General features: G+C 42.1%; 30 protein-coding genes and 1 long non-coding RNA gene across 53 annotated transcripts in view; 13 read left to right on the plus strand and 18 right to left on the minus strand.

Moving 5' to 3' along the window:
* Positions 1–5,554: 5,554 nt before the first annotated feature.
* Positions 5,555–13,255, plus strand: cacng8b (calcium channel, voltage-dependent, gamma subunit 8b). Its single transcript, XM_076109316.1, has 5 exons — positions 5,555–5,648; positions 6,341–6,565; positions 10,386–10,469; positions 12,032–12,172; positions 12,459–13,255. Exons 2-5 carry the CDS (start codon positions 6,343–6,345, stop codon positions 13,253–13,255), a joined length of 1,245 nt encoding a protein of 414 aa, XP_075965431.1. The 5' UTR covers positions 5,555–5,648; positions 6,341–6,342.
* Positions 13,256–19,518: 6,263 nt separating this feature from the next.
* Positions 19,519–26,462, minus strand: cacng6b (calcium channel, voltage-dependent, gamma subunit 6b). The gene is made up of 4 exons (XM_076109658.1): positions 26,099–26,462; positions 23,463–23,537; positions 19,906–20,043; positions 19,519–19,739 (listed from the first exon to the last, which is right to left on the minus strand). The coding sequence occupies exons 1-4, from the start codon at positions 26,460–26,462 to the stop codon at positions 19,519–19,521; spliced, it is 798 nt and encodes a 265-aa protein (XP_075965773.1).
* An 8,018-nt stretch (positions 26,463–34,480) lies between these two features.
* u2af2a (U2 small nuclear RNA auxiliary factor 2a) lies at positions 34,481–43,641 on the minus strand. 5 transcript variants are annotated; one of them, XM_076109434.1, is made up of 14 exons: positions 43,011–43,641; positions 42,549–42,584; positions 41,911–42,061; positions 40,940–40,969; positions 39,368–39,403; positions 38,953–39,059; positions 38,598–38,749; positions 38,331–38,447; positions 38,081–38,237; positions 37,879–37,958; positions 37,425–37,547; positions 37,233–37,319; positions 36,708–36,956; positions 34,481–36,583 (listed from the first exon to the last, which is right to left on the minus strand). In XM_076109434.1, the coding sequence occupies exons 1-14, from the start codon at positions 43,057–43,059 to the stop codon at positions 36,449–36,451; spliced, it is 1,509 nt and encodes a 502-aa protein (XP_075965549.1). In that variant the 5' UTR covers positions 43,060–43,641; the 3' UTR covers positions 34,481–36,448. The 5 variants fall into 5 exon arrangements, with proteins under 5 accessions (XP_075965549.1, XP_075965552.1, XP_075965551.1 ...); XM_076109437.1 differs by lacking the exon at positions 42,549–42,584 and having other exon boundaries at positions 38,099–38,237; XM_076109436.1 differs by lacking the exon at positions 42,549–42,584.
* Positions 43,642–43,904: 263 nt separating this feature from the next.
* On the minus strand, positions 43,905–48,453 carry LOC142969502 (coiled-coil domain-containing protein 106-like). Its single transcript, XM_076109439.1, has 8 exons — positions 48,305–48,453; positions 47,708–47,777; positions 47,525–47,623; positions 47,205–47,426; positions 47,006–47,062; positions 46,595–46,876; positions 46,321–46,488; positions 43,905–46,204 (listed from the first exon to the last, which is right to left on the minus strand). Exons 2-8 carry the CDS (start codon positions 47,775–47,777, stop codon positions 45,888–45,890), a joined length of 1,215 nt encoding a protein of 404 aa, XP_075965554.1. The 5' UTR covers positions 48,305–48,453; the 3' UTR covers positions 43,905–45,887.
* LOC142969503 (uncharacterized) lies at positions 48,373–50,584 on the plus strand. The gene is made up of 2 exons (XR_012959128.1): positions 48,373–48,895; positions 49,258–50,584. It is a non-coding gene; the product is annotated as an uncharacterized LOC142969503 (long non-coding RNA).
* On the minus strand, positions 49,810–59,835 carry LOC142969500 (C-Jun-amino-terminal kinase-interacting protein 4). Of its 4 annotated transcripts, none has more exons than XM_076109431.1 (28): positions 59,713–59,835; positions 58,697–59,109; positions 58,386–58,580; positions 58,166–58,286; positions 57,941–58,011; positions 57,750–57,814; positions 57,243–57,315; positions 56,973–57,142; positions 56,533–56,816; positions 56,043–56,100; positions 55,667–55,819; positions 55,511–55,553; positions 55,240–55,367; positions 55,036–55,089; positions 54,245–54,379; positions 53,984–54,077; positions 53,670–53,756; positions 53,518–53,565; positions 53,224–53,365; positions 53,044–53,086; positions 52,816–52,896; positions 52,620–52,687; positions 52,361–52,509; positions 52,097–52,268; positions 51,383–51,496; positions 51,206–51,304; positions 50,992–51,081; positions 49,810–50,876 (listed from the first exon to the last, which is right to left on the minus strand). In XM_076109431.1, the coding sequence occupies exons 2-28, from the start codon at positions 58,793–58,795 to the stop codon at positions 50,758–50,760; spliced, it is 2,955 nt and encodes a 984-aa protein (XP_075965546.1). In that variant the 5' UTR covers positions 58,796–59,109; positions 59,713–59,835; the 3' UTR covers positions 49,810–50,757. The 4 variants fall into 4 exon arrangements, with proteins under 4 accessions (XP_075965546.1, XP_075965545.1, XP_075965544.1 ...); XM_076109430.1 differs by having other exon boundaries at positions 53,984–54,080; XM_076109429.1 differs by having other exon boundaries at positions 53,984–54,116.
* Positions 59,836–65,681: 5,846 nt separating this feature from the next.
* rcvrn2 (recoverin 2) lies at positions 65,682–69,041 on the plus strand. Its single transcript, XM_076109322.1, has 3 exons — positions 65,682–66,165; positions 68,304–68,415; positions 68,893–69,041. The coding sequence occupies exons 1-3, from the start codon at positions 65,785–65,787 to the stop codon at positions 68,979–68,981; spliced, it is 582 nt and encodes a 193-aa protein (XP_075965437.1). The 5' UTR covers positions 65,682–65,784; the 3' UTR covers positions 68,982–69,041.
* A 1,197-nt stretch (positions 69,042–70,238) lies between these two features.
* On the minus strand, positions 70,239–74,520 carry LOC142969537 (germ cell-specific gene 1-like protein). The gene is made up of 6 exons (XM_076109488.1): positions 74,009–74,520; positions 71,800–71,982; positions 71,657–71,704; positions 71,402–71,554; positions 71,145–71,256; positions 70,239–71,026 (listed from the first exon to the last, which is right to left on the minus strand). The coding sequence occupies exons 1-6, from the start codon at positions 74,202–74,204 to the stop codon at positions 70,654–70,656; spliced, it is 1,065 nt and encodes a 354-aa protein (XP_075965603.1). The 5' UTR covers positions 74,205–74,520; the 3' UTR covers positions 70,239–70,653.
* Positions 74,521–76,976: 2,456 nt separating this feature from the next.
* atg12 (ATG12 autophagy related 12 homolog (S. cerevisiae)) lies at positions 76,977–79,372 on the minus strand. Its single transcript, XM_076109342.1, has 4 exons — positions 79,213–79,372; positions 78,082–78,218; positions 77,905–77,967; positions 76,977–77,171 (listed from the first exon to the last, which is right to left on the minus strand). Exons 1-4 carry the CDS (start codon positions 79,310–79,312, stop codon positions 77,112–77,114), a joined length of 360 nt encoding a protein of 119 aa, XP_075965457.1. The 5' UTR covers positions 79,313–79,372; the 3' UTR covers positions 76,977–77,111.
* Positions 79,299–81,719, plus strand: isoc2 (isochorismatase domain containing 2). The gene is made up of 7 exons (XM_076109341.1): positions 79,299–79,529; positions 79,639–79,754; positions 80,158–80,282; positions 80,398–80,610; positions 80,992–81,062; positions 81,193–81,310; positions 81,569–81,719. Coding segments are annotated over exons 2-7 (594 nt in total). The 5' UTR covers positions 79,299–79,529; positions 79,639–79,753; the 3' UTR covers positions 81,635–81,719.
* Positions 81,720–81,951: 232 nt separating this feature from the next.
* Positions 81,952–86,776, plus strand: foxj2 (forkhead box J2). 4 transcript variants are annotated; one of them, XM_076108802.1, is made up of 11 exons: positions 81,952–82,210; positions 82,448–82,834; positions 82,946–83,020; positions 83,142–83,219; positions 83,878–84,036; positions 84,112–84,583; positions 84,662–84,817; positions 84,926–85,060; positions 85,606–85,710; positions 85,852–85,941; positions 86,093–86,776. In XM_076108802.1, the coding sequence occupies exons 2-11, from the start codon at positions 82,517–82,519 to the stop codon at positions 86,203–86,205; spliced, it is 1,701 nt and encodes a 566-aa protein (XP_075964917.1). In that variant the 5' UTR covers positions 81,952–82,210; positions 82,448–82,516; the 3' UTR covers positions 86,206–86,776. The 4 variants fall into 4 exon arrangements, with proteins under 4 accessions (XP_075964917.1, XP_075964918.1, XP_075964915.1 ...); XM_076108803.1 differs by having other exon boundaries at positions 84,926–85,027; XM_076108800.1 differs by having other exon boundaries at positions 85,606–85,941.
* On the minus strand, positions 86,599–97,818 carry epn1a (epsin 1a). Of its 5 annotated transcripts, XM_076108795.1 has the most exons (14): positions 97,742–97,781; positions 96,680–96,780; positions 95,044–95,204; positions 94,650–94,751; positions 94,104–94,262; positions 93,708–93,836; positions 93,245–93,374; positions 92,917–93,074; positions 92,636–92,707; positions 91,165–91,248; positions 90,249–90,537; positions 89,468–89,632; positions 88,990–89,235; positions 86,599–88,453 (listed from the first exon to the last, which is right to left on the minus strand). In XM_076108795.1, the coding sequence occupies exons 4-14, from the start codon at positions 94,716–94,718 to the stop codon at positions 88,017–88,019; spliced, it is 1,938 nt and encodes a 645-aa protein (XP_075964910.1). In that variant the 5' UTR covers positions 94,719–94,751; positions 95,044–95,204; positions 96,680–96,780; positions 97,742–97,781; the 3' UTR covers positions 86,599–88,016. The 5 variants fall into 5 exon arrangements, with proteins under 5 accessions (XP_075964910.1, XP_075964912.1, XP_075964909.1 ...); XM_076108797.1 differs by lacking the exon at positions 96,680–96,780 and having other exon boundaries at positions 93,254–93,374; positions 97,742–97,818; XM_076108794.1 differs by lacking the exon at positions 96,680–96,780 and having other exon boundaries at positions 97,742–97,818.
* A 2,584-nt stretch (positions 97,819–100,402) lies between these two features.
* Positions 100,403–106,154, plus strand: sbk3 (SH3 domain binding kinase family, member 3). The gene is made up of 5 exons (XM_076109691.1): positions 100,403–100,465; positions 101,696–101,743; positions 103,790–103,937; positions 104,420–104,622; positions 105,232–106,154. Exons 1-5 carry the CDS (start codon positions 100,403–100,405, stop codon positions 106,006–106,008), a joined length of 1,239 nt encoding a protein of 412 aa, XP_075965806.1. The 3' UTR covers positions 106,009–106,154.
* Positions 106,155–111,745: 5,591 nt separating this feature from the next.
* Positions 111,746–114,783, plus strand: mfap5 (microfibril associated protein 5). Its single transcript, XM_076109093.1, has 7 exons — positions 111,746–111,793; positions 112,730–112,806; positions 112,918–112,950; positions 113,087–113,122; positions 113,258–113,345; positions 114,064–114,137; positions 114,211–114,783. Exons 2-7 carry the CDS (start codon positions 112,764–112,766, stop codon positions 114,324–114,326), a joined length of 390 nt encoding a protein of 129 aa, XP_075965208.1. The 5' UTR covers positions 111,746–111,793; positions 112,730–112,763; the 3' UTR covers positions 114,327–114,783.
* LOC142969275 (adaptin ear-binding coat-associated protein 1-like) lies at positions 114,702–121,795 on the minus strand. Of its 2 annotated transcripts, none has more exons than XM_076109090.1 (7): positions 121,559–121,795; positions 120,499–120,599; positions 119,983–120,087; positions 119,691–119,772; positions 119,462–119,570; positions 119,127–119,274; positions 114,702–117,242 (listed from the first exon to the last, which is right to left on the minus strand). In XM_076109090.1, exons 1-7 carry the CDS (start codon positions 121,657–121,659, stop codon positions 117,130–117,132), a joined length of 759 nt encoding a protein of 252 aa, XP_075965205.1. In that variant the 5' UTR covers positions 121,660–121,795; the 3' UTR covers positions 114,702–117,129. The 2 variants fall into 2 exon arrangements, with proteins under 2 accessions (XP_075965205.1, XP_075965206.1); XM_076109091.1 differs by having other exon boundaries at positions 120,855–121,676.
* Positions 121,796–122,626: 831 nt separating this feature from the next.
* On the minus strand, positions 122,627–124,332 carry aicda (activation-induced cytidine deaminase). The gene is made up of 5 exons (XM_076109092.1): positions 124,313–124,332; positions 123,581–123,746; positions 123,184–123,466; positions 122,949–123,064; positions 122,627–122,853 (listed from the first exon to the last, which is right to left on the minus strand). Exons 1-5 carry the CDS (start codon positions 124,330–124,332, stop codon positions 122,803–122,805), a joined length of 636 nt encoding a protein of 211 aa, XP_075965207.1. The 3' UTR covers positions 122,627–122,802.
* A 2,940-nt stretch (positions 124,333–127,272) lies between these two features.
* Positions 127,273–129,284, minus strand: nat14 (N-acetyltransferase 14 (GCN5-related, putative)). Of its 2 annotated transcripts, XM_076109089.1 has the most exons (4): positions 129,108–129,284; positions 128,544–128,685; positions 128,148–128,453; positions 127,273–128,049 (listed from the first exon to the last, which is right to left on the minus strand). In XM_076109089.1, the coding sequence occupies exons 2-4, from the start codon at positions 128,622–128,624 to the stop codon at positions 127,600–127,602; spliced, it is 837 nt and encodes a 278-aa protein (XP_075965204.1). In that variant the 5' UTR covers positions 128,625–128,685; positions 129,108–129,284; the 3' UTR covers positions 127,273–127,599. The 2 variants fall into 2 exon arrangements, with proteins under 2 accessions (XP_075965204.1, XP_075965203.1); XM_076109088.1 differs by having other exon boundaries at positions 128,544–129,283.
* Positions 129,285–129,445: 161 nt separating this feature from the next.
* znf628 (zinc finger protein 628) lies at positions 129,446–137,529 on the minus strand. Its single transcript, XM_076109086.1, has 9 exons — positions 137,399–137,529; positions 136,399–136,970; positions 136,005–136,077; positions 134,959–135,906; positions 134,123–134,293; positions 133,640–133,970; positions 133,339–133,493; positions 131,888–132,130; positions 129,446–131,749 (listed from the first exon to the last, which is right to left on the minus strand). The coding sequence occupies exons 2-9, from the start codon at positions 136,782–136,784 to the stop codon at positions 129,800–129,802; spliced, it is 4,257 nt and encodes a 1,418-aa protein (XP_075965201.1). The 5' UTR covers positions 136,785–136,970; positions 137,399–137,529; the 3' UTR covers positions 129,446–129,799.
* A 1,780-nt stretch (positions 137,530–139,309) lies between these two features.
* il11a (interleukin 11a) lies at positions 139,310–143,779 on the minus strand. Its single transcript, XM_076109657.1, has 5 exons — positions 143,773–143,779; positions 142,852–143,009; positions 139,932–140,027; positions 139,619–139,780; positions 139,310–139,489 (listed from the first exon to the last, which is right to left on the minus strand). The coding sequence occupies exons 1-5, from the start codon at positions 143,777–143,779 to the stop codon at positions 139,310–139,312; spliced, it is 603 nt and encodes a 200-aa protein (XP_075965772.1).
* Positions 143,780–157,271: 13,492 nt separating this feature from the next.
* On the minus strand, positions 157,272–164,592 carry rasip1 (Ras interacting protein 1). Its single transcript, XM_076109453.1, has 15 exons — positions 164,471–164,592; positions 163,727–164,178; positions 163,303–163,554; positions 162,978–163,219; positions 162,728–162,889; positions 161,948–162,152; positions 161,562–161,863; positions 161,299–161,460; positions 160,498–160,538; positions 160,045–160,199; positions 159,821–159,933; positions 158,614–158,899; positions 158,059–158,222; positions 157,831–157,972; positions 157,272–157,735 (listed from the first exon to the last, which is right to left on the minus strand). Exons 1-15 carry the CDS (start codon positions 164,590–164,592, stop codon positions 157,557–157,559), a joined length of 2,979 nt encoding a protein of 992 aa, XP_075965568.1. The 3' UTR covers positions 157,272–157,556.
* Positions 164,593–167,082: 2,490 nt separating this feature from the next.
* On the plus strand, positions 167,083–169,425 carry cox6b2 (cytochrome c oxidase subunit 6B2). 2 transcript variants are annotated; one of them, XM_076109072.1, is made up of 4 exons: positions 167,083–167,159; positions 167,663–167,801; positions 168,522–168,622; positions 169,146–169,425. In XM_076109072.1, exons 2-4 carry the CDS (start codon positions 167,696–167,698, stop codon positions 169,197–169,199), a joined length of 261 nt encoding a protein of 86 aa, XP_075965187.1. In that variant the 5' UTR covers positions 167,083–167,159; positions 167,663–167,695; the 3' UTR covers positions 169,200–169,425. The 2 variants fall into 2 exon arrangements, with proteins under 2 accessions (XP_075965187.1, XP_075965188.1); XM_076109073.1 differs by having other exon boundaries at positions 167,090–167,170.
* A 4,353-nt stretch (positions 169,426–173,778) lies between these two features.
* slc2a3b (solute carrier family 2 member 3b) lies at positions 173,779–183,708 on the plus strand. 2 transcript variants are annotated; one of them, XM_076109071.1, is made up of 11 exons: positions 173,779–173,878; positions 173,975–174,133; positions 177,340–177,444; positions 177,897–178,057; positions 178,336–178,576; positions 179,377–179,539; positions 179,751–179,938; positions 180,758–180,862; positions 180,956–181,057; positions 181,165–181,368; positions 181,458–183,708. In XM_076109071.1, the coding sequence occupies exons 2-11, from the start codon at positions 174,107–174,109 to the stop codon at positions 181,698–181,700; spliced, it is 1,539 nt and encodes a 512-aa protein (XP_075965186.1). In that variant the 5' UTR covers positions 173,779–173,878; positions 173,975–174,106; the 3' UTR covers positions 181,701–183,708. The 2 variants fall into 2 exon arrangements, with proteins under 2 accessions (XP_075965186.1, XP_075965185.1); XM_076109070.1 differs by having other exon boundaries at positions 173,780–173,878; positions 177,337–177,444.
* Positions 183,709–185,280: 1,572 nt separating this feature from the next.
* On the plus strand, positions 185,281–219,217 carry ephb6 (eph receptor B6). Its single transcript, XM_076109493.1, has 19 exons — positions 185,281–185,386; positions 195,131–195,195; positions 200,113–200,385; positions 201,950–202,119; positions 202,223–202,518; positions 211,736–211,891; positions 212,783–213,054; positions 213,657–213,738; positions 214,482–214,606; positions 214,707–214,869; positions 215,406–215,520; positions 215,633–215,688; positions 216,112–216,228; positions 216,325–216,572; positions 216,663–216,881; positions 216,972–217,121; positions 217,915–218,099; positions 218,222–218,380; positions 219,112–219,217. The coding sequence occupies exons 1-19, from the start codon at positions 185,281–185,283 to the stop codon at positions 219,215–219,217; spliced, it is 3,063 nt and encodes a 1,020-aa protein (XP_075965608.1).
* Positions 219,218–223,414: 4,197 nt separating this feature from the next.
* Positions 223,415–229,916, plus strand: trpv6 (transient receptor potential cation channel, subfamily V, member 6). The gene is made up of 16 exons (XM_076109213.1): positions 223,415–223,771; positions 223,906–224,003; positions 224,086–224,208; positions 225,225–225,365; positions 225,525–225,623; positions 225,771–225,946; positions 226,073–226,219; positions 226,298–226,377; positions 226,471–226,606; positions 227,073–227,159; positions 227,253–227,329; positions 227,414–227,579; positions 227,785–227,851; positions 227,967–228,235; positions 228,348–228,454; positions 229,375–229,916. The coding sequence occupies exons 1-16, from the start codon at positions 223,641–223,643 to the stop codon at positions 229,622–229,624; spliced, it is 2,154 nt and encodes a 717-aa protein (XP_075965328.1). The 5' UTR covers positions 223,415–223,640; the 3' UTR covers positions 229,625–229,916.
* Positions 229,867–235,674, minus strand: LOC142969357 (type-2 ice-structuring protein). Of its 2 annotated transcripts, XM_076109215.1 has the most exons (7): positions 235,259–235,674; positions 234,927–235,025; positions 231,927–232,031; positions 231,561–231,680; positions 230,929–231,098; positions 230,729–230,826; positions 229,867–230,404 (listed from the first exon to the last, which is right to left on the minus strand). In XM_076109215.1, exons 1-7 carry the CDS (start codon positions 235,344–235,346, stop codon positions 230,281–230,283), a joined length of 804 nt encoding a protein of 267 aa, XP_075965330.1. In that variant the 5' UTR covers positions 235,347–235,674; the 3' UTR covers positions 229,867–230,280. The 2 variants fall into 2 exon arrangements, with proteins under 2 accessions (XP_075965330.1, XP_075965331.1); XM_076109216.1 differs by lacking the exons at positions 234,927–235,025; positions 235,259–235,674 and adding an exon at positions 232,108–232,298.
* A 140-nt stretch (positions 235,675–235,814) lies between these two features.
* On the minus strand, positions 235,815–239,851 carry LOC142969358 (gamma-aminobutyric acid receptor-associated protein-like 1). Of its 2 annotated transcripts, none has more exons than XM_076109219.1 (5): positions 239,576–239,851; positions 237,679–237,768; positions 237,407–237,485; positions 236,754–236,872; positions 235,815–236,303 (listed from the first exon to the last, which is right to left on the minus strand). In XM_076109219.1, the coding sequence occupies exons 2-5, from the start codon at positions 237,766–237,768 to the stop codon at positions 236,238–236,240; spliced, it is 354 nt and encodes a 117-aa protein (XP_075965334.1). In that variant the 5' UTR covers positions 239,576–239,851; the 3' UTR covers positions 235,815–236,237. The 2 variants fall into 2 exon arrangements, with proteins under 2 accessions (XP_075965334.1, XP_075965333.1); XM_076109218.1 differs by having other exon boundaries at positions 239,670–239,850.
* Positions 239,852–240,450: 599 nt separating this feature from the next.
* arhgef5 (Rho guanine nucleotide exchange factor (GEF) 5) lies at positions 240,451–252,249 on the minus strand. Of its 2 annotated transcripts, XM_076109209.1 has the most exons (15): positions 252,140–252,249; positions 247,787–251,565; positions 247,088–247,130; positions 246,825–246,874; positions 245,682–246,052; positions 244,454–244,614; positions 244,156–244,308; positions 243,943–244,072; positions 243,616–243,690; positions 243,400–243,489; positions 242,610–242,752; positions 242,319–242,462; positions 242,164–242,234; positions 241,130–241,234; positions 240,451–240,998 (listed from the first exon to the last, which is right to left on the minus strand). In XM_076109209.1, the coding sequence occupies exons 2-15, from the start codon at positions 251,544–251,546 to the stop codon at positions 240,856–240,858; spliced, it is 5,439 nt and encodes a 1,812-aa protein (XP_075965324.1). In that variant the 5' UTR covers positions 251,547–251,565; positions 252,140–252,249; the 3' UTR covers positions 240,451–240,855. The 2 variants fall into 2 exon arrangements, with proteins under 2 accessions (XP_075965324.1, XP_075965325.1); XM_076109210.1 differs by lacking the exon at positions 252,140–252,249 and having other exon boundaries at positions 248,447–251,958.
* Positions 252,250–255,213: 2,964 nt separating this feature from the next.
* Positions 255,214–260,737, plus strand: m6pr (mannose-6-phosphate receptor (cation dependent)). Its single transcript, XM_076109214.1, has 7 exons — positions 255,214–255,554; positions 256,564–256,736; positions 256,944–257,113; positions 257,370–257,479; positions 258,707–258,837; positions 258,926–259,052; positions 259,156–260,737. Exons 1-7 carry the CDS (start codon positions 255,549–255,551, stop codon positions 259,276–259,278), a joined length of 840 nt encoding a protein of 279 aa, XP_075965329.1. The 5' UTR covers positions 255,214–255,548; the 3' UTR covers positions 259,279–260,737.
* Positions 260,738–261,053: 316 nt separating this feature from the next.
* On the plus strand, positions 261,054–267,299 carry phc1 (polyhomeotic homolog 1). 2 transcript variants are annotated; one of them, XM_076109211.1, is made up of 14 exons: positions 261,054–261,190; positions 261,873–261,994; positions 262,117–262,227; positions 262,323–262,403; positions 262,493–262,636; positions 262,893–263,087; positions 263,224–263,943; positions 264,043–264,169; positions 264,293–264,471; positions 264,585–264,648; positions 264,762–264,849; positions 265,014–265,185; positions 266,049–266,283; positions 266,372–267,299. In XM_076109211.1, exons 2-14 carry the CDS (start codon positions 261,878–261,880, stop codon positions 266,521–266,523), a joined length of 2,385 nt encoding a protein of 794 aa, XP_075965326.1. In that variant the 5' UTR covers positions 261,054–261,190; positions 261,873–261,877; the 3' UTR covers positions 266,524–267,299. The 2 variants fall into 2 exon arrangements, with proteins under 2 accessions (XP_075965326.1, XP_075965327.1); XM_076109212.1 differs by having other exon boundaries at positions 262,323–262,391.
* A 619-nt stretch (positions 267,300–267,918) lies between these two features.
* Positions 267,919–271,530, minus strand: styk1b (serine/threonine/tyrosine kinase 1b). The gene is made up of 9 exons (XM_076109009.1): positions 271,482–271,530; positions 271,138–271,308; positions 270,192–270,551; positions 269,884–270,065; positions 269,675–269,749; positions 268,841–269,049; positions 268,660–268,700; positions 268,245–268,341; positions 267,919–268,158 (listed from the first exon to the last, which is right to left on the minus strand). Exons 1-9 carry the CDS (start codon positions 271,528–271,530, stop codon positions 267,966–267,968), a joined length of 1,377 nt encoding a protein of 458 aa, XP_075965124.1. The 3' UTR covers positions 267,919–267,965.
* Positions 271,531–275,315: 3,785 nt separating this feature from the next.
* Positions 275,316–276,144, minus strand: part of LOC142969409 (glutathione S-transferase kappa 1-like) — a 2,222-nt gene continuing 1,393 nt past the window's right edge. The window contains exons 4-7 of the mRNA XM_076109286.1: positions 276,090–276,144; positions 275,890–276,006; positions 275,702–275,795; positions 275,316–275,567 (exon numbers count right to left, since the gene is read on the minus strand). The exon at positions 276,090–276,144 is cut by the window's right edge and continues 91 nt beyond it. Coding sequence (XP_075965401.1) covers positions 275,518–275,567; positions 275,702–275,795; positions 275,890–276,006; positions 276,090–276,144 — 316 coding nt within the window. The 3' untranslated portion in view covers positions 275,316–275,517. The remainder of the gene's footprint in view (positions 275,568–275,701; positions 275,796–275,889; positions 276,007–276,089) is intronic.

The raw sequence follows: 276,144 nt of genomic DNA on the forward strand, positions 1-276,144 counted from the left end.
AGCGGTCCAGAACAATCGGAAACAATGTCTTTAACTTCTGAATATTTCCACTTGTTTCGCCTCGCTATTTCTCTCTTATTTCATAGCTGGTTGGCCGTTAGTCGTTCATCTCCTTCTTGCTCTGTTTCTCTCTCTGAGGAGAAGCAATTCTGCAATGATCATCACATCTGTCATGTAGCTATATTCTTCAGAGGATCAATGCCTTTGCTGCAATTTTCTTGATGGTCGACAGCAAGGCTTCACAATGTTCCTTCCTCTCTTCAAGGCGCTCAGGAGGAAACCCTGCATTGTACAAGAGGACAGACTTTAAATATGGGTCCCATAACAGGTCTAATTATCAAAATATAACTATTCAGTCAGATACATGTGGAACTTCTGCTCTCTGCACCAATGCCAGTAAAACAAACTCCTGCATATTCACTGTGCTTGGTAAGTTAAGTCAATTTGAACCTATGGTTGTACTAAAAGCATAACAGGGCTTCCTGTATTTACTGATTCCATACACAACGTTGCTTATAATTCCAGTGAGCAGAGGCTTTTATCCGAAGCTTTCTAATTGACTCCTGTCTCAATGGTTGTGACCCATGCATCAATTAACCTCCAGCTTTGGTGTTTTTAAGTGCTTCGCTCAAGTTAGTGCAGCCTCTGAGAGCAGGGTTGTAAGAGCCTGTGATTGAACTATGTCAGTGATATATTGTAGGCAACCTGTCTGTGCAAAGGCATCCAGTGTAAACATACAGCAGAGATAAGTGTTAGCATGTCTTGACAGGGGAGCGTGCTCACTAGACTGGAGATACACAACATGGGACCTGTGACCAAAGGTTCTTCAATCATTACAACATTAAAAAGATAAAGTTCAGACAACCTAGTACGATGTTTGCCATTTCAAGGATTTATGCCAAATAGTACAGAAATAAATTGACAATTAATCTGACAAAAAAATAAATAAATCTAAATTCAAGGTCTACTGCTTTGCTTTTTCTGGAGCCTTTAACCATGTTCCCTCAACAGAACGAGCTCGCTCATTTGTCATTTGTCATAAACTCTTAAACTTTTAACTAATGAAGACCATGAGATGGGGTTGAAAGCCCTTGAAAAAGCTAGTGGGTGGACCTTGAGTTGAAGTAATAGTCATTTTGGTAAACATGCTTTCTTGCTGAAAGTCGGATGAGAAGATCAATACCACTTTAATATCTGAGAGTGGTATTGATCCTCTCTCGTCTTTTCTTAACAAGAATGTGAGGTCATGTATTTCCTCAAAATGTCAAAAGTATTCATATTTTTGTTTCACACCAACATTAATTTATTCATATTATGAAATAATGTGTGAAGGAAAACTCCTAAACCTTTACCTTCTCAATTATGAGCATTTACTCATTCTCTCAGATGTTTGTAAATCATCTATGTCTGGATTTTGGACTGTTTGTCCTTGGACTCGGTTAAATTGTGATTGGTATTTTTCAGAACTTTAGGACATTTTACAGATTCAATCATTAATCACTAATGAAAATAATCATTAGTTGCAGCCGTACCGTCTGTATTAAGGCTTACTGTTTATTTTTAATACATTTGATATCTGCAAATGTTCAGTTCTTTTCTTACTTAATTTCTTTCACCTCTGCTGCACTTAAATGGTAGGATAATGAATTAACGACTCACTTCTTTCTTTATTAAAACCATAAATTCAAAGAGCCGTCTTGAATTAGATCTGCTGTCACTTTACTTACTGAATAGGGGTGTCTTCAAGCATGTGCTGCACGTGTGCATGTGTTTAAGCATATGTTCATGGATTCATGAGTGTCAGGTCATCCAGAGACACTTTATTTTGGGAGCCTCTTAGACCAAGGTGTTACTGTCACTGCCTCCTCAGGCTGTTCTGCTCAGACAGGCAGAGACTTGGTCACATGCAGTCTGAGGAGCTTGGTAGACTCTTCACATGGGCTTAATGGCAATTCGGCTACGCTTTGAAATGCCTTTTAAAGATGACCTATTTTATGATTTTATTGTCATCATTTTGACAGTTGTGGGGGTTTGAGGCTGTATATGTGCTTGCATGCCAAGGGTTTGTTTGCATGTTGATCTTTTTCTATGCACCTGCGTGTATGTCTGTGCTGGCATGCATGTTAGTGTGCGGAAATGTAAATGTGTGTGTGTGTGTGTGTGTGTGTGTGTGTGTGTGTGTGTGTGTGTGTGTGTGTGTGTGTGTGTGTGTGTGTGTGTGTGTGTGTGTGTGTGTGTGTTTGCCAGCTGTGGGATCTCGACAATGAGCTCAGGTGTGTTGCTTTTTCTCATGATTAAGGAGAGAAATCATCACAGCTACCAAGAGTCACTGCTCTGAATATTTAGACATGTTTGCATCAAGCACTCAAAATAGAATACGCTGCTTGTATTTTTAGAGCTGTCATCATAAGTAGGCCTAGTGCATTTTTTTTTTCTCTTGGTCAAGCGATCAGTATTAGCCAGCGTACATTTTCATTAACTGAGTCCCTGATTCCGGCTATATTTCCTCTGCTGGACATGTAACAGTCAATTCCGTGTGACTGTGCTGTTGAATCGTTGTTGTGGATCTCCACTGAAAATACTCTCACAGGCCCACACAGGATCATTTGCCTTTCACATGTGTGGAAAAACATATTACAGATGTCATCATTTATTCAACAAGCAGTTTGGTAGTTGATTTATGCAATGAACAGCTAATGGAGCAGCTGCTTCAAAATTCAGATCTCCTATGTGATTTATGGCTGCATTATTGGAGCCACAACTCATTGGGTGTGCTTATATCTTATACGAGGTATTCTGTAATGCTGGGAATGAGTCACACAGAAAGATCTGATTACATAGTAAGTTTTCTGACAACCAACCTGGTCCCATAATTGTCGCTGTAGCAGCTAGCTCCCAAAGCTAAGCCCTTGGCTTTTGTTGCTGCAGTACAACCTGCTTTCTGGCCCGCTGGCTGGCCCAGAGACCAGAGTGTTGCATGCATACATACTATAAGAGCATCACTGTAAAAGTGAGTAGGCTCTATGGAAAAGGCAAACATGTCCTTATATTTCTAAAATCAACCCGTAAATCTGAAATTACCCCAAAATATTCTTGCCAAATATGTTGCTGTTAGGGAGTGTGTGAGAATGATTGAGATGGTGAGGGGGACTGCACCTTAGTTCACTTTGTAATAAAGACTCATGATGGACAGCTTTTACTGGCGCCTACATTACCCTCAAAGAAACTTGACTGATGACTGTTTGGTTGAGCTATAGCAGCGGTTAGTGTAGCCTGATCAGGAGCACTGTGTACCCAAATTCAAACCTTAATATCTTCAAGCAATTTTTGTACAGTCCCTTAGTCTTAACCATTTAGTTAAACTTTCACACTTTCTTTCTTTTTTCTTGCACTCTTGTTCTTTCACGCTCTCTTGCTCTCGTTCCCCTCGTTCCCCTCTTTCTTAATTATTAGTGGAAAATAGAAATTACAGATAATTAAATGGCAATTATGATCTCCTACACAAGGGAGTTTTTGCTAAGGGTAATAACTTAGGAGGTTATTGTTAAGGTCATTCATTAAATACTGGAGTCAAAGACCACACACACACACACACACACACACACACAATAGATACTGCATTTTTTAGGTCTTGGAGATAGTGTAATCCCTTCTGGAAATGTATTTACCTCAGGGAGAGGCAGTATGTTGATAGGGTTGGAAGGTCATACTACAAAGAAACACACACACACACACATACACGCACAATCACAATCACATTCACTTGTCTGCTTGCACATATGAGCCCACAATGTATAAATAAGCCACACTGTGGTGGTGTCATTTGACAGTTTACATAATAAGGAGCCTGAACGCAGAGATAGGAGGCTAACTGTCTAACTGAGGGGAGCCGAGGGGAACATTAGGCCTACTGGGATTCAATAAGATTGGACCAGACCCATCCTCAGATGCATTGGAGAGGAAATGTGCACACACATAAAAAAACACACACACACACAACACACCGTCTCTCCTTCCATCTCTCCTTCTGTCTCTGAGGCAGCTCTGTTTTGGGTCTCACAATGCAAACAGGATGTAACCTATTTTGATCACGGTGCCATATTGCATCATCAAATATTAACAGACTTGACTGCACTGCATTATGTCGGCTAAATAATGTTTGTTGAATAATGTGTGCTGCTTTATTGCATCCTCAATTTTTTCCCCTTAATTCATCAAGAAAACACACCGACGGAGCGGTTTCTTCTCGTTCTCTCTTCAGTAACTGACGTTGCTTTGTCTTTATTGACGTGTGTTTTTGAGTGCACGTGCATGTGTGTGTGTGTCTGTCTGGGAGCATCTGTGTCACCATGGTCACACACAAATCTATTGATAGAGCATTAGCGCACTGGTCTGTCTGTGTGTCTGTCTGTGTGTCACAGTCAACACTCATGCTAGTGATTTGAAATATTCCTGCCTCTTTCTTTCCCATCTCTGTTCTCTCTCTTCTCTGCCCTCTCTCCGCTTTGCTCTCTGCCTCTTTCTCCCTCTATCTCTTGCCTGCCCCTCTCCCTTTCCCCCCCCCCTCGCTCTATGCTGATCCAGACTTTGGAATTCAATGTTGCTATGGTAACAATGTCGGGTTGGTCCTCTCTGCCTCCCCCTCTTGCTCTTCTTATTCAGGCTAGATGCGGTACAACTCGCTCTGGAGTCATTCTGTCCTTAGCCTGCAATACTGTCACTTATAATCACTCTAATCTGTACAAACAATGTTTCAATATTGGCTTACAACAATTTTAAAAAAGCATCTGTGGTGTAGAATGTAGAGCTGGTGGGTTGATGATGATTACTCAATCAACAGGAAATTAATCTGCAGCAAGAGTCTACAGCCGTGCTAGCAGCTATGTGAGGCTGTGGTTGGTACAGTTGCTAAATACTAATTCAAGCCGTCTAACATTCTCACGGTGATAATACAAACACTCGGACTTTAAGCAGGTATCATGTTTTCCATGTTCAGTTTATTGTGTGAGCATGCTAACATTTATTAATTAGCACAATACACATAAATGAAATTGGAGTAGCTACAGACATTACCGTTCAAATGAACTTAGCAGGATTGTCAGAGCAGCGGCCTTTTTTTAGGTGTACTATTGCCATTGTGACCGTTCTAGCGGGCTATATATATATATATTTCAGTATAATGGAGTTACTGCAGCTCTGATATGATTATACTTTTCATTATATACTATTTAAACTCTCTTTGTAATTGTAAAATATTGACCTCTTTTCTTTTCATCTGTAAATTCATGGCCTTTGCAACTAAATGAGCTAAGAAAGTGAAAAAAATCTTTTGCTTTTGTTTCATGTGCAGCAGCAGAGCAGTGACCATGGTGCAAGTTTTCTGCTAACAGAGGACGGACGGAGAGCGGGACAACCGTCCAAGCCACAACCTCCACCAGCAACAGCTTTCCAGTGAGAAAGAAAGGAAAAAAGAGAGAGAGAGAGCAAGAGAAAGAGGCAAAAGAGAGAGAACAAGTGCAAGAAGGAGAGAGGGGAGCGGGTGAAAACAGTCGATGGATGCTGTCCGGATTGAGGGGACAGCACGTTCTTCACTGACGAGGAAAAGAAAGATTTCAAAATTGAGTCGAAGGATAGAAACTCGCCGTCAGGTAAGTCTTCACTGGTTGAGAGTTTGCTTCAGTCTGTTCTAATGTCTGTAAGAATCATCATTATTAGGATAAAATAAAAACTTCTGATGCTGAACATAGTGGAGAATATTTACAATTATACGCCACTTCATGGGTCAATGTGACCAGCTGTCTGATGCTTTTCGTGTGGGAGCATACATGCACATTTGTATGTAAAAGGTGCAGCCACATTCTCTTCCTAAAGAAGACTGTATAGGCACAAGGTGATCTCAATAGATCTGCTAAGTGTGTGTGTGTGTTTGTGTATTCATCTCCAGCCGTGCTGATTCTGAGGGAAATGGTGTCAGGGTCATGAATATGGAGTACACTGAGATTGGGAGGGTGTGATCTGTTGTGTTTCACATCAATTCTGTCTTGTTAAGCGGAGTCAGCAGAGTCATCCAACTCTCCTCCAAGGACACATCATAGAGCCACTTATGCACCTCCCACATCCGCCTCCTCCTCGCTCCTTTTCCCATCGCCACCCTCTCTGCCCTCCATCGGTGCACCTCACCTCCTGTTGCCCCTCATCATCTCACCTGAACGTTTGCCGTCACTTGGTGTATGATTGTAACACACTTCTGCTTAGTTATTCCATTCCTTCTTGTCCTTTTAACTTGTTCATCCTTTTCTTTTTCTCCCGCCCTTCTTCCTCCTATCTTTTATCTCTGAAGGCATGGTGTGTGAGAAGGGGATCCAGATCCTTCTCACCACCGTGGGGGCATTCGCTGCCTTCGGCCTGATGACGGTGGCGATAGGGACGGACTACTGGCTGTACTCCCGTGCCATGATCTGCAACAGTACAGCCAACCATTCCCAGGATGACCCCCATAACAAGGACAAGAAGGATCCTGGGGCGCTCACCCACTCTGGACTGTGGAGGATATGCTGCCTGGAAGGTAAAGAAGAAGTTGGGGTGGGATTTGTACTGAAGGGGATGCTTGCAGGAACACGTTTGCTTTGGTTGAAGCTGTTGATTTTAGTGAAAAGGGTGCAGAGAAAGTGAATGTATGAAAGAACAGCTCTGGTTGCTTTCCAACCATTAAGCATTTAATGAAGATCCAAATGTAGTCAGACTAGACCGTACTTTTAGGACTTGTGAACAGGGAAAATAAAGCCGAGTCAACTAAAGATCGAAGAAATATTTTGGGAAATGCGCTTATTTGCTTTCTTTCTGAGAGTTAGATGAGAAGATTGATTTCACATAAACCTAAAGCCAGCAGCCCATTAGCTTAGCTTAGCATATAGATTCAAAACAGGACAAAACAGCTAGCATGACTCTGTCCAAAGGTAACAAAGTCCACCTACCTGCACCTCTAAAACTCACTAATCAACATGTTATATCTTGTTTATCAAATTAGTACAAAAACTGAAGCATATAAAACAACAATTCGTAAGATTTGAAAATTCATATTTACAGAACAGACGTGTAATTACAAATCCCACTAGTCTTCTTGGCAAGATCTGGCCTGCGTAGCTGGTTTAGTCAGAGATGATTGGTTGAGGATAGGCATAAACAAAATTAAGTATAGTTAGAGTCAGGATAGCCCATTGAACAAAGCGTAGGACATAAAATATCAGGTTACCAGTACCTCGACAAGCATGGACGCTTGACCAATCCTGGTGCTTGAATGCTCCTACATGATGCACAGGGCAGGTCTTTCCAGAAGAGTGGGATTCATAATAACGCAGTACAGACATGAAAGTGGTATCAACCTTCACTTCTAACTCTCTGCAAGAAAGTGAATAAGTGTTTTTCCCAAAATGTGAAACTATTCTAAATAAGTGTTATTTCTACTCTAAATTTAAAGTGTAAAGTAAGAGGGGATAGGTGATAGTTGCCTATTTTTTCTGCAGAATAATTCAGATTGAGCAGACATTTGTGAATTACTGATTACTTTGTTGTAATCACAAACTCTTGTCTTTCTGCCTCTGCTGTGATTTGACTATTTAACACTCGACAATTTCGAGTGGGTGGCACTGGACACTGGAGGTAGTGATGGATCCAACTGAACTGAACTCATTACAGTGCAATGAAAATCTCTTGGCTATGTCAAAGCTTTTAAGTGTAATCATATTTCACCATGTGTTGCTGGTTTTATTTCTTTATTTCGTGCATTGCAAAGCGGGATCAGTGTAAACATGTTCAGCTGTGTCCGCCTTTCACTTGACCTTAGAACACTTTGTTTGGGAAGCTGCGGCATTGCTATAATGTCAGTAATCATTATTTGCATCAACATGTACACATTCTATTTGTACTTTGGTAGACCGTACCATAGTGACAAGAAAACAATTTTCCATAATTGCAGTATAATTACATGATACTGAAGCGTAACCCTTACTCAAAATAATCCATTAATCATTGTGTTTGATTCAGGCTGCAGTAATTTAATTCAAGTGTTGAAACAAAAGGCCCACGTTTACCCTGACGCCCATCGACTTCTCACTCCAAGTGGTCATCAACACGAGCTGCTAATTCATTATACATTACACTGCCTGGCTGACACTCAACAGCAACGGCTGGGATGGAGCTAACAGTGAAGCAGCTACAGCCAAAGGGGTGGTGAGAGTTAGCAATCTGTGCATTTGCTGCAGACTTCTGTCTCCAGGAAAACCTCTTGGCTCTCCTTATAAAGCATCCCCAGCCCATCCTGGGCTTGGTCATTGTACAAAGCTAATTTGTCCTCATCTCTAAGCTTCCTGATAGCAAAGCAGCCAATTAGAGATAAGCTCTAGCCCTTGCAGCACTGCTGCAGTGCACCCCCACCCACTCCCTCCGATGCCTGACTCTTTCAGTTTCTCCACTTGCTATCCCTCTGTCTCACTCCCCCAAACATTAAATTTAATCTTTCACTGGTTTCTCCTCCTCTTCCCCTCCTTGAAGTTTCCTCTCTTTCAGTTTTTTCTTTCACATTGTGGTGCAGTAAGGCTGACAGTATCTTGGCATGGCTTAGAGGTCAAGTATCCTTGATGTCTGTGGAGTATTCAGCCAAGAGAGATTCTCAGTAGTCGTGCAGCGATGCAGTGAGGTGTAGCTGGAGTGGAAATGCAGGACATGCTAGAGCTAAAAGATTTATGGCCGTGGGTGGGTGGCACATTATGCTGTAGATAGAGATGTGTCCTGTCCTCCTCTCCTGCCCTTCTGCAGGTTTAATGAAGGTGGTGTTGCACTGAATTACCTGTCAGTCATTACTTTCTTTTATTTGTCTGATTTTTTATGCGTAGCACGTATTTAACCTACCCCCACAGCTCTGTCAGCTAGACTCAGGTACCCCTTCAGCGACACCAAGCATCAGGTTATAGATGAGTTCACTGATTTATTATTAACCGGGTATTATATAATACTATTCATAAAAATGGATGTTGTTATAATACATACAATGAACTCTTAATGTTGAGGTCAGTTTGGTTGAGTTCACACTTGAAGTATAGAGGCTCGACCAGCTATCTATTTTACCAATGTGCAAATTTTATCTTTCAACAATGTATCTTATAATAACTTTAATAGTAATAATCTTTTTATATGCTATCCATCGCTTTTAACTAACTTTAAGCATTTTCCTTTACTTGCAGCTCACAGTTTTTACTTTTTTGCGCACTTTGTTGATGTGTTAAAGCTGACTAAATGTGTGAATTGTTTCATTTATATTTTGGACTTATTTATTTATCTTATTAAGCCTTCATTTTGTTGTTTTTCAAATTAGTTGAGCCATTCAAAATCTTTCCACGTTCCCCCTGGCAACTGCAGAACCCTCCAGAACCAGTACCCTTTGGGGTACAAGTGACCCTTCACTGATGAAGATAAGCACGTCGAGATAAGATGAGATAAGACGGAGCTTTCTTCACCACAAGGGAAATCGTTGTGCAGCAGTTGCAGTAGAAAGTTGGAAAGAATGCAAACACATTGAGTGCAAATATCAATAAGGTGAAAATTATACAGAATGCCAAAAATGTAAACAGGTTAACGGAAAGATATCATAGATATGTATGAGAAGTGGCAAATAGCTACATGTATGTACAATGCTAAATCTGAAGTTAAGTCTTTATTGTTGTCCATGATATTGCACATTATGTCAAAAAAAGACAGAGCAACAGATGTGTGTAAAACATTGGAACCAGTCTATTGTCAAAGTGCATCTCATGACTAAAAAATGAACGAACGCCACCTGAAGCAGTTTGTCTGAGAATGGTGATTTGTGTAGTTCAACTGATGTACCTCCGTTTCTTTACAGAGCAACCTGTGGAAATGTAAGAGCTGTGAGAAAGAGACCAGCTCATCCCACATCTGTCCGTCTCTCCTTCCGTCTGTGTCTCTTCATTCCATCACTTCCATCCGTCTTTCTCACAATCCATCCATCAGCAACAGTGGTATGCTGTCATCATCCCTCCGTTCGTCTGTCTGTCTACATGCAAGACCCCGGCGGGTAGTTATTTGTCTACCTGTGTGTCTGCATACTTGTATGTATTTACGTGTGTGTGATGTATGTGATGTTACTAACTTGCATTTAGAATTTGTGATGTTTTTATTATTATGTTGAAGTTTATCATCTGGCACATTGGATTCATAAAAGAGATTTTCTAACAAAGCTATGACTGTTGAGTCACCAATCAGTTTTTTCCTCAGGAGACTGTTTGCTGTTCACTCTTCTTAAGGTTACAGTTATGAGTTTCTGTCTTTTGTTGTGTCTGGTCACCTCTGTTTCTCCTCTCATATCTCAGGAGTAAAGAGAGGAGTGTGTTCTCAGATCAACCACTTCCCAGAAGATGCAGACTTTGACCATGATGGGGCAGAGTACGTTCTACGTAAGTCAATACCAACACTACTAGGCATGGATGATAAATGAGAGAGAACTCTGAAAATAGTGTAAAATGTAATAGTGTAAAAGGAAATTCCATTATGGTTTACACTTGGTTTTGTTATTGCTCATTCCTCAGAAGATTATCTTTGCAAGAAATAAACGTGACATTGTGTACAGAAAGTCAGGGGAGATGGAGTGTCCTAGTTCGTACTCAGTGCCCTGCAGTGATGTCTTTCTGCTCCATGATATGCTACATGTGTGCCTGTGCATACATAAGGAAAAGCTTGTGTTCTGTTTACAATGTTGCAGAGGCATTTTGCTGGCATTTAGGTGGCATTTTCTCTCCCATGGCCTAGTTGTCCTAGAGATGAGTGTTAATGTGTGTGTGTGTGTGTGTGTGTGTGTGTGTGTGTGTGTGTGTGTGTGCGTGTGTGTGCGTGTGTGTGTGTGTGTTTGGCAGACCTGCTGAAAGCACTAAAGGCCACATGGGAAGGGTTTGATTCAATCGTGTGTCTAGGACTGAGTAATTAATTTCCTCACTCAGTATTGTTTTCAATGGAGCAGCTTTAACCATTTTTATTTTCTCTGTGACTATTATGCTGCATCCTTGTATTGTCCAAACCTGGGTTATGTGGTATAAGTGTGTTTGTTGGTCATTTTACTCTTCTTGGAGTACAGCACCAGTTTTCTTAAAGTTGTAACCCTAAAAGTTAAATTCCCAGTTGATTTGGTGACAAGCGTGGTTAGCGCAAGTGCACTTTAAAGATGCAATATACGGGACTCAGAGCATAGACTCAGAATATAGCAGCAAACAACTATTTGCTATGTAAAGTTGCGGTGGAGTAATGTCTACATGAACAGAGAATAAAGTCGCTCTCTGTGTGTGTTGTAATCTGACAACTTCTAGCTTTGTTGACATAGCCAAGCTTGCCGCGTACGTTTTAGTGCATGTTAGAGCGTGCCCCACTGGCTAGCTCACTGCTGCCGCTCTGCACTGCACTTATACTGCCATCACAGCTGATAGCGTTGTCCCAGTTCCCCCTCAGGTAAAAACTGTTTGCTCTGTCAGCACTGTTGCCATAGTTTGCACTGTTAGCGCTGTTTGCACTGCTAGCTGCAAGCCGCCAGCTCAGCCATCGCCAAAATGAGAGCCACGTGAGAGGTAATAGAAAAACTCTCAATCTTGTATTTAGCACCTTTAACACTACAGTTAACACTCGTTGAGCATCTGCTGTTTCAGGAATACTGCAACGTTGTCTTGTTTTGTAGAAGCATTTTTGATGAATGATGAAGGTCAGCAACAAATACCTTGTGTTTCCTATGACTTCCTTACAATAAAAGCCTGCTTGTGTCTTGCCAATTGAATCCTCTAAACGTAATATAATATCCATCGGAAAAAAAATGATAACCACAAATACTGTCAAAAACAGGGTCTGATGTCATAAAAATATATTATCTTTTATATCTGTAAGACAGATTTTCTCACAGAAGTCCCATGTCATTGTACATTATATTTACACTCTTTTCTAGTTTTTGATATTCACCATTTTTTTCTCCTCTGTTTAGGGGTAGTCAGGGCTTCCAACATCTTCCCGATCCTCAGTGCCATCCTGCTGCTGATGGGAGGGCTTTGTATCGCTGCTAGCCGTTTCTATAAGAGCAAAAGAAACATCATCCTGGGGGCAGGAATTCTCTTTGTGGCTGCAGGTAACTTAAGAATAATGTGTGCTTATGTGTGTGTGACTGCTTGTGTGAGTGTATACAGTATATTACTTGCCCAAACAGTTTTCATGCTTTATGTGTGTCTAGTTGTGTTTAGACTATTCTGCCAGTTTAATGGAGGTGTTTACATTCAACCTTCATCTTGGCAGTTGTCTTCATTGACAATGTCATAAATCATCATGTCAATAAAATGTGTTTATTAGTACTGTACGTTAGTCTGTCTGAGCTTATTTAGCTCTTTTGTAAATACCATATTTCTGTGCTCCCCCAGGTCTGAGTAACATAATCGGTGTGATTGTGTACATCTCGGCCGCACTGGGGGACATCTCCCCTAAGAAGGACGAGGATAAGAAGTGGCAGTACTCCTACGGTTGGTCCTTTTACTTTGGAGGTCTTTCCTTCATCATGGCCGAGATGGTGGGGGTGCTGGCTGTTAACATCTACATCGAGAAGAACAAGGAGCTGCGCTGCCGCTCACGCACCGACATTTTCAAGAGCACCACGCACGCAATGCTCCGCTTGCCCAGCTACCGCTTCCGCCGCCGCTCCCGCTCTTCGTCTCGCTCCACCGACCCCTCCCGCTCCCGAGACCCCTCACCTGTAGGGGGAGGTGGGGGCAAGAACTTCGGCCTGCCCCCCTCTGCGCTGCTTTCCCAGGGCCCAATTTCAGTATCCACCTTACCAAACCCCCACTCTCGCTCCCACACGGCCCTGGCTGGAGGCGACATCTCTCTCTACACATTGTCCCGTGACCCCAAACTGGGGGGTTTGCCGCCCATGTATGGAACGGTGGACAGGGCCACGCTCTACCAGCTCCACAACTGCTTCCCAAAGGATGGAGGTGGAGGGGGGGTGATGATGAGTGGTACACTTCCATCGCTTAAGTCCCACAACCCTTCCAATTCTTCCAACTCCAACGCGCCGATGCCCAACTCGGTGGGCTCCGGCCCTCCACCCTTCACCTCGTCCACAGTAGACAGGGAGCGAGGGATGGGGACTCTGGACAGGCTGAAGGGGGACAGGGAGAGCAACTCTAACACCCTCAATAGGAAGACAACACCTGTGTAGAGAGAGGGTGAAAGAGGGCGAGAAGGAAGGGAGAGAAGGAAGATGGGTAGTAATGAAAGAGGGAAATTAGAGAGGAGCGCTGTGTTTGTGTGGCTCAATAGGAAATAGATAGAAAGACAGACAGACAGGTGAAATACTAAATCTCTCCCTCCATGTTCACGGTTATTTAGTCTGCTCAATCTCACTGAGAACAAAAGGAAGATGAGTAATAACAGAGTGATAATAACAACAACAATGAACTTTCACAATAAAACTATTTTGATATTTTAACGTGCTAGAAATGATTTATTTTGTTAATGATCAAACACAATTAACCTTGGGCTATAATGAAAATGTTTCACATATTTTTTTGTGCAATATTGCCGCTAATTAACCAGATCATCGTTAATGTAAAATTGTTGTTGTGATTATTCTTAGCGTTATTACAGGCTAGCCGTATTTGCAAACACTATAGTTTGGAATGAAAATTTTAATTTTCATGTTACTTTCACTCTAATTTTAGATCTCTACGACTTTTACTGTGAATTTCTTCCATACAGAGCCACTGGGACTCTCAGTGAGCTGTGTGTAACTGTGTCAAAGTGTCAAGCATGAGTGTGCACAATATGTGGGAGAATGAGGGCCTGTTGTTTTTTTTAACCCCCATATTATATAATTTTCATTTATAACATGAAGTCAGATTTGACTACTTGTAAATTGTCTTCCAATATTGATACTGACAGAAATGCAACAATAATGTGAGTGACTGAGACAACTGACCAACTTCCTTGTTATTATAAGTCTGAGTTTTCTATGGGCCTCTGTTAGTCTTATTTCCATTCTAATCAGTGTTAACAGTAGTACTTGTAGCTATAGTCGTGTTGAAGATGTTTGTTCTTGGGCATTAACAGAAACCTCTGACTGGAGGAAGCAGAAAAAAGAGAAATAGAATAATACATTTGTACAGATTCAGGTAAAGGTTACTGCCTGAGCAGAAAAACAAAAAAACCTAATCATTTTTTTCTATGAAGAGTCCCAAAGTGAGACATGCAACTCATCATTTTCAGTGGCAAAAAAAAGACAATATGTATATGTGGGTTGGAAGGGTTTAAAAAAAAAAAAAAACACTATAGAGAAAAAACTTTTGAAAAGATACATGTACATTGTAATTTACGCATACATATATTTGTAAAGTCTATAGATACGTTTTTCGGGACCACTGTTTTAACTGGGTATGCATTTTTGGGCTGTTTTGTTCCCGGTGCCCTCCCTGGACTCTTGTTGGGTGGTTTCATCCACCAACCCTGCGCTGCCATACTTGCTCCCCCTGCCCGCCCACATGATCACATGATGATCAGTGTTCCTCAACTTTATCACATGACCAACAGCAGATTCACCACAGAGGACCCCCCCCCCCCCCCCCCCAAACCTCTACATGATTCTTTTCACTGTGCTTTCCCTGTGAGCGCTGACTCCTGACCTGATCTGTTTATGTCAAGAATGTAAACACATGTAAACACCCTCCCACCCGCCCCCCTCTTCTAAACTGTCCCGATTGACTGCAGATCCAGGTTGAAACCATGGACACACCGCTACATGATATAATGAAGAAACAAAACAAACCAGAGGCTTCCAGATTCTATACATTTTCATTTCTTTGATTTCATTTCAGAAAAAGAATAATGTGATAAAAACTGCACACAGATAGCATTTATGTGGGCAATATGAATAGTATGTAGTTGAGAATAGATATATCTAGACAAATGATTATGGTTTATCTAAATGTGTGATAAACTTAAACACTGTATTGCACGAAGTTTATAAAAAAAACAATAACAGACATATTCACAGACTGCTGTCTTTTGTTTCTGTTCTGCTAAGAAAGAAGAGTGGGGTCTCTTCTGTGTTTTGAGTATCTTTCAAGAGCATCTATAGACAATCTAAAAGTATTCATACCTGTTACTTAAAGCGCCTATAATTGATATTTTCATAATTACCATGTATCTAATGACAAAGGTGAAAACAATGTGACCGTGAAAGGAGTTGCTCGTAGATATGAAGCCCCAGAGAATTATCAACTTAATATGAACAACGCTTGGGTTTATGGAGGTTTATAGTGAGTTTCAGCTGATTTAGCTGTCTGGTCGTCAAAGTTATTCTCGTCGCTCTCACAGCAACGCTTTTGGATGCAGCTGTTTTCACCCAAAAAGCTCTAATAATCTACTGTACTCTAGCTGCTCAGCACCACCAGCAAATAAACTGAGTTAGCAGGTTGCTGGCGAACACAGTGGAGCATTTAGCAGCTAAAGAGCTCGATATTTCCCTCAGAAGTTGGTAGAAACAGAGCTATAGGAAGAATGGATATTGGACTTACATTCAGCCGGTAGACAGAAACTGCTCCACACTGGCTCTGTGTTAGCACAGTTTCAACCGTTAGCTGAGAGCCACTGGCTCAGCCATCGCCATGTTGAGAGCCGTATAGAATTGCTCCGAATTTCGTTATGAGTTCCTTTAAGTCAAAGTAGCAATAGCACACTTTAAAACGAATCCGTTATCAGTTCAAATCCTGCATTGAAAATACTTCAAGTCGCCCCTCCACTTAAAAAACATATTTAGCTTATTGTTGTTTCAATGGGATGTACAGAATGATGTATGTGTGCTGTTTGACACTATCAGTCTTTTTTTTACATTCATCTGCAGAGAATTTCTCTGTGCTCAACATAAATCTGAGATTAAGACGTGTACGTACAAGCAAGATTTTGTAACATCTCTTTGGTAGCCAATCGTGGTTCAAAATGCAACTTGATCAAGTGTGATGTGGACACTTGAAACCTCCAGTGCACATATACTGAGAATAGACTTGACAGTGAAGTAGCAGACACTGTGTCTATAATATTTGAAATAAACAATATTTCCAATGAGAGGGAAAAAGTAGATGTAATTTTAATTCTTTCTCAGCCGAATATTTGTATTTGTCTTTAAACATGTCTGGAGGGGATCTTTAAGTAAAAGTAAAGAAGTATCAGCAACTGAATATACTAATGTATCAATTTAATATTATTATTAATGCATTAATAAAATGCCAGGTGAAGCCAATTGTAATGCTCTATAGATTGTTGGTGAACTTACTCTATAAAAATGCATCATACATTATAAATTGATCATGTGCTTTGTTTGTGTACAATCTTAAACTGAAAAGTACTTTAGTTACTTCCCACCACTGGGCTATAACACACACACACACACACACACACACACACACATTGTTCTACATTAGTAAGCAAACATTGCTCTTAGTAGTTACTCAAGCTCAAGGTCTTTCAGCTAATCTTTGGTGTGCTGTGATCCTAAAAAGAGTTCGACCTTCACTGTCAGACATGAGACTCATAATATTTGCAAATATATGGGTAGCGCCAGATGGGCGGTATTTATCAAATAGGATAATGAAAAAGTTAATTCAGTGTACTTTTCTGTGCCCACCGCCCTACCTGACCATATCATTTTCTTTCCTCGTGGGCCCATCTGGTACCTCGTGCATGTTTTTGAATGAATAATTATAAAGTACTGTGAAGGTCTACTGCTCCCATCAGGTCCACTGGGCAGGTTTTGCTTGACCTCAGAGGATTGATCACTGTCAGGGAGGAAAGCAGGAATCTTCAGAGACAGGAGATGATACTCGATGCCTTAGGGGCATGAGATTCCTAGTGCTCCTGGAGCCTGAGGACTTGTTATCTGGAGTGCCTTCCTCTGCTATTATCATACCTACAGTCTAGTTCTAGTCACAGTGATGCAGCTGAGATTAAAGGAGGAAGGATGAGAGGCTGCCAACGTCTTCTGCTACACAGGCTTCACTCCTTGTACAGCTTAAGATATATGGACATTCATATGTTTACATATAGGAAGTCCATTTCGATGTAAAAACATGCAGCTACCGTAGTGGTTGTGTACCACATGTCACATAGTCTCAGTAGAACTAGTAACAGCTATATATACAACCAGGATAGTGTGTCATTAGGATTTGGTTTCTGCCCACTGAGAGTTAAAAGCATGTGTGGGTAGGTGCCACTTATTCCCCAGCTGGCCAGGTGCTAGAATAGTTATTGGGACATCTCTGATCTGATAGTCCCCTTGTCCTTGTGTGTGTGTGGGGCAGAGGGGTTAGTTTGAGGTAGGGTGGAGGAGTAGTGCCCAACGGGCTCGCCTGGAGACAACAGGCAAAGTGACGCACTGAGGTCAGGGGTGGAGGAGGAGGGGGCACAGAGCAACGAGGATAGGATAGAGGGGTGGGTGGGTTACATAGTTTAAATTCAAGGATAAGGTTTCCCAACCTCTGCAGTGAAATGCATTACGATGAGCTCCAGCCTAAATATAGAGGAGCGGGTTTGGGAGAGGTGGATCTTTGGCAGAGAGGTTAGAAGTCACACTGTGAAGTGGTGAAATGGGTGAATGTCAAGTTTGAGAGCAGACAGGCTGCCATGTCAGCAACAAAAGGGAGGCAATTATTTCATGTCAAATCCTTTTAATGATGAGCAAAACTGGTGCCACATACTGTACATATATATGAGTAGAAATTAGCATATATTTTTGTAAAATTGCATTTCCTGGTAGAGAGACATGGTGAGCATCCTATGACAAAACTAAAGTGTATCTACTGCATACTGCAAATGTCATTGGAGACAGCAATGCAGTGACCATTCACTCAATATAAACACAGTCATTCAGTTTATGTACAAAGTTGAGCTTATAAAGTGAGTCCATACAATTCTCTGATATACAAAATGGTAATTTAATCACTTTTCACTGTCGATTTCATTCAACATGCATTCATACTGAAGCAGCATTCACCCAATAGTTGCAAAACACACGTAAGTAATAAATAATGAAATGAAGCCTCATATTAATCAAATATTAATGGTTGAAAAGCTTCATAGTACTTATTTCTAATATTGAGGATACTCATTGCCTTTTATATACATGTGAGAAGTATCTTCTCTGAAAGTAATCTGGACCTTCTCCATACTGATTGTTAGCATTATCACAAACGTGGTATGTTGCTATGCTGATGGTATTACATTCTAATGGCGCTTTAGGAATTTTAAACTATGGAAGCCCATTTCCTCCTGAAAGAAAGCATGAAAAGTTAAAAAAGTCACCATTTCTGACTTGGTATTTGTCATTTTGACTTCGTTAAACTTTTGATTTACAATGTCATAACTTTGTATTATGTCTCACTTTGAGACTGTCCTCTAAAAAAGAATGACAGTATCAGTACCCAAAAAGGACATAATATGCTTACGGTCAAGTGACAGTGCCCCCTAGCAGCCGTAGTAAGTGTGACCGGTGGCGGGATGGATTGGTCAACAAAACATCGGACAGAACATTGGACAAGGGACCATGATCGTCCCTAACCTTACTCACATGTGTATTATATTAACATTATAATGAAGGTCTCCTAACCTTAACAAAGTAGTCATACTGATCAAAACCAAACCTTAACAACAGCATTGATGCACCATACAACAGATGTATATTCAAGCATTGATGTGTAATAGTTTTAAAAGACAGATAAAGACTCTTACATGGACAGCTGTGGACAACTGCGGACACGTAATAGTTCTGTTCATACTGTTCGCTTTGAGGACACGTTCCACACATGTGCAGTAGATCGCTGTGCTACGTCTTAACTGTCCATAACTGTCGCTAACTGTCCGCGCGGTCACAACAAATTAGCAGTATGCAGTGCGTGCTCACTGCTCACACACACTTTGGCTTAAGTCAGATCAGAAAACGCTTCTTTCGTTCTAAAGGGATTGGACAAAAGATGCATTTTGTCGTTTAATGTGGAGTATTGTTGCTAACTTTTCATCTTTTTTTATTTCTTAGCAGAAATGGGCTTCCATATCAAACAGAGGTTTTAAAATAAATAAGTGTCTTAGCATTTATAAAGTTTTTATTTACTCTTCTTATGCTAGCAGAAAACCTAGGTTTGTGTGGATGTCCAGCTATAGGCTGGCTAACAAGCCTATTTGTGACACTTGTAGAAGTAAACACAACTAAAAATTAGACACTCTACAAAAAAAAACACTGAAACAATTTTTGCACATTCTCTCACCAATGTGTTGCTGACTTCTCCTTATACCTTTTATTAAGACTTAAGTTTGACTTCTCTGATAAATTAAATGCTAAGAGCAAGTAAAGTTACGGCCTCCAGAAACGGACGTTTCCACTTGCTCTCAAACAAGAAATCAAGAATACTGTATCTATATTTTATTGTCATTCAAGTGCTAGGTGGTGTTATTATTGTGTGGCAAGCATTTCTGCCACGGGCTGAAAGGAAGGGAGAGGATAATGAAGAGGAAACCTCCGAAAATAAGGATGGCTCCCGCTGAGCCCACACAGGCCACAGACCATGACAGCTCATGGTGTAGAGGTATGGAGTGGTCACTGGACAGCAAGGACAGCACAGACTGGTGGAATATCAGGATTGAGAGAAGGACCAGTACACCTGCACAAAAAGAGACGTTAAAATAAAATAAAATTAGAAGATAACTCGGTAACGTTCACAAACAACTGTTCATAAATAACCAAATAATCATCTTGCCAAATATCAGTCAGTTAGGGATATTGCCACTCTTGAATGTTATAAGTAACATAGCATACTGAGGTCCCACCTGATAGGATGAAACAGAAGGAGCCTGGCTTAAGAAAGAAGGGTACTCCTTTGCTGAGGGACATGGCGATACAGATGGAGCCCATTACCATCATGGTCAAACTCAAAAGAGCCAAGATAGCTGCTGCTAGATTCAGCTCTGTGAAGGAGAGCCGGAAGAAATGAAAAGAGAAAAGGGATTAGAGTGTATATAAGGATATGCCAGAATGTGTTAAAATAAGTGTAGTTAAAGCTGAAGTCTATAATTGTATGCAGCAAGAGCTATTTAGGAAAGATGGCAGAGTTATTGTGAAATTAAATACGAAGTTTGATTCTACTTGGCTTATAGATTAGCCTTGATTATGAAAATACAAACATGATGTGAATTGTGCCACTTCCCAAACTGTCTCTATCTAAAAAAAAGATTTCATTGGCATTGCAAACCGAAACAAGTGCAATCCAAAAAGCTGATCGACTTTTCGCAACAGCCAGTGCCAGTTTTGTGTTTTTTGACACTCTGCTACACAGATATTATTATTATTATTATTGTATTAATCAAAACACAGCAGATTCCATCTTTAGGAATGTTTTTTGTTATTGGGAGGGAGAAGATGCCAAAAAGGATGTATGATAGATAAAAATGAAAGCAACACAAAAAGACAGCTGTTTTGTTTTTGACCAGCTGCATTTTACAGTTTTTAGATTGATTCATGTTTTTTTTTTTCTTATCATCCATGGCAGCAATTGATTGATGCAAGTGTGCACCTATAAGATTTTTAAATGAATCTGCAGAGACTTAAAACTTGCTTGACGGGAAACAATTATCATCGAACACATTTTGTTAATGTAGTTGGCACCACAGAGTATTTTGATGAGTCTTTCTTTCCTGGCATCTTACGAGCTGGTCGCCAAACAGCAACCATTTTCAGACAAACAAGACTGAAGAGTTTAACGTCATGCTAGCAGCTCTGTGAGGCTGTATTTAGGCACACACACAGACAGATGCTAACATGCTCACAATGACAAAGGTTACATAGTTTGTGGCAAACCAGGGGAAAAAGCCAAGCAGATCCAGCACAGGGGGGCGGATCCCCAAGCTCAGGCACCGAAATGGAGGAATCTTTAGTTAAGTTTGACCCCATCCCTTTTACCCCAATATCTTTATTATAGGACACTTTTTGTTTCATACCAACTGCCTCTGAGTTTCCTGTCTCCATGTCCCCTGAGTTGCTGAAGATACACTATAAAATAAGTACTTAGAGAGAGAGACACAGTGCTATGGATAACTCACTAGCCCAGCACATCCAAACCCAGCAGGCTCAGAGCCTTAGAGCCTTACAAGATGCAATGACTACTCTGGGCCAGCATTTGATAAAATCAGAGAAGCCTACTGAATACAGTAAAGTGGCCTAAAGCAGAGTGGGCAGGTATACTAGCCCCTTTCTTAACAGGGGAAGCTCAAAAAGCCTGTCGGGACCTTCCTGGCCCCAGCAGACGCAGTACAAGGAAGAAAACTCGGAACAACCGGAAAGCGAAGTTGGTACATTTTGATGCCTACCCCATACCAAGAGTTGATGAGCTAATCGAGCGATTAGGCCCCTCACAAAATAATACTAGCAGGTTCCCCTCACAGAAGGACCCAAGTAGAAGACGGCCTTTGTTATCCCGAAAGACCTGTACCACCATAAAGTCCTGCCTGGATGGAGTCCATGGAGCGGCAGCCACATTCCAATGGATGATGGACAAGGTGCTCCGGCCTCATCGTGGGTACACAGCGGCCTTTGTTAGACAATGTAATAATCCACAGTCCTGACTGGACCTCCCATGTAGGCCACCTGAGAGTTGACCTGGGAGCCCTACGGCAAGCTGGCCTGACCGCCAATCCCCAAAAGTGTCACCTTGGTCTAGATGAGGCAGAGTACCTCGGCTACACTATTGGGAGAGGCCAACTCCGGAAAGTGGATGCTATCACCATCTGGCCTCAGCCATAAACTAAACGGTAAGTAAAAAACGTTCCTGAGACTTGTGGGCTATTATCAGTGTTTTATCAGTTCACTTTGCTACCATTGCAGCCCCTCTACACAAGATGACAAAAAACAGCCACCCACGCCATGTCCTCTGAAGTGCCTTAGCAGAGGAAGTGTTTGCCACCCTTCAGAAGGCCTTATGCAACGAGCCGATTTTGAGTACAGCAAACTTTAAGGACACATTCGCCGTCCATGCAGATGCCTCAGGATCAGGGGTTGGAACCGTTTTGTCTCAGGTTAGGGGAGGGGACGAACACCCAGTGACCTACAGGTATATGGTGACCTATATTGGCCGTAAGTTGCTAAAATATGAAAGGAATTATTCAACTATAGAGAAAGAATCTCTGGCAATTAAATGGGCTCTAACCAAGTTGCGGTATTACCTCCTGGGCAGAAAATGCACACTGGTAACAAACCATGCACCACTAAGATAGACGTCAACAGCCAAAGATACTAATGCACGAGTTACACGGTGGTTCTTGGAATTGCATTACTTTTTTTTCTATTGAACACAGGTCTGGAAAAGCCCATGGAAACGCAGATGCCCTCTCCAGGAGAGATGAATGCAGGTTTGTTGATGCTACTAGCCTCAACCTGGAACTGGAGGTGGGTGTGTGTGACCATCTCATTTTTACATGTTAGTATGAAAACATTAGAACTAAACACAAAATAATGATGGGAATGTCAATTTTGCAGGAATTTGGTCAAACATTAAAGTATTGATTTCTGATTACTCATGATGGTGCTATATTAAATATTAATATTAATATTAAAGGGATCATGTAACAACATTAAAGTGATATCAAACTGATTCTTCTTGAGGGGGACATGAATGTCGGTACCAGCTTTCATGGCAATCTTTCAAATAGCTAAATGATATTTCACTCAAAACCACATGTCAACCTCATGGTGAAATGAGTAGTAGTCAGTTTATCACCAAAGTCACCAGGATACAGCATGTAGGAAGCAAAATGTCTGTAGAAACTTTCAAGGCAATCCATTCAGTAGTTGTTGAGATTTTTCAAGTTTGGACCAAAGTGATTGACCAACCAAATGATGGACATTGCTATCCATACAGCAACGCTGTTAGTATGGCTAATAACTTCGTCCTGTAATCCACATGGTGTGTTTTCCTTAGTGTGTGTCTTCTGGGTCTAATTCTCAAACAACACACCTTCTGATTGCAATTTGTTCTCAAAGCTCATATATAATGTCTCAACTTCCTTGAACGCATCAAAACGGTCCCTGCTTAAAACGTTTGACCAAAAGCTAAAGTTGACTTCATGCTCAATGTAATGTAAGTATCATGTCTCAGCCAGCTGCTCTTCAAACTGCACTGAAACCATTGGCTGCCTGGACAGTAAGGTGAATACATTAATCAGTCTGATAGCTTATGGTTTTCTTTGCAAAATGGGTGGCAGCAGAAGTTAATGGGCTGAAACATGCAAAAACCAACAGCATGGTCTTCTGAGCACCCCAGCGAATGTCTTTATTGATACTCGCTGCAATGCAACTGTTCAATCTGCATGTGTAGGGAAGTAAAATGTCTCACTCTTGTTAGTTGTCTTCTTGAATATGACTGCATTCTCCCCAGAGGTGAAGAATTTGAAGTAGGTGCAGTTGGTTTCTGTGGGTAAATAAAAATATCACACAAAGAAATCAACAACATATATACACACACACACACACACACACACACACACTCTCTCTCCTATGGATAGCTGCTGGTCTTCTGTTATGTGCCTCCTATGCATCCATGCACTCTGTCCTTCCAGGCATCATTCCTATTTATATCCGAGTGTCGAGCATTAGCTGCAATACCCAGAGATGCACACACACACACACACACACACACACACACACACACACACACACACTGCCCAGCACTGCACATATGGTGTGGCCAGAGAGGGTGAAAGACAGCAAAATACATGGATGGCAGAGGGGGAAAAAAGAGAGCCAGACTGAGAGAAGGGGCAGATGGAGGATAGAAATGTGGAGGCGTGGCTGTACAATAAGAAGGACTGAGGGGAAAGGGATATGTGGGATGAGCAAATGATGAAGGGGATGCAGGAAATATGGATAGAGGCTCAAAGGAGGAGTGATAGGGGGGCAGATGGAAGGGGTGGTGAGTAAAGAGGAAAAGAGAGGGGAGCCACAGATGGAGAAGGAGGTGAGCAGGAGATGTCAAGAGGGGGAGGAAACACAGAGGGGTTGGTTAATACTGCATTAGACATACACTCTCCCTCAGTCCCTGTCTGTCCCTCTTCTTCGTTTCCCCCTCTCTATATTTAGACAAAAACTGTGAAGTAGTCAGATTCCACTTGGCTTCACAAGCGCATAGTGATGACTTTCACCCACTGAATATTATGTGGTCCAAGATGACCACATGCTTGTGAACACGCACACTCGCAGTCACACATTTGTTTCCACACACAAATATGTTTGTGTCTGAAGACATTTGCAAACATTTCTACTGAAGCAGACACACCATTTATTAGCTTACTGATTTTTAACACATTATGCTATCGCAGTAAACTGCCTTTACTCTTGCTTCCCCTGCTGAGGCTGTGATTATTGATCTGTCATGTCCCTCTCCAGCAGACAGCGAAGATGGATAGCTGGTCTTGAGATGACAGGCACGGCATCGGCGGGGCCGCACTTTTCTCGGGACGGGAGCCAAAGGCATGTAAACAACGATGTGAAACGGAGAAGCAGAGATGGCAAAAACAGTTGTTTTCCTCCAAACATGACAAGCCCGCGGCCATCTGCGCCGGGTGGCGTTGGCCAACAGTGTTGAGGACGTGTGAGGAAGATTGTCAGAAGCATACTGGCTGCTCTCACGCACCAAAAGACCATCTCGGAGGCACGCATTCATATCTGCTATCAGCCAGAGATGCAGGACATGTTGACTGGTAAGATGAATTATCCCTTGATATCTGAATAGAAAAACAATGTTGTGACACATTCAAGGTGATGATTCATGTGAATAGTATATATGTGATCCACATTTATCTCTGCTGGATGAGGATATGATTTTTTTTTGTTTGTTTCTTCAGAGCTCTGCGCTGTCTCAGAAGATGCCCTGAGATAGGCAGTGATTCCAAGAGCAGAACCTTCGAAAGCCTGCCTTGCCTATCTCTAGCTCACTACTACCAATACCTGCCTCTCTCTGTCTCCAGACACGCTTTTCAGACAGAAGTAGGTCATTGTGGAGATCATCAACGCCCTCTGGAGAACCTGACCATGGTCAAGTTGAATAAAGGGCTTTTAGAAAGGAGCCGTCACAGCTCTAAACATGGCTGTTTGCATTGTGTGTACAACAGGAGATGATTAGGTACCCAGTCAAGGGAAAAAACTTGAAATCGATGCTTCATTACACTGACAATGTTATGAATCACAAAGATTATATTTTATAATGCCACAAGTACCTGCATGCTGCTTTGTGTTGTTACAGCAGCATTAGAATTGAAAATAGCTTTACTGTGGTCCTGCTGGTGCTCTGTTTCCATGAATCGTATTTCTTTAATGATTCAATTTGCACATTAACTGTAGAATGACCTAGATACATATGTATGCAGGCAGCTTCACATACACAAGTATCCTCTCTACATCCCTTCACAAGGTTGCAGTGAATGTGCATATACAGTATGTGTGTGTGTATATAAATATACAAGAATAAATTATGTTGAATGTTTATAAAAAAATCATGACTATGTTGCTCAAAAATCTGGAGATTGCTGGTGGGATTAATATTTTTTTGACATAGTTTTCCTCAGTCCCTTATGAGCTCAGATAAAAGACCTACAGATGTAAGCGTATTCCCAGAGGGCATACATTATATTAGTTATGGTGATGGCAAAGAAAAATCGTGGCGATTAAGAGTACACGGTTTTTCCTCAATGATGTCAACGACTTGCTACCTCTCAGAAACATCCTTTGACCCTTTTCTATTAATTCACTTTCATACTGAGGCACGTACTGTAACGTGGAGGCAACCTCAAGGTAGACTTGCATGGCCGGGCAATTCAGTTTGCAGAGAAGCATACATGAGCAGACAGTTGGAGAAACAAAACAGACATATGCCCTCCAGAAGCCTCACCTGCTCATCTTCTAGACAGCACAGACAGACAGACAGAAGAACACAAACTCACATGGACACACCAACACTCCAGTCAGAGGTCTCACCTCCAGGTAGTTCAGCAGGGCCACAGCTCATCCTTTCTGGGTCTATGTCTGCCACCCATAGGGTGCGGATGCAGCCCTTCCACAGGCCGTAATGGGCCAGCTGGCAGGTCTGGTTGCCGCTGAAATTCTTTGGTTGGGCCAGCTCTACCCAAAACTCTGTCCCCATGCCCAACACCGTCAGGGTCACTCCGATGATAGACACAAAGAAGGCCAGCTTGATCTTTCCCTCCTGGCTGTCACTCATCTTCTGGGTCCTCCTCTGTCCCCTTCCACCTTTCATCCCACCCAAACCCCCACCTTGTCCAGCCCCTGCCACCCCGATACGACTGTCCTCATCCGGCTGTACGAAGTAGTTGGACCACATACTGATCTCAAGGCCAGGCTCAAGGAAGACCAGAGGGAAGAACAGTCCACTTAGGCTAAATGTTACGGGACCAAATAATAGATGCAACGATGGAAGGCTGGTTTAGTAGGAAGAAAATGGGGAGAGGTGTGTAAAAAAAGGTGAAGGTTAGGAAGTCTTGTTTTAAAAACGGCAAACAAAAAAGAGGAGACACAGCTATCAACTATCCTGTGATGGATGGTAGAATTGAGCAAAAGCAGTCAGGGGAACAAAGGATGAAGTGAAAACAAGTGGGCAGAACAATGAAATTAGACAGAAAGAGATATGAACAGAGCTACAACAAGGTGGGGAAGGGGTGGATGAAGTAAGGAAATTATGAAATGGGAGGAGACGGAGGCAAGGACCAGGAGAGCCAGTGTCTGTTTTCTGTCCAGTCCCCTGAAATTGAGAGATGAAACAGAAAGATGAAAGAGCAGCCAGCATATGTTTCACAAGAGCAGAATCCTTTCATCACAAGCGTAATATTTAATTTCCAAGAGCTTTATCAGCATCTACAGTATTCCCTTCCTAAAAGCCATATGACATACTCTCAGCCAACAATAGATAAGCCATATGGCGTCTCCCTGAAAGACAGAAACAATTGGGCTGGATGAGCCGGTGGAGTCGGGTGGTGTGGGTTCAAGGTGAGAGATAAAACCACAGCGCCAGACTGGACCACCCATTTTCTATTTTCCCAGAGGAGTTGACAACAGCTCTTCCCCGAACAGGTACACTATCTCTGGCTTAGACACAGATCCCCCTTTGATCTGAGGGGATAATGGGTTGCCACAAATACGTCCCACCCTGCATTACGTGTACCAGCAAACACTTGGAATCTAAAGCCATGACTGTCTTTTTGAGATTGTGTGTGTGTGTGTGTGTGTTTCAGTGTGTGGCATATTCACTGTAAGGGGGTCCAGGCTTATGGAGCTGTTTCTGTTATTCCAAACTGTGAGCAAGGGGCCTTTGGAGCAGTTTAAACGACGCGAGTGACAGGGCACAACGGCGTCGCTGCTCGGCACAGGGTGCATGAGAGGTGATAATTCATGCCTGAACCCTTTGACAGAGAGGGGGCTGCAGTAATTAACTCTGCTGCGCAGTCCACCAGGTCACATAGTGGAGGAAAGAGGCCCGGCCAGTCAGGAAGGCAGCAGGCCACACACAGTTGGTGGATCACTTCATTTAGACACTTAACATAGTTTTGCGCTGACAGCATCAGAGGTTTTGTATATATGCACCACATGAAGCCACTAAGTGCAATTGTCTTGTGTGCAGTATTTAGCGTTATATAAATATAACAAGCAGTATGCTGTATATTAAGAGTTTTGCAGTATATTCCCAACATATCCTCATACAGGCCTCCAATTTGCTTGGAGACATTCATTTGGGTGACAGAAATGTGCAGAACAACAACATGATAAGATGATATCATAGTGATATTACTTTGCCAAAAGTTGATAAACAATATCAATTTACCGCCCGATCCTAATTTACAGTAAGAACTGTAAAGGAATATAATCATCTAATATTATGAGCTGAGCTTTATAAAATGTCTCTAATGATCCAAAAGTTTAGAATAGCAGCCATGCATTTGAATACTCCTCCAGCATCAACTGTTATAAAGAATATCAAGACTGCAGCTGCTGACAGCCAAGAGTCATAGAGTTACAACACTTTATCACATTACATCCATATTAACCACAGGATGATCCGAGAGGTCGGAGCACACCATGCTACTTTACTGGATGGGATAAAACAGAAAAATGCGTACTTTGGACTTTATTAATATCCTAAGCTGTGTGTAAATGTGTGCCTTAGAGGTTGACGATGCAACCAAAACTATAATGGACTGACTTAAGTTCTGCAGCAGCCGAGCAGATGATACGCTTATACGCACAGGGGTATTTTACGAGAGGAAAATGAGGATCTCTCGCCACCATTTCACCAACGACAGACACAGCCACCCGTGTGACATGTGGGCATAAGAAAGCAACAACTAGCTAAGTGAAAAGAAGAGTAAGTCTGACCTGTTTGGTGAGTTGTTCAGTTCAGGAGGAAGAGACGCTTGAAACTTAATAGAGGGGAGAGTGGCGATGGGAGAGGTAGTGAGAGAGAGAGAGAGGGAGGTATGAGGGTTATGGAAAGTGAGAGTAACAGGGGAGGGGGCTGCAGCCTGGTTGGTTAACACTGTTGATTACATTTTTTTTGTTTGCACTGCTGCTTTCCCCTCAAACGCCATCTATAATTTCAACAGCACCCTGTTCACACAACACACAGGTTTGAATATTGAATCAATGAGCAGAGGTGCTGCCAGGTGGCCCGGTCACATGACAACAGCCGTGCCAGAATGATTAAAAACATGTCTGTATCTGTGATGTATCTGTGATGTAGCTGTGTGTGTGTGTGTGTGTGTGTGTGTGTGTGTGTGTGTGTGTGTGTGTGTGTGTGTGTGTGTGTGTGCCTGTCTATTTTAGACAGCCACCTGTTAATGAAATTAAGTACGGGTGAAGGAGGAGCCTGTGTTTATATGAGAGGGGCCAGGATAGCGTTTTACAGCAACACAATATACTGTGAGGTAAGTGCAAATCTGACACAGAGAGTGAAAAGGAAACGGAGACGCAAAGACCAGCAGAGAGGGTCAAACATGGAGAAGGAAAAAATAAGTGCAAGACAAAACAGAAAGATGGGAAAGGGAGGTTAAAGGTGGATACTAATGTGTGAGGTAGATGCAGATATGGACTAAACACAGCCTCAAAATCAAATGGTTTAGAAAAGAAAATCATTGTGCAGCTCCATTTCATTCCTCACTGGACAGGATCCAGAGAGATTTCAGAGACTCAGTCTGGTCTTGTGGAAAGCTTTACTCGTGGCCCAGCCCTGCTTGGCTCCTCTACAGTTTAGGTTACATACGTGGCACAGCGAGAGGCAGGCCAACCCCAGCGACCAGCCATACTCAGGGAGGGTAGGAAGGGGGGATGGGGGACGGGGACGGGGACGGGGACGGGGGGGGGGGGGGGGGGGGGGGGGGGTTGATGCAAACTGAGAGTGAGTCAGGGACAGAAAGACAGAACAGGAGAGAATCGGAGAAAAGGGACGAAACAGGCTGTAGGCTGTGACAGGTACAATAAACACCTACAATGTCCAAAACAGTCAAGTCCCTGCTCCTTTTTAGGAGAGATTGTTGTTTAAGCCACCGTGCAGTTTGCAAATGGACTTCCGCAGAGAGAAAGAAACATGTTGGGTACATGACAGCCAGGATAAATTCATTCATCTAGATATCTGTTTTCAACACACATATGTGTGTCTGTTCCTTAAAATGACTTTGCTTCTAATTATGCAGCCTAACTCTGCTCCTCCATCCTATGAGATTAATAGAAAGTGCCCACAGGCGGTCTAAGGCCATCAATAATCTACAGTATGTTGATGTGAACAATCTTGTCTCCACATCACTCAAGTGGTCCTGTCAGCAGTACTGGTTTAAGCTTGAACACGCTAAACTGCACACATGTGTTCTCGTGTATGCAGCCATGCGCACACTGACCACACACGTGCACATTACAGCTGCAACCATTTATTACGCTGACATTGCAAAGTATGTTGAGAATATTTGACCGATTAAAGCATAAGTCTTATGTCTTGCTCTTCTCTATCTTGTATTGTTCTTATTGTCAACAAATCCATGAAGCCATATAAGACGAAAACGATTATTTGATCCGCTCTGTATTGTAGTCCAAAATCAATCATGCGTCTTTAAGCCACACAGGATAACATGGGCACTGTAGTTTATTTTAAGTCAATGTTTTATTTTTATTTTTTATATACAACATTATCATTGGCTCTGTTCTGTTAAAGTCTCCCAGAGTGACAGTGAGGCAACATTCACGATGTCAGGACACCGAAACCAATTCAGCTACATTTAAGTATTGTGTTATCTGCACCTGTGCTTTTCCTATTGTGACTTGTCAAAATGTCTTGCTTTTCACAATAAACCTGAGATATCTCTGTGCCAGTGCATTGTGAGTTATTTCTATGTCAAAGTCCTTTTCCGTGGAACGTTCAAATTCTTTTAACTCCCATACACTGAGTGCAAACTGCCATATGTACACAGAGTACAGAATCCATCCTACTCCAGTGTTGCACTCTCCCCCTGCTGCAGTGTTCTATCTTTCTGAATGAGGATCAATGGGGAGGCATTGCCCAGAATGACAATGACCATCACCAGAGTGTTACATTCACCACTAGAGGGAGACGTATGTACAATCTTCACTGCAGCATCAGGCCTTGGGAGGGCTCCTTCTAACGTTTAATAGGGCTTGTGTTAAGCAAACCGCAGTGTCCTGACCCATAAGAGAGGCAGGGTCTGTTTTACATGTTTCCTCTGGTGGATATGGCTTCTGTTGGCCGGGAGAGCTGCTGTTTTATCTGTGCCCTCTGGGAACAACAGCGTAGAGAGTGTTGCATCAGTGGCACTGCTGCTGGGTTTTGTGCAGTGGGGTATAGCGATGCAGATGGAGATGGGCAGTATAGAGCTGACACAGGACATTAGTTGATGTCAGAGATTTGTTGCTGTCCTGTAACTGTTACAGTTACAATTCCAAGTGGACATAGCATTTGACATGTACTGCTGCTGACCAAGACTGTGTACTCATGTGGACTGATTTAAATATAAAGGGAAAGACCTGATAAAAACAACTTCACTTCATTTCTTGGAGGATTTCGACACAGCCAGCTGCCCCAATTTCATTTGTTTGCACAGGTTAAAATCAAACAAATGACATACAAATAACGATGATTAATGTACAGGGAGAGGAAAATAAGCCCAAAGGAGCTCATTGATTGGCTCAAACCAGTTGATATAAATAACAAATTCACTGTTGAAAATATATACGCAAGGCATGGGAAACAAAATTAATAACACAGAGATTAATGTCTCCTTTAAATATGTTTTGTATGACTTTCAGGAAAATATGACCTTTATAACTGAATAAAACTTGACCTCTGCATGTGAGTTGTTTGGGAAGATGGTAAGTTGGCTCTCTAGTCAAGAAGAACTGTATCATTAGTTGATTTAATCATTCCTATTACAAGAACACATTTACTTGAGTTTACCCAATTAACCTTTATTCATAACAAAAAAATAGAAGCAGCATGGGTTTGCTAATGTTAAAGGAATTAAAAACACAAAACAATGAGATTGAGACAGTTTCATGAGGATTCACCGGCTCAAACCATTCAGTAGTACGCATGACGTCACACCACTTTTTGTCGTACATGCGTGCGCACCTGGAGCGTACCTGAATGCTTTCCTCAAGTTCAAGTTATTTTTAACCCAGTTCAATATCAGTGTATGTGTATATACGTGTGGCTAAACATCAGTCATCATATTATCAGGATTGTGATATTCATTTAATACCACTCAGCTTGAGCTAAGTTTAGCAAAACATTTTGTGTGAAGATTGTCAACAACGTTGGTTCCTTTTGCTGCCAAAGTGATCTCAAGTGATTCACGGTAAAGAACGGTAACTGCCAGCCGATTGTGGCTACGAACCGAGGACTTGCTGAGGTAGTGTTATGTTACGTTAACGGCAAACGCAATGGTGCTATGTAACTTTGCTATTGATGCACACTTGCAGACAAGGTGTTATGAGTCTGATAACAGCAAGCTCATCTAGCTTGAAGTTGGTTAAAAGTGTGAGCTCATGATATTGAGAGGTTTAATTACAGGCTGTGCATTATATTTGTCAAGATAGATTTGTATGTAGGTTGTAGGTTTATGCTAACCCTCAACATTTCTCCCTGAACAATAATAATCTGTTGTTCCGGGAAGCGCTGTACACTGGGCATCCTCTTTATGGGGGTGCGCCTATCACGTAGTAGCAACATGTCTCAATGTAAAGATTCCATGGAGATTAGATAAAAGGGATGGTCGACTCTACAGGTATAGATGTCTAGTCAAAAACTAAAAACCCTTGTATGGGCTAAGATTAGTTCCACCAGAAATGTAGCCTGCTTTGTATTGCCCAATTTCAGATTGAATATAATTGTTTGAAATTGAAATTGATCCCTAATATAGTGACATTCCAACTCTTATTTCACGATGCTCAGTATGCTTTCAAATCATTTCTCTGAGACACCTCTGCAGACAGGATGCAATAGAGTGCAATGAGTCCTAAAATGCGGAAATGTGTTGAGCAGTTTTGCATTTCCCGTCTCGTCTCAAAGTCAATGTTTTTTTTATGTTTTTTTTGTTAGATGAGGGAAATAAGGTCGGTGTTTAACAATCAGAAACGATTTAAATACATTAATTACCTAGATTGTGCCGAATCAATAACTTTTTAAAGTTGATTCCAATGAATTTTTTTAATTAAATCATTATTTTTTAAAGTTGGTTCAATTACAGTTTTTAAGTTGATCCAATAAAATTGTTTAAGTTGATTCAATGTAATTTTTTTAAATTCAATTTATTTTTTAAAGTTGGTTCAATTTAAAGAAAATGTTTAAGTTGGCTCAATTACATTTTTTAAGTTGATCCAATTCAATTTTAATTTTATTTTTCATCTCATCTACCTCCTTAGCAATTTTACTTACATTTTTTCATTATTATATATTATAATTTTTAGTAGGTAAATTTATGTTCTTTTTGTATTACTAATTTTGGCCACAAGAGGCTGAAGTACTCCTCCACCTCATGTTCTAAATACGTCCAGATGAGTTTTTATTGACACAACTTGCTAAAACACAATAATGTATGCACCTTGTGTTTAAACTCTCCTGGAAGAAATTCTGTTAGTTTTAGTTAGAACATGAGGCAGAGGAGCTTCAGCCTCTTGTGGCCAAAATTTGTATTACAACAAACATGTGCACAAAAATGAAAGTTAAAATGTTATTTTTCCACCTGGGGATCAAAGTACCACTACTACTACTACTTTTACTACTATTACTTTGACAGTAAAATCGTTTAGCCTCAACCTTTCCCTGCATTGTAATTCAGCTCTTAGCTTCTTTCGATAATACAGTTTAGCTTCCAAGTCTGTCAGTTATTTCAACAAGAAGGTTTTCAGCAGTGCAGTTTAATCCTTTTGGCCTTCAACATTCTTCAGACAGGTGGTCTCCCATTTCTATATTTTCAGCAGTTTCTTTGCGATTAATTTCAGCTTTCAGCATTCCAACGGATTTTCAGCAGGAAATGCATTTTCTAGTTTGACATGCTGTACTATGACTTTTTTCAACATGCTATATGTATGCTATGACAATTGTATCACCTTTCTTCTTTTTTTACATGTTATACTATGACTTTTTTCGACACACTATACTATGAATTTTTAGGATTGTTTTTTTGACAAATTATACTACGACATCTTTACGACACACTATACTAAGAATTTTTTCACATTACGATTGCCGCCTTGGTAATCGTGAACAATTTACACAAAGTTTGCATCTAGCTTTCTTTTTCAATTTAGGATTATCACCAAGGCAGTCCTCTGGAAACTTGGCTGTGCCAGCTGCCTGCTCCAAAGGACATGAAATATATTCTGCATTTATTATATATTTATTTTTAGAAACTCTGAATCTCATATTTGGGAAAATAGAGAAGGGGAAATAGTGTGGAAACAAATATTTTATTCATACTTTTCCAGGTATGGATATGACTAAACTCTAACACTACTTTTCTGGATATAGGAACAATGAGAAATATAAAAGCAAACAGCTGAAAAGATTTGAGGGGTTGTGTAAAACATAATCGCCCATATTATGTTGCAGTATGATAAGTAATAAATAGATGACATTTTTCTTAAAAAAGAAAAAAGGCAAAAAGCTACTTTTTGTGACTGAAATCGCTCCATCGTTTGGACATTATCTTTAAACTGTCTGGACATAGCACCACTCTGCACCTTACATAATTAACTATGAATGTTATCTCTCACTGGTTATAAAAAGATGTGCTGCAGCCTGGTCGGTGGATGCTGGCGTGCATAAGAGAAGCATAAAGAAAATCATCATGTAAATTCAGTTTTTAATCAACATTTGAAAACAAATTGGACAAACGAAAGACCGTTTTTGCTTTTTATAAACTAGATGTGGTTTTTAGGATTTTAAATCATTTAAGAAATCACATTTTTCCAGAGAGAGGAAAGAAATTAAATGACTGACACTGAGAAAGCAGATTTCAGAAAGTAAGGAGTAACATTTCATAAGTTATCACTGACACAATCTTTCTTCAGCAACCCAAAAAAAAGCAGTCTCAGGCCCGTACAGTGTGAACATGTGGTCCTCAGAGATTTACGGTTAGAAGATGAGGGAGATGAGAGAAAAACTGATTTTGTGCAAATACATACAGACCTCTTAGATTTGGTGGAAACCCCCTTTCAGCAACATGAAATCAGGAAATCAAAACACTAAAATGTGAAATTTTGTTTGTTTAAATTTAGTTAGGTATAGGATAGAAAGACACTCTGCAGGCTTTCATTCACCAATTCATCCCCAGAGAGCCCAAATGTCTCAAACAAGCTATCACAGTATTAGTTTGAATAATTTAGTGTGCACAAGCCATCTGCCATCAAATTCTCTAGTTTGTCTTCAATACAAATCATACTGGAAGTTGACAGGACAGCGAGAAGTTGTGTGGTTTTGGTTTCACCCTGCAGTACAACATGAGTCAAGGGTATTAGTCATGTGTTTATTTGGTCTTATCAAAGAGGTGAGACGTTGCACACACAAAAAAACAACCGGGTCCAACACATCTTACACCCCAAATCTGCTGGGACACAAGGATAGAAGAAAACTAGTGATGCAAGGCTTCAGGACAAGATAGTGACATTTATTAAACGTACTGACATCATTGGTAGAGGGGACAAGCCAAATTTATTTCTCTAGCAAATTGACATGGAATAACATTAAGGCTTTTTGGAAAAGACCAATATGTTTGCCTCTCTCCATCTTTCTTTGTATCATTTTCTCTAATTAAATCAGGACTGAACTGCTGAGATAAACAACCTCACCTGTTAAAAGCCGTGCACAGAAGATGGGTGTGACAAAAAAAAAATTGCAGGAAAAAGAAACTCTAAATGGTATAGTGGAGAATGTTTTTTTCAGCAGCTCATGTTATTCTGCAGCCTGAATATAAGGTGATATTACAGCTCAAATCAGTGAAGCTACACACAGCATTGGAACAATTACAGTTGACATTTAGATAGAGTCCAATTAGACAACATGTTCACTGACAATCGTCCTGAGGGGGGCAGTAGTCTGATAAAAATTGAAAGAACGCTGAGATGAGTCAAGTCAGAAAAAAAACTGAAAAATGAGGACTCTGTTCTCACCGTTCTAATGATGGCGGCAAAACGGAAGCGAATGTTACAGCTACTGTGTATCTAGATTAGATGGTCAAACGAAAATGCCCTCATCCTCCTCTCCATCCCCCCCACATCTCCCTCTCACAAATAAACACTCCTGTTTTTATTTTCCATCCCTCTTCTCCATCAGAAGTCCAGTTAGTTCCCGACTGCAACTTCTTCCTAATGTACTTAAAACAGGCTGCCTCAATTTAAATACAAACCTTAAAGTGTGGTACCCCCCTCCCTCCCAAAATGACGTCCCTGTCTCACAAAGTATAAAAATTGTTAACCCCATCCTGAACCTATTATTACACACATTTCTCAAAAAATCATCGACTTCCCCTCCCACCCAGCTACACCATTACCACCCAAACCTAGCCCCCTCCGTTATGGACTCAATATAAACACTCCCCACTCTTCTCCAATTCCCAAAAACTGTTTTAACTGCTGACATTTCCATAGATCTCAAATGATTAATTAGATAACATCAAAGCCATTTGTCAAATGATTAATTCTCTTAGATCTACCTGAAACGTTGCTCTGCCAAATCAATCAGGGGGCCGATTTGAAAATGGACAATACATGTTCCCTCCCCCCTCCCCCCCACCCCACCCGCTCTTCATGCCTCCTCTACCAGAAGTCTCGACGGTGATAAGCATCTGGATCGCAGTATTTGGTCACCACCACCCTGTTAGCAAACTTCCTTCCTGTCAGCCCCTGCATGGCCTTCTGGGAGTCAAACACGGACATGAACTCCACAAAGATCTACAGAGGAGTGAGAAATATGAAAATTACAATGACGCAGTATCATAAGATCATTTTTTTTCATGACATCTAACTCGAGACGAATCAAATTCTGGATGATGGAATAAAATACAGCAGTTCCTACCTTGCCAGTCCCAGGCACCTCCAGGCCGTCCACAGGTCGAGGGATCTCAATGCTCTTAACTTGGCCGTACTTGCTGCACTCGTCCCTGACATCCTCCACAATCTCCTCATATTCTTCATCATCCAGTAGCTCCTCTGGCGCCACCATGTTCATCAGACACAGCACCTCAGTGGGCAGGCCACCCATTTGAGTGACTGAGCTATTCATACCCGGCACCTGCAGCGTCACTGGGGTCTGATTTATACTTGTCTGCAAGGACAGATAGAACGGTTAGAACAGGGTCAATGGCATACTTCACATACCAACGTGCTCAGAGTATTAGGACTAGCTGCAAGACATTTACTGAAAATGCAGATGACCTTGTTTGTTACACACTGATAAGTTTATTAAGATATCTGCATCTTTAGGAGGGGTGGTTGTCCAATGAGTTAACTCTGAGGCCCCGTCCCAGTCTACTCTAAACGACCTTCCAGCTGCCCCCCCCCCCCCCCCCTGCTGTCATCTGTGCAGCCTTTGGACACTCACCAGAGTGGCGTTCTTGGATCCCACACTGGCTCTCTGCACCAGGAGCTTCTTGTCTCCCAGCTGCATGCCGTTCAGCCCAGCTATAGCCTAAAAAACATCAAGGTTTTGAATTATACTTAAAACCAAAGCAAGTGTGGAAATGTAAAATGACCATGTAGTATTTGGACAACGTTTTTCTGTAGCATTGCCTACCTGGTCATTAAGGTTGACGTCAACATATTCACAAAAGGCATATCCTTTAGATAAGCCAGTAGCACTGTCCTTCACCAGGTTGAAAGCCTTCAGAGGCCCAAATGACGTCAAGAGCTCCTTCACCTGAGACACACAAGACAAAGGAGTGGGGTAAAAAAGGTCCACCGATTCCAGCCATGATGTGAACAAAACAGCCCAAAGTTTAGTATCGCTATTGCTGACAGGGCTTTATCACTGCAAGCATAATTCAACAAAGACGATGCTGTACACAAGGTAATCTGGGGCCCTTCAAATTTCCTGACCAGTGATGCGGGACTCAAAAGTATCTTCTAACCCAATCCACTAATAGCGATGGTTAGGGTAGTTAACACTGTTTTGGAATGGAATATAAATGTGTTGTGCAGTTCTAGTTTGGTACATTAGCTGTAGCCCAGTTTCATTCAGAAATACTGACCTGGTCATCGTTCAGGTAGTTGGGCAAGCCGCCAATGAAGAGCTTGTGAGCCGAGTCGGGCACCACTGTAGACACCACACCTGCAGGTGACATGAAGACAACAGTAAGAAAAATCAAGAGAGATACACAGAGAGCAAGCCCCTGTGAATTATGTATTACTGATTACTCATGAATTATGCCACAAGTACTTAGGGTTAAAAACCATTAATTGGCTGTGTACCAGGCACATAGACACTGGGGTTCTCGCTCATGCCGGGCAGGGGCTGGTAATCGTGGGGACGACGAATCTTGAGACTCTGGCCTTGAAAGATTATACCATCAAAGGCCATTGCCTGTGTTGTTTCGTCCACTGAACGGAACTACACAGAAACAAAATTAGAGGGGATTAAATTCTAAATTGTTAGACACACCCAGGGAGAACAAATGACACGTTAAAGGGACTATTATGTCACCTCAAGGAAGGCAAAATTCTTATCCTGGTTGATCTGTACTGCAAGGACAGGGTTTCCAGGGGCCTGAGTAAGACCACCCAAACGCATCTGGGCATTGAAAAAGTCCATCATGGACTCCTGCACAGAAAGGGGGAGGGGTTAAGGAACAGAGTTATTTCAATTTGTGTTGAAATTAGTAAAAACCCGAGGACGACACAGCGACATTAAGAAATCTTTTTCGGGTTTATAAACTTTGATTCAAAAGCCAAACGCTGTCCCGTTCCTCACCTCTGTGATACCAAAGGGTATGTTGCCAACGTAGAGCCGGCGGGCCTGCCGGGTCATCTGGCTGCCCACTACAGGTACTGGGGTGGGAGTAACAGCCAGGCCATCTGGAGTCATGGTCGGCAGGAGGGCTGTGGCTGGGATCTGGCCTGCAGCTAGAGAGCAAAGGCAGGAAACATTCAACAATCTAATTGGATTTTTTAACTCGACTCATTCAGCTTGACGTGCATGTTACTGACGCAGTAAGAAAGGTTGCACTAACTACTGTAGTAAACATGTGGGTAACAACAAAACAATTTGTCAACTCCGAAACTAGTAACCCCATTAAAATGCATCAAAAAGAAACCGGGATGGTTACCTTGCATGGCTTTGTACTGCATGGGAGTGATGTGTTCAAAACCAGGAGGAGGGACATCCCAGTACTTCTTCACCTTGTTCTTCTTCTTCTCACGGTGTGGAGAACGGCTGTGCAGGAAGGAATAGAAGGTGAAATAAATGCAATCAACACGTAGAAGATAGCCCTCATTAGCTCAGCAGTAAAGTACTAGATCAGATGTTGGGCTATGTCCTCAAAAAATATGCAAAAACATCTGGTAACCTGTGGGAGGTTGCATCAATCAAAACAGTGTACACATAATGACAAAAGGGACAGAAAACCCAATCCAGACATATTTACACAATGAGTCAACACTACATAGAATCAGGGGCAGGTCATTAGATTGCAGTTGTTGCAATGATGCACAAACCAACTTTATGTTAGTTTGCTTTATTACCTTCCAGCATTGTCCGGGGGGAAGGTGGCTGGTGAGCTGAAATGACATTGGAAGGGTTTCACATTTCTCTGAAATCAATCATGACATTCACCAACATTTCCACTTCACAAAATTTGAACGTGCATTTCTATGACCTCACCAAATACAAAAAGCTACCGCAATCCTTTGGTTTCTAAAAAAAGCGCAAAATCTCCGAAGTTCAAATGAGAAACCGGTGCATTCAGTAAGCCTCACAGCTGACATACAAAACCATTTGCAAACAACTAATGATGCAATGAAAGCAGAAATTATATCCTCAAAAATATGCAGCAGCTGAAAAGGGGAGGGGCCAAATTTGTAATCTCCTGCTAACACCAAGTGAACACCAGTAAGCGGTTTTAAATTAGCAAAGAGACCAGGAGCAACAGTCGGGTCAGAGGTCACGTTCACAAACCATCGAGAAGAAGCACGACAAGCTTCACAAACGTTTACGTTAAAAATAATGCATTCAAGCAGTCACTCAGGAGAAGTATGGCTTCAACTGTTACAAAGTAGCTTTATACAAACGCACTAATCCATTTGACAAACACCAGATTTACCAAACAGCATACATCATTCTCCAAACTCCTAATCAAAAGATGTGGTGTTATGTGCCCAAAAGAGAGTATGTTTCCCTGACAGCAGACTGTTACAATGGTAGACGCTTGTAGGTTTGGCAGTGTTCTGGGAAGAACTTGCACTCGTAAAAAATGTTCCCACAACCATGGGCAACGCAACTCTGGCTCACCGTGAGACAATCACACAGGTACTGGATCTGATGTAATGTGACAACATTAAAATCTATTCATATTCTCCATAAACAAGCCCTAAAAATACTTGATAAAAAAAAAAAAAAAAAAAACTAAAGTTATCATCACTGCAATATTCTCACCAAACACCATATCCTGAGTTGAGAGAACATCATTAAATTCACTGATGTGTGTCTGGTTTTTTAAATCTTACATGGTATGGCCCCGCCTCCGCTTAGTGATTTTATTAAACAAAGCACTCAAAGCAGCAGACTCACTAGATCTGCTTCAAGAGGTGATTGTGTCATTTCACATAGGTCAAGCTCGTTTAGCAAATCTACATTCTCTGTGAAGGCAGCTGACTTGTGGAATGCTCTGCCACCACACAAAACACGTACAAAACATTCAAGCATAACTTTAAGGAATGGCTTGTGGCCAATCAGGTGTGCAAGCATTGATGTGCTTTCTGTCCTGCTTGTTTCGCCTATATGTGCATTTCTCTTGTTCAGTGTCGCTATTTTCCATTTTTTGATGTGTATGTTATGTGCTTCAGTGTTATACTGTATATATGCTTGTACTGTAGGTGGGTTTCTTCTGCCTGACGCATGCTGCAGGCCGTTATGTCTGCTCTGCTTTAATGTCGTACACTTTTCTTTTCTTTTGGTTTTCTCTATACGTTGCTGTCCGTTTGTCTATGAATTTTAATTCCGTTTCCATTTGAGACTTTGTTTTAGGCTGCCTTGAAACACCTGGCCGGGGAAAGCAGATGTAAATTAGCCTCTCTGGCTAACTCTGGCTCACTTACAGTTCAACTGTCGGCGGGTGTGCATTGTCCCTGAAAAATAAATAAATAAACAAAAATAAACAGAGTGAATATGCATAGAATACAAAAATACAAAGCAATGCTTCTCATATCAGTTCTATTAACACCAGCCTGTGCAATTTATGATTCCAGGATGGATCTGACATTCTTAATAAAACCATTTATGACTTGATAGTCTATGTTAAATCATCATGAATATAAAGCAGGTTGAAGCAGCTGTTAGTTTGTGTATTCAAGAGTTTGTCCCATGGGCTTGAGGCAAAATTACTACAATGTTATTAGCACCTGTGACAAAGGGCTTAAGGACAGAGAACATACAAATAACATCATAAAAAATAGACTGCATGAAAGTCAAACTCTTAGTGACTAAGGTATTTCAAATGTCAGTGGAGACTGTCTAGCTCATCTAAAGGAAGTCAAAATGAATTGCTGGATTTACGGCTACACTTAACAGTCACCGCTTTGTGAATTTACACTGTTACCCAGACTGGTTACTGTCAATGTTACTGAGAGAGAAACCCCCCAAACTTGTGAACGGGTGATGGGAGTGGGCTTGGAGGGAAAGGACTTAAGTTAGTTTGCATTTGCAATACAGTAGGCAAATGGTTATATGTTAAGACCAAGCCACAGGTGTGGAGAAAACATTCTGGGGCCTAGTGTGGCACAAATACATGTAGGTGCACAAATACATGTAGGTGCACACACTCAGAGACACCCAACTCCAAAAAGTATGTGCATGTTTATAAACACCTGTAAAACAACATTTTAAAGCATTTATATATCATGTTCATATATATTGTATTAGCGGTGGCATATGCTTGACTGAAAGAGTTGATTTTTACCCAGTGGTAATTACATGAACTGCAACGCCAGTAGGGTAGACTATGTGATGAGGAGACACACGTTTTCACAGCTTTCCGGTCCTGGTGTAGTTTCATTAAAAAGGTACTCACCTGCGTCTGTGTCTGCGGTCCTTACTGTCCTTACTGTCCCCGCGACGGTCCCTGCTGCGTCTGTCCCTGTCTCTGCTCCTCCTTTTCCTCTCTCTGCTGCGGCTGCGGGAGGAGGACCGGCGGTGGTGGCGGTTCTCTTTGTCTCTTTCAGCTGCAGGAATTGAGTGCTTTTTTAAACTCAAAGAATGGTATATAAAGTGTAATACGCACCTAGCCAGTGGAACAATGAAAACATAGCAATCCATATATACCAATAATTACCATAATATTCATGTCAAAGACTCTGGTAATACTTGCATTTAGATGGCAATTAGACGTGCAATGAGCAACTTAATGGATTTTGAATCTGTCCTACATAACCGTAGTTCATATGGTGATACTAAAGTTTGTATATGCCATGATAGCAACTTCATGAAAATACAGCTTTCATGGTGGTAATATGATGAGTAGTTACCAATAACTGTTTAAAATAGAACACTAAACAAATAGATATATGTAGTTTAAATGTTTGATGTCTAAGTGTCACAATGTGCAAGTTGGCCAACTCATAGACTAACGTTGTGTACTAGCTAGAAGCAGTGTATTGACTGTTAATGTAAATCTGGGTTAAAGAGAGCTTATTGTGGGATAAGGCCCACCATGGTTGATGATGTTACCAACAGGTTGTGAGAAAGCTGAAGACAAAAATAGAGACAAAAATAGATGACGTTAAATAACACTGGAAATGTTCACTGCAACAGCTGCAACGAATGAATGCTAACTTCCCTCATTCAGTCAGCTGGTACAGGCAGGGTTGCTCCCAGGATATAGCCTGGCCCTGCCTCAACGAAACAATGCAGGTTACCGTATAGCAGCTAGGCCTGCTGCCGAAATATTACAGAAGCCTTGCATTGTTCGAAATTAGCCACATCGGGTCCAACAGTATAGTCTAACGAGCATCAGTAACACTGCATCACATATCAAATGGCTCAAGAGCGTGGGCTAATAGCTCTGACCATGTTCCAGTAATTAGACATACCCAGGTTAGCTAAAACGATGGCGGTTATTACAATCAATCGTGCCACTATCTTTTTCAATTGATGTGCAATCGGTTCAATTACCTTGTTTGTTTTCAGAGAGCTGTCTTTCGAATTCGTCGAAGTCCGACATCTCCGAGTCGAAGGCTGCTACGCTTTCAGCGGCTGCGTTGTTCAGTCGGCGGTGGCTAGCTTAAGCTAGCAACAAAGTGCACAACACTTAAGAACAAGAGCCTCGCCGATGTAACGTTACAGCTCAAGTGCGTTTAGCTTCAACTTGCAGCCTTCTTAACGACAGAAATGCCAAAAATCGTTAACAAGCACACGCATCTGCGGTGTGGTATTTATTTACAACGCAACAGAGAGAATCGTTGAGAAATAAAACGTGCTCGCATGGGTTAGCTTGCTAATGTTAGCTCACTAGCTCTTAGCAAAGTCCAGAAGAAGGCCTGCTGCTCCAGACACTAGTGTGGAGGATCGTTAGCCAGTTAGCTAGCTAGCGAGTACGAAAGTCGAATGAATTAGACTCTTTTCCAAGCCAAAAACAAAACCACGGCGACCACTGGTTCACAATGCACGGTTATTTAACTATATACGTCAAATGTATACGCCTTTAAATGCTAGAAGACTTGCGAAAACAATAACGATGTCGGTATGCCCGCTTTTTTTGCTCCGTCTCCCAGGTACCGTGACACCGGAAGTTGATGAATGACAAGTTTCCGGTCATGTTAAGTAAAAAAGACGCTGAAGAGCATTATATCCTGCTGGGATACATTCGGAGAATAAGTCAATTTCACGTGTGCCCCTCCATTATTCTTTAAATGGTTGAGTTAAGTATCATTATTGTCTGCTATGCTGTTTAAGGTGGGATCACTGTTTTATTTGGCAGGTCACCAGTTTCAAGTCTTGACAAATCAAAGTCAAGACATAATTAAAATGTTCACTAAAGATATTCACAAACTCCTAATGCCATAATGATCATATTCAGTATTTCCCCCTGAGGTTTAATAAAGTAAAATAGAGTTAACAAACAAAGTGCTCAAAGGAAACATTTCCTTTTAGGTGAAAGACCATTTACTGCATAATATAGTTGCCCAGTTTTTGATGCTTGAAAAATGAATAAAATCCGTTTTTGAACATCATTTTATGTATATGTGATGCGTGGGATTATATGTGAAATATGCCAGAGGTTAAAGGAGAGCCCCCGTCTGGCACACCTCCCAATAGACTTTACTCCCTTTACTCCCCAATCATAAGCATTTACCAGTGAGGGGTAATGTTGGATTTTACAGATTAATAAATCTACATTTTTGGAAGGAATCAAATGCCTTAATGACATTTGTGTCTTACTTATACATTTGGTGAAGGATAGGCCTTGTTTCAGTGAGATACACATTTCAGTCAACATACATAAATATACAGACAAATATGACAAATAGATCATTATTTTTTGAAAACACTGTACCCTGGTATGATTCTGCAAAGTCTGCTTAGAAGTTGCACTGCTTGCTTTTTAGCCATAGAAACAATCAGATAGGGAAAATGGCATAACTGGCATAACTGTTTACTTAAAAAAGGACTATTTAAGCCAAGAGTCACTGAATTCCACTGTTACCTAATCTGTTTTAATATAAGAGATATCATAATTTTACTGCACCGATTTAAACATCACGCATTATTGTACAATATAATCAACATGTCTGCCGCTTTGACAATTATGAATTTTGACAAAACCTCTACAAACTACAGACCATCAAGGAGCTCTTTTCACAGTTTGTCGTGGAGTATTGGTAAGTTAGATGCTTTTGCTGATTCTTTGACTCAGATTGTAAAATTGTTTGTGATTAATGATTCAAGTTTTTCTCACAGAACCAGAAGTTACACAAAGTTACAAATAGCTAGTTAAGTAAAAGCTCTGCACCGTCTTACAAAAGGTATTTTTTGTCACAAAAGCCTTATAGCAAGAGTCTAAATACCAGAAGCATTAGAAGACACTTACTGTATTTTAGTACAGATAATTTAAAAAAGGGTTGGTGCAACCCTTAATGGAACATCAGAGTAATGCAGCAGTGTTCAAACCGAGCCCAGGACCAACAGTTATTATTACAATGAGTCAAACACATACAATTTGTTTGTCTTTGATTTTTAACTAAAAAACAGTGATCTGTCGCATCTGTCTTTCTCTTCTCCTTTAAAGCCGAACAAAGCAAAAGAGACTGAATACGACTTCAAGATTCTAATTTAGGTAGTGGAAGTAGCCCAAAACTGTTCCATGTCTAGCGCAAGGAAATCCCAAAAATGTGATTAAGGCAAGTGAAAATGGTTGAGGATATAATGACAACGTCAAAAATAATACAACAAAGACACATATAGCAATATAAACAAAAGGAAATGATGATAATCCCTTAAAAGTACAGTATAATTCTACAAAACATATGGAGTGCAGCATCATTTTAACACACGGACATTGTGAGTGAAAGCTCAAAAAATTGCTATGCTTATAGTTTATATTGTCAGGAACTAAAAGGATAGATAATCAATTCCTGAACTACGAGCCACAAGCTGGCCCAGATGTTCAGGAAAGAAAATTAATGAGCTAAGTTGGTTTACACTCATTTAAGTACTGAAGAAAAGCAATTTCAATAGTAAAGACACATTCTGAATCACACAGACATCGAGAACCATGTTTGTTCTCTTTCTGAATGCAGCAGGCACTCCCATTTCCTCAATATAACTGGAACGATGGTGAGCATCATATTGATAATAAAATGAAATGTTTATTTGTTTGAAAAGCGAAGGATCTCAGCCATAGTTCTTGTGGCCATATCCAGGACGCAGAGATAGCAAAATAACTCCTAATGCCTCTGGACATCTCTGTGCTCGAAGGGTGAGCTGGCCTGCTGCATCAGAAGCAAACTGCCTCTTCTCTCCGAACTTAACCACCAACAAATCCCATTCTCCTCAGTGTCTAAACCTGTAGGAGATGGGCAGGAGCAGGTTATTCTTCTTCAGGGCCTGCACCCGGCTAAGTGTCTCCTCATCCAGGGCAGCGTAGCAGCGCCGGGCATAGTCCAGCAGCTTCTCCTTGGATGGGTCAAACTCGCCCACCTCTGCCACTTTCTCTGGGGCAACTAGTAGCAGCTCAGCAATGGGTGTGGTGGAAGCCACCGTGTTGCGGTCCACACCGTGGATTTGGAAGGCTTTCGACATATTTTTCAGACGTTGGTATGTAAGCAGGATCTTCTTGTAGCGGAACAGCACTCCAGCAGCATCTTTCACTGAAGACCAAGAATGTACAAGAGAGTTAACCACAGCAGTTATATACGACAGTCTCCGGTTAACGAATGAAACTTAAATATGGAGTATTGTTGCAGGATTGCTCTCCCTCCCTTACCTCTTTGCCGCTCTCTAGGGGCTCGGAAGACCCGCCTTCTCTTCAATTGGTGTCTGTTGCTGTGAATGGTATCTTGCAGTAAATCTTCCCCTGTTATCATTTCCTCTTCCTCGAGGTAGCCGTCCTGCTCCAAGTATTCATCAGATTCTCCCAAGAGTGAAAGTGAACCTGACGAGAACATTTAAAAAAAAACACAAGATAAGAGCCACAGGAAACATTTTCACTCCCAATAATTAGATCAATTACGGTAATGGCTTTGTGCCATTTATATTACCTGGACCTATGTTGCTATGCCCACTCATTTCATTCATGGATGACCGTGTAGCACTATTGCCGTTGCCACTGCTGCCGCTGGCTGTGGTATTGGGAGTGCTATGGCTATGGCCTTGCAACAGGGCCTGGGATTGTGTAGAGTTGAACAAAGCATTTATAGAGGCAAGCTGATTGGTTAGTGGATTGGAGACATGGTTTTTGGAAGGCACCATTGTTGGAGGACCAGGTCTTCGTTGGATGAACTGACGTGAGGGGAAATGCTGAGACTCTGACTTCTGTTGCTCTGTGAAGAGAAGGAAGGCAAACAGTTGAGGATCTACAATCTTAGATGGAATAAATAAGTATATCGAACCAACAACTATATTTAACTGTATTTAATTTAGGAGTTAAGTGCATAAATATTTGTTTTTACCAACGGGACGATCTTCCTCTCTTCTTACCCTCCAGTTGAATCGTCTCGATTCATAACCTACAGAGAGACAAATAAAAAGAGTCAAACATTTATTTTCCATCCTTAGAGACTTGCTTTGCAAAAAGTTTTGTTTCTAATCAACTTATACTCAAATTCTTATTGCACAGGTTATCATCTCACACCTGTCCCCTGTCCTCACCGTTACTGTACTGGCTCTGACTCTGCTCCTGTCCCTGGCTCTTTGTGGAAAAGATGAACCGGTCCAGCTGGCAACGGAGGAAGTCCCTCTCCTCTTCCAAGTCCTCAATTCTTTTCTGCAGCCAAGAGTTTTTCTCCAGAGAGATCTGTAGCTGGGTTCGCAGGTTGGTGATCACCATGTATGAGTTGTTTACATGAGTCGAGCCAGCAGGCGGGGGCGACTCTGAGACGGACAGGCAGGATTGTTTGGGAAATGGAAAACTTTGTGTGAAGAATAGAATTATTGAACAGGTAAATGTGAGTATTGGTTCTAACATTCACCTTCAAAATTCGGATCACCCTGATTGAAAAATCCCTGCTGCTCAAAGTTGCTCTCTTCATAGGGGATGGAAATTTCATAGGCGTCCTCATTTTTGGGAGCTGAACAGGAGGAAACATGCACAGTGTTTATTGAATGCCTACAGGTTGGATATCATATGTTATTTGCAGTTCTAAAAAGCTTACTCTGCAGGTGGAGTGAGCCTGCGTGGCTCTTGGATGTGGAAGCAGCATCAGTCCTGTTTCCGTCCTCCATCTCAAAGCCCAGACAACGAAAAAAAACGTTTGATTAGTTACTCGTTTTAAAGAAATGCATAATAACTCGCTGGCATATTTCACGCTAATGCATCGTACAAATAACTTAAATATAGTGCTTGTGGTCACATTTACAAAAAACAAAAAAAAAAAAAAAAATGTAACGTTGCAGTTCACCGATAAGCCTTCATTATGTGTTTTTTTTTATCCAAGCCCAGACATCCAGCAAACCTTAGCTAATGGTTTTGATACCCTCTCTGGTCATGCATGTATAAACTGATGTGTTGCACAAGTATGTACAGTATTAGGTTGTAACGTTAGCGGCCAGATGCGCTCACTCTATGTAAGGGAGTTAACATCAGAGTTAGCTTCGTACTACGTTAGCTCGACTTAACGTTAGCAAGAATTTAGCTGCGAATATAAAATTAGGATTCCATCCTTTCAGTACACTTTAGTGATCTTTTCCTTCATTCAGACGTCACTAGAATCCCCATGCTACCGATATATTGTGCAGAAATTGGTACATACCACTGTACGTTTGTAATAACTTAATCGTGCACATGTAATAAGACGTTATTACTCTGTCATATCTCCATTCACCAGTTCGTCTGTTAGCTAACAAGCTAACAATAACAATTATCGCTCTTTTATTTTTTTTAGCACTCTCCTGCGTCATTTCCGGTTGTAATGACCGTCTTTTGGTAAACGGTCATAATAGAAAAATAAGTCCTGCAGAGGCTTTGTTCGTAAAGTAAAGTGTATTATAACGTATTGCAGTATTTAAAGCGATGAGTCTTTTGAAATAGGTGTATAATTAACGCATTCTGAAAAAATGATAATTTTGTGTGCAGTAAAGTAACATTTTCGTGAGTCATTTGCTGATTTACTTGATAAATAATTATTGGTCTAAAACTAAATGCTTTGACAAAAGGACAGAATGCGCACTAACATCGTCACACTGTAGGACAGGTAACGTCAGACAGGTAGAACAGGTGGCGAGGTGTCAGGTTTCAGTGTCGGCTGGTGGCTTTAGAGCGTCGACCCGGAAAAATACAAAACCTACGATTTCCATTGTAATCGCCGTTGAATTTTATTTATTACCAAACTGGTAACGCACCGGTAAGTTTAAGATTTTGTTTCGCATAAAATGTATTCGTACAAATGTTGACTTTGGTGAGCATATTCAAGGCTTTTGAAACGTAGGCTACAGGACAGGCGTGGCACCTGTTTTGACTGTAATTGCAGGACCAGTGTAAAACGTGAGAGAACAGAAGACAGTTTTGTAAATATACTTTTTTATGTTGCTGTGTTATTTTTAAAATAACTGTGTGTTATGGAAAAAGATCACTTGCCTATGTAAGTGGTAAATGCCACTAATTAGTTAAAGAATATCAGTCTGTGACGCCTTTATTATTATTCAACTGACATGTCCTGAAGACAAGTCCACATTTCCTCAGTACATCCTCCCCTATCTTTTTCAGTGCAGCCATGGCGCCCAAATATGACGGCTTGTCCCACTGTAAGCTGGCTCTGGTGTTTGCAGTGCTCATGGACTTGTTGGGTGTGATATCCCTGCTACTGGGAGTCTTCGCTCCACTGGAGATCCAAGGCAGAGACTTTGGGGATCTGCTGGTGTACTCAGGAGCTCTGCTGGTAGTAATGTCCCTGGCAGGCTGGGTCATGTGGTACAGTGGCAATATTGAGGGTCTGACCTCCAAAAAGGATTATGGGAGAACTGGAGTTATGGACCGCCTTGCCCGCTCCGTGAGCCGCAGGATACGGATTCCCAGGACTCACAGCAACCCAACATAGGAAGTTTGGCCCAAAGATGCCAACTGACTGACCTGTTTTAACCAGTTGTTTTATGTGTACTACACTCAGGGTTGTACTGTAATAGGCTCTACTGTAAATTCCAATATATGAAGATTAAAAAGATGAATCTGCTGTTTTAATTTGTTTTGTTGTCCATTCATCTGCAGATCTGTTTATTTCACCAGTTTAAGGCAAAGTAACTCAGAATGAAAGTTACTGCATTGACCATTTAAGACATTTTAATGACAATAACCATGTTTCCAAATTCAGCGTCAACAAATACTCAAGTCTTAATTTACATTCCAAGAAGCATAAGGAGACCCAATGAATACACAAACTTGTAATTGCACATAAATACTGACACTATGAATTTATCGCCCTTATTTTACAAAAGATAGTGAAATCAAATCAAAACATAAAACAAATGAAGACATCCGAAGACACGAGGCTGATAACCGACAGAGAAAATAAATAATTTCTGACAACAAGCCCTGAAGTTGTTCATTTACAAGAGGGGATATCACATATTTTTTATACAGACACATTCAAAATGTGCTGTTTGTAGTTAGACCATATGCAATGTGAAGGGGAAGAACAAACATCACAATCAAAATAAATGATCCCACATCAGGAGATGAGAAGTGTTTGATTGTCTGTGCCGTACAGTACACTGAGAGAAGATCAACACCTTTTCCAGTTCACAGTTAACAACAAAGTATGTACACAACAGCTTCAAGAGCAGCCACATTATTTAGTTAAACTTTATGATCAAAAGATGTTGGACAGACAGACCTGGTGCCCCCTGGGAGGAATAAAGAGCTGCATGTCAGGGAAACAATGCATTTTTAGTGCAAAGGTAAAACAAAATTAAAATAAAGAAGAAGAACTAACAACAATCACGCAACTAAATCATATAAAGTTAGATGAAGGCAAACAGTAAGGTATCAACATTCATCAGAAAAATCCAGTCAAAACATAGATGTTCAAAATTAAAAAGGTAAACAAGGATGAAACCACATTTACATACATACAGACACACACACACACACACTCTCTCTCTCCATGAAAGCACCATTTCCAATGTTGTCTCTAGCTTTGCTGGTGTGCAGTACATGACCGCTCCGTCTTTATCTCATTCCTAAAAAGACAGAACTAGGAGATGATCCATGTCAGAGGGCAGAGCTCGGTACAGAGGGGGTGGGATTCTGCCAGATGATCATGTGACTGCGTTCAGACCGCTGAGGTGTAGCTTGGGACAACTCGACAGATCCCTCATTTGCATCGTCTCCTGAAAAAGAGTACGGCTCGGTCAGGCACTATATAAACAAAGCACTGACTAAACAGTAAATAAATGCAATCCAATGCATCAGACAGTTTTTAAACAATTTCAAACAACAACTCACCAATTCGTAAGTTGATGTAGCCCTCTCCTCCACTGAGGATGAGCTGAGAGGAAGTGACATTGCTGCTGCCAGGAGAGACGATCAAACAACCTGTTGGGGAAAGATGTCACCACAAGACAGATACTGCATGCAAGCGCACTCTGAAGGATCTCCCTCAATTAACAAGTTGTCAAAAACATTTAGCGTGTTCGGTTTAAAACAATCAGATTCTTACCAGGTGCAGCGATGATGAACCTGACAGCTTGTCTATGTCCGTGGTAACACAGCTGGGCTGATGAAATGGAGCAGTATGGGATGGAAACAGCCTCTGATGCTGTAGACGGTCATCAGTTTATTTTAGATAGAGCACAAAGATTCAAGTACCTCTACTCTCAATCTAAATTAAACTCACTTATGGATAATGGGATGGAGAAAATGGCCCCCCCTCCTGTGCCCACCCACAGACGGCCAGAGATGACTGTGAGAGACGAGATCTGGAGAGGGGAGAGTGTCAGGAAGGCCTGGCCTACAGAGGGAGACAGAAGCATGTTAGCTGAGCTGCAGGAACGAGCTTAAGATCAAAGTTGCAAAACAAAATGTTAATTTTTTTTAAAATTCAGATAAGGCATAATCACATAATCAATTTAGTGTTTGTAGTCTTTTGACAGCTGTATCATCCTCTTGACTGTAACAATAACTGCTCTTTTTCTAAACTTCAGCAGGTAGTCAGTTTGACTATGAATTGCTTCAACACACCTACAGAGGAATTTGCACATACTGTTAAAGCCACAAAGATTGCTAAAATATATAACTGTATAACATATTAAAAGAAATATTCAAAAATACAACAGGTGGAAATGTATTTCCTCAATGAGAAAATTAAGAACAGGGAAACAACAGTGTTAGTTGTAGTCACCACTACCAGATTATAAAGTGTCCAGCTGATGACTTAATATTGAGCAGAACTGTTATGAGCTTAAACTGTGCAGGAAATGACTTCCCTATGCTGTAACATACTGTAGATTCCGGAGCTAATAGATAGTCAAACTGTACATGTCCAACTGTAAATATATTAGCTTTACATTTTAGATTAATTTGAAATGCGAAAGAAATACTGTCTCAGCACCTAATGTTTTAGTGACCAAAACAGTCAAATCGACTTCCTGCAGCGGCCGTCCTGTGGACCAGTCAAACAGTCTGAGGATCGGGTCGAGTCGGCAGGATGTCCAAACACCACTTCCACCAGCACACAGGAAACGGACCTGCTGCTCACTGCGTTCAGAGACTGAGAATGTTTGCTGCAAGGGCAAATAAGGACTAATGATGCTTGAGTTAACAACAATGTGAACATGAGACCCAAAGCAACATAGGTACCTCCGCTGTTTCTTACCTCAACCTTCTTGCTGACAACGTCAACCACATGGACTTTGTTCCAATATCCCACCCACAAGCGGCCACCTTTTGCAAGGCAGCAGCGAATGGGCTGCAAAGGGTTTGATCCGAGAGGCATCACCGAGTGTGACTGCAGATTCCAGCCACCTGACAAACACAGCACTCATCGTTAAACGATTTACGCCACTAAGCATCCATTTTTGTCAAGAATGCTAAATGAAGAAATTGATCAATTGAGACAGTCAGTTTTGCATTACCTGAACTGTGTGAGAAAAATGCCAAAGTCCCATCAGCTAAACCAGCTATGACTTGGTCCTGGGAATACCTGTCAGATTGAGTCAACAAAAAGCAGCGTATTTTCAAAGAGTTCTTGATGAAGACATGAACATAACCCAAAGTCACATTACGCTAATACTCAACTATGAACACAAATGTGTTTCAAACAGAACTCACTTGAGTGAATGAACACCTTCTGAGAGAGAAACAGACTGCAGACAGCGCCTCTTGCTAGCAGAGGCTGAGTGAACCAGTATACTGTGAGACAGAGACAGTGGGAGAAAGAAGGGGGGGGGGGGGGGGGGGGGGAGACAGGGAGAGAGGGTTAGAGCGCTTTGCCAAACATGCATTTTACTGAGACAGCTCTAATTATTGAAGAGAGCATGTTTATTCAGCACACACTACCTTCCTTCCTGAGTTCCGATCCACACAGTTCCTGCAGTGTCCCCTGACATAACAAGACCAGAAAGGACAGGAAGTAAGCAGTTATCAGTTTGGTATATAAGGAGATCTAATACAAGTACAGAATACATTCGATATGTTGTCTGTGGGCAGCTGCTGCAAGCCCATTGTACTGGCACTGACCTACAGGAGGCACAGCACAGATGCAGAGAGCAGGAGCTGTGGGGGGGAGGCAGAACTGATCCAGTACTGTGTTGGACCGTGCTGGATCAATGACTGTAATATCACTGCAGGAGGCAGGACCAGACACTACCCACACAGAACACTGGCAGAGAAGGACGGATGTGGAGTTTGGAAAGATGAGTGTTGTGAAACAACGTGTCCATGGGCAGCGTTAGTTGTGCTTGGATGGACGTTGTACATGGTGATTAGAGTATGACTACCGTTGTTATATAATCAGGGTAATGACAGACTTACTGTGGCCTCTCCTGAGATCTCAGGTGTGACTGCGACCGCACAGTTCAGCTGGAGAGAAACATAAGTGAGGGCCCACATTTAAATGCACCAGAGGTTTAATGTAAAGGCTCCAAGGTTCTTGAGTTGGAGAGATTGGCAGTGAAAAGACCTACCTTAGCTGTGGAGTCTCTTTGATCCAGCAGTCTGAGCTGCATTAGAACAGGCACTTCCTTAGGCTCTGGCACAGGTTCGTGGGATTCCTACAATGATGACAGTTAATCACCAAGATTTTGTTAGGATTGTGGAAATGTACAGGTCTGGGTATGTTAAACACTCTGTATTAAGAAGACAAGATTTTTTTATTTTTTGCACAATGCGCAATTCAGGCTCAAAAAAAGCCCGGGGAGCTTTAAGCCATTTTAAAATCATGTACTCTCATACCCTCTCAGATTGCTGTATTTCCGTGTGCCCGTGTGTGTGTTTCTACCTGTGTGTTGGCCAGCGGTGTGCTCCAGCCGTGTATCTGCCGTTTTCCAAGCGATTCCCAAATGTGGGTGCGAATTTCTCTGTAGAGTTCTCGCCTCCTGACACGAGGAGAGAGAGCAGCAGAAGAAGCAGATCTAAAGAGAATGCTTCTGCTGTTAATCAGCTTGACTGAGTCGTTTTTTAATGATTACATTTTGTTGCAAACAACGATGTAAATAGAACAGCATACGCAAGAGCGGCATGGCCAGAAACATGAGCTTACTCAGCATGAGTGTGACTGACAGCCGGTAGTTGTGGAGACCCCAGAGGAGAGCGAGTGAGCGATGGAGAAGTTGGGAGGGCAAATGCAGAAGGCGGGATTAGAGGTACCTTGGTCAGGCCAAACAAGCGGTTGAACCTTAAAAAAAATAAGAATAATTATCAATATTTTATAAAGACCATAAAATGTCTGACTAAAGCAGTTACCAAACGTGCATAGCACACGTGTTTATTTCAGTCGCTCTCTGTGTTGTGTCCATGTAACGCCAAATACCTTTACAGACAGATTCCGTATGAATATAAACAGCAAACATTCTTCCTGCTCAGCTGACATTGTTTACCTATTCAAACACTCCCAATGCTCAGGATCCTGTACAGCAATATTAAAGAGGGTTATTTTGTGTAACTCCTAAACTCCAACATCTGTATTTTCAAGTACTTCTAACCAAATGAACCCTGAGCTACATTCCCACTGTTTTTTTTATTTATATTTTAATGTGTTTGTTGACTACAGGTTGCTTTATCAACAGAGAGCAATCTGGCAAAAATTCACATCTTGGCATTACCCAATTGTTTTTTCAATACACGGTATAATGTTTCTTATGTTATTGGTTTTATTGAAGGTATTTTGCAATAACAATATTTCAGTATCACAAGGATGTTTTACTGCATGCTTTATCCTCTGACACACAGTAGCACAGGCTCCTCCAGCCAACTGTAAGTGTGTTATGAGGGTATAAACTTCACTGCAAATTGAATTGACAAGAGGATGGAAATCATAACAAAGACACTTACTTTCTCCAAACACTTGACCTTTTCTCTTCTGTTAACCTCTCATCTTTTGTTGCTCTAAAAAAAAGAAATAGAGAAAAAAAATCAGGTTGGAGATTAAAATCCTGGAACACAATTGTTCTGGTTTTAAACTAATTGTTCTATTGGGACTGACATCAACTTTACTCAAACACATATACAACTATGTTGATTCAGTAGCAGAGTTACCTGAGTGTCTGACTACGTCTTACGGCTTCCTGCAGCTCAAACAGACGCTGCTTGTATTGGTTCTTCTCCATGACCATACGAGCCATTTCAGAGCGAGAGAAGTTCCGCATGGATGCGGGTAGAGAGGCCTGGATGGAAAGATTTATGCTATTTAATGGAGTGTATGCATCGGTTTCATACATCATACGCTCGCTTTGCAGCTACTGAATTAAAAACAAAACCTTCAATGATGTAACTGCGGAGTGATACAGTAGATTTGAAAATGACTTACATCGGGATCCTCAGACTGGCACGCTTCCAGTTCTTTCCGAAGTCTAGGAGAAATAGTGGATATAAAGCACATGAGTTATTGTAACAGCACTATATAGTATTATATCATACTTATGATAACACGTTTTCTTTTCATACGGTTAAAGAATGAACAGACCTCTTAGTTTCCTCCTCCTTCTCCTTCACCCGGCCCTCTAATCGTGAGACGGTTTCCTGAAGAGAGGTCACCTCCAGTTTAAGAGCGGACCGGTCATCAGTGAGCTCTACGACCCGAGATATCAAAGCCTTACGGGCAGCGTCTACAAACTCACTGAAAGAATACAAACAAAACACGTTGAAAGGTCAGCAATTTAAGATAATGAAGACAATCACTTTGGTAAAGAGAGAAAACAGTTCCAACACATTAGTGACTGGAACATTTTCTCCTCTTATTCATTTGTTTGTACTGAAGGAAGAAACCCAAGTGTTTGGAAAGTCCCCCTGCACACTGGACCAGTCATAGCAAGATCAGAGAAATTAAATATAGGACTTACTGGGTGACTTTCAGTTCCTCACACTGAGAAAGAATCTCCTCAAACTGGTCTGCATTGCCTACAGAGAACAAAGGAATGCTTGAACACAGAGAAATATTGGCGATAACAACAGGTATTCATATTTACTCTTCATTCAAAACCAACAAGGAATAACTAAATGAAATGGTGCCAAATAGTAAAAAAGGAAGTGATGCTTTATGAAGCCTACGGCACGAGAACTCTTTCTCTGAACTGTACTTGCGTTTCTTGTTTGTGTGTATAAATGTTTCTCATAATTGCCAGATTATTTTCAAAAAAGCACCTTGAGTCACCTCTGACATCTGTGATCACTTCCTCTGTGCCTCAATGCGGCACATTGCAGAACAAAGCCATTATTCAGTCTGCTTATGCAAAACTGTGTGATTGCTGGGCCGTTTATTGTTTCGTTACGATGAAGCGAAAGCACATCAACCATGTTTGTGATAAAAGCTCTTTAAATATGTGAATTTACCTCTGACTCTGGCCCCTCGGTCCACACTCTCCACGTAATCCAGGCTCAGGTCTGACAGCTCAGAGAACAGAGAGTCATTGTTGCGCAGCTTGCACTCCATACTATCATCTTCCTCCACCTCCTCCTCCTCCTCCTCCTCCTCCATCATGTATTTTTCCTGCCTCTCTCCTCCTTGCACCTCTTCTACTTTGCACTCCCTCTCCTCCACCTCCCTCATCTCGTCCTTCACGCTGGTCTCCGACTCATCTCTCGGTGGCCTTTTGGTGTTTGATCTAACCGGGGAGCTGATGAAGATACGAGTGAAAGAGTAAGAAATGTGACAAACTAGGTGACACACCTTTGATTTGCTCGGTGTGAACTAGGGTTTAGTTAATAGTTACACATTTGTTTCACTAAAATCTGCAATTCAGAAAAACTAGTTTATGGTTTCAGATTATTACCTTTCAATTCCTCTGCCATGAAATAGCCTCAGCTCAGGAGTGGAGCTTATGATGTCATTGATAAATGTATCGGTGGCGGGCTTTACTGGAATGTCAATTGCCTTTCCTTTCTTGGCTACTAGATCTTCCAAACAGGGGGGACCAGACTGTGAATGTGGTCTTCGTATCATCTGCAACAAAGGGAGGAAACAAAAGCTACTTCTCTGCCAAAATGTTGTATTAAAATCAATTCAAAATATAGTTTTATGTGTACGGTCAGAATGTGTTTACCTTTTCCTTCACACTGGATTCTGACAAGACTTGGTTGGATGGAAAATCATTATTCTTGAGACCCACATGATTCCTAAAAGTGTGACATAGTAAAGAAAAGCCACCTGAATAAACAATATCAATTCTTTCTTACATGTTGCACCATTTTCTTGCAGAGCTGTTGCCATTGCTGAATTATAGCCCGTGACCTTTGATTAATACCCAGCAACAACTGGTGTTTTATTTTGAAAATTCACACTAGATACCCTTTTTTTTCCCAGACTCAATGCTCGAAGATGAAATTATAGCTTTCTTGTTAACCCTTTCCACAAAGGTCTCATTTAATAACAGTGAAACATGGGAAATGTACAAGTGAGTTCCCAGGTGTGACGACAAAGCAAAAGCAAATTTACATTTGCAAAATGGTCTCAAACTGCCATCTTTCATTTCAATTATAGCTTTTCTTTGTGATACACTTTCTACAGTATAAAAATGACTTGTGATAAAGAAGTGCTGAATAAGAACAACCTTAAAGGAGAATCTCTTTCAGAATCCTTTCTCTTTTCCATAAGTTCCCGATATGTGTGAGCCAGCTGAAGGAGAGAACATCAGTGATACGTAAAAAATACAGGAATGACCAAAGAACTTCTAAATATTGTAAGATGTCGTTTAAAAAGTCACTGCGCGGTGATACAAGAGACTGAACAACAGTATCGGACCTTGTTGTGAGTATGCCTCAGTGTGCTCAGTTCTCTACTCAGATTAGCCTTCTGGTCCTCCAAGGCCACCACTGCAAGAAACAAATAGCACGTCGCTTTAGAATTACTGAAAACTTCATCGGCTGTAGCTCTTCTTCTGCCAGATTTTAAAAATGTATCTAATCATGACAAGACACATGAATGAGAAAAATTGTAAATTCACACCGTTAATATTCAAATACTCACAATGATCCGCTTGCTGTCTTGCTTTCTTCTCTAGCTCTCTCCCTCGCCGCTCTCTCTCCTTTTCCCTCCCCCTCAAGGCTCTCCTGTCTAGTTCAATTTGGTCATCCAGCTCCAGATACCTCTAAAGAAAACAAAACGCGTTAACTAGCTTTGAGCACGGACAACAGCCTACATTCACCGCTTTGAAAAACACTACATCAACACTTTCTTCAATCCCCACCTCTTGACTTTCTTTCCGGAGGGCTTTCTCTGCTTGGTATCTCTCCAGCAGCTCTCCCCGCTCAGCTTTCTCTCTCTCCGCCTCCTCCTCACTGTCTCTCAGCTGGGCTTTGCAGCTGGCCAGCCCCTCCAGGACCCACACAAAGATGGGTACCAGCGACTCCACCACACCTTCACCATGGGTCTCAATAACGGTCTGTGACGGGGCAAAGCAGCAGAGCGGGAAACCATTCAGAGAAACAGGGCGTGTTTTTGTTTTTCTTGAAACAATAAATGGCATAGAAGGGAAATGTAAGTGGAAAGGAGCTTTACCTGTAGCTCTGAGTACAGTTTTCCTGCCTCTTCACTCACAATGTTGGGGTCCAGCTCCACCTCCCCTGTCCCACAAAGCACTCTCTCACTGTACTCCATCAGTCAATTATCTTTATCTGCCGTATTAACTGTCAACTGCTAACGGTTGTGAATTTACTTATTGGTGTCGAGTTTCCTCAACTCGACACTAATAAGCCAATTCTGTTGCTCTCCTGACTACACTTCCTCACCACCAACTACAACTAGTTTATCTGGCTTTCTAACATGTCTGCTAACACCAGCACCACCCATCCTTCACACCTTTATGCTTCATTTATCCTTCACAAAGGCAGCACCATCTTAGACTGCACTAAACTAGTCGTTACTGTACTGTGAAGTGGATCTGATGTCAGGGGGGCGTTTTAGAGTCCATCCTGGGAAAGAAAAGAAGAACGTATAATTAGATATAATGATAATTAATCTCTTCTACACTGCAGCTAAGTTTATGTGCAAAAGTAAACTGGATATATATTGAACTGTTTGTGCAATTATTTTTGCATTTATATATATATATAATTTATGATTCTGACAATATCTTTTTGTTTTAGAGTCTCGCTAATAAGCTTTAAATACCCTTTGTTGTTTATTCTAGCTCAAGAATAAAGACACAATGCAGTTTTCTGTTCAATACCTGCGCATCTCTCATAAGCATGTATGTAATGTACAGCACAGGAGAGACAAACCCAAACGACAGTTTCTTTTGCGTGTGTAAAGGCAATTAAATTGCACACAAACGTTTGCATGTAAACCCACTAACGAGTTTGAATGCGTCGATAAGTCCGCTACTTCGCCTTCGTGGTCGGAAGAAACACAGAGCTTTGAAAATGAAACACTTGAATTGACATACTGTATGAATAAGTAACATGACTGACAGTGGACACCTTGGCAGATCTTTGGCAACAAGCTTACAAAGTTGTAACTTGACCAAAGAACGAGCCGAGTCGTCGCGCTGCTCGGCTGCCGTTTAACACACTCACCTGAACGACGGACTCCTCCGTAACTTTCATTTCACAGCCACAAAACACTGCATTTCCAGCTGTTTTTTTCTTCGGGGGACGATATCAATTACACATAAAAACGAGTTTAAAAAGGGGTTGTCGTTTGAGTCTGACGTGCAGCGACGAGTCGCCAGTCCGGCCAATCAGAGCGCTGTGATTGTCGGCTGTAACCAGTAGTGGGGAAGAAGAGGCGGGACGTGGGCAGTTGCGTTTTCAGAAGGGGAAAAAAAAGTTTCCTGAAACTTGAACGATGACACGTGACCACGGAGGTTGCAGCGGGCTGTCAGGTGATCGGAGTAATGCGGTCCAAGTCTGATACCTGTCGAAATACTTCACATACCTGAGAAGTCCTAGAGTCTAATACCCCGTGTTGCTCCAAGTGATAAGAATGGTATCAGAAAGTCAACAATGTTTGTTTTGTGAAACGCTGCTTCTCGGTAAAGTGGTTCAGGTGTAATGTAAACAAAGGAGGCAACTGAGCTCTTTTGTTATTATAGCGGCATCCCTGCAAAACCCTCAAATGTCCTGTAAAATATTCACGATGAAAACAGCTTGGACAAATGTAGTTACTATTGCATACAGTGAGTGACAGGAGACACCAACATGAAGGCCTAATGTCACTTGATGAAGTACGCTACAGTTCCTTTAAAGTCCAGCAGATGGAGGTAACACATTTCCCACCTCTTGGTCCTCTCTTTCTGTCTTCACCCTTTTTGTTGATGTTGTTGGTTTCTGTTATCTTCTCTTCATACATCCACGGTTGACCTGCACTTAGTAGCCCTTTAAGATAAGATCCTGTCCTGCTTTTCTGAGCCTTACTTCTTCATATCTCCCTCTGCATTGTATTTATTACAGAGCATAACATACATCTTCCACATCCACCTTGTCAGTTATTTATATTAAAGGGGCAGTTCACTCACTCAATTATACGTTTGCCTTCTTTTATACAGTCTATGACTTTTACAAAGTACAAAAAAAATGAAAGAGCAAACAAACAAATGTATCCCAAACAATGTCAGGTTTATGATTAGAACAGAGCCGTATAAAGAGTAGCCTCAACGGAAGTTCAAGATGCTGCTGTAGTATAATACTTTTTGTATTTAGTATTATTCTCAAGTTAGTCACGTTCATTTTAATCAGTTGTGCTGATAATATCTCTTTCTTTAAAGGTCTTACCTTTTAAAAGTCCATCACTACGTATTTGTTTTCTGAATGAATTAATGTGGTTGCACTTTTCTCACACACACAAACAAACACATTTGACATGTAGTTAATTTATTACATACACTGCATGATCTGTTTATATGGTTCATGTACAATAGCCAGTCCCAAGAACAAAATAAAATGACATGCATCATGAGCAAAAACTGTGGTAAGCAGTGGTGGAAGAGGTACTACAAAACACTTGAATAAAAGTAGCAATACCTAAATATAAAAAAAAACACTACAAGTAATTGTCCTGTATTCATTATTTCACTTAAGTAGATGTAAAGTAAATAAAGTAAAAATGAATAAAGTGTTCTTCAGGCAGCAATATGGTAATTTAATATATATCAATGCAACAAATCATACACAACAAAGCATATAAACTTTTTGTAAAATCTTGATAATCAAATGAACTAGTAAAGATAGCTGTTGATATAAGGGAATATGTTGTGTTATGTTTGAGACCAAAATAGCATTTCTACATAATTGAGAGGGAGGAGCAGGAGTGAATGTTGTACGACTTTCTCAGACTTTTCCCAAGTTTCTCTTGTACTCTGTCAGTAATTCTTCTTTATACTGTGACTTTTTTAATTACCCTCCCACTCTCTACAAGAACTTCTTTTCCGTCCTCTCTCTGCTCTCTGGACATCTCTCTCTTCTTCTTCGTCAGGAGGTAAAATGCCACCACACTTCCCACCGTCACAAAACTGATGGTCAGAATCACAAATCCCAGTGCCAGTAAGGGAGAGGTTCCTCCTTCAGACCGGTTCAGTTGGTCCCACAGCCCCACAGCAACACAACTGAGGCCGATGAGAGTTCCCCAAAAACCAAAGGCCAGCATACAGGATCCACAAGACAGCTCAACACCCCCAGTCACGACGGTGATGCCCGCCACCGAGACGATCCCTCCTGGTAAGGCCACTGTCTCCGATTTAGGGTCGTAGGTGACAGTAGAAGTGACATCTGATAGAGTTGAAGGATCAAGTGTTTCCATCTTGGCTGTCATGGTTGCTTTTTATTCCTTTGTCAACTGGTCAAAAGTGATTTTTCTTGCAGATTCTTCTTCTTTCTTATGCCTACAACATGACACATAGTCCTGATTAAAAAAACCTGTATCATCCGGTTTCCCCATTTTTTATCCCCTTATGTATTTTAAAGATTGGAGAAATTATCTCATCCCAAGTTCTAACTCTTCATTGAAGCTATGTTGATGTTTACACCGAGTGAAATATTCAAACAATGTTGTTTTATTTCACCAAAAGATGTCTTGTAAATCATTTACACGGTTACCAAAAAATTGCTTTAAATATTTAGTATTTTGGGAAAATATGGGAACTCCACAACAATTTGAAATAAAGATCTGTGGGTGTGAACAATGTTTGTGTCTACAGCATAAGTATGTAAAGACTGACTCACTGGTTTGTTGGGTTTTATCATTGATCATTTGAAAGGAAAATCGCAAAAATAGGTCCAAGTGTTTCAACTTAACTGAATTAAGATACAAAGCAACTGAGTTAAAGGTCAGATACAAACAAATAGAATCTTCTATCTCTGGACCAACAAAGATTGGAGCCTGCATGATAACTATAATGCCCTCATGCCATCAAACTGCAATAAGCCTCAACATAACCCAACGGACAATAGCAGGTCTGGAACTGCAAAATCATGTTATGCGGACAGAATTGCTGAAGCCCATTACAATCAAAAGTCTCCCTAAGATGCATATCTTTACTTTTTGGATAGAATAGAATATGAAAGAGTTGGACCCCGGCTTGCACCAGATATTTGGAAATGTATCTCTGTAAAAAGTATGGCATTGCTTACCTCAGTGATGAATCAGGACCTCAGATGTCAGTGAAGGTCCCTTAAATTCATAGATGTGATTTATTTTAGTCCAGGTATGTGAGGGATTTAGTGAAAGCCTTAAAGTGCTGCTGGCTTTCTCTTTGGACAATAAGTGTAGAAATGTGAGCAGGGGCCCCGAGTGCTGTTACTTTTATCATGTACGTCACAACCCGAGGCCTCACAAGATGGTGGACACAAATGTCAAGATTGTTGTCACTGTGTGTTTGTTCCTCTCTTCCCTTGTGTTCAGTAGGAAGCTCTTGTCTGTCATTAACCATCATTATAACCCATTACCAGATATTTATCTAGGAACAACTCCCTTCCTCTTTTCCGCTTTTTCTTTCAGTCTTAAGAGTTGCGGTGTGTCCCACCAAGGCATTGTTTGGGCTGAGAGTGGACTTTTTTTTCCTGTTCAGCTTTACAATTTCTCCTGTCACTTGCAGCAGGGTGCATATTATTTATTTCATCAGTACTTTCACTTCTAAAACTGTGTGACTTTGAAACATGACATGTACTTTTCAACAATCAGACTGTCTTGAAATATTGGGCATGAATATGATAGAGCTGTCTCTACTGTTACAGAGGGCATGTTGAAAAGTCACGTTGTTATCGGGTCGTTTCATTTGGGACATGAACAATTCAAAATCAATCGCAAATTTAAAATTTAAAAAACTTAAATTGCAAACAAATAATTTGTCTGCGTGAGTCTTTCACCAAGTGCAGAAAACAAGCAAATGAGTGGGCGTGACCCGTTGACACTGAGTGGGGCGGATTTACAATATATATTTCAGCGCTGACGTAGATCTGGCTCACAGGTCGATGCTGTCACACAGGTGAAGCTTGATATCGCCAGTTAATTGACTTTAATGCTGCCAATTGTGATGCAGCCAGTAGTGAGACACTGGCCTAATTGCAGATATTTCTGGATGTGTTGACTTCTACCATCAATAAACTTCAACCTACTATATACTGCACTATTTTAATGTGTATAATACTTCACCGCCTGCAAAGTAAATATATATCCTTTTTATTGTCGCAAAGCAATGTAATAGCTGCTATTCATGATTTGTAATTTCTGTAGTAAGTAAGTGTCAGTAATCCTATAAGTAACAATTACACTTAATTAAAGAATTATTAGTGCTTAGATGCTATAGATTGTGGTTAGACATCAATATTATATGAATCCTCACATTCATCACAAGTAGAAAAAACATTTATGGCCACAAATCCTCGCTTGCTCTAGCAATTAATTGAGGCAAGGGTTCGGGTCAAGTGTCAGCAAGTGATTTGTGGAGAGGAGGGGGTAATTCTATTGGCAATGGCACTCAGAGGATGATGATGATGATAGTAATTGGCTAAAAGTTGGATTGGGTGGAAGGGCGCGGGTCGAGTAATCCAATAGACGGGCTCACTGAGCATTCTTATGGGGCAAAGAAAATCCTGCTGCAAAAATAAGACACGGATGAAAATCATCATACAGTGTAAATAAGAAGTGCTACTAAAGCTGTCAGTGTATGCTTTCATCTGTCCGGTTTCACAACCATGTGCAACGTTGTAACACAAACACTGTCAAGTTAGTCAGAAACAATATTTAAGACAATCAAGATAATACTTTCAGTCTCATCAAAGCAGACTGATGATGTAAATGTGTCAGCCAAAGTGAGTTTGATGTTCTGATTACTGTCCAGTATGGTGATGGCTGTTGACAATAAAGATGGAGACGATACAGAGAAAGCCTCAAAGGACTGGGCCTGAGTTACAAGGGACTGGTGTGAAAGAGTCAAACCAGTGAAAATGAAGGCAAAGTAATAAGCATGTTTGTGTCTGTCAGTATGTCCAACAGGACGCCCTTAGTGCACGAGACAATACTTTTTGACAGGAAAAGTCAAGCCCAGGACCAAGAAAGGCTAAAAATAATGAGAATTTGGCAGCCCAACAACAAAAACATAACTTTGCAGAGTAAGAAAAGACGGAAAAAAGGTTTAAACATTTGGCTCAATAAAACAAACCCAGGCTAGTGACAAAAAAAGTCAGTGAAAGGACATCATAGCTCACGTAGGACAGGAAGGAGGTCGTGCACGTAGTGAAGATGATGGGAAGGGCGTAGGTGGGATTGGAGGTAGAGGGGAGTTAAACTGCCTGGACAGATGGTCGTCTGGAATTAGATGTCAGTGTTCAACTAAACCCTTTGGAAGGTAACTACAGAAATATCAGACATACTGCGGAAGAACTTAAAGGTAGCTTTGAAAAAACCCACCTGGTGCCATGTTAACAGGGTTTCCAACAACATGTCTGCTGATGTGTTGCTCAGTGTATAAAAGTAATGAAAAAGCTTTTATGATTCTACAAAATATTTGTCAATTTCACAAAGTGGTTGTAACCAAAAAGGATAGAGTGAAAAGTATTGAACCTCTGTTGATTGATCAATATAGGATTATGTCAGACTTACACTACCACAAGGCATAACTCAGAATTCTTACTTTTTATAAATAATTTAACAGAGAAATGAACTCTACACTGCCATATGCTGTAGATCTTAGACTTCCAGAACCAATAGAGAAAAGTAGGATACGGGGGTTCATTTTAGTCAAAAGCTGAGCCACCTTAAATCCCGCATTAACAGAATTAACCCACTTGGATTGTGTTTCCCCTCTGCCCTCCTTATCGCTCACTGTGTCACGGTTGAGACACATACTCAATGCTCCAGCCACCATCTACCCACACAACACACAGGTAAAGCCGTCCCTACATTTGGATCATCCTCACAATGTGATTTCTTTATAGTAGTTTGATCAAATTCAGGATTTCATATGTGGACTGTACCATATGTGTAAATACTTTTTTTTTTGCAATCACTTGCAGGGTTCGACAGGAGAGGTCAAGCCAGTGAAGCAATATTTTCAACAAAGGGGAAGTTCAGGTGGCACAGGACAGGAAAAACTCATATTTGCCTGTGATTGTCAGAACTGACAGATTACTAAGACACTTAAAGCAACTACCATGGGAAATACTACCAGTAGCGCACTATCAAAGGAGATCCTGGAGGACCTCAAGCTCACCACCATATTCAGTGAAACTGAGATCTCCCAGTGGTACGCGAACTTTCAGAAGCAGTGCCCGACGGGACGCATAACACCAGAAGAGTTTGAGCAGATCTACAGCCGCTTCTTCCCTGACAGCGATGCCAAGAGCTACGCTCGACATGTGTTTCGCTCCTTTGACACCAACGATGATGGCACTTTGGATTTCAAGGAGTACATCATCGCACTGCACATGACCTCCACTGGGAAGACGTCGCGAAAACTGGAGTGGGCCTTCTCGCTGTTTGATGTAGACAAGAACGGATACATCAGCAAGACAGAAGTGACGGAGATCTGCCAGGTGAGGCGGAACACAGTGATGTGTAAGATGAGAATGAAATAATTAGACATTTAAATTGTGGTTCTAGTATGACAAAAAAATAATAATGGTATCAACTATTTCTATAGTGTGATGATGTGTCTTGCCCTAAACATTCCCATTCATATTTTATGCCAAAGACAGAAAGACTATTTTATTCTACCAGAATGTTCATCTTTATCGCTGCTATAAACATATAATAAAATTTATTATAAAATTTAAGTTGTTCTGTTGCCCATAGTCCTCAGAGAAATGTTTTATTCGAGGAGGTCAAAGCTACAACAGACAGACAAAATAAGAGGATTACTTGACATCATGCAATACAATACTACTGCCCTGTAGTTTTTACATCTTTTTTAAAGTTTATAATGTTCAATGTTCCTTTAAATTTCTATTAGAGCGAGGTGTTGATATAACTCTATGGTCATTATAGTTTGAAGTAGAATAGTTTCGGAGGATTATTGTTGGGCCGCATCATATTTTTAGGACTTCCTGGTACTTTGATCACTTCTTTTGAGGTCCATGTAAAATGAGTTGTTATATATTGAAAAGTAGGTCTCAGTGCTAATTGTCAGCCCAATTAGCAAGTCTATTTGAGCCTCAAACCCCCGATAATCTCTGTGATTACAGGGTTAACTGTCAGATAATAGGCAGTCGTACTCTTAAGCAAGACTACTCTTGTATTGCTCTGTGTCTATAGAGGGACTGCTCATCAGCCCTGAGTCTAATCCATGTTTCTTTTATCCATGAGGCTGCCACTTTTGACTGTTCAACGCATTTATGCTGATCACTGTATAATAGTTGTTAAACATTGTTTTCAAATCATCAAAACTCAGTCAGATGGAGGTTATACAGTTTCTTATCTTCTTTTTTAAAGACAAATGATATTTCATTGTCAGTGGTTTAGACAGATCAGCTGTCTATCCAGCTGATATTGTAATGGGATGTAATTCCTGGCCAACTAGCCTGTGTTCATGTGCATCATGTTTACAACCAAGTAGCTACATTTTAAAGCCACACTGCCAAAAGTTCAACAAACTACAACAGAATCAGACTCTGTGGAGAGGTAGTCAATTAACAGATCTACTATATGCATTTAAACTAACATCATTATTGCAGAAAGATAATCCAGAGTATCTGTTTTCCTTTGTGGATTTGAAGTGGGAAGCAAGTAAGTGAGGAAGGCAGGACTAGCCAATAGTTACGTCCAGTGTAGTATACTACACTAATAGGATATAATAGACTAGTTCAGAGAGGGTGTAAATACAGTGCATCTTGAGGGTATCCACATTCGTGGCTGCTTGATATAGATCTGTTTTTATTATTTATAAGTTAGTAAATGCCATTCATCTATAAGTGTGAACTATATAGACAACAAGATCAGAGGGGCAAGATGGAGGGACAGTCCAGGGAGAAAAGAGAGGACATCTTGGTGTTTGGCCTGTGGCCTGAGTCTTGGCACTAATCCATGTTAATCTAGGTGTCTTAAATGTGGGAGATGAGTGCTTCCCCTCTAAGTGGGACACACACTTAAAGGCCTGAACCTAAAGTGCACAGTCATTTGATCATTTACAATCCGTTGGATTCTAAGTGGCATATTCCAAATTCATTATCTCTGAGAAATGACACACAGGCCTGATTTTGGTGCCATGGGCGGCTTGATTATTAATGTATTCACTTTTAACTTGTAGAGTCTCCATTTTAATTGTGATGCCCAAGCCCTCCAGGATTGCTCTGTTAGCTACATTTGGGAGGCAGATCAGCTGTCATGTGGGGATTGCAGGCTACATTTTATGGAAGATTTAATTGTAGGGTACTTGATTTGGTTGTTTTCAGCCAAGTTTTACAGAGTATACGATGACTAATGACAGTAATCAGGGACTAGACATAAGAAAAAGTGTTGGCCTGTAGCTTTTCTCGAAATGTCAAGTTGTTTTGCATGCGACGCTCTATACACCACAAAACACTAATTAACTTGAACTTACTCACTTGTCCTACAGGCTTCTTGGCTTGCACACATTTCTTTTATGTGCTGTGTTGTGCTGTTGACTTTTCATACATAATTTGTGAGAGAAATGATGCAGTGTTATCACCGATCTTATACCCAACCCCCCTCTCAGGCCATATTTAAGCTGATCCCCAAGGAGGACCAGAGCAAGCTATCAGAGGATGAGAACACACCCGAGAAAAGAGCCAACAAGCTGTGGTCCTACTTCAAAAAGAAAGACAACGGTAAAGGAAATAACACACGCATGTCTATACATTGTGCCCCAGCCGTACATGACAGGTCACTGTGTTCTTATCACTATGTTCTTATCACTATGTACTTATGTTGAGGAGAGATGAAATCAGTGTAAGCTCTTTCTACCTTTCCTCAACAGCTGCTCTTACATCCTGTGGTGAAGATTACATTTTACAGCTTTTTGGCTTAACAATAATACGAGCAATAAATCCACCTGGGGCACATCCCTCCAGTTACAGCATCACATGTGTCATGCAAGCTTTATTATGTATGTAGCAGCCATGTATCATGAAGCCTAAAGGGATTCCACTGCTTTGCATGCTACTGTCATTCAGACCAGCACAGCCACACAGGAGATAAGAATGGATTTCTTAAGATAAAGACGTATTATTCAACCTCATCTTTACCCCATGCTTCTTACTTTATCTCGTTTACTGTTTTCTCTTTCTTTTTTGTTTCCCTCATAGAGCGACTGGCCGAAGGAGAGTTCATCCAAGGAGTAACTGAAAATGAGAATGCAATGCGTCTCATCCACTATGAACCAATTAAAGAATAAAGTCATCCTTACTTCGTCCACTCTCACTAGATACTTTTAAACTGTTATTTCTTCCTCATTTCCTTCTGAGCCTCAGATGCTTCCTCCCCCCTCCTCTTTGATCCACTCAACCCCTCTGTGTAAATACTCCTTTCTGCAGCATTGGTTATGTCATATTGATGATAAATGGATATCAAATAGAGGCTAAAAGAGGCAAATTATGGCGTAGTGTTTAAAACGTGTCTACAGATAAAATAATTTATGGTGACATATGGTATATTGATGCAATACATATTATATATATACAAAGAATATGTATGATGAATATTGTCCTATTGTTAATCTTTTAAATGGTTTGAATTCAATTTTGGCTCTGGAGAAATGAATGGTAATGACAACTATATAAGTATCACACCTGATCGTTAGCTCATTCATTTTTTTTAACAGAACTGGAAATGTCTTAATAGAGGTTGTAGCTCTTACATGATGTCTATTTACTCTACAATCAATTAAAGGTTTTCTCATAAATCTGTGCTTTGAAAATCAATTTATTTGTATTTCCCAGATCACAGTGAATTCTCCTATGACCTGGAAACATACTGTAAAATATAATGCTAACAAAAATGGTGCTTTAGGTCTTAGGTTTTCAATTATGTTTATCCCTTACAGTAAATCCAGGAGTATCCCACACGTAAAGCCAACAAACATTTAGGGTAGATTGTGGTACACTTTTTTGAAAATGTTGCACGGTATAATTTGACGTGAAACACAATAAATACCTGAATGTAAAATCCAGTTTAAAACAAGTATTTCCCTGAAATTATTCATGGTGCAGATTGTTTATGTGTGTGTGTGTGCGTGTGTGTGTGTGTGTGTGTGTGTGTGCGCGGCCTGTCGGTGTGCGTGTCTGTGTTTCTTTCCAACTTTCAGTCTGACCCCCCACAACCCCCCCCCCCCCCCCCCCCCCCCCCCCAGCCCTCCATCCCTTCACATGCTTTCCATCTCTCCTCACTCTATTCCCCCTTCTTTCCATCCAACTCGGGATTACTGGTTTACACATAATCTTCTGTTCAACATCAGAGAGCAGACTTTTCAAAATCTCTGTAATCTTTCTTTCACTGTGTGTGTATCGTATGGGTTCGTCTGTGCATCTGCAGAGAGACTGTTTGTTTGCATCAAACGTTGGTCACAAGCGAGCGAGGAGATTGAAAAACAAAGCATGTCGCCACTCGCATTAATGAGAATATATTGTGTATTTAAAGGACAGGCTGATCCGTTAAGGTTTTCAACAGTAGAAGAAACATCGACCCTGTCTAAGCAGTGAAATGATCGTTGTCCTTATACATTGCATGTTGATATATAAACAATACAATTATTTTAACATGTATATGCCTTTACATATTGAGACACACATTTACTGTCCTAGCATGAGGCACTGAGAAATACCCAGAAAACACGCAGTCTTGCATGTCAGTGTGACATATTTATATACTATAGTCTTTGCAGTTTGGTATGCATTGATTTGACCGGCCTTCAACCACAAATTAATATTTCCCAACTTCACTGAAAGTCATAGTGAAAGAAAAGAAAAACAGGATCTATTTGCTCACGTTGATCCGTCTTCAGCACGGTGACAGCATCTTTCCTTCTTCAGTTTTTCAGGCCTTTTAAGTTGATGGATATAAAAAATCCCTTAACAAGGTGAATCAACTCGGTCCATGGCATCATCCATCTCATCCATCTCTCTCTCACAGTCTTCACACCCCTCTGAGCCACAGCCTCCGACCAAAACCAGCGTTGGTACATTCCCATTTCCCACTCCAACCACACTGCCATTCGGGGCCCACGCTACGTCGATCATGCCGTCTGGACACTGCAACAGGCCACTGACAGAGTAGAGCCCGCCTCCTGGAACAACCTCGTCATAGGAAGGAGCATGAGTGGCGGCTCTTGCTTCCTCCAAACGGAGCCTCTGTTTGCGACGGAGCTCGATGATGGTCTTTGTGTAGGAGTTGAGTGTGACCACAGCCGCCCCCATACAGCAACTGAAGGACACCCAGGCAAGACTGGGAACAGAGGGAGATTTAGCATAATTAAAGAGAGAAGACAAACATGTAAATAACAAGTACGTACATGCTTTAACAATACAGGCTTATATGCTGTCCTAAAAGAGAGGCCACCTACGCAAAAGACCAGCCGTAGTCCCAGGACTGAGGCCTCCAGTCTTTGGGGCCCACAATGACTGTCATCTGAAACACTGTGGTGAACATCATATGGGCCACCATCCCAAGAAGACCTATATGGGGGGTGAAACAAACAAACCAGACAGAAAAAAGAAAGATGGCCATGTGAATAGAGAATTATATATGGAGGAGGAGGTTGTGGTTAGTTAGTTAAAGAAAAACGAAAATGTAAAAATGTAAGGATCCACTGCGCCTTACCTGATAACACAGTACAGATAGCTGCATAGGCATTAATTTTTAGCGAGTGCATCTCTTTTTTGGAACACAAGACTTCCAGCCACATCAGTAAGAAGCCCATCCCCAGCAGACCGATGTACGTAAACTCTGAAATCACTGAGAGCCAGAGCACACCTGCAACATTGAAAATACAAACAAAATTGACACACACAAATCCATATACAATTTCTTTTAATAATTTCACGTTCTTTATATATCGGCTGATACACAACTCACCTTGTGTTTCTCCAGGTGTTAACTCTATAAAGCTTCGACACTTCTCCCCTGCCAACCAAATTTAGAGATATGAACAAAATGGAGACAGAGTATCGAGAGTATAACTAATAACGTGTGTATGGACGTGTGCTTTGTGGCCTCACCATCGCTGTGTTTCTCACAGCTTTCCCAGAAACCAGTGTGGAAGTATCTAAAAGCAAACTTGTCTTCTCCCGTCTCCCAGATGTACTGAACTGCGTTGGCCAGCTGCCTCTGTCTGATCTTGGCCAGCTCGTCCCTCCTGGCTGGAGACAGTGTGCGGTTGAAGGGGTTCTGGGTAGGACTCTCTGTGTGACCGCACAAAAGGATGACAATGAGAAGAGCATCTTAGGTACATTTTTCCACTTGCTTATTCCGATTATGGATAGTGAGTTGGTGGCAGGAGTAGAACCAAACATGCGCTGGGTGGACCAATTCTTCACAGCAAACCAAGCGATATCATGCAAACATTAAACGAACTCAGGACCCTTTTCCTATCAGGTACCAGCATTAACAACTGATTCAACTTACAGTACATGTAAGAGATCCACAAACACTGAAGTGCATACTGAACACATGTACATCATGCGTAGAAGCAGAAGGGAGACTTAAATGCACCACTGTAAAGGTAAATCCTTTTGTACAAGTAAACAAAGTACATGTAGTTATGAAAGATGATTCCTTCACGCAGTAAAATATGTTAATCCCATTGTGGATCAAGCATATCTGTTGAGAAAATAAAAACCAAGCAGCAGGCAGTGCGCTCACCCCCATGGACGAATAAACCTTTGGGATCTACCCTCACACCCTGCAGATTAATACTAAACCATAATTAAATTCACTGTGGGACTAAGGTATGTTGAAAAAGAGATTATTAAAAAATATCAAACCAAGGACAATCAGTTTCTCACATGGGGAGAAGCCAGTGAGTTTATCCACTCAGATTAGTTTGAGGTATTGGTTGTTATGCAGTGACACAAGAAATCCAACAGTGGTGTAATCAGGTTCAACGGTCAAGGCCAAAATGTTGGTAAAGTTAAAGTCAGAAACCTGCAATTCATACCCTCGACACATTCTGGAAGATTTAAGAGATTATACACAATGACAAACTGACCACATGACACTCAAACAAAGATGTGACATAATGTGTGCACACTTAACACATTCAACATGGGATACATTCATTCACAGACGCCTCAACAAGCATTGTGGAGACTGAGCGGTAAGGCTCATTCTTGACCTTGGGAATAGTACTGTGTTTAGATTACTAAATTAATCTTAATTTAAAGTCAACTTTCTATCTTTTTTTCCATTACAAAGAGATTTCAATCACATCTCAGAGTTTGGTCATTGTTCTTGATCTGTACTAAGGTAGAGTTTGCTTATGAAGGCCTAGCGATGCAGTTGAAAGCTCCAGAAAAGCCTGTAAACAGACCTTGAGACAAGATTGATTTGACAAAATTACAGTGATTGTGCAAGAAATACATAAATGATGCAACTGTCTGATTATCATTGGAGCAGGATAAAGCATCATCCGTATACGTCTGACACAGAGTAACCTGTGACGATGACGGGTGGTACCTGGTCAGAAACAACATTTCAACATTCAAGTTATGCCTGACTATCGCAAAAGCCTAATGCCAGGAAAACAAATGAATCCATGAACTCGTGCTGTTCACAACAAAGTGTGACACGTTGTGAACGTGTTGCAACAGACATCAGGATAAGTCACCAGGCAACCTTTTGTAGTTTAGTATTGTCTCCTTTTGCTTTGGGCCAATACTTCTACTAACCAGTGTGGAACATAACAAAGTACATTTACTCTGTAGTACTGCACATCAAAGAAATCTCCATTTTATGCTTCTTTATACTTCTACTTCACCACATGTTGTACTTTATACTCCACTAAATTTATTTGACAGCTGTACTCACTAATTACTTTGCAGAATAACGTTTGACATAAAAAACATACGAACAACCTACATAAAAAGGGTCTGAATACTTCCTCATAAATTAATGCAACATTGTTGTTTATGAGATGCTAAATCTGTGTATGTACACGAATAATCTTTGCTCAAGAAAGTTTAGCTCAACAGTCAGTGCACATCTCCACCTTGTCTGCTGAATGATCTGTTGAGACTCAAAAAATTGTCAAAATCAGGGGGGAGCAGCATGAAGCTCCTCACAAAGTGGATATTAAAATAAACAAATGCAAACACATTTACCAGTAAAAATAGAACATCAATCCAAGTTAGATTACACTTAAAAGAAACAATAAAGCATAATAAAGCAGCACAAATGATGTGGAGAGCTAAAAGACAACGGGACATCTACCTGTGGTGTAAGGCTCGCTGTTGTTCTGACCACAGTTCTTCATTTTGACGGGCGACAGGCAGAGTGGTTTGACCACCTTGTGGGTGCCCTCACACCAGTAAGAGGTGCAGAGAGCCAGGATGGAGAGGGCCAGAGCCAGAGTGGTCAAGGTCAGGGAGAGCAGGGAGCGAGATCGACGGGACATACCCTCCAGCATGGCCACACAGGAGAAGAGGGAGGCAGGGGGAGGACAGAGAGAGAGGGGGGGGGGAGAAAGAAAGGCAAAGATGGGGCAGATGCTGCACGTGGGAATAGGACAAACAGGACAGAGGGTACGGCTGCAGTCACAGATGGAGCCGTGAGGGCGGCACAGATGTTTTGGGCTGGTTTAAAGAGGTGATGAGCTGCCAGGTTTAAATGGAAAGATAATTATGATGCAACAGTACAGGCAGAAGATGACAAAACAAAGCTGACACGGTGATACTTTAAAGTCAATGTGATTAAAAGAGAGGAAGATAACGAGAGCGAGAGGGGAGGGAGGTGGATAAGATGCTCTAAAGTTGATTCACGTGGGAAAGGGCAGATGGAACAAAAAAAATGAACAAGAAGGGATTTAGGAGGACGGTGGTTCACTCTAGGAGAAATGCAAGGACATAACAGAATGCTGGCCAGACAGCGTTAATGTGATGTCCTGCTATTGGTCCTTGTGGTGAATGATTGTGGCCATACATCCCCTGACTTCAGCACTTGTAGACCCATTTGCGTGTGCACTTAATAGATCAGTATGACTGTACCAAAAAAGCCTTTAAATTGTTGAATAGAGCACATAAAGGCTGAAACCAGGGTGTCCATATGGTGACATCTAGCTTTGTTGAATATCAGTGAGCCATAAAAGTGCCTGAGGACACATACGTCCTCCAGACGGGCTATGTAAGAGCAAGTAACGTGTGCTATCCTGTGACCCCGGCTAATATCTTCCTGCTTCCTGATTATTAACTCACTCGGGCCTGACCCTGCCGCTCATCATGAACTCCACTGCTGGACCCTGAGTCAGTGGAAGACAAGGCGGAGGGGAGTAAAAACAAGAGATTACTTTTTTCTTTTGATGAAATTATGGATAAACCACAGTTTTAAATGAATTTTTCTGCTAGTAATCCCTGATAATCTTAATCTGTTTGTGTTAGGTGTGTTTTAGTGTGAAGTGCATTCTGACCATGTCTGCTGTCTCTCTCTCATGCAATGTCTCCCCATCAGATCACAGACCCTGAAATACAACAGAGCATTATTTAAACCAACTGAATTTAGCACAATGCCCGATCTACACGGGAACCCAACAATGGTGGTTTCTGGTACCTAAAATAATGCTGACAATAAACACATTGAGTAGCAATTTTGGAATAAATATGAGATTATTGTGGCTACATGTTGACAAAAGACTATAATCTGTACAAACACGTTTGTTTCTGTACAAAGATTTTTTAAATTTTTTTTTTTTTACTGTATCTGTGAAAAGAGTACAATATATGTGACATGTACAACAGCCGAGGAAGAAGGCCAGCCTCAATACATGATTTATGTGATTTTTTAAATGTTAGGACAGCTAGCTGTATACAGTATGTGACCAGCGCTCTGTTTATCCCGATATTATCATTATTTCCTCCAGTGTCAATTTCTTCTCAATTGACATTCAGCGATAACATATTAAACATATACAGTGTGACCAATATAGGTTTGCACAGCATGAACAATTTGGATGGAAGTTTATCTTAGATTTAGCCAGAATCTTACATAAAGACCTTAACGCCGATATACATTTTAGGTAGTCCTACAAGAAAATTGGAAATTATTTTTCATTAACAACAGAAACATAAATACAAAGTCATTGTTTTTCAGATGCTTGTCTGTCTTGACAAATACTAAGCAGCTGATTAGAAACTGGACACACACCATTTGCCTCATTTTAACCTATTAGCCAAATAGAATATGCTTAATTTTGGGTTAAATAAGAAAAGCAATATCCTATTGTAACAATTGATTGATTGTTTAGTCTCTTTATGTGAGAAAAGAGTGAATAATGCCCATAATAAGAATGTGAAATCTTAATATTAACTGTTTTATCTGAACATCAATTCATAACACAAAGCTACTCAGTTAACATCATGAATAACAAAGAAAAGCATCAAATTCTCACATTAGAGGTATGTATAAAAAAATGACTGAAATTATTACATTTCTGTTGACTGATAATTTTTTCAGCTCTAGTTATCTTTAAAAGAATCAGTGACAAGTACCTACCTACGATATGTTTCTTGTCCCTTGTACCACTTCAGGTCAAACATGAGGTTGCCGTCACAGAAAAACACTTTCACGTCTTGCAGTCCTCCGTTATGTCCGCCTTGTACAAGAGCGCTTCAAAAGCTCCTTAAGAACTTGGTTTTATTTGCTCCATCTTGAACCGATTCTCCGTGTCACTAACCTCTTCATCTTTACCCTCTGCATCTGTCGCTAGTATTCCTCCTCCAGGAGTGGCCCTTTACCTCTCCAGCTGCACTCGTCTCTTTAATCCTCCTGGCAATAGTTGGAGATGGAGATGCAAGACGGATGGAGCGACTGAGCGTCTGTCTCCACGCCTCTACTCTCTTTTCTGTCTTTCTTTGGAATTTATGTCACAAACCCATCCTGAATCATGTAATCCCTCTAAGTCCATCTGTTACTGTAGTGCCCCCTCTCTTCCTGTGTCTGTCCCTTTTCGCAACCTCCCAAAAACCTTTAACACCATTCTGAGCTCTATGCAACTGTAACTTTCACTAGGTGCTCGATTATTAAACTAAAAGAGTGAATAAGTGTTTGAACCAACGTATCCATAGGATTGAGCTTTTCCTTTCTTTCCTCCTATTGAGCACCAGCGCTGTGCAAAGCCAAAGTTAAGTGTATTTCTTTGGGTGCCAAATATGATTCCTTAATAAAAAAAAAAAACAGTAGAAAGAGCTTTATATAGTTACAATCATTTATTTACAATATGTATGTACAGAAAAACTTAAAGAAAAAAAGAAAGAAAGAAGCAAAAAGAACATTGTGTGCATGTTTGGAGGATGAATTGAAGAAAGAGGAAGGTGAAGACAGTTTAACCCCAGGCTTGAGATTTACAGTAATGTAGAATCAGCTTCCCATCGCTGCCAAAGCACTGAAAAAGAGAAAAAAATACATTACGGTAAATGTTTAATAAAAAAGTAAAGCAGAAGAGTGACACGATGGTACAGTTCCAAAAAGACTGTGAAAAAAAAAATTATGTTAACTGTTTAATTTAATTTTATATCATTGACCGGTCGAGCAGAGAGAACGGACGTCTCTTCTGTGAATTCTGGTCTTTACTGTTAATTTAATCAGTGGTTAAGGATTTGGGCATTTCTTACATGGAGGATCCCTCTCATTGCCCCCTCTGCTGGTCAAAGCTCCACATGACCATTTCACTTCTATGTGCTGAGCCCCAAAGGCTCGACAATTACAGAGGCTACTATTCTAATATTTCATTTAGGGCTAAGAGACTATGCAAGTATGATAAAAACATTAAGTTATACTGTGGTTAAGTCTTCTAAGTATCACTACATTATCTGTTAGAGCCTGTATATGTATGTCTCCTATAAAAGGTAATATTTACAGAATGTTTACATTATTGAAAAGTTCTCATTGGTAAACACTAATCATCGGTAATCACTTACTGAATAAAACAAACAATATTTAAATATATGTTGTTGATAAATACACATTGTGTGGATTTTATGACATGGTTAAAGTTTGTGTGTACTCATGTTTATCTGCTTTTGGTTTCTCTTTTAAAATCGTCATTGCTCAATGGTTTTATGTCTGGAAACACACTCCAGTCACAGGGCATTCAAACCTGTGTTACATGTACTCACATCAAAGAGGACCCCTACATCTTGATCCGGTGAGGGGGCGAAGGACTGGTTAACATAAATGAACTGGAAGAAAAAAAGCAGATGCAGTTATATGTAAATAATTGAAAGACCTGAAGCACGTTTTCAAAGCCTCTGTCCAAGACATGATTTTGGAAAGTGCACAAATTACATCCTTACCAGTTGTTCACTGCCGTCAAGCTTGAGGAAACGAGAGATGAACTGAGACAGGGACTGTACCGTCCTCCCCCTGTCCATGGTCCACTTCTTTGTTTTCATTATAGGAGTGTCTCCTACTGCCTTTAGCAGCACATCAACTATAAACAAAATGAAGAAAATGAAAAGTGAAAGTGCTGCCGGTGCTATTCAGACTGGTCCGGGCAAATCTAAAACATCAACTGTTCAGGAGGAATTCTAGATAAGTTGAATCCAGCGACTCATAACCACTATTGCACAAAGGAAAAACAAAAACTGATGTGATGATGATGTGCTTCCAATCAAGAATTAGAGAAACTGCAGAATGACATGCATTAAGGACTATAAAAATGAGCACATCCTTTGGGTGTTTAAACAATTTCTTATTAAGCCTACAGTTATTTTTCGTGAAATATTCCCTTTTAATCACTTCTGATGTTTATTTCAATTGTCTTAATTTCCTTTTGCGTTCCTGTTTGGTACAATTGTGAACTACATTCTCCATGTATACTTACATTAAACCCTTCTACTTGTTGTAAGTATAAGCTTTGAGATTCACTGTTGACAGAACACTTGGCTTTATTACCTGCATCAGACCTTTTATGTCTAGACTTTATTTCACCTTTTACTTTAAATATAAATCGTATGACCAAGTAATATCAATAGATCATAGTTAGAAGCCATATATCTGAGCTGTGACAGTTTGACAGTTTTAAGCTAACCGGAGTTTGTTAGCTTAGCTTTAATACATTATTATTTTGTACAAGATGTGTAGTTTGCTATTGACATTAACGTAACACATATATTTTATGTATTATGAAAATAAATAGCCTCTCTGAAAAGAACGTATCCTATAAGAGCAAAAAGATATGTTGCCTTGATAAATATTAGCATTAGCTTTAGCCATTTCCCAAACCGGCAGTACTGTGTTAAAAGCTAAATGTTGATTGGTTAAACAGAAAAGAAGAAGAGTTCCTATTGGCCTAAATCTCTGTCGATCATTTTCCACGTCATACACCCGGAAATGCTTCCTCTCGCACTATCAACAATACTCGTAAACAGATGGTTGTTGTTCGCTTATAGAGTAGATTTTTTTAATGTATTACACTTTCTTACTTTTTTTCTTATCATCGTTTGTCGTCGAGTCGTCTGACGGCGGTTGTGACTCCTCTTTTTGCGTTTCTATTGGGGACTCTGCGTTGTCAGACATCTTCATGTGACTACTTTAGGTTACTCCATGGTTCCCGCCCACCTGAGTTAGCAAAGCGATTCGCGGTGAACAGTAGCTGCTATTGGTTCACAGTAACGTCAATCAACTATACGAGTAATTCTATTGGTCAATACTCTTCCGTGAAGGGCTGTTGAAGTTGTGCGTGCTCCTAGCTACATGCTAGAGTAGTTGTTTTTCATTTTGACACATATTTCTTGATAACGTAAGTGTTCCACTGATATTGTTCTGCTTTAGTGTTATATTGAATGCATTCTTTTACTTGACAGTAAAATAGTTACGGTCACATTTTCTGTTGGTTTCTAATTACACAGGAGGCGTCACCTGGGACGTTGTACTTTAACCTGACAGTTGAACGCTTCACGGTCCTGTTGAACCGGTCACCCACTCTCTCTCTCCTCCTCACAATCGGACCATTCAGACAACAACAGTAAGTAAAAAAAAATATTGAAGTTCGCTTAATTAAATAACAAAATGACCTAGGATCGCAGTCATCACCATGTTGCTTCAATTGATTTGTGTTAAGCCAGGATGCTAGTTATCTCATTGTTATGAAGACAATGCAACACAATGGAGGGCATATTTCGTACAAGGAAGATAACCTCTTTCCTCCTTTAGTAGACACAAATTGCACCAATACACATTAGAAGTTCCAAATAAAGCTCAAAAGTAGCCACCACATTGATAACATGACATTCAATGCTTATTTCTTCAGGTGTTATTGTTAAAAGCTTCAGAGCTATTTTAATACAATCCTTAACACTACCTCTGGAATCGTCCCTTAAAGTATGTGAACACATTTGTTTCTCTTTTCTGTGACCTTGCTCCTGCAGTGGCACAGGTAGGCCGGCTCTCCACCAAGGATTCAGTGCTGTTGCTGTGTGACATGCAAGAGAAGTTCAGACCCAACATCTTCCAGTTCACCAACATCGTCAGCAATGCGTCCAGATTGCTCCAGGTTGGAAACACTCTGCATCACACCACTGTCTCAGTGTCTTATCAGTCATACCAGTTATCAGCCTCAGACATTAGTTCTTTAAGTATTCCTTATTTCTCCCCCTTTTTCCTCACAGGCCAGTCGTGTTCTGGGCATCCCCTCCATTTTGACAGAGCAGTACCCTAAAGGCTTAGGTCCCACAGTACCTGAGCTGGGAGCAGAAGACCTGACCGCTCATGCTAAAACGTCCTTCACCATGATGATAGAGGCGGTGGAGGCGGAGTTGCAGGCCCTGGGGAACCCCAAGCAGGCCATACTGTGTGGAATAGAGGCACACGCCTGTATTGCAGTAAGATAACATCATAAAACACAACATAAAGACAACTGGGGAGCTTACTTCCAGTGATGAATGCATTGATGTTCACAGTCATGTTGATCCTCTACTCAGTATGTGCTTTTGTTGACGTCAACATTGTTGTTGTTTTTTGTCACTGGGCCCAAGAAATGAAAGACTTACTGACACAGCCTCCAACACAATTTCAAAGATGGCTTAAAGTGCATCTGATTGTGTATGTTTGTTGTATATTTATGCTAAAAAATACTAGTTTTTACAGTTACAAATTACCAAAACACTTATGTGACAGATGATAAAGTTATTAAGTGATGTATTTATGTGGCACAGAGCTTCAGTTAATGAATGAAAGAATTGTGCTTCTTGTCTTCTCCACAGTGCACAACATATGACCTGCTTGAAAAGGGAATAGAGGTTCATATTGTGGCTGATGCTGTCTCAGCCAGAAGGTATCTTGTACTTTTTGTTTTATCTGCTATACAGCATCATTATCACCTGCATTGAATATACAGTATATGTGTTCCTGTGTGTGTGTGTGTGTGTGTGTGTGCTTGACTACTTTGGTGTCTCCCTCCACAGCCAGACGGACCGTTTGTTTGCTCTGTCTCGACTGAAGCAGAGCGGAGCTTACCTCACCACCACAGAGGCTGTTCTGCTGCAGCTGGTTCAAGACGCCAGACACCCCAACTTCAAGGAGGTGCTTACTACAGCTGCACTCTTGAGTTACTTTTGTTTGTTTAGACGCGTTTAGTCCTGCAGTATACCCTCCGACTGCTGTCAAAAACACACAGCCTACATACTTTATTACTGTCGACCAGTTACAGGTGACACTTCATACTGCAGTGCTGAAACCCAAAGTTGACACTTCTTTCAGTTGTAAAGCCGCCATCTTGGCTTCTGATAATGCTGCCAGCATAAGTTATGAAAGTGACACTCGTATATTCTTTATCAACAGATCCAGAAGCTTTTGACCCACCCGTCTCCCGACACCGGCCTCCTCTCCTTCTTCAGCGCTCTGTAGGCAGATCATCACCACCTGTCATTCTGTCCCAGATATACCGTACAGAATTTCACTGCTTCAATAAAGTGACGCTGCTATAAATCTGTACTGTTTCTGTGTTCATGTTTCTGAATCAAACGTGCCTCGTGCCTTGTTTGATAGTATGAGGGTGTCCAGGGTCAAAACGTACAGGTTGTTCCTGTTTATTGATATCCTGGCGAGCACACAGCTGCAGAAACTTCTACTTCAAGCTGTGAGCAGCTGAAGAGGAGGGACCAGCTCCCAGAGGCGGGAGCAGAGAGTGATGTCACAAAGAGGGAGGGGTGAGTGACGTAATTCTGGTAAAGTCTGAAAGGGAGGGGAAGGAGAGAGGGAGAGAAAAAGGAAGCTCTCCGGTAAGTTTTTGTGTGTATTTATCCAAAACACAAAGTTTCACAAACCAAAGGTGTGACTGGAGGCCTTGCGTGGGGATCAACATGCTGAAGAGCGAGAGCTGAAGGGAAGGACGGACACCAGTTCGTCAGCAGTTGAGCACAGCTGATGACGTCAAATATTTACAGTTTTGAAGGCCTTGGGCCTCGACAGACTATAAAAACGGTAAGCAAGTCACTCTTCTTCCCCGGAAAATAGATAGGAAGTGTGGATGAAATGGCCACTCGTAGATGCTGTCACATTCATCCAATGTCTGCTTGTGAGCGGATAGTTTCCACAGCAGCACAGTGTCTGAACTTGTTGGGTGGAAGTACAGGAACCTAATGGTTGACAGTGTTGCATTACAGGCAGAGGGGGAATCTACTAAAGCCTTTCTCTGTGTGCGTGTGTGTGTGTCCAAAGTAAACGGACGTGTTGCTCCAGAGCTTCCTCTCCGGATCCCTCAGACCCCGGACAGAGAAAGGAGCGACCATGTCCTCTGAACTGAACTCCAGTCTCACCAGTATTGACTGGCTGCCTCAGCTGGGAATCAGCAGCCTGCGCTCGGGGAAAGAGAGAGGAGGAGGCGAGAGGGACAAGAAAAAAGACAGAGGGAGGGAGAGAGGAGACTTACCCTCTCTACCGGACCCCTCCCATTCCAACTACAAAGGGAAACCCCCCCACAGCTATGCCACTCTCATCGCAATGGCAATAGCAGCTGCACCTGAAGGGAAGTTGAGTTTGAATGACATCTACACCTGGATCAGTGACACGTTTCCCTACTACAGCAGAGCTGGCCGCGGATGGAAAGTAAGTACTAGTTACTAAAGTATAAGTTTAGAGTTCTTGGTTTGGTAATTTGTAACCAATATTAATATTGGCTGGTGCACGACTGACTTATTACAACACTTTGTTTAACAGAACTCCATTCGGCACAATCTGTCCCTTAATAAGTGCTTCAGGAAAGTTCCTCGGCCACAGAGTGACCCCGGCAAGGTGAACTACTTTTTATAAACTTTTTATTTTGTGACATTGTAAGCATATATGTGCTGCTTGCATCATGTGAGATGGATTGCTTCAAAGAGAGTAAAGCTGGACACTTGTATTGTATTTGTAGGGTTCCTATTGGACGACGGATGGACCAGCAGAGGCGAATCAAGTGAGGGCACTTAAGCGTCCCTATCCAGAGGAGGATGTATGTGGTTTGATATGACTCACTCATTAACTAGCAAACCTATATTCTTCAAGTGCAAAATACCCAAAAGTGTAGGGAAACCACAAAAAGTATATTCTGGCATTTTATCCCCATATTTAAATGTTTACTGCACAACACTCACCTGACTGCTGTAATTAGTAGTCTCTTTTAATTCTGATTTTAAACTAAAAACGTGCTATAATGACACTTAACACCAGTTTTCGATAACAGTTTTTCCTGATAACAATTTACTTTGAAGGGTCAGTTCAACAAACAAACTGGTTTTGGTTTTACTTTGTCCAGGTTTTGAGAACACATGAGATTCTGTGCATCCAGCGCAGTGAAATGATAAATTAAATTTAATGCTTACAGCATTTAAGATTTAAAATTCAACAATGTCTTTCCAGAAAAACTGTCTTGGTTAATCTTGATAATGTGCAGTCAGCAGTTTGAGTAAGAGCTACTTTATATGAAGAAATTGTTAGCATTCACTTACATTGCATATAAAAGCATGGCTACATGAAAAAAAATATTTCTGTATTATAATTAATAACAATAATAATAATTTTGGGTGGACCAACACTTCTAAAGTATTGCTTTGCTATTGGATTTTAATACCTTTTCTACCTTTACAAATCGTAACGCTTTGCTGTTCCAGGTTCCTCAAACACCGGCGACACAAGCCGAGCGAAGAGCTCCTCCTCACCAACCGGCCTCCCACACAGACCACCACCTTCTTCACATAGAGCAGCTGGGAGCCCTCCAGCAGCAGCAGCAGCCCCCCCGCACTGCCTCCCTCTCTCCTCCCCCATGCAAGGTAGAGTCACGTTCTCCCCTCTTCATCACAGTGCAGCAGGGCTGCAGCATCTAATCTCGTGTGTTATCTTCACAGCAAGCGTCCCCCTACATGCCGAGCTCCGTGTCCACTCCCCCCGTCCATCATCAATCTGTCTCTCCTTCGGCTGGGTTCAAACCCGCTGCCTCCACGTATTCCATCAACTCCTTCCCACCTCGCCATCCATCCGGCCCCACTTTTTCTATTCCCGCTGCCTCTGCTACACCTCTGTCTGCTGCCAACATGTGCTCTCCAGCGGCTCCCTCTTTCTCCGACGCCACTCTGTCCTTTCCTAGTTCAGTATCTGTTCCCACTTTCTCCTGCGCTCCTAACTCGGTGCCTGTGTCTGTTTGCACTGGGACAGGACCGACTCTTTCGTCTCCGTCTGTTGCTGCCCCTCCTGTTGTCTCTTTAAACCCCTCCACTGATCCTCCACTGCGGTTCACCTTCGATGAGATGAACTTACCGGACTTGTATGCGTCTTTCAAGTCTCTCTTCAAGACCATGCGGGAGAGGGGAGGCTCACAGTGTAAGTACTTTGTGTTTATTAACACGTTACATTAAACACGTGGACGGTTCTTTTATGCTTCTTTTATGCTCTTTCCAGCGGATGCTGCTCCTCTGGCTGTTCTGAACAATGACTCTACTCAACTTCACACTCCGACTCTGCTCCCAATGTCTCCTCACCCTGCACCATCAGCACCACCCCCAACAGCTCCAACAGCTGGACACCCTCCTCAGACAGAGCGCATTCCACAATACAGTGAGTCTCATATTAAGCCCAGAAAAGCTTGTATTTGAATTAAAAGCAGCAACACGACACAGGAAATATCACTGCTTTCTAAAGTTGCCTTCCTCCCTTCCACTTTAGCGGTGCCAGCTGACTGGTTCATTAACCCAGAGTCTCTGAAGGAGAGCTTCCGCATTGCCAGCAATCTAGACTGGGCAAACATAGACCTCTCTGGTCACCCAGGTCTGTGCTGTTTACCAGAGTCTTGTTCAAAGGGTCGGTTCACAAAATCACATATTCTCTCACCTCTGAGGGCTGTTTGGGTTTTATCTGCTGAGGTTTTGAGATATTTTTTATATGGTTATACAGAACACTCATAAGACTGAATATTAGACTCATGAATACAAGAGCTGAAATGTTAAGTCCATCAGGCAAAATTAAAGAAGTATTTTTCAATCATTGATTAATCGTTTTTATAGTAAAAACAGCAAATATTTTCTTCTGAAATATGAAGATGTTATGCTTTGATTTTGTTTGTGATAGCAAACAGAATATCTTTGGATTATCAACAGATAAAAATGAAGACTATCTTCACAGCTAGATGTCACTTTAACAACATGTTTTGTCATTTGCAGCTAAAGTAACAGCTTTTACACACATTTTATGAGCCAGAATGTGTAATTGGTGGCAGATAATGAAATAATAAATAACGTGATTATTGAGATCTTTGCAAAAGGATAGGAATGTTGAGTACAAACATCTGTATTTTTTAAACATTTACCCTTTTTTTGTACTGAAAGGCCCTCACTTTCTGTCACTAGACCTGCTGGAGAGCATGCGGCAGGCGGAGCTCAGCGATTGGGCCCTGGACCCGGCGCTCTTCACCTCCCTCTGCGACTCTCTGAATCGCGTCTTCACTCACAGAGGCATGATCACATCCGGGAATAACTCCCCACTAGCCCTCGGTGCACCTCACTCCTTACAGGTCCCACCGTTCACGTCCAATCCTCCCCCTCCTACCCTCGCCAGCCTCACTCACCCCTCACCCCTCCCTTACTCTCCCATAGTTCACCCCGCCAGTGGAGTGCAGCCGCCCCGGAGGGCTCTGCACATGCAGGGACAGGGCCTTCAGAGACCACAGCCCGCAAACACAGCCGGTAAGACCCAAACCCTCATCTTCAAAAACAGGATTTTAGTTGTTTTTTTTTACTTTCAGAATGTAAAGGAGAAGTTATTTAAATAGACATCTATTCCTCACTTCCTTTTTGTTGTGTGCTACCTTAGTCAACGTTTCTCTTTCTGTCTCAGCTGTGATGCAGCCTCAGTCTATGACACCACGACAGCGTCCTCCATTAGTGAGTCTGCACAGCAACAGTGATGAGATCCAGGATGACTTTGACTGGGATTCTCTGCTCGGTTGACCCGCGCCGCCTGCGTGGAGAAATGATTACGACAGAACTTTTCAGAGAAATGTGGCGGCTTCACTAAACTCTATGCGGAGGCTGCATCACTTGGAGCTTCTCAGAGAGACAGTTTTGGGATCAAGTTGGTCACAAATGACTGAACGCTGTATTACAAGGTGGAAAAAGTTGTACAATTTTTCACCTTTATTCAAATTCATACGCTGTAATAACATTTAGCTTTTCTTCTGCAGGTAATTGGCAGGGTGGTTTTTTCTGTTGGATGTCAGATTTATAAACATGTTCACAAAAGAAAATAAAGTGTAAAATTATTTGTGTCACATTAACAGAAACAAATAAATGTGATTTAGACATTAACTACAGAGCAAGCATGAACCAAGCCAAACACACACACACCCTGTGTTTTTGTTTTATTTCATAAATTCCTTTTGATTTTTTTCCATTTTACTTCTCAAATGTGAATGTTCAGTCATCACCACACAAAATTCAACCTTACCCGATAAAAGAGATATTTTTTCTTGTTGATATAAAATAACAAATTCATCAAACTAAATTAAAAGAACAGCATGGAGCATGTCGTCAAGTCCCATTTTTTTTTTCTTCCTTTCCTTTGTTGAAACAATTGTCTTTTTTTTCCCTCCTCCCTGAAGGAACGAGAGATGAAACAAGTGGACAGTGGTGCTCTGGGACACCTGGACACCAGGGATCCCATTTGAAATGTGATTGGAAAAAACTAATGCTTCTGATTAACGAAACTAAAATATTGTGAACTATGATTGGCAGAGAAATGTGTGACCCTTGTGATACCTCATTTGAAATCCCAACATTACATAGTATTTATACAAGTGACAATTTTTAAAAACAAAAATAATGGATGTCATTTCTTCCTTTCTGAGTCACTGAAATAAGGTCTGACACAGGAGAAAATTGGAGACATATATTGATAGATTTACACAGAAACAGGCATTTGCACTATTGCATTCTCACAAATAAGCATTCATATTCTCATTCGCACATTGCTGCAAACACACATTCAACAAACACACGTCACAGCTCTCTTTTCAGTTTTCTACAATAATAATAATTAAAAAAAAATAAGCATTTGATTTAAATGGCATCGTGTGATTTTCCTTGTTTATTTGTTCCCAAAAAAAATTTGGAAAAAAATAAATTAATTTCAACATTAAATTAAATTAAAAGTGAAATAGCTGAAACCATTTGACCACATGGTGCCTGAAATGTTAATGCAGGTTTTTCAGTCCGTCTGGAGTCAAAATGATCCTTCATGCACTCGCTTCATTTCAGTGATTCAGTGTTCGTCTTCATTCCAGAGGCAGAGAAGAGGAAGAGGCGGGTACAGTTTCTCTGTTCAGTTTGTTAGTGGCTATGTCCCGTCTCCCTCCACCTCTCTCAGTGCAGTAATATTACAACAGAGTAGAGTGACACTATTAAAGAAGCCTCCTGCTCTCACGGACTTACCTTCATCTCAAGATAGGACTGAAACAAACATGACATGAAGACACGATACAGAACAGGATTAAAACAAAATAAATAGACTTCAATTTCCCGCCCACAAACAACCCATACTGAAATGAAAGGAACGAAATGTGGTAAATTATTCTGAAATAAAATAGTGCTTTTTAAGGAAAAGATAAACTGAATTTTTTCTTTTTTCTTTTTTTCTTTAAATATAGAGATGTACACATTTTTTTCTTTTTGGACACAAATTGTGTTGAGGGGGGTGAATGAGGGGGGCAGCAGGTACGACAGAGGAGGTTGAAACGGGTGAGCAGAGTAGTGGTGACACTTCCTCAAAGGAGAAAGGGGTTGGTGCTCGCTCCCGTCGTTCCTCCACCTCCCATCACTCCTCCTGTTCCAGTGGGCCCACCCAAAATCAGCTGAGGAGGTGCTGCGGGCCCCAACAGAGCCGAGCCTGGGGGGGCCATTGGCGAGAGCCCGCTGTAGGGCATGCCCATGGGGCTGGACTGCATCATGCCCAGGCTCATTCCCCCCATACCCACACTCATTGGCCCCAGGCCCATTCCTGGTTGCACCATGCCCAGCATGGGGTTGGGAGGCACGGGACTGGAGCGGAGGCCGCTCAGGCCAAGTGATGAGGGCTGAGGTGAGATGGAGGTCATGGGTGGAGCCACGCCGAAAGGGTTGGAGGAGGCCGGTGTTGGAGAAACCCCCCGACTGGAAATGGTGCTGCCTGGAGTCACTGCCATGCCAGGAGCAGGAGATGAGCCTGAGAGTCAGAGGTGACAGTTAGGCAACACAAAAGAGTCTTTTGATATCTGCCAGTACATTATGTTAAACAGATTTTATCTCTCTCCATCAATGTTTTCAGATCTGGAAACGACAACATGTCGGTTAATTGATTAGTTAACAAACTGAAAATGAATCACAAAATATTCTGATAATCAAAATGCTAAAAACATTCATTAGTTTCCGCTTCTAAAGTGTGAATATTTATGCGACTGTAAGCTGAATATGACTGTAGGAGCCATGAATGTGATTTGTGTTTGAGTGAAATATGCCTCTGAGCACTCGTGGTGTATGGTACAGGCCGAGGACATGAATTTTCACTTTCCTGCGGCTCCAGAAAACGTGAGTATAGTTTCTCTCCAACATTCTTGTTGTCTGTTAATCGTTTGCTTTTGATTTGGGGTGTTCGGAAGAACCCCGTTTGTTTTCGCCAAACTCTCTCCATACTTGTGAGTTAATGGCAGTGCATTGTGGGACGAGACATTTAATTAGATCTTCACCACAGCTGTCACTAACCTGTGTTCTGGAGGAAGGGGTTGTGTGCAGAAGAGGACGAGATGATGGAAGGAGGCGGCGGCTGTTTGGGTTTGGGTTTAGACGACAACAGGGAATCCAGATCCACCAGCGCTGCGTTGGGGCCGAGGAAGGACTCGGGAGTCTTACGAACAGGAAGTGAAGGACCAAGAGATGAGAGGTCAAAGGGCACCGGTGAGCCTGTGCTGTCATAGCCTGTTGCTGGGGACCCTCGTCGCTCTGGGTCTCCTGAGGAGGAAGAGGAGGGTGAATAGAAACAATAAATCATAATACAAAAAAAACACAATATAGAACTGCATTACAACAGATACTAGACAAGGATGAAATGTAGGACAAGACAACTGTTGTGTGCATGCAATTGGAAATTTGTGTGTGATGTAAAATCCCTTTTTTTTTTTTTTTAAGTGTGTACCAGTACCTCAGTGTTTGTGGGTCTGTGTAGCTTTAAGTGTGAATGTACCTGTGCCATTTGTGTGTTTGGCGGTGCCACTCCAGATGTCAGAGGTGACAGGGTCAGAGACAAGGACAGGCCCGTCCCTTGCCCAGGGGTCTACTGGCCCCCCCGAGGAGGACGTGCTGGGTGGCACTGGGGGACCCCAGGGGTCGGCACTGGGGGGGGTCACAGCTACAGGGGAGGGGAGGGGAGGAGGAGACGCAGGGGAAGGGGAGGGTTAACACCACACCGTACATTTACAATCCACAACAAAGTAGGGAGCTGGGCTGGGTTCCAACACTGGTGTTTCTCTCCTTGACCTCTGCGGTCCCACTAACTTGACAAGGACAGGTGAGAGCAGATTGTTCTGTAGCTGTCCACCATGTTACTGTCACCCACTCAATATCTGAAGCTCAGTGGAGGTAAAGGAGAGATGATAAGCAGCTACCCAATTCATGAAAAAGGCACAAAAGGGTGAGAGAAGAGACCGCTCTGGTTGAGACACAGCCAGTCAGTCCTGAGTAGAAACAAGAGGATACAAATCCCTGCTTTAGACACAGAGGGAGAATGGATTTAGCATGCTTGCTTTCCTCGTCACAAACTGAAAGCATGCGAGTGTGTAAGATACGACAGCATGGTGACATGAGAGAAAATGGAACATGACAGGAAATGGAACGGTAGCGTGAAGAGGAGTAAAGGTCGAGAGGTCTTCACATCCTCTTTGATCATCAGAGCAGGACACACTTCTGCTTTGATTCCCACAAACCTGCAGGGTTGATGTGCGACCAGTGTTGTTGTAGCTGCTTACCCGAGCTGCCCCAGGGGTCGACGTTGTTAACCCGGTTGGACGTCTCTCCCCAGGGGTCCGGGGGAGGGGCTATAGTGGGTGGGGCTCCCCCACCCCAGGGGTCAGAACTTGTAGGAGATGTGGGTGACGCTACGCCCCACGGGTCTGCGGGGGCTGCGCCCCACGGACCTGAGGCAGCAGGGGCAGGAACTGTCAGGGGAGGCGAAGGGCCGGCAGAGCACACAGTGGCGGCGGCGGCGGCACCGGAGGCCCCCCAGGGGTCCGCGGCACTCAGTTCCATCAGAGCCCCCTGCGAAAGAGAACATATTATGGACTAATGTTCCTACAGCGGTATTTAGGAAATTCACAAATCAGAGAATTAGAAGGAGACAGAATTGCAGACCAGACATGCATACTTCAAATAGATACTAAAAAAACTGCTGACAATACATTCTTGGTTCCTTGTCTGTGCAGTGTCAATGTTGACAAAACTACCACAAGAGTTCTATGATTTAGTTCTGCAGTATGTAGACATGTATACAGTCACAAACACTCATTTTTAAGGTTTGAGGGTAATCTGCAATCAGCACAGAGACATTTGTTTCTGCAGATATTTCAAGCCCTAGATTGAGACTGAACTAAGCTAGTTTATCATGCAAGTTCAAGAATCTTAAAGTTTGACCAAATTTAAAACAAAAAGTTGAAATCAGTATCAAACCCCAAAAAGGATACAGGCAATCAGAATATACCTCACCCGTTGGGCAGGATATTTAAATGAGGACAGCTTTTACACATTGACGAGTGATTGTGATATCTTCCACATTGGCAATGTCTGTAACACGGATGGTACGTGTGCTCCTTTATCTATTCAACTGAACATGCTGTCGTTATGAATATTACCACTGCCGTTATTATTATATTATTATTCCACACATACCTCCTCAGGCTTAGCTTTCGCCCTCCTGCTCTCCTCGAGGGCCATCTGCAGTCTCAGATCATCACCTCTACGCAGTCGCTCTTCCTGCCAATCAGACATACTGATGTCAGCAACCTGAGACACACAACCTCGGAAAGCACACCACAGGTACAGATTTAGGATCAGTTTACAACTCCACGATTTAAGTCTGAATTGTTGGGAGGGGAAACTGAAAACCTGATCTTCAAATCATCGTCTTCAGTCAACGGAAAATGAAGAGAAATCAACCAATCACGGCATTATCTATGAGTTTGAAATTTTCAGTTTTCCACAAAACATGATCAAATCAGATGATGCTCGCTTCACAAAGAAAATAAGCTGATCCAGAACTGCGGTGACATGGCTACCCAAAATAAAACTGAGCTGTAGAAGTGTTGTGGCGAGGTTTAGACATGGATAGGATCTGAACCATCACAAACTGAATACTGAGGTTTAAATGCAGTTTCAACCAACAGGTTACTGTAGGGGCAGGGACAGCTACAAAGCAGCTGTGCTTAGTTCACTTGCTGACATGCTATTGGCTGATTTTAATCCGTTTGTGCTCCTCGTGGTTCACTTGCTCATAATGCTCTGGATTAGGAAAAAGTACCAGTCACTTAGCTAAACCCAGTCGAGCACAGAAAGTTACAATAAAGAAAAGGAGTGGAATTGAATCCATTAAAAGAAAAAGGCCTCTATTACCTCTTGCAGATCCCCCCAGGACATCCCTACCAAATACCACCGTTTATCCTACCTCTCATCAGGAGGGTTGACTATGAAAACAGCAAACCACTGACTTATCCATGAGGAGACGGCCATCTCTGCTACAGAAATCAAGTCTTACGCATCGTGCCACTCAGGAACAATAACAATGGCATCAACCTTTAAGTGGTGGAGTATGTGCAGGAGTAGTTGATCACTTGCATACAACAGGCTAACACGGTTTGCACTCGGTGAACCCGGTACGAGGAGGTGACAACAGCAGGAGACGGACAGGTGGAAGGAAAGAGTGCATGTTCAAATCAAGACTACAGTTGAATGCATGCTATCAGAGAGGAGGACAGGAAGCAAAGAAGAATCAATTACTTACAAAACAAGCAGTGTGGAATTTAGTCAATTAGGATAAATATTTGCCAATGCCATGCAATCTCAGTTATCCAATTAGCGTTAATGAATTCTTCGGGTGTTCACTTTCGACATGGATTTGATTGATGTTTTACGAGTGAAAACTCCATCATGGAAAGTGACACTACACCAAACTAAATGATTTCAAACAAGTTACTGCAGTCTGATGCAAATTTGTATCTTGAAGGGAGATGACACATGACAAATATGAGCGTAGATTAATTGATTGATCGATGCTTGATGCGTGTTTGAGAAATTCCAATTGACAGAAAGACAGATAGTTGATGACTGGATGGCCAGTCAGCAGGGCACACTCTCTGCCCCTGACCTTTTGTTGCATCTCTTTGCTGAGTGTGATTGCATAGCTGAACTCTGCGTCCTCCAGAGGGTCCTTGCTAGTCTGGGGGAGGTCAGGCATGACACGGTGAGAGCAAAGCTAGATGTATGTTGAGAATAATATCAGTAACATCCCTCCGTGTACACAGGCGGTCCCACATGACTGTACAAACTGCAAACTTAGCTGTAGTTAGTTACAGTTATGCTTTAAAGCTTATCTTAGCAGAGCATTAATGTAGCTGTGCTTGTCTTGAATATGCTGCTTTGTGTTACCTGCTCTGCCTCCTCTTTACTCATGGCTAAGGCCAGCTGGAGCTGCAGGTCTTCCTCCCCGGTGCTCTGTGGCCAGGCCTGCTCAGGGTCTGCCCCTCCAGAGTGGGAGCCCACTGACAGGCTGCCCCCCAGGCTGGGTGCTGAGGGAGCTGAGGAGGCTGGGGCAGAAACAAAAAAAAAGCATATGCGCGGATGAGAGCTTGTATTAGGCTATCAGCCACTTGGAGCTAATGGCCTTTTATGCTACTGTGAGCCCACCTTTCTCTCAGGGTGTAATAATGTAACTTTGGGCATTGGTTGAATCTTTTAAAACATCTATTTTAAGTACCAATCTCACCGCTGGAGGTCTGTGCCATCTTCTCTTTGGTTTTGAGGGCGTGGATCCTCTCCTCTCTTAGTCTCTCTTCATCTTTCAGCAGCGTCACCAGCTGTTTGGCTTTCTCTCGCACGTTCACCCCCTGAAAAAAGACAGGTAGCGGCACACAATCACATGCAGCAGTTTTTTTAAAAGTAAATATTAAATTAACAGACATAATGAATTTAAATTACTAGTGCTGTTTTTACCCTGCACGCCTTATTGTTAGTGTAACAGTTTGTTAACAGTTAACAACCGATAAAAGCTTTACCGGCTGGCTTTGTTTGCACAACAGGTCATAAACTCATTGTAAAATGTCCTTGAATGACTCAGAAGTGGCATGTTTGACAAAGCGCGCCTGCATTCCACAAAAGTGAACCTTACTCGCTAATCACTTTCACTGTGCAGCTTTGTGGACATGGGTGTGTTTTTGTACCTGGTCTTTGCCGTCCCTGTCTATGAACTGAAAGTCCTTGAGCGTCTGGACTGCGTATATGTTCTCTCGGCACTGTTGGGCAACTCGTTCTGAACCGGTCTTGATCAGGTACTCCATAAGAGTCATAGCCTGGTGGGAATATAGATCACAACCAATGACCAACTGTAGAAAAGGTCTGGATAGTTAAGTAGTAGAAATGCAAAAATTAAAGCAGTTTGTGGGCTGTTAGAATCCACATCATTTCCTACACCTATACATTAAACACTCAATAGTTTACTCTGTAGTTGGCAGTAAAGCGACATTTAAGATACTTCTGGAGCATCATCGTCGTCATCCTGCATCCTCAGCGACGGGTGAAGTGTTGCACAACATTTATTCCCAACTTCAAACACAAACCTTGTACACGTGTCTCCAGTTCTTGCCGTGGTCATTGAGGCGCTTCCACACCATGCTCATGATTTCCGAGAAGGCCACAACATTGTATGTCAGATCAGCGATCTCGGACATCAGAGAGCTGCTGGGGCCCCACGGGTCATTGGATGTCGCCTCTCTAACCTGGACGACAACACGGGGAAGGGACAAACTTCAAATCATCCTCCATCCAACCTGTCTGATGAGAATAATTTCGTGCCGATACTTTGTGACATTTGAAATGGTCCGCGATGTTCTGAGTAGCCATGCAAACTCAATAATGACACGAGCCGGAGAGAGAGGCAACCCTAATGAACAGATAATGAGTAGATTTAGCTCATTATGTTTAACCAGGGGAAAGAGTGAGGAGGTGGCTTCCAATTAATATTAGATTATCAGCAGCTACGTTGTGTCATACAGTATGTGCTAAGCAGATACATGGGCTACATTTAAGCCATATGGGGTGTGTGGGTGTAAGAAAAGAAAAAAAAGGAGAAGAAGAAAAGCCAGATAAGCAGAAGGAAACACAACCTTGATTTCAGCCTCTGAATAGTTGTGGACGATGTTCTTTACTTGTCGCCGTAGCGATGAGGTCGACATGGCAACGGTCTGGCCGTCGGTTTCAGTTGCAATCTGAACAGAAGAAGAAGAAGGGTCGTAAAATATAGTTAGGGCAAAACAAACAGCGACACAAGGCACAGAACATTGGTATTTTAAACAAAGACAAAGCGAAAAAAAAACTCTAAAAAGAGTCAAAACGACCAAGAAGAAGTGCATTAAGACAAAAAGTTCAAAAGACGAGAAGATGTATGCAAGTGAAAGAGCCTGGATGAGAGACCTTGAGAAGAACAATCAGTGTGAAAGAGATCATTGTGAAATGTGACTGCTGGTTTGAACAGGGGAAGAGAGACGGCGTCACAAACACCTGTTACACAAGAACGATGCAGAATACGGGTCGCTCCTCTCGGTGTCTTGTGGTTTTCTGGCTTGTGTGCCACTCATTCATGGAGTGCTAGTTCTCAGTTTGTCTGTTTCTTCCAGTGGCAACATTGGGTCCCAAAACCCTCAGGCGCAGGGAGATGAAAACTATGGAGCAAGATTGAGATGAACATTAACAAAGAACCCCGAAACGCACTGAAAGATCACTGCTAAATCACAACAAATAGACAAGAACAGGCTCAAACTTAATACTAGGTCTAATTCTAACAAGCATTAGACAATAAGGACAAAGCAGATAGTCAGCAACAAAATCACATGACCTGTTGCTGATCCACATGCCTAATAGTCTCAGATACAACATATTAGTTATATAATTCATCTTACTTATCAAAAAGTCATGAAGCCCTTTTTATTCTCTTAAGAATAAGAGTTAAGACTCTTCTTGAACTAATAATAATTGTGTTGCTTCTCATACTTCACAAAATAACTATAATGTCACAGCGGGATTCACAAGGAGCAGCATGTTTTAGGAATAAGATATAAACATGGATCCATTTACTTCATTTCAGATGATAAAATTCCATATAATTAGATTGATAACACATCTTGAACTCATATGACCTGGCTGTAGCATCCAGTTGATTGAGAGTTTACATAGAATTAATTACTAGAACACTCCAACAGTGTGGATAAAGACACGGGTCACAACAGTACAGACTTTTTATGCCAATAGATATTATGCAAATATGAACTTCACAGGACAATACGTGCAAACGCATGTCAGAACATACAGTTCAAGCTCCCGTTACTCCTACATTACTTCTATTAGCTTTCAACTAGAGGTTGTGTGTCGAGTGAGCATGTTATAAGCAAAAACTGGATGATAAACAAGTGGGGAAAGAAACATTGTCTTGTGCAATGAACGATGGGTTCTGGTAGCAGGATCTGAATGTGACATTAACATCATGGAGTCCTGTGTGCTACTGGTAGTGGTGTCACGGCATGCGGATGAACGATTTCGTGGCACAATATTGGATCCCTCCGCGAGCATTGTTTGTATTTGATTGCTTACACAGCAGGCTTACTCATTGCTGCTGACCACATGCATCCTTTCACTGACAACAATTTGAATTTTCTCACCAAAATAAAGGTTTAAAATTCTTTTAAAACTTGAACGAGTTCATTATGGTCATAGCAATGTAAAAAGCAACGTACTTTATACCCGTTTCTCATAGATTTAAATACACTCTAACTTACTTTATGCCTGTGTACTGTTTTCAATTTCAAAAAGTAAATTAATTTAATAACAATAATCCAAATGCTTAGAGAATCTATGCATTTGGAAATTACTATTGGTTCAGTTTGTAAATATACTTTGGTAAACCAGACATATGACAAATAGGCTATACTAAGACAACTGTGCTGTATACTTTTAAAGTGTTTTAAAGAAACTCGACATATACAGCATAGCAAGTCAGTGTTTGGATTTGTAGGTCTGACAAATAGGAGACCGTGTTGCATAACTGAACATAAGGCAACTATTGCAAAAGTCAGTCCAGAGACTCCTGGAGCTCTGTATCAAAGTTCAGACACATCAACTAATCTTTGATAAAGGAACATACCGTGCCCTTTGTATCTCAGGTTGTGTCAAATATCTCCACAATCTGTGACAAACATCAGGTGGTTAAATTAACGAAGTTCAATTTCTGCTGCTCTGAAACACCTGAGGGACAAAAAGTACACAATCACTTTATGGTGTAGTGTGACTGACAGAGGCCTCACTTGGATCAGCAGACAGCTAACTAGATTATCAAGGCTAAGAGTTGTCACTAAAGCTAAGCTAACTTATCCCCCCTATCACTTGCATGCACTTGATGTTAAACAGCCCCACGAAGAAGTTACCCACGCCCTGTTCGCACAAACAGATAACGTTAACAATCGACAACAACCGTTAGCGTTCCCTCTCACACCCAACGTTGCCAAGTTAGCTAAAGTAATGTAACATTAAGAAATCAGTCAACTGACGTTATGCTAGCTAACTAGCAACCCGGTAACGTACGTTGGGTGTCACACACACACAGAACCAATGGGTACCCTGACATTATACACAGCTGTCAGAAAATGTGGATGCGGAAAGACAAGTTTTTACGAGCAATTACTAAAGCTAATTAGCCATCAAACGTTATCATCTGGTACTGTTAGCTTACATTAGCCACTTAGCAGTAGAACTCTCCCATTCTCACATAAGCTAATCGAAACAGTTGGCTAGCACTTTGACACCAAAGGTTTGGAGTAAAGTCTGGGTAAAGTATGAAGAGACGTACAGGAGGGTGTAGCTGGGTTCGAACTGGCAGACAAACTAACGTCATTAAATCTAATATTCTCGTCACAACATCGAATCACACCTATTATAAACAGACGTTAAGGTGTATCTGCCAGTTTGACTGGTAAAATAAATCACTTGCTGCTCTCTTGTTGCTGCTAGAAAAGATTAGCAAGCTAGCAGACAGCTAGCTAGCTCCTGCTGGTTAGTTCGCACCAGGACTGCTAAACTGTGCACGCTATAACAAGGACACGTCCTGCTTTTGGACAGAGTTGGATGTACACATTTAAATCAAAAGCCAAAATGTCAAGAAATATTGACGCCACACCACAATAAAACATCCAATCAAATGTGTACTGACCCTGTTGTAGCTTGACTGTACGAGGAGATGGCCGAATTTCCGCTTCCGTTCTCGACTACAGGAAAGACCGCACCCCCTGTAGCTTTGTTTTGCTGTGATGGTAGTAAAAAGACTCATGAATAATTAATAACCATTTTTTAACAGTCAAAATTTAAAAAGTCCAAAAATTTAAATATGTACAAAACGACGTTTTGTTAAAGGTTGAAGCCTTCAAAAGAGCGAGAGGGGGATGCAACGTTTGATTGATTGTCTGGCCTAAATTCCTTATTTCATCCAAATCCACCCACTGTCTATGTAGGGGGAAGACATCACACCCTCGTTCACGCTCTTGAGTATTTTTTTTATAGTTTAAATTGTTAATTTTTGTGTACTTTCATAAAGGCCTATCAGAGGTAAAATGACTGACCTTAATTGGGCCTATAAGAGACATCATTGAGTGTTGAGATATTTTATAGTTTGAAAAACAAAACAAACATTATTTCTGTCTCAATTAATTCATTCTTGACTATTAATTTGTGATAATATATTAAAAGCCTAAAATTGCCCTTCCCTTATTCTGATTTAGGAGACATAACTCATTGCCCGTGGTTCATTATGATATAGTTTTTAAATCTAAACTTTAGATATTGTTAAAATGGTGCCCGAAGTCAAAATGAAACATTATCACTATTGTCGCCATCATTATTGCCCTCGTTAAAATGTGTGTAAGTTATATGCCAGCTGTACTTCAACTGTTCTTTGAGTGAGCATACAGCTTTAAAATCATCCTTTCACACACAGGGCTGTTTCTTGAATTCATGTTTGCCATTCAGGCAATGGAGCTGTAAGTTTCACACATTGTCTTTGCACAAATAGTTATAAACACATCATGTTTATTCAGTCAGTATGACTGCTCATCAAACAAAAGAGCAGGCTGATTGATTATCCTCAGTGGTTTGAAACTAATCTGCAACCGGTAAAATCATATTGAGTCATGCAAAACTGAGCAACATGTATTTCACCTTTAAGTTCAATCTTACACAGCCTTGATTAAATTAAGACCAACCTCGATCCAAAATCACTTTCTGAACTTCATTAATAGGGCATGACACTGTGTGTGGTTTCTCCTCAGTAATGTAATAGCACACACCGTCCACAAAGAGGCATCGTTGAACTAATTCTAACATCAAGTGACCAGAACAACGTCCCTCAGAGTTGCCTTTTAAGTGGATCCATAAATATAACATGGTAAGCCCCGTAGATCAGAACAACACAGTAACAGCTGGGGTGCATGTGTGTTACAAGCTCCCCTTTTATCTTCCAACTCTTTATCCTTTTATCTTTGCCTTCTCTCCAGGGATGAGGGGACTGAAGGAATCATTGCAGCATGACTCAAGCAAACTATATAACTGCAAGGCACTGTTGATCTGCTTTGGAAACACTAATCTCATGAAGACAAACAAACAAATGCAGGCGATAAGAACAGGCATAAAAGCTATTTTGACACGTGTTGCTCCACTGTTATGTCAGAGAGAAACTTTATATTTCCTTTATGTTCACTGCCCTGTTCTGCAGTGTAATATCGAATCAAAAATCTAAATCTCCATGTAAATCTGAATACATATGTTATTCGAATCATTCAGCTCATCCGTTTGTGGATGTAAGTGAGATTCATTAGTTTGCTTCACGATAAAAATTGGATGCACATATTAGCGAAACAGAATGATTCCCAAATGAACTAATGAGACCACCTTAAGAAACTAATGTAATACAGCAGTCAAATCTGGTCCAGATGGTGCTCATAGATCTTTGTGCTTCTGTATCTGCAGCTTTACTTTATCATTTTAACCAAAACATGACCCACAGCATGATGTTCCTCAAAAGTGTGCTTTTTATATGTCACGTTGTCTTCACTGAGGATGATTGAAAGATTTGGGGTTGGATCTAATCATTGTACCATGACATTGTTATTTATAGGAGATGTCATGAATTGCATAAGAAGAAAAACACTAGAATATAGTTATTATAAAACCAATTCTCAGGGTTTGAACTCTATGAGATTATTTTCCATATTTTCCAAACTATGTTATTTCTTTTATTGCACTGGTCTCACAACACCTACCAGGAAATTGAAACATTACGTTACCTGTTCAACTAAAGTGGTAATATACTTAGTAAATGGCTAACAATTAGGATTTTCTAAAGTTATATATTATGTCAATTTATGTCTAGAAAAAACAGAGGAAAAAAATCTTGCAGTCTTCTCTCAGTTAATATATCACGTGTGTTGTACTAGCACACTGTATATCTAAAGTGCAAGAGTTGAAAGAGAAGACCATCTCATCTGTCCAGTAAGCAAAAACAATTTCCTTTCTTAGAACTCAAAAGAACTCAAAAATATGAACGTGTAACCAAATAGCAAAGACGTAGATTATGTAACTTGACAGTAACTGTCAACGAAGCTGTCCTCAGTGTGTGCTCTTGTGCATGTGTGCAAGACTCCACATTCATTCATGTGCTACATTCATGTAGCATACGATTGTATGCATCTAAGCTTGAGTGTGTTTCAGGCCCTGCAATTGTGAATGAAAGCGACACTCTCTTGGCAGCAACTTTATTCAAAGTGATGAAAGTTAAGTCCTGGTGGTGGTGAGGTTGTCATAGCAGGGGCCAAAGGACCCTATGGTGCGAGCACAAACATGGAAGTACACGTTGGTCACGGCCAGCCACATGACCACAGCAGGGGTAGTAACCTGAGCGGGGACCCGCCGTCGTGATGGCAGCCAATGTTTGTGTTACATAACAAAGAGCCATTGAGCCAGTGGAAAGAATAGTCCTGTAGTACCAAGGGAAATCTATCTGAGTGGACAGAAAGAGGAGGAGGGTGTCGAGGCTATGGGAGCTGGAGATGAGGCCTGACCTGCAGCTGTAGAAAACAGAGCTGGCATGTAGACAGCATAACACAGCACAGAGGTGTTTTTGCAAGGCATGGCTTCAGCTGTTAACTGTTAAGTGTGTGATAGTAGGCAATAGTATGTACTTGGAAAGAGATAAAGCAAGGTGGGTTTTATGACAAGAGAGTTGAAGATGAGGGGAAATTGTTGCCTGATGATGGAAAAAAAATAGCACATAAAAGCCTTGAAGATGTTCTTCATGTAGACTCAAAAGAATAGAGGATGTCATTGGGAAATTAAATAAACATCCTCTTGCAGAGTTAGACGACAGGAGGAAAGAAAAGTGATATTGGACAATAAAGTGGCATGCTTAACTGTACCCAGTAATCCCAGTAACATTTAGGGATCACGGGTACAGCCTTTTGGCCTATTCCGATCGTTCCAGCATACCTTTTGATTAAATGAGAGATCCTACACTGTGTGGGGAATTCCTGACTCAGACTGGCTGAGAGGGTGAGAACGAGTGAGAGACATGGAAAGAGGAGGAGGAGGAGGGTGTATTTGGATTTGCAGAAAGTGAGTGACAGTTGAGGAGAGGGGAGGAAGAAGAGCAACGGGTTAATGTGGTCAGGCTGACTGACAGTTTGGAAATGGTGGTACATTAACACTGCTGTGTAGTTGGAGGGAGGCGGGGGTAAGGGGGGCACATGGCAGAGAGAGAGAGGTTTGAAATGCCTTGTAGCTGGTTCATGCGTATTTGCCAGCATAACAGGAGAGTGGCCGAGATAGAGAGAGCTGGCACAAGAGAAGGAAAAGAGAGGGAGGGAGTCCAGTGTGTGTGTGTCTCCTGGGGAGAAGCATAGTCAATACCCAGGCCTCCTGCAAACATCGATGAGCCTCCTTTATAAAGCTGCTGTGCTTCTGAAAGGACCCACGGAGCAAAGGGGAAAATATCAGCTTCAATTCCAGTTTAATTATCAGCCTAGCAGAGGGCAGACAGTTGAGCTCCAGCACAGAACAGTATTAGCTAGTTGCAGTGGCAGCAGCTTGCCAGGAGTTTAAGTCTTTAGATGCTGAAAAGAGTCGAGAGAAAGTGAGCAGAGATCAACCAACTGAACAGAAAATGATGGTAAGTATTGCACTTTATTCCTGTGAGCGTGAATCTAGCTGCAAAATATTTCATGCACACCTATATGACAAGTTCATAAAATCATCATAGTGTGCCGCAAAAAATCAAACAAATACAACGGCAACTAAAGCATGCAATTATTTCCTGTGTGTGCAAACCGTTGGCGTTTTGTGTATTATATTACAAGTGTGTATTTTTGCAGCTATATGATGAGATGACATGCAGCAATGGCACAAATGCATCGGAGCCTTTTTTATTGCAAAATTACTGTGAGGCTGCAAAGGTTAGATATACAATGTCGTTGAGAGTATTTTCAGCTTGTAATGTTGAGCACTTTTATTGGACTTCAAATTTGTTAATGGCTTTAGCTCATGCAGAGCCCCTTTTAAAATCTCAGATCACTTGTCGCTTGATACCAAGGGCCATTAACTAATAGGGTTTGATAAATAATCACCTCAGTTCACAAGGACACGGCAAATACCAGGATGCACCTGGTGCAGCAAATGTTTTGGATGCGTCTGTGACGGTTAATGTATCAGAGCCTCCAAACATAATAAACTGCATTCATTTTAAATGTGTCATGAGAGGAATGAAGAGCTGACGAAGAATGTAATAATGTGATAACCCTGACAAGTGTTAACAACTCTGTAAATGAAACCCAACTGAGATTTGAATTTAGGAATTTAACACTGTGCTTTGAGTTCAAAACTGTGAAGATGAATGGACATAAACATGGCTATATTTTATATATCTTATATCTTCACACTATAATTCAACTTCGGCACTATTTTATGTCTATAGTGCCATTTTTACTTGTGAGTTTTTCTTTTTATATATATTTATATATATATTTAAATGAGCATTGTTGGAGGGAGCCTGAGATCTAAGATTTCCATTGCCAACAACCGCTTCTCTGTTATTGTTGTTTATATGACAATAAAGAATGAGGAAGTAATATCATTCTATTTTTCCATGTTAGCAGTTAAATTAAAGTGCATTTAAGTTCATGCGTTACTTTTACCATAAGGCTACAGAGAAGTCATGTTTGGAAATTTGACTCTCTTTGCATTTGAAAATTGTCTCAAATGTCTTATTGGTGCACAGATACAGCTACATCCCTCTATACAACATTGATCCTCAAGTGGCCCATCATTGGCTCTGTGCCAAGCAGCACTCTCAGACTGGCTGAAACCTGCAGTCTTATTTATGGCTGCACATCAGATCCATTTGTTTGTGGAGCAGTTAACTCATAAATGAGATCCAGTTTCGAAGCGGCTGTCATATATACTGTATAAATAACTCATATAAAACCTAAACAGTCACATGGTCACATAGTCTCGTACCACCATCAGATATATGCTCATAATCATCTTAATCCAAATCAGAAAGACTCATTGATATTACTGCAATAATCGCCATAAATGCTACATTTGTTTGCAGAGACAGAGAAACAGGCGTCGTTGACCACCAAGCTCAGTTAAACAACATGTGGAAGGTCAAAAGTAAAAATATGTTATCGCTTTATCTTTGTGCGGTAACTGTTCACAGCCTTCCTAATTTGCTCGAGTATGTGGTGAAGGAGGAGAAGTATGTGGGGATCTACTTCAAAGAAAGTCATCGTGAATGTGAATGATGGTGGAAACTGAGTGACAGCGCCAAATGTTCCGATCGCCCTGATAAGACATCAGGTTGATGACGTCTGAAGTTTATCCCCTCTATAGGACAATGGAGATCATGTCGGATCTGCAGAAAGTGACAACATAACAAAATAAATGTTCCACTAATCTCTGCTGGGATGGCATGTGGATGGTTATTTAACTCTGATTATGCAAGCAAAGAACGTAAAGAAAACAACAAACCTCACGAGAATACTATTAGTGACATATTATTATTTTAACCAATGACATATTTGAGATTTATAGTTGTGGAAGGTTCAGGTGACAGGTTCAGACTTCATTCTGTCAAGCAGTGGATCTTCTTTCTCTTTGACGCCACTGAACCAATCATCAGTATCATGAATATGGATTTGTTTGTGCGTGTGTCCAGGCTGCAGCAGCTCAGGAACTTGACGAGCGATGTTTCCTGTCGGCGCAGTCCATGGCCAATCTGAAGGTATCCGATCACTTCCAGGTGGTAAAGCTCCTGGGAGAGGGAGCCTATGGAAAGGTCATGTTAGCTGTACACAGAAAGAGAGGTTCGTGCAAGATTCAAGTTCGAAGATCATGACCATCTCATTTCAGTCAGTCTGCAAGAGTGTAAGAAATTGCCATTCAAATTTCCCAATCGTAATATATTAAATTAAGAGTTTTTTATTTATTATGCCTCTAAACTTCTGCTGCCAAACCTGAAATGGGTGAAATGGTAAATCTCCACTGCAGCACGTTATCTTCAGGTTTTTTTAAATGACACAGTAACGTGTGGAGAGATCTGTCTTTTGATAGTGTTCACTTAACCTTTTGCACTTCTGTTGCTGTAATGAAGCGCTGCGGGACGTTCTCTGAAATTAGGTTGCTGCACCTGGGGCTTAGCTGTGTAACAGAGTCGCCCCAAAGGGGAAGTTATATTTGTTCACAGTGTCAATGATGGAAAACAGTCATATACCATCGCTGATGACAGCTTTTTGACCAAAGCTGATTATATGTTGAAACACATGTTGTCTTGCTTCACCCCCTTCAGGAACCCCTATGGCTCTGAAGTTCTTCCCTCGTCAGTCCACCTCGCTCACCTCTTTCCTGCGTGAATACAATCTCTCACTTTCCTACTGCACCCATCCTTCTCTGACACGGGCCCTTGGCATCTTCTTTTCCACGCCGTCCTACTATGTCTTTGCCCAGCAAGCTGGTCTATACGGTGACCTCTACAGTGTGATAGTGTCAGAGGTCAGTTTGGCTGATTCGTGGCATGAAATGTGCTGTTAATGCCCTGCATGGTGTGTCCAGCCGAACATACTTTTTCTTGTATAATGAAGGGTGTTTCCTCTAGTTTCAGCAAAACAAAAGCTTAAATGTTGGGTTGCAACCACTACATCTATATCCTACTAATTCCCATGCATCCATTAGCTATAGTAGCTTGTCAAAAGGCTTACACTTGATGTCTGCAGTGTGGGTTTCTCGTAGGGATTATATGGAAAATGTAGTTGCTGACCGTGCCCTTTTGAGCTCTCGTTTATGTCAGCAAAAACTTGAGACATGCTTGATAAAGGTTTCCAGCTCGCCCTCCTCTGTGTTTGTGTCACTGCCAGTAACATAATAGAGTACTGATAAGAAGAAGGGCACCCTGCTCTCATGGAAGTGAACTAAGCAAAGCGAGGGTTTCCAAGAACGTCACCAACCATTTTGGTGACGTAGATTTTGTTCGTCTTTGCGCCAACGATGTTCTGATCGCACCTCGCCATCAGATCATCAAATATGTAACGCTGTAATACGTGATAGAGAGTATGTTTTCTGATGTTGAGAATGCAACTGACCCAGACTGTCTTTCTCTTTTAGCTCGGGGTGGATGAAGAGTGTGTCCAGAGGGTGATGGCCCAGCTGAGCGGTGCCGTTACACATCTCCACTCCCTGGGCTTCGTCCACCGCGACATCAAACCTGAGAACATCTTCCTGTGTGACAGATCCTGTCGCTGGGTCAAACTGGGTGACTTTGGCCTCGCCCGGGCCATTGGCTCCACTGTTCGTGCCGTCTGGTACGAGTCTCCCTTCTGCACTCCTGAGGTGGAACCTGGCAAGGAGGCTCAGAAGGAGAGGGAGTGGGATGGGACTGAGGTGGAGATGGAGGACATTTGGATAACGGTGGAGCCATGTATTGACAGCTGGGCCCTTGGTGTACTCGTCTATTGCCTCTTAACCGGCTGCTTCCCCTGGGAAGAGAGCACCCACGACGACGGCGGCTATCGTAGATTCAAGGAGTGGTTTGACCGTGAGACTAAAAAGGAGGAGAAGATGAGGGATGGTGAGTGGAGGGGTGAGGAGGAAATAGACAGTTATACAATCATGGAGGAGAAGCAAAGGGACAACCCTCGTCCCTCTCAGTTTGAGGGCCTCAGCCCACTAGTGATGACTCTTATAAAGGAGCTGCTCCACCCTGAACCCAAACACAGAGGGAGCCCAGAGGAGATCCTGAGCTACCTGGGAGGGCCGTGGCTGATGGAGACAGAGATCGAGGAGAAGAGGAAGGTAGACGAGGCAGAGAAGGAGGCCAGAAAAATAAGAGAGGAAGGAGGTGTACAAGAAGAGCTAGTGAGGGAGGGAAGAGGGGAGAGATAAGCTTTGTATTTATAAAATTGTTTTAAGTTTTTAATTAATGTAACATGTTTGAAAAACATTGCAGCAATGTATTTTTGTGTAAGATTTAAATCTAGTACAAACGTATATTCTATAAGGTGCTATATTTTCATATCCTTTTTTTAAATAAATATCCTTATTAAAGTTACCACTTGCATTGTAATTGTGTATTTTACTGTGTGTATATATGTGAACATGTGTGTTTAGAATGAAAAGAGTCTCGAAAGTATAGAAAATACAAGAAAAGTTTGAAACTAAAAGCTGTATTATGGTGCCCTTAAACATCTGTATCGCAATTTTTGTAAAATAAACTCCAGATAATAGCTTCTCATGAGAAGCAGTTCATGAGTTACATGTACAGTGTCGTATCAAGTAAATTGTATAGATCGCGCACAATAACAGATATGTCTCTAATTACACAATTAAGATAATTATCATTTTAGAATAATACTTCATATACAATTGTAAATCTGGAATTAAACCTCTGAACACCAAAACACCGCACTGTGAGCACACTCTACTGCTTCTATTGTCACTTCAAGCCCTCAACAACCTGACCTCGCTGATCTTTTTGACTGAAATGTAAACGTTTGTGATGCAGGACAGGAAGGGATCAGAAGACAAAAAAGGGTTTATAAATGATGTATTATGAATTAAAAATAAACGTAATGGTAAACGTAATAATGTAGCAATACAATGATTAATGCAAGTGACCAGATAAGATAAGCTATACGATTATGTATGTTACATGGTTGATAGTAGGCTCTTTCCCCTGTAAATAATTATGTAATGTTTTAATAATAATAATAATAATTTAGTCATACAACAATGTGAGCTATAAACCAGGAAACACGATTTTGAAACATAACACATCTTGTAAATAATTAAATCATTAAAAAAAAAAATCATTGATAACTTATGAAACCTTTACAAGAGACTCTAGAAAGTGTACGTATGGAAAGAAGTGACATCTCTGACGTGGTGAAGCAACAGGTGCTGCAGACGAAGTACATCTAAAATTGGACTGAACAATACAAGCTGATAGTGATACCAGCGTGATCTTCTTCCAAGTTTAAGTGATCCAAATCCCGGCCACAGTACTACCTGCAACGAGAAAACCTGATATCAGAATCAGAGCTCAGAAACAAGTTTATTGCAAAGTAGGTTTTCACATACAAGGAATTTGTCTTGCTGTTTAGTGCACAACAATGTAGAAAAAATACAAGATCAATTGTAAAAAGTACTGCAAACAGTCAAGAAGAAATGTATACAGAAAATATGTTTAAACAATTTATTAAAAATATTTTTTTCCCCACTGAAGCTAAAAACACCTTTATTATAGCATATTTTACTGTACAGAACTTGGATACTTGTTGACGTGTTGACAGTAAAACAAACCTCACGTGAAGTCTGCACGCATGACAGGTTGATCTCCGTGGGGACATTTGTCCTACATCTGTCACACAGGAAAATTACCCGTTGAAAAATCACCCGCATTCCTGATGCAGTGCTTCCAAAAGAATGCGTTGGTATTGCTTATAGCCACTTTGCACACTTCTGGCACCACTGAATTATGCTTTTGATGTTAACAACTGTCTACCACTGTAGAAGCAAAGAACTTGGGAGCAGGAAAACACAACTTTGAAATTACCTTTATTTCACAACAGAGGGAGTTGTATTTACTACCACTGCAATAAGTGCATCACTAAAATGCATCATAGAAAATGTATTTAAAATTGCAATGTGCCCAATGTCTCAGTTTCAAGTTGGAGGGCATCCCGGTTGGTAGCAAGCTGCTAATGTGCAGTGTGGTTGTGTGTGTATGTCGGGCTTGTGCTAACCCCTGCTAAGGACCACTCCAGATGGACTTAAAAATAGATCCCAGACCCATCTATTTACACACCATGCACATCATCACCTCCCTCTGACTATCCGCACTTTACAGACCTCCAAATGTAAAAGTCCGGCTGCCATTGGCGCCTGCGGGCCTGTAACAGCACAATCTGATGGAACACTGTGACCTGTTAACTGCCTCGTCTCTACTCTCTTTTCATCCCTGGCCCTCTTTCTGATTACTTTTCCTCCTGGTGTTTCTCCTCTCATGCCACGTAGGCCTTGTCTTTCGCTTTCATCTTCGCTTCTGTTGTCACATCTACTTTGTCCAACTGCGACAGCAGTCTCACTTTCATTCAGTCCCTTCCTGGAACTTTCAGCTTCTTTAGCCGTGTCCCAAAGTAAAGTATGCTTACATTAAAACGCCATCTCCTTTAGCAACCGCTGTTTGGGATGCGCTGTTTACGAGGAAACAGAGGACACAAGGCTCATGTGACACTCTGGTGGGATCAATGGAGGACCACAGCCTGACAAATGGAAACACATGGTGTGGACCACAGAGACAATAGACTGCCAACAAAAAGATGCTGATCGAGGTGCAAATCTGTTCGAGGTCCATGAGGACGGATCACAGGGATGATGAAAACAGGAGAAACAAGGACACGCTATAAACACGCAGGTCCTCACTAAAATCCAACCACAATGTCAGAGAGATGCAGCTCATTTTACTTTAAGTCATGTTTGTACTTCCAAGTCACGACGAACCTTTAGACATTCGTGAAGATGAAAAACAAACTCAGAAATATGGAAACCCAAGATCATCAGATTTAGATTTGGAATGTCAGCAAAATTCAGATTTCATACTGCTAGTATCGAATGAAGCTCACTTTGGCACAAAGTTTACACTTCCTGAAGGCATGGTGTCACATTCACTGCCTATAAATGATCTTCAAAATGTTTGTTCCATATTTGATATAAAGTGAGTTCCCTTGCTTGTGTCTTTAGAAATGTTTTTCTCTTAAGCAACACAGATCACCACACGGTGGCATGGATGAAGGATGCGGAGACAAGCAGCTGGAAAAGGCTGTTAGGTGTAACAGATATTTAGACAGATATCTGATAAAATATGTCGTGAGAGTTATAGCTGCAAAAACAGACACGATATAAGAGCCAGATTAATGGGCAGCGTGTTGCAAATAAAGAGTTCATATGTCCGAATGTCTGAAATGTATCCCCGCAGTGAAGCAAAACACTTGGGTCATCACGGCCTAATTGTCCCCCTACACCTCCAACTTTCTGTCACCTGGCTCCTTGTTAAGGTTCAACTACTTTAAATGCTTAAACAGGATCGAGAGTGATGATACTGATTCACCAGAAGAGCGTCAAATCATCACATTAGCAGAGTGAGAAGCACTGATGAGCAACACTGGATCTAGTTTGTAGTATGTCATGAGTGAGCATTTACAGAGAATCACAAAGTGTTAATGGGAGAGTTCACTTGCTACAGTGTGTGTGTGTGTGTGTGTGTGTGTGTGTGTGTGTGTGTGTGTGTGTGTGTGTGTGTGTGCGTGTGTTGTCAAGCATAGAAAATGCAGCAGTAGCTACCAGCTAGACTGTAAGAGAGAAGGGAGAGTGAGGGAGGAGTGTTGGGGTGAAAAGGAGGTCGGTGGTGGAGTATTGCAGAGCTGGCATGCCTCTAGAAATTCCGTCTAGCTAATAAACAAGTCTAAAGATTATCATGTGTTTATTATCTGGTATGTTTTCCGAAACCATTCTTTTTAGATCCCCCACAACATGAGCAGCGTGAAGGAAGAGAGGCAGGTTGATGTGTTCAAAGGATTGATCGCCCCTCTTGGCTCCTCTCCTCTCTTTTGCTAACATCTGTCAAGCTGTCATCGGCCTCGCCCAGTCGACCTTGTTAGGGCCACCCCACAGGCACTCACCCTGGAGTCCGTGTAGCCCCGATATGTCAAGGGGATGAATAGTGTCTCCCTCTTGAACTGACATGGCCTACCGTAGGGTGAGAGCCAGTGAGAGTTGTGACTTCAAAGGAATGTGTAGCAATATTTATATTTGCCAAGTCCATGCAGAGTCAAGTTTCCCTTCCAATGCAGCTATAACAGTTCCAATGAAAAACAGCTTTTCAACACAAAGAGCCTCTGAGACAAAAGGGTCAGGAACCATAGCCTTGATAGTCACTTTCATCTTTGCACAGATACCACTTGGGATATTGGAAGGATAGCTTAAGTACACCGTTAAGGAATTGTGGGTCAGATATGACCAATGTTTAATTACACACATGCAAACATAAACTGTCTGCAAGACATCTTTTATATTCCAATGGTTGAAGTTCATGAATTAATTAATTTGTGCTAGCTTTAATACACTTCTGTTGAGTTGTTATTTAGAAATAGCGTCAAGAGACAACAAAGAAGAGCAGATGAGTAGCCTGGACTTCTTTTCATGGATGAAAAGTCTTTGACATTATGTGATACTTTTTCTAATGAGGTCAACTGAGCAATTATGTTTGCAGAAAAAAGTTATTACTAAGTTTTAGTGCTTATTTTACAAACATCTTTTCGAAGGCATCACCTGTTAATGCACAAAATTCCAAAACCACTCACAAGAATAAATGAAGTATAAATAACAATACTAAGCAGACATGATCAAACACCTTTCACATTCTTTTGTGTTTTGAACACTTCCCTCGAAGATATGCATTCTCCAAAACAGAACAAGCGGAGCAAGATTTATTCCAGTAAAGCTGCAACTTATAAAACAATTGTTTGTATTTGTATTTTGTATTAATTAATTGGTAGTTTATTCTGTAAAAAAAAATACCCATCACCACTTCCTGTTCAAATGTCTCTTTTAGTTTGAGCAACAGTATCAGTTTACATCAATATAAAACGGAATATTTTGTGTTCTTGCTTAATCAGAGACATAAACAATTAATCAGTTAACGTTTTTAGGAATTGTCAACCAATCACCAATCATTTAAGCACTAAATTAACACCAAACAAACTGTAGTTACCATGGAGAATTCAAGTAATGGATGTAACGTGTTTAAAACACGGGACTGTTGCTGATCATTACTGCAGAGAGACCCTGGGTCAGGACGGCTAATCTTCTAGGCTTTGGCCCACTTAATAGCATTAGCTGTTCTATCACTTCTGTCGTTGTTTTTGACTGATCCCTGCATAAGATTGTATGTTTAGGCCAAAGATCATATTCTATGTGCACTGCTCCACCTGCTGGTTCAATTAAGTAGTGCAAAAGTCAAATTTGAGGCCCACTGTGTTTGAATGCCTCGTGGGCATTTGTTTCTTTCAATTGCGTCATTATTTCATTTTCTCAAGCAGATTCCGGGAAGAATGTAAGTAAGACATTAGTAGCATTTGTATTCAGACAAGCCTGCATCTCTGACGTTATTACCTGAAATTAGAACAGTTTGTGTTTACTTATGTGTTTACAAAACTTTGGGTATAAAGATTTAAAATGTCTGTCACTTGGGTGCCTTCACAAATGCAATGGAGCCCATTTAATGAACGAGAGAAACTGCCTCTACTTTTTGTGGAGGATGACTGAATATTTCGCTTTGTGTTACCTGTGTGGTGATGAGACACCGAGACACTAAGATACAGGACAGTGGGTATGTATGTCTGTCTAAAAAAAATGTCTGCTCAAGAAGATCATTATAAAGACCTGTGTGTGTGTGAACCAAAGAGGAAAAACTCATTAGATTGTAGCTGCATGCTACATTGTTTTTTACCAGATTGGGGCAGGACAGAAAAGTAAAAAACAAAAAAACTGTGATGGTTTGGAAGACAGGGGGAGGAGGAGGGGGAGGAGGAGGGAGGAGAGGGAAGGAGGGGAAAGAAGAGAAGACAAAAGGTTCATAAAACTAAAGCAGTTGTGGACGACAGCAAAGGTTGTAAGTATGAGTTAATTATTTTACCTATTTTCATCTCATATCATAGGAAATACACAGAGGAGCATCGGCACATGCAGGATATCTCACATCCAAAGATATCAATGGAAAGATATTTTCTATTGATGAGATGTAAACATGGAATGTGAAGAGTGAAGGCTTGGCTGATTTACTTTAGAACCTATATTTCGTTGTTACGTGATTTGCGCTTGCATGCAGAGTTCAGTAAGTAAAAGCAGTGGAAAAACATGCCACTCTCACAAGCAGATCAACAGAGGCATGCACTGAGTTAAACAAGACAATCCAGAGTTCTCACTTCAGTAATTGCAAATGTTTTGACTCTGGGTTGGAAAGCAGTAATATGTTCAATGAAAAGAAAGCTGGAAAAGAATGTGCGACTGTATCAGAGGAGGGGCAGAGGGGCGCTCCAATAGGGCACAAAAAAAACCACATTCTTTTGAGAGAACTCACGTCTTGGACTGCAAAGTCACATTGACACATCACGAGAGGAATGATGCAGGGCGGGAGAGGGAAGGAGAAAGAGTAAGAGAAGGAGAGAAAAACACATTTTTTGGAGGAAAAAACGTTTTTAAAGTGTAATTTAAAACTCTCTCTTACAGTTGCTCCTCTGCTACTTTGTCGAGCGGTTCACAAGCAGTCCAGCAGTCTACGGAAATAAACTTTAGAACAGATTATTCCACAGCAAAATGACATCAGACACTCCTCTATAACGATGACAACTTATCCAAAACACAGCACTACTCTCTGTGTTTTTAGCTGGAGAAGGAACCTGAGGGAAAACATTACAGTGACCTGGGAGCATTTATATGCAATGAGATTAAAGGAAACATAAACAGCAACAAAAATCTTGAGTGAGGATATTGAACAGTTCCACTCTGTGAAATCTTTCCGACTCTTTTCCTCTTCGGTTTCCTCCAGCCTCGTAAAGCACAAACTCTTACAAGTTGAAGGAATGGGCCGACTTCCAGTGGTCCTGCTCCTCTGCAGTTTCCATGGTAACGCTGCCAAACAGGACACACAAATCATCTTGTTTAATTACGGTTGAGTCGCTGTGTGTTTGTTTTTATGCTGCGAAACACTCCCCTCATGTGGTTTCTGTTCCACAGCGCTCGCAGCTGTAGCCCAAGACCAGCCGACCGGTAATGCTCTTCTCCTCATAAGTCACACTTTTAGCTCCGGACGAGTTATGTTGCATGACGTCCGTCAGTCTGTGAGTCATTGCAATGGGTCACTGGTATTTTCCCAATCTGATCTTGTTTGTCTCCTTCTTTGTAGAGAGCACTGAAGCACCTGGAGGCACCTTGCCAGCCAGTGAGTGACGGCAGATTGGAGATGACCTCTGAACTGCCTCTCAGGAGGCCACATGAACCGAAAGTTTTGCATGCTTCATCTCGTGATAAGTGGTTGATCCAATTTAAACACGGCTGGTCTCTCCTGTCTCTGCAGACTGTAGGGAGCAGATGTATCCTTGCACCAGGATGTACTCGGTTCACCGGCCCGTCAAGAGATGTATTGGCGGCCTTTGTCTCTCCAGGTGGTCTGCGATCTTTCTACCAAATACCAATTCTAATTTAGCAATTAAGCCTCCCTGCAGAACGACTTTTATCAGTTAGCAGTGAATGTGTCGTATTCTAGCATCATCCATGACTGTTTCTTAGACACACATGAAGTAGTACGGAAATCAGAAGTGGAAAAAGTACTCTTTACAAAGTAAAAGTAGTGACATAATTAAAATGGTGTTAAAATACACCATGAAAAGTTAAAGTCATGGAGTACTAAAAAAGTAAAGTAAACACATGCATGCTTAGTTTTTATATATATTATCAGGACTGTGCGGGATAAGTTTAATCAAATTTTATACTCAGCAACCCGCTCGGCTTAGGTGTGTAACCCTCAAATGTCATCAGATTTAGTCTCAGCTGTAGCTAAAACAGTGTAAAGAGCAGCGGCAAAAAACACGGAAAACTCTCATGTGAAATAAGCCAACACTGTTCTGACGTTGGCAGGAAACAGAGGTAACGGCAGACTCTATTGCTCGTTACAGGAAACTGATTCAATAAATCAATTCAGGGCCTTTATTGTCCAAGCATATTAGCATTATCAGCTAAATGTACTTATACATAAACGTACTCGTTATAGAGCAGAATAGCACCCGTCAGTGTTTTGATGGTATAGATGTTATTAGTAGATGGAGTTCACCTCAATCACTGCAGCTCTCTTACTACAATCATGATCTCCTGTTTCTGACGCAGCCTTTCTCGCGTCTACGTGATCAACAACGAGATCTGTGTGAGGACAGTGTGCCAGCAGGACGAGTATCTGAAAGGTGAGGCACTCTGCAAGTAAAAACAAGCTCGTGGATACGTGGTCATAACTTATCCGTCTTTTGCACGTTACAGCCGAACTGTGCAGAGAGTTGTCCGGGTGGCCCAGGCGCGTCGAGAGGTCATCTAATAGGAAACGCTGTCGTCGCAATCGCCCTGGCAACCCCAAAACCTGGGCAAACAAGGCCTGATGGGGCGCCAGGATGGCGACGTGACCACCTGTGAGGATGGAGCCTCTCTTAGAGACACAAACCGGGGACGTCGTCATAAAAACAGCCCATAACACCGTAAATCCACCACTCGACACCCAGGAGTCTCTTGCTCTTCCACACACACACACACACACACACGTTTATGTATTAGTCTTTTGTGTGTGAACATTGAAGCTCATTTCATTTGTGTGTTTTTGGACACACATCTGTGTCTTCTACCATTTAAGGTACTGTAGTAATGGGCTTTTAGCAGCACTGAGTCATTTCATTGTACAAAGAACAACCCGCTCTGTGTACTCATTGACTATCCAGTATTATGTGCAACGTATCCAAAAATACACATTTAACTACATTTGTTCATTATTTGTTTATTGATTTGTTATTTTTCGCACTGTTTATTCAGGAGAAACAACAAATTAAAGTTATGTTCACTGAGTGATATCTTTATGTTTTTTCTTTGCATTTACATACACATATACAGTTTGAATAACAAGTCACATTTGGGAGAGATGCATATAATTTAAACAGTAAACAAACACTGACAAACATTGGTTAGAGCTTTACACTCACACGATCTATGTGTGTTCCAATCAATATCCATCATCAGCATCACACCACATGTGACATCACTGCAACATAATTATCTCTCTGTACATGACTATAGCACAACAACACACTGCATCAAACACAGACCGCCTTGGTCTCAGGTTGCATCAGAATACCATCAACGACATTACATCTTAGCGTGGAATTGAAGTTCACAGTTAAAACTCAAGTTTGTACAGTACAACATGCTGTGTTTGAGGTCCTGACCACCTTCTCATAAAGAATCAAGGAGATGAAGCTCCCCCCCCCAGACTGACGGGACAGTGCAAAAACACAGACCTATTCATCGAGGAGGAGCGAGGTCGTGACCTAAATGACTCACCAGTCGCAGCTTTAACAGCTGGGCTGAGCAGAGATGACATAACGAGGACTAAACTTTTCGGTTTCCCCTTGAGGCAAAGATGAAAGCGCTTGATGCCTCTATTTCTTTCGCCAACACCCTATCACTTTAAACTTTTCTACTTCCCAGTTCAAAGAATGCACACAGTGCCAAGGACCCATCCCCAGTGAAATATGTGTTCAACAGCTGCAGCTCAATTTGACATCTCATCTCAAAATGATGCTGTAGAGCCACCAGAGAGCGCTAGAGAGCACAACTAATCTGTAAATCAGCTTCTTTTAAGTAAAATCATTGTGTGGTAAACTCTTAGCCTACACTGCTGTTCAAAAGTTGGAGATCGCCGGTCAAAAGAGCTTTATTCGCTTCAGTTAAATTCATGCTTTTAAGTTGGAGAAAGTCCTCTTTACAAATAGATGTTATTTTGTATGAAAGGTTTGCAAAGAATGATCATTTCTTGTACCTGGAAAACAAAAACGCTGTACAATTGTTCAACAAGACTGACAACTGAAAGGGCAGAAAAAGACAAAGATCCATCAGAGCAACAGTTGAAAAAGAGTAAAGGAAATGAGCCGCCATAAGCTAAAGAAACTGGAAGCTTAGCATCAAAATGTGTGCAGATTTAAATAGGAACAGCTTCCTGTTTCAGTGTCTCGTGCACAACAAAGCCTCCAACAAGCTGGAATACAAACAGCTATGTTGATTCAGCAAAGCTCTTCTTAAAACATCACAATAGAAATAGAAGGTTAGTCTGGGGTTATATTAGCTCTATTGGAATATCAGCTGAACATGCTATGGCCGGACAAATCACAGTTGAAACCTCTTCCACTGAGGCGACTGCAGCGGGCCCAAAGAAATACGGCTCCCCAAAATAATTAGAGCCCAAACGCAAGCACCGTTCTGGTTTAATAATAATCGGGGGTCACTTATGCTTTTGAGGAATGTAACATTAATTCAAAATCAAAAGGTTATTTGGAGGAAAAATGGTTCCAACAGTATTCTACCCCTGGCATGAAAAAACATGGGGTCATCAACTAAACATTTTAATCATTTAAGTTTTAATCATTTAATTCTTATCAAACTTCTTTTGCGAGCCAAACTATTTAAAATGTAAACAATACGTTTGGTGTCTGAATTATTATTATTACATTATTGAAGGTAAGAAGAAACACATCAACATAATGAGTGACTTCATACTTCTGAACAGCAGTGCAAGTCTATTTAAACGAGCCGTGCATTAAATGCAGACTGTATGCATTACTAACTAGTCAGTCAGTGCATATAGTCAGACCCACTGCTGGGGACTTGGAGACTAAATAAGCTACAGAACATACAGGTGACAACACCATTGACAGTAATTACAAACTACCGACAATATATACATTTAAAATAAATATTCTCTGTACAGAAAATTCATTCATTATCATATTTAATTAGATGTCATCATCAGATGTTTCAGATTATGTCTCCCTTGCTCGTATTTCTATTGTGTATACTCTACGATAGAAATCAGCAAATAAAACATTGAGAAGAGGAGAAAATGGGCAAAAAGCAGAATTCAAACAGGAGTGGATATACAGACGGAGAGGGAGGAGGATGGATGGAGAGCGTGACGGCCTCAATTAAGACTGGACCGTGAGGTCTGGGTCCATCTCCGGCTAAGACCAGAAGCCATGAGGGTCTGAACACAAACAGAACTAACTAGGACAGGGGGTTACCCTGCTTGGCAGGGAGAGAACCGGGACCCCACAACGGGGGAAAAGAAATGCAAAAAAGTGCTGCTTACATTTACAGAGAGAGAGAGATATAAGAGGGAGAAAAAACAAAGTGCACCCCTTCTCACTTCGGGGATACAGAGTCAAAGTCTCCCCACAGGTCAGAGCTGGCTGTGGTGGTGGCGTCTGATGGAGCCGCTGAGTTTGAGTTACTGGCGTCCAGATCTAGCAAACAACCTGGTGGTTAGAAAATAAAAAACAGAAACATAATGCATATAGTAACAGAAATATAGATGTCTGATATGATGGTTTGTTCCTCAACAAGACAATTTCTATCTTAAGAGTAATTCGACCCAGTATGAAGTCTGGAATAGTGTTTTGCTCAAGGGTAAGACAAATAAATAAACAGTGCTCTCCTACTTCAGCTAATGGCATCTAAAAGGTTTCACTATTTTATGCTGAGGTTTTGATATATTGACCTCTGAAACCTCTGCCACCACCAAACACAATGGAGATGAATGGGATTTAATTTGTGCAACTAAAACCATTAAAAGGTTACAGTTGTAATGAGTCTTTCAACAGCCTGGATAATCAACCTCAACATGCTTTGAACACCAAAGTACATCAGTGTGATTTCAGTGATCAGGGCAGAAGCGGGGGGGGGGGGGGATATCTTTTAAAGGAAAATTCCATTATTTTACAACTGGAGTCTATCGGTCATAGTTCTGGCTTGTATTCCTACAGGTCAGCATAACATTGCACTCACCACTTTCACTGTAAAGACTGTGGATGCAGGTGCTCCACTGGAAACAGCTTTACAACAGTCCCCAATGGTGCCAAGGAAATACAAGCTTTCAACATCGAAATAACTTTCCTCCGGCCATCAACGTGACCTTTCATTCTGTATGACTTCTGAGGTTACACTCTGCGTCGAAATGAAACAGCTGCACCGATCTACAACAACCGTGGAAGCAAACCTACAATGCAATGGATTTTTGGGGCCATAATGTTAAACGTTGGTGAGAACAATGCTTTACTAACTGATAGGAAAAAAAACAACATAAAACCCTTAAAAAAGGCACAAGCATACAAATCATCATATCTGCATCAAATAACCAAAGATAAAGTGTTAGATAAATAGGCTCTCGCAACCCACAAAGACTGCAGTCAGACAAACAAATACACATACTGCCACGTCAATGTCAAGATGATGAAGTCGAGGTGAGTAAGTCCTCCCTTCTCCCTAACGATGATTGATTGATAACTTGTGACAATAACATTTTTCTCAAATTAAAAGAGGTTAAAGATATGAGTGAGTGGACTGACTGAATGTTGTATGCGAGATTCAAATCATAAAATAAACAGCTTGTTTGGTTTTTCAAAAACCTCCCCAACTGACCAAAGCTACCCCAGGTCTCTCTACATGACACTATCTTACCTGACGAATTTAATCAAAAGTAGCACAACTGAAACACTGCAACAGATGTAGGAGAGGAAACAAGCTACCTGGAGTCCAGATATTTAATAGCCACTACACTAATGGTTAAAACTAGAAACCCTGCACAGATTTGGCAATTACCAAACCAACTTTGTTCTGAACAGACACGTCCCAAAACGTAACATTTGCATTTTTAAACAAAAAACAGCAAACTTAACAAAGCACTCGGTGCAGCACTAAGCATGATGGGAAATGGGGGCTACAATGTTTAAGTACGAAGCCTTGTTTTGATAAAATGAAGACGGGGTGCTCCCTTCTTCTACCTGTTCCGATGATTCAATTCTGAATTTGTGGAATATGAAATGAACTACACGAAACTAAAGCAGGCTGAGCAGGAACAACAATTAGTCTTCATTAACTTAAATTGTGTTTTCGAAGAAATCCGTCACAATGTTCGATACATTTCTTGTTAAACTCAATGTTCACCGCATCTCGGCCCCTCTCTGTGTCACTGCCGTTGTTGCATTGCTGGCGTATAAAAATGACCGATGCTGTGTTTACGTGCAATCCACATGTTACATTGGTAATCATCTTGTCCCGGGCACAGGCAAGACACACAGGGCGGGCCTGGGTGTATGACCTCGCCGGCTACCCATACTGTGGTGTTTTTATGAACTACCTACCAGTGTCACTTCCTCCTGCAGATGGCTGTGTGTTATGATATGAGGAAGATTTGGAAGGAGGTGGGGCTAACTTGCCCCCGGGAGGAGGCGGAAGAAGCCCAAATCCACCGGAACTCTGCGGGCGAGACCTGTCCCTCTTTTTTGATTGCTGGAAAAGGTACAAAGTCAGAGTGAGTGTGTGTAGACTGCAGAGAAAACATATCAAAGGAGATATTTAAAAATGTTTAAATAGTTGTATACTTTTGGGAGGCTCAATCCGTCAAACTGTAAGCAATTTTGCTGTTCCACTAATGTTCCAACCCTCGAACATATAAATTGAATGAAAATAGGGTTACCCCTATATTGAGAGTGATAGTCTGTCCTTCTTTGAAGCCCAGGTCCAGTTTAGGGGTGGTGTCTGGAGTCTGCGCCTGCTTCTTAAACTCATCTTCCTGTTTCACCCACCTGGAGAGGACGAGGGGGAGAGAGGCAAAAAGGATTACAAGATAGTTTACCAAACTAGAATAAATAAATTCCCTCGTGAATTAGTTATGATTCATGAGAGTCTATGAAGCAGCTGCATACTTGAAGTGGTCCTGAAGTGCAACATTGAAGTCAAAGGCATCGCCTCGGTCTCCAAACCCGATGCCTATGAACGCACTGCGGCCTGTGAGAGGAATGAACACAACAAACAAAAGGACAGAGATTAGGACGGGACGTGTAAGGTATTACAAACAAAACACACACTAAAGCTGACAGTTTCTCACGATACCCTCTACACTACAGTTTAACAGTTTCAGTAGGCGTTCAAAACGTGTTCTAAATCATGAGCACACTTACCAAATATTTATATCTTAGCAACAAACTGTTTACCCACCGTTGTCATCCTGGATGCGGAGCACAAAGTAACGGCTTGAGTCACTAACTGTTTCCACTGTGGTGCCGGGGTACTCGTCCACTGGTGCTTGGGCAAACAGCTCCCCTGTAGGTTAGAACAAAAGAAATATGTTCACTGTCTTTTGGGCCAAAATGGTCCGGTGGGAATTTGGATCATGAAGAGACACAAAAACAAAAGCCAAAGATACTTTTGGATTTAAAACTGGGACAGAAGCTGAAGCTTTTAAGGATGGATCTAACTTCCAAGATTCAGATTATAAATGGGGCAATATACAGTATAATCTGGGGACAACAAGCATGCAAATACCTAAAATGCACTGGCACAGACAGAAAGAGATTATCACCCTTCAAAATAAACTGCATGCTTGGACGTGGACTGGGTCACCTTGGAATAGAGGAGTTACAGAGAAGGGGGAATGGCGAACACACTGAAGTGATTTACAGCAGCGATGGGGCCAGTGAACAATGGCACTGTTCTGTCTGCCTCTTTGCTCACCAGAGATTTTGTCTTCCAATTTGATGGAGGCTAGCTTGCCCCGGGCCGTCACACGCATGCGTCCCGTCCAGTCGGGAGCGTCCAGCTTCCAATCGGCAGCCCTGGGACACACAAACACACACATAGGGAGATGCATTGTCATGTAGGTGATGTGGTGACAGCGGTTTATCGAGACCGATGTTGACACAGAGTAAAAGAAGAAGAAACTGGAGATTCGTTTTTCGGGTGCACGCGTGTGTTACGGTTCGTCCCAACGCTTAGACACACTGTAGTTCCATTTCGGCTATTTTCTATGTAAACAGAACGTGACTAACGCAGACCTAAGGCTGATATATTACATCATCACCCTTACTCACTGTACATATGGTCACTGGTTAACCAATCGTGTGTCTGGTGAGACTCAGGCGTGTGCTACTGTTTGGTTGGTGTGATGTCCACTCAAGATGCAGCTGGAGCACCAGCCAATGAGATGTGGGGTAAACAATTCAACAACACAACATCTCCTGCATGGCCACTTGCAAGCAAAAGATGTCTGACAGGACAACACTGTCTGTCAGGTTGATGAACCACGTTAAAGCCCCTTGTCATCATACAGCATCGACCCTGCTGAAGTGTCCTTGAGCAAGACGTCTTTACAGCTCCATGGACGCTGCTCTTGCTTATACTGTCAGGGAAGCACAATGAGAATCTGTCATTACTGAGCTAGTTCTAGCTATAAAAAACACTTTACACAGCGTAAGCAGCATCTATCCTCTGTGCCATTGGTCGACAGCACACATAAACACACGGACACAGGGATGTAGCCAATCCATCCCACTTCCTGTTTAGTGGGCTAACGCAGTGCAGGTATAAAGCACAACCGTTATTTACCATGATGACCTTGTTAATACACAGCAAAAAAAACAACAACAACCAGCCCCAAAAAACCGCTGTTGTTGCGAGATTATGGGATGAGCACGGTTAATACTGTAGGTCGCCAATGCAACGGCTCCCAGCGGCTGCGGCTCGTGGATGCTGGGTCAGGAATGTCTCCGTCGGGCCGCTGCTCCTCCTCACTCACCTGATAGCCCGGTTAGACGCTCTCGGTGGGATTCGGTAAACGCTGACTTCGGGTTTGACACAGAGGACCGACTCGTACTCAGCCTGACCCTCGGTCGCCATCTTGACTTTTACTCAGTCGGTGCACGCCGGCGGTGGTGGTGGTGGTGGTGGTGACGGTGAGTGGCGTGTCCGTGCGGCATTTATGGCTACGTTGACCGTAATAGACGGTGTACTTGCGCACAAACTGTCGACCCAGCCTCTCACTGCTGCTCTTTCAGTGATGCCCTTAAAGGGGTATTCCACCGATTTTAGGCACAAAGGTTGGTTTACTCATCATGAAGAGTAGCCTGTGTCAAGTCAAGGAAAATTACTCAAGTGACATCAAATGAGTAGTTTTTGGTTTTGTAAAACAACGTATATTACCAACTGGGGCGTGGAGTTTGAAATAAGTAAACATACATTTACCTGACAGTAACAAAGAGTAACACAAAGTGACTTGTATAAGGAGCTAACATGTACAATACCTCTGCTGCCTCCATTTGAACCAGATGGCAATCTCTGGGACTGAAAAGAGAAACCAATGCTGAAGTGCCTTAAACTTTCTGATAGCCATCAGGGGGCGGCTTCTCTGGTTGCACAAATAATTCAGATTGTATAGAAGTCTATGAGAAATGGACCGTACTTCTCACTTGATTTATTACCTCAGTAAACCTCAGTCTTCTTCAATACAGCATGATGTTCATTTAGTAAATTATGGGCCCATAAAGCCGGGTGCTTTGGGGCCTGGATGGAAACTTTGTGATTGACTGGTCGCTACCACTGTGTTGTCCAGTCTGGGTTTTATCTGCGTTTTTGTCTCAGAAATTATTTTAGTTCATGAAAGTTAATTGCAACAATTTTGGTCCCAAAACATGTTTTATTCAGAGTTTGATTGTACTTAGCTTCAGCCTCTCTTATCACTTCTGGTTGGAAAAAAAGCAAGCGGGCGATGGCCAAAATTCTCGAACTCACATACATATATATACATCAATAACACAAAACACAAAATTATCTTATTCTTTTATTTCATATATCCATATTGCAACAGAATAAGCAAGCAGCAGCTAACGTTACAAGCCTTGCCACAACTTAAGCTATTTTTTCTCAGTTTTTCTCATTCTCAGTTTTTGCAGTTGTAGTGATGGACCAACGCCAACATGTCTTTTTCTCTGCAGACTTAATAGTAGACTTAATGCTAACACCTGAGGAGGTCAGGGGTATTTTTCACAGTCCGAGAAGCAGGAAGGCATCCCTTAAATCTTCTGTTTCAGAAGGCTGAGAAAGAAAGAAAAAATACATATAATTACTTTTAATTTGACTTACACCTGTTGATTGAAAACAACAAACATGGAGTATGGTAAATGTTCTACCTGGAGGATGCGGTTGAGTTTTCTGGCAAGGCGAACAGAGTTTCGGTGCAGCTCATCCCAGGCCTTGAAGTTGCTTTGCTTGCGATCCACAAAGGTCTGCCAGCAATAGAAGAAGTCTGAAGAGAGAGGAAACCGTTATAAATGATACAATATTTGACATCCAGAGAGCAACATGATAAGTAAAACAATGGATTTTTAGGTGGAATTTGGCTTGTACACCAATTAATGCCTCCACCTTTGTAACTCATGACTGTGATCTGCACGCCAGCTTCTTTCAGCATTCTCAGGCCGTCTCTTTCCCGGCTGTTCTCCATGTCACAGAAGTAAAGGCGAGAGACGAAGATCCTGAGGCGAAGGTTGGGCGTCCGGCTGAGGAACTGGGACAAACTGATGGAGCAGTTTATGCAGGGAGACCAGGAGCAGAACCAGGTGATGGAGTAACTGAGCCTCTTCTCTCCAGTGCCTCCGTAACCCCACAAACCAGGGCACAAGGCACCCAGGTGGCGTAGGAACAACAGCTATAGAGACATAGGAGAACAGCGATACAGTCTTATACCCTACTTTCACTTGTTATTTACTCCCCCGAACAGGCCTTTCTCACATGCTTCCCCATCTTGACCCACATTACTTACCTCTACATGGCAGCCACTGCGGTTGCGGAGGTGTCCAAAGTCAAAGGATAAGGAGTCTGGCCCCACTCGCCTCTTCACTACAAAGCAGAGGTAAGTCTCGTGTCGGCCCCTTGCCCAGCGCATGTTCTTGTAATGGTAGATGAACTTTTTTCGGGGCAAAAGCACACTGAGACAAAGGGAGAAAAGGTTGGTGCTCTGATTTTACCAGTCAACATTTCATCAGTAATAATGCAATTCTCAAAAGTGTTGCTGTTCTGTGAATCAACATCTTTAGTGACAAATAATCTTCGTAGTATTCAGAAATGTTATGCCAGGAAAGTCTGTGAAGAAACTCATGAAATTATAATTTAACGTATTATTAGTCAGATGACTCACCCCAATAAGTTAGCACAATAAACTCATGTAAAACCTGTGGTTAACCATATGTGAGCGATGGACAGTCAGAAGACGACTAACATTCACTGCTTTTTTTTCCCTCACTCTCAGTTTCACAACTTTTAGCGAAACTAGGACAGTTATTCATCACTAATTAATACGGAAACCTCAATAGAAAACACTCGAAGGTGGTATAGTGCCATTAACAATTTCACTGAGGAATATTTTCTATTGGTATCAAAGTATCAGCACTTGTCAAAAAAAACATTTGTTTCATTTGATAGCAAGTGTGTGTAATCTAAAGACGTCTTTGTCAAATAGAAAGACATATAAATAGAATGTATCCATTTTGCTCACCTGTCTAGCTTTGTAATCATTTCGAAAGAAGCGCTTTGTCACTCGGCGGGCGTGGGCAATAAATGGAGGTAAATGACAAAGAGCGAAAGTGTGTGAGTGTGTGTGTGTGTGTGTGTGTGTGTGTGTGTGTGTGTGTGTGTGTGTGTGTGTGTGTGTGTGTGTGTGTGTGTGTGTGTTGTTGGGGGGGTTAAAGGGAGGGAACTGAGAACATATACCTCTAAACATAAACATCCTGCATACAGAGGCAGCTTCTGGTTGGACAGATAGATTTTTCAAAGTAAGTTCAGGGGGCGTGATACTAAAGAGATGGATGGACAGAATTGTTTTGCTGCAAAAACAGTTAAAGCTATAAATAAAGTACTCAATTTCCAAATTCTATTTAATGACATCATGGTTTTCCTGTGTTTTTTTTTTACATTTTAACATTCGTTCACATGGTGATTGAAGTGAAACCCTTCTTTTGGTACAAGGCCATAAAGGGATTTAATTGGGGAGGCAGATTACACTACAAAGATTTTACTAAACAATCTGAGTGACCACACATGAGAGGAGGACTGTTTGACGTGATGTGTAACCTTTGGAGTTTTTCATAGACGTCAGTAAACTGAGCCAACTGGCTGGAACTTTCCAAACACTTAAGACTCATCCAGTCTCGGGCCCCTCCACTTTAACTTTCCCAGATCATTAAGTAAAAACCTCCAGATACCATCTCACCTTGATCCACAGTCCTCTCCTGCTATTCAGCCTTTCCACCGTAGCTAGTCTCCCCCACCTCCTCGGGGGCCCCAAGATTTGGTGGAGCCATAGGCGTCTCCTGACCTCGAAAGGCCCTGACACCTACTTCGTCCTCTGATCTGGGTTTTCCCAAACTGTGTCAGGCTGGGAGCAGAACTGTAATCGACCTCCCTCACCCTACGTGTGTGCTAGAACGGCTGGCCAGCTGACCGACCACAGTGTGTGGATAAATCTCACTCACGAGCCTTTGAACCGTCAGACGCTGTCTGACGCTGCCAAATCAGGATGTGTATTATTTTGCTCCCGTCTTTTCTTTGCTCTGTCTGTTTTAGCTCTGGCCCAGTCTGCTCACTCAGTGGCACTGCATGCAGGCATCCTGCTTTCCCATGACTCCCCTCACCCTCTCATGCACTCTGTGGTTTGGGGAATTCACCGTTTCCCAGGGTGGCTGTTTTTGGAGCTCCTCTGTGTGTGTGTGTGTGTGTGTGTGTGTATGTGCGCACGTATGTGTGTGTTAGCCATCTGTATGAGAATGTCATTAACACAGTCTATATGTTATACATCATCTGGAACTAATTTATCTAATTTATCCTATGATTGTGTGGTGCCCCAAAATGTGGAGTGATTCATGTGTGTGTGTGTGTGTCTGCATGCTCTGAGCGACCTCACATCATATTGCATTACTCTGACGGTGCATTAAGCCTAATGTCTCTGCACATTTGAGCTTGTGTGCATGTGTCTTTTCTCGACTTCAAGAGGCTGATGAAATGCCAAACTATATGTAACCACTTCCCACCCAGCTCACTGGGTTTGACCACAGTTGACCAAGGTCATCTCATAGTCACACATGAACGCTCACGTGCACTACCACCCCTCTGATGAGTGTGTGTGTGTGGTGTAGTAGTACAGTATGGCCAGACACGACTGTGCATTTAACCCATAGTCAGGGGCAGAAACCGGGTGTAGGAAATGCCAAGTCATACTTTCCAAAACCCACCCGCCCACACCCTGCACACGCGCACACAAACACTCACACACAGCCATACCGTGCAGACGCACAAGACCACAGTCACAAACAGACTTTCTTTCCAGTGTGTGAACTCACATCTGTTTCCTGACAACAATAATAGCTACAGATCGGGCGGGTAGAGGCCCAGCTAACAGGTGTCTGCTCTTTGACAGTCATGAAGAAACAACTCCGATGATGACCAAAGAAGTGGCACAAGTAAAGTACAGTTTTCACAAGGTGAAAAGGCCTGACCACACACTTACTCATGCATGTAACAGCACTGTTATGTTACTGGGTGTCTCAGCTTTTTCATCAAAGTTAATTAAAGGACAGTGATTTTCCACTACAGCTTGCATGATTGAGTTTGCAGTGAGTGTACAGTAGGCCTATATTTGTCTGCACATTAGGTGAGATATGGCTCCTTCTCACACACATTAAAACTGTACAAACATCCTGTGGTGTTTATCTGTGGCGCATTGATGCTATACTGACATCGCCTGAGGTCTGCAGGAGGTAGATGCGCAATGCGAGTGTGAGAGCTGCTAACCATATTAAGGTTAGCCTCAGACTGGGGCTGTGTGCGTTTCCCCACTTAGTCACATAAACTGCCAGTCACCTGCAAACCACACGCATTCTTGTGTCAGATTACCTATGCGTATAGTGTATTAAATGTGCTGTTTCAATCTGCAATACAAATTAGTTTGGAAACAGATATCCAAGTAGATTTCCATTTGTGATTTTGATCAACTTTGTAATTTGTTCAATATTTTAGGGCTGCAGCTAAAGAGTTACTTTCATTATAAATGAATCTATATTTGTAATTAATAGGTTGATTTAATGATGTTACCACTGCCCAAAGTGAAGCACTAAAATTGCTTGTAGTAGTTAAAAACTCAAAGCGATGAAGTACATCCCTAAAATATTTATTTAACAACTACAATAACCATTATTTTTTATTTAACAAAGAAAACAAAATGGAAGAAAAGCTGAAGAAAGGGGAGGGAGTGCTGTTCTAGTAGACTCATGTACCAACATACTGTACGTGACGGTGAACGACAGATGAATTCTGCAGATTCACATAAACCACACATACTTCCTATACAGTAACCGTACATCCTCCTACACATCTGTACGCTTTCACACACAAACTAACGTGTGCAATCGCACATAATTTACTGTGTGGACGCTTTTGAGAAAAGAACCACGCAAACACACATTTTACATAAATATTTTATTTCAGTATAAATGAGAGAACAGCATGACTGTGGCTTCATGGTGTTAATATTACATTTTTACATAACCATTTCTTTTTAAAGAATGGAGATGGTACTTTATTTGATGAAACGGTAAAAATATAGTTAAAACAAACGGAACAGCAACACATACAGTAAATAAATACTCACATAAATAACACAAATCTTCAATACATGATCAGCTTAAACAAATATCCAAACATGTTGCAGCAATGACTTGTGATATGGCTTCTTCACCTTTAGCAATTCCAGTGCCTCCTTTTCTTCTCCATGAGTCCATCATCACTCAGTCACAGGTCTTTGTAAAACACTTTAGTGAGGGGGTATCCCAGAAAGCCTCTCTCTGGAGGCTCAAGCTTCCTCTCCTCCTCATCATCTTCTTTTTCATCAGCCCCCTCCCCAAATTGCTGATAGCCCAGCTTCCTGAAGATGACTTCCCCCAGCTTGGACGGGAAAGGGACGTGAGCGTACACTCTGTGAGCGCCAGCCTCCCTCTCTCTCTGCTCCAGACTCTGGACAAGCAGCCGGCCAAGACCCTCCCTGCGGTACCAGCAGCCCGTCACCAACCTGCAGATCCTCGTGACGTCCGCTCGCTTCTCGCTTTCCCTGAAGATGCAGCCGAGGATCTCGCCATCGCATTCTGCCACCCAGACGTGCCCTGCTTCCTGCTCCCTCTCTGGGGTGACATTCTCTGTTGACACATCTTTGTCCTTGTCTTTGGGTGTGATTCTGCGCCTTGGCTGAGCAATACAAATATGATTATTTGGCTGCAACATTAGCTCACCCAGAATGAAGTAAAAACTATGCAAAACACAGTCGAGCACACCAGTAGACTGACCTTTCTAGTCCCTGGTGTCTTGCCACTGATCCTGCAGTAAGGATTCACCAGTGTCTCATCCTGTGTCCCTCTGTAGCTGCTACCCACATAGTCCCAGTAGGGCCGGCTGCTGCCCAGAACCCCCGTGGACCGCGGCATGGTGATTTTGAGAAAAATAATTAGCAGGAAGACAGGAATAGCAAGGGCCAGGATAAAGGAATGCACGAGGCAGCGCAGCATTGAGGAGAAAACAGCCAGGATGAAGAGGCAGAGCGGACGAGTGAGGACGTGGAGGATGAGACGGTTTTCTGTGCCCTCGCAGCCCTCCTGGAGGGATGCAAGTTAAAACAAATCAGCACAAGCATCACAAGGAGTGAATTCCCACCGTGATGAAAGCCATTTAAAACTCGTACCAACCTTGATGAGGGCTTTGGCCATCTCTATGTCGTCTTCCTTCATCCTCCTCATCACCACCTGATCCAGCTCCAGCCTCACCATGTTTAGGCTTTGAGCTCTAACTGCAGGACTGGTGCTACTAATGTTTCTACACACAGGGACCCTACAGAAACACACATCAGAGTACATGGACAGAAGGTTGTCGGCAAAATGCAATTTTGGGATGTTTGATACTAAAATCCTGCAGATAATGGATACTGCTGTAGACCCGATTGGGTTATCTGTACTGAAATGGGTGAAATCTGCTACTTTGCTTACAATGAGCCAGTAGTTGCAATACATCACACCCACGTTGGCTCCAAACAACAAAGACAGAGGGGGATTATAGAGGATTTATAGCATGCATGACTTATAGCATGCATGTGTCACCATCACTCATTCTAGCTTGTATTTATCTGCACGGTTAACGGTGATCACCAAAAGGCAACGTTACAGTCGAACGCGAAAAGACCTCGATCAAACCCTTATATGGTTGTAGCGAATATTTAGACCCCTGCTCGTGCGGTGAACCCCGTTTCCGCTTACCTTCTCCGTCACGCGGCTCAAATTAAACTGAACAGGGAAACACTCTGCACGTCTCTCTCAGTTTTGTTGTGGAGTCCTTGCAGGGTTTGCACGTTTGGTCGGTTGATAAGAGTCGCTTCTTGTGCAAAGGAGGTATTCTGAATACACACGTACTCTGTTTGAGGTCCCGTTTCACGTCTTCAATGTGTCGATCTACGCCATTTGCGTAAGCGCAACCCAAAGCATAAAGGCTACGTAAAAGGCTACCGCAACGTAACAGCGTAAATGACCTTTGTGTTTAAAAAAAACAAAAAAGGACAAAATCAAAGTACAAAGCGAAACAAAAGAAACAAATGATGAAAGGTATTGACAGTTTTATTAATAATGAACTATTTACTATTGACATTATATAGAAAGTGGGCCATGTACAACATTTATTCACAGAAAAACACATTTACTTAATAAACAAACTGCCAATGACAGTATCATTTAAACTAATATATTTCAGAATATTCCGAGGTCCATGTACAGCCTATTTGAATGTATAACATTTCTAGTATGTGGCACCATGGGATTACGACACAGTACTCATCTAACTGCATGCTCTCCCTCAGCTCCAGGAGAACGCACACTAAAGTGCTAACACACTGAGCCCACAAATAGTGAGGCATCCACTCGCACGCACACTTTCTTCTTCTCCAACATGCACACTCTCAGAACTGCATCTCTTTAGAGTTGGGTATAGGTCCATTCCTCATTGTGTCCTCAGTTGACGTCTGTGCCTCTGTGTCGGCTGCAGAGCTGTGTTCCTTTGCAGACTTTTCATTCGCCTCAACTGTTACACTTTCGTATTTCACCTCGCTACTTTGTGAGATCTCTCCATCCCCTCCTCTGTCCATTCTTCCTTCTCTTAAACTACTGGTGCTGACCTCAATTATGACAATTTCCTCTCCATTTCCCAGCTGATATAGGCCTTCCATGGCTCCTCCACCCTCCTCCACCCTCCCACTTGCAGAATTGCAACCGGCCCCTTCTCCTCCCATCATTCCCCCTTCGCCTATCAGGGCTATCATCTGCATACCTTCCTCAGTGTCCTGCTCCATCTTGGTCTCACCCCCGAGTTCAAACACCACCTCCTGCCCATCAAGTGGCACCAAACTTTGGGTAGGAGTGCAGGAAAGCTGCAGGGTGGTTTCTTGCCCTTGGCTGAAGGCAGCACCGGATGGACCGCTGTCCTGCGCCTCGGTGTGGAAATGGAGGACGTAAGACTCTCCCTGGCTTCCTTCCTCTCCAATCTCTCTCTGCCCCTGCTTTCCTCCCTCCCATTCATGCAGGAGGGACATCATCCCTCCCTTATCCCCCCCTTTTGCTCCTTCACCTTGCTCATCCGTCTTGAACTGCAACACAAGTGATTTCCCCTCCCCGCCCACTCCTCCATCCCCCGCCACGTCTGATGCATCCCCTTCGAACTGTAACACGTAGGAGTGCCCACCCTCCTCGACATTCATCCCCTCCTTTGCCCGTCCTTCACTATCAAAACACAACACAAACTGTTTCCCTGTCATGGTATCCCCCGTCCTTATTTGCCCCACTGTGGTGTGAGGTTCCAGAGTAGCCGGAGTAGAAACTGACGATACCGTCGTGGCTGGTGTAACCATCGTAACAGCTGATGAGGGTCCTGAGGTGTCCACTGTGGTGGAAGATGAAAGAATTGGGACAGCAGTGCAAGATACAGTGGTTACAGAAGATGGGAATGACTCTGTGGTTCTGGTCACATTACAGTTCGTTACCGACGGAGCTCCACCTGCTGTCTGACTGACCGGAGCTGCTGCAGACATCTGAAGACTAGCTTTTGGTTTGCGGCCCCGTCTGCCCCGAGCAGTCCGCGTGCTTTTCCCTAATATGGGCTTGGTCAGCAGGGAGTTGGCCGAGAGAGTGCGTGTTGACATGACCACAGGAGTGTTTGCATTGTTGCTATTATTATTGTTGGTGATTATGAACCTGGTCTGCTGCTGTTGCTGCTGTGATATGGCCGGATAGTGGGACATCTGAGTCCGTGTTTGGTTTAGGATAGTCTGAAGCACGGGGAGGGTCTGAGGCTCCGGAGCTGTTGGAGGGTTGCTTGCTGTGGGGACGAGGATCAAGCTGGACTGGCTGCCATTATTGGAGGGGCACTGTAGGATGAAGAAGTTTTGGGGCTGGGACAAAGGTGGTGGTGGCGGTGGAGGAGCTGGTGGAGGGGACGACAGAGGAATGAGCTGCAGGCCGCTGGCTGTCTGGATCATAAAGTAGTTCTGGGAGGTGTTGAGGGGGATATTAAGTGCTGGCTGGGACACAATCAGGCTGCCTTGGTTTCCTGAGGTTTCCAAGGTGATGGGGTTGAGCAGGGTTGTGGTGGTCGTTACTCCCCCAACACTGGCCTTCACAGCCACTCCGTCTTTACCTCCACCACCGGGGCAGGGCAGTGGAACGCCACTGCCGTGGGTACGGATGTGCCTCTGCAAGTAGGAGTGCATGACAAACTCCTTGGAGCAGTACGGGCATTTGAAGTCCTTGCTTGAGGAGTGCGTGCGAAGGTGGAGCTGGAGGTTGGAGGAGTGCGTAAAGCTTTTATTGCAGTGCGTGCACTGGAAGGGTCTCTCACCAGAATGGGTGCGTTCATGCTGCTCAGAAAGAAATAACAAAAGAAGAGGAGACAAATGAAGAACAGTTGATGAGATTTTAAAAAAAAGATGTATTCCATGCAAAGAAGCTAACAATCTACACGAGATCACAGCTGAATGTGTACCGACGGTGCTGACCTGTTTGAGGTTCGACGTCTGGGAGAAAGACTTTGAGCAGATGGAGCAGATATGAGGCCGCAGTCCAGAGTGCATCTGACTGTGTCTACGCAGGCAGCTGGTGTTCTTGAAGGACTTGCCACACTCCTTACACACATATGGCCTCTCGCCTGTGTGCTGCCGCAAGTGGTACTGATAGTGAGAGCTCCATTTGAAAGTGAGAGGGCAGTGAGGGCACTGGAATGCCCGAACGCCTGTATGTACCTGGGTAAAGTGGAACAAATGTTAATGTACACCTTTTGGTGGATCATTATTACACATATAAATACCGTTCTTATAGTGTTAATTCTAGTTAGTAAAACTTAAAGAATGCAATGTTGCTCTCTTCCTTTTCTTCTCCCTGTTACGCCCCCTGACTTAACGATGTCTGTTTGTCTTTGCAGGTCTGCCACGCCCCTTGACGATCACTGAAGCACCCACACCTGAGAGTCCTCATCTCATCAGTGGAGCTGCATATCAACCCCTGAATCCAGTGCTTCCCGGCCCTCGTTTGTTCACTCTGGGCCTGTGGCGCTGTGGGTTTTCTGTTGCTGCTACCAAGAGCATTTGTGCTGCCATACCTGGGGTTCAAACTTAATGGAAGCTTTGTAGGGGTTCTCTGCCTTTTATTTTGTAAAGTTTTCTCCTGTTTTTGTGACTAGTTAGGCAGTTCAATATTGTGTTTGTTTGTAGTTCAGATGATCTCTTCTTTTCCAGGGAGCATGGGGGTTTTGTTTGTTACGTTGGCCTTAGAGACCCTGACGGCTGCGCTTCCTTATTTAGTTGGTTTGTTCCTGTGCATCGATACTGTTAATAAATGTATATAATTGCCGCTTGCCTTATCCTCTTGGTTTTTGTTGAACTTGTGCCAAGGTTTTCCATCACCTTTTATATTACTTCCAGTGTACCCCTAGGCACACTATATAGGCCGTAACACTCCCGGTTAAAGGTTTTTTTTGGGGTGAGTTTTTCCTGTTCCGATGTGAGGGTCCTGGGACAGAGGATGTCTCATGTGTACAGATTGTAAAGCCCTCTGAGGCTGATTTGTGATTTTGGGCGATACAAAATAAATTGAATTGAATGAAATCCAGTGTTACCATTTCACTGTCTATTCCAATAAAATCTAAATGCAACCCAAGAAAAATGTGTGAAGCACGCAATCGGCAGTTACAACTGAAGGGTTGTGTGATAACAGCCACTTTGTCACAAGAAAGCTTTAACTACAGTGTTTTATTTCATTAAAGGGATTTTTTATCGTCTGTCGTATATTGCATTTATCTGGTGGGATGTGAACCATTACTAGAGAGCTCCCTGTTCACTAGATAAATCTTCATTTCTGGGGTGACATCAATTATCAAATTTAGCTCCCAACTGATGCGTCTCTCGTTTGGAAACTCTCCTTGTGTTTCAGTTTCTTGGAACAGAAGCCTTACCCTCTGATGGATTGAAAGCAGAGACGACCTCTTGAAGCTCTTTCCACACTCGGTGCAGCGGTAGGGCCTTTCCCCGGTGTGGTCCCTCATGTGATACTTTAGCCCGGATGAACCTTTGAAGGCCTTTCCGCACTCTGAACAGCGGTACGGCCTCTCTGTATCAAATTGCGTGAAATAGAGTGTCACATTTTTGAAAATTAAAACGAAAAATAACACATCGTATCAAACCAAAACACATGAACAGATAGCTCAGCTCATATTCTCTATTGTGGAGTCAAATCTCCATTGTAAATGTCTTTACCTCCAGCAGGAGTGTTCTTGCTGGCCGCTGTCCTTTTGGGGGCTTTGGTCGGTTTTGCCGGTTGTTCCTCTTGCTCCTCCCTGACGGCGATGATGTTGACGTGGATCTCCCTCTGGTCCTGCTGCTTGTCGGCCTGGCTGGGAGAGGAGGGGAGAGGGAGAGACAGGGAGAGGGAGGCGGGGCACACTATCTCAGCCTCTGCCTCGGCCAGGAGCCGTTGCTCGGGCGTGTGGGAGTGTTGGTGGGTGAGGAGTGAGGACAGAAGGGGGAAGGAGCGGTCGCAGGCGGAGCAGCTGAACTGGGAGCGGGACTGTGATGAGAGAGAGTGCATCTGGACAAACAAAAGCGGAACACAATAGGCTCATATTATTCTGGGATAGATGCATCCAAATGCAATAAATGAATCCCGGTGCTCAATATACAGTGCGGCGCTGAAATTTGCATACCAGTGTCAGTAGAAGAGCAATTGTAAGTCATTCTCACCAGTGACACATGTCTATTGAGGCCTCCACTGGTCTTGAAGGTCTTATTGCAGTAGCCACATGACAGCCCTGCCCATGTGGTTCTGGCCTCTGGCTGAACGGTCTCAGAGCTCTGAGTCACCTCGGTGAAGCTCTGCAGCAGGTCAAACTGGGCCTGGGTGGTTCCCACATTCTGAGGACAAACCAAAGGAAGTTCTACATATAAATAAAATGTATCTTCAGATCAGACTGAAGCACTGTGTAGGGTGGGTAAGTTTTTTTTAGATTGATTTATATTAGATTAAGCAGGCAAATTAGTGTTTGTCTCTTGTCTTCTGTTCCATACCACATTACAAACAGTAGATATACTGTACAACATACAACTTCGTCTCATCATCAGTCTGAATTGCCATTTTGTTTCCATTTATTTATTTAGCCTGACGAGTTTATGAAGCGTTTATGAAAGCTGTTGTCTTAAAACCACTCAATAGTGTCATTTAAAATATTTTAAGTTAACACAGAAGCTGTAGCAGTTTCTAGGAGCATCTAATTTAACATCCGTCTAATTGATCAAAGAAATATGCTGATTTGTAAATAAAAGTGAACCTCCTCCACGCTTGTCACCATTTTTCCTGAATGCTGGTAGCTAGCTAGCTATGTAGGACAATGAAGTTCCCATTTCTAATCCAACCTACTAACTTCTAATTGGTCAAGACAGGCGTATATGGGCACAACACCAGACCAAATTCTGAGATGTGGGCGGCGGGAACCAGGCTACAAAAGTCACTTCACTTTCTTCTGTGGAAGGTTTATTTTCTCTTCTTTTCTCACATGTATCTGTTTGATCCAATCACTTACTGTATTGCTGCCATCTGCTCCCTCCGTCAGATCAAGGAGCACCTCTGTCGTGTGTCCATTTTCAGCCACTGTGGTAGTCTCTACCACCTCCTCAAAATCAGCCAGCAGGTGACCAGCTCCCACCAGCCCGTCCCCAACCTCCATCCCTGTTCCAGGCCCGGCCTCTCCTCCGGCCCCGTCTCCCTCTGGAGCCATGTGGATGACCTGGTGCTCCTCTAAATCTGTCCGGGTGCCAAAGGTGTGGCTGCAGCTGCCACAGCTGTACAGCAGCAAACTGGCCCCGGTGTGTGTGCTCAGGTGAACCTCTGTCCCGATGGCCCTAGAAGCACACACGCCCTCCCCAGAGGAGGTGAGGGTGAGCTGGGGGAGAAGGCTCGGATTCTGCCCGGACGGGGTGGTTGACAGGAACACTTCTTCCATCCCCACCCCTACTCCATCAGTTCCCTCTTGGCTCACAAATCCCACCATGTCCGTCAACATGGACGATGTCACTTCCTCTGCCCCGACCACCACCTCCACTACCTCCACTACCTCATGTCCCTTCCTCGCGTTCTCTCCCCTCTTTCCCTCCCTCCCTCCCGCGTTGAGGTTGGAGTGCGAGTTCTTGTGCAGCGCCAAGTTTGACGAGTGTGTGAAGCTTCGTCCACACTCACCGCAGATATAGGGCCTCTCACCTGTATGTATCCTCATGTGCTGCCTCAGGTTGGTAGACTGAGTGAAGGATTTGTTACACACTGAGCAGGTGTAAGGCTTGAGGCCCAGGTGGACATTCTTGTGTCGCCGCAGGCTGCTTGAGTTCTTGAAAGCCTTGGGGCAAGTGTCACAGGGGTAGGGACACTCTCCAGTATGCTGGCGCAGGTGATACTGGTAATGAGAGCTCCATTTAAAGGTCAGAGGGCAATAGGGGCACAAGAAGGTACGCACCCCAGTGTGGACACTCTGATGGACCTGGAGACAGACAGAGGTACAGATGTGAAATCTCTTGCTCATTTGCTAGCATTTCCTTTTCCCTGATGTTTATAAAATGGCTTTGTTTGACACCTCACCTGGAGCAGAGAGGAGCGTTTGAAGGCTTTGCCACACTCCTGACATTTGTAAGGCTTCTCCCCTGAGTGAGACCTGCAAAAGAAACACAACTGTTCAGGAGAATTCATTATCCATAAATATGGTGTGAGGCATAACTTTGACACATAATAAACATAAAAATACATTGCTAGACCTTCTCTTGTGATATGTTGAGTTATACACTGGCACCATAGATGTTTTAAATAAAAGGTATGGATCATAAATTTGACATGATCCACACTACTTAGAGTTTCCTGGACACTTCTGCCTCTCCCTCCTATTCACTTCAATCTACAAAATAACAATGACAGCTTCAGGACTCTATTGTACCAATGTTGCAATTATAAAAGGTAAAGAGATTTTAATTCTGCGCACCGTTGATGGTAGAGCAGAGCAGAGGAGCCCTTGAAGGCCTTGGGGCAGAGGTTGCAGCGGTATGGTCTCTCATTGTTGTGGCTCCGCTGGTGGTGGGTCAGCCTGGACGACCACCTGAAGCTCTTCCCACAGTCCATACACTGGAAGGGATGGTCCGACTGCTCGGGCTGCTGGGGTTGACCCGGCACCGACGACGTCACCATGTCCAGAACCACCTCTTCCCCACCCTCTTCTACTCCCTTGTCTCCCTCCACCAGCTCCCCTCTGTCCCCATCGTCCTCAACATCCTCTCCCGAACCAAGAAGGGACGGGAAATGAGAGAGGGAGGAGGTGGACTGAGGCGGTAAGAGTTCTGCTTGGACCACTAAGGCCACTGAGTTAGCCATTACCAGCGCAAACTGGTAGCAGATGATGGGTGTTCCTTGGCAGCAGGCGTGGATCAGTTGCGGTGTAGTATCATGGTTTTTCTTTCACCTTTTCTTCATGTTTTCTTCTGTGTCTTTCATAAATTCTTGCCCTGTCAGCCACTGGAAACACCAGCTGTCTTGCCAAGTAGACAGCTCAGGACAGGTCTGAGATTAAGGGAAATGGAAATAAATACAGTATTATAACTTGGTAACTCCAAGTGTGAATGTCCCCTTTAAATCCGACCCATCTCTCCGTCCTCCAGTCAATGAAGCTAGCCCCCCCCCTCTGCTGTCTATCCTCTGGCAGTCAGTCCGTTTCTGTCCGTCCCCGCAGTGCGGTGCGTTCTAGCAAAACACACGCAGAAGGTTACAACTGTGTTACACATGAAGCTACTTTATAAGTGTATCCTAATGCGACCGATTAGCTGTGCAAGCAGACAGACCACACGCACAGAAAATATCAGTTTTCACAGTCTCAACAAAATCAGCTACTGGCCTGAATTTAAAGCTAATCTAGCCGCCGTCTATGCCGAACATCTCCGTTATACTGTTCGATACGGATGCGAGTGAACGCAGGCTGGACCGGTACTCACCGCGCATCTTTAACTCATCTTATATTGTTGATATTATGAAAAGGGTACTGGGTACAGCAGTGCTAATCCACACAACCTTAACAATAAACACAGCGCAGACTAACAGCAGTTCTCCACCCGATTCCGCCTTCTAAGAACAGCGACGGCGATTGGCTGTTGGCTACTATAGATGCGCTACTACCATTGGCTAAGAGCTTCAACAGACAGATTGACGTTTTTAAACCTCACTTTGAATTATTTCGGACCTCCAAATTTGACGGAAAGCACTTTATCAGTGATGCGTCCACACTCCAACATCTTAAATATCGTAAATATAATTTATAAAGCTTTATTTACAATACATATGTATCCGTTATGTTCTGACTCTGGCGCACAGAGTTCTGGGTAATGTAGTATGTGTGTGTGTGTGTGTGTGTGTGTGTCTGCCCCCACTTCCATCCGTCACAGTTAACGTTACAGGGTAGGTGGACCATGGTTATCAAATAACATATACTCAAATCCATTGTGCACATTCTTTAGTATTTATTTCACCAAGGCACATATTTCACATTGAGGCCAATCAGTGTGTGGAAGACGCATCTTGATGTAACAACAATAATTTAAACAGGATGGTATAATAATAGTAAATAAGAATAAAAACTGTATAAAAGTACAAAAAAGATAGGAGACTTGCTCCACTGCAGCACAAAATAAATAGTTCCACCAAGTTACTTAAATAAATAGTCAATACTGTAACAAATACTAAATTAGGAATGAAATAATTATAGTGATAAAGTTGGTAAAGTAATCTACATTATATTGTAAAAAAACAACATAATACACAAAAGCACGTATACAACAATTTACATTCTTCTACACTTATGTACACACTAAGAACATAGTGTCACAATACATAGTATTTTAAGGCTTTGGGTGTTAATTAAACTAACAAAAACAAACTTTTCTACCCTGAAGCCCAGGTTCAAAATCAGCCATCTCACTCATCCAAGAGGCTAATGCTAACAAGTTTGTGCAAAGAATCTAATCAGGTCCATCAGTGCTCAGCAACAGGGCATATTCATACAACTTTACCACAACGTTAAATATGCCTCCTCATGCAGAACGCGAGAAACAGGCAACAACAACAGAGACTCTGCCTTTGGTACAAAAGAAAGTATTCACTTCTCTTCGGCTACCATTTTGACATTATCAGATGTATACGATGATTTTCAATTGATATGTTAAGATGTGACACGTTTAACAGGGTTAGAAGATGACATTAACGTCTTCTAAAATGTTTAATTTGAAGGCACTGTAAGTGAGAGATAGTGAAAGCATTGGCTGTCCCATATGTGTGCTACATCTACTGGAAGAATTATTGGCTAAAGAAATACACAAATGCAAAGTAGATTAAGTTAGTTTAAACAAAAGTAAGGAAGTGCTACCGTGTTTTTCTTGAGGATCAGTGAGACACAAGACAAAAAGAAAGATTACAGAGATGTGGGCAAATAAATTCACGTTAATACAGAAACAAAGATGAGAGTGACACAACTTCAAATAAATAAAATCAAATAAATTACCAACAGTCAATAAATAAATAAATATATAAATAACATGGTCATGAACAAGGCCTTTAGGAGACAGTTTGGGGAATTGTGACATGATCATCATAGTTAAACTGGCAGTTTGCTTTAACGGGAATCTTGATGGTTGTAACTGGCTGCAGTACATCACATCCTTATTGGCTATGATGGAAACACATTCTTCAACACAAGTGTCATTGGTTGACATTTGGCCTCTTAAGGGATGCTGTTGACTACAGTGCACACTGACATGGTCCTAATTCCCCTTTGGCTGAGGCGGGGCTCCATGTATCCTCACTGGCTATGCCGCCATGTAGTTAAGAGGAAAAGAATGAATGAGCTCGGGTCGTCATTGTGCTGCAGTGACTTTGGGCTTGAGGCTGATGAATGCTCGGTATGCCCAATCACAGAAGAGCTTGAAGTGTTGGAGAAGCTCATGGCTGGACTGCAGGACATCAAACTGATAGGGGAGGTGAGGGGGGAGGGAGGGGGTCACCTGAGTCAGCCTTGGTGCTTCGACTCTCAGCATCTGTAGCAGAGATGACAGATTAGAAAAACTATTAATTTATTCATTTGTATGCTAAAACGTTAATGGATAAACATCAAGTTAAACATTGAAGACACCTGATGATCACACATCGGAAACTCAGCTCTTTACCTGACGGTGCAGCAGATTGATGAGAGATTTCATTTCTCTGATCATCTCCACCAGCTTGGGCAGTGCAGGGTGGTGGTGCTTCTTTGAAACCTTGTTCAGCCACTCAAAGTGGTGCTCATACAGCTTCAGGTCAGCATGCAGCTGTGAGAGTGTGGGCTTCAGCTGGAAACAACACAGACACACTTAGCATGGGTGTGGCAAGATGTGACTGTGTGTATAGAAACAAGACAAGCCCCTCTACCCTCACAAGCACACGCATACACACACTCGGAGAGTCACACACAAATACAGAATACAAATATCAGAGCATTACCTCAAGATTGTTGAGGTTATTGGCTGATCTGTTGCTCATTTCTGGCAGAGACCTGAACCTGTGGGGCTCCACATCTGAGTCAAATGCATGCTCCCTCTGAAAGAGAAAACAAGACGCAAAGCAGCCAGTTAGTAATTTGCATCGGTGCTATTTAACTCATCCTGAGACAAGTCACGGCAACATGAGGAAAGTATTAGTCCAGCACCTCCATCGAATGACTGTTTTCTGTGCTTAGAGACAGTAGCTCTCACTGAGGGGAGTGTGGTTGATCGGGTCAGTGTGAGTTCACCCACATTCAGCCTCCCCAAATGTCAACAATAAGAGCAAATGACCTGAACCCACAGGATGTTTTCTACAGGGAGCGAGGATAACAACATATGCAATGACTAAGAAAGCTCCAAGTGGGACAGACAACACAGAACTGTAGGGAAACTCCAGGGTCACAGCTATAAAAAGAGGGAATGACGCAGTACCGCTGCCCAGCTAGAGTTGTGTTATAAACTGCGTCCAGAGAGCGGATGTAGTTCCCATCGTGGCCACTAGAGGGGGATAAACAACCTGACTGCAGGTTAATAGAGTTCTACTTCACAAAAGGCAGCTGTGCTGTTTATTAGTAGTATTAAAGATGTATGCCTGATTTAGTAATGAATGGGGATACATGGAGATGACTGATGTGGCATGCGTCACTTCCAATCAGTAGAGGAACATAACAACTTTAGGATGATGAGTGCTGAGAAATGTTTTGTGTAAACAGGTTGTGTGTGCTTAATGCTTCCTTAACCTGTTATGCAGTGTTTTCCGTGCCCTACTGTTGGCCTCCAGTTGTTTGTGTTGATGTTTTTAGTGATGAATGTGCCGCATTGTCTCGCATGTCTCTCCATCAGCCTTTCGTAAGAGCTCACTCATGTTTGTGGTCCAATGTTTTGTCTCTGTTTGCTTTTGTCCCCTTCCATCCCTCGCTTCCTTACCCTCTCCTCTCTCTCTCCCCCTCTCTGTGTCTCTCACCAGGTGCACAAGCACATGCAACATCTCGTGCACATGTGCATGCATGCACACACATACACCACTGCCTTGTCATCTGGTTGGCTCTCTGATCTCTTCATCTCTTGTGGTTTTTGCTCCATCTTTCTCAGCCTTTAATTCTCCCTCTTATTCTCCTTTTCTTGCTCTCTCTATCACAGATCATGACCTCACCCGACAGAACCCTCGCATCCAACCTTTTTCTTCCTGAATGCAAATACTGGAATGTGATAAATCTTTTAGATTTTTATCAAGTCACTTTGCTGTGGCGACCAAAAGCAAAACACTAAACACCGCACCTACACAACCATGACTATTTACAGAACCCTCAACGCACACAGACACACACACACACAGCCACAAAAATGCATACACAAATGCATGCACACATATGCACCCATACTGAATGCATGCAAACACACACACACACACACACACACACACACACACACACACACACACACACACACACACACACAGTTGCGTCAGAAAACTTATATCGACCTATGTGTGGACACACACACATTTTTCTCTCTTAAAGCATCAGTTTCATTGCTTTTTTGCAGGGACTTTCCATGGATTCCCGTTCTATTTATCTTTCCTAACTTTCTCCTCTCTTTAGTGGAATTCCACACAATAAGGAAATAAATTAAAAATAATTCTTCCATGTTACCGAACACTGTCTTCTACTGTCCCCATCACCCTTTAATAAAGCTGCTGTTCACATCTGGACCCCAGGTTACAGACTTCTGCTACACAATGGCCTGTAACATTGTTTTAAAGCAACTAACACACACACACACACACACACACACACACACACACACACACACACACACACACACACACACACACACACACACACACACACACTTTCAATATCTACTGGCCAAGACTAGAGAGAGTATGTGGCTATTTTTGATTTTATCCCCATGAACAAAAGAGTTGAAAGATTTGCATATTGCAAAAATAGAATCTAGATCAGCCATGTGTAACCGAAGATCCACAGATATGATCCCGCTTTCTTTTCACCTGTTAAAACGCTGTTGATACACAATCACCAGCTGAAGCCAAATCTTGGCCGAGTTCTCAAATCTGATTTTCCTACCTATTTGACTGTCAACAAAATAAAATTTGGAGCCAGCGTTGTCAGTACGGTGCACATTTCATAGGAGAAAAAACTCCAACTCAATCCTCCACAGTCTAGCCGCAGAACATAAACATGTTTCTATGTAAACAGGCAAGTGATATACTTTGCTACTATTTCATAGATGGTATGCTTAGCTTAGATGGAGGCAGGTGTTGATATGTAGTTCTAAATTAGTCTTAATGGGTGAACTTATTCCTTGAACTTAATGTTTTGTTTCTCTAACCCCTTGACTACATCACGTATCCTGCAAGACCATCACTGTAAATGTGTCTTTATTCTACTTAATTCTACAAAACTTGATATTGATTTCATTGCACCTTCACTGGCCTGCATGGCCACCAATCTTACTGCCACCAGTCAGGTGAGCAGGCAGACCAGGAGGTTGCTGAGTCAGACCTCCCCTCCCTACAGAGTCCAGTGTGGATTAAAAGTGAGATCACTGAGTCAAATCTCCCCTGAGGCTTTCAGCTGCTCTGATCTGAGCATGCAGCCAGTCTGTCACCAATGAAAGCAGCTTAAGTCAAAGTGAGGACCTGAGCACACCTAGTGTAGTTTGTGCACGGTGCAAAGTTAGTGCTGTTACCCAAACTGAAAGGTAACATTAGCACCTCAATCCAATTAGACAGAGATCAATCAAGACAGGTTGTGCATCCTCTTCCACAATCACACTAACAATTCAATCAGCCTCATTAGCCTCGCCTTCAATCAATAGTTGTGATTGGCAATCACCATGACGGCATCTTCACTTACCAGCAGTTCTTGGGTGAGCTTCATTAGATTTTTGGTCTGATTGGACAGTTTGTCCAAGTCAGTGGGCCGCCGCTGTGGTACTGGAGAGGCATTCGTGAACACGGGCAGCTGAGCCAATAGCAGCGAGAAGAGGAGCGACGAGGAGGAGTCGAGCAGCACTGCAGGGGTAGAACAAAACGGAAGCAATAAGTGGAGAGGCGCTGTCATCTCGCTATAATGATAATGACCTCAGGCCACGGCTGTCAGCTCCAGGGGAAGATACTGCACCATAATATAAACAATAGCTCCAGACTTGGCAGAGGGATCCTCAAGAGCTACAGTGTCAGAGTCGTGTTTACACAGGCTGAATGCAAATCATTAAATCATTAAAAAGCCGGGCTTTGACACTGAATATCACAATCACTCCTTTACCATAAGCAACTGCAATGAATGCTGCTGATTGTCACACCTGCAACTGGATAGGTACATGAGTTGGTGGTATAAATTATATGGACCCAGCCAAGGCAACTCTCTAACAGTAAGCTCATTCATTCTTTTTCCTTTCAAGTTCAAATACAAGGTAGACTAAGTATGAAAAGGAAACCACAGTGGTGTTGAAATGATGAATGCTTGATAATTACAGGTGAACCCACAAGAATCACAGCCAAAATAACACTGCAGGAGCATCTCCATGTCCTAGTGTAACTTTTGCAGTTTAGGGATCACCAGAGAATAAAGTTGTCCATTCTGAATGTTCAGTCATTTGTGAGTCAATTGTTTAGAATTTAATCTGAATAAATAATTAAATTGAGCCTGTAGCAAAGCCTATATAAACGATCAAATATCTAGTAACAGTAACAATAACATTTAGAAATAAAATATAACATGTACAAAGAAACTACAATAAAGAAATTAGAAAAGCACACTCATACAAACACTTACATTTCATATTTGGTTCGGATCCAAGGGATAGGTCAACCAGCAAACAAACGGTGGATAAATAAATAAATAGAAAATTAATAAATAAATTGAACTCCGGAAACTGTCACGTGCTCCGGTTTCTTCTTCGCACTCTTCAGTCAGAGCGAGGAGGAAAGTTGTCAGGACGAGAGAGGATGAATGAGAGAGCAGAGTGATGACTGAAGCACTCACACAGAAAAAGGACGGTAAAAGTGATCAAACTTTCTGTCTTTGGTAAAGTTTGAGATGAGTCCTTGTAGTCTTTATGGAGTGCTGAAGACAGAGAGACACTTGGACAGTTTGGAGAGAGAGAGGCAACAGAGAGGCAGAGAGAGGGATGCGAGTGTGGTAAGTCCAATTTTTGCGCGCAGTGAAGTGTTTAGGCTTGTTTAAAACTTCCTTTATAAAGACGTCGGGCCTATGACACATCCGCAGTGACTCACTTCATTCATAAAAACACACACACACACACACACACATACACACGCATACACACAGACACACGCTCTCTCTTTCTCTCCCTCCTCTCTCTCTCTCTCTCTCTCTCTCTCTCTCTCTCTCTTTCCTCCTCCCCTCTCTGCTGCCCGTCTCCCTTTGCGAAACTTAAAAAAAAATGTTCCGTTGTTTTTTTTTTCCTGTTTTTTTTTCTTTCCTCTATCACTTTCTCCCGTCCTGTCCTATCTCCAGCACTTCCTCTGTCGCATCCCGCTACCTGCGCCAATCAGTCCCATCTACCTCTTTTTTTTATCTTTCCATCTCCAAATCTCTTCCCCCCTCTCTCCCTCTCTCTATCACAGCAGACTTTAAAAAGCCTATTGTTTTCATGTGTATCAGCGTATCTTATGTAACCATGTATCTATTTGAGCCCTGTCTTTTTCTTGTGGTGATGTGTGCCGTGTTCAAGGGTGAAATGTCACAGAAAGTGTGTTCTCGCCTGAGTTATTTAATTTATGGCAGCGCTCTTTTAGGTTACACATGCCACATTCCCTGTATCATAGCTAATACACACAGCAAACACCTTTTCTCCCCCCATATTTCTCTCCCTCCTTTTCTCACCCCTTGCTCTTTTTTTTCAGAGCCCCTCCTGAGACAGCAGCCTGTTATTTCCACTGCCCCCCCACCCACCTCCTTCTCTTTTTTTCACTCCTTCTCTCCCTCTCCAGGGTGAAGGAAAGAGTGAGGAGTGAGAGACGGATAGGAGCAGGAGAGAGGTGTTGTCCAGACCAGAAGGGGCCTCTGAAAGTGTTGCATAGAAACAGTGAGCGGACACACACACACTAATATATATATATATATATATATATATATATATAGTTATAGTTATAGTTATATCTATATACACACACACCACAGGACATTAACACAGACACACACACTTGAGGGGTGGGAGGTGGTTGGTGGGGTCAACACAAAACACACACACACACACACACACAAAACATGCACTTGGATGCACTCACACAACATACGCTGTGTCATAATGAAACATGCTGCTCTATTGAAACAAAACACACCAAAAAGATGCTTTCTCGCTCAGAAACATGCAAACACATAACAGTGTACTGTACACACATCAACAGGATTTCTCACAAACGCTCTCTTTTTCACACACACTCGCACACACACGCAAGTAGAGTGGGGCAGCCTGGAAACACTCAGTCAGGTGCAGTAAAGCGTGGCCTACTGTTGCAAAGGGCAAAAATGAGTTTCCAGGCATCACAAGGGGACAGTTGATGCATCATACTGTACACTGTAAATCAAAAGGAAGTCAATAGGTGTGTTTCCATCCACCTGTGAAAAACTGAGTGAAAACGCTCAAAATTGGGTGAAAGGGGAAAAACGGCAGTAGAACGTAACATCAGATCTCTGTGGAACGTGAAGGAGAATGTAAACCTTCCTCAAATCAATTATTAAAAAAACATAACATTTTTCCCCACCATTTTAAGTTTGACTGGCCTTTAATTGCGTCATCGCGTTGCACCCTCTTCTTCATCAATAGTCCTGCACCTGACATCATGGGAATCAGCTCCAAGTACTGCTTATCTCAATGAACCAAGCCTTAATATTTGCCCAACAGTAGAGACGTGCACATGCAGTTTGTAATGCCGATTTTCTGAAAATTTGTGTTTCATTTGGATGGAAAACTGACTACATACCAGGCGGCAACCTCCAGGTCCAAAAAGTGAAGCTAATATAGAAGTCCCTTAAACCTGCATTCTTTCTAATATCCAGCAGGGGGCAACTCCTCTGGTAGCAAAAATAAATCCGATCGTATAGAAGTCAATAGAGAAAATGACTCTTCTTCTCACTTGATTTATTACCTCAAACTGTTAACATGAGTTTATGGTCTCGGTCACTTGTTTCAGGTCTCCTTAAATACAGCATGATGTTCCTTTAGTAAGTTATGTTCCCATTTAGAGTAAAATAGGAAATAAAGCAGGCTATGTTTTAGGGCGTGGCTACCTTGTGATTGACAGGTCGCTGCCACGGCGTTGTCTGGTCTTGGAGTTGTCCGTGTTTTTGTCTTAGAACTTTAACCCTTTCACAAAGTGTTTTCAGTTCATGGAAGTTCATTGTAACATTTTACATTGTCTTATTGTCTTATTCAGGGTGAGGTTGTACTTAGCTCCACCCTCTCTTGTCAACTCTGGTGACAAAAGAAAAAGATGTCAACGGACAAAAAACCAAGATGGCGACGGCCAAAATGCCGAACTCAAGACTTCAAAACGGTAGTCCACACACCAATGGGTGACTACATCACGGTGACTACGTCCACTTCTGACATACAGTCAATACAGACACACACACACACACAAAGGGAAAGAGAGAGTGAGAGAGAGACCACTGAAAAGGAAAAAAGCGTTTTTTGAGTCTGGGTGTGAGATTAGGAGACCCTCATTCGCAGACATACACTCATGTGTGGTTAGAAAATAATTAGTGGTGGGCCTTGTATGCGCACAGTCGCACACTCATACACATATACACGTATACACACAGAGTTGCCAGTCCAGTGGCGGGCCTACACAGACAAACAAACACAGTCCAAATGATGAGGGCCCGGTGGCTGCGAGTGGGTGGTAGAGTTGTTGTGGTGAAAAGGGGCCATACTGTTTTCTCCGGTCAACAGTAGAGAAGAAAAGCAGGAGAAGGAGGAGAGGAAATAGATGAGTGAGGTTGGACGTAGGGAGATATTGACACACTCGCTCTTTTTAATTTCCCACATCAAAGGGCCGTTTGAAGACACAGCTGGGGAAAGAAGAAAAGAAAAAGTGATGTTAGTCACTCTCCTTCGTTCCCTATGGGCTGCCTCTCATGATGGGGGTCTCCTGGGTGGTTCTGAAGCACACAGTCTTCTGTTAGGCCATCCGCCAGCGCTGATCACTCACACACTATGACACCGGGTGGGTGCCCTTTAAGTGTGCGCGTCTGTGGGTGTGCGCACGTACATGGATGTTAGTGTGCAAAAATCAAAAGGGTCATGTATCTTTGTTTAGACTTTTTGTGTTTGTGTGTGAGAGAGCAAGCACACACTGGTGCATGCCTGTTGGAAAAGGGGGAATCCAGGGTTTGTGTGAATGGGTGTGCGTACAGTGTATGTGTGTAATTATGGGTGGTGTGGTGGTATAAGTGCGGTGTCTGTATAACGTGCATGAGCATCAGTGTTTGTGTGTGCGTCTGTGTGTTTGTGTGTGGCCTTCATATGCTACCCATTACATCACCAATCTGTGTAAACCACCATAGGAGGAGAAACAGAGTGAGACACTCAGACTACGACCTCAAAGACATCAGAGAGGAAGGGGAACCTGTGACAGGGCCTGCCAGGCCACGCTGCCAGACAAACTTTACTCACACAAGCTTCACTCAATTCGGTCATGCTTTACACTAGGTTTCCTGTGTGCCATGGCATGTATTCACACATTATTACACAGGCTTCAAATCATTTGAATGCCTCACACTCTTCGCTCACCTTTTGCCCGGCTGTTAATTCGCACAGTTGCTCGATTCATTGGTTTTTACCAGAGTCACTTTAAAAAGTTTGATTCAAACAAATTCAGAATAAATATTTGTGTAATCTTCATAGTTTATTTATCTGTCAAGGAAGCGATTGAGCATGAATGGGTTTTTTTACGTTGGGAATTTTTCTTCACTGTGTACTTGTGTGATCATGGTTGTGTAGTTTGATTATGAAACATCAGCCAAATCGGATCATGCGGGTTTTCCCATAGACGTTTGCAGCCTTGGGTTAATTTCCATGTCCAGGTGGGTGATAAAGTAGTCTTGTGGATTTTAGGGTTAACTCCCGTGTTCTGCTTACCTCAGAGTCTCATATGTAAACAGTGAATTTGTTGGCTGTGACGTAACACTGCTCCGATGGTAAAAGGGATTATGGGAGAAGGAGTAGTAATAAATTCATAATTTTCATGTTGCACCCTCATTTCCTCTAGGGAATTCCAGCAAGGCCTGAGTAAACAGATGCAAAGATTACATTCAAAGGGAAAACCAAAGGTCCGACCTTTTACTGTTAATATTTACTCTCCTATAACAGGACACTTTCAAGTTTACCCATGACCTCCACCACTTCCTCTTCTTCCTCTCTTCTCCGTCATTCTGTCCCCCATTCATTCTCTCCAGCTCGCTGCCAAGTGTGTGTCTCCGGCTGGGTATCCTATCTGGGGAATCGTCATGGTAACCGTACCCTAACTTGCTACCCACCGCCCCCCCCCCCCCCCCCCCCCCATCCACTTCTCCCCCCCCCAGCTTGCCCCGTTACTTCAACCTACGTCAGAGAGCAAGTGAGTGTGTTAATAGTTCAGGGGGGGGGGGAGAAATAGTGACACACAGGAGGGGGCTGCAATAAAGTGACGTCTATGACTCTCTCTTTCTCACTGTTGGGGATCGGTGTTAAAGTGCTGTTGTCCTCTTTCAAATGGATCTATGAGAAGGGACGCTCCTCTCAAGCCCCCTTCATCTCCCCTCCTCTGGCGAGACTTTAGTTGAGAAAAACTCCCCATGGACGTGATTTACAAATTATGCGCGTCAATTGCTCTCTTCCTATTCCATGTGAGCGGCCCAGTGGGAGCAGATATGGCTGTTGTGCATCTGTTGTTTTTCCTTTTTATTAGACCGTTAAAGAGGGACATTAACCAGCATCATTATTGCAGGTTTCCTCCACTCGCTCAGCTCACGGAGCCGAGCAAAGGGCAGGATGCAGGGATGAAAGGAAGAGCATGAGGCAAACGTCTCTCCCGGCAGAAACTTGGGGGAGCAAAATGTTTAAATCAGCTCTCTATTAAACACACATTTACGAGGCTCATTTTGTTTGGAAACCAAACTCTATGGTATGTGACAGGACACAGTGTGTGTGTGTGTGTATGCATGTATGTTTGTGTGTGTGTGTGTGTGTGTGTGTGTGTGTGTGTGCATGTCTAACAGCGAGAGTCAGCCGAAACCCTCTCCCTTTCTGACTCTGCGTGGCTCACCTGCTTCGCTCACAGTTTTGCGTCTGCCAGTGAGGAAATCTCTGAATGAACTAGTTGAAGCAATAGGTCACAGACAGACTGTGAGAAGGAGAAGAGGAAGGAGAGAGAGAGAGGGGGGGGGGCGGGAAGCAAGCAACCCACGCAAAAGGAACTTTTTACTGTGCAAACACTCTTTCCATCTACCCTGCTCGCTCCCTCCATCTCAGACTAGTGTTAATACACCGGAGAGCCCAGGCCTGTCTCAGAGCTCCCGTTCCTCTCACCGCCATTCTCAGTCGCCCTAAACATTCTTTCCTCCTCTGTCATTGCGTGTCCTGTCTGCATCCTTCTCGCTCGCTCCATCTCTTCCTCCTTTCAAAGTGCTTCCCCTCAGGTTCCCTCTTACTTTCTCTTTCACACACTCACTCACCTCCACTTCACATCCCTCTGTTGATTTCTCAGGTGCAGTCTGGTGCGCAGGAGGATCAATGAAACATAAACAGTTCAAGCTTTAAACAATCAAAGCTGATGTAATCAAGCAGTGAATTATTTTTATCACTTGGCTGCAATATCTCTGCATCAGTATTCCTGTAAGGAGAAGTAAAAGATTAGAGAGATAAAGTGAAGGTCCCATTTCTGGTGCATTCTTCAGCGTGCAGAATAGTTATCCCAGAGACATTATTTGTGCATTCCCTGTCTCTTTGTCAGTCTTACATCGTCTCCGTGTTTTGTGTGTGAGTGATGTATACTGTATCAGAGCTGACCACTACTTGCCAGCGCGCCGTGCGTCTGCGTCAGCCACACACTGAGTCTGTTGTCGTGTTATTCTACGGAAGCTGAGAGCTGCTGACAAATGCAGGGGAGACGGGAAAGTGTGTGTGTGTGTGTGTGTGTGTGTGTGTAAGGAGGCAGCAGGGTCTGGAGAGACGCAGGGGAAAGAGTGAGGGGAGCGGGAATACAAAAGGAAGAGCACTTGTGTGACGTTGCAGTTTGCCCTATGAGTGACTTTGTCAACGTGACCTCACTCACATGGGTGGGGGGGGGGGGGGGGGGGGGCATGCCCTTTTGTAGACAGATGGACATACACACAAACACACATATGCTTACGTCTGTTAGACAGTTAATCCCAACTTTTAACTCAATTTATAACCCTCTGCCCCCCTTGAACCTGACATGTCTGTGAATGCTGACGCACATCAGGCCTCTTCATCACTTGCCATTCATTAAATTAACGCTCATTACACGCTGACAATCGTAAATCAACCCCCTACAACAATGATAGCAGATAACACAATTTATAACAGCACACATGAGCAGCTGGTATGATTCTACCGTCGTTCTGCCGACCACTTCCTGTGCGTCAGCCCTGCAGAGTGTGTAAATTTCATCAAGAGCAAACACAGGAAAGGAAATTTCATATCCGCATGTTGTCACTGTTTATGTTTTGAAACACTGTACGGACATCGGGAAGGGAGCTGAGTACAACAGTTTGGAGACAGAGTGCATTTGAAAATGTTTGGAAATCAGAAAGACTTCTCTTCACATTCAGTAGGCTCTGCTTTGACCGCACAGGGAGGGAAGGCGGACCTCAAGTTCACTGAAATGTCAACTTTGGTTTGAAGCGAATTTGACTCAAAGCGGTGCAAACACGGCACAGAAGATACACTGTCTTCCTTCTTTAGATTGAAGTTTCTGCAGTTGTTGTCATATTGCAGTATTCTTTATTTCTTTCTTTTGCATTCGCTTGTGGAATGAAGTATAAATGCACATTTTTTTATAAACTGTGGACTTATCTATCCCTCATCCTTCTTGCGCATTCCATCTTATCTCAGGAATAAGGATAGCAAGATATGGAAGTAATGTGTTTGCGTGCATTCTTTGTAACCACCGTTATCATTATCTCGAGCTGACAGGTTTGACGGCCATCTTTTACTTGTACATCGGTACGGCCTGTCACAGCCCCGACGTCTCTCCACTTTTATTTTCCTGACCTTTTTACAAAAGCTTTGTTTAGTGTGCAGTTAGAGAACCACCTTTATCCTCGGAGGGCTGTGACTAAGAAGAATGACATGAAAGTTATTTTAATCTGTCTATTCTTGTTCCCAATGTTTATGTGCACTTTGACCCCCTGCTGTTCCAAATTATCCACAAACTGCTCTGTCGGGAGATGTTTAGATGCCTTACATGTCTTCTTTTATCAATAACAGTCTGTGAGTCAAGGACTTAAAAATGAAAGCTATTCAGAATGTTCTATTTTTGGCACAGAGTTCACACACATTGCCATTACGCCACTGACCCCACTGTCTTTTCATACGTCCCCCTCCCTTTACTCCCTGGCTCCTCATCCTCTTTCTGTTCATCAATCACACTGTCCATTCTCATCAGAAGGTTACCGCTGGATCTATGAATGGTGTCAATTGGCCTCAGCGTCTGCCTTGTATTACAGACGCCCTCGCATCTGGCTGGACCCCCGGCAGTGCCAGGAAGCATGCCAGGAATGCAAGGAATGGCCCTCTGAACGATAAGAAGGAAATTCCCCGCACCAGGCTGGACTAAAAGCCCAGAAACAACAGAAGCACGTACAATCACTGGGGAGAAATGAAGGGGATGACGACAAAGAGTGGGATGGGAGGCGATGGAACAGGATGCCTGGACAGACATAGGTCTAGGTTTGACACTAAGACAATAAACACAGCGACAGAGGCTATCCTTGGAAGCCGAGAGTGGTGACGAGGATGGGATGGTGACACACGAAGAGAGAAAATAATGGGATGAGATGGGATGACTGGAGAGAGATAGGTGAGACGGTCATGGAGAAAAGAGGCAATGACCAGCGAAAGAAAAAATAAGTGATGCTATGGAATAGAATGACTGAACGAAGATAGCGAGACTTAAAACAGCCATCTAAAGGGTGTTGGGCGACAGCGAGGGGCAACTGTGGACAGGAAGAGGGATACAGATAGAGGCATGTCACAGGAAAGGTGAACCCCTTTAATCAGCCCCTGATTGGGTGACAGTGAGTGGGAAGAGGAGGACACACACACACACGTCTCACAGGCAGATTTCTGGCTGGTGAATCTTTGCGTTTGACTGACATCACCTCTTTATGACTCATTGACACGGCTTTTCTACTGTCTCCCACACTGTACCATCTACAGAGGCTTTCAAACTCAGTTTGAAACAGCATTGCCAAACCCTGATCCAGATTATCTTCCCCTCTGTAGTGAACTACTAAATCTGACTTCAAATCAGCATCAACAAGCAAAGGCCACATCCCTTTTGTCTTACTGGCAGTGCTGGTTTGGGGGCAGCCGGTTTGTAATTGTTTTGAGCTGCTAGATTACGCCAGGAGGGATTGGATTACCTACCACCAGGGTAGCCGCCCCCGCCCGCCCCCTCGTTTCCCTGTTTGCCCTGGATTACATCAGAGTGTAGGCTCCTTCATCTGTGAGTAAGCACATACCTCACAGTCACAGGGGAGGCCAGAAACATGTCTAATGTGTTAGAACAGAAAGGTGGATAATAGGATATATGGAGGAGAGCAGGAAGTGTAAACAGTCCTTCCTGCACGTGGTTTTCTGTTCATCTCCAATAAAGAGATACGAGATGTAGAAGTAGGTTGATGGTGATCTAATTTCTGTTTATGCATGCCGGGGGTGTGTGTGTGTGTGTGTGTGTGTGTGTGCGTGCATGTGTGCTTAATGTTCCAATCTGGCCATAACCCAGTCTTTTTTGTGTTCAGATCATAAATAATGAACAACCCAGAAGGGAATGAAACATTATCCATATAAAACTCCCCAGGGTGTCTTATATATGTGTGACAGAGATTCATTTCTGTAATATCATGATCACAGCAAAGACCTTGGCCAATTACAACAACAAAAATGAGATATGTAAATAATATTCCAGCCACAGTCTGGGCTTCTTCTCTCTAAAGCTACGTTGTGATTAATCTTCAAAGTAAAGAGCATGACAAAGCAAGTCCTGTAAGTCGCCACTCTGGGAACTCTTTCCCAGGTCAGATCAACATTGTAAATATAGAGATACAGTAAGTGCAGAACATTGTGAGGGGCAATACATGAGACTTTATTTGTACTTCATGGTGTGGTTGTGCAGAACAAATTGGGGTCAGAATTCGATCCAGTGAACGTGGACAGTTTTGCTTCTCTCTTGTACGTTTAGGTCAAAACCTCATGACTTTGTGCGGTTCGCTGGCTTTTCGACCCATCTGAAACAGCTGACACAAGGCAGTAGGTGGGTGTGTGAGTTTTGAGGTGAGGCAGTAAATGGCACAGGCAGACAAGGAGAGGTAACTCTGTTTTTTTGGTAACTCCATTAAAGAGAACCCCTGGGAGGTTTGGACGACTGACAGCTGAGGTGGAGCCTGGGGCAGCCAAGCAGGAGGGAGAGTGTTTTCATGTGTTTATGTGTGTGTTTTCCTTCACTACAGGGACCTATATATATGGCTGCAGGGTTGTCTCTCAGGTCTGCAGCTGAGTGTGACGGGGGTTCACTCAGGGGTATAGGAACCGGCCCCCGGGACGACCTATGGAACACCCTTGTTATCCTCCGGGGAGCGATCCATTTGAGGTGCGGTCCCCCACCACCCTTCACCTCCAATGTGCCGAATCAGTGGAAGGCAGAAACCCAGAGAGTATCCCTGACACTAATATGGAAAAAAGCCTGTTTGGAGCGAATATAAGGGCAAATATTATTCTTCCTGAGCGTAACCACGGCGAGCACCTCTGACCTGGCAGTGAAAGTGCTGAAACAAAAAGCCCAAAGACTTTTTCTGCTCCATCAAAGGAGAGCAGCATAAAATAAACACGGCCATCAGATTACCACGCTGAACACGGGCCGCGTTAGCCCGCGCCGGCTGCCCTGCTGCCCAACCCCATAGCTCTATGGGAGTTAAGTGTGGGGTCCGCTCAGTCAACACCATGACGCAAAATGGAACAAGCCTCTGACAGAAGCCCCAGGCTGATGGAATAAGGCCCCTGCCCACAGGCCCACAGGCCCCCCGGCCCGAGAGAAACATACTGAGCGAGAGCGACAGAGAGAGAGAGCAGGAAAATGGGAAGAAAGAAGAGGAAAGGAGGGAAAAGGTAGATGAGGACATTTTGTAAAAGAGGAAAAGACCACCAGTCACAAATTGGGGGAACTGGCTTTGTTCCAAATTGAACAGCACACACATTAACGCTCCGCTGCCCCGGAGAACCAGCAGCAGCGGGCCAGGACAGACAGCCGCCAGTGGAGAGAAGGCCGGGGCAGGGCAGGGCAGGGCAAGTCAGGGTACAGTGGTTGGTGGTGGTGGTTGTAGCTGCCAGTGAGACTGTGAGGCTTAGCTGGCTAGTCCTACTAACAGTGGACAGCCTCAGCACGGTGGATCTGACCTCACAGGGCTTCTTTCATATCCCTGCTTGGGCCTGTGTGCATTTGTGTGAAGGGACATGCATGTGTGCACCAAGAAAAAAGGAAATGTGTGTGTTTATGTGTGCATTTCACGTTCGGGTGACGTAACCAGGAAAACAGATCTGCCCCTTGAGGTGGACCAAGGCTTTTCTCTCGGCCTTTTAGTCATCTCACTGAGGCCCCGCTGTCCATTTCAACCAGGAGTCTCCTCATCTCCAACCTCAGCAACAATCTGTCGTTTGTCTGCCTCTGACTGATTTCCCTCCCGGCACCTCTGACCTTCTCACCACTCATCTCAAACCTCTCACAGTCGCAGATTCCTACACCCCCAGTCTGTGTTTTTTTCTGTCTGTGACTTAACAGAGATTCCCCTGCTCCCTTGTTTCCCGACTAGCCTTAACACCCGACTTAGCCCGGAGTCATGCACATTGTTCCACTCTCACTTCGTTTCAGACTTGAGCTGACTCATATATTATCATATTTTCAAGACCCAAAATAAAAAATGGAGCTGTTTTTCTTTGGAGCCAGACTAATATTGCCCCCCATAATGAAGGTCCCTACTGGTATTAGAGACCAGATTCTGTAATATTTGGTAATGATGACGCCTTTGGACCCCTCACACGTTCCTCCCCGATTTCCTGATAAAACATGTCACAACCTCCGTCAGTGGCCCTACAGTCATGGCATTCTGCCCTTTCCCCTGACGTACGACTTGAAAAACCTCCTTATACTTCGGGCTTTAGGATGACGCAGGGCTCAGGTAAAGTGTTACCAGATCACAAACCGATACTGAGGCCGTTCCAGGTTGTAGCTGTTAGTGTAAAGTGTGAGAGCCATGGGCCCTTTCTGGTTCCTGAAAATGACTCCTGTGTGGAACAACAATGAACACAATCACTGTGGTCCACTGGGCCTCACACCGGCAGCATTGCATTACCGCGCTCACCTCCCTACTGTTCTCCTTTTCTTTTCATCCTTCTTTCTTTTCTCCTCTGACTCAGCTGTTTTGTAGGAAACTCCGTTTCTTTGAAGAAGGGAAGAATCTTTCATTACTCGACAGCAGGGAGAGAGAGAAGGAGATGATAGGGAGAGAATGACTGCACCATTGTCTTCACTCTCCACTCCCCTCCATCCACCAATGATAATTGTGTTGAGCTAATTACAGAGAGCTGCTACAACAGGTGTGGGACTCTGCACCTGGGTAAAGAAGTCTTCTTGTGCGTGCGTGTGTGTGTGTGTGTGTGTGTGCGTGTATGGTGAGAGAGACAGAGAAAGAGGATTGTGTGTGTGTATGTATGACTACGCAATTCTGGGTGAAAGTGTGTATGACATTTTGTCTGTCAGTGATTGGGATCACAGAAAACCGTGTGTGTGTCACATGCTTACTAAACCTGACATGTTACTTAATAGTGCTCAGACATTGGTCACCGTATTGTATCACAGACTACTGTAATGTCACACAATCAGCCCGGACCTATACCAGTCTGAACCCCCATCTGTGGTTGATTATAAAGCTGCAGACTACATCTGTTTGACATTACTGGACAGTTGAAATTAGCGCACAAACACAGTCTCACTCTCACTCATACACCACATTGAATTTCAAATGAGACTGATTACAATCACTTAATTGATAAACGTGACCGCAGGGAGCCTCTTCTCATGATTCACAATCTATAACGGGTCTTTCTCAGTGGGATGTTTTTGATGTCAGCACAGTAAAAAAAGAATTGGGGAGACAGAACCGGAGGCAGCAGTGGTGATGTAAGCAGGGGGTCTCTCACGGGACTTTTAGCTTTTTACAGTAAAGGAATTCATCTGTGAGGCTGACCGGAAGAAAGGAAACCATTTGGTCGGGCGCCAAAGGAGGAGCATGATAAGTCTCTTAGAGACGTCATAGAGCTTCACTCTCAAAGCAAAGAAAACTGGAGAACTGTTTTCCAAGAAGGTCTGGCTGACTAGACGGGGAAATTGACTGGACATTACCAAATTGTGACAGTTCTTGTTTAGCTGTTACTCACTCCTGTTGATGATATCACCTGTCTGCTGTCTGCTCATTACAGCCACATGCTACTTTTTGCTTTAGGTTTAATAGGGCCAGAGGATTGTACCACAATAATGAAATGGGAAACCCTACCAATCAGACCACTTGTGTGTGTCACACCAACAAAGGAAAATGGAAATCTCCCCTGCTCTCAAGTCCCCAGCTTCGACCTTTACGACGGCTCACCTTGGTAAAGGTAACCTTTGTGTGTGGTCGTCACAGTCTCATTTACTTGCTTGAGTCATGGCCCCTTCGTGAAATGCAACCCTGATTACAGGAAATGAGAGTGAGCCTTTGGAGCAGACTTTAATTTAGTTGTATGATTGCCTCCTTAGTCAAGCAACTCTACCTGCAGACTCATCACTTAACGTCAAAGGGGAATGAGTCCTGCATCGCCACCTTGTGGAATATTCCCCTGGTGTTGAGGTTAAGGCGAATGCCAAACCCAAGGGGCCCTGCTGTGGGAAACGAGCTTGTCAAAGATCACACAGAAACTGTAGGTCGTTTAGACTAGACTTCGGCGTTTTATTAAAAACAAGTAGTTCAAAAACATACATGGGAGCCAAGTAAAACAGTCATCTGTAATGCATAACACTGCACCATCCAACAGACATGGGGTTTTACTCCCTGCTTTAAAATAAAATCTATTAAGACATACCAAAGCCAATACATTTCTTTTACTTGAAAATATCTAAATGGATAAATGAATTGATATGGAAATGTCATGAAAAAACAACAACCAGGCAACAAAATGCAGAGAACATGTCCAGTTTTGTTTTCAGGTGTATGTACTGTTTCTGGTGATTTTATTTTTCACTCCGGAGACATCCATAGAGAGACAAATATGGGCTTCCTCAAAGCCGAGTCCTCTGATTGGCGGGGAGCTCATCCTGATCGAGTCCCCACAAGAAGGTGCGGAGACGTGTCACTTCTTTTTGGAGCTCAGAGCTCGGGATTGGCTGGGAGAGGTCAAGGTGTGGAGTTTCATTTGGCAGGATTAGAGGAGGATGGTCCAGGAAGCTCTCAAAGATGTCTAAAAGATGAGAAAGGAAAATAAACAATTAATTAAACAGATAATTTCACTGGTTGGATTCTTAACTTTGTTAGTTTTATTTATTTATGTATCACCTCCACTCAGCTCTGTGCCTGGCAGAGGGGCCCAGGATGATGGTGGGGCTCTGGTTGGACCCAGCTTGTAATGGGTGAGCAGGTGGTGCAACTGGGAAGGGCTTAATAAGACATGGTCCTCCAGTAGACTGGTCCAGGATGACTGGAAGACAAGAGGGTAATGGTAAATCAATATGAATAATGAATAATCTTGAGCTGAGAAGCTTTCGTCACATGTAGCTGTGTTACCTGGATAAGTCGAGTCTTGGGAATACACAGGAAGTTGACTGTGACGGACAGTTTCTTCATGAACTCAGAGGCTATGTCTCCTAATCCCGCCCCCTGTAGCCAGTCCAGAACCAGGTCCAAGTTTGTACGGATCTGGACTGCTCTGGACCACGAAAACAGTCCATCTAAAGAGAGAGAGAGAGAACAGAAAGACACAATTCTGTTATCAAAGGGAGAAATTTAAAGCGAGACTAACAAACTTTTGAAAGAAGAAATAACACAATCCTCCTTTTACAAATTAAAAGTTTAATTCATAAACAATAAAAGACCATTGCTCAATTTAATACACGACAGGGTTTTCATGCTACAACCTTCCTGGGTCTGGTATGACCAGTAGCTTATTGTTCGAAACTAGAAATTGCGGTATAACTGGCTGATTAATATCTTTAACTTGACTCTTGTCTACCTGTGCTGCTGTTACATTTTAACATTTAACATTATCTCCTAGTTGTCACTTGTGGTCACACTGGCTGTGTTAAAGTGTTAAAGGTTACACTTTAACCTGTGCCCTCTCACCTCTCTCCAGCAAAGTATTGAGCAGGGAGGTGTTGGTGAAGAAGAAGAGGTAGCCGAAGGTTTGGGAGGTGAGCGGCGGGGACAGACATGCCTCCCGTGAAAGCATCAGAGAACAGCGGTACACTTCCACCAGCCCGGCAACTTTGGGTGGTAAGGCGGACACGTCGTCCACCTCTCCTTCTCCTCCTTCTTTCTGCTCTCCCTCTGCACTCCGAGCTCCGTCCTCCTTCTCTCCTCTGGAGAATGGGTTGGAGTCCAGGAGAGCTGGAAGGAGTGAGTACAGGGTCTTTGTGGACAGAAAGGAGGGAAACTTGAGTTCATTTGTTTTAGAAAATTGACTGCCATTAAACTTTGTACAGACATTCATGGTCTATAGAGGATGAATCATACTGACTTTGGTGATCCGCTAACGTATCCTCCAGCTACACCATGTGGTTGACATTTGTGGATCTACTATTGGATGGATTTTCATGAAATTTGGTGCAGATAATCATGTCCCCTTCTGGATGGATTCTAATAACTTTGGTGATCCCCTCACTTTTTTTAGGTCAAAATGTCTTATTCGATGTTCGTGACCAAATACCTGCAAAACGAATGACCTCCCATAACCCCGAGGCCCACCGTGTTTCTAGTTAGTGAGTGTTAGCAAGCTAACATGCTAAACTCACTTCCTGAACATGGTAAACATTATATCTGCTGAACATATATCTGCTAACTGCATGTTAGCATTTTCATTGTGAGCATTTTAGCCCTTAGTGTGGCGTGTAGATGTAGTCAAGTCTACACACACTAAGTCTAAGTTTTTTAGTATGTAGTGTGTTTGCAATGTAAAAGTGACGAAATGATGTATATTGAAGTTAAACGGTATGTTTACTAAATTCAGTCAATTTTCAAGTATGCTGTTGCTGCACACTATTCTCCCAGAATGCAAAGCACAAAGGGAATTGAGGAGCTGCTCACAGCTGGAACAAATTAAAATAAATAGTGGGTGGTTAGACAGCTTCAGAAACATCTTGGTAAACAAAAAAATATGTATTAAGTCTTCAGAAAGACATTTTGCTGTCTCTCTGTGAAGTTTAATTGGCGGTGGTATTCAAAAGTATTTGTGGCATCACACATAAAGCGGTAAACTAAGTTGACTTTTTTTGTCTTTAAACTGCTCAAACAGTATAGCGGCAATTAAAAAAGTAGTATTTTTATACTGCACCTTGGTGAGGTGATACACACACTGTTGGAAGGTGTGCATAATGACGTCATCCAGCTGTGCCAGAGCTTCTGAGCAGGTGTCCATGTCAGCCGTCAAAACTGGGTCCCCTGGGGCTTTAAAGAAAAAATCAGTAAGAGGAGTTAAAGAGTTTAAAACGGTCATAGCTTCTAAAGGTTATTTTTTACTTGAATCGGTAACTTCCATTGTTTTCATATCACTCTCACCTTCAAACTCCCACTCCTTCTCCATGGCTTCAACTTTGACCTGGAAGAAGTTAAGGAGCTCTGTGGCATTTGACATCCAGAAGATCAGGGGTCGCAGGTCAGAGGACAGTTTCTGGACATTCGGCATGCTTATCTCACCTTCTTGCTCTGTGGAACTGGACACAATAACGTAATGCCAAAGTTATGTAGGCTGTAAAATAGTTGTGAACACTATCATGTCAGTATTTTGTTTATGCTTCAAAAGAGAAACACCATACTGTGAGTAAAAATAGACTTGAGTTATTATTACTAAACTATATTTAAGCCATTTTCAACATCACCGTGTTACAATGCTTTCATCATACCACAAAAATGTACCAAAGACATAACAGCACCAGCACAAAAGTATCATGAATCACTGAGCAGGAGATCTCTAAACAGAGGAAACATGACGTAGAACAAAAATGTTCTTACTTTTGCGTGGGATGCTTATCCCCAAATTCCTTAATGTTATCCTGTAAAGAGAGTTGGAGACAGAAGAGAGGAGAGACATCTTGGGTTAGTTTGGGGGTGGAGGAGGGAGAGCGTAGTCTCGCTCTGCAGCCAGGACAATTACAGCACATTTTCCAGCAGGAGGGCAGTGACATCAGCTCATCCTCGCTTCTGTCCACAATGTAGGCCACAATGAAGGGCACATGTCTGTCTGCTGGTTTTTCTGTCTGACTGAATGTGGCAATCTCAATCTGTCTCCCTGATGTTTTTCTGCCAAGCTGCTATATTGTCACGCAATACTATCCCAAAATAGGACAATAGGATATAGGATAATAGTTCAGTTGTTACTTGATAATGTGTTGAACTCCCACTAAACCCCTGAGGTATTTTATAATTTTACATAACATACTATGTAATCATCACGTCAAAATTCTAATTTGTCCAATACTTGAGTTTATGACCAAAAACCTGCAGGACTAATGCCTTTCCCATCAGCCTAAGTTGGGCTATGTGTTTAGTATAAATTACCAATTGTTAGCACACATTAAACTACGATGGTGAAAATGACAAACATTATATCTGCTTAACATCAGCATGTTAGCATTTTCATTGAGAGCAAGTCAAAGTTATCATTTAGCTCAAAGCACAGATGGGAAATTACATGCAACACGGGTCCTGGTTGTTGTTGGTTCATGGTCGTCACCATAACTCCCAGGCCACCAGGGCACCCCACATATCATTTTTTAAATTTTAGATATTGAGCTGCTGTTGTTTTTTACTTACCCAGACAATTTCTTTTATATGATTGGCTGACTTGAGTAATATCTGTGGTGTGAGAGCAGGGTCCAAGTGTTTCGAGGCATGGTCCATCATGATTGACAGGAGATAAGCAGGAGCTAACGGCCCGCCTCCAGAGTCTGGGGAGGAATTTTTGGAGATTATCTCCTAAGAGATAGTGAGGAATAAGCATAACATATGTCAGCAAGGCCATTTTTATACCAGATAAATGGATAGGAAGTAATATCTTCTTTATCTTCCTGTCTCACCTGTAACAGAGCATCTGCATGACGGGGATGAAACTTCAGAACCGCCTCCGTAGATCCCAGGTACTGCCTCAGAGCCTCCTGTCTGTCCACTAACCCTGAGGGGCAACAGGTGGTGGAGGCATCAGCCTGCCATGGCAGGGTCAATGCCAGCGGTGGAGCTGGAGTCACGCGGGGGTCACGATACAGGAAAAGGAAGTGGTTCCCCAAACCAATCACATCCCCAGGCTTTAGGACCGTCTCCCTGTAAAGGGCCACTCCGTTGTGTGTGACTGCACCCCCTCTGAAGGGTCGCATCAGAGCTACTATAAAATAAAATCAGATTAATTAAGGGAGACAACAATTGCACCATGGATGTATGTATGATATGACTTAGTGACTGTTAGTACCTTGTCTGGTGGGTGTGTCGGGAACAGCTGAGTCTCTCCTGACCAACAAGTGTCTGGCCAAGAGGTCAGGAGCAGAGAGGAACGTGTCCACCTTCAGAGGCCTCTTCCCCTTCCTCTCCCTCTCTCTATCCTTCTCTCTCTCCCTCATTGTGGGCTTTCTTCCAAACATATGAGTATGTCCCGTCATGATGTACAAAACAAAATCCTAAACAAAACACACAGTGGAGAGCACAACAAAGTCAGGGAGGTCTGTTGTCTGTTATCTTTTAAGTGCTATGGTTTATATCAATCTTCCATCTCAGAGATGTTAAGTTGAACAGAAGGCGGGTGATAAGGTATGAAGTGTGTCACAGTTTGTTACAATGGAGACCTGTGTGAGGTCATTGTGTGAGATGAAGTGATGTACACAGAGGGGTTTTACTTCGTTGGATACATTGTTGAAGCATTGTGCTGCTCTGAGGCTGTTTTGTGAGGGATACTGAATGGGAGCGGCTTGTAGAGGGATGGAAACCCTGATGGTACGTGACGATTAAGGACATGCAGGTATGATGTCATGTGCAGGGTGTGTGCACGCGTGTATGTCTGCACAAGTCCTCTACAAAAATGCTAGTTTGCATCTGTGCACATCAGTGTGTACGCACCTTGTTATAAAGTATACCACGTAAATGTCCCTGTGTGTGTGTCTGCCTGTGTGCCTGTGTTTACATAGAATCCGTGTGTGTGGGCGTTGTTTGTGAGTGTTTGTGTATGTGTGTGATATCATCCGTCGGCGTGTCTTGCCTTGCTCTGGTCGTAACCCTGCAGCAACAGGAAGTAGGGCCGATCTGTGGGTGGAAGGATCAAACTTTGTGACATCACTTCCAGGTCACAGCTGGAGTAATCCTCGTCCTCCGCAAGCTGGTTCGTCCATCCGACCTTTGCTTCCACTTTTGAGGCTCGGATCTGAAAAAAGGTTAAGACATGATGGTTAAAACGCCACATGCAGAATTTCAGTAATTCAGTGTTTTCCTCACAACATCATCCTCTTTACCTCTCCTTGCTGTGGGTTGATCATGCTCACAATGTTCTTCCTGTCCTGCAGTCCTCCATTGTTGTTCGGCCGGTTGCCAGACCCACGTGAATCATTACTGACATGGTTGCCTTGGCGACGCCGCAGACTCAGGTTCATGTCACTGATGCTCCTCCTGAGCTCTGAGTTTCTTCCACGGTGTCCACGCTCGCTCTCCTCTGGTCCACCCCCTGATGACATCCTGCTCCGCCGCCAGCGCACACCTGCTGCCCAGACAATCAGAGGATCGGTCAGTCTGACCTCGTGTCATGTATAAAGAGACCTGCCAATTAAGTCTCAAACATACCTTCTCCCTCCCTCTCACGCTCCTTCTCCTTCTCCCTCTCTTCTCTCTCATAGTCGTCCTTTCTTTGGATTTCAAAGCGCCGCTCAAATCCGTCCTTAGGCCGCCACATGTCCAATAACAACAGGGGACATTCCCATGGGGCAACGCTTCTCCGGCACTCTGTATCCCATTTGATAGCTCCATCTGGCTGCTGGATGGGCTTTCCAATGACATCACACAACAGGAAGTCCTCTGGGCTGTGTTTCTGGAGAACTAGAAGGTAATGGAGGAAGGGAGGAGGAGAGGGGGTAATTATTTTTCCATAACACCACTGTTTATGTTTGTATTAAGTCATTCCCTATTGGTTAAACATATTTGAGCAAACAATTCCAAGTAATGAGTCGCAGCAGAGGTCCACATGAGAGAAAATTTCCCTCTCTAGTACCTGCGTCATCTGTCTCCTCCCTCTCCCTCTCAGTGTACCGGGTGATGACCTGGGCGATGAGTTGTCTGGCTGTAGAATGAATGTTGGCCAGAAGCGAGCGATAGTTGGCCCCACTGGAAAGGGCATCCCCATAGATCTTGATTAGTCCCGGGGCAGAGGAAGAGGCAGGGGGCAAGTAGTGGTGGGAGGACGGGGCAGCTGAATGAGCCCAAACCTCTCTCTCCCTCTCCCCCACCGCCCGGTCCCGGTCACTGTTAGAGCGCCCTCGCAGGAAGAGATGGGAAAGGCGCTTTGTGCGGGACTGGGGGCCAGCATTTCGGGGCCTGAGGAAGGCTGGGGAAGGAGATGGGGATGGGGTAGGGGAAGCCAGCGAGGGGGTGGAGTTAGAAAGGGAAGAGGAAGGAGCAGAGGGGGCCTCGTGGAGGGAGGCTGCGTCAGAGCTGGTGGTCGACCTGAGAACAACAGAGGAGGGGAAGACAGATGGAGGAGAGAGGAAGGAGAAAGGAAGGGACAAGTCAGCTGTGAATTATGACGGACTAAACATGGACAAACAACAAGGACTAAAATAAAACAGGGAAGGGATACAGGGTTGAAGGGACACTAATGACAGTGGAAGTGAGATAAGATGACATCAATGCATTAGCTGTTAATTCAACAATCTGAATTCTAACTAAACAATAACTGGCATGAAAGTTGCATAACACAGGAGATAAAAAAGTGAGTTTAAGAGTACTTCAGACTGACTTGACAGAGATAGCGCTGGGCCAGCGACCCCCAAGCTTGGCAAAGTGTTTCCTGGGCGAGTTGATCCACAGACCCACTGGGAAATGGAGCTTTCTGAAGCGAGGACTGCCAGACCCCTCCATCTGACAGAGTGCAAGAACAAATCTGCCATTTATGACTCAATAATCTGCCAATAAATAATAATGATAATGACATTGAAAATGTCAAGATTCTGTAAATGTCACGTTTCCCTTTATGTATTTAATCTACCTCCACACTGTAGTGAAGAATGTGTGTCAGCAATGCCAGGATTGAAACAATATAACAATGACATGATGTCACCATCAAAAAATATCAACAGGATACCTACAGCTGGTTGTCAACATGGTGAAAACAAAACGAAAGAAATTAACCAAGAACACCCAGATGAGCCCATGAAAATCATAGCGTGACTTTCCCATTCTCAAACAGGAAGCATCTTTAGTAGGACTCAGATCCAGCTGTCGCACTGACAGGGAAATACCCACTCACTTTTATGTAGATTACAATCAAAACTATGGATCACACATGATTGTTTTCATCTCATGGTGGAATTTGGAGGCCCAAACAAACAATATTGTATCCCTCTGGAAAACTACCACCTTTGAAAGTGTGATTTCTAACAAGACTGTTTGTCATGTCTTGACATGTGTGTCCACACCTTAAATCTGCTGTTATCGTTCCGGACACAAAAGATGGCAGTTTTTACAAAGCATACTGTCCTAGATGCTGTGGGGGAATATTTTGAAAACCATAAAATTAAAATGCTACAAGAAAAAAAAAACACCAATGCTTTTAGCTATTAGATTTTGAATGCACTTACCCGCGGTTACTTCTGATCCTTCTATGGTGTCTTTTGATGAATCTTTGCCACCAAAATTCAAATACGCAGCTCAAAGTAATCTAATAACCTTGTATGTTCCCTTTTCCCCGCGTTGAAATTCCATTTTCAAAAGGCGTTAACCTGTCACACATCTACATACACATTGCTACTTTTTAAAAACCATTAGTTCAATCATCTCTTGACTAAAGTATCTGTTTCTTTTATTTTTCTCACTAAATGGACACGGTCTGCTCCCTCTCTCCCTCTGGCTCTCAGGCTCTCTGGTTCTCTGGTTCTATAGATAGAGAAACAGGCCCATTGTTCTAAGTGACAGAATTTCCTTCCTCAGCAGTGGACAACACCTATATCCTGACTGAGTGAGAGAGAGAGGCAGAAATTGGTAGAGAGCGAGAGAAGGGTGAATTTGCACACACACACAAATGAGCCTTTGAGAACTTTGTAGGGATTACTATACACTACATTATACCCCACAAAGCAATCTAGATATCTATCTTTTGGTCTGTCTGGATTAAACACAAATATGGTGTCACTGTTTCATCCTAATAAACTTTAACGACATCAAACTGGGTCGTAAAGCCACAACAGATTCTCAAGAATGTGGCCATTTAAATCCGATACTACTTTGAGATTTTTGTGATTAGAACAGATATCGTGATGCATCACAAAACACACAGAGGGAAGTTTTGCTGAAAAGAGGATAAAGGAAAACACATACAGCGAGACAGGAAGCAAGAGGGAGCGACAGAGACACCTGTGATCTTTGACCTCTTCTTCGACAGGAAGATGGTGAAGAAAAGAGAAAGGAGAATATCACTGTGTCTCACTTCAGGGGATAGATCTGCTGAAATCTGCATCTCCAGACCGAATACGTTGTCAATACAGGTCAACAACCCGTGTCCCATTTCAAAGGCTCCTCCACTGTTTCAAAGTGTCATTGAAGGAGAAGAGAATAGATTACTTCAAGTTAAATGTTGACAACATATAGTGGCTATAGCATTAGTACAACACAATAAATTAGGTCTAACTGTGATCGATCTCCTTCCGAATCTTACATGTGAAACAGGCTACAAACAGAATATAACATTACTGTGAGTGATGTTGTCAATCATTAAAAAGAAATATTTTATCAAAGGAATTTAAAATGAAGACAGTAATGTAAGTTACATCATGAAATATGTAGCTTGTTGGGGCATGCCCTGAGGGGACTTTGTAAATGACTTTGATTTGAATCAGATTACTTTACTATATTTGTCAAAAATATGAGAGTGGAACACCGTGAGAATACAGATGAACAGCAGAGAATATGATATGTTTCTTTGAAACGTTGCTATACGAATTTTGATATTTTACACTTCGAAAACTTATGATTTACTGCAAGCAACATAAATTCAAACTGACCACAGCTGGAGTCCTCTTCGAAAAAGAGTAAACCATGAACAATGACTAAAATTTGCATGTCAATATTGATTCTCCTACAACCAACCAACATATTGCAGTTTTGAGAAGATCAATCTAACTGCTGAGGTGAGAAATATCATAGGAAATATCAATAAGGAAACATTACATATCCCACACTTATTGGTCTTTTGTGTGTGCCACATTAGATCTGTAAACTAAACTAATCTCTCTACTATAAGTCAGGCTATTGATATTTATTATGGTCGTTATAGCTCAATAAAGATCATTAAAACGGATATTAGGAACCTGAAAACTGAAGTTGTCTGGTCAGACATTTTAATGAGCCGATATCCCAGCATCCTTTGCGCGTTGACGAGGAAGGGTATGTTTCCGGTTGCGCTCCGAGGACACATCAAGAAACGTCCCAAGGTTAGCTCACGGTAACGCCGACACTTAGCATGCTATTTACAACCTTTACAATTATATTTATCAGGCTTTCTGATGTATTGAACTATCAAACTCTTGAGACAACCAGCCATCCTTAAATGTGTTAACCTAGCTAACAATTACCAGATATATTAACATGTTAGCAACGGGGTGACAGCTAGCATTAGCTAACTAACAACAGTTAGTCAGTTAGCATGCAAACTATGCTAACTTGTTCTTCAAAGCTATGTGGTCGTATCAGTATTTGTTTATGCCAATATACGTATCAAGGTTAGATAGTTATCCATAGGTTTGTTAAACAAACTAGCATTCAGTTGCGAAATACAGCGTGAGCAAAGCTAACCTAAATTTAACTTTGATCACAACGCTATATTTAGCTTAGCCAGCTAACAGTGAGCCTTAAATTGAGGTCACACACTGTTCATCTAACGTGTTTTCTAAACCTGCATCAGCTGTGAGTTAATCCACCATGTGCCTTGTTTCAGTGTCATTTAGTCGTGTGACTGAAGCTCAAAAAGATGTCTGACACTGTCGAGGAGAAGATCAAGAACTACAGGACGGCTCCCTTTGACGCCCGTTTCCCCAACACCAACCAGACCCGCAACTGTTATCAGAACTACCTGGGTGAGGACAGAGATACATATGTTGTGATTACTCCTTAAAAGACCGTAGGACACTTGGGACATATAATTCAAGAGAAGGAAATTCCTCTACCCTTCAATATGCTTACAGCCATGTACCTCTGCAACATCTGTAATGATAGGTAGCGAGTGTTTAGTTAACATATCTTACATAAGCTTACTAATCAGTCGTCATTCAGGTGTTTATAACATTTTACGTAGAATTAATAACATGACCTCCACTTGACATTAGTAGCTTTTAAAAATGCTCCTGCAAATTATAAACTACACAACTGGAATCAGTATTCTGATTAAAATCCACTTTTCCAATTCAAACAGCATAATACAATTTTAACATTGCAGGGAAAATATAGAAAAACATACGAAATTGATAACATTGTAAGTCTCTGTGTTTGTGCTCTTACCAAGGTGTCTTATTTTTATAACCGTGTACAGTTATAATTAAAGATAGTTTTATAAAAACAGCTTCACAATAGTGGTGGGATTATTACTTTCCGCCTCACATTGAAGCTTGAACATCTTGTTAATTAAATAAAAGCTTGAAAATCTTGTTAATAAAACCAAGATAAGCTTGTTCTGTCACACATTTCCATGTTGGTACCGACTGCCCTTCGATCTCAGTGGCTTCTTTCTATTGTGTTTTTAGTGTGAACATTGTGTCGGATGATTACCGTGAACCCTTTTTGTTATTTTTTTGCCCCAGACTTCCACAGGTGCAATAAGGCCCTGTCGGCCAAAGACCAGGATGTGGCTCCCTGTGATTGGTACCAGAGGGTCTACAAGAGCCTCTGTCCTATGAGCTGGGTGAGTTATGGGATTACAGTTATGATAGTTTCGTTGGAAATGTTTTCATGCACACACTTAATGTTGATAGTGCTGGATAGACAACATTAGCTTATGTAAACTAGACAGACTGATTGTTTTACTGCTTCGTGATATTCTGTGCCGCGTGCTTGTCTTTGTTTCTCTGTGATTGAGTGGAGATTGGTTATCTCTTGGAGTTTGAGGTTCTTTGCGACATCCATTAAACTGCATGTGATATACAACGCCTTTTCCATCATACATTTACAGATTTGACAAAATGTACTCGCAGCTGTTGCATTAGAATGCTCAGATTAGGTAGTTGTAACCAAACCTGTTTTTGACTTAATATTATTTTGATACATAAAGTGTTTCCAAAACCAGGGGATGTCAAATCTCTGTTGGTGCTATATTCTAGGGATTGGCATGAAACTACCGGAGGTGTATAAAGCCACAGTTCTGCTGATGCTTGAACATTAGTTTTGTTGTCAGTTAGGGCTTATGTGTTCTCTAATATCTCCCACAGGTTTCCAAATGGGACGATCAGATAGAGGATGGAAGTTTCGCAGGGAAGATCTGAAATCGGCAGCCGTTATTGATCAGGACAGTCCCCTCCAGGACATTCTGTTACCTGCAGCTCAGTAGTGCGCCTAAGGACATCTACGTCAGTGATGCTACTGTTGTTGACTTTAAATTTAAACACGCACAGCTTTGCATGTTACAGTCTGAAGTTTTTTCCCTGTCTCAATTGTAAAGTATTCTTCCGATTTGTTTCATCATTAAATACAGTTCAGATTTAATGAAAAGGATGTTTGTCATTATAGTGTTTCAGCACTTTGTTTTTGAGAAAAGCCCTTTAATTAAGTAATTCCAATACACCAGACACTGAACTTATTTCTTAAATATATTCCTTAATTTAAATAAAAGCAAGCCTGGTGTAGATTTAATGGCTGATATCAAGATTAAGACTCTGGATTACCCAACGTAGCCTTCAGCTGTCTTGATTTTGCAGCCTCGTGCTGTCTTCGTTAAAGTATTCCAGACTATATTTACACTAGAGATGAAGTGACTATTTAGTCATCTCTGAAAAACCCTCAGGTCTGTCTGCTGTGAAAACTCAACAAAACTATAACAACGTTTTTCCAGCGGGTGGCAGTGGTGATACAACCAGATGGTTGTTTTGACATAATACTCTATTTTCACCACACTATGGCGCAGTTGAACTGTCTCTCTGTGACCAACCAGCTCACATGTGTGCCTCTTTATGATGAGGCCTATTGATGTGGGGTTTTCAGGACCAGTATCAAAACTGGTTCAAGTCTGAAGACAACAGAATTTGTGCATTTCAGACTATTTGTGCCATGAAATCACAAATAGTCTGAAAATGTACAGAAGATTTACTACATGATCAGGTTTCAATGATAAATATTAGAAATTAAGTTTAAAACATTTTTCATAGTATTGAGAATTATAATTCTGGTTCAGTTTTTAAACAGATGCTTCTATAATACATCCATCCAAAAACATGCAGGACATCAGTGACTTCTTCAAACAATAATATAAATGTAGGTTTTGCTGAATTACCAAAAACTGAGTAATATTGGTAATAAAACCAGACATGAATATTAACTAATCAATGTATTCACGAAGGTGGAGGGTTTAACACACAGCTGTCGGTTACATTTCTTGTCTTGATGTGTATAATTTTTACACATCAGACAAATAAATGTAAACTTGCTCCTTTGATCTTAACCATAATTTCACTGTTTACTTCATGTTGCTATTGTAGATGACTTTAACCTTCACGGCCTTTAGTAACAAGCGGAGACTTGATTTAATTTTGTGTTACAGTTTTGTATTACAGGATTCCAATGTTGACACTTCCGTCTTCACAGCACAGTTGTAATCTTCTTTTTATTATCAGCAGCTCAGCTATGTTATATGTCCTGACACGCCAGAGAGGGTGTGTTCATCTCTGCTGAGTTGATTTGTTCGACCAAACAAGTTCCCCTTCAACCTCTTCTTGTTGCTGGTAGACTGTCATGGTTGGGGTGGCAACGATTTATACAGAAACTACAACATCAAGTGAGAGAAACGCTGCACGATACGCAAAGCTATTTATGCGACTGCTACAGAACTGTGAATGTCATCGTCGGGGTCTATGGTCGGTATCAACATGAGTCAAAAATGATGGCAACTCAGAAGCAGAAGGTGGCACTGCTCCACCAAATGTAAACGAGTAACCGCTCCAGTAAACTGTCATCACGATGCTTCATCTCTCTCTGTTGATCCTGAACTACCAGATTATCATTATACATGCTAAGAATGTGTAATCTCACACACTATCCCAAATACACCAGATGCTACATTGAACTAAAATGAAATGTGTATAAAGTTATATAAACATTTATGTTTATATTTAATGCATAGACGGCCATTTTAAACATGAATTGACTGTTTGAATATTTAGCTTGATGTGAAATATTATCAATCAATGAGGTGCTGAAATATTCAAAATATATAGAGTAAATTAATTAAACATTTAAATTCTGGATGATACTGCCATATTTAAATATTTGGGAACTTTAATTTTTTCATGAAATCATTGGCAACAGTCCATGACACACAACCGCTTTTTAAGCTCAGGCTACAGGATGTGGTTTGTAATGGTGTGTGTGTGTGTGTGTGCATGTATGTGTGTGTGTGTATGTATCTATGTCCCTGTCTATCTGTGTTTGATCTTTGCAGATGTCCTATAATTTGATTTGTTCACTCAGGCCAGGTCACTGGAGGAGATGCTGCGGGATCGGTTTCCCTGGCAGCGGCTCACAGGATCAGATGGGATGCTGGGACAGAGAGGTGTACTTTGAGAAGAATGAATAAGAACTGTTGCAAACCCTTGAGGCACTGAACCTAAACCTTTGCACTCTCTCTCTGTTGGTTCCTCTTTTTTCAGGTTATGTCCAATAAATTGCAGAATTGTGGTTGCACATGAAGAGCATTACACACAAAGGGGAGGAGCCACACACACTTACCACAACCTGACTTGTTTGATGCAAAGTCACTGTTACAATAGATTTACGGTCACTTCTTTTTACTCGACAGTATGTAGTAAGAAAAAGTAGCTTCACCTTTACCAACTGCAACATTAAGTATTGTATACATTAATTAATCTATAATTATAATTCATTAGTATAATATACATTATTCTGAAATTGGCTTTTCTGCATAATGAGTACTTTTACTTTGGGTATATATTTTGATGCTGAGACTTGAAAATAATGCATGACTTACTTTTAACAGAGTACTTTTACACTGTTGTATTAGTAGTTCTACTTTAGTAAAATATCTGAGTACTTTTTCCACCACTGGTCATGGTTTAGTTATCTGTATTTTTGTCAACACCAAACATGATCCATAGTTTCCAACCATTTGGCTCAGAAATAATTATGGGCTAATTAACTGGACTGTTATCTATAGGTTTGTCAATAGTTTACATTATGAACTGCATTACGAAATGTTAGAAAACAATCTCTAAGTGTTGACCTAGACCATCAGTGAGCAGGTAGTTGTTAGGAGATAAGTAACATTGAGAAACCAGCAGGAATAAACTAGATTTAAACAAAATCCAACTGCAAAACCAGCCAAATTTGGCCAACTCTGTTCCAATGAAAGTAGCAGCAGTGTTTATGTTGGTGACCCAATAATCAGATGAAAATACTGGGTAAAAATAATAACTATACTTTATATTGCAAGAAGCAAAAATATAAAGATGATAATGTTGGTCATTATCAATAACTCAACAGAAAGAAAAAATTAACAATAAACCTGGGTAAAAAGATAATCTTATTTTTGTTTAATTGATGACCCAATATAGACATTAAAAATAACATTATACACTGGGTGGAAGTAGTTTTTTTTTAATATCCATGAGTATACTGGGTAAACTTTATTTACAGACATATTTTTGATATGTGGTCAACATCTCCTGAGTTTGGTGGGGGCAGTACTTAAAAACAACACAAAAAAATGTGTTATTTATTCATATTTAACAATTTGTCACCAAAATCCAAGATCAAATTTAAGTCCTGAGCCTCTCATTAAAACTGCCAAAGGACAATAACTAAAAACACGATTGAATAGGAACCCAGACTGCTCACATAGTGAAGTGGATTTAAAAATGGCCCTGCTCACTCTGGAACACTTGTCAAATTCCAGACCGGGATTTAGGTGGGCTGTGGAGATTAGACATAGTTGATGAAGAATTATGAGGGCTCCCCATTTGTTTGCCACCCACTGAGCCGGTCTCATGATTTCTGCATGACAAGGCTTTGTATCTGAACTCCGTGCACATTGCCTTTTGTTCTCGTGCCCCGGTGGGCAGCCGACGGGTCAGCAGCAGCAGCAGCAGCACAGAGACTCCTTTCAACCGGCACCGTTTGTTCTCCGTCTCTACTCTGCGCTGTAGGTTTACGCTCGCCCGAGCACGTCTCCCCCTCCTTCAGCTCAGCGGAAATGTATCCGCGCTGATGCCACAGACATTATGACACAGGTGACTCGACTGGGTGGGATATTTTTTTGCATGCGCTTTTTTACACACAGGGGAGCTTCCCTGCGCGTAAAGAGTGGGGAAAGAAAAAAAAAAACACCAACGCTAAAACGTGCTGGTGAACTTGTACCACTTTTTTTTATAAAAACACACAGATAGGAGGGAGGGCTGAACATCTGCCTGAGCATACAACATCTGGACAGGACTGATTTACTGGATACAAAGGCTGACACAAATCCTACGTAACGGTAAACAAAACATTTATTCTGCAGGTTATCAATGTCAAAACACCCACGTGTTTATTCCATGTCAGTATAGTCATTATAACATGACTAATTGGTAAAGTAGCCTTCTGTGTGTAATAAAACATGTTTTTAAATGAAATCCTGTAGAGCAGCATCTGCAGCTCCATCACACAATGTGGGTTATTGAAGTCTCAGCCCATTGATTTGATATTTCATGCTTTGTATTGATAAAAAAAAAAAAAAAAGCAAAGCGACAGCAATTTAATTTGAAGAGAGGGAGTTACATCACTTGTTTTCTCATTTGAGTTCATGATTAGAGAGAGCAGAGGAGGAGGGTGAATACGGAAGCAAAGGGAGGGGTTTACCGTCATTTTGGGCACCGACTGCTGTTGAATTCAGTGAGAGCAGAAAAGTGCTCCACTCTACCTAGGTCTCTGTTAGGTCTGTGGTTTGTGGTCCTTACTGGTATGAGCTATTGGACAGCTACTCAGATTCTGAACGCGTTCATTCTTTATTCATTATTGATTATCACATATTGTTCTTGTGTTTGTTTGTATTCAGGTTTCTCTGCTGACTGTTTGCACAGAGGTGTGTGTGCTTAAGGAAGAAGACACAGCTCCGTCTGAGAAGCTTCCTTCTGCCGACTGAAGAGTTCCTGTTATCTGTCTTCTTAATATCTTCTATCAAGCAGCAATGATGGAGCGGATGGAGGACCATAAGGTAAATATCACTGTTTTTCCAAACTTATTTCAACATTTAAAACCTACATGTGTGATACTGCTGTACAGTTTTTGCACATGACAATAATATTCTCAGATACAAACACAGGACTTTAAGATGTCTGTTATAATTCCCAGTGGTCCCTGAGGAAGAGTGCCAGCCATTTTGCCATTGTTTGTTATTTCGTGAAAACATGTCCTAATGAATGAGAGTGTGGTATTACGAGTCACAGACTGGCAATTCTGTATTTTTCCATTCTGGCAAGAGCAGGCGATTGGGTGAGAGACTACCACTTCAGGAAATGAGTTATAGAGAGAGAGTGAGACTGTTGGGTGGCAAGTTTGAACTTGTGTGTTGTAGTTTCTTGCTTCTATCTGCGTCATCCTTCAAAAAGTTGGATGAGGGAATAGTAATATAACAAAAAGAGATCTGGAAAAGGGCAAGGATTGACAACTTGCAACTGCACAAATATAGAACACATATTAGGTTGTGATTTTAGTGATAACATGGTATACAGGGGATTTAAAGTCACTCATCAAATGGTGAACCTTTGAATTTGAAAGCATTGACTCTTTGGCATTATAAAGAATATCTCGAGTGAATTTGCCTGCTATCATGTGTCTTTGCAGACCTTCCCTGTGGTTTATCTTTTGAAACATGCAGTTACTTCATTTTCATGGCTGTTACTTAAGATTTACAGATCACGTTAATGTGATTACCCACCGAACCACAATGATTACTAGCATGCACTCCAAAAAGCCTCCAGCAAAACATAAGCACAAAGTTATTTTAACCAAATGTCTTTCTTTCGTAAATATTTTTTCCTTTTGGATGTACCGCACTGAAGAGAAAAATGTGTACAGGAACTAATGCAAAAGTCAAGTTTATGATAAAAACACACAAGAAATGTTCAATGCAATATAAACAACATAAAACAGGTGGAAAAAAACAAGTTTTGAGTAAAAGACAGAGACAGGGACGAAGTTTGCAAGATGACATGAAAGTGGAAGTTGAGTGTCAAAGAAAAGGTGTCAATCCAGAGTCTTTCTTCTGAATATTAACAGAGACGATGAACTGTTGAAACACAGGAACTCAAAGCGGTTCTGAGTAATTTGTTACAATTTCTATTTACTATTAAAGGGCAAATTGACCAACCATAAGTACAGGAAATGACCACATTAAGAAAGTAAAGTTCTTTGGAAACTGCAGCTAAGAATATCATTTCACCACAAGATCCTTTTAGTAGCTGTTCTGGAGCTTTCAATCATATCACATGCTCTTCATGAGCAGACGGAGTTTGAATTGTGCACTTTCAAACGTCTCCATTTTCTGAGCACTTTAAGTTCATCTTAGTAAATCTGAGTTGTCAGTATTGGTATTATCGTTTGGTTGCGGTTACATATTGATCATAACTATTTTAGCAGGATGTCATAGAGTATGTTATAATTTAAACCAGTATGTACAGTATATTATAGTATACAGCTGCAGACATTGAGCAACATTAATGTTTGGCTGCTGCTTGCAATTATAGAAACGCACACAACTGTGAATATGTTCCCGTGCGACCACAATGCCTCACAACATGCTGAGACAACCTCTCTGAGTCTGACACGTTCAATACCGTAATGTGCTCAGTCGGCCACTCCTTCATTAGAGTTGCTTTAGCAAGAGGCGTTTCATTGCAATCGTTGTGTCTTTTTCAACATAAGCATGTCTCTACCACAAGCACACACATATGTACACACACAACCACACCCCCAACGTGCAGTTTCTCCTCATCAAATCCTCTCTAGTGCACCACAGACAAACCTGCCATGTTTTTAACCCTGCTGGTTATTTGAGGGGATCTTGTGCCAAAAGTCAAACATGGCTTGCGATGAATTTGTGGTTACATGTTAATGATTATATTCTCAAATGTTAGCTCACTTTCTTATTCATTGTTTCTCTTTTTAATCTTTATCAGGCATTTGTTTTACTACCAGAACTCTGTATTTCCCCTTCGCTATCACTTTATCCTGTATGCAGCACTTCCTGTGTGCCAAACTGTCAAGATGTCATATCACATAAAGTTCAAACGACTGTAACACCAGAGCGTTCATCTAGTTTTAGTCCTTATTATGAGACAAGGCTATGATGTCCCTAAGAAACACACCGTGACTTGATCTCCACTGATTATCATTACCTTACTACGGTGACATTCTTTCAAGTTATTCATCACTTCCTCCCTGTCTCACTCTGACTCGTGTTGGTTCATGCTAACCTGGTGAAAGAACAGACAGTTTGTTTCAGGAGAGGGAGACTCCTTTAACCTTGACTTTTATCTATATATGTGTATTTTATCTGTGAAGAGAGTAACAAAATGTCCGCTAGAACATTGGGACAAAGCGCATTATGCCTATCTTCGTGTCTGCTTTCTGACTTGAGTGTGATTATAAATTGTGCAAAACAACTAATTATCTTGCAACATGAAGTTTGTGTTGAAACAGCGGCGGATTTTGAAAAGACTGGATGATGAAAAATAGATTTCCTTTTATTACTCAGTCTATTTGGACCTTTAGATTCAGGATGCAAAAGGTCTTAGAAGGTTGGTGTATTCAATTAAATGTAAAAGAGATATAGTCTCTGGGGTGGTTGAATCAAAGTGAAACTTCAATGGGGATTTCCATTTTTGGCATGCCAACTCCATATAGTACACGTTAAACTTCATTAAACCAATTACTCCGTTCAATTCTGCTCGGTTGGATACTTTTAAATTTAGCAAATTTCATGCCCTGCCATGTTAGGGATTATTGTCAGGTGTATTAGCTTGTTATTATGAGTTAAACCCACTTTAATTCCAAAACCAGCAGGGGGAAAAAACCCATCACAATAGGATCCAGTCTTATTCTCCCAGGGTGTCTTTAGCTACTTAGCTGAGAAATACCTCAGAGCTGCAAATCATGGAGCATGTGCCGTGTTGTAACACCCAGCTTTCACAGCAGTGCTGCGAGCTGCTGATGCAGAAAGCTGAAAACAAGCAGGGAGAGCAGATGTAGAAAGGCTCATTGTGTTTGTGTGTGTGTGTGTTACCAGTGACACTATAAAACAACAAGATCTTTGTAGAGCCAGGGCCAAGCCATGTCCACCACACAAACTGAGGGGGCGATTGTACATAAACTCCTTTCGCTCATTGTTTTCATCTTTTGTGTATTTTCCTCTCTCAGCAGCCGAAGAAGAAGTTGACCTTTTACCTTCTCTACAGCGTTTCAACAGCAGTCATTGGCTCGCTACAGTTTGGCTACAACACCGGGGTCATCAATGCACCCGAGGAGGTGTGTGTGTGTGTTTGTTCCTGGATGTGTGTGTTTTTGCTGGATGAGCCTTTTAATGTACGTCGCTTAGCGTTAAGAGAGAGGGATTAATAATAGATCACTCATTTGCTAATATGAATATTGTAATAACCAAAATTACCCTTTTAATTGCCATCATTTTAGCACTTTTTAAAAATCTTTTTGTTCTGTATCTGGTTTTGCAAGGAGGCCTAATTTACAGTTATGGTTCCTCGACAGGTCTGGTCTCATTTGTAACCACAGCATTGCAAGTTGGCAAAGCTAAACACTACACTGCCCCCGTGTGGATGTGTCAGAAACTCACGCATCAAGCACAAGCTCCCTCACTTCTGTTAGAACTTAAATCAACTGTTTTGAACAAAAACAACATGAGACAAACACTTACTTAAAAGCAGTCACTTCTAATCCCGGCACTCTTTTCCGTGGTTTGACAGAAACTGCGCAGCTTTTTCCAGAATGTGTCGATGGAGCGGTACGGGGAGCCTTTCAGCCCAGAAGCCAACACCATGGTGTGGAGCATTGCTGTTGCCATCTTCAGTGTTGGAGGCATGGTGGGGTCTTTCTCCGTCGGAGCGTTGGTCAACAAATTTGGCAGGTGAGAACATCAGGAATAGACACTGTGGTGCAGGAAATATTTTAAAGTGAAATGACAGACAACAAATCAGTCCTTTCAGGATTTTAATTTTACATTGTGTCTGGGAAATTGTGATTTTGTTATTGTTTTCAATTGAGAAGATTGTAAAAGCAGATGAATTGATAATAAAAATAATAATTAGCTTCAGCCCTCATTTTCTACATACTATTTAGACATGCCTTTTATAGTTGCTTTATTTTACTCGCTCATGTCCTTTCCTCCTTGTCTCTCTTCACAAGGATTAAGTCCATGCTGCTATCCAATATCCTGGCTGTACTTGGTGGTGGTCTCATGGGACTGTCGGCTTTGAGTCGATCTTTTGAGATGGTCATTGTCGGTCGCTTGATCATCGGAGTGTTCTGCGGTATGTGCACGGGACTGACACCCATGTACGTGGGCGAGATCGCTCCCACTGCTCTCCGAGGAGCCTTCGGCACGCTGCACCAGCTGGCTTTAGTTATTGGCATCCTGGTGGCACAGGTATGATGCCGAGATATTAAAACTGTGATTATATTATTGATGCTTTTTATATTCGATTGTGCAAAAGCTGTAGATTTCTGCAGAATAATGTGGAGAAAAGATATCGGCTAAGAATTTCATGTCCATCACAATAAACACATTGCAACGCTCTTCTATAGTACAAAATGCTTTATTCAGCTCACCAAACCTTTTTGGACATCTTGCCGTCATCAGAGTGGTAACGGAGGTTGTTTCTTTCTAATTTAAAGTATTTATTTATTTGTCGTTTGACCTAAAGCTCATCAGTATACAAAACAAAATCATCATCCCCTTTTTTTCAGTGAAAATATGTTTACAAAATACCATATTGTACCAGTGGATACAGAAATGTACAAGAAAAATGTATCTGACCATAAACACAAAACATATAACATTACAAGCATCTTTTTAGAATATTTTTTAGTAAATAGAACATTCAAATGGTAATAAGTTGAATATCCACTTTTCAATACAAACCAACACATATTGTATTCTTTCAACCTCATTTTTCAAAGCACAACATAGTCAAATCTCTTCCATCTCTTAATATTTAGATTACCGATCAATGGACTCTATATAAACAAACTGGGAACAGCCCTGGATGCTACTCTGATAAAGACAAGATAGCTGAAAATGTTTGGTGAGGAGAACAAAGCAATGGTGCACTGAGGAAGAGCTCTGCGACTTGTTTTAGTTTGATCAAACTGAAACTCATTATAAGTCCATTAGTCCATTAGAAGTCCATTATAAGTCTGTCTTCCCCTGTTGTCTACCTATTTTAGATCTTCGGCCTCGAGTTTATTCTTGGCTCTGACACTATGTGGCCTCTGCTGCTGGCTCTCACCATCCTGCCGGCCATCCTGCAGTGCATCATGCTGCCTTTCTGCCCTGAAAGCCCCCGCTACCTGCTCATTTCCCTCAACAAGGAAGAGGAGGCAAGAAAAGGTCAGTTTTGAGACATTATGCCAACATGGCAACATAGGGTTTTAATGAGACTGCATCGAGAATTACTCTTGCTTTATTAATGATCTGCGGAGTGAAGCATGGCCCTGTGATTTATGAAAGTTTAACCACATTATGTTCCAAGACCCTTTCAGGTTACATCATATTTGCACAATAATGTCACTATTCATCCATCCCCGCCTTCTCTCTGTAGCGCTGGTGCGTCTGCGCGGCTGTGAGGACGTGAGCGATGATATTCAGGAGATGAAGGAAGAAGGGATGAAGATGGCCATGGAGAAGAAAGTGTCCATCCTCGAACTCTTCCGATCCCGGAAATACCGTCAACCAATCATCATCGCTATAGTCCTCCAGCTCTCTCAGCAGCTGTCTGGCATCAACGCTGTGAGTAAACGCCGAGTCCTATGATGGAGCACATTGTTAGTGATATGATCAGCAAGTGTCAGTCCATGTCATCTCATACATTCATCTTTAAAGGAGCATTCACTGAAATTATACAAATGTGTCTGACAAGCACATGACGGAGAGATGCTTCTTGGCTCCAGGCAATGTTAGATTGAGTGGAATAATCTAAGCCACTAAGGGTCGACAGAAGAGGCCAATACAATGGTATTTGATAGGTATTTTGTTAATAAGGTCATTTCACCAGGCTGACTAAATCTGTTAACGTTCCCTCGTCTGACCTGACAATCACAGTAAAGCCACAGCTGCCTGCGGCTAAAGGCTGCAGCATTGATTGAACTGACAGATATATTAACACTCATGACCTATCTCACTCACCAGCACAGCAGCTAGTCGAGTTGAGTCTTTCCGCTCAGTATTAGTTCCATGTTCCACAACTTGTAACAAAAAATACGAGCTAGCTACCTACCCAGCACCAAACATAGTATGCATGCTTGCAGAAGCTTGAGAGAGCCACTGGCAGCAATACACATGAACACAGAGGAGCATTTAGCTGCTACAAAGCCCGATACTGTATTTCTGTCAGGTCGATGTTGACGGAGACCAAAGAGAGTGAATATTGGACTTACATTGCAAGGTGGATGATAACACAGATACAATACATGTTTGATTGCTAACAACTTTAAACAGTGTTAATATGTCAGTGTTGTGTTTAAAGCTTGTTGATCTGCCGCCAAGACTATACTCTAATTGTATTCACTAAAATAACGAGTTACTCATACAGTCTTCCTCCCCCTCCAGGTGTTCTACTACTCTACAGGTATATTTAAGACAGCTGGTGTGACTCAACCCATCTACGCCACCATAGGAGCTGGAGTTGTCAACACTGTGTTTACCGTTGTCTCTGTAAGTTTCTGACTACACATTTGGTGTCTCAATACAAGGAATGATTTATATTTCTTGGATTATTAATTGCTATTTTTCTTGTTTTGACCCCAGCTCTTCCTGGTTGAACGGGCGGGGCGAAGGACGTTGCACCTGATTGGTCTGGGTGGAATGGCTATCTTTGCCCTCATTATGACGATCTCCCTGTCTTTGGTGGTGAGTGATGTGATGTTTCTCTCGTGACCTTACAGAAATAAAAAAGTGTCCCTATTGCTCCCCCATTACATCTTGTTCTAACTCTCTTTATTTCTCTCTCTGAGCAGGAGACAAACGAGTCTATAAGCTACCTGGCCATCGTGGCTGTGTTTGGCTTTGTTGCCAGTTTTGAGATGGGTCCAGGTCCAATCCCCTGGTTCATCGTGGCAGAGCTCTTCTCCCAGGGGCCCCGACCTGCTGCCATAGCCGTCTCTGGTTTCTCCAACTGGACCGCCAACTTCCTGGTGGGGCTGGGCTTCCCTAAACTGGCGGTATGGTAAAATAATTGACTTCACTAAAATCTTCAGCTGTACGAGCAGTTTTGTCTTTAATAACAGACATCTCTCTCTTCTTCTCTCAGGAACTGTGTGGCCCTTATGTCTTCCTCATCTTCATGTTCTTCCTCATCGTGTTCTTCATCTTCACCTTCCTGAAAGTGCCTGAGACCAGAGGAAGAACCTTTGACGAGATTGCTCAGGGATTCGCTTCCAGTGCAGGGAAACCCTCCACAGAGCCTGAGGCAGTGGTCGCTGGCCTGACAGAAGGCAAAGAACCTGCTCCCATGTCCCCCACAGACAAGGTTCCCATGGTGGTTCTTCATTAGAGGGAAGAAGGAAGACTCAGGGTACAATACAGACAACAGATTTCAAAACATTGATATTGTAAGGAGCTATATTTCATACAAATGGTGAGAGAGCAGCTGTGTGTGTTTAGAAAAAGCCAACTAAATACAGCGTTAAAGATTCCCCATTTACAAATGCTAAATTAATTGTCAGAGTTCCCTCTAATCCTGCTTTAAACATGGGGCCAAACTTAACTGAGTTACTACTTAATATTTGTTGACATGCCCGCTGCCAGCTCAACGCATACTGCCATATAAGAGGATCAACATATGTTGTGTGTTAAGTCCCAGGTCTTCAGCTACCCCCAGTGTTAAAAGGTTGTGGGATTTGGGGGGGGGGGGGGGTTATGTATTGAGGTCAAGCTTGAAAAGCCGTTTTTGGAGCCCAGTAGTTTGACCCAAAAAAAAAGACTGACTTGCTGTTCTGTCTGCCGGCCTGATGTGCCTTGCTGCCAGGGGGAGGGAGCCACGTTCTCTTGAGTCGACAGAATAAATGTAGAGGTGCTACATTAAGTCCCTCTCCCTTTCAGGTGCACAAAAAAGTGCTGACTATAGACTTAGAATAAATATATCTAACAATGCAGAACATAATAAATATTTCTTCTCATCCTGTAGCATCCCCTGAGAGTACAGGATGTTTGTGTGTTGTCTAATAATTTGTACTGTCTGCTTCAGGTATTTTGTTTTTATGATAACGAGGTGTAGTCGATCACTGCCGGGGCCCTAAAACAGTCTCCTTATAGGCTTTCTGCTCTAAAAAACACAACTTAATCTCTTGTGTTCTATGTTTTCATGTACAGTCAGGATGTCATAGTGCAGTCGTTTATGCAATTCAGCCGTTGGGTACAAAAACTCAGCTGGCTACTGGTTTTATACTCGGCTTCTAACTGGGGCAATAGAAAACACATGTATCATCACTCTTGACATCAGTACGTAGCAGTAACTTCTGCACAATAGGTCATTCAAGTAAATATCTTACAATCTCTAAAATAGTGTCAAATCAAAAGTGCTCGTCAGTGTTAAAACAGTTATTTGAGATATGCATTGAAACACATTCAAGTGTACTTAAACAACACCTATGGCAGTCTAAACAAGATATTAGCCACTTGGGATAGTGATGTTAAATAAAAACACTAAATGAATTGTATTTTAAAGCACAGAAAATGTCTTATCGTATGTTTTTCTTTCTCATTGTCTAAAAATCACGTGTATATATCGTACATTCTCCAGTTACTGCATCGTGATCATCTATTACAGCCTAGTATACATGCTTAGGAATGTTGTGTCAATGTTTGTATAGTTGCATCGTCCTCTTGGCACACTCGCTTAAGGAAGCACTTTTCAATGTTTGAGCTCAGCAGCCTTTTAATTTGCACTTTGGCAGTCGGACTACTTTGTAATGATTGTTTGTTTTGTGTATGGCTCTCTTTAAATATACTGTATGTGTTAGGATGTGTATGGTGTTTGGTTGTTATTTGTGCCTGATAATACTGTGTCATCTATGTTATATCCACTCATTTTCTTGCACTGTTACTATGGTGAATGTCACTAAGCTCCTCAACAGTAAACGGAAGTGAGAAGTTGAGTGTTGAATGTGTGTGCGAGTCACATAAGAAATAAACCTTAACTGTTTTTCTACGGTCCTCTGTTCTCCTGCTGTAAAAGTACGAGTGACACTTGCTTTGAGAAACTAAAAAGGAAATAAAGTTGTCCATCTTTTAAGGGAATGTTCGACTTGAATTACGAGCATAAACAGTCTGTAATGCTACGAGTCAAAGCACTGAATGTTTGATGTAATTGCAGTCTTGCAGTGCTGACATGAAAGTGTGAGAGGTTTGTCTGATATTCTGTCTGGTCTCCACTTCTGCACTGTGGTAACTCCCATTTCCTTTTCTGCATCGTGGCAAAACCTCAGTCAGCAGTGCAGTTACACACTGTAGAGCTAACCGACCGTCTGAAACACTGAAATAAAGCCATGAGTTGAAAAGCAGACTTCAGTTTCTCTCTTTGTCTGCTGCTGCTGAACAGTTGGGTTTAAAAAGATGCATTCACGGTTGGGATGACGTTTCAGGAGCGCATGCGTGAGGAGGAGTTATGAGGTCAGATTCCCTCTTGGGTCACACGGTTTCAAAAGCCAAACCAGAAGAACACACACGTAGAGACGCAAGAGAAATGTAACCTCAAAGAGGAATTCCCCTGAAAATGTCCTTTAACATTGCAGCTCTGAAGGAAACATTCTTCTGAAATTACAGGTCTTTGCTTTTTCTTTTATGAGTGCAGTTGCAAGCGTTTTTTTAGGAAGGAGACCAAAAGAACATCAGCGCTGCAGCTAACAATTATTTTCTTATCGCTTAGATTACAGATTCATTTTCTCCCAACGGTTTATAATTTGGTCACAAGTTGCCAGAGCACCTCTTAAAATCTTTTTTACTGTCACTGAAGACCAAGAGAAGCAGAAAATAATATCATTTGAGAAGCTGGCACTAGTGATTTTTGAAAACAAATTAAGAAGTTTTAATTCCCTGCTTAATGACTGAAGCACCGTGATCCATCTCCCTCTTCACTTTACCTCTCGGAGCAAAGAGCCCTGGGTACAGGGCCCCCGGCTGGCTGGGAATGGGGCCATCTAACCGTGTCAAGCCAATAGGCAACATCTCCCTGCAAGAGTCTACTGAAGTCTCACTCAATGCAGTGAACTGGGGCATGAAAGCCCATCAACAAGCTGCAGTACTGCGGTCTGACCAGCGGGTGGCGTGCGTGAGCCGGAGGGGTGTTCAGCTGCGTGTGTTTGCATGCATGTGTGTGTGTGTGTGAGTGTGTGTGTGTGTGTGTGTGTGTGAGTGCGTGTCTAGATACTGTCTGGATGAGCAATCCTGTGAGGCGACGAGTGTGTCTGAGAGGGGGGTGTTAGGAAGAGGGAGGATGAAGAGCATCCAAAAATGTGTCTTAATTATATTCATTTTCCATAAAAAGGTAGAACTGAGAGAGATCAAGCAAAAAAAGGGAAAAGAAGTTGGACAATCTCACATGCCACAGCTTGAAAAATGCAAGTTAGCACAACGTCGAGACATGTGAGGGATGCCACAGTCTGCCAGCCGGCCTCGCTGAAATTTGTGCTCGGCATTTTGAGGAGAGCTGGAACTGATGTCGTTAGATGTGTCTAGACAGTTGTTTTAGAGACCAAACAAACTTGTTTATTAATTTGTCCACCTCCTTTTCCCTCTGTCAGTCTCTCTTGTTGACTCTGCCTTGCTTTCTCTCTCTGTCTTTGTTTCTCTCAAATAAAAAAATAAAAAAACCTCTCCCACTTTCCTCCTCCCACCCCGTCTCTCTGACAACAGTGTTTTGTTTACTTCCTCTATTGGCAGTGTACTTATTGTATGTGCTGCTCTGTAAATATCTTTCTCCTTCCCTCACCCATCCACCCCCCTATCCTCCCTTGCTCTCTCTCTCTCTCCCTCTCTCAGATAAAGGGAGCAAACAGACTCCACCCCCTCTCTCACCCCCCTCTCCCTCTCCCTCCCTAGCTCTGTCACACATACTCACTCTATCTCCTTCTTTCATGCTCTCTCCCTCCCTCTCTCTCTGTCAGTGTCATTCTGTAGTGGAGATGTGGAGTGTCTTTCTTTCTCTCTGTCTGTTTTTTCAGCCCAATTCAGCTGAGGAAGGTAAGAACTAAACTTTTACTTGGTCTTAAATTCATTGTTGCCTTGCGCGTGTTTACGAGAGTATAGCGGGAAGGAGAGTTTCCACAGCACTCCCATCATGTGCTCATAATGAGCCTACAAGTGAAGGATGGAGACTTGGTATGCGTCTGTAATAGCTCTCTAAGAATGTGGCTCTCTGGGAATGTTGGCCACTTTGAGGATGTGTGAAACTGTGGCAAGTAGGGGCGCAACAACACAAGAAAGTCTGATTGATTCTCAATTCCTGGGGCCTCACATCCAGCTTGGGACCCCCTGAATAATTACCCCCTCCCTCCCCCCCTGCTCACACAGTCCGGCGTGCGTTCATTTTGTGTGCTGTGTCTGAGTGCATATGTGTGGATATGCATATGTATGCAGATGCTTGCGAGTGCCACTGGCAGCAAATCAGATAGTACTTTGTTGGCACGGATGTGCCAGGTGCGTGCCGGGGCCAATCAAGCTCCCGCAACAAAAGAATATGGAAATGAGGCGGGAGACAAATGCAAAATAAGTTGCATCACCCATTTCTCTTTCACATATTAACCCCTGTGTCACTCGTGGTCTCGCGTATGTGACAGCCGGAGAACCCTGCCCCCTCTAAGGCACTCTTATCAGTGTGGCCCCCTCGTCTCCAGTCTCCTCAGCGAATGTGCTCCGCTCTTAACTCCACACACTTTGTCTGTATAGGCTACTTGGACATTTTGGAGATCTTAAAGAGTGCAAAAGTGAGTGGAGTGAGTGAGTCAGTCCGTAATCAAAAGAGAGACTAAGAGACTGTCTGGAAAAGCTGCTAACCTGATATTAATTTGATGACTCAAGCTGCCTTTAAATGTATGTGTGTATACATTTGTACATATGTGTGTGTGTGTTGTTATAGGTGCTTCCCATACATAACTTCAGCTCCTTGGTTTCAGCAGGCAGCACACAAATTACTTTCAAAGAATCTGGCTGCATGTTGGAAAGAGCTGCACCTGTTCACGCTCATCTCCCATCGGCTTTAGTTTACTGCGAGGTGTGTGTCAGTAATAGTCTTTAACAGAGGTAACTTATACGTCGGCCTCATGCCACAGATTTGTGTTTGTAACAGATGGCCTGGACTAAGATGAGACAGAATGATAGAGCGGGAGAGAGGCTGCACAGCGTTACTGGCCTACTGACTGACTGTTTGTGTAATTGAAATAGAGCTCTTCATAATACAGTATTAACCCAATAGCATGGACGTCCATACAAATCCACATAAATTGAACCATATAGTTATGTCACGAAGGGAGGATTTGGAGTCTGCCTCGGGTTTGATTGCAGTAAATGACGTGTCTGTCTGGACTGTCTGTCTTTCTATTGTTTATTGTCTGTCTAATGCTTATGAAGTATGTCTGTGTACCATAACAACCCCTATTCTTGTATACTTTCACACCACAAATCATAAGGAAGTGTCATTTTAAGCCTTAAATTCTTGCGGGGAAGAGTATGAAAGCTAGTTTTCTGCCTCTTTGCATGCAGACAAACTGCAGAGTGTGAGTGACAGGGTGTTTGATTTATCACTCTCGCTAGCTGACTGTGTAAGTGTTGACACGTTCGCCCACATGCATTGTTGATGTGAGGTACTGTTGAGAAGCCACATGGCTGGCCTCTAAATTGTTGGATCTGTATCGAGGATTGCGTGTTCACTGTTCACATTGGATTAACACACCGCACTGAAGGGGGGGGGGGGGGGGTCTGTGCAGGAAGCACACCTGATGCCCCTCAAGCTCTTCCCATCATGGATGAGTGGTGATGCTCACTGAGCATATCCTGAAATTAACCTTCAATCATTAATAGAACTTCTGTCATACACTGAAAAAGGGTATTGAGTCTGATTTTGCCAAAAGGCAACAGGCTGCACAAGCTGTAGACTAAATGTTTAAATCAGTAACTAAACTGATTAAAATGCAAAAATTACTTTCTCTGTAAAAAAATTCTAATTAAATCCAATCAAGTGAAAAAAAAAAATGCAGGTGTTATCTGCAGTGGTGGAAAGTATAGGTAAATATTCAAGTCATTATGTAACCTTTTGAGTATTTCACTTTTACAATATTTTCGACTTGTAACATTGCTCCTCTGCATTTCAGGAGGGGGGGGGGGGGGGGGGGGGGGCATGAGCTGTATTTAACATTGTGAATATTAATATAGCAGCAGACAAATACTACATTTAAAGATATAGAGTAGTAATGTCTACCTGAGCTGAGAATGAACTCGCTCTCCCTCTGTGTGTGTGTTGTTAAGTTAACCAAGCTTCTTGTTTCCTGGTTTACACAGCCGGGCTGCTTTTAGTGCACGTGAGCGTGCCCCAATGCTTAGCTTATGGCCCAACCACGTCGTTGCACCGCTCTCCTACGGCGGTTATAGAGCTGATAATGACGTCCCGGCTGAGAGCGTCGTCGCAGAAGCGTAGCACCCTCCTTCTGGTTACCTTTGAGTCGCCGTTGACATGTTGAGGGCCGTTGAGAGGCAATCGAAATGCTCCCAAAACTCGGATCTTCTACCTTTCAAGCTAAATTAGGGTTAGGTGGCTGCTGAAAGTAGAACACATAACATCTGTAGAAGACGACTTTGGAAGTACCGGTCATGTTTCACCTCTTTTGGTAGAAGCTTACCACCTTCAGACACATCTGCTCCTGCGCCAAGCTACCAACTCCCAAACCTTTACTGACATAAGTAACTGTAATAGATTTGCTGATTTTCAAATTTTGAATCCCCTATACTACCAATTACTGGAAAAAGTAATAATTTTATTGAAGCCAATAATGTTACTGCCCAACACCAGTGGTGTCCTGGGGCCCCTTGACATGTTTTAGGTATTCATGAGTTATTGGCATTTCCATTTCCCCTCTAGCTCAACTTCTCAGATGGTTTCACTTAAATAGCTGTTTTTGGCCTAAAGAGGTAAAAACAACACAATATTTCACACACAAAAAACCCAAAGACCAGATAAAAGTCTAAAAAATGAATACAAGCGTGTTTTGCAGAACTGCTACTTGGGCATTGATGCATCAGTTTTATTGATATAACATTACCCTTAGTCCAACTAAAAGTGGCCGATAATGAGATCCATATTTGGAAGTTTTAACAGATCTGATAACGGTAGTGTTACATTGGCCGCCAGTATTTTATAAAATACATGTAACACAAACAAATCATTTTGATCTTTTTAATTACATTAAGTATTGTGGCCAAGATGCATGCGAAGCTGGACATTTTACTGTTAAAAAATCAACCTGTCAGCTTTGTACATTTAAGTTAGATTTTTGAATGCCGGACTCACTGATTACACTTATCACTTATATTGGAGTATTTTTACATTGTAGCACTGGAACTTCAAATGAATTAAAGGATTTTCCACCACTGGTGACCCCCACCCACCGTACAGAAATGAAAAAAAGACACCAGGCTGTGTATACTTTCAGCCATGTTGACGTTCTCACTTTAAGGTCAAGTGGGCCATCTTTCCTGCTGTCACTTTCCTTCTGGCTTTAACTGGATATTAATTAGGCAGATTACGATCCTTTATCCTGGGTGTAGTGAGACACTTTTTCCGGACACGATGAATTGGAGATAAGAAACTAAAGGGCGTGCTTGTCACAGTGGGAGTGCAGCAGGGCGGATGCCACTAACAGCCCTAAAAAGCTCTCTTCGAGTCCCTCTTGCCTGCATGTGCACCGAGCTGCAGAAAGAGAGAAACCACATGTTGGTGTTGAAGTGGAGGAAGCAGCATCCCCATCATTGACACTGCAGCACTACACTGTGACCCGGCTTTATTTTTAGCATGTCATTTTTAAAAGCAACATCATTTTCTGTAGCTGTTGAGAGCTCCGTAATTCCTCAAATGAATCACATAACTGCCATTTGAGTTATGAGAGGTTGAAGCCGTCAGGCGGCTGCGAGCCAAGACTCTCTGCTTTGAGTCAGTCAGTGTCGGCGCAGATAGTGTCATAGATAATATGCGCCTGTGTGGACGGGCAACGAATTAGAGCCAAAAATGTAATTGAAAGATGAATGTGTGGTATGGACTGCTGCGACAGAGGAATGTAGTTTGGCGTTTTGGATTTCACATTAGAGCTGCACTTGGCAGTTTGCATGTTGGCTTTCGACTAAGCAGCACGAGAGCAAAGTTTGATTGTTGAAGGCTTCACTATTCACAAATGACACAATGAGATGACAGTAAAGTGATCTCCTCTCAGATTTACATTCCTTCTCCTTAGTGGCTGTTGAGGGTGGAGATGGTGATGGAAATATGTTTGTAGCAGGTTCTGTTTCTGATAAGTAGGATCTCAGTGCTGTTGAGGAGAAACTTTTGTATTTTCCTTTTATATTTATAGTTTATGTTTCCACTTTGCACAAATTACGCTCATAGGTGCAAACTTCTCTGCTGTAACACTGTTGAGGAGTTTTGTGTTTATTGGGTCTCAATTAATTTGGCTTCGTTCTTGACAAATCCATGCATTCCTAGGCCTAAAATACACAACGCAATTAGTCTAAACTGTTTTAAAATGAAATGTCCTCTGATCAAAAAAGAGGAGAGTGAAGTCTAGGAATATACCTGAACAGGTTTAAACAATGGTTTGACAGTATTTTGGGAAGTAGACTTACTTGCAGAGAGTTAGATGAGAAGATTGATTTGATTACACGCTCCAATGTCTATATGGTAAATATGGTACCACAACTTAGCTTAGCATAAAGGCTGGAAACAGAAGAACACAAATAGCCTGGCTCATATAACAAAATCTGCCTATCTGCACCTTTAAGGCTCACTAATTAACATGTATATAATTTGTTTAATCAAGAAATACTCAGGCACATGACGAGCCATAAATCCAAAAATGGTCATTGTTATATTTCTGTTTTTGTACGGATTAAAACAAACAATATTTTGTGAGTTTTAGAGGGTGCCCCTCTGTGACTTTGCAGTCCGCCTTTGAGGGTAGCCGTTGGGAACAACGTGGTCAGACAACACGTAATATGAACTAGTTCCTTTCTAATATAACCCTGCCCTGACCCATGGTACGAGAGTGAATAAGCATATTTTCCAAACTGTCAAACTGTTCCTTTAAGATGTAGTTCCTGGTAAGATGGTAACCTTACCTGTCTTATTTTTGCAAACGTCTTGTAATCAAGCATGAGAGTCAGTTTTGGTTAAATGTTCTCCTGCCTGTGCCCAGGGGCGTTTCTAGGATTGAAAGAAAGGGGGGGCTTAGCCCCAAGGGGAGTGGCATGTTTGCGCACAATTTGTTTTGGGGCCCATTTGGGGCCGCGGATATCCATTGTTTCAGACAGTTCATAGATTGGTTCAATCAGAAAGAGTGTGATTTTGCTCTGTAGTTTTGCTTGCATTCAGTATATGATAACACAAGAGACAGAATTTGACGGTCATAGTGAAATTTGACAACACAAATATGAACTTTTCTCAAATAAAGAATATCCGCATCACTCCCAAATCCTAATTCTTAAAGGGACCGCACACAATGGATGGAGAATGGACCTGACAGCGTCAACTTTATATCGTTCAGTATGATGTTAGGCTATTGGATTGTAATTTGAAGGGGGAGAAAACATACAAACCAGAACGCACGCACATATGTAGCATGTTAGAGTTATAAATAACTTGTCCATGTGAGAAACAATAGTTTAATTTAATGACATCACCAAAATAAAATTATTATTATTATTATTTTTTTTTAAAGCCAATAATGCCAAATTATTTGGGGGGGCTGAAGAACATTTTAGGGGGGCTTCAGCCCCCCTAAAATGGGCCTAACGACGCCCCTGCCTGTGCCTGTTGCTGCCTGTTCAGCGACACATTGCAGGCGTTGCCCTGTCATCTTACCTGGCTTAAGTGCTGTTTGTTGCAGCTGCACTTTCATTCAGCATTTCATTCAGAGATCTTTTGAAAACTCCCTTTGACGTGTGCATGCTTATTTCTGGAATCGGGTTAATCCCCCTCTTTCCTCACTCCTCCACACTCCACCCTCCTGCTCCCTCTCTGTCTTGGCGTATCACGCTCTCTTTGTGGTTGTTTGTAATGATGGTTTGGTGGAGGCCTTGTCCTTGACTGACTGTCTGTGGGTGCGGAGCATCTGGAGCGTGTATAGAATGGGTGGAGATGGGTGGATGAGTGGACAAAAGACAAAACACGATCTGATCTGACCGCTGCTGAGAACGCTTGCAGCCATTGCGGGAATTTTTGGTGGAAATGTGTGTGTGTTCCTGTAGCTTGCTGTTACCTGTGAGCTCCGCGACTCTGTGTACACTTTGCAGGTACATTTACTCTGGTGTTAAGGTATTTTACACACTCACAGCCCTCTAGTCCGTGTTAATATTTACACCGAAGTTCTTTGCTGGAATTCAGGGGGGGCTCTATTGCCTGGAAAGTGTGCGGTAATGTAGCATACATCCACCGTCAGAGAGGCGTGACATGAACAACAGCACTACACTTGGCGCTGGAGAGTGTCGGTGCATGCATGGCCACACAGAGAGGCAAAGTGTTGGGCAAAGAGAGATGGGATGGAGAGAGGGTCACTTAGCTGAAGTGAACACTCCAGCGGCAGGGGGGACAGTCGTGAACTAATGCAGGACACCTCTGCACAATAGAAAAGAGCTTTTACACCAACGCCACACACGGAGAGAGAGGGGTAAAGCATGAAAGAAGCACATTCAAATGCAGAAACACAATCCTCTCATCCTCTTCTCATTCCTGTCTCATAATCCTGCCTTTTTCATTCTTTTGTCTCCTCTTTTTCTCTCTTCCAGTATCAAAGCATTCTGAAACAAAACAGCAGATCTGACATCAATAATGGAGCATAGCCTATCTCCTTATTACGTACAGAGATGCCTACCCTGCTGTCACTTTTTAGATGAATAATACACACATGCAGAGAGAGATGAAAGGGACAAGGGGACAAGATGGAGGTAGAAAAGGGGGGGAAAGGTATGGCGAGGAGTGAATAAAAGACCAGAGTGGAGCAGGGAGACGTGAGAGACAGCGTGCATTAACACAGCACTCAGGTCCAGATTGCAGACTCAGCACTTCTCCAAACTGTCAGGGACAAACTTTGAGTGTCTTGGCCCTCAGATGGACCAATAACAGAGATGCTGTAGCGCAGTTCTCTGAGAGTTAAATAAAGGGGCTTTTACTGCCCAGTGGACCTGGTAGAAATTGTCCCTCTCTTTTGTTCAACTTTGTCGCGCACACACACACACACACACACACACACACACACACACACACACACACACACAAGAGCCGGTCATGAGGCCTCAGCTCAAGCTAATCCTTGAGAGGTGTGTCTAACACAGCACTCAACGCTTATCTTAGGATGTAGAGGTGAATTATTCAACATACTAATGTCACGCAATGAGACACGCATGAAGCTCTTTGAACATTGCTCCATGTAATCCTCATGTACAGGTCAGGTTTTCCTCAGAAAGAGCGGAACAACGTGAGGACCTGGGGTCCCCAAGGCCTCACGACAAGAAGCTAAATAGTAGAGGCATAAATATTAATGTCAAAATAGTTTGCTGTGTATTAGTTATGCATGACTCTGCCCCGAAGCTCAGGGTTAATTGAATTTGGAATGACACGTTGGCAGCATTTGTGTGTGTGTGTCCTTGTCTGATATAAATAGGATTGTGCTTAATGAGGTCAGAATGCATGATATGCGTTTAATGCATATGTTTGTACATATACAAATAATTGACTATTTTTGACAAATGAAAGATCATGAAAATGATCATGAAGTTGAATCATCACCTCTCTAACATTAGGACTGTTGTATTAGACTGCATTCGTTTTAGCTATAGGTGTACCTAATTAACTGGCAACCAAGCGTACCATTCTGTTACAGATGTAGCAAATAAAACAGGAAAAGTGTGCCACTAATGGAAATCACCATTGTTGTGAAAACATTTAAACATCCTGGCTTTGTGGATTTAGTCTTCTCCTTGTTGCTGATTTTGTCCTGATCGGCTCTACGACTCCAGCCGCCAAGCTGTCCAGACATAAGCACTAAAAACTATTTATTTCAATGCCCGTGGCTGCATGTAATCCTTACCTGTCACAGTCCATTTGTGTACTTTTCTTGATACAATTCATATCACTCCACAATCCTGGAGGGATCCTGCATGGAAAATGTGTGAATTTAGAAAGATTGACATCAAGACAAGCCAGTGGGTGAAAACAGATAGACAGACTGGAGGCTTGTAAAAGGGAAAAAAAAGAAAGAAGGGAAATGAAGGATTGGAGGACAGACTTGCAGGGTCTTGCAGGGTCTCCATCTGTGAGTGTAATCCGTAGAAAAAAAAATCAGTTTACAGCACGGTCAGAGAACAGATGGGTGGGGGTGAATTTATGTCATAAGCCACAAAAGATATCAGTTTCTTGTTTTTTGTTTGATTTATTGAGAAGACAGAGGGATTCAGTGTGAGTGCGCGAGCCTGCAAACCTGAGAAATAAAAAAAATGTAGCTATCTCAGTGAATCACTGGCTTTGTGGCGAGACAGGGTACCTTTTCAAATCCCATCCTGTGTGTGCGTGATGATTATGTAGATAATACTTTCCTGTCGCTCTTTGTCTGCTTTTCACAGAGAGAAATAAATCCTTCTTCGTCTCCGGTGGAAGATTATGTGATGTCAAACGGAAATGATGGCATGAAAATTGTATGACAACAATGAGAAGAATTATTTATTTGTAAACAAAGGCGGATGGCGTGTGCGTGTGTCTCAACAGCCCTTTACGTGATTAGTGTTGTGCTTGATGAAATCCGGCACTGCATACTTTTGTCCATTAACTCCATCTGTGCGAGCATCCGAACCTGAAGTCGTTTGCATTTGCCACCTCTGTGTGCATGAGAAACGCTGGCTTGCGTTCAATCGGCGGCTCCTCAACAGAGAACCGAGCACAGACTTTGCCAGACTGAAGGAACACCACGGTTTTGGAATACTAATGGAAAATTCAAGGGCTTCAGTTTTGTGTGGGAAGCTGCCATGTGTCAGCACGCAGCACTCAGCATTAAAGTCACTTGGTGTGTGTGTGTGTGTGTGTGTGTGTGTGTGATCTTTATGCCAGCTTGCTTTTTAAAGCACTTAAACCTAAAAGCAAATTATGGGAAAATACACTCCAACATGAAAATGTCTATTCTCGTGCTTTCCCTCTAAATCACTGGAAATGAGCAAATGTCTGTTAATACCTAACACGATGGTTCCCTCTGGGACACAAGAAGCATCAGCTTGCTAAGTTTCAACAAAAAGTGACAGTAACTGTTATGGCCTTTTAAAGTTGGAAAATGTGACCTTTCATCACGGTGCCCCATCAGGTCAATCAGTTACATTCTTTTAAACACCAGAACATTGTGCCAAACTGCATCGTCGCTCAGAATCGGTTATTAGGTTTGACAGGTGCACACAGCTGGAGCGCTCCCTGCTTTTATGGCATGGGGGAGAGAATCAACCTGGACTTGTTCCTCAGACCAGTAAAAGGTTAAACGACTGTTAACCCTAAAAACAGGACTTCACAAAGTCTGTCTCAACTTCAGCATTGCTGGAGCAGATCCAAATTTTAGCTCTTTAGTTTTAACACTCACTCTGTTCTGGTTTAAACTCTTGAGCAGCAATCAATAGCATTAAATGGAAAGCTGTACTTGTTTGTCTGTTCTTTTTCTCACACTTTGTCCTTGTCTCTGCTTCCTTTCCTGTCAGTGATGCTGCTGGACACAACAGAGTCTACCTCCGAGCTGGGCTGGACCACCTATCCAGACACGGGGGTAAGCAGACCTCGCTTTCTCTAGTGCTCTCCAGCTGTTGGAAGCATTAAAGCAGTCATGTTGGGGGCCAATCAAATGTGTTGCGCACATGTTACACATGGTTACGTTTTAAGTGTGCTCTTATAATCACATTCTTTGTTGGGCTTTGTGTTGTGACTCTAATGAGGGATTAAACACAAGAATACATTTCACATTATTTTACAAAAACGGTCCTGTTAGGTAACTGATGCAGAGGTAAACAGTCAACATAATCTGATGATCATTTTCTTGATTAATCAATTTATTTATTAATCAGAAATAGGGAGACATTCGCATCACCAATTCCTGGAGCCTAAGGTGATGTACTCAAATTTTTTTTCTGACTACCGGTTAAAAATATATTCAGTTTACGATAATTTAAGACAAAGGAAAGCGGCAAAGTGTCACATTTAAGCTGCTAGAACCATCAGAGGTTTGACTTGAATTGTTTGTTTATTAGCAGGGCTGCCTCCTCTTAGCCGATTAGTCAACTAATCGGTCTTTAGTCGTTTTGTTAATGCATCTCTGGTTAACACAAGATTTAAAGTGGTGCTGTTGTGTGGTTCTTTGTGGAGAAACTCAGTTTTACACATCTGTCGACAAAATTGTGTGACTATTAGTCCACAAAGAATTTATTTCATCCTAGGACAGCCCTATTTATTAGGTTAGTGCCGGTCCTGTAATTATGACAATTTAGTGATGGGTATAATCAGAAAAAAAAAGACTTGTCGATGAAGAATAACCACGTCTGTGCATCTTAATCAATCTGAACTGATATTATAACTAAATTACATATCAATTTCCAAGCTGGGTTTTTCAAAAATAACATTTATGCCAAGATCTCTATCCTCTGCTCTGTAGATGTGTTGATTCAAGCTTACACATCCAAGCTCTTAAAAGTCTCTTTACGATAGAGACAGACATCCACACATCAAAATCAAACGTGACTACTGTCGTGTCGTTTTGCTTGCTGGCACATTTTTCAAGGCTGCACTGATTGCAATGATTCAAATAAACAGCAGGAATAAACAGCAGGCCTCCACTAAACAGTCTCTGCTATTTTTGTTGTGGACATGTCATTGCTGCAGACAATTACAGTTTGCAGAAAGTTACAGATCTCAGATCAGGAATAAGGATAAACGTTGGTTAAGGGATAAGGCCGGGGTCATTATCTCGCAGGATGTCTGGCATCTGACGTTGATTGGTGGAGCTTTTGGCACACACAGCCTGAGAATGAGCAAGGTCTCACCTTCCCTTCAAGAAATCCTTGAGGGATAAAATGCTTTTTTTTTTCTATTAGTCTGTACTGTGTGTTTTCATCTGTGATGAGATTGCAGTGATTGAACCATAGATCTCCCATTTTTGAGTTGCTTTTTATTTAAGGTTGCCGCATCGCCTTGAGCTGTGTAAATATGTGTGTGTGGGGCTATATGTGTGTGTGTGTGTGTGAGCGTGTGCTTGCGTGACTGTGCTAGGGTCAGCTCCCGGGTCAGTTAAGTTCGTTCATGTGTGAGTGATTGTGGCTCAGTTCTAATATGGCTCATAATTACACACACACACACACACACACACACACACACACACACACACACACACACACACACACACACACACACACACACACATTCTCTTTATTGTCATCATCTTTGAGATTATCAGTCAAACTACATGTGAGAAACTGGAGCACAGAACTTGTACTTGTTTCTGTGGAGGAAATTCCTATGCTATGCCATTTACCCGACCAGTACAGAACAATATTATTCTTATCCTATGTGCAAAACATCTGATGTATAAATTTAGAGTATATCATACAGTGCGTGAAATGAAAACAAGTCATAACTCTTAACGCTACATTTATACACGCTAGTTTTGGCAGACAATTGCGACCAGCTACCGCCAGAGTTTCACATGTTGGCAGCTCAAAAAGTACCAGATGAAAGTACAGTGGTCTCAAAGCAACATCTGGCGAGCATGCACACTCGCATGGAGCCTTTTATCTCACCTTACACTATAGTTTAACTGTATGCGCTGTCATTATCACCCCAGCCTGGCCTCCGTAATTGTACATGATGTTTGATTAATTAGGGCCCCATGTGTGTTAGGAATTCGTGAACCATGATGGCAGCTGCTAATAGGAGACCATCCATTGGATGTGTGTGTGTGTGTGTGTGTGGGGGGGGGGGGGGGGGGGGGGGTAGTGGGGTAGTATGTGTCTGTGTGTGTGTGCTTTCAGCAAGTAGAGCATTTGCATGAGTTCTTTTTTTATGGTCCCTGGATGAGAAGTGGTTCTGAGATGGAGATATGGTTATTTGACCTGGGGCATCAAGCTGAGAGACGTAGAAAGACAGACCAAAAGAGGGGGAGAGAAAAAGGGAGGTTGTGTGTGTGTGTGTGTGTGTGTGTGTGTGTGTGTGTGTGTGTTCTTTTTTTAACCCTTTCCTCACTTTTCTTTTCACATCCCATCTTTTCTTGTGCTTGAGGCTCTTGTTCTGCGCTCTCCTCCTGCTTCTTCTTGCCGTCTCTCCATTCTTTTAATGTACCGACAGGCAGCCCCTCTGCTTCTTTGTCTCTGCCTCTCTCTCTTTCTTTTAATCTTTCCTCCCTTTGCCCTTCACAGTCCCAGAGCCACTAGGTCTCTGCTTCATATTCTTCCTTTCATCTCCCCAACTCAATATCCACTCGGCCGCTTATTTCCCCTCAGTGTCAAACCAGCAGACTGTCGACTTCTTACTGTAGTCTTTTTGCCCTCCCCATGTTTCACACACTACTCCTCCATTGTGTGTTTGCTGTGTGTGTGTGTGTGTGTGTGTGTGTGTGTGTGTGTGTGTGTGTGTGTGTGTGCGAATGCATATGTCTTTGGGTATGTGTACGTGCTTTTCTTTGCTTCTACGTGTTTGTATGTGCGTCCGGGGCCTTGCCCCTCCCAGTGCTCTGTCACTGGAGAGATTGCGTGGCTCTCTGGCATTTCGGTTCAAATTAAATCACGAAGATGAGTCGTCCCTATTTTTTTCTTCTTTCCAACGCTTCATCCACCCCTCCTCCCCAATCTGCCCCGTTTCCCCCCCTCCCCCCTTTCTTTCTTCATAAGGGAGGGAGAAAATGAGACAGTGACAAATAGGGAAGGGAGGGAAGAGGTGGGGGGTTTGAGGTCAGAAAACAAATGAAAGCTGTTTTTTTTTCACCAAGGTACAGGAGCAAACTGCACGCAATACCACACACAGATACCAGCGGCTGCTCTCTCTACCTGAAAGTCTAAGCCTTTTGCCACATGGTCAGGCTTTTGCTGCAGCCACATCACACACATACACTCTCTGTTTACTACTCACCCACTTTTCTCTCAGCCCCTGCTCCCCATCTGCATCCCTTCATCCCACCATGTGCTCTCTGTTGTTCCCTCCACCCGATTCCTCTCATCCCCATGTCTGACAGGGAGTGAATCACGGCCCGGGAGAGAGAAAACTGTCCTTTCACTCCATTAGACTGACAGCGCCTCAGACTCTTTCTATCTGCTCACTGATCTTATCATTATTCCAATTGGACCAAATATGAATGCACTCCCTCATGTGTGATGCTACAAAGGTTTCTGTTCATACTGGCTGTCAGAACCACACAGAGAAAGAGACATGAGCACGCAGAGATACACTAACATGCACAAACACAGAAACACACACATACTAAATGCACTCTGATAGGGTGTCAGGACCTTTTGTCTATTGCCATTGTTGCACAGAGAATACTGATGATGAGGCCTAATGCATAATTCCTCTGTGTTACAACAGAAAAGGCCCTGCTTGTCACTTAGGGCTACACAGGCTTAAAGCGGAGCCTTTTCATCCTTGGAGGCACCGTACTGTATAATTGGTGAAACTAAACCCCTCGCCTACATTTACATTTTGACTCAACTGACGGAGTCTCATTCAGAGCCGTGTCTCTGCGCTGCTCGTTTTTTCTCTCTCCATGAAGCTACAAAACTCATGCCCCAATCCATTTGTGCATCTAGAAGTATTCAGAATCCCTAAAATGTGACAGAATCTGCTCGTTTTATTACACAACAGCTGCCACAAGTCAGACACACAAGTGTCTGCCACCTGTCACATGTGAACAGTGATACACATGCAAATGCCAAACTAGTGCAAGAGAAAAACTAACCACCTGTCACATTATGAAACTGAATTATTGTTATTATAATACATAATTATACTACTGTAACACATTCAATTGGGAAATACCAACATCATCTATTTATATTAAATATAACTCTCTCTCGCACCATAAACAGTAGACACATGAAACTGAAATGATCTGAATGGTTAGATTCCAGTAGAAGAGAGGAAATGTGTTTTGTTTTTTGGTAGAAATTAATTGTCTCTTGATTATTACAGTTTTGTCTGTTACACTTGAACAAGTGTATGTTCTAAATGAATGGCTCAAGTGATTTAATTAACTACTGGTTTTATAATCATTGATTACCTAATTAGACATAGGAAAGTCTATAGTGGATAACTAGGAAATAGAGATGGCCTACTTCACTGGGGACAGTAAAAGAACAGCTTTTCACTTACAGATTCAATAATAGTGTTTGTGTTATATCAGAACAAATCAAATACTCTATTATACTTATCTCACTAGTGATAAAGATGTCAAACAACAGTGTGTGATATTAGTAAAGGACAGGGCCCACATGTCAGCAACACCGGCAATATGTTCAATATTTACCTTGAGAGATGTAAACTATCTTTAGAGATATAAGGATGAATCTGAACTGTGGACAAACCATAAACACAGCAGGGTTTTTAGAGTTTACACAAGCTTATTCCAGAGCTCCCTGCTTAAGATCATGTTTCTCTTTTACCAAGTTGGGTTTACACAAGCTCATAATATTGTTTCTGTCTCTCTCAGTGGGATGAGGTCAGTGTCCTGGACGACCGGGGGAAGCTCATACGAACCTTCGAGGTCTGTAATGTCAACCAAAATCCCCGTATTCAAGACAACTGGTTGGCTACGCCCTTCCTGTTACGCCACTCTGCTCCACGGGTGTTCGTCACGCTGCGTTTCTCGGTGCGTGACTGCGCCAGCCTTCGATCACCGTCACCCACCTGCCGAGAGACACTCACCCTGTACTACAAACAGGCCGACTCCCAGAGAGAGCTGGAGAGGACCTGGGCAGCTGAGGTGAGGCAAAACCCCGGCCCCAGTTTGAATCCAGATTATTGCAGTTCAACAGACCCTCTTTCCCAGCTATTTACTTCACCAGAAAGAATCATAAAGCAAAGTAAAATGCAATTTCTATTGATGTTGTGCTCATGTTACTCCAAAACTGCAAAACCTTCCATCATCTCACGACAAGGAGTAATTGTATAATCATCCTGATTATTGTTGGGCTTGTCAAGAAAAGCTGAGAATGAAACACTGGTGTGAAGCACATACTTGTTGAGGACTGTGGTTTACAAAATGCTAAAATGTGCCACGGCGGTCTCCGGAAATGTCACTTCAGTCCCACTAATTATATCTTTAAGGCATAAAATATACAACTGTGACCATTTTACACTCATTGCAGGAAGCTCTCTGAACCTCATGTGTTGTCGATGAGGCCTGTCTGACTCACACTGACTGTCCAAAAATGTTTTATTTATTTATGCATTTAGTCACATTGCTAGTCACATTTTGAGCTACCGAGTCTGAATTGCCTGAGCTACATGTGCAGTCGCAGTCACAGTGGGAGGGATGCAGCATTTGTATGAATGCATTTCTTCTTAGGGAAGTGAGATGCTTTTTAAAAATGTAAATCAAAGCCTGATGAGGAATCAGACGAGAGTCACAGAAGAGTCAGGAAGCACTGCAGCGCTGAAAGTCATCACAGGGACTTGAGCACGAACCCCCACTGGGACCTGCATACATACAAGTCAACGTTTACTCTTCTAATTATTCATGTGCCGAGGAAGAATACAACAAAGTCTGAGCTTGTATTTCATCATGTCATTTTCCCTTTTCTTTAAATTCGTTTTTGATTTTACTAGTGCATGTGTCCGTTCGGAACGGGCTGGTTGCTTGGCCTCCGGTATTGCTGCATGCTGTTCAGTGGTGTAACATTTAATGGTCGCCTCAATAAACTACACAGTGTGCACTTCGTAACACGCTACTAGTAAATATGTCCCGTAGATCTCAAGAGCTCACACTCAAAACTGCTCTTCCTTGGGTCCTCAGCAATACATTTGCCAAGCGTGAAGACGATCGGATCAGAAAATGACTAATACATGTGTCCGTAGATCTCCGGTCTCTCTTTCTTTATTTGTTGTTGAATGTACTGTAATGAGCAACAGAGAGCAAGACGAACCCAGCGTGCTGTTTGGGGCAGTAACAGGGGTCCCCTCTTAATACTCTACACAGTGTGTACATAACGCACTACTAATAAATATGTCCCGTGGTTCTAAAGAGGTCCACTCGACACTGCACTTCCTTGAATCCTCAGCAATACACCCGCCAAGTGTGCAGTCGATTGGATGAAGGGCTATTGAGTAAATCGAAGGACAGACATGCAGACAGAGACTCCTTCCATTTTAGTTAGATACACTGTATGTTTCCTATCAACCAGCTCATTTTAACATCCATCGTCTTCCTTTTATTGACCTCTGTCCTTCCTCTCACACATTCCCTCCATGCTAATTTGTTTTCTCTTGACCGCTAATTATGTTTCCCTCCACCGGCTGCTGTCCACGCTGTTCTTTCCTCACCACAGCCGTCCAACGGAGAGAAGGACACCAGGGAGGGTTGGGTGAAGATCGACACCATCGCGGCTGATAAGAGTTTCTCCAAGGTGGAGCCCAGTTCACCTCACCAGTATCAGCCCAACAGATACAGCCGAATCAACATCAAGACGCGCAGCTTTGCCCCACTCACACGCAATGGGTAATCATCACTGTGTGCTTCACTATGTTGCTCGTGTTTTACTAACATTATCACTCCCAAGGGACTAAATGTCCCCCATCTTAACATATGACCCTTGTTTCAGATTCGTCCTGGCTGTCGTTGACAGTGGAGCTTGTGTTTCCCTCATGGGTGTGTCAGTCTTCTATCGGCGCTGTCCGGCCACCAGCGTGTACTTGGCATCCTACCCTGCAACTCCCTCAGGGGCTGAGCCGACTGCCTTAGTTCCCCTGAGCGGGACATGTGTCCCCCACAGTAAAGCACAGGGAGGCACGCCCCCTCGAATGCACTGCAATGCTGAAGGGGAGTGGATGGTTCCTGTAGGGGGATGCGTCTGTGATGAAGGCTATGAGCATAACCTCAATGGATCTGCCTGCTTGGGTAAGTCAAAGAATATACTGATCGGCCTGATTCCTCATCGTGTTCATTTCACTTCCCGTGTAAAGTAGCTACAGTACATCAGCCTTTTTACAATAGTTTAAAAAGCAATTTAGTAATGCACCTCGGTAACTCTGGTGAGACACATCAAAGAAAGAATTGTTAAAATTGATTCAGCAAAGGACGAGATATGGTTAGACTCTAAAGACACCGGCTCCTACACTTCCCATCATGCAGCTCAAAGTTACAAAGCATCATACAACAGTTTTCACAGGTGGAGTAGAGCCGGCATGTTTTTTCAAAAACTTAAAAGTATATCATTTGTCCAACTTATTTTGAGTTTTTCCGTCTATGGCATTGAATCCAAAAGAGTATAGTTAACTGAGGGGGCAACATGACATGCAGTGGATCAGATAGATAGATAATGTGTTTTATGAATGGATTTCAAGCATTGGCCTATTGCATGCATCATGTGAATTTTGAACAAGTCGTTACAGATAAAATATTCGATTTTTTGCCCATCTTCTAAAGTAGTTTGACTTTCTAATTGAAAATGTGACAGCCCTAATTAACCGTTTCCTGTTTCCTGATCCTTTAATCAGTGAATTTCACCTTTAAATGCACGTATAGTGACTCTGTTCAAGCTCGTTTGAACTAAAATGTATCCAAAAATAAAAACTGTTAATCAACTTTTAGGCCACTCTTGACTTCCTATCAGTTCTCTTCTTGGTATTTGCTGAGATACGTAGCGTCTGGATCAATATTGAGAGGAGCTGCTGTCACTCTGACTGTGTTTGATGTAGAGACCAGAGGGAAACGAGGGCAGGGTTAGTTTGAGATGAGAAGAGGAGAGGCACTATTGTATCCATGCAGTGAATTTTTAGTGATGTAACATTTGCATATATTCTGTAATAAATAGAAAATGGTGAGTAAAATAGAGTTTTACAGGCATACGAAGCTGTTCAATTGGTAATTTACTGCTAGAGTAGAAGAGAGGAGAGGCAATGGTCAGCAATTGCAAAAGTGGTCAAAAACATTTTCACTTCTCAAAGTGTGTGTGAGTGGGGGGGGGGGGGGGAGAAGTAGAAAAGAATTTGAGAGATGTCCAGACGGACAGGAAGGGATATCAGGAGAGAGCAGGAGGAGGAGGAAGGAGAGGAAGAGAGGGAGAGAGAGCCACAGTGAGAGGGAAGTGACACATTTAGGTCATGGCGATGTAAAGGCCACTCGTCTGTGAACAAGTGACAGAAACCGCAGGGGGAGAGAGGGGGAGTGTAGGGAAAACAGGGAGAGGTGGAGGGAGAGTGAAAGATAGGAGGATGCAAGTTAATGACTTAACAGAGCAGGCAAAACAACGTTAAAGTTGGGAAGGCAAAAGAGTGGATGATTGTCTCTTTGTGCGAATAAGTGATTATGCTCAAGTGTCTCTTGCTGCATGGCTGATGTGCGCTTTCCACATACGTCTGTAAAATGCCGGGATTATAGTTTAAAAAAACGAAGCCCACCAGGAATTTCAATGGCCATAATTGCTCAGCTCCCTTGCACAGGGGCCCTCAAAGTCTAACTACCTCCAGCACAATTAATCCTCCAATCCTGCCAAGTCAGCTGTGAAATGTGTTCATGCTTACATCTGCACTCGGCCGGCCACTTCTACTTGTCTGCATTTGATTGATATTTACTGACAAATCACCCCTCGACACAGCTCAGCCTGCCGGAGCAAAGGCTCCCAGTGACGGTCTATGAATGATCTAACACATTGCTGCCCACGCTGCTCCGGCTTTTTGTTCCAACTCTGATTTGATTATGTTTTGTTGATCACTTCACTGACTAATGATGTGGATTGGCATCATTACATTGTTGTCCGCTCTGGCTCCCTGGGAATGTTGCGAAAAGAGGCAGATGGTTAACTGGCGACGCAGTCGTGAGGAATTATTAACAGTAGCCGATCCTTGTTCTCACCAGAAAGTGGAGCACCAAACTTTCCTAACTATTCAAACTTGTACATTTTGTTCCAGTTTGAATTAAGCACCAAGGACATTTAATAATAGCTCAAGGCGAGTAAAGGAATGCACTACACGCACGTATTGGTTGGAAGCTGTAATTAAAGGCATTCCATTCTGCAAGATGGTCATTGTTTTTCTGACGCCGGCACTATGAACACTTTATCAAGCAGTAAACTGACATTTCTTTCCACTTACAAGTGCCTCATCTTAACCTACATGCATTTCATTGAAGACATTATTTAGCACACTGACCAGTACCCTGTGAGGATGTATTGTCTCCATTTATTAAGTTGTATTGGGCTTCTTGCTATTTAAGTAAATCACTATAGTGAGAGTTAATGTTTGATATCCATGTGAGAATACTAAACCCCAGCGCAGCTTTGCCCCCTCAAGCAAGACATCATTTTAAGGGACAAATAAGAGATTTTAGATTCATTTAAAAGAACACTCAAAATCTTAACTTGCACCTGCGTCATTAGGACTGTGTGGTTGTGGTTTGATCAGATTTGATTGAAAGCAACATTAAGCAAACAGCCCCACGACTGTCATTAGATATTGATGCAAATTTAACAGAATCCTGATTGGTATATGCTAATTACTCAACGTCATGTTTTTCCAATGAAGCCCCACCCACTTAAACCACTGAAAAGAACACAGAAAATCCCCATCGTTCATAACTTATCTCTTTGAAATGAAATTGAAACATTAGAAATGACCAAAACACTTAGAGGAGCTAGGGTAAAAAACGTTCTACTACATGCGTGATGCCCGATCATTCTGTTAATTCAGACTCACCAAAACAACACGACACCATTTGGACTGATGATGAATTAAATAACCAACTGAACCATCAAACACTTATTAATACACAGCTGGCATTTTGGCAGACAGGCATTTAAAGATCATTCCCTTAACTATTCATGAAGCTGTTTATCACAAGCAAGTCTAAAAGATCATCCGGCTTCTATGCAGTCGCTGTGGCATTCAAAGCTCCGTTTTGGATAAAAATTCATCTTCAGTCTTCTGAAAGATGATAAGGACAGAGGCAGACGACAAGCAGCAGCTGTCCGATGATTTCATCCTTTGACATTTGTATCCCACAAGGGAGACGGAGAGGCGGAGAGAACGAGCGGAAACACGACTGAGCATGACACACAATTACACCTGGTCAGCCAAACATGAAACAGTCCCTTAGTGTTGGGCTCCCCGAGTTGGTCTGAGCTGGCAGTACATCGTCCTCAGACAAGCTCCTTCCCTCTCAAACATTAAGCCACCGTCGAGGATTTGGGACACGGATTAGTGCCGAATGCTCAAATGGGCTCTGAGTTCATTTGGACACATGTTGATGTTTTCTGTGGAGTGCGGCTGAAATATTCAACACGTCAGATTGTCCTGATTTGTCGCCCAGAACGGTCGCTCTTAGCACAGACACGTCCACTATCCTGAGGCTTGTTGTGGCGGAAAACAAGAACATTTGGCCAGGGGAGGAAGTAAAAGTAAGAGCGCGAGCTTGATAGTATTTTGAGTGTGATGATTGACTCTTCTCTGGTCCCAAAAATACACTTTTCACCAAACAGCATGGATATCTTCCTCAAAGCAGACAGTAGGCGAGACTTTCTTCAGATTAAAACATTTTCAGCATTTCTTCATAATTATTATCCACTGTGATATGTCAAATGGATACTTATTAGCAATGTTGACATTCAGTTGCTTTTCCAGTCAATAAAGATCAAGCATTGAGCCGGACTTAGTTTAGTGAGACGATCAATGAGACCAAGTATTGACTGCTGGCTGGTCCTCTCTGTGGGAGAGTACAGGCGATAATGACAAACGATCCTGATCACGCGTATCTACATCACAACAGTCATTTATTTAGGATGTTGGATCATAAGAGCAAGTAGTGTAATGATAAGATAACCTCGACAAAAAGCCAATTGGATTTTTCCACTTGATTTTGGATTATTGCAGAAAATAAGCTCTGTGGCAAACAAACGTTTATGATAATTTCACATTTTGTTCAGCAAGATAATCTTCACAAATGAACGCCACTTTTAGGATTTTTGAGGGTAAATGCAATCACTAGAAGTAAAAAGCTGATGTTAGGCTATCTAAAGAACTACACCACGGTCGCATGACTTCACGTCACAACCACTAAGCTAAAGGTGGACTAATGTTAGTATTTAGCCACTTGTTAGCAACCGCCTTTTTTAAGACACGCTTCAAAATTCATGAGTGGGGTATTTACTTGTGTATTTTATGTCGTAGAATAAAACAGTAAAATCTCTTCACCACAGACCTTATTTGGGGCATCTAACTAAAAATCTCTTTGCAGAGATTTATAGCGAATTCAGCATTTTGTTTAGCTTAACTGTCATAGTGTCGATTCCAGCAGAAAAAGCAAAAAAAACAACAACAAAAAAACACTGTTTACTATTTGCTCCGCACCATAGAGCAGACAGACACCGTTAGAGACTAGTGGAGCATTTAACAGCTAAATAATCAAATTTTCCCGCAGGAGACCAAAAACAGAGCTAAAAGAGAGGGAATATTGGACCCACACAACACTCCTAATGATTGATAATGTTGCTCAGTAACTGCTAGATGTAAGAATAAGCTATTATTTTATTAAAAAGGTGAATAATGTGCTCATCAAACCTCATTTGGCCAGGAGCAGGACAAAGGCAGCATAGAAAAGAAAAAGAGAAGTCTAACATTGAAAATGATAATCTCCCAAAGGTCTATATATACACATCCACTTACAATTAGTATAATTTGTGTAATATCCTTGGTGTAATTGTCATTTTTGTCCACACAGATTTTCTTTCACATGGAGGTTTGCATTACAAAGACTTGCTGCCTCATTCAACTTATAGGAACTTGCAATATTAAGTGTGTGAAATACAGTACGTCTCGTTTTACTTACATTTTTATTTAAACATATAGGATTTGTAGGATATGTCTAAAACATGCTGTGGAATTTAATATTCTGCAGTATTTTTTTTTTAAATATGTGCAGGACAGGAAATAGCTTTCTGTTTTAAATAAAGCCCACCTAGTTCATGATCTGTGAAGAGCTGCTTATAAATGAGAAATTCAAAGCATTGTTTGCTTTTACATATGCCTGTGTGCTGATGGAGCTTATATGGAAATCAAATCAAATATTATAGCACATGTGATCCAGTGTATGTGTCTGTTGTCTCTGTCTGCACTCAACAACAGAAGGTAGAGGAACAATAATGGATGGAGAGACGCAGGGGAGACATTTACGGTTGGAACCATGCGTGCTCATCTCTCTGTTGTGTGGTTGCATCTTTGACCGAGCTTATGTCGGCCGAGGTCTCATAGGTCCGAGAGAGAGAGAGAGAGAGAGAGAGAGAGAGAGAGAGAGAGAGAGAGAGAGAGAATGCTGCGAGCCAAAAGAGGGAATGAGTGCATGAAACAGGGAGAGAGAAGAGAAAAAGAGAAATTGGGTCAACGATCTACAAACCAAAGTATTATGTTAACGTCAAATGACTCACCTTATTGCTGTCTTTTTTCTATTTCTGTTTATCTCCTCAGAAATTATTTTCAGTGTTCAATTGTACTTGTTTTTTCTCTTAACAGGATTTGATTTTGTTTTCATGTAGCCTTTGCTAAAATAATCCTTTTCCCCCAAGTCATTCTCTATCCATTTATACATCTATCTTATTCTGTGTTATTGGATTTTTGGATTTTTCTCATTTTGTTGTTCTTCAATTGCCATGTCATCTCTGAAATATTGATGTTGCTGCATTGGCACCTGCAAGCAATATGACTCCAGTCGTTAGTAGCTCTCAACATTTGTGAGTAGAGCGGCAAATTAGGATTATTTTCGTATGATTATTTTTTAGATTATTTGCTCATCTATATTTCTCCGAGCTGAGCATGACATCTTTAAATTGCTTATTTTTTGTCCAAAACCCAAAGATATTTAGTTTAAGATGATATAAAACATAAAAAGGGGCAAAAACCTCACATATATGAAGCTAGAGCTGGATCATTTATGGCTGAAACAATTACTCAATTACATTTAGTAGTAATTTTCTGACGATGGAGTAATCACTTAATCGAGTGATCAGTTCAGCTCTTATTTGTAAGTTGATTCATTAAAAAATGAATTACTTATATCTCTTATTGTTACTGTCATACACTACAATATCCATGTTTTTATCATCAACCCTCGCTTTAATTCCTCTCTTCTTCACTTCTCTTCTTACTTTCCAGAGTGTACTGATGTATGATGTAAAGGCATCTGTGTCTGCTGCCATTATGGCCTTGAATTGTCTACTTTATAGCTGGGAGATAGATGGATGTTAGCCGACAGTGGGGGGATGGGGGTTGCACATCATGCAAGAGGGCAGAGGACTTGCACTCTCATTGGCTGCTGTAATCAGGTGGATGAAGATGAGAGGAGGGGGAGGGGGGGTTAAATTGTTGCCGGAGCTCGTAACGCCGATGAGAGGCTTTGTAGCAAAGTCATGTTTCGTGTCAGAGCCGTAAGTGAACACATTTGGTAATGTGCAGCTGGGACATAAAAGATTGAGGAAGGAGGATGTTTCGCTCTCCTCTTTCCTCGTTTTTTCACCCATCATCTGGCGCTCATATACATAATCCCACTGTTCATCCTACAGCTGTCTTGGGCCATCCTTCTCTATGTTCACTTCTTCCCCTTTTCCAGTATATTCTCCCTCTGTGATCTCTCGACATCCTTTTACTTCCCTCCATCTCCTTTTTTTTCTCCTTTTCACACCTGTTTGAAAGCAAAGTCAGCTCTCTGAGACAAGTGAGAACACAGAAAGCCTTTTATCTGTTTATTCCTTGCCCTCTTTCACTTCTTACCGTCTTATCTTCTTCTCCCAGACACCATCTAGTATATACACACATGCATCCACACACACATACAGTGTGTCACATTTGATAAATGTTCTTGACAAGGTTATGTAAACAAGGTGAGGGGTTCATTCCTGCTGACCATAAAGAGCACACACTCATCCTCTCTCGTCCATTCCTCTGTTTTAATAACACATGAGAGGATCCTTATTTAAAGCTGTTCGTCGGGTGTTATCAGGTGTGCCATTTACACACTCAGAGATTCAAGAAGGCCTGGCTGTCTGTGAACACAAACACACTCTACATTTATAGCTCACAGAGAAAAGGAGCTGTTTTTGAACGATGCAACCTGTAGTTGACTCTGCTTTAGGCGTTCACGCAGTCAAAATGGCAGCAGACCAGCCTGAAGGCACAACTCTCAATGTTCTCATAGTCCTGCTCAGGACGAGCACTCGGAGCTGCGGCACACAGCAGCATGAAGTGTGTGTGTTATTTTGACCTCAGCGCTCAGCTGTCCTACTTTTGACGTTAACAACTGCCACATTTCACGGATTTTCCACTGTAAAACACATCAGTTCAGGATAACAGCCTGCAGGTTCAAATGGTATTTTCTGTGTGTGTGTGTGTGTGAGAGAGAGAGAGAGGAGAGAGAGAGAGAGAGAGAGAGGGAGAAAAATAGAGTTATGCATGCTTTGAACTTAAATTGATTTGATCTTTTATTGGATTACATCACTCGATTCAAGGATTATCATACAATTCATTATTACTGTATTAAGTTTCTACTCTATTTTCTTTTTTATTCTGGAATAATTACACATTCTACCGTGACTATAATGGGATTTGGTGAAAATATATATTTTAAATTAGATTAAAATTTTCCTTCACAGGTTGAGAAAAATCCACCTCCATTTTACAGGAATAATTAAACATTTTTGGGTAAATGCTTATTCACTTTCTGGTGGAGAGTTAGTTGAGAAGATGTATTAAGCTCTCACATCTGTCCATTAAATGTAAGGGTAAAGCCAGCAGTTGGTTAGCTTGGCTTAGCACAAAGTCTGGAAACAGGGGCAAAGCTAGCCTTGGCTCTGTCCAAATTAACAAAATCGACTTACTAGAACCTCTAAGCTCTAAAACGAATTAACACGTTGTAACTCATTTGTGTAACTCGTACAAAAACCAAACACGAGAGTTACATTAATCATCTCATCTCACTCTGCGAGAAAGCGAAGAAGTCCGTCTCTCAAAACTATGGTATACACTGTATACCATAGTTGACCCTGTATACTATACAGGGTCAGCTTGGTCACTTTGAACTTGAGTGTGTCGACTGGTGGTTTTGCTGCTGTCTGCTAATGCGAGCCACTTCCTCTGTAAATGACTGTGCAAGACAAAACCCAACAACAAACAGCAGGCCGCTATGTTTTAGTTGAACTTTTGACTCAATGGGAATCGCAAACCAAGACGAAATTGATGCTTTCCCCAAAAATAGTTTGTGGTATTTAAGATTTGAAAGGTTTATGTGGTTCTTGTGAGGTCAAAATAGGTGTTTTATGTATAACTTTCAATCAAATCAAGGATGTGGAAAATATTTTGTCATTTAACTAGTGTGCTTTTTGTTAATGATAACCCAAACGAATTTCCTCTTCATGTATACTGAATGTTTTCTTCTTTTACACTATTTATTTACACACCTAATCAATTATTACGATCATTTGAGCAAAAGTGAGTACAGACCTTGAGTTAATATTGTTTTTAACTGTGATCCAAGGCCAAAAATGAACTTTCAACCTCTGATACTGATACTTTTAATGTGTTTCAGCTGCAAATATAACAAATTTTTTAGTTTGGTTAGAATTTTACAAAACATTTCAGTTTGTTCATTTATTTTTCTGACCCTAATTTTTCAAGGTTTAAAAAATATCACAGCTTCAGGTAAATGTGATACCACATCTTTATTTTAGTTTTTTCTCTGCCCCATATTTTTGTGTCTAATTTCGCACTGGTTCCTTCACTCTGGAGGAAGATGTGTTGCAGTAATTAGTAAAATCAGTAGAGAGACAGTATTATACAGCATTGAAACCCTGCTGACTCCTACTCGGCACAGAACTAGACATCACTGACTCTCAGACAGGAGACGGTTTGGACTCGCGGCTAGGTACAGCGAACATCTCGGCATGCTGCGCTGCTTTGCTTGACGCTACGAAAAGCCGTCTTGGCGCCACGCAAGCCATTGGAAATGATAGGTCCCAAAGAACAGTGGTGCTGTTGCCACATTTTGTGTGAAAGGCCCTTCAAAGTGAATACTTCATTTAGGCTATTTGATTGTAAACTGAGAATGAAGCTCAGTGTCTCTTCGTGTCCCTCTGCAGCCTGTCCGGTGGGCTACTTCAAGTCCATTGCGGGCTCCATTCCCTGCTCGGTGTGTCCCTCCAACAGCAGAACCAGCCAAGAGGGATCGAGTGTGTGTGAATGTCGCAGCGGATTTTACCGGGCAGCCAATGATGCCAACTCTTCCGCCTGCACAAGTGAGCTTTGTTGGTTTGTTTGTTTATGCTGGGCTCTCTGGGATGTCTTCAAGGGGCCTCATTGGTCATTGTCATCTACTCAGACTGTGAGAACTGAGATGCACAGAATCATTTTTTTTATCATAACATAATGCAGTGGTTCCCAAAGTGGGGGTCGCGACCCCTAGGGGGGGCGCGGTGGTACTACAGGGGGGTCGCGGCTTCATCACCAACCCACACACACAGACGCACACATACACCGGTAAAACAATATAAAATAACCGACGTGACATGCACTGTGTTCCAACCACGCCACCAGAGCGGCTCATGTCACAGACCGACTGTGGCAAAACCAGCGAGAGCGAGCGCGCGCCCGAGCGAGAGAGCGCGAACGAGCGAGGGAGAGAGAGAGTGAGGGAGCGCGAACGAGAGAGAGACACACAGCGACACAGAGCGAGAAAGATACGGAGCGACAGAGAAAGATAAAGATAAGAGAAGGAAGTATGTACAAAGATGGACAGATTTGTGACTGGTCTAAAGCGCAAAAATATTTTATACAGTTCATGCATTATAATGCAATTCATTAAAAACCAAGACAAATTTGGGGTCGGGTTGCGGGGGGGGGGGGGTCGTCCAATGTTCCTATATCATCAAAGGGGGTCTTGACAGAAAAAGTTTGGGAACCACTGACATAATGGAAGTTTAATTCCACCAGCAGAAGAAAACTGTTAAGTATTTAGTTTCTCTGCTCACTTAAATTGTGTCACGGTCAAACTTTGTTTCATAACGTTCTTTCCATTATACTTAACTTGGTTCAATGTCTTAAACTTTTTAGCAGGTGCTTCCACCTAAGTGTCCGCCGCTTACATTATGTATGTCAAACCTCTCGCCTTCTCTCTATCTTCTCCCCAGCTCCTCCATCTGCTCCGGTCTCTATGTCTTGGGAGTATGAGAGCGCCGATGGTGGGGTGTCCTTAAGGTGGCGCCCTCCAGTGGACATGGGAGGCCGCAGTGAAGTGTGGTACGGAGTGGTGTGTCGCATCTGCCCCACAGCCACCTTCACCAACCCGGCGGCGTGCTCCTGGTGTGGAGAGGGCGTCACCTTCAGCCCCTCCCAGACGAACCTGAAACAAACCAAGGTCACCCTCAACAATCTGCTGACCAGAGTCACTTATCTCATACAGGTACTGTGGAAAACTGTCTGTCACAGGCACACAACCCTCCCTTATCACCTTGTAGATAAATATATGTATATCTATAACATAAAAAGACAGTCTAAAACCGTCTTGAGAGTTGTTTTTTACAGTAATACTGTTTGGACTGAATCAATGGGGCCAGTTGGAAGCTTTTTAAAGAAAGTTTTGTGAATGTTTCAAGGATCCACAACACTGTAAAAATGCTTCCTTTCATTGAAATGAAATTTTAAAAAATACTGTGTCCTTGTGAGACAAGGACACCGCCTTTTTTTGGACTCAGCACCTGGACAACAAAGCGTTTTACACATTGATTGCTGAAACATTTCCTGGAGCCACAGAGGAGGCAGGTCCTCTGTGGCACATTATTCTATAAGCTCCAAATACACAGCAACATGTATTATTTAGCTTGGGAAAACTCAACTAAATCACAGCTTATTTCTTATTCATAATGGGCAGATATTTCCCATTTACTGGCGTTTGTTGACTGGCCAACACAGCTGTGAGGCTTTGTTTCTCAAACAAGCATGTCATAAAAGTAAATAGAAAAAAAGGCTTTGTGTGTCACGTCTGTGTGTTCTTCTTATTGACAGGTGCAAGCCTTGAATGAGGTGTCAGCTCTGAGTCCTTTTCCAGCTCGATACACAAGCATCAATTTCACTACGAGCCAGTCAGGTGAGCACCGGACAGAGAGGATGAAAAAGAAGAGATGAAAGAGAAGAGATGCTCTGATGATGATGTTTGTCTAGATACTGTGTGTCGGTGTGTGTGTGTGTGTGTGTGTGTGTGTGTGTGTGTGTGTGTGTCTCTCTCTCTCTCTCTCTCTCTCTCTCTGCTCCATCTTTTCTCTTCCTGCTCTCTGGACAGGAGGTTGCTCGAGGTTACAATATCTTGTCAGATCCCATTATAGTCACTGTGGAGGAAGAAAGGGAGAAATGAGAGATTGGAAGACAAAAAGACAAAAAGACGAGAGATGAAAGTAGACAAGTGGGGGGAGGAGAAGAGAGGAGAGTGGGTCATTGTGCAGACAAAGTACACTATTATGTGATTTTTCAAAAATACTGATTAAGATTGATTAAAAGGTTCCATGAACCTAAATTATCTAAAAAAAACCTTCTTGCGTCGACTCTCAGATTGATTAAATGAAAAGGAATGCTGGAAAGTTCCCTTTACTGGCATGGCTAGCCAGCACTGACTGTAACTAGATCCTGCATGGTGCTCCATAAAAACTCCACTTTCACGCTCTACTAAACATCCTCCACAAGTTCTGTAACATCGCCCCCTTGTGGTCACCATCACTTCAACACAACTTAACTGTTTTATTGTTGTGGGATCATGGGGTTAAATGATCGATCGTCACATCCCTCAGGGGAAACTTAATTCCAACTCAAACATCAGTCATCTGTTCTCTCACACAGTTCCAAGCACAGTTCCCATGATGCACCAGCTGAGCCGAGCCCCAGACTCCATCACTCTCTCATGGCCTCAGCCGGACAGGCCCAATGGAGACATCCTGGAGTACCAGCTTAGATACTATGACAAGGTACATTCAGTGAATAGTCCTAAACATACATGCTGCGCAACTAGCCCACCTGACTCACAGCAAGAGTCACCACAAAATGTCCTTCTTCTGTGTCCCTCAGGGTTCAGATGTGGACAGCGCAGCGAGAGTGTACAGTGAGACCAACACGGTGACCATCAACTCTCTGATCCCCGGTTCCATCTACGCCTTCCAGATCAGAGCTCGAAATGAACGCGGCTACGGCCCCTACAGCAACACCATCTACTTCACCACGCTGCCTCTGGGTACAACTCTTGCATACTGTCATACCAGTATCATCCATTTTATTCAGAGTGCATTACTGCAATTAACACACAGCTGAACTGGTGGATTTTACCATATTAAGGGTAGGAGGCCTTAATAATGTACAGAAAAACATAATTTATTAAAGTAAGAAGAAATATCAGGACAGTGTGATACGTCTTGAATTATTTATTTCCTAATGGTCTTAGGAACATGGCAGAAAGATACAGTAGTAATATTGTGTTCACTACTGAAGTAGACGTTGACGGTTTGAACAGGTGAGATCATTGTGTCGAATGCAAAGTTAAATTTCTAACTGTGGACTATTCTGTGGTTGAGTGTGATATTCAATCCAGATTCTACTGTAAGTGAAAATAAAATGGTTGATTTTAGAGTGTACTCTTAAAGTACAAACACATGAAAAATAAATTAATTTACAGTAACAACAGTGTTTTTATTTTTCCAGCTCTGGAAACAGCAAAAGACTGTCTCAATGACACATCAACAGCTGATGGTTTTCTCACTTTCTCTCCCACAGAGGAACATTCACACCAGATCCAGAATCGACTTCCTCTGCTGGTTGGCTCGGTAATGGGCGGAGCAGCATTTCTGCTGGTGGTGGCAGCGATTGTGGTCGTGGTGGTATTTCGCAGGTAGGTTGTCAATACATTCACGTGATCAGGCATATTTTTTATGCATATGGCATATGTTTTTTTTTTAAATCACAATGCACATTCATGCATTGTGTTTGCTTTTACATGTCAGAAAGAGGAGGGAGAGTCCTTACAGCGACAGACTCCAGAGGTACATCAGTAACCGAGGTGAGCATTAGCCCGTTTAATTTAATGCAATTTAGTTTAGTTCAAATAGTTTTAATTCATTTGATTTAATTATTGTTAAGTGGGGTGTTTGCTTTGTGCAAAATGCCACCTATTTTAACAATATTTTATATGATTTAGAGGTTTTGTTTGTTTAACATACATTTTAACTAATGGATGTTTTGGAAATTTATAAGTTTAATAATTCATTTCAAGCAAAGTTTTTTTATTTTATTTTCTTTACATGTGTTACAAACTTAGAAACACAATACTACTTCTGTGTATCTTTCATAATGTAGAATGAGGTCCCTCTGCTGTGCAGTAACAGATCATCCAAACCTTGTATCATGCAAATAAATGCTTTCAAAGGTGGAAAATAAAGGGATAACAAGCCAGACTTCTAAAAAAAAAGCCTTTTAATTCCAGGTGGAGTTAAGTATTATGTGGACCCATCCACTTATGATGACCCCAGTGAGGCCGTCAAAGAGTTTGCCCTGGAGATAGATCCCACTCATCTCAAGATCGAGGAGGTGATCGGTGCAGGTATACGCATGCTTCTCTCTTTTCTTTTAAACCGTATTGTAGCTATGTGATAATTATCAACAGAGTGTAATCTGTTTCACCTCCTCTCCATTCCAGCCCAGTTTGGGGAGGTTTCTCGCGGCCGCTACCGTCCGATGGGTCGCAGGGAGTTGCTGGTGGCGGTGAAGTCTATACGCAGGGGGGCGTCCGACAGAGAGAGGGGGCTGTTCCTCAGTGAGGCAGGGGTCATGGGACAGTTTGACCACCCCAACGTACTGAAGTTGGAGGGTGTGATCACTCATACCGCCCCAGAGAGGATCATCACTGAGTTCATGGAGAACGGGCCTCTGGATGCCTTCCTCAGGGTGAGACAACGACACACTGTCTCCAGCTTTGGCATGTTATAGTTACCGCAGTGTTTCACGTTACATCTCTCGCCCCTCTGCCACCTTCAGGAGAACGAGGGCCAGTTCAGCATCCTCCAGCTTATCGGTATGCTCAGAGGAGTTGGTGCAGGGATGCGTTACCTCTCTGAGAGAAACTTTGTCCATCGGGACCTGGCAGCTAGGAACGTGTTGGTCAACTCCAACCTTGTCTGTAAAGTGTCTGACTTTGGCTTGTCCCGACTCATGAGGGGCTTGGACCACAACATACCTACATACACTGCCTCACTGGTACGTATCGGGGGATGGAGTGGTTTTTTATGCTTCTGATTTATGCTTCCAGTGTAACATAATTCACTGTCTGTCTTGGTCCTCCATCAGGGCAGTAAGATTCCTGTAAGGTGGTCGGCACCAGAAGCCTTTCAGCATCGCAAGTTCAGCTCAGCAAGTGACGCCTGGAGCTTCGGCATACTTATGTGGGAAGTGATGTCTTATGGAGAGCGTCCATACTGGGACATGAGTAATCAAGAAGTGAGTATGTAGGAGAATGTTGCCTGAGCAGAGGAAGTTATAATCAATTAGTGATGGGAATGCACTCAAATCCTGTGCTTAAGTGCAAGTTTAAATACTATATAGTGTAATAACATGCCATTAAAGGTCCCGAGGTGCCCTATAGTGGCACCAACCATGAGCCGCAACCTCCACTATTTGCATTCAGCTGGAGACCATTGATGCATGTTGTTCCCAATCCGTCTCTCCCTTCATTTTGTTTTAGTTATTGAATAAAGACATAAAGAGACACAAAAATAATGAAAGTGTACATTAAATAGCGTGCTATCAAGCTGAGTCAAAAGTAAAGAACAATTAAAAAGTGCAAAATTCTGATTTGTGTGGTTTTATTTTCTCATTATATATTATATTTTACAACAGCTCTAGTGGTACAATTTACTGCTTTAATTTCGTTGTAGGGATCATGTTCAAAGCCAATCAAGCTATTTTTAAATAAAAGTACAAAGTAACAAACAAAAAACATTTACAAAATGGGCTTATTCTGCTTTTTGTCTTAATATATTTTATAACTAGTACCAGTGCGTAAAAGCTGTACTTTTAAAGCACTTTGCGCTTTACCACCATCCCCCTCTTGATTAAACAGAAACATTTAAGTGGCGACAAAATGCCAAGCAGCTGGAATTTGCATAGTCTTCTCTTAGTCACTCTTTACAGGCCCTTAGTGGTCTGTGACCTTTCATGTAAGGCAATTACACAAGTCTCCTTACACCATCTGCCCTGCTTATGTCTAATGTCTCACTCGCTTTCTCTGCAGGTGATGAAGGCAGTAGCAGACCAGTATCGTCTCCCTGCCCCCCACAACTGCCCCTCTGCCCTCCACTCTCTGATGCTTCAGTGCTGGCAGGCTGAGCGCGAGGACCGGCCAGGCTTCGACTCGCTCCTCTCCTCCTTGGATCGGCTCATCAGGCACCCTGCCTCCCTCAAGGTGGAGCCAACTCGGTGAGACACCAGCTTCTGGCAAATGCTTGAGCAAAACATATCGGAGGCAGCCGGTGATGAACAACCTGCCACATGTATGGATTGCCATGCCCCCTTTTTATTGACATTTTCCCTCTTTACAGAAGCTGCTCTCAGCCGCTGCTCAGCCCCACGCCCACAGACCTAACGGCAGTGGCAACAGTCAGTGATTGGCTGAAGGCTCTAAGGATGGAGAGATATCAGGATGAGTTTGATCAGGCACACCTGGACACATTGGACAGAGTCAGCACGCTCAGCATGGAGTGAGTATAGATGGTTATTACTGTAATGTACACTGAAAGAAGGGGACTGGTGACTGTGTGTTTTTATTTAGTCATTTACATTTTATGTTACTGCCGACCAAGCATATCAAAAGTTTTAAATCAATTTTCTACCCTTCAGGGAGCCTTTTGCACCACCAAGATGTAGTTTCTTATCACTTATCACAGCTCAAGGTTCACTTTCTCGCTGTTTTTGGTTTTCCTGACAGATGAGCGAGCTCCATCTGTTTCCAGGGTTAGGAAGGAACTTTCATGCTCAACAATCTGTATACTTTTACAAATTGAGTAAAAGCTGAGCTGAAATCTTTTCGACCTCGGAAACTGAACACTGAACAGGAAAATTCTCACCACAAGGTCCAAATGCTCTGTTTCTGAAGCTGTCAGACACATCTTTCGGTGTTCTATTTTTAACAATTCTAACAAATTTGTGACCACATTTTGAGAGAAATAAGTATTTTGTGTGCATAGGAAAAGTCTTAGATCTTAAATTTAAACTATTGAAAAATGGGAAGAAAGATAAGTGTGTCTTTATTTTCGTTCACTGTATGTATATGAAACTAATAAAAGTGGGACAACTTTTGATTTTAAAAGAAATACGAAGGCTATTATGTACTAACACATGCAAATCCAGTGTCCTTTAGAATATCAGGTAGGCCAACAACAAGCTGAAGTGTTGAACTAAACCCCCCCGCTTCATCTGCTCTCTTTTTCAGTGATGTCCAGAATCTCGGGGTGAACCTGCTGGGACACCAGAGGAAGATCGTCAGTGCTGCCCAGCAGCTCAGAGCCTATCTGACGCAGGGGCAGGTGGAGGTGTGAGATCCACCTTCAGTACAACCTGTGCCACGGATTTCTGTGGTTTTCACATTCCTCTGCTTGTTTTGTCTGGTTTCACTCATTTTTGATGGAGCACATTTTAAGCCGAAACAAAAAGAGAATCAGCTTTTGTTTGAGGACAAGCATCGAGTGCCACTCTGTATATTCTTCTATACAACCGACACTACAACCAGATGGGGTGAAAAGGATCGGACTTCCTGCCAGTCACTCACGACAAATAACAGAAGAGAGATGCCCTTTGGGAGCTGCCGTCCAGGTCAAAGTGAGGTTAGGGAGTTGCTGAGGAGAAGGAGGACTTTAAAGACTTCTCGATTTTTTCCACTAGATTTCACTTTATTGTTGTCTGCTTCCTAGATCCCTCACCCATCTGCAATCCTACCTCTCACATTCTCTTCCACTACTGTCCCCCATGAAACTATTCAATATCCCCACCCTTATTGAGAAAAAAACAAAACTATAAATATGTTTTTTGTTAGCATACTTATGGAGATCCCTCCACACAAAGAATTGCGTGAAGACAATCAAAGCCTTTTTCTAATATTTTTCAGATGTTTGTAAAGTTGTATCACTTCCTCTCTAAAACGCCAAATGCTAAAAACTGTTAGCAAAACAGAAAACAGCGTTCTACCCAGCAGCCTATGGTTTGCCTTATAAGGTATTACCATTTCTTCTCAGAAAAATGTAGATGTTGTTCGATTGTTCCAGCAAAATGCTATAAACCACCACTCCAAAGTCAGTACTGCAAACTTTGAGGTTAGATATGAATCACTGCCATAGAGTCGTAAAAAACAAAAATGGAAAAAAAAAGAAATGCTTGTAAACACTGCAAATCTTGCTTTCCCTCTTTAAAAGACATATCCAGGGTTGGAGAGCAGCCCAGTTTGTACAATTCTTACTCTCACTCTTGTGTTTCTCAGCGACAACAGAGCTCATGTACTGTAATATGACAAACTTCACCTCAGCTGCAAAGACAAACGTTGATCTGCGACGAAGACAGAACCGAACAGCACCCACCTTTATGTGTACATTTCACACTTCGCCTCTTTTTGTTGTTTTTTGTTGGATTGCTAGATTAAAGACACATTGAAGCAGTGTGAATGTGTGAAATGGGGAAGACGGACAAAATCGGATCTGATTTACACTTGAAGGAAGGAGGCGAAATGCTTTGTGAGTGTGTACCTGTGTGTCTGTGCTGTAAATGAGGCTGTGTAAGCGTGTGCATTACGTATATGCTGTACGTCACGCTGTGTGTGCGTGTGTGTGAGATTGTGATTGTGCGAGTGTGTGTGTGAAGTGTGTCAGGCTACACACATTATTAGCTGTGTTTACTTGTATGAGTGTTCACCAGTATTCCAGAAAATTGTGCAAATTTGTAAAATAAATGATATGATTTTATTTAATATGTTGCTATTTGCCTCTTCTTTTGTGTGCTATCTACTCTCATCAAACCTAATGTTTCACCTGCCACTCAAGTAGTTAAAATATATATACAAATATATATTTTGACCTGATGATGGCGCAAAATGAAAAGTTGCGTGATCCCCAAATATTTAGGATTAATCTTCAGGAGAAAATGAATGTCATGTAAATCAATCCAATAGCTCTTGAGACATTTCACTCAAAACTAAAAGAGTCAACCTCATGGCAGCACTACAGGAAAAGTGAGAGGGTCACCAAAGTCGGTGGTCTTCATCCTCTGGGGACCATGAATGTCTGTCCAAAACTTTATGTCAATCCATCCAATGATTGTTGAGATATGTCAGTCTGAACCAATGCGGCGCCGTGCTACTCTCAGATGAAAAAACAATGTTTATATCTTTTGCTTATCTAAAAGATGACAAAGTGGAAAATATGAGAAACTTGCTCAACTTGCATTAACATTTTGGTGTTGGAGCATACGTTTTTTAACAGACAATGATTCATAAACTTACTGTCATGTTTTAATAACGCGGTTAAAACCATACAGTCATGCAAGGCGACCAGATCCATCCATGCCACCTTACTCTCTCCATGGAGAAGCAGTGTACATGAGAAATATCTGAACTTAAATGCCAGTTTTAGCTTTAATGCAGCTACAAAGTATGTAGCGATATACTCACCTTGATGTACTTATGTCACCTTCACCGTGTTAAAGAGTGAACTCTGCTTGTTTCAGGTTCCACAGATCAGCAGGTTTGAGTAAAATCTGAGTTTGAGATCTGCTGGGATCAGCAGCAGTCCAAGAACAGACACTGGTTTCCCACATGTCCCGCTGTCGCTGATATCACAGCAGATCTGGACTGATAGCAAGACCGCTTACACATTATTCTGCCAGCCTATTGCGACTGGCACTGTTTTGTGTTTTACTTTATCCACCTGCAGAGCAGTAACTGGTCCTCGTATTGTCTCAATGTCAGACTGCTGATCATTTCTACAAAGGCATGTTGAAGCTCACAACTTTATGTTGACGTTTCCAAACACTGAAAATATCCAGTGGCTGTAAGTAACAAAGTACATCTACTAGTAGTATTGTACTACTTAAGTACAGTGTCGACGTACTTTTCAGGAACAAGTTGGTTTGCATAAAGAACAGGTTGAAATATTCCTATTACACTAGCAGATATTTATTATACCTTTTTTTGACTCAATTCCAGACTTAAGTAAAGAATCTGAATACTGAGAATATCTAACGCCGAATTATAGAGAATAAGAGAATTAATCATGTGTTAAATGGTGACTCTGTGTTGAAGCCACGGTGTGTGATGCCTTTGTTTTAGTAATGATTATTGAGCTCTATTGTGTTAAGTCACTCTGAATAGGAGCATCTGTCGACTGTCATGAATGTAGATGTCTGTAATAATTGTTTGCTGTGGTGTCCCGACTCATATTAACAAAGTGTTGTGAAAGAACTGCTGGTACGTATGTCCAGAAACAGGAGACACACAAAACCACAAAATCATGTTTTTATGGTGTTATTGTTTCTTTATAAAGACATTAACAGACTGGAAACCACCGGTCTTTATGACACTGCTTAAAGATGGTGCTCTCCGTCTGGTAAACAGCTATTATCTCCACAATACTAAATGACGGCCATGTCGGCAACCATTATCAGGGCCTCCTATAGAGTCTTCCTAAACCCTGTTTAACCTGCGGCTGACCAGCCCGTTAGTCATGACCTATAAATGGTGCAGCAAAACAGCGGCAACACTACATCCCAGATAACCAGAGATGTTGTAAAAGTCGACTGATTCAGCAGTTTACAGATAATTCACATGTAAATTGAATCTGTGATTCGCCTTTTTTGCCAAATCAACTCTCACTGGAATAAAGAATGATAACTTCACCGAACAAGATTCAGTGCAACACGAGCTTTGTTTTCCACCTTCAGAGGAAAAGTGACATGATGTTTCCAACCTCCAAATGATCATTATGGTCTTTGTAATGTGGCAATTACCGTGTTTGTGATCATTCCTGTTGACACGTCAATAGCACTCAACATGTTAAATCATTATGAATGAAACTAGTTTGTTTGTCTGTGTTTGTTCAAGTTGCAACATGTTGGAAAATAATACATCATGTTCAGATTTACTCCACCAAACAATCCCAGTTTCCTCGGGAGAATTCTGGCCACTAATAGAACATCACAAATAATGCAACTTGGACAATCATGCTTTAATATCAGGTTTAACTTACAAACCCGCATGCAGAGATACAAGCTTGCAATTTCCAAACAGGTTTGCTTTAACGGTTCACTAGAAACAATGACCGCAACGTTTTGACTGTCATGATGTTGCAGAATTTTCATAGTGGCCCTGCAGGCTTTGGTTGTAGTTGGTGGAATGCAGACAGGCCTGGTGGTAACCGAGAGATATACTGAGAGATTAGGGACTGGAGCATTGTCACTTCACTTTTAAGGTGACAGAATACAGCCAATCATTTCAGATCAGCATGATAAAGGAGTTGAATCTTAAAGCGCAAACTTTCCCTGTGGGATTCCTGACCTGCGGTGAAAGTCTACCTGCTCATTACCGCATCACTCTCTCTGTCTTACCTGTCCGCTGTTGACTCATCCTTCCTCTCCACCCATTCATTCTCGAGCCCTCCACGTGTCTCCTCCCTCATGGCTGGGGTCATATATAACGGTGATGCCACAGGGATTTCACTTGTCTTCAGGGACATTTCATAGGTGTTGTTTCTAACTTTGACAGAGTGTTTGATGATTGAGGATCACCAGAAGCTGAGGAGTGACACTTTTATTGTTTAAGGGTGAGATTGAAACACTTTCTTTTATTGGAATAAAATGATGGCTGTCTGATTCTGCACTTTATTTCATTGGTATTTTTTTTTTAATTCACTGCTTCTCTCACTTTTTCTGTGTCCCCGCCTCACGTTTCATTTATCTCTTCCAGTTGAACAACAGGTGTCAATGTCTCCGTCTCTGGCCAGATCTGCTCCGAGCGAGCTCAACCATTGGTGGAGCCAGCTGAGGTTTCGCCTACAAAACAAGAAAGGATGGAACGAGATGTTGGATGAGACGTTTCTGCTACACACCAAAAAGTACAAAACTTATAACAGATACCATTTTCCAACAGTTTCCAACAATAAATTAGATTATGTCAAAATTGATCACATGAAGGTGTACGGCCTAAGTTGTTTAATTACTGTACATGTTTTCTTCTGTCTTTTTGCAGCATAAATGACATTCCTCTCTTCTATGCGGCTAAAAAGAACAGTGTTGGTTGCATCAAGAAACTGCTGAGTTGTGCATCCACTAATATCTTTGAGAGAGGTAAGACTAAGCTGTGACTGCTGTTATTTCAGAGTAGTGCTGTGTCAGTTGTAGTGCGTGAAAGTGTAATCCTGTCACTCAGGAGCTCTTGGTGAGACAGCGCTTCATGTTGCCGTGATGACTGATAACCTGGACGCCGCTGTGGCTCTGATGGACGGAGCTCCTGAACTCATCAACGAGCCCATGACTTCCGAGCTCTTCCAAGGTTCACACACATAAACTCACTGACCCAGAAACAAGCACACACAGCATGCTATTTCGTTCAACGTGTACACGAGTGAACTTATCAGCTTTGTGGTCGGCAACTAAGAAAATAAAAAAAAGGATTTCATAGACAGACTCAGATGAGATATTAGAAATGAACAAAAAGAAGACGGTTGAGGGACGTTTAATCCAGTCAGTTCCATGTGTTTTGTACTACATCACTTCAAATGTGGATACATTATGCATTTCCTTTTTTTCAGAATAAAATTAAGAAACATTTGACGTAAAAAATTGCAGTTAAAATTGACAATGGACTATTTATATGTAAAGTTTAGGTTTGCCTCAAAAACAAATCGATCTCTCAAGAGGCATTTATTACAATTCTGAAGGTGGCAGATATGATAACTTACTACAGGACATTCATTCAACTAAGTAGCAAAACTTGTGAGGTTTTTAGTGTAAATAACAGCAAATACATGCGAATAACAGCATCGCAACAAACAAATAACAAACAAACCTTAACACAGATTAGCTGTTAGTTAACTTTCCCACTTCATATGAGTCAAAGTTTTAATACCTAAAATGTGAATTACTTACAAAAGCATCTAACCAATAAACAATATAATAACAATTTACAGTTGTGAACTCTTAACACTCACTTTAAGAGAGTGAAACATGATTAAATTAGATGCAGACATGTTGTTAGGATGGGTTATAGTCAGTGATGAAAAGTAACTAAGTACTTACTGTAGTACTGTACTCAAGCACAATGTTAAGTACTTTAATGCTGTTTTATGCTAGTTTATACTTCTATTACACTACATTTCAAAAGAAAATACTATATTTTTTATGTTTATCTGACAGCTTTAGTTACTGTAGTGTAGTATAGTTTACTTAAGTAAATTACTAAATGCTTCTTCCACCTACTTGTAACAGCTAAGCAAGACACACAAGTTTATGTGAGAACAGTTTATGTACAGCAGACTGAAGTGCAATGCTCTCCCTACTCTGTCTCAGGTGTTACTCCTCTCCACATCGCTGTTGTGAATCAGAACATCAATATGGTTCATCATCTGATCAGTCGTGGGGGTGACGTGGCTACACCTCGAGTCACCGGTCTCTACTTCAGGAAGAGGATAGGAGGACTCATATACTATGGTAAGTCAGCATGCTTACAGTAAAAAGGGGTAATGGTGGTGGCTGTAGCTACAAGGAACCCCGAAATGCTCATAAAGAATGTGTAGGTAAAAAATGTATGTGTTCATAGTGACAAAAAAAAAAATATGGCGTTTTTCAAAATGTGCATTTGGTCAACAGGTGAGCACATCCTGTCTTTTGCTGCGTGTGCCGGGAACGAGGACATTATCTCCATGGTAATCGACGGCGGGGCCAGCACCAGGGTCCAGGATTACCGGGGTATGAAATACCTCCTCTTGTAGGAGAGTTGGAGAAGAGTCCAGAATAATTTTACAACCGTCTGATATTTTGATTATTAATAGCCTTCTGTTGTCTCTTCTTGTCCCTTGTATACACTCTTTCTGCATTCTTTTGTTGTCTGTCTAGGTAACACCGTGCTTCACATCTTGGTTCTGCAGCCCAACAAGACGATTGCGTGCCAGGCCATTGACCTGATTATGGCACGCGACGTGGAGCTGGACCAGTCAGTGCCACTCGACATGGTGCCCAACTACCGAGGCCTTACACCCTTTAAACTGGCTGCCAAAGAGGGAAACGTTGTTGTGAGTGATATGAAGCCTGAGGGGGGGGGGGGGGGGGGTCACAGGGTGAAAACCCAACATGAAAGGTGGAGCAGATTATTTCACTAATCCTGTCCTCACTGCTGAGCTTCCGTCTGTCTTTCTCAGGCCTTTCAGCACCTGGTTAGTAAAAGGCGTGTGGTCCAGTGGAGTCTGGGCCCTCTGACGTCTAACCTGTACGACCTGACGGAGATCGATTCATGGGCCGACAACGTGTCAGTGCTGGAGCTCATCGTGGGCAGTCACCAGAAAGAGGTGCAATACAAAGTAGTTTGGTGAGAGATAACATCGTTGATGTGGCGTGAAGAAATTGAATCTAGTTGTGTTCTCCAGGCTAGAAGGATACTGGAAGTGACCCCTGTGAGGCAGCTGGTTAGTATTAAGTGGAACCTGTATGGAAAACATTACTTCAGGTACAGTTTGGTATCCGGAGTCAAATATCTGAACAGTACACATTACCAGTCTGCTTTTACACGTGTTGTTTTTCTCTCCTTTTGTTGCGTTAGGCTGCTGCTGTTACTGTATCTGCTGTACATCGGGACCTTCACACTGTGTTGTGCATATCGCCCTCTGAAGGACGCCCCGGAGAACTACACACAGTCAGAGATGGACAAAACCATCCGTGTCCAGAAAACCCTCCAGGTGTGTGGATACATACATGTGATATTTTGTACTTGAAGTATTTTCATACTGTGGTGCCACTACTTTAACTAAAGATACAGAGAGTAGCATTTAGGGCAGAAATTGAATGTAATATTATATGTAGTTCTCCTACACACTACTAGACCTTTAAGTAAAAGATCTGAACACTTTGCCCATCACTGGACCCCAAGAGGCATCTCACCTCAAACTATTTGAGGGGTACAGAAACCCTGTTTATGCATAAATATCCAGTCCTAATGATAAAGATGAAGTAAATCTAAAATCTAATGACACAAAAACTGATAAACTACAGAAAATACCCTATTTTAGCTCATACTTGGACCTTATATGTTATCATATGTATACTGTGCATGTGCAAATGTCAAACTGTGCACCTGCATGTGACACACAGTCTAATAATGGTATACCTTTTAAAATATGAATACATCTTTGTTTCCTCCCTCAGGAGAGTTATGTGACACATGAGGACAACCTGCGGCTAGCGGGTGAGATCCTCAGCATCCTGGGAGCTTTTGTCATTCTGTTGCTGGAGGTGAATTTATGGAACATGCTTCATCTTCTTCCATACTGTATAAATATGTATATATTGCACTGCCACATCCTCCTGTACTCCCTGTTCCAACAGATCCCTGATATACTGAGAGTCGGGGCAAAGCGTTATTTTGGCCAAACAGCACTGGGAGGCCCCTTCCATGTTATCCTGTGAGTAGAAAACACGTCTTAGCAGTATAATAAAGCGCACTGTTCTGAAAGACCCTCTAACCTGTCTGTTGTTGTTTTGACCAGTATCAGCTACGCGTGCCTGGTGGTGCTGCTGTGTGTGTTCAGAGCCTGCGAGGTGCAGGGGGAGGCTGTGGTGATGGCAGTGTGTTTAGTTCTCGGCTGGAGCAACGTAATGTTCTTCGCCCGAGGTTTTGAAATGCTCGGCCCTTATGTCATCATGATACAAAAGGTAGGACTCAGACACAGTGGTGCATGCTGTAAGAGCTTCTGAGTCATGGAGAAATAGCTGTTTGTTCCCCACACACACACACACAGGCACACACGCCTGTACCAAAATGTTTTTGAAGCAGATGTATTCAGCTGTTGTTTTGGTTTTTGAGGTTCACCTATTTGTGTTTGCAGACTGACCTACCATGTGTCTCATTTCCCCCTAGATTATATTTGGAGACCTGACAAAGTTTATGTGGCTGAGTTTCATTGTGCTCATTGGTTTTTCCACCTGTGAGTATATTTTGGGTTACATGTACAAACAAGTATTTAACCCTTACAAAGCTTAAAATATAAGAAGTTCTTGAAATGAAATAACATTTCTACTCCCTCACACACTTTTTCTCAGCCCTATGGATGGTGTATATGACCCAGGAGCCCGACTCCATTCCTTCATATCGCTCCTTCCCCATCACCCTCTTCTCCCAGTTTGAGCTCAGCGTGGGCCTCATAGATCTGCCTGTGGACCACACCATCGCTACTCCCCCGATCGTCCATGTGCTGCACTGCACCTTCTCTGTGGTCTCCTACATCCTCCTGCTCAATCTTCTGATAGCTATGATGAGTGACACACACTGGAGGGTGGCCCAGGAGAGAGACGAGCTCTGGAGGACTCAGGTAATACACACACAGATATGGACTTGTATCTAAGGACACGAACATAAATGCATAGAAACGTACCATCATGCATTAGTGTGCCGTGGTTAAAAGCTGTAATGATGTTGTACAGGTGGTAGCCACAACTTTGATGCTGGAGAGAAAGCTGCCCCGCTGCTTGTGGCCTCGGCTCGGGGTGTGTGGGCTGAACTACGGTCTGAGGGAGCGCTGGTATCTCAGGTGAGACGGAACAGAAACAGAAGTAAAAGCAGCCGCTGAAAATGTGTTTCCTGATCAAAAAAGTAGCTTTGGTACAAAATAGTGTGTCCATGTGGGACCCCGTTGGTCATCATAAGAAAGCTGAAAAATAAAAGGTTTTCAGAGCCTTTAAACTCACCAAAAACACCCTTACTTGAAATAGCAAAAATGGAAATAATTAATGTAAATTGTTCCGTGAATAAACATTATCACCTCAGACTTTTTTTAGGCTTGCTATTTTTGCTCAAAATAATCATACAGAAAGAAGATTGTCCACTGACCACAGTCTAAGTAGTAATGTGTAATGCAGCCACAAGTCCTGTTGTGCTGTGAGTAAGAAACACAACTCTCACTCTCACAGATCTATTATTATCCCGCCTCCTCCAGTATACATAAGGACCACTACAGCTTTACACATGCTGCATTATGTGGTTTATCAAAAGGCATATTAAAGGGCCACTCCACCGATTTTACATATTAGTTTACTACTCATAGAGTATTAATCAGCCTGTGAACACAGTTTTATGTCTTCTGTGGAGTTTTTTCAAGTCTGAGAAAATAAATCTGATAACGTCATCAGAGTTTATCTCTGCTTTCTGATGTCATTAAAAAATATAACGCAAGGTCTGCATGGAGTTTGAAAGATGTGAGTTTTTATGACGCAACGGAGGAAAGTCCAACAGAAGACGCTAATGAGCTACATTATGGTAAATGTAGGTGTCTCTTCAGGCATACGGGGGACAAAAAGTCAGGATATCTTTGCTTCTACTGTTTGACTTGTTTCCAACTTCCTGAGTGTCAAACTAAATAGCAAAAGCTCCCTTTAAAACATCGTTACGATCGTTTAAGTAGAGAGAGTATTTATCTTGCAGCAACTGTAACGATGTTTTCACTCTTTGTAGGGTTGAGGACAGAAATGACCCAATGTTGCAAAAGATGCGGCGTTACGTCAAGGCTTTCTCCAAAGACGAGGAAAATGAGGGATTGGAGAAGACGGACACAACAAAGGGGTCCATCTCAGGAACCCCCACGCTCAGACCTAAAAACAACAGGGGGTCTCTGGGAGGGTGGCACATGATTCGCCACAGCGCTTTGGGACTGGAGATGGAGCAGGAAGAGCCAGAGGAGGACCAGGACATTAAATATGTTTAGGAAGCGATTCTGCCTGAAGAGCAGTCCCAGAGGCCTTCATCTCACAGTCCTGAACATATGAAGTACACGTAAGGTGTCGAACAAACTTGCAAGTCGAAGACTCAATCTGCCTATATATTCAACTGTGCAATTATTCCTGCAGTATTATGCGAAAGAAGAGTGTGTTATTTTTATAGCAATATAAAACATGTGTAGCAGTAATATATGCTCAGCTAAAATAAAGTGAAACATAGACATCGGACTTATTGTGTAGCTGCATGAACGTTTTTATATGAGAATAAAACTTTGTTAAAACAAACTTACTGGCCCTCATTTGTGGAAAAGTCAGACAGCAGTTAATAGAATCATACAGTAGATAAGACAGAGCCTGAGTGATTAGTGCTTATAAGCATAACTGACATGTTAGAATACAAATTAGGCAACACAATTCTAAACCAAAGTATGATATGTATATTAGAATACAATCAGATATAAAAGCTCTTCAAGCGTTAAATATAAAACTATCATCTAAAAAGCTTCATCATCTTTCTTTGCTGGATATTCCTGATTAAAGCGGAAAGAGATATGATTTGAAATGTTATGGAGGAGAGTTGATGCTTGTTGACAGAGGATTGGTTTGCTCAATACTCTGTTTCAAAAAAGAGAGACATATGCTGTCAAAACTGCAGCTGACAGATGAAGTAGGAGACGGAATTGCAGGGAGTTTTGATCCAGTTCGCAGGTGATTTGTCCTTGGTGAGGATCCCACAATCCCCCTCTGATGGAACTTCTGCCCAGTAACTGCAAACAGAAGAAAAGAATATTGACTATCACACAGTAATCGCGGAGTCCCACTCTGCTCTCAGGTTCTGTTTTGTTTCTTTCATGTCATTCATTCATGTTTTTATTTTGTTAACCTCTCATTGCAGATCGCTTCACTTCCTGCCTTTGTGTGTTTTTAATTGGCCACCGAGTATATTTGTCAAATACATAAAGAGCAATTACACAAATAAATGTATCCCCTTTTCTAACTCATCCTTACAACCCAAATATCTGACATAGTTAAGAAAAAGATGAAATGTGCTACAGCTAAGATGATCAGTCGATCGATCAATCATTCATCACCTCTCTTGCAGCACAGTGTTGTCGACCCAGGTCCATGTGGCTCCTTTTTGTCTCAGCCCGATCCAGTATATCATTTTACTTTTCTCAGTCAGAAAATTCTAGAAGAGAGAGCACCATTTTTACATTTACCAAAATTATCACCATTAATGAACTGCTTGGTTGCACTTCATGGTCAGAGAAGGAGGCGATATGAGCCCCACCTGAACTTCCCGGCTGGTAACAACAGCCAGAGTTCCTCCTCTGGCGGTGCAGTTCCTCTGGCTCTTGTCCCAGGTCAGCCTGTAGGTGGACAGGTAAAAACACGACCGGCCAAAAGTCAGCCACCCGTCAGCGCACTGCCGACAGCCCAGATCTGGCAGGAGAGAGGGATCTGTGCAGAAAGTTCTCCAGCAAGGAAAACAAAAGTTCACTAATGTGGACTACATTGCACAAATAATGAAGCAGACTTTTCCTCCTTCTCCAATTAGCTTTGTTATTCCTTTTGGGTTTGTTTTTTTCATGTCTGCCCATATTTTGTACATACATGCATGTACTTTTGAATGTGCGTATGTGTTTTTGTGTCATCACATAGCATTCTCAAATGATTTTTTGTCAGAGGAAACAATAAAGCTGATTAAAGTCAACTGACCTTGTGAATTAAATTAAACTCTTCTCATTTCTCTAAAAACAAGCACGTGAATTTCCTCCGACGCCTTAAAAAACAATTTGGGTGACTATGAAAGCAGAACCGTCACCAGACACATGGTGATTGAGAAAGAATCACTTGTTTTTCTTTCGATTTAGATGCTTTTTTGGCTTGTGCAAGGTTTTCTACTAAGGACATCGCACTCACGTTGGGCTTGAGTGCTGGGGAACAGATCCAGGCACTCCTCATAGCTGCAGCTTCGAGCACCTCCCCTGTCTACTGCTTTAGTTTCCGCTCTCTCCGGGCACACTGTGGAGCCAGTTTGGACTAGAAAGCAGAGCACAGTGGGAGGAGTTGTGAGAGAAAACAATGATGCCCACAGGCAGCAGCAGTGCAATCAGACACACTTTATATCTCGAATTGTTCTCTGTTATGAGCAAAAATAGAACAAAAGCGATCCTGGCATTTTTTAAATATTTTTTCTGCACTGCCAGTGAAACCTACAGTCCACTAATAATCTGCTCTGGTGTTGTTTTTACAGTGCCGACATGATCCATGGCTGCAGATACTCACGTTTCATGCTGAGGATAATGATGACCAGCAGCAAGACCAGGCAGATTATGGTGAGGAATAAACACGCAGCACGGTACACCCGTGTGTTTCCCTCAGTCTGTTTGCCTAAAGGGGAAAACATCATTTCAGAGATATTTGATAATAAGCACAAACATAAGCCACCATCAAGGCTCTGGCCTACCTTTCCCCCCGTCCAGTTCAACAGATAACATGGACTCAGGAGACAAGTTCTCACTGGCTTCTTTTTTATCCTCGCCATAACTGCGACAAAATTTGATGTACATGGTGAAAAGTGTCCTGGTATTTGAGATGAGGCTTGTTTACTCCGTCCTGCTCCGGTTGCCTATTCCTGCTGACTCACGTCTGAGTGCAGTTTTAAGACACAGGCCCCCCCCTCCTCCTCCTCCGTTGTCTCGTTGCCATAGCAGCATGACATTCACTGATTCCCAAGTTATTCACGGAGCACAGAGCACGCCTTGTCCCTCAATTTCCAGAACTTTTACTGTATCTCTCTTTGTCTCTCCCTTTACAGTTTTTTTTACAATTGCCACGACACAAAAAACGGCACTTGTGGCACAGTTAGTGAAACCACTAACTCGCGTATCTATCGACCATTTAAATGAACCAGAAGCACATTGTCTTTAGAAATTCTAAAAAACACTTTTTGCAAATAACTACACACATTAGACACATCATTCAAAAACTAAAACACTGCCATTGAAATACCACACTCAATTATCAATCACCTACACCCAGAATGCACCTGTGAGAATACCTAAAACCAATTTAATCACTTATAAATCAGAGCTTGAGCACTCTTAATAGGATTCAAGTTTGCTCTTTGGTGTGCACAACAACGGAGGCCTATTCTAGAGAGTTAGAGAAAGTAATTGTAACATATTGTATTTTGCTTAAAGTACAGTACATGTTCATATCATCTTCAATTAAAGAAATTGTGTCTGACACTGATATGAGTATTGAGAATAATGTTTCCCATTGCTCATAGTATTCACAGCAATGTAAATATATAAATACCAAAGTTGTTTTAAACTTAGCACATCAATGGGCTGTTGACTAAAGAGCTATTTAGTTGGTGTTTGTGTGTTAAGTTGTGATACAAAAATACCCTTTTTGGAAGAGTTAATTTGGCTTTTAACTAAGTGTTTGCTTTTGTAAAAGATGTAGGATATTTAGTGTTTTGGTCTTTGTGTCTAGAGTTCTGACAAAGAGGGCCCTGGTTTTAGAAATTCTGTTTTTAGCGGTTGAAGAAAACGAGTGTGTGAGAGAGTCACAGACAGATAAAAAAGACACTGTTCTCCAAAACAACAGATAGGATGGTGTTTTTTGAGGTCATTTCAGACGAGTGTATGTCGGACACAGTTCACAGAGAGAACACACAGTCACCATTGATACAGAAACTTATCAGCCCTCAACACACTTCAGAGATTCTTGCTGCCTCTTGAACCTCAAAAATACTAACAAAAATATAATATTTTCCTTGTACACAAAAGGGCGAAAATGTAATTCTACCGAGTCAAAGAAAAGAGAGTAAATTATAGTGCAGTAGCTTTAGTGCGCTTCATTTACTTATTACTTATTTAGCATGTTAATAACTATCAGAATTAGAGGCGTGTTGTTCAACGGTACACACTGTTGTGCTATTTCGCTGTCGTTGCTTTCTTTTTTTTAAACTTGGTGTTGCATCACGTGTTGTTGTATTACAGATATACTCACATATATAATTAAGAGCTTGCTCTCGAGATGAATAACTATTTTGTTGAAAGATGTTTTTTTTCCCATGCTCACCAAAATTAAGGATGTAAACAACTTTTAATGAAAAAAAAACTAATTGTATTAGTCTGTGTATTAATGTCAATGTCCACATTACAATCTTTGAACTAACATTAACCATCAGTTTTGTAAGTAGAACACTTACAAGAATGAAGAATAAATCTTTGGCAAATTATACTTGAAATGAATAAACAGATCAGCCAACCAATTTAATAATTAATAATTTGAGTAACCTTTGAGCAGAAATGCTCTTCTGTGATGGTAAACTGAACATCTTTGGCTTTTGGGCTGTTTGGACAAAACAAAAAAATGTAATAATGTCAACTTGGGCTCTGGGAAATTGTGGTGTGCATTCTTTTATCATTTTTGGACTTTATATAGACCTCAAAATTAATTAATTGATTGATAAAAAAGAATCATTAATTGCAGCAACTTCAGCTAAATGTTAGCTTTGTTGTTATGCTGTGCTGCAAATATACAGTACTAACAAATATCTTTTTAATAAAATTGTGAAAAAATAAAGTTGTGAGGATTTTATAGTTTTTCTGAAATAATTCAAACTAAGCCTTTTGGAGATGGTATTCATGAAAGATCTAGTGGAAATACAGATTTTTCTTCTTGACATATTGTTACGGCTTTTTAGGTTGATTGGCTTCCTAACAGGAAAAGAAAAGCTGTTGAACTAAACAATGTCGGAGCTCTACAGCCGGTATCTCTAAAGCCATAACAATCAAACCATAGCAGACATTCTCACTGTAATGTTTATGGTTGATTATAGTTTAGTCGTACACTTTTTCGAAGGATTGCTGATGTGATTTAAAACTATCAGACCTTTTGTTTCTGCTTTCTTCTTTTCTTTTTATTTGAATGTGATTTCTAAGAAACACTCAAGTCGTTCTTATAAACTGAAGTTAGACAGTACAGTAACACGGAAACACTTCCCTAAATACTCGGCAATGTAGGGAAGTTGATAAAACAGCCTGAAATGTTGTTTTTTACTTTAAATTTAAATTTAAATATGAGTGAATTATTTGATGAAGCTGTGTTAAAACAATGTGTTATGGAAGACCCATAAAGACCTTTTATTTTTTCATAAAGGCAGGCAGGCCGGCTTAAATGCATGCTGAAAGATGCTGTTTTGGGACGTTTCAGCTGTACATTAAATAAAGGACCTGATTTTATTTTTATTTTTTCGTTATTAAAGTGTACCTGATCTTGTTTTAAATAGAGTGCCTCCATGTCCAGCTTCCGAATAGACGTCCTCAGATTGACTTTGTAGTTTAGCGTAGTGGTCCGTTTCTGCTTCCTCTAAAGTGAAACAAAAACACAGACAGACATATTTTAACAGAAATAAACCATCTGGAATGAGCTCTTAAGTTAAAAAAAAAAATAAATGTGTACGCTCGTTTCATTCTACTTTTTCGAAATATGTAAAATAAAACATTTTTGTGAAACAACACTAATAAGGTGCATGCATAACTTTAAGTTTATATATAGATATACAGATACATTTATAGGTATCAAATAAATTTAATTCAAACCTTCAATTTTGACCTCCAGCATCGGTTCACTTGCTCCTTCATCTTCTTTGCTTCTTTCCTTCTCTTTAGCAATGTCCTGCATCTCCATGGCTCCTCTCTTCTATTTCTCTAACTTTCAATTTGCCGGGAAAGTCTTTCAGACCCGGCTATTCATCTGACAATTTAGTTATGCAACCTGTTGTCACGCAGACGCCAATGCAGAGGAAATGTGTCAATATTTTTTTGTTTGAAAAAATAAAACCCACAAATTCTCCCAGACCTATAAGTGTCCAGCGAGTATGACTTATGTAATCGGTAAAGACAGAACACTTCCCCATGAAGATTTCTCCTGTCTCTCTGCTTCCTCTAAACCACATGTTAAGTATTCAAGTGGCTGTGTGGTAAGGCGTTGGTGTGTATCTCAATGTGCTGTTTAAGTATTTTACTGTGTGATGTGATTCAAAAGGCGCAACTCTACTCTAAAAGTGCAATATAAACTTTGAAAGAAAATGATCTATGATTTAAATTAAAATTTGTCTACTTCTATTGATGTCTAAAACCGCCATGGAGACACAAAAACAAGCATTTTCATCTTTATTTCCCACAAAAGTTTGATATTAATTTACAAAATAAAAGAAAACTATTTGCATTAAATACAGATGACTGAGAAAGATTTTGAGAGCTCTCAACATAATTTCAATAACTTCATCCTTTTTTTTCATCATTCCTCTTTCTTCTTTCACCAAGTAAGCAATTAACATAACTTGAAATGTACTTAAATGCATTACGCTCATTCCCAAATACTGACTCAGGTAAACCCTCCCAGTGACCCCTCTGCCTTATGCGGAGCCTTTCTTCCACCATGTACTGTAGTTGCTTATCAAAACTAATATAGAGAATAATAGCAGAGTAATGCATATGCCTTAACTCTTTATTCCTCAGACAGTCTCACTTTGTCTCCTCTCATTCTCTCTGTCTTTCTCCAGTCTTTTGTCCTCCCTCAGGCACCGTACACGCTCTCATTACTGTAGGTCATGTAGAGAAACAGGTCCTCGTCATGGTGCTCCTGGAACACAACAAAGCAAGAGACAAATGAATAATTCAGCACAAGTGTACGTGAGAGTGTGCTTATCGGCTGACCCAACCACACTGACTCCATAAAACTGCTCTATTAGCTAAACAAAGTTACTATTTTTACATGAAAAATGTATTTATGTCAGTTTCATTTGATTACTCAGGAATAAAAAATTTTTTTTTTTTATGTGCATGTGGTTACTGGCAGACTATGCGTGAGATCAAGAAAAGCGAAGCAACATCGCTGCCTAAGCAGATCTGTCTGGCATCGAAGATGTCTTTTGTGTGTAAAGAGGGGAAAGATGACATTTTCTTTGTGTGTAACCTGAAACTTTGCATTCCTGCAGCTGTGAGCAGGCAAACTCAAATAGCTAAATATGTTTGTACTGGTGAGGTGTGGCTGGATCTTCGAGTGAACATGTGTCTGGACGGGTGCGGTTACCTCATATACAGTTGAGAGAGGGGAACTGGATGGGGGAAGGGAGTTGTTGACGAAGAAGAAGAGTGCCTCCTCCGGTCTCAAAGACACGCGCTGACGGATCAGAAAGCACAACTGGCCCACTGAAAATAAGGAAGGAAGGAAAGAAAGAGAGCGAGATTGTCAGCGAGGGTCATTTTCGATGCATTGAAAGAAAACAAGCAAATGTGGGATACGACCGGGTCACTGGTCAGTCTTGAGACAAAACACAATACAGCTGTACTTTTAAGAACTATAATCAGATTCAATCAGAAAGACAAAAAAAAAAGCTATGAACAACAATTTGCACTGAAATAAGGTGGAATTAATAACATTAATTATGGCTCAAGTGTCCCAGTGAGCAATGACGGTGAACTAGCACGCACAATACCACCATTACACCAAGTGGAATCATTAAATACGCCCATGCTTTTCCTGCTATGACGTGTCAAAATGTCTGCTGTAAAAATCGTTAGAGATCAGAGCAAGAGAAGAGGGAGGCAGGCGCATCGCTGACAGCGACTGACTGGTGAGCAGAAATTTCGCTGGCCGTTCAAACTTGAATTGGTCTCATCCAAGTCACAAGCGTGGGTGATTTCTAGGTGTGAGAAGCTTTTGAATGGGTTTATGTGTTGCACCTGTTAAATCTGAGGGCACGAGGTATTTCTTCTTGTCCAGTTCAGGAGCTCGTGACCTCGTGGACCGCTCCACAATGATCTGGTAAACCACAACAAATTACTTCACACTACTATTTCAGTTTAAATAATACAAATTCATATCTCGTCTATTATTTGGAGAACTGGCTTTAAAAAAAAAAGTTATATTATCATACATAACTTCCTAGCCCAGTTTCGCTTGAAGGTCACTCAGTTGAAATGCAACCAGTTATCAGAAACGATGTCATACTGACCGGTATCTTGTCAGGATGCTTGGCCCGAACTTTCTCTCCTTCTGCTCTCCTCACCTCTAGTGGCACTGAGCGCTGGTACTGACTGCCCATCTGGAAACAATACAAGGAAACAAACACAAGAAACATGAAGTCCCCGAACAAAAGAAGTATTTACCAAGCAGACAAAGGAGAAAGAGAACCCACTGACTTTACCAACCAGTGCACTTAGTCAACAAGTGATAGTGATCGCCTGAAGAGCACAGTTTGTGGAGTGTTTTGTGGAGGCCATATTAGGGATATCGGTCTGGCTCTGTGGGTTCCAGTGTAACCAGGATATCCAGGCCAAGACTTCCTCCTCCAAGCACCGGTCATTGTTTACAGTCGGATTAGCAACATGAGATGCAAGAATGGTGTTTTGAGACAGATTGTATATCTGCTTTTATATACAGATATCTATTTATAGAGATTAGGTGTGAGTGGTATATATAATATACATGTGTCACTGTAAGAGATTTCGGATTATTATTTACACCAAGGTAACTATCCCTTTTTAACTAATGTTTAGATGTTTTAAAGGATTAATTATTTTGTTGTTGATTAATTCAACTGCCTGATTCAACCAATTAACTGAGCTTCAGTGTCATGGTAATTATTTTACGTGGTATACATTTCTACTCAGTATATTGTTTTCATGCATAAGTCATTTTGCTCTGAACTTTGTTGAACTTCACCGTGTCTCTGAATTCTCCCTTGCCTGTTCACAAAGATAACCAACTGTGTTGTATGAGGATGTTCCACCGCCAAGGCCTCCGGGACGCTTGTTTTGGCTGCTGGCCATTTGTTTTTCATTGTTGTTCCTATCAGTCTGAGACCGTAATGTCTGTAACCTTGGCCATCGGCCTCCACCTTTGCTCATTCTGTATAAAGAAAGCGTGTTCACTTTCTTCGAGGTGTTCTTCCTCACTGAGACTGTACGCATTCTGTTGTGATGATTGAACCTTCTCTGTGGTTTTCGGTATTATTTATTCAAAGCGGGTATATAAGAATATGTTCCACAACATCACTTATAGTACCATTGTGCATGACTGTTTTGTGGTATTTACGGATCGACAGACAGGATTTTTGCATCAATGTGATGAAATACCTTAATTTTTCAAACGACGCGTCAATTAATCGATCAGTCGATCGGCATTAAAAATAAACCGGATTTAATTTTATATTTAATAGATTAATCAGTTCAGTCAATGTACGGCTAAAATAGTGGATAAACCCAAACATTATCCGATTCCAGCTTCTCAAATGAGAGTATTTTCTGCTACTTGTCATTTTCTGTCATAGTGAAGAATATCAAGACCAATTGAAGACATTACCTTTGGCATTTTGTACTGGATTGGCCCAAAACAGACTGCTACAAAACTGTTTTATCTGATTATTATTGTCAATAAATGTACATTAAATTGGATTTCCAGAAAATATACAGTACGTGTAGAAATATTGACATAAAATGTATATAGCGTGATTTAAGAATGTAACCATACAGCATAAATGGGAGCCTTTAAAAACAGAAGTTAGTTAGCTGTGGGTGACGTGAAGCCAACGATGAAAACACTCCTGCACACGATATCCCCTCGTGGTCAGCCACTATTACAGCAGAACTCATCCCACTTCTTCTTCTAATTCTTTTATTTAAGTGTACAGATCGTTGTGGTCTCCATGACACGTGTTTATGGTTCACTCTGTTTTGGGTCATCGTGACATGAGGCCACGTCACCTTTCACAACAGCATCAAGATCGGCTGAGTGAACTTGCGCTCATTTTAAAACTGGTTTAAAGAAAACGACCAAACTAATAATGCATTTACTGCCAACGTCTCTAGGTCCATATCATGTGTGTAAAGGGTTGGCGTGTTTTTGCTTACTGTGCCCGAAGTCTGTTGTTTACGTTGCAAGCTGTCAACGGTAATGCTAGCCGTAGCAGCTGTAGGATCAACAATACGTCACTTGTTTACATACCTTTGAGAAAGACAAAGACAAGTTTCACTCAAAACACGACAAAATCCAGATTCACTCCACTGGTCCCTTGAGTCAAGTTTCTCAAAATAATGCCTTGGGTGCAAATTAGCCTTAGAATCTACAGAAATACGGTCGATTTCAAAGATGTCGACTGGTCTACTCACTCTGCAGGACGAAAACAACAAATACTGCAACGCCCGCCCACTACATCTCTGGCCAATCAGCGACGAGCACGTAGATTGACAGCGGAATATGTCCATTCAGAGCCAAGCAAAGGCAGGTTTGCAGCGGAGGTTTTTAAAAGGCTGTGGTTTGCAGTGAATTCATTGGATGAGTCATGCAGTCCGTCGACACATGTTGACTCGGTTGTCTCCCTGTTTTCCCAGAATGATGGCACAAATAACCAATAGCAGGTCCTGGAACTGGACCACGCCTAAGGTCACGCCTCAGCCAGCCTACGTACATTATCTGCACGTTCTTTCTTCTGTAAACAGGTCTTGCAGTCAGTAAACACGCACAACTCAGGCTCGCTTTGTACGTGCAGCATTGCTGAGCTGATGTTTAATTTGTCACAGTTATATCTATAAATTACCAAAACAGTTTATATGGTAGAGAAAATAAGCCACTCAATAAAGCATGCACATCAAAAGTTATTTACGCCACCAATCTGAATTTATTGAAATGTCTTCACTGTCTCTGTACATCTTTGAATCGTCTTTTACATTCTGTATGATTTCTTTCAGCTCTGCAGGGGCCGACTTAACAATAGCACCAGACACTCAACTTTTGAATTCTCTTTAATATACACAAATAATAAAACATTTTCCAAGCACATACTTTTTTGGATTTCCCTTTAACAAAAATGTATCTTAAAACAACAGTTTATCGATGTAATAAAGGACACTCAATGTTTGTAATGTACTGTAGATAACACTTAATAGAGTCAAAAAGTCCTTAATGTCTTTCAGGCAGGCCTCAGCAGCAGTTCACGGATCGCTCCAACGGCAATATATTGTACGACCAAGAGACCCAATGCTACATTGAGATGCATTATTACAGCATCTCAGTTGCTGCACTATTGTGAACAATATAATGCCCCATTTGAGGCACTAAATGTCCATAGTCCAGTTTCCAGCAGTTTGAAGCAGATAATTGAGAGTCTTATCCTCTACGGTGCATCCAGGACTCAAACAGCAGCTGTGGCAGTTGTCAGTTTGAGGGCATCTTCCAGGTTGCGTTTCCGAACTCTAGAGTTGGTTATGGTTTCCAAATGTGACTCGGGCACCCATCCACGATGCCAATCGGACAGCCTGGTCCCCTCTACCCAATCTGGGAGGAAAATAGAATCCAACAAAAATTAAATGAATGCGTATTGCTAATAATACCAGACTGCATATATTATAAAGGTGAATCCCACTTTCCATAAGGGCATGATGAATAATGTAGTATGATGATCTTACGGTCACTGCTTCGTTGGTGCACTAGAATGACATCAGCTTTTTCCAACGACACCTCATCAGGATGCTGGGACACAATAGCTCGGATACACTGCATCTGTGTAAAGTCTGTATGGACACAAGAGGAGAGAAGTCAGACCTACAGTCATGAAGAATCATCGATCAATAACGCAAACTGTGTAATGCTCAGATAGTAAACTGGGCCTGAAAAAAAACTGTTCATCCAAACAGATCTCCACCCAACTACCGTTTGACTTGAGGTCTAATCAGCCAGGGTAACTGAAGACACCTGTGTGAGTGTGCACGGCCTCTATCGCATGCCATGCATTCATGGAAACTAAGTCAGAAAAACTCTGAATATCAGAATTCTAAATACAGTTTATTTCACTGTTATCAGTATTAAATGATACTCTCCAACACAGTGGCACTCAGCTTTGGTGTACTGAACCCAAAAGATTCATTTTTTTCCCCCAATGGAAGTTCACTGCATTCCCCTGCGGTTGAAAAGGTGTATATACTATGAGCGCAACATTTTTCTTTTTTACCACATGCCATGTGTGCACAATTTCAACAGTGTCAACCAAATGTCACTATTTTTCTAAAAATCCCTCAATACTTTCAGTGGGCAGTGTTTACATGCCATGAGACCTCTTGATGAGTTTTAACTTGAACACCTCTCGTCATCACACTTCATACCCCGATGAAGAACGTTTGAGTTGAATTACGTTGGTTATCGGTGAGTTAAGAAAGTATTTTTAACCTACAATCAGAGTGCCTCGGGTGCTTTTTAGACTGCTGGACAGTCACCGTTGTATTCTTATGATACCATCTTTTACTTCGTTAACTTTTATGTGACAACGTACCTGTTGCCCAGGATTCAAAATGACAACTTGAAAATAAGTAATAGTGTTTGAAATATGAACTAACGACTCACGACAGAGCAACACATTGAGTGTTTATAATGTAGGGAATGAGTGAAGTAGGCAAGGATTTCAACAGCTTGGCATTTTTGCAATGTCTGAAACAGAATACTTCACCTTGCGCAGCAGAAAAATCTATTTCAGGATGCGGCCGGGAAATAGCAGATATCCAACGTAGCTTATCACTCCTGAAGAAAGAAAAAGCAAGGATGAGTAATTGCAACTTCTTCCACTTTGTGACGTCATTCCCTGCTACGCTCTCAGTCTCTTACTGTGTGTCAGTCCGTAGCAGCAGGGCTCTGTTTGTCATGTGAAGCCGGAACACGTTCTTCTGGAGGGAGTGAAGTTTGATGCGACAGTTCTCGGCACGCAGGTCTGATACAGGACAGTGGTCTATTACTGTGAACCTCCCCCCTCTGGAAACAGCGAAAGCACAAAAGAGAAATGAGATGGCGGAAGGAAAGACTGCGATAAGATTGAAGGGATGATAAAAGACTGCGGTTATGAAGACAACAGGATGTTGTGAATGGAAAGGGATTATTCAAACATGTTTGTTGACTCACTCTTTATGTAGTGAAAGCAGCAAGTAGTCATTGAATAGGTGCAAATGAACATTCCTCTCCGTTTCCTTTAGAGAAAAATCCATCAGTTCGGTGACCGGCCCTTCCCGCACCAGCCTCCGAGACTGACTGATCAGAGGAAGAGTCTGTAACGACACACACACACACACACACACACACACACACACCGAAAACAGAGAGACAAAGACAGCATATTAATATTTTTGAGCGTGAAAGTAACATTTTCAGAGTTTGACAAAATTATCTTCACTCAAGCTCCTTTTCTGGGACTTTCAACCACATCTCGTGGTCAGTTGTATATTTTTCATATATATATATATATATACGACCAGCTGTTATCACGCGACTACAGATCGTGGGATGCCAACTGAGCAATCTCCATGGCAACTGAGTTAACTCCATACACCGATGAAGACTCTTGTGGTGCAGTAGAAAAGCTAAGTAAGTGGCCCTTGAGTTAAGATCATTTGGTCACACTTTTTGATTTGTTGTAGATTCCATAAACATCCCTAAACACAAGGATATTTACTAATTAGTGCTGGAAATGATGACTGAAATAAATGTTTTAACACAAATATGCAAAATCAAATGTCAAATCGTTGTCCAATGCGATTAATCATCAGTTTATAAAATAAAATTCAAGACCAATAAAAAAAAACATCAATTTTCTTAGTTTTTAATTACAGTTAAAGTTTGCATGAAATCAGTCATGTTGTGATCATATCATCACAATGTAATCCCATTGATTTTGTCCCTAGAAGCCATTACTGACCTTGCATTCAAAGTCCGTCTTTGCACTGAGACAGACCAGCGACTCAATGCTTTTCATCTGAGTGATGCTGTCGTTACTCTCTTGAATCAGCTAAAGGAAAAATAAATTGAATAAAAAGAGACATTTGTCACTGAGGAGTTCAAGATATCCAAGATATTTTTCAACTATATTATAATATTGCTATCCTACGTTAACATAAATAGGATGTTACAGTACCTTCTCCAGAAGTTTCAAGCATTTGATGGCTTGAAACGCCTCTGCAGTACCAGGAGTTGTTCTCTTCACAATGTTCTGGACAGAAACAGTGTGTTAAAGTGTTAAAGTCAGATAGACAAATGTTGTGAACCATCAAGCTTTGCTGTTTCAGAAATTCACACACACACACACACACACACACACACACACACACACACACACACACACACACACACACACACACACACACACACACACACACACACACACACACACACACACACACACACACACACACACACACACACACACACACACACACACACACACACACACACACACACACACCTGGACCAGCAGCTTAATTCTTGTGATCCTCTGGAAGGGAAGGACGAGGAAGGAACGGAGAGGAAGCCTCTGACAAACAGGACTCCTCTCTAATTTCTCCACAATCCGCTTGAACCCTATATTCTCATTCCTGAAGGAAAAAGATAAATTTAATACATAGAAAGATAAAAAGAATACGATAGCTGAACAGAAAGGCTTGACTGAGTGGCTTACATGAGTCTCTGGTAGGTGGCGTCCTGATAGGACTGATTGGTGAGGTAGGGGACATAAACCATTTTGAAGCGCTGACAGTGCCGAGCGATGATATCACACACGGTGAATTGTACGATGTCGGTTTCCACCAGTTCCTCCAACTTTGACAAAAAACTGAAACAAAAATCAAGAATTATTCAAAGCGTATTCCTCCCATAGATTTGTGTAACTGCACCTGCACAACACAAAAAGGTTTGATAATCACTTAATGCATGTTTCATGTATCTAAATGTGGACCTAGATGGCAACCTGCTCTGACCTGTGGCTGATGGCGCAAACATCAGCAAGCCGCGAAAACAGCCAGTTCCTATCCTGAGTAGTCAACAGCGCCCCCAGCTGTTTGCACTTTACAAAGTGTTCAACAACAATGTCCAAACTCCGGCAGTAGGACGCTTCTGATGTCACCAACTCAAATCTCACCTAGAAGGAAAAATACATGAGAAAAATACATGAGAAAAGATGAACAGCGAGTCAGCTACAACAAGAGCTGCTACAGCATAATTACATTTATAATTAACAAGCACAGTGTTGCCAGTTATTTGCTGGCAGGTGTCTTTTGACAGAGATGTGACTAACTAGGATTTCACAATGGCTTGCAGTTAAGACATGTCCGTTTTTAAGTTGAAAGGGAAACACCTACAATACCAGAGAAACACAACGCGCTTACGCAATCACCACTTCTGGCAGGAGACACTCGTCTGCCAATAAAAAGTGGATCAATGGAAGGGTTATTCTGAGATGTGGCAAGACTGAATTTTTGTCGTGATTTTAGTAGTTTGGTGTGTGAGGTAGGAACTGTGAAAAGCTGATTCATCAGAGTTGTGTCATTTCACAGAAGTCACCATGCAATGATTTGAAAATGAATGAAACAATAGAGAAGCTGCTGATGTGAAATGAAGCTCCAACACATTCTGGTCATTATGGTGTCAGTGAATCTCTAAAACTATAACAGATTAACATGAAAACAAATGCATTTCAAAGTTAGAGATTCACTTCCCCGTGTTTATTTACTACTGACAAGTGATCGGAATGTTTTGGAGCGTGATTTCACATCAGCAGCTTCTCTGTTGTTTCATTCATCTATCATTGAGGTGAGACTGTTGTGCCAGTAACTTTGCAGGAAATGAAACAGAAACTGCTGATTCTTACACTGCTGCTTAATATTTACTGTACTTAAGAAGGAACAGTTTTAGCTGCTCTAATACAAAATTAAAATCAAGATCAAAATCCTTCACGGAAGTTGGATGAAAGAAGTAAAGCTGTGGGGATAGTGAATGCTAATCATTTTTGCCCGGAGCGTTCTCCTGAATTTCATTGAGGTGTGACTGTTGTGTTCGTAACTTTCCAAAGAAGATTGTAAATCACTGACAGAAGTTCCTGGCACAAAGTTCCTACATCAATTAAACCCTTCATACTAGCTGTATAAAAAAAAATTCTTCCATCAAAAGGTGACTAGACTTTAATTTGTATACTTGTTCACTTGTTACCTCCTGTAGTCGCCTCTGGTCCTCTGTGAGGTCCTCCAGCTCACCACTGCTCCTGACCCCCGGCAGCTCCCGCCACAGCGTGGATGACTGCGAGAGAGAGACGGATAGACGTGGGGAGGAAGGCCTGCTTTCACTCTTGGGGGGCTCAGGGAGAGGCAAGCTTTGGACACTGGTGATGGAGCCCACGGGCGCCCAGGAGTGGGGGTGCGGGACAGGAGGGATGGGAGGAAGAGGTCTGCGTGCAGGAGGGGGTGAGGGAGAAGGAGACGGGGTAGTGCCCTCGCTCACAGAGATGCCATCGGAGCGAGCCTGACGCAGGATCTCAAAGTTCTGGGCAGCCTCGCTGTACTGCTGGTAGAGCTGGGCAGCATCTGGGAGAAAACAGAAAGAGAAAATTGAACAATACAGGCAGCAAAGGAAAAAGAGGAGAGAGAGATAGAAAGAAATTAACAGTGTTAGCCAAGAGCAGTTGTTTGCATTTGACATTCCTTTTACACGTACTTGTCGGAATGCAAAGTTGCAGCAGCAGCTGTTTTTGTCTCAAGTTAGGTGATATGAATACTTGCAGAAACCTGTCTCTGGCTTGCACAGACACACATGTATCACATACCCACCCACACACACACACACTCACACACACACACACACACACACAGTCCTGCCCTATTTCTCGCAATATTCATGTGAATCAGAGGCCTCGGGACGTGCTGCCATTTTAGGTTATTTAAAACATAATTTTAAAATGGAGTGAGCCAACAGTGAACTGTGGTGTGTTTCATTTAAATTGTGAGTCAACATGCTCAGAGTGAGAGATAAACAGTTAAGGGAGCATGTATTCACTCAGAGATGAATCACACACACTGAAGGGAAATGCTCAACAGCGTCATGCTTTTCCCGACCACAGCCAGAGTAGATATGATCAGAAGGCACGTCACTGTCGCGTACATGGCCTTTTCCAATAATCAATCATGAGATTTACTATGAAACAAAAGTGCCGGTGATCAGAAAAAAGAAAAATAAGTCAAATAGTAAAAATAAAAAATAGGCATTAATTAAGTTATGTTTGATATGTGCATAAAGAGTTCTTAAATCATATTTTTCAACTACATGACCTGAATGAAACAGAAACACAAAGGTACTCACTGAAAAAACGTGAATTCCTTTTCCGTCTGTTGATTGTGTCCAAAGCACCCCTACAGTCACGAGAAAGAGTGACAAGAACAACTATTTATTTATAACCATAAAGACATGTAGACAGAGTTGACTAAAATGTCTGAATTGCTTTTTAGTGTGGAACATTTGTATTGAATATGCAGAAATAGGACTTTACTGAGTGATTCTAAATTAAATATCTTGACCACTATTGTCTTTTAACGTGTGCTATGTGTGTGATTTGTTTCACTCACCTCAGCTCTACTTCTCCCCAGCTTTTGCTTTTATCGTCCTCATCTGAAATATAAAAGTATCCGTTCGTCGAAACATTATACAACAGCATACCTGCGCTATATTCTAATTAACTAACTATGAACTCCACTCGCAGTTTGGATGAATGAGTAAAAACACAAATAAATAAATAAATAAATAAATAGGTAATAAATAAAATAAATAATTGTTAGTTAGTTAGTAACCGTGCTCCAACAAGCATTACAGAAAAGATGAATGCGTTTCCAAAACTCGTGTTTCTCTTGTTGTGTCTCAAAGCAGAATCATCTTGAGCCTTTTCAGCTCATGCTTCCCTTACTTTCTCCACCTCCACTTATCTCCGCCCACTACCTATGCACCACAACACTGTGACGTAGTTCCATGTAATGTGATGACATCAGCAAACTGATGTCTATTAGCTGATGTTTCCATTCGAATTTTGGTTCTGAGATTAATTTGACGACAACAATGATGCAAGAACAGACAGTAGACAGTAAAACAAGAAATGAGTAGAAGATTGCCTCTGATTAAACTTTTCTGTGTGTAAAATCAAACGTTTGCTTCATTTAAAAGGTTACTTCCTCTGCGTGAAGTCGAGTCTAAATACAACCTGATGAGATGATTCTTTTTTTTTTAATGCTGGACAGAAGCAGTCAGTCTCTCCCTCCATCTTCCATTTTTACCTGTTGTAGAAAATATTCTGGTTCTGCGATCCCTTCCAAAATCATCTTCTTCTTCTTCCACTTCTACAAGCTCTCCATTCCTTCTTTCAGTGGTTTTACGGATTCCCCTTCTTCGTAACCGAGCCTCGGGACCCAAATCTCGGAAACTGTAGCTGCTCGTCAGAGTCCCCCCTGCTATTTTCGTTTTTGCGACCACCTCTCCCTTTCTGCATTCCCCATCGACTTTCTCTTCTACCTTCTCCACAGTACCCCTCTCCTCGTCACTCTCACCCATTCTGTCTTCCAGTTCCTGGCCACCCTCTCCCTCTCTGGAGGGAACGAGGAGGTCAGACTCGCTGTCATAATTCAGAATGGGGCAGCTGTTAGGCTTGTACAGCGTGTTGCTCACAGTTAAATACATCTTCACCTCCTTCTCCCTTATTGCTTCTTTCTCCATTTCTGATAATTTAACCTCATCACCCGCCTCTTCCCTAGGTTTCTCCTCTACAGCTGCCTCCTCTAACTGAAGGGAACCAGACGGCTCGGTCTCTTTGTCCAAACTGTGATCCTCCTTCCCTTCTGTGTTTAACAGTGTGTCAGCATGAGTGTATGTAGGTGTGTCACCAACATGAATAGCTGTGAACTGGTCAGCATGCATCGCATTTTGGCTCTGCCCCATACCTCTCAGTCCCTCCACCTCCAGCGGCTCTTCCTCCTCCAGCTCTGGCTCTGAGTGGTGTTCGTCCGTTCCCACCTTAATAACAGGCACCTCTCCAGTCACTCGTGCGGCCTCCTCCTGTTGTTTGTCGTTTTTGATCTCTGTCTTGCACCGGTCGACCCCTCGGTTACCTCCGTCCTCTGCATTAGGTTCGTCAACAGTATTTTCCTCTGAACGTCCCAAAATCTCCCGCACTACATCTTTGGCCCATTTGAGGTGCGGAGCTTGGGAATGCCGCTTGGGCTCTTCGGACATGCTCCATGCGCCGCTCATTCGAATCCGAATGGCCTCCTCCTCTTCTGGACTCATTGTTCCGGTGGTAATTGCTTCCAAGATGGGTTGAAATTGTTCCAAATTCATTTGAGAACAAGCATCCCCATAGGGATTACTCGGGACTGGCGTAGTCTGCTCCTGCTCTCCTTCCACCCCGTCTGTATTTTTCTCTCTCCACTTTGTGAGAAGGTTTTCAGTCTCTGAGTCTCTTTTAATGGCACATGGGTGCTCAACTTTGCTCCTCATTCCTACTGACGATGCTCTGTGTCTGACATCCCCTTCGATTGTTTCTCCTGTGGCTGGCCTTTCCTCCCTTGGCATGTCACACTCACTCTTGCTGTCTGTGTCCTGGATGATGATGATCGGGTGTTCATCATTTCTACTCAGGTCATCATGAGGTTCCTGTGTGGCCTCATCACCGCAGTGATTACGACTTTCTATGTTTGGGTTGCCTCTTTCCGCACCTCCCATGTGATCAACATGTGACAGTGACGTCTCGTTGGTTTTTGGCCGGAGCAACGTTTGCCCAATCACACAGAAGACGTACTTTGCCTGCTTCCCCCTCTCCTCTTCATCAACCGCCTCCTGCTTTCCCATTCCCCTCTCCTCGTCTCCCTCACACCCCTTGACGGCAACAGGAGTGTGGCCATCGCGTGCACCTTCCCAGAATTCCTGACAGTCCTCAAACTCCTCTTCTTCTCTTTCATCCTCCTTGTCTCCACCGCTGGACACAGCCACAAAATTGTCCTCTCCTGACAGCATTCTGTGTCTATCTTGCCTCCACCCTCTCTCACTTCCTCCTTCGTTCTCAGAGGGGCCCAAATAACCGCTTCCACCCTCTTCCTCTCTGTCACTCTCCTCTGTGTTATCTGTCACGTTCTCTCCCTCTGCATCCCTCTGCCCGCTTCCCTCTATCCCTCCATCTCTATCAGACAGATGTTCCTTCCCTCCCTTATCTACTTCTCTCCACACTTCACCCACCTCCTCTCCATCGATACTCACACCCGCTGTCTCCCTCTCTCTGTCTCCCCTGTGCTCATTTCTCCCTTCATGTCCTCCCCTGTAGCTGCTTTGGTCCAAATTCTTCTCATCTGGTTCCTCTTTTACTTGCCGCCCCTCTCTTTCCCACTCACCCTGTGACTCCGTTCTCCTCTCTTCTTCACTCCTCCTCTCTTTCCCCCTCGTGTGTCTCTCTCTGTCGACAAACTCGTCTTTACTATTCTTGCCCCTCTGTGGCTCTAACCACATCCTTCTCTGCTCCGTCATCTCTCCCCTGTCTGTCTCTTGCCGCTCACTTCTTTTCTTCTCCCTTTGACTTCTTTCAGCAGCTGGATCTCTCTGTTCTTCTACGTCTCTGTCACTTTCAGCAGTGCTCTCTCTCCCCGATTCCCTCTCTTCATAACTGTCTCTGCCTCTTCTATATCTCATGTCACTGTCCATGTCACTGCTCCACTCTCCGCTGCTATGGACTCGTGGCGGCACCCGAGGAGCCGTCTCGTTTTGGGATCGGCTGCTACTCTCTTTCTTATCATCCCACCTACGATCAACCTCTCTTTCCTTCACTTTCCTGTCTGTCCTCTGCTCGTACTGTCTGTGTCTGTCTCCCTCTCTCCTGTCATATTTCAAATCTGTCACATTTTCCTTCCATCTGTCTCCCTCCCTTACAGCTCGCCGATCAACCTCTCTGTATCTCACCCCATCTTTCTCCCCTCCCTTCCTCCTGGATCGATCCACTTCTCTGTCCCCGTCTCTATATGTCTGCCTGTCCTCTTCCCTGTATCTTTGCCTATGTGGATCTCTCTCCCTCTGTGTTTTGCTCGTATCGTCCCCCTCACTTCTGCTGTGTTGATATGTCAACTCCTGCCTCTCTTTGTGTCTCACTTTCTCCCTCTTCAGCTCTCTCTCATCACTGTCTCCTTCACTCCTGGTGTCCCTCCTTCCAGCCATTTCACTGTCTTTCCTATCTGAGTAGATGTCTCTTGGATTGCGAGGAGAAGGCGCCCTGGTCTCCCTCTCTCCCATGTTTCGCCTTGGCTTTTCTCTCTTTCTACCTGTATCCCTCTCTCTTCTGTCCAATGAATCACCTCTTTCTCTTATCCTGTCAGAATCCAGGTAGTTTTCCCTCTTTCGTGGTTTCTCATCTTTTACAGGTCTTCCTACAGTGTTTTTTCCCTCTTCCTTTCCCCTGCTTCGGATCTCATCTCTTTCCCTCTCTCTGTACCTCTCTCTCTGCCGTGCCCTCTCTCTTTCTCTCTCCCAGTCATCTGGCTCTGCTCTTTTCGGCCCATCTCTCTGCCTTCTTTCTCCTCTCTCCTCGTCCACCTCGGTGAAGGACGGCATTCCCTTATGACGATCTGCGCTGCGTTCTCTCGCTCTGGGAAATGTGCCGCCTTTCTTCGTCGCCCTTTCTACAACTCTCAAAGTCTCCTTCTCTAGAATCGACAGCGGCCTCCCGTTCCTGCTTCTGTCATCTCCCTGCCTCCTTTCTCTCTCCCTCCACTCTCTTTCTCCCTCTCTCGGCCGGGGTGCAGGAGCTCGGTCTCTTTCATAATATCTATCCCGTGGGTCCAAATCTTTGTTTCTTGCTTTGTCCCTCATTTTCTCCATTTCTCTCTCCCTCCTCCAGTCTTCCTCTCGCTTACTGTCTCTCTCTCGCTCCGACTGGGCAGTCATTGCTGGCCTGGGACTTGGATCCCGGGAAATTTTTCCACCTGGCTGAAGCTTGCAGTCAGACGTGTTTATGTTAGATAAAGTGTCAAAGAGGCTGCCGCTGGGCCTTTTGGTCCCCATCGATCATAATTTAGAGAACCTAAAAGAAAGCAAAGGCCCACATGGTCAATTTAGAAATCCAGCATTAAGAGTCAAACTATTTTCAGGGACAAAAAACAGAAATGCAGGTCAATTTAAGCAATATGGAGAGGTCTGCAAACTTTTAACGACCTAGTTAATGTCAGAGAGTTGTGAGTGTATACTGAAAAACTATATTTCTCCAACGTTACGACTACCTGATAGCTGCAACAATGCTGCGTCTTCAGTCTGCTGTTGTCTGATTTTGTCAAATGCACTAAATTGCAACCTTTACACTTTAGAGCTAACAGCTATATAATAGTCTACGCCAGTAGTTGAATAATAACTTTAAAGTAGAAGACTATGCCAGAGAAAAGGTTACACCCTCTTACATTTCTCTAAGAATGCAGCACAGACTTGCAAAGTACAGCACACCAAAAGAAGTCTTTCAGAAAGCGAGGGCATGTGACACATAGGCATGACATGTAACATGTAAACCATAACTAAGATGGATCTAAATCCGCTCGAACTAGAAGCAATTTACAGAAGAAGTGTTCATCTGAGTCCACGAAAGAAGAAATAGTGAAGCAACTCACCTGAATGTTGTATCCTGGGGAGATCTGTTGTCTCCCCCCGGGTCCAGTTCAGCTCAAAAGCATGGGATTGCACAACAGACAAGAATTCATTCCCTGTATACACATTGTCTAGCTGATATAGCAAATCTCCTCCATTTTTAAATCAATCAAAGCTGCCCTTTACTCTCAATACTTAAGCTCTTGTGAAAAACGTGATGTTTACGCCTGAGCTCTCCTTGTTTTTCCCTCTTGCTGCCTCTCTCTCTGTCTCGCTCCACCTCCCCTCCTTCCTCAAATTCCCAAACAAGTTTCAACAGATTGACACTTATCTTTCCCCTCCTCCTTCTCTCTGTCTTGTCCTCCCCGTGACTGTTGCTGAACAGGGAGATCTCTAATAAATCAAGCAAAAGTCTGCCGAGCCCGTCCAATACTTTAGTCCCCTCTACTGCCAATGGGGTCGCCTGTGTGGGCCCCCCCTGGCAAAATAAAGTACAAAACTCTCTCCTCTCTCTTGCTCCATTCCTTTCTACCGAAACACAGGAAGTACACCTCCTTGCTGTTTCTAGCTTGGAGCAGTGATTGGTTGATATGGAGTAGCCGGGTGTGTCTGCACAAAACACACAGCCAGGTAAGGTAGGTCTGAGATAATACAAGGGAGAGTGGGGGAGGGGAGACAGAAAGTAAGAATGCATAGCACACACACAAACACACAAATAGGTGGAAAGCTCACTGAGGCCTATAAAAACGTCCCTACATTCCCATGAGATATAGTAAAGAGAAGGGAGAAAGAAAATATACAAACTGTTTCTTATGATTAAAAAAAGATGAAGCAATCACAGAGGAGTAAACCAAGGGAGGGGCATTTACAAGTAAATGGTTTGTTTAACAATGACTGCTTGACTACGTTGATTGAGTACTGAAGTGAGCTAAACATGTGGAGCACCACCACTCTGTCATTAACATCACAAAATAAAGACAGTAATAAGACAGTTCCCTCTTTAACTTGTTCCTTTGATTTGTTGAACTTCTCCGGTTATACTTCACTTTACCTTCACTCGCTTAACATTCATAAACAGACTCATTCAGATTTGTACTTCATTTTAAATGATATAAGTATATTCAAATTATTATTAATTATAAATCTCAAGCTGTATCATGTCATATAAACAGCCCTGCAATAAATCTTCACAAGGTTTATTAGAGTGTTCAGGTAATTAAATGTTATGGTTATTTTGCAGACTTTGTGGTCTGTGGTGTTGTTGAATTGTATTGCAGTTTATACTTCCAAGAAATAGTTCAACATTTTTGTGAAAACATATTTTGTACGCATCTATTATCTACATCTGCTTTCCCTGCGCAGGACAGAAGGGACTGAAGCCTATCCATTCTGAAATATTAGACATTCAACTGTTTCCTCATGAAGGAGACTGTTGTCTTAAATGCATTGAGCAACGCAGGCTACTGATGAATGTTTATCATCTTTAATCGTATCTTGCAAGCTGGGTTATGATTAGAAGAATGGCTCATTGTTTCAGGGAAATCAATCTGATCAGACCTGTAACAGGTTAAAGGCTGTGACTTGTATTCAAATTCATGATGATGAATTGGAAGGATGAGGCACAGTTAAATACAAAACAAGTGTTGCATCATCATGTGCTGTGGCTGCAATTAAACAGTAAACTGGATATAGTTGTACTCTACTTTGTACACGTACCCTACTAAAATGTAATTCATTTTAAAATATGCTTCTGACATGGTTTTAAAAGAATGTTATTTAAACAACAGGGGTATATTTGTACTGGAGCACAATTATTAACTTCTTAAATATGTGATTATCACGCTATTGCAGGACTGTTGTATTAGACTGCATTAGTTTTAACTTGGTGAACTTGATAAACTTGCAAATGTGAGTGTATGTTGGTAAACTTTTATATAATTGATGGTTACAGTTTTTGGGGGAGCCCTGGAACATTATAGGCTACATGATGTAGCCCAAAGTCCAATAACATGACACGATTTTGCATACAGGGCCTCTATGTGAAAAGTGCCTAATCGGAGTTGATGAGAGGTAACAGTCTTCTGTTAATACTAAATCTCCCATCGCACCCAATTGATGGTGTTACTTTTTAATCTTGTATTGGATGTGATTACATGCCTGATCCTTGGAACCAGATAATGACCTGTGTCTCTCAATGTTTGTTTGGTTACATAATTGTATTGTCATTGTTGTTTATTTGATGATCTTAAGTTTGAGTTGTTTGGTTGTTGTCTTGTTGACTTTATACAGTTATTTATCCTGTATGTTATGTATCAATTAGTGGATATGTGCCATTTGTCAATGTGTTCGTCCTTGAAAAAGCAGAATAAAGTATTCCAAAAAAATAATATGCCATGCTGAGAGAGAGAGAGAGAGAGAGAGAGAGAGAGAGAGAGAGAGAGAGAGAGAGAGAGAGAGAGAAATAATGCCAAAGAAGTGATGGTTTTTGGTTTGTATCCATCTCCACTCAGTTGTGAATCTAACGTGAATTTTCCTTTTTTTTAAATACTGGACTTGATCTGGAGATGCATCTCAATAAAGTATCAAATATTAGTAGTGGTTTGTGCAGCGTTAACAGAAGCACACAGGGGAAACTGCAGACATCTTCTTCTTCTTTGGGGTTCATTGGCGGTTGGCAAACAACGAATTTGTGTATTACCACCACCAACTGGTATGGAGTGTGAACCAGGATGTCTTGTACTTATTATTGAATACAAAATAAATAAAAAATTGAAAACGGGCTAACATTTTATCAATATAAGTCAATCCAAGATACTGATATAGTATTTGACAACACTTACTTCTTGAGTTCTGAGTTCTATGTACTTTAATCTTGCTGAAGTTTTTAATGATATGCCTTCTTTCTTCCTCTTATTTCTGACAGTGAGCCGTAACACGTTCAACTGTTTCCTCAACTGTAGTAGACATCATGCCCTTCCATGCTTGAGATTTTCCTCTTTTTCACTCAACTGTACGTCCTCTGGTCAGCTGATGCTGGTGGGGGGGGGCAGCAGCTCATTGGTCGCGCCTCATCTGGACGGTCACGTGCGCGTGTGTGTTTAGTTTCACTTCCGCACCCCGCTGCTGCTGCCTGTAGCCTGTTAGCCTCTTGGATGCCACTTCACACAATTTGAGAAAGAAAGCGCGTTTCTTATCCAGGACAGGAAAAGCGTGCCGCTAACAACGTTCATTTACAACTCCCGAGTACATGCAGGTGTACTTTATTTTAATTGCATAACAAAATAGTAGCTTTATTGCTTTATTAAGTCAACCAGGAAGCGACGTTAGCGCGACGAAGCTCACTACACAACGGGCTACATGTTTAAAGATCTGTTAAAACCGTAACTAACAAAGGACCCCCCCCCCCCCTACTCATTGACTGTAGAAGAAGTCATGAAGGTAGGTGCACGATGCAACCTAAAGTTAAACTCTGTTAAGCTTTCCAGAGATGTATTAGTAACGGACTGCTTCCTCTAGAAAAGTTATTGCCTCATGCGCAGATGAACAGACATTTTGCATGCACACGCTTTAGTCTATGTGGTGTCATAACTTCATTTACCAGTCACATGATTATTGATATATTGTAGCCTACACTTAAAATATTTTTTGTCTAAAAAAATGGAGAGGTAGTTTCGTCCTAGTTGTGTTTTTCTGTCGAAGAAGCAAATGAATGAGCATGTATCCCGTCATTTAAGTTCTTTCATATGGATAAAATCACCTCTCTTGGTATATGTAATATATGCACGAAATAGACAAACAGGTTTTCTCTGTTTCTGGTTATTCGGTGAATTAAATGACAAATAAAGGTACTTTATTACATTGATTCAAGAATCATATAAAAATCCAACATTACCATAAAGCAGTCCTGCACTTTGATTTGCAGCTTTGCCCACAAAATAAATCTCAGCAGGATTAGAGCTGCAATTAATGATTATTTTCATTTAAGATTTAATCATTGTGTTTGTAAAATAACAATGATAAAGTATAAATGTCCCAGAGCTTAAGGGTATGAATAGCTTGTTTTGGCGGATCAGCAGTCTAAAACCCAGAGTTATTCAGTTTAATTACATATAAGACGAATAAAGGCAGAAATTCTTTTGCAATTTTAAAGGAAGAATGACTTCAATTATGAATCTGTTATCAAAGTAGTTGCCTGTCGCTCTAATTGACGACTCCTTTCAGCGCTAAAAGTGATGGCTAACATCGTTTCGATCACATTTATTTTTCTGTAGTTTAAACTGTATCGATAAAAATCAGATGTTTAACAGTTACTATCATCTCTCATTATATATTTTAATTATGTCCATCCTTCATTTCTAATGAATTATAAGTAATATATTTGAGAATTGATTAAATGGTGATAATTGTAATAAGTCTTAACAATTTTTTTCTGTATCATCTGTGCCAGGTGGTCAACAGTTGCGGCGGAGGGTCCTTCCTGCTGTGGACCCTGGTCGTTCAGCTGGTCCTGTGTGGGAGTGGGGTCTACGCCACTGACGGTACCAAAAGCTGTAAACTGTTAAACGAGTCGGACTCAGAACGCAAAGTCCTCAGTCGACTCGAGTCACTTGCCCATAAGAAGTAAGACGTGTCTCTGTTGTGTACCTGCATATTCAACGCCATCGCTATGACGTTAGATTGTTTTTGTTTTCCTGCCTGTCAAAAAATCGGCACTAATTGAATACGCAAACCAACCGTGACAGAAGCATTTTGCCTGATTTTCCTCGGTGTTCACCGCTGTCTCGCATGTTATTAATCGTTTACTGGGATTTGTTCTCATGTTGGCAGCTTTACAGCAGAGACCAAGATTGGAGGTGAGAGTTACACATATGTGTTCCAGCTGTGTGGAGATGCAGGGGGCTTTACCGGAGCCGGCATTGTTCAGCTGGACAGCAAGAAACCGGAAAGTAAACCAACAGTGGTTGGCCTGTATAATGCAACGCAGGCCATTGGAGGAAGTAAGTCTCTGCCGAATAAAAGACTTACTCTGACTTTGTGTTTGAATGTTAACCGTCTGTGATTTGGAATCTTAGGTCGGAGCATTGCATTGTGTTTTGAGACAAACTACGAGCATAATAAGCCCAAAAATGCAGTAGAATTGTTCACTGTTAAGTCTTGCATTATATCTGACCACGAGATTAAACCTTTCCTGAAGTGATTTAGATCAGTATTGTGTCTGCATGATCTATTTTTGACACTCGACTGTTCTTGCAGGTGACTGGGTGATGTTGATCTATAACAACGGTGACAGATATGATGCCCACTGTTCCAAAGAAATGAGGAGAGCCATGATCATGATCTCCTGCAACAAGAAAGTGGATGTGGTAAAGGACACATAGATGGCTTTTGGATGACTCGTTTTGTGAAAGGAAATGCTAACTTCCTAGTGGCCACATTCACAAGAACTCTGAGGATACTCCTAGAGGAGAGTCCTAGCTTACGAGTGGATTAGGAAACTTCTCAGAGCAGCTTTGAGGCAGGAAGGGACAGAAACTTGGTGATGAGGTGTGGTTGACGTTGTTGTTAGGTGTGATGCATTATTGTAAAGAGGTGTGATTGGTTGATCCAAAAAAAGAGAAAGGATTAGTGCACTCTTAGTGATAATGGGCATAGAATGTAAGTAAGTAAGATTTATTTATAAAGCGCTTTTTACAGACATATGTCACAAAGTGCTTAACAGAGGCAGAATTACAAACATAAACAACACAATGTGACCATATAAGGGCCAAATATGTACATACACAAAGAAAGTACAAGATTAAAACATGGTTTAAAAGCAGGCCTAGGACATGAATTTTCTAGTCAAATGCCAGTCTAAACAAGTGTGTCTTGAGCTGATTCTGGAATGAATTCACAGAATCTGTCAAACGTAGAGGTGCAAGGCAGAGCATTCCACAGCCTTGGTGCTACTGCCTCAACAGCTCGGTCACCACGGGTCTTAAGGCGAGTGCGTGTGACAGACAGATAAGTTAACATGTTTGACCTGTGGAATATGGCCCCAGGGGCTCAAACCAAAAATGTCAACGTGTTCAAAACAAAAAAATGCAAAGCTCTGCGTTTGTAGGGGCATGTTGCTTCAGGTACCAGACGACATATGATCCAGGAAGGCATCTTTGAGAAACAACTCTGCAAACTCTGCACAGCGAAATATAATACTATGACGCACAGTTTTACAACTCTGCAAATCATCACAGTGAGTTTACTCTTCATCTTGATGATTACAAGGAAGGCCAATAAAATATTCCATTGATGGTACACAATAATCTACAAGAGCATGTGCGCATGTGCAATGCAGCATGTTGCTGAATGACGTCAGATTGTATCGTCTGAAATTAGTATCAGGGGTCAACTTTTTTTTTTTTTTTGCTGGAGCCCTTTCTGTCTGCACCCCTGCAGTTTATTGGGTTAAATGTATTTACTGTATAAAAGTGTTTTCTTTACACAGTGCAATGCAGGTCTGAACATGGCCTAATGTTTCTCCTGTGTCCATTAGTCTCCTTTTCCTCTTGTGTGTTGTATTTACCTTTTGTCTCTCACCATCTCACTCGCAGGGCCAGCTGAAGGTGGTGCTGGAGGACAGGCAGAGGGTGCAGGACTGTTTCTACCTGTTTGAACTGGACTCCAGTGCTATGTGTGAAGCTGTTGAGTCCCACATCAGCGCTGGCTCCATAATACTCATCATGTGCGTAAATACAGTCTGTTATGACACAAAAAGCCTTAACGTTAAGGCACACGGCTGATTAATGATCATAGGCCTTCTCTTCTTCCAGTGGTCTCTGTCTTCTGGCTGTTTATCTCATTGGAGGTTTCCTCTACCAACGACTGATTGTTGGAGCCAAAGGGATGGAGCAATTCCCGAATTATGCTTTTTGGGTGGAAGTTGGCAACATGACAGCGGTAAGCCTTCATTTAATGCATAACGTCATTAAAACATCAGGCTCGTGTGACTTAAAAAAAATAAAATTTCACAACAAACTTAACCCCCCCCCACCCCACACAGGATGGATGTGACTTTGTGTGTCGGTCACGGAATCGGGAGAACGCCCCGGCTTACAGGGGAGTGGCCACAGAACCTTTAGAAGAAGAGCCAGAGGAGAGAGATGACCACTTACTGCCTATGTGACCTCAATACGTCAGAAGTGGGACAGAATGTTTCGCTGTGTGACACAGTTTACTCTTTCACAAGCGGCAGGTTGCTGTTAGACACAAGTCTTGTTTTCCTGTACTGGTTTAGGTTAGGACCTGTCAGCGTGTATTCCAGACTTGTGCCTAGAGCAATGACTGTGTGATCTGCTCGTCACTTATGAGTTACTCATAGGGCTGACAGACCCCATGCATTTCATTCAGCTGTTTGATGTCAAACAAAAGAGTGACTTATCCGAGATTACAAAGTGACAATAAAGAGTGACTTTTCTTCTGTGGAAATCTGGCACTAAAGGGAGAAGTTAAGAAGTTGGATTTCTACCTGATTTAAACTTTATGTCCTATTGCTCATCTTTTTCTGCTTAGCTGTTTTTTTGATGTTTTTTTCTTGGGTCCTGGTTGTGCACTGACAGTTGCAGGTTACAAAACACACAAGTACTTTTGCTTGTGTAATTTGGCTTTAATCAGTTTATGTATTTTGTGTATTGAAAGTGAAAGAAGTAATAGAATGTAAATGTATAATTATAAGTTCTGTGAGTGTGCCTACAGCCTTGCTACACAAATAGAAATAGCTTGACTGACCTGGATTTTTGTTTGGGCGTCTTCCTTTCTCTCTGATATCTTCCTAAAATGCTTCCTGAATGAAATCTGATCTCGACAGTTATAACTAACCATCCTCTTACATATTTATCTGAAAGGTCAACAATCCTGTTAAATTAATGTGCTGAACTTACAAATGTAGTGTCTGAAGCAAAGCATCCAACTAAAATTCAATGTATTATGCTATTTATAATTTATTATATCAAAAAGTATGATATATATATGTATTTGGGGTATTGTATTTCCATAGAATAAATGAACATTCACCACAAAAGACCAATATTTCTGATCACAAATATATTGAATAATTAATATTATAGTGGGCAAACTCTGGTTTGGATGCCTACATTATATAACACACACACACACACCAACATGGCAGGAGAAGAGTCGACTGTCTTTTGACCAAATATTCAGGCCGCTTCATGCCTGATGCTTTGCTTCTTTAGGAGGATAGAGCGGCAGTGAAAGAACTTCCTTTTCTATACACTATCGATATAGTACGGTTGTAAACATGTTACAGCTCTGAGGATACAAATAATGAAGTTTGTAAAATGTTTAGAAAATTCAAATGATTAATGGATTACAGCAGGATTTTGATGGTTAAATGATGTTAGGAACGTTCAGTTGCGTATCAAGTTACTATATTATTGTCAGTGTGAGCACTTGTTTGGTTTGTTTCCATCTTTGCTTTTTGTGTTTATTAAGTTGGAATGTCTTTGCTATGTCAAGGAATCAGCCTCTAGATTAATATCTAGTAAAAACGTTTGTTTCAGTGAGGATTCCAATGTTTCTTTTCTGATTCCATAAACAAATAAAATATGAAAGTAGTTTGTGTATGTCCATTGTAGTGGTGAAATTAGTACACACCCAAGTGCACTCACCTTTTGGAGATTTAATGAATGTAAACTGTTTTAATAAAATCATTTAAGGCACAACACATTTAAGTAATACTTTGTGTTTGAATGAACGTTATGGTAAAGCTCTTGTTTGCTAATGTTGAGTGGGTTTTGAGCAAACACCTCTTGGCAGATGTACCTGGGCTTGTGTGTGGGATCGGCACACGCTGATGCAGTATGCGGCGGTATCGGGCGGTATACGTGATTTACTGTGGTTTTGCAATCCGCCACCACACAAAGAAGAAGAAGAAGAAGATGGGGACTCGTAAGGGGCGGGGCTTCGTTGGAGGCAAAAACATCTGAAAGTGGCTATCGTTGTTGGCAGTTCAAAACAAGATCGCAATATAAACTCGAGTGCATTTAAGTGTGAAAAGGACAGAATACCAAGGAGAGGTAAACACATAAGCACACTGAAAAAAATTAGACGTTGACTTCTTGTGAGAATGATAGCCACGTAGTTGCTCGCTTTTTGCCTGCAGTAAGCAGCTAGCATTGCTAGTTAGCATATCCAGCTTACGTTAAACTAACGCTGCATCTTTTCTACTCGTAATTCAAGTGTTGTGACGAAACTAACTACTTCCCCACCTACATTCAATACTTCTACATACGTTAATGTATTTTAGTTGCGGTTTGTCAGAATGTTGTTGAGAGACGGGTTAGCTAACTGGCAAAGTAGTAGTTAGCCACAGATGCTAGCTTGTTTTAAAAAAAATGAAAAGCTTTCCTCCATGTTTTTTCTCTCGCATTCATCCATTATGTTGACAACTGGTGTGCTAATGTAAATACCTTAATGCACACGATTCCTGCTATTAGTAGTTTAGCAATAACATCTGGCAAGCTCAAACCTACTGAGTTGACACAGAGTTTGGTTGTAATGTACTTAAGCTAACTGATAATTTAACATTTCACATGTGCATTTATTTATGTGTTTTTTTTGTATCGTGTGGCTCCAGTAAAGAGTGTAAATTGCACATTCAACAAGTGCTTGACAAAAAATGTACAGTTACTTTGCAACATACAACAAAAACGTTTGGTCACAACTACCTTTGATGAGTGTCTTCTGTGTTTTGAGCAGCAAACATGGATGCAGGTGAAGACAAAAACACAGGCACCACCAACGGAAATCCTCCGACAAGTGGGAACTCTCGTGCACCCCAGATAGCCCACATGTCTCTATATGAGAGACAGGCTGTACAGGTGTGCATAAGCGACTGCATAGATGTGATAAAAAGGCTGTTTGTTGTCCTGAATTGGTAAAAATATACAAATGTGAAGACTTTTTTTGTGAGACGTGTATTTGTGTGTTTGTGTTTTTTAAGGCTCTTCAAGCGCTGCAAAGACAGCCAAATGCAGCTCAGTACTTCCAGCAGCTGATGCTGCAGCAGCAGATCAACAGTGCCCAACTCCACAACTTGGCCGCAGTGCAACAGGTAACCCAAAACGATGACAGTAAAATGCAGTCAGTACAACAATACATTCAGAAGCATTGAACCCCGTCCCTTTCATTGCTCTCCGTTTAAATCAGGCTGCTACGCTTGCAGCTAGTCGACAGTCCAATACGCCAAGTAACAGCATGTCCCAGGCAACCAACACAGTAAGTTTTGTTGTAAGTTGTTTAAATTATGATTCACACAGCAACATTTTGAAATAGTAAGGTAAGTTTGATAGGAATTTAAAACTTTCTTTTCCTTCCAGGTCAACCTAAGCACCACGTCTGCAGGAGGTACCATGACCAATCCTCGTCCCCACGGTCCGGCCACCTCCGCAACAACAACCGCTCTCAACCAGTCAGTGCTGCTAGGTGGAAACCCTGCAGGACAGGGGCAGATGTACCTCAGGGTGAGTTAAAAAGTATTGTTTTTGTGTAATAATCAACTAAACTAATGCATATTGGGCTTGTCTGATTTAGTGCTTAAGAGATTTACTTTTGGGTTGGTGTTTTCTGCTACTCATAACTAGAATCATGCAGTCTACAACATTTACTTAGGAACAAAAATAAACACTGTTGTTAGTCTGAGCAGTAACAGCCACTATTAGTCCTTCACTGAAATATTTGCTATTTACGATGTTGACATCTGTCTTGCTCCTCACATAGGTCAACCGCTCTCTTAGGGCTCCCCTTGCCTCTCAGCTCATCTTCATGCCTGGTGGTACAGCAACAGCTACTGTAGCAACAGTTGCCCAGACACAGCCCCAGCAGCAGCAGCAGCAGCAGCAGCAACAACAACAACAACAACAACAGCATGAAGTCACTCCTACCACTGCCGGTGCTCAGTCTGACAATGATCAGGTTTGATTAACGTTGCCTTGTAATGTAAAGTCTGATCTTTTTGAAGTCGTACAGTCTTAAATATGTACACCAAGCACAGTCTTGCTACTTTTCTTCAATGCATTTCCCACAACCTCCTTCTTTCTATATCTTATAGGTGCAGAATCTGGCCCTCCATTGCACTTCTACTCCCAGAGCAGTTCCGGTAAAGTCTGAGATTCTAGAGAGGAAAGATGTTGCCGGCTTCCCTCTCGGTCAGCAGCAGCAGCAGCAGACATTCGCCCAGACGGCTCAGCAGCACCAAGTGCAACCACAACAGCAGCAACAGATGGCCAAACCCAACTTTGCTCATCAGTCCTCTGCCAACCCCATGACTTTAAAGACTGGTACTCCTGGTGCTTCAGTAGCTCCTTCCTCCACTTCATCTCAAGCACTCCCTCTCTCCCAGCTCCTCCTGTCCTCCTCTGCTGCCCCTGTGATCCTGGTGCCCACCTCAAGTGTTACAACCACCACCCAGGGCTACTCCATTGGCTCAGTGACCCAAAAAGCCAACGTTAACACGCAGACTCTGGTGGTGCAGCCCCTACAACAGGCCAGCACTCCTACGGAAAAAGGACCTGTGCCGATCCAGCCCAAGACCGCTCAGGGACACCGCTTACCTGTGCAGCTGCCTCCTCGACACCCACCTCACATTCTCCCAGCGCCACCTAGCAACAGCCAGCACATCAGTCCCCATATCCCCGTGCAGCTCGTGGGTGCCCGGCAGGGCTTAACAGGAAACACACAGGCACTGGCTCTGGCACACGCACGAAGCAGCTCGGCCCACGAAGGTACAGCTGGCGGGAATGTCAACACAGTCTCCAACATCAGTGCTATGGTAAGATCGATCAATGAAAGGACGTACTTAGCGACACTTTTTGGGTTAGGTGTAAGGATAACTACAAGGAATTTTAACAGTCCCCCCATATACCATTAGATTAAGCCTGCCATCGGCTCTCTGAAGAGAAAATCTGACTGTGATGCTCCAAATGAGATGGCGACAGAATCCTCTGCACCCATGAAAGATTCTGCTCCTCCCTTATCCCCTGTCCCAAAGGACTCAGGTATGTCTATTTGTCATCTCCAAACCAAGCATAGGCTATTAGTAGCACTACTTTTGGTAACTATAAGTCTAGAAATTTGTTTAAAAGCTCATTATTGTCCCTGTTTCTTTTGATCCTGACTAGCTCCTCCTGTTGCAGCTGCATTCTCATCTCCTCCCACCCTGTTGTTGCCTCTGCCCTTGTCAAGAGTCGGGCATGGGGACAAAGACAGAGCGCCTGTTCCCCAGGCAGTGGTCAAACCTCAAGTGCTTACCCACCTCATAGAGGGCTTTGTCATCCAGGAGGGAGCCGAGCCTTTCCCCGTCAGTGTGCACTGCTGCGACAACACAGATTTCAATCAAATCTCTTATTTCAAATACACTGGCTTTGCACCTTTTCCATGTGAATAAGTTCGGGCTTGTGTTTGATGTGACAGGTTGCTGGACTCCTCAAAGACAGAGATTTTGCCCTGGTTGGCCGCTCAGAGAATGGACCTCCGTGTAAGTGGTTGAATATCTCTTTATCTTCTTAAAGATCAAGTATGATACCATGAATCTGTGTGTGTTAGTATTTCCTATGTAACATAGTTTCATCCGTTCCTTTTCCTCTTCAGTGTTAAAGTGTGAGTATTGTGGAAGCCTCGCCCCCGCCAGCCAGTTCAGAGGATCAAAGAGGTTCTGTTCAAATACCTGTGCAAAGAGGTATGATTTACTTTAGCTTCCCATATGGGTATCTTTTTTATTTAGGTTGGTTTCGTGATGTTGTACAAGCCAAACGACTACATCGGGGGATGCCACGGGAGTAAAAACAAGTACAAAGATCTAGGAATGTCTTCTGGGTTTTGACTGTTCTCTCGGATCCGCAGGTATAACGTGAGCTGCAGCCAACACTTCAAGACCAGCAGAGGGAGGAGTGGTGCAGGGCTGCCAACACCTCCAGCAACCAATGAGAGCGCTGCTAGGCGAAGAGGCCCCTCACGCAGGAGCAGTTCTAGTATCACGTGTAATAAATTATCAAGCAGGCATCTATCTGTTAAGGTAAGATATCTGTAGTTCAAAGGATGAGACTGCTGGTGCAGCCGGATGCTCAGTAATGTCTAGAGTGCCCAGCTGTTTAAAAACAATTATTTAACATTGTTTAAAGATTAAAACGTTATACCTGTGATCTGTCTTTATATAGGTGTACATCTTTATAAATGAGAGCTAATTGGGTTGAGAAAGTATTCACACCAAACTAATTCGCGCCTCGTTATTTCGCGTCAGTTTACTCGCGGGGGCCATTTGTGGTCATTCGCGCTAAACGCGCCGGAGAGGGGGCGTGGCTTATCTCAATGAAACCGTCCATTTCTTGCCGCCATTAACCATGGAGGACAAAACTACTATTTTAGTTTTGTACTTGAAATACCTGAAAGCTAAATGCCGCCTCGTCCGGGTCCGTAACAACAACCGGATGAGCGCCGAGGATTTCATCGAGGTGTATTCACAGAGTCTAGCCACACGTCGGCTGGTTTACAGCTAACGTTATATGAACCCAAAATAAACGGACTTTGCTGTGATTTAACCGAAATAAACGGACAAAAAAGATGCCGAAATAACTTCATAATGGTGCCGATTTGTAAAAAGTTAGAATTCATGTTTTGTTAGTTCTCTCCGCAAGACGACAAGCAAAAAAAAAAACGTGTTTCTGAATGGAGTTCGCATCGACCGGTGCTAGGCTAGGCTAACATTGTAGCAGCTCCATCAACACTCAACATAACGTCACCTAGGCCTAAACACGGCAGCGTCTTTTTCATTGTCTGTGTATACACATACATTTCATTTGTTGATAGTGATACTAGAGAAAGTATTTATAAAACAAATGTCAGGCTTATGCTTTTGTATCTCCACTCTTTTGGACGTAGTGTCACTCTGAGTCCAGTCGCTCGGAGGACGTATCCAGCGACGGTGAAGAGGAGGACGAGTCTCCCTCCCTGTCCCCGAGCTCTTCACACTCCTGCTCCAGAGCTGAGCTCGGTGCTCCTCCGTCTGACAGCTTGGCTCCTGGGAGCCTCCCACTAGAGGGGGCTAACTTTCTCTCGGCTACTCCTGCCCAGTGGAGCGTGGAGGAAGTCTGCAGGTTTATCTCCTCACTTCAAGGTTGGTGTTCAGACTATTAGACAGCCGTTTTCTATGTCTCCTGCTCTATCTTTGTACTAAGTCTGTCTTCCTGTCGGGTGGTGTCCAGGCTGTGAAGAATTGGCCGCCCAGTTTCTGTCCCAGGAAATAGACGGACAGGCTCTGATGCTCCTGCGAGAGGACCATCTCATCTCCACAATGAATATCAAGCTGGGTCCAGCTCTCAAGATCTGCGCCTCCATCAACACCCTGCGTGAGTGACTCAGAGGGACGTCAGGATCACTTCCTCATTGATGACTCCTCACTGGAATCAATATGTGGACCTGCTCCCATTTCTTCTTTGAGGACAGTGAGGATGTTTTTTTTTTTTTTTTTACAAAACAATGGTGCACCATCGAGACATTAGGATGCACAGTTTACTTTCTGGACAGTGAATGTACAAAAACATGTTCTGTGTGTACTGTTTCGTGTGAGTGGTGAGCATGGACAGTCTGTGTCCATGTCAGAAGTGTTTGTCAGGTTTCTTTCTGTCACTGTGTAGAAGCCTTCTGTATGTGTACTGCAGTAGTCTGTGCAGTAGTCTGTGCGTCTAGGACAGTTCACCTGTTGGGTGGGAAAAGAAAAGAACGTTGCCTTCTTGCTGTATTTCAAATGGTGCTTTAACTTTAGTGGCATGATATGGAGTGATGTCCTCATCAGTCCACATCATTTATATATTTGTATTTTTAGTAGTTACCTGTTTATTTACCATAGATGTTCTATCTAGGCTCCAATCACACCAAGTAGAGGACACTAAGAACGCCTGGTATTTTAATTAGTTCATTTTACCAGTTCTCAAAAGTTTAGTTTTGTATCTTTTCCATTTTGTACTACAATCAAAATTATTTTTTCATGGATATGATATAGTTGTAGTAGCTTTAATCAACTTAACTACCTGAAAATAGGTATTCCTCGTGGTTTGCTCTCTCAAGGGGCTGAATGGAAGTGCTCTGTGTACATGTATGCAGTACTACCAATAAACAATACCTGTTACTGGACCTCTCTGTGTATACTTTCAATACCCCCATGATGCCACTTGAAAATGAAAAAGATTGTTCTTGCATTTTTTTAATTCACATTTACATTTGTGTAAACTGTTCGAGCTCATTTCTTGCTCACAGATGTTCACATGAGCTGAGCTTATAGAAAAGACAGTGAGTGTAAAAATAGCATAAATACTTTAATGTGCCCTTCATTTCCACAACTTCCAAATTGTATAACCACAAAAATGTGGTACTAACATATATCACATCTGTTAATATATATTTGCTTCTACAAGATCTGTAAACTGTCATAAGTTGACAGTACCGACTACAAGTTCAGGATGCAGCGACTGTACATTTGTCAAGTTTACATATCTTAAAGTTTACTACAGCAAAATTACCGGTCGTAATACCCTAACTGAACCTCAACGGTATTTACACATATTTATGAGGTCTTACTTAAATGAAACTAATTAGTTCCCCGAAGTTAACTTATTTCACATACAGTTTTTCTTGTTTCCGAACCTGAAGTAGGAGAATACATAAAAAAATGTTAGTGCCCAAAGCTCTCATAAACACAGTTTGGGACACTTTTATTGCACCTGACAGATATTGTTTTGTAGAAGTGTACCGCTGGGGAGAATAGTGCAATTTATTTTGCTGACACAGGCGGAAAACTGATCACAAAACAGTGTAGCTGTTGGTTTCCCCGTATCCTGCTTCCTGCAGGTACTTCTCAATGTTAACTGTCCCAGACACCTTGAGGACTTTGTCAGAGGCATTTTTCTCTCCTGAGAGGATCTTGCGGCTCACCTCAGCCAGAGAGGGTCGGTCTTGATCTTTCCAGTGGCAGCAACCCTTAATGACGGAGTACCTGAGAGATTTACAGCACATTTGTTAAAGAGGGAAACGGCAGTACTTCAGGTTTTGTGTCATGTAGAGCGTGCAGTGGGTACTTACAGCGTGTTGGAACAGTTTGAAGGTTTTTTCAGACTTTTCCCTCGTTGATGAAACTGCAGAAGCTCATTAACTGAGATTTCTGCAAACGGAGCTTCACCTGGAGAGAAAAGAGAAAATGTTGTCGGTAGGAGGGGCGATATGATATCAATATATTTACTCTTACATTGCCATATCAATATATATTATGTTGTATTGTAACTTTTCTGGGAAATCAATAGAGGTGCTGTTTATTGGTGTTTTCTTTTGGCTAAAAGAAATACTTTACACATTACAGAAATCAAATTAAAATCTAATATTTCAATAAAGTAGTCCTGTTAATGGGTTTGCATTAGCTACAAAACAGAGATACTGTATTAAAGTGAGAGGTTGTTTTTCATTTATGACTTATGTTGCCAAGAGTTAAAATACAACTTACCCATTGTTGCCATTTCATACAGTAAGATGCCAAATGACCAGCTAGAGAGGAACACACCGACACAAATAATGGTTACACTCTTAATAATATACTCAGCATTATATAAATATTAAATAACAATGTGTTTTTTATGCTGCAGCAGCATCTGTGTTGGAGGATGTAAAAAAACAGGAGAACTCACATGTCGCTGCTCTGACTGGCGGGTCTCCTGGCGAGCAGCTCTGGTGCCTGCCATTTCTTCATACTGGGATCGTCTTTCTGCATGGCTCCCTGGTTCTTCCTTGTGTAGACCCCATGCAGGCCCCAAAGCTTGGCAGTGGAGTCCTTGGTGACCAGTACGCTGCGGGCACGAATGTTTCCGTGGAGAAGGTCTTTGTTGTGAAGGAACTCCTGGTTGCGCAATAAAACATGGGGCATCTCAGGATTAAACACATAAACCTGCGCAGCTAGTTTCATTGCAGTCATCACTGTTGACATGAAGTAAACATGCCAAGGTCTTCCAGAAACCTCAGAAACTGCTTTAGATAGTAGGTGTATTGCTGGGATAAATCCAGTGATTTAAAGCATAGAGAGATATTTAAAAAGTTAGTGGATTAAAGCAGTTTAATTTGGGGTTGACGGAATTGAATTGACAGAATTATTAGGAATTCTTTTTTCAGCCATGCTCGTGGCTCTAGAGATGTCTCTTGGTCTGTCGGTGTGTTGGTTCACCACTTAGGTTTTAACTTAAAGCGCAGCTGTGTGAAGGTACAGCCTCCAGATCTGCTAGCATTGCTATACAGATTATAGGTTGTTCTCAGATTTCCACAAAGTAATCAGACGATGAAAATTGTATTTGAGTCATATTTGGGATTGTTAGGCGGGTGCATGACATGATGAAGGATTATTAGAGGGGAAGCCCTGCCAACAAGCAGGATGCTGAGATAGTCAGGACAGGGTTAGTGTGTGTCAGTGATTTTAAAGTAAAATGTGTGGTGTAAAATGGTGTAAAAGAGATGTTTGTTAGCATACTGACCAGTGCTGAAGCCACCTGTTTAGCCATGGTAAATATTCGTCTCTCAGTCATCTCACATGGAGGATCCACGTGTTGCTGAAATGAAAAAAACACAAAGAGACGTTTAAATGTTTGTTTCTTGTTTTTTTTGCATTAAATGTGTATGGTTTGAAGTTTGAAGTGAGGTAACACACATGGCAGCAGAATACTCTCTGTAAAATAAAACATACCTCTCTGCATCGCCACAGGAAGCTGAGCAGGTCTCTGTTCTCCATCTCTTCCATAACTGTAACCAGAGGAGCTCGAAGTGAGACCACACCGAGAAGCTCTGGCAGGAAGGGATGTGGCCCCAGCTGGGCCAGGAAGGAGGCAAAGCCCAGGAAGCTGTGTCTTTCTGTGTCATCAGCGGTGTCTGTAAAGGTCAAGAACGAGAGGGAGAGGAGATTAAAAGAGGAACACTGCAGTTACAGAAACTATGTCCTGAAAATCAAATGAGACAATTAGGAGCCTCCATTAAATAAATGTTTAACTATCTCACCATTTAGAACTCGCAGCACCACATTTCTGTTTTCCATTCGGGCCCTGTAGAGGGACACAGAGGTGTTGGGCCGCAGGGAGAAGGCAACAGGCAGAGGGGTGACCAGGTTGAAGGACTCAGGCAGCCTCTGACGGGGCAACTCCCTGGGCTGGACGATGGGAGTGAAAATGGGCATGAGGGGCTCCAGTGGGGGGCTGGCTGGGAGGGAGGGTGTTGGTTGGGAGGGGGGGAGGGAGAGTGTGGCCACAGACCTGGAGGGGGTTTTAGAGTCGTACATGCTCGGGGGGTTGAAGGTGGAGTAGCTATTGGGCATTTCCAGAGCGATGCTCTCATGCTCCAGGACATTGATACCTGGTGGCGCTATGGATGGAGAGTTAAGGAGAGACAGAGAGGGAGACAGGGACAAATTATCATTAGAGATAAGTGTGAGGATTTACATGAAAGTAGGTAAACAGAAGTATTGATCTTCATCATCTCCTTGCTTTATTAAAAAACACAAATGCTGCTCTGCAGTGTAATGTTTACAAATGAAGGAATAATTACTCCATAACTGATTGACATTGTCGTTGAAAACATTGATTCCAAGAATATGGATAAGTGGTGAAAAAGGAATAAAACAGTAAAATGTTTATGCCCCAGAGCTGCCACCTAAAAAGTAACATTTAGATAACGACAGCCTATTAGAAAATTATTCAGGAAAAAAATCACTTTCAAATGATTCTGTAGCAAATGTATTATGCATAAAATGCCTGCTAAAATGAAGCAAAATGAACCGTGTCTCGTACATCACTTGGAAAATATAAAACACAAAAATACACATCTGGAATCAGCTTGCTGTTTGCTGACAGTGTAGATTACATGTATTTTTTGTGATATTGTGATCTGTTATTTCCTTTATTTAGGCTTAAACAACGTTACCAAACTGGTATCTTTTCCAGTGTCTTACCATCGATGCCATGCAGCACTCTCCTGGAGGCCGGCTTTGAGGCCTGCGGGCGAATACGATCGACTTTCTCTGGACAAAAGTGCATCAGGAGAATAAAGACCAGAGTGACCAGGAAGCTGGCCAGCAGCAAGACGGGCACAATGATCACCTCCTGCTCGTACAAACGGATCTCTGCAAGCAGGGCGGACACAAGGAAACACCAAACACTCAGCAAGTCAGATACAGTGATCTAAAAATGTGTCATGACATGTTTCTCTGTGCAGTCTGTGCTGGTATGTCATCTGTTCATCTGTCTAGTCAAGGCCTCTAATGGGCAGAGTCTGTCTCTGCTGATAGAAACTTACCACAGATAGTATCTCCATGCTGGCAGCGGAAGTCTGCCTCAGAAGACATTCTGTCAAATGTAAAAAAGATATTTTTTAATTGACTTGTGTCCATTTCTCACACACAGTTCACACAGCCATACATTATATTCGGTAGGTTTCTAGTAGGCCTATTTATATATGCTTAACATTGTTATGTATTGGCTTTAGAATATTTGACAGAAACACACATAAAGTAGACAGTGGTAGTCCTGAAACCAATTTATTCTCTGGGGCTGAATCTGTGAAGAGTAACATGACTCTTGGAGTCCAGTATGAGAAGGTGTCGGAGCGAACGTGTAACTGAGACCAGGAGCTTCAGATGTTGTCTCACTGTGTCAGACGGAATGCCAAACTGTTTATTCCTGCCAATGACGACTGACAATCAGAATAAAGACTCTGCCACCTCACCGAATTGTTCTGTCTTCTTTTGTAACACAAATCTTCAGATTACTCTCCAAGTGAAGAATCTCTACGCGGTATATCTGAATTGAGAGCAGCTTTAAATGCAGTGTGTATAGGAACAGAGATTACACCGAAGCCACACCGGTGGAAATCTTCAACCACATGACTATCCTTTCACGTCAGAACCGAGATCTCTAAACCAGTTCATCTGCATTTTCATAACCCATAATTGCTAGTGCTGTACTACGCACCCAAAGGGAAAATATAAAAGAAGGCTTTGGCTTGCACACTCAAAACTGATCAAATATGTCCCCATCATTAAAGAAAGACTGTAACCAGAGTAAGATACATGGTCTTTTGTTTGATCGATATTATGCATATATAGAGAATAGACATTCATTCACTCTACCTCAGATTAACAATCTATAACATGACATATAAAATGACACGTAGTGTATGAAATACCTTACCTCAGCTCCTTCAGTTTTGTCTTATTTCCCAAAAATAAAGTGTAAAATCCTGTTATTGCGTGCTCATGTTTCCCTCTTTCACACAGTCAGACACGCTTCGTACATCCTCCAGGCTGAATGTGTTGTCCGGGTTCAGCTGCTGCTCAGATCTTCATTATGTTGTTTTTCTCAGGTGATTTGTCCGGCTCAGGGGATCAATGCGCTGCTCTCTGTTTGTCTACGTTCCACCTTGTGTGTGTGCTTTCTTGACTCCACCCTCCTCACCTACAGCTTCTCCCTCTTCTCTTCTATTTACCTCTTCCTTCTTCCTCCTTTTGGCCACTCTGCGCTGTGTTTAGAAATGATGCATCACACTGATATCAGGTTTTTCTTTCAGAGTTTGCTCGACCACATTCTGTCATATCAGCTTCTCTGAAGTCGACATATGTCAGCTACTTCTGGCCCTGCCTTAATCCTCTTTGTTTGGGGGAAACTGGTCCGGCCGCTCTTTGCCATTTTTAGGTCCTTTGTTTTGGGCTTTCATTGCACTGTAACTTGTATGACAAGCTTCGCCTGCTCTGGAGTATTTAGTCAACAGTGACATAATGCTTTACTTTCAAGGGACTTTCAAGGGTCATTAAATGAAGATACATTTTCCTGCATCATGAAAAATATATAAATAGTGTACTGTCAATTAGGACAATGCATTATTGCAGTAATGGAAGAAGTAGTCAAATCCTTTACTGAAGCAAAAGTACCAATACAACAATGTTACATTACCAGTTCACAAGTAAAAGTCCTGCATTCAAAATGAGTAATGAAACAATACTGTCTTAGTATTCATTCTGCAGAAAATGCTCATATATCATATTACATTATTAGGTTGTTCATACTGATGCATCAATCATTTTACTGTAGCTGGTGGAGCTTTACTTCATACAACTGGGTAGTTCAGTCCAGTGGATCCCGACAGTCTGTAGGGGTCACAAGATAAATCTGAGGGGTCGTAAAACAATTGGTTATTGGATATTAAAAAAAAAGTAAAAATCTAAGTGGCTACTTAGACTACTGTGGCTGTCAAATAGACTTGCAATAAAAAGTGCAATATTCAACTCTAAAAGTATAAAGGAGCAAGAAATGGAAATATTCAATTGCATTTACCTCAAACTTGTACAAGTCAGTACTTGATAAAATGTGCTGGTTATTTTCCCAATTCTGCATTATTATGACATATTACAGCAGTTAACTTGGGACGCAATTCAATAAAATCAAGTATATTAAAACAATTCCACTCCTATAAATATTTTGACTTAAAGGGGAAAGTTTCTTAAGAGACAGTCGCGAATCAGATCAAAGCAAATGTCCCTCAAAAACATATATTTATTTAAATTAATATCACACGGTGCGACAAAAACACGTCCTTTAAACGGCACTTTCTCGAATCGTTTCTTGTATTTAATGACACTGAAACACGCTTGCATATTAATTGTATTTTTCACATTGAATGATTTCATCATATGAAACTATCCAGATAGAAAGACTTTTCCGCTTCCCTTTTCATATGAATGAGTGGAGTGGACTGAGAATCATTGATTATTAATCTTTTCATGTTGTGCATTTCTTGTAAATGAGTGACGACCCTCTCTGACCTGTCTTGCCTGTTCGTTTGGCTGCTCTCCTTGCAGGTGTGAAGGTGGGTGTGGCAGCGGGTCGTCAGCCGAGTGGAAACACCTGAGGCCATTAGCAACACTGGCCCTGTGTGCCAGTGCACCCGTATCAAAACCCTGGTGATTCTCAGTGAGTCTCTTTCTCCTTCCTGAGACACCCATTTTGGTTTTGGTTTGTTTCCACACACTCACTTACACTGCTGAAATGACTGACTTCACATGTCACTGTTGGTTTATATTTGTCTTTTATGTTACTTTAAAACGAATAACTTGTTAAACTGCTTTGTTGAATGCATCTCCCGTTTTTGTCATGGCCGGTTTCAAATGCAATTTACATACTAAGAAGAGAAAGAAAGGGAAGAAATATAATGGAGGCTGTAAATCTCAGACAAACGGTAGCAGATTAGTGTTAGTGAGAAGTAGAGAGCAACTGCACACCTCATTTCTATTTGTTAACCAGAATGAACTATTGTGATGTATTATTGATCTGATAGGCAGTAGTTGAGCTTCTCCATCTGATGGACTGACAATTGAAAAATGTAAGCTCCATGAAAAATATGAAACATTGAGTTATTTGTTGCCATCTCATGTAAGGACACATTTAATATTTATTTCATAAAGGTTTTATCCAACCATTCATCATCCATAACCACATCCTGTTTGTTTTTGCAAGAGGGTGGAGTGTATCCCTGCTCTCACTGGGAAAGAGGAGGGTTACACCCACACAGCTCCTCTGTGCAAACAGTCATAAACAAATTAGACCATAAACCCAGTCATTTGCATGTATTTATACTGTGGGAGGGAACCTGTACAGAAAGGCCTCCGCTCCATGTCGATTTAAACTCACTTGCTGTGAGGAAACTACTGAGCCAGAGACGGATTTATGATCAAAGTTACATTTATTTATTCAGTATGGTGGTTTAACTGCTTGATTTAAGAACAGCATTTAACAACATAGTACAGTTGAGGCTGATGGGATCATCATGACCCGATTACAATTCATCCTGAGGGGGACGTGAATGTCTCCGCTAAATGTCTTGGCTATCCATCATTCAGTTACTGATGCGTTTCACCACAACTACAAATGTCAACCTCATGGCGGCACTGAAGCAACCGTCAGGGAAACACCAACGTCACTAGGATTCATCCTGTTGGGACAATGAATGCTGATGACTGTCGTAGTTTTTGAGATATTTAAGTTATGCGTTACATCATGCAACAAATACACAATTGCATCCTTTTCATAAATGTACCTTTGTGTTTCATTCGCAAAGATAACAAGATTATCATCTGGAAGCTGTCAATGTTCTTTTTAATAGGCACATAATTAACAGTATAAAGGTATCGCATTATTTACACCACCATTTGTTATTAAGGCCTAATGGAAAAAACACTGCTTGGTTTTAGAATGCACAGATCGTATGATATTTGAAGAATTAGAAGAAAACTCAAAGACTTTGTGAGCAGACCGGCAGCGTTTGATGGCAGCTTTGTATCTCACAGCTTGGCAGCGGATATGTCAGGCTGAGGTCCCAGCCACTTCTCCCCTGCAACACAGAACAAAATGAGATCGGGCAAACATCTCAGGCAGCTATGGCTATGTAAAGTGTCATTTTAATCTCTCTATTGTCACTTTTTCACTACATGTGCTTGTCTTCGTGAAGGACAACAGTTTTCTCACCAATGCAGTGAGCCATGAGCTCAAATCTGTCAGAACCAAAAAACATCTCTGGCTTTCCATTTACGTGACACACCACAAGTGGGAAGCCGAATGCCTGGGAAGACACAACAGGACAGAATCTGGTCATTACATTGCAATGTCTCGTCTCTCTTGTCTGGATCTACAAGGAGAACTGAAGGACTACTGACCCCGTGATCAAGTGCATTCTGTGTTGCGCTTTTCAGCTTGTCTTTGATCTCCTCTGAGGTGGACAGCTCCAGCGCTTCTTTAATCTCTCTCTCAGACAGTCCTGCTTTCATCGCTGCCTGCACAAACAAATATAAATGTGACAACTCCAAACCGTGTTTCTTAATCTTCTCAAACACAAGCAGGCTGGATACGCTGGTACCTCAGACAATGATGCAGGTTCTGTGATGTCTTTGTCCTCACTCCAGATCCTTCTC

This window comes from Anarhichas minor, unplaced genomic scaffold, assembly GCF_050575085.1.
Source record: "Anarhichas minor isolate MPS153535 unplaced genomic scaffold, ASM5057508v1 ptg000041l, whole genome shotgun sequence".
Taxonomy (NCBI): domain Eukaryota; kingdom Metazoa; phylum Chordata; class Actinopteri; order Perciformes; family Anarhichadidae; genus Anarhichas; species Anarhichas minor.

Bases quoted from the DNA above. Each gene is read 5' to 3' on its own strand.
- cacng8b (XM_076109316.1), top strand. From the start codon at position 6,343: ATGGTGTGTGAGAAGGGGATCCAGATCCTTCTCACCACCGTGGGGGCA. The intron at 10,470-12,031 runs GTAAGTCAATAC...TCCTCTGTTTAG, and splicing joins TGGGGCAGAGTACGTTCTAC to GGGTAGTCAGGGCTTCCAAC. The intron at 12,173-12,458 runs GTAACTTAAGAA...GTGCTCCCCCAG, and splicing joins AATTCTCTTTGTGGCTGCAG to GTCTGAGTAACATAATCGGT.
- cacng6b (XM_076109658.1), bottom strand. From the start codon at position 26,462: ATGTGGTCCAACTACTTCGTACAGCCGGATGAGGACAGTCGTATCGGG. The intron at 23,538-26,098 runs GTGAGACCTCTG...ATTTACCCACAG, and splicing joins CCCTGCTGAACTACCTGGAG to AAACCAACTGCACCTACTTC. The intron at 20,044-23,462 runs GTGAGACATTTT...TCTCCTTCACAG, and splicing joins CAAGAAGACAACTAACAAGA to AGCTGAATCTAGCAGCAGCT.
- u2af2a (XM_076109433.1), bottom strand. From the start codon at position 42,155: ATGGATTGCTATGTTTTCATTGTTCCACTGGCTAGGTGCGTATTACAC. The intron at 40,970-41,910 runs GTGAGTACCTTT...TTTATTTTTCAG, and splicing joins GACCGCAGACACAGACGCAG to GGACAATGCACACCCGCCGA. The intron at 37,548-37,878 runs GTCAGTATTTCT...TGTGTGTCTCAG, and splicing joins ACTACCTGAACGATGACCAG to GTGAAGGAGCTCTTGACGTC.
- LOC142969502 (XM_076109439.1), bottom strand. From the start codon at position 47,777: ATGGAGGACGGAAACAGGACTGATGCTGCTTCCACATCCAAGAGCCAC. The intron at 47,063-47,204 runs GTGAGGACAGGG...GTCTCTCTGTAG, and splicing joins TCAGAGCCAGTACAGTAACG to GTTATGAATCGAGACGATTC. The intron at 46,489-46,594 runs GTAATATAAATG...TGTTCTCGTCAG, and splicing joins GCATAGCAACATAGGTCCAG to GTTCACTTTCACTCTTGGGA.
- LOC142969500 (XM_076109429.1), bottom strand. From the start codon at position 58,795: ATGGAGTACAGTGAGAGAGTGCTTTGTGGGACAGGGGAGGTGGAGCTG. The intron at 56,101-56,532 runs GTAAATTCACAT...TGTTCTCTGTAG, and splicing joins CCGAGGGGCCAGAGTCAGAG to GCAATGCAGACCAGTTTGAG. The intron at 50,877-50,991 runs GTGAGTTGTTGT...ACTCTTTTTCAG, and splicing joins CTACATCAACTTACGAATTG to GAGACGATGCAAATGAGGGA.
- rcvrn2 (XM_076109322.1), top strand. From the start codon at position 65,785: ATGGGAAATACTACCAGTAGCGCACTATCAAAGGAGATCCTGGAGGAC. The intron at 66,166-68,303 runs GTGAGGCGGAAC...CCCCCCTCTCAG, and splicing joins AAGTGACGGAGATCTGCCAG to GCCATATTTAAGCTGATCCC. The intron at 68,416-68,892 runs GTAAAGGAAATA...TTTCCCTCATAG, and splicing joins CTTCAAAAAGAAAGACAACG to AGCGACTGGCCGAAGGAGAG.
- LOC142969537 (XM_076109488.1), bottom strand. From the start codon at position 74,204: ATGCTGGAGGGTATGTCCCGTCGATCTCGCTCCCTGCTCTCCCTGACC. The intron at 71,555-71,656 runs GTGAGTTGTGTA...TCAATGTTGCAG, and splicing joins AACACCTGGAGAAACACAAG to GTGTGCTCTGGCTCTCAGTG. The intron at 71,027-71,144 runs GTAGGTGGCCTC...CTCTGTTCCCAG, and splicing joins GACTACGGCTGGTCTTTTGC to TCTTGCCTGGGTGTCCTTCA.
- atg12 (XM_076109342.1), bottom strand. From the start codon at position 79,312: ATGAAGATGTCTGACAACGCAGAGTCCCCAATAGAAACGCAAAAAGAG. The intron at 78,219-79,212 runs GTAAGAAAGTGT...TTTTGTTTATAG, and splicing joins AAACGATGATAAGAAAAAAA to TTGATGTGCTGCTAAAGGCA. The intron at 77,172-77,904 runs GTGAGTACATGT...TCTCTTTTTCAG, and splicing joins ATGTAGGGGTCCTCTTTGAT to TGCTTTGGCAGCGATGGGAA.
- isoc2 (XM_076109341.1), top strand. The intron at 80,283-80,397 runs GTTGGAAACACT...TTTTCCTCACAG, and splicing joins ATGCGTCCAGATTGCTCCAG to GCCAGTCGTGTTCTGGGCAT. The intron at 81,311-81,568 runs GTGCTTACTACA...CTTTATCAACAG, and splicing joins GACACCCCAACTTCAAGGAG to ATCCAGAAGCTTTTGACCCA.
- foxj2 (XM_076108800.1), top strand. From the start codon at position 82,517: ATGTCCTCTGAACTGAACTCCAGTCTCACCAGTATTGACTGGCTGCCT. The intron at 85,061-85,605 runs GTCGGTTCACAA...TTCTGTCACTAG, and splicing joins ACCAGAGTCTTGTTCAAAGG to ACCTGCTGGAGAGCATGCGG. The intron at 85,942-86,092 runs GTAAGACCCAAA...TTTCTGTCTCAG, and splicing joins ACAGCCCGCAAACACAGCCG to CTGTGATGCAGCCTCAGTCT.
- epn1a (XM_076108794.1), bottom strand. From the start codon at position 94,718: ATGTCGACCTCATCGCTACGGCGACAAGTAAAGAACATCGTCCACAAC. The intron at 93,837-94,103 runs GTTTGTGTTTGA...TATTCCCACCAG, and splicing joins ACTGGAGACACGTGTACAAG to GCTATGACTCTTATGGAGTA. The intron at 93,375-93,707 runs GTACAAAAACAC...GTCTTTTTTCAG, and splicing joins ACAGGGACGGCAAAGACCAG to GGGGTGAACGTGCGAGAGAA.
- sbk3 (XM_076109691.1), top strand. From the start codon at position 100,403: ATGGTGCGAGCACAAACATGGAAGTACACGTTGGTCACGGCCAGCCAC. The intron at 100,466-101,695 runs GTAGTAACCTGA...GATGCTGAAAAG, and splicing joins GCCACATGACCACAGCAGGG to AGTCGAGAGAAAGTGAGCAG. The intron at 101,744-103,789 runs GTAAGTATTGCA...GCGTGTGTCCAG, and splicing joins CAACTGAACAGAAAATGATG to GCTGCAGCAGCTCAGGAACT.
- mfap5 (XM_076109093.1), top strand. From the start codon at position 112,764: ATGGGCCGACTTCCAGTGGTCCTGCTCCTCTGCAGTTTCCATG. The intron at 113,123-113,257 runs GTGAGTGACGGC...CTGTCTCTGCAG, and splicing joins TGGAGGCACCTTGCCAGCCA to ACTGTAGGGAGCAGATGTAT. The intron at 113,346-114,063 runs GTGGTCTGCGAT...TTTCTGACGCAG, and splicing joins GGCGGCCTTTGTCTCTCCAG to CCTTTCTCGCGTCTACGTGA.
- LOC142969275 (XM_076109090.1), bottom strand. From the start codon at position 121,659: ATGGCGACCGAGGGTCAGGCTGAGTACGAGTCGGTCCTCTGTGTCAAA. The intron at 119,275-119,461 runs GTAACCCTATTT...TACCTTTTCCAG, and splicing joins CTATCACTCTCAATATAGGG to CAATCAAAAAAGAGGGACAG. The intron at 117,243-119,126 runs GTAGGTAGTTCA...TCTAACCACCAG, and splicing joins TGCAGGAGGAAGTGACACTG to GTTGTTTGCTAGATCTGGAC.
- aicda (XM_076109092.1), bottom strand. From the start codon at position 124,332: ATGATTACAAAGCTAGACAG. The intron at 123,467-123,580 runs GTAAGTAATGTG...ATGTCTCTATAG, and splicing joins GCAGTGGCTGCCATGTAGAG to CTGTTGTTCCTACGCCACCT. The intron at 122,854-122,948 runs GTAGAACATTTA...TTTCTTTCTCAG, and splicing joins AACTCAACCGCATCCTCCAG to CCTTCTGAAACAGAAGATTT.
- nat14 (XM_076109088.1), bottom strand. From the start codon at position 128,864: ATGTATTGCAACTACTGGCTCATTGTAAGCAAAGTAGCAGATTTCACC. The intron at 128,454-128,543 runs GTTGGTACGAGT...GCATCCCTCCAG, and splicing joins TGGCCAAAGCCCTCATCAAG to GAGGGCTGCGAGGGCACAGA. The intron at 128,050-128,147 runs GTCAGTCTACTG...TGTATTGCTCAG, and splicing joins AGACACCAGGGACTAGAAAG to CCAAGGCGCAGAATCACACC.
- znf628 (XM_076109086.1), bottom strand. From the start codon at position 136,784: ATGGCTAACTCAGTGGCCTTAGTGGTCCAAGCAGAACTCTTACCGCCT. The intron at 135,907-136,004 runs GTGAGGTGTCAA...GTCTGTCTCCAG, and splicing joins AACGCTCCTCTCTGCTCCAG to GTCCATCAGAGTGTCCACAC. The intron at 134,294-134,958 runs GTAAGTGATTGG...GTTTGTCCTCAG, and splicing joins GAGCAGATGGCAGCAATACA to AATGTGGGAACCACCCAGGC.
- il11a (XM_076109657.1), bottom strand. The intron at 140,028-142,851 runs GTAAGTGAAGAT...TTTCTCTTTCAG, and splicing joins AGCTCACCCAAGAACTGCTG to AGGGAGCATGCATTTGACTC. The intron at 139,490-139,618 runs GTAAAGAGCTGA...TCTCTGCTACAG, and splicing joins TCAATCTGCTGCACCGTCAG to ATGCTGAGAGTCGAAGCACC.
- rasip1 (XM_076109453.1), bottom strand. From the start codon at position 164,592: ATGGAGGGGTCTGGCAGTCCTCGCTTCAGAAAGCTCCATTTCCCAGTG. The intron at 161,461-161,561 runs GTGAGACAGGAA...ACTATCTCTTAG, and splicing joins ATGCAGATGCTCTGTTACAG to GAGATAATCTCCAAAAATTC. The intron at 157,736-157,830 runs GTGATACATAAA...CTCATCTTTTAG, and splicing joins AGGCACAGAGCTGAGTGGAG to ACATCTTTGAGAGCTTCCTG.
- cox6b2 (XM_076109072.1), top strand. From the start codon at position 167,696: ATGTCTGACACTGTCGAGGAGAAGATCAAGAACTACAGGACGGCTCCC. The intron at 167,802-168,521 runs GTGAGGACAGAG...TTTTTGCCCCAG, and splicing joins CTGTTATCAGAACTACCTGG to ACTTCCACAGGTGCAATAAG. The intron at 168,623-169,145 runs GTGAGTTATGGG...TATCTCCCACAG, and splicing joins GCCTCTGTCCTATGAGCTGG to GTTTCCAAATGGGACGATCA.
- slc2a3b (XM_076109070.1), top strand. From the start codon at position 174,107: ATGATGGAGCGGATGGAGGACCATAAG. The intron at 178,577-179,376 runs GTATGATGCCGA...TACCTATTTTAG, and splicing joins TTGGCATCCTGGTGGCACAG to ATCTTCGGCCTCGAGTTTAT. The intron at 180,863-180,955 runs GTAAGTTTCTGA...TTTTGACCCCAG, and splicing joins CTGTGTTTACCGTTGTCTCT to CTCTTCCTGGTTGAACGGGC.
- ephb6 (XM_076109493.1), top strand. From the start codon at position 185,281: ATGCTCTCTCCCTCCCTCTCTCTCTGTCAGTGTCATTCTGTAGTGGAG. The intron at 211,892-212,782 runs GTGAGCTTTGTT...TCTTCTCCCCAG, and splicing joins CAACTCTTCCGCCTGCACAA to CTCCTCCATCTGCTCCGGTC. The intron at 217,122-217,914 runs GTGAGTATGTAG...CTTTCTCTGCAG, and splicing joins GGGACATGAGTAATCAAGAA to GTGATGAAGGCAGTAGCAGA.
- trpv6 (XM_076109213.1), top strand. From the start codon at position 223,641: ATGTCTCCGTCTCTGGCCAGATCTGCTCCGAGCGAGCTCAACCATTGG. The intron at 224,004-224,085 runs GTAAGACTAAGC...CCTGTCACTCAG, and splicing joins CACTAATATCTTTGAGAGAG to GAGCTCTTGGTGAGACAGCG. The intron at 227,330-227,413 runs GTGAGTAGAAAA...TGTTTTGACCAG, and splicing joins GGCCCCTTCCATGTTATCCT to TATCAGCTACGCGTGCCTGG.
- LOC142969357 (XM_076109215.1), bottom strand. From the start codon at position 235,346: ATGGAGATGCAGGACATTGCTAAAGAGAAGGAAAGAAGCAAAGAAGAT. The intron at 231,099-231,560 runs GTGAGTGCGATG...CTTTCTGCACAG, and splicing joins CCCCAGCACTCAAGCCCAAC to ATCCCTCTCTCCTGCCAGAT. The intron at 230,827-230,928 runs GTGGGGCTCATA...TCTCTCTTCTAG, and splicing joins TTACCAGCCGGGAAGTTCAG to AATTTTCTGACTGAGAAAAG.
- LOC142969358 (XM_076109219.1), bottom strand. From the start codon at position 237,768: ATGGGCAGTCAGTACCAGCGCTCAGTGCCACTAGAGGTGAGGAGAGCA. The intron at 237,486-237,678 runs GTCAGTATGACA...GTGGTTTACCAG, and splicing joins AGCATCCTGACAAGATACCG to ATCATTGTGGAGCGGTCCAC. The intron at 236,873-237,406 runs GTGCAACACATA...CCTTATTTTCAG, and splicing joins CGTGCCCTCAGATTTAACAG to TGGGCCAGTTGTGCTTTCTG.
- arhgef5 (XM_076109209.1), bottom strand. From the start codon at position 251,546: ATGGGGACCAAAAGGCCCAGCGGCAGCCTCTTTGACACTTTATCTAAC. The intron at 244,615-245,681 runs GTAACAAGTGAA...TTTTCCTTCTAG, and splicing joins ACCAGAGGCGACTACAGGAG to GTGAGATTTGAGTTGGTGAC. The intron at 244,073-244,155 runs GTAAGCCACTCA...TTTTTCCTTCAG, and splicing joins GCCACCTACCAGAGACTCAT to GAATGAGAATATAGGGTTCA.
- m6pr (XM_076109214.1), top strand. The intron at 256,737-256,943 runs GTAAGACGTGTC...TCATGTTGGCAG, and splicing joins GAGTCACTTGCCCATAAGAA to CTTTACAGCAGAGACCAAGA. The intron at 257,480-258,706 runs GTAAAGGACACA...TCTCACTCGCAG, and splicing joins GCAACAAGAAAGTGGATGTG to GGCCAGCTGAAGGTGGTGCT.
- phc1 (XM_076109211.1), top strand. From the start codon at position 261,878: ATGGATGCAGGTGAAGACAAAAACACAGGCACCACCAACGGAAATCCT. The intron at 262,404-262,492 runs GTAAGTTGTTTA...TTTTCCTTCCAG, and splicing joins CCAACACAGTAAGTTTTGTT to GTCAACCTAAGCACCACGTC. The intron at 263,944-264,042 runs GTAAGATCGATC...ATATACCATTAG, and splicing joins TCTCCAACATCAGTGCTATG to ATTAAGCCTGCCATCGGCTC.
- styk1b (XM_076109009.1), bottom strand. From the start codon at position 271,530: ATGTCTTCTGAGGCAGACTTCCGCTGCCAGCATGGAGATACTATCTGT. The intron at 270,066-270,191 runs GTGAGATAGTTA...TGACCTTTACAG, and splicing joins GGTGCTGCGAGTTCTAAATG to ACACCGCTGATGACACAGAA. The intron at 269,750-269,883 runs GTATGTTTTATT...TTTTCATTTCAG, and splicing joins TCCTGTGGCGATGCAGAGAG to CAACACGTGGATCCTCCATG.